The following is a 288358-nucleotide window of genomic DNA, read 5'->3' on the forward strand; positions in this document are numbered from 1 at the left end:
TTATCATTTCTGTGCCAACCTGTGCCCTTTCACAACAATGATTTTGTTTTAGTCTCCCTGGAGCTCAGTTTCTAGCACAGTGCCTAATATAGTAGATGTTTCATAACATAATAATTCATTTACTAATTAATTATTAAATTATTTCAGGATTGTAGTTTATCTAAAACAATATATAACAACATTTTTGAGCCTGTGGAGTTTTTTTTAATGCTTTCGTATTTTGAAATTTCTATAAAGAACATTTTAAAATGTTAGTACTTCTTATAATTATTTATATAATGTCATCATACATATTTGGATCATGAATATAGGGAGAATATAAACAAAACCGTAATCCAGTCATCCAAAGATACCATTTGTAAGTTTTTAAATCTTCATCTTATATTTTATCATGACAAAGCTAGGCTTAGAGCCTCTTATGAGGAACACTGCCTCTTTCAAAGCCCCTGCCAAAGAAATATGTTTAGCTTGCCATGTTTGTTACTATTTTTCTAATCTCTCCTCTCCACTTATCAAAGCTGATTGACTCATTTGATCAGCTTTCAGTTAGCTCCTGATTTTCAAAACTCAAGCCATCACATTTCAGAAGTCCACTCACAGTGATCTAATGTCCAATTTTGAAATGTATTTTTTTCTATCTTGAAAAACTACAACAATGTTTGTCTTATAAAGTTCTCATCATGTCTGCATTAAAAAAAATCAATTCCTTTTCCTTTAAATCCTTAGTGATTACTTTCTTTTTTTATTTTATTTTATTTATTTTATTTTATTATTATTATACTTTAAGTTTTAGGGTACATGTGCACAATGTGCAGGTTAGTTACATATGTATACATGTGCCATGCTGGTGCGCTGCACCCACTAACTCGTCATCTAGCATTAGGTATATCTCCCAATGCTATCCCTCCCCTCTCCCCCCACCCCACAACAGTCCCCAGAGTGTGATGTTCCCCTTCCTGTGTCCATGTGTTCTCATTGTTCAGTTCCCACCTATGAGTGAGAATATGCGGTGTTTGGTTTTTTGTTCTTGCGATAGTTTACTGAGAATGATGATTTCCAATTTCATCCATGTCCCTACAAAGGACATGAACTTATCATTTTTGATGGCTGCATGGTATTCCATGGTGTATATGTGCCACATTTTCTTAATCCAGTCTATCATTGTTGGACATTTGGGTTGGTTCCAAGTCTTTGCTATTGTGAATAGTGCCGCAATAAACATACGTGTGCATGTGTCTTTATAGCTGCATGATTTATAGTCCTTTGGGTATATACCCAGTAATGGGATGGCTGGGTCAAATGGTATTTCTAGTTCTAGATCCCTGAGTGAACAGGCAACCTACAAAATGGGAGAAAATTTTCACAACCTACTCATCTGACAAAGGGCTAATATCCAGAATCTACAATGAACTCAAACAAATTTACAAGAAAAAAACAAACAACCCCATCAAAAAGTGGGCGAAGGACATGAACAGGCACTTCTCAAAAGAAGACATTTATGCAGCCAAACAACACATGAAAAAATGCTCACCATCACTGGCCATCAGAGAAATGCAAATCAAAACCACAATGAGATACCATCTCACACCAGTTAGAATGGCGATCATTAAAAAGTCAGGAAACAACAGGTGCTGGAGAGGATGTGGAGAAATAGGAACACTTTTACACTGTTGGTGGGACTGAAACTAGTTCAATTTTGAAATGTATTTTGGCAAATTTAGAAATATAAAGTAAATATATTTATTTACTAGAACAGAACTATTTATTTACGAAACTTAAAAATTGTCTTAGAAGTAGAAAAAGTTTTGAGTTTTATAAATGAAATGGACAAAATTCCACGTCTACTCTGTCTCCTTTCCTGACATCACATGTATTATGTAGTAAATATACTGATTTTGTTTGGAAAAGTCCAGTTTTTAAATTTCAGAAAGATAGCATGTTATGTAGTCAATATTTCATGTGTAACCAGCTGGAATGCTTTCTAAGTGATATAACTATACATAACCCAATAAATAAGGCATCCCTATAAACTTGAAAATCTAATTTTTAAAAAATTTTTGCCAGACATTTGAAAAGTCACAATTAGCATGTTTAGAAATTTACTCTGTTGGAAAATATTTCCAATTTAATAAAAATAAACTTTGCTGAGTTTCATATGAAGAGAGAAATCTTCAGATGTATGCCCATTTAAAAAAATCATTTTTGGCCAGGTGTGGTGGCTCACGCCTGTAATCCCAGCACTTTGGGAGGCTGAGGCAGGCGGATCACGAGGTCAGGAGATCGAGACCATCCTGGCTAACACGGTGAAACCCCGTCTCTACTAAAAATACAAAAAATTAGCCGGGTGTGGTGGCGGGCGCCTGTAGTCCCAGCTATTCGGGAGGCTCAGGCAGGAGAATGGCATGAACCTGGGAGGCGGAGCTTGCAGTGAGCCGAGATGGTGCCACTGCACTCCAGCCTGGGCAACAGAGCAAGACTCCGTCTCAAAAAAAAAAAAATTTGTTTTCACACAAATGAACTTTGTGTTTCTGATTGTAAAGTAATGCATTCTAAAGTGGTTTTTGTTGTTGCTTTGAGCAGAAGACAAACTGTATTAAGAAAGTTTTAAAATATTTTCTTCAACATCTTGTTTCTTTTCCTAAGATCACATGAGTATCAATTAATTTTAAGTTGTTGTCTATTTTTTCCCTAAATTAATACATATTACTTAGTTTGTAATTAAAATTTGATTTTTAAAAGAGGAAGCAAACTAATGTGTCAGTCATTAAAAGGGTGGAAAATTTGTTGAAAAAGAATAATGAATTTCAAACTAGTTCTGGATCCTTTCGCTGATTATGTAAACTTAGTAGTTATTGCCATGGTAATGCATTAGTGTTTACCATACATTGGTAAAATGGAGATGATAATTTCCAGGGCTGCTGTGGGACCCAAAGGAGATAAAGAGCATGTGAGTGAATGGTGTTGGATGACTTCATGTTTTCACCTGCACATTCAGAATCCAAGTACCTCAGATCCCCTTCAGCTGCTGGGAGTAGTAGCCAAACTATGTCACAGTCCCACTCCATCCCTCAGCTATGATGACCCACCCACTTCTCCCAGTTCTGCACTCTCCACTGGCCTTGATCACTACAGATTTCTCTAGACACCTCAATGTGCTAATGTCCCAGTTTATATCCTACAGAGGTGTGCATAAAGACCTACTTGAATTACAGTTGTACTAGCTTTGTTGGGTACTGTCTTAGTGATGCTTGGACCATGGTATGTTTTATATTTTTAGCAAAAGAGGCCTTTTGCTCAGCTTATATTTGTGGTTATAGGATATTAGGGGCCGAGTCTTGTTTTTTTTTATCCACTCTGACAATCTCTGTCATGTAATTAGAGGGCTAAGACAATTTCCACTTCAAGTGACTATCAATATGGTTGTCACACAACCACAATTAATGCTCTGTTAATTTTTCAGTCTTTTCTCTCTGTGTTTCATTTCAAATGGTTTCTTTTGCTATGTCTTCAGGTATACTATTCGTCTACAATGTGTAATCTGCCATTAACTTCATTTAGTATATTTTTTCATTTCAGACATTGTAGTTTTTATCTCTAGATGTTTAATTTGAGCCTTTTAAATATTTTTTATATTCCATGTCTCTACTTAACTTATTCACTCTTTCCTCTAGCTTCTTGACCATATGCAATGAAGTTCTAATTATCTGCTTTTATGTCCTTATCTAATTCTACCATTGTTGTCACTTCTGGGTCAGTTTTGATTGGTTGCTTTTTCTCTCATGATGGGTTTTATTTTCCTGTTTCTTTGTAGGCTCTTGATTGGATGTCAGACATTGTAAGTTTCACCTATTGAGTGCTGGATATTTTCGTATCCCTGGAATTATATTGATTTTTATTCTGGAAAACAGTTATTTGTAAAGTTTGGTATTTTAGATTCTTGCTTTAAAACTTTGTAAGAAAGGATCAGTGTTGTGTTTAGTTTAGAGTGAATCGTTCTCCACTAATGAGGAAAATTCTTTCTGAGTACTCTATCTGATGTCCTATGAATTATGAGGTTTCCAAGTCTGGCTAGTGGGAACATGCACTGTTCCCAAACATGTGTGAACTTAAGGAATTATTTCCTTTAATCCTTTTCGGTAGATCATTTCCTGATCTAGGGTAGTTTCCCTACAGACATGTGATGATCAGAATGATCAGTACTAGTTAAAATACTTGGCAGGCCATTAGACTGAGGTGACTCTAGCAAACTAGAGTTTCTATGGAAGCAAACTGAAACCCAACTCATAGTGAATGGTCATAGCCTAGGAAAATAAAATTTAAGCATCACCAATTAAAAACTGCCAACTAACCTCTAACTAGAGACTTTACCAATCAAAAGCTGCCTATTAACCACTAACTAGAAACCTTTCACTTTTACAAATCAAATCTTTTCTTTGCTTTGCTTTAGAAAACATTTTATAAAAGATTTCCCTCACATGCCCCCTTGGTGGAACACTGAACCACTTGCAGTTTGGCATTGTTCTGTTCATGAATAAACTCTGCTCAAATAAACTCTTCAAAATTTTAATGTGCCTGTTTATTATTTAAGAGTACTCAGGTAAATATTCAAGAGTGGCTCTCCATGGATCTCTGGAATTCCTTCTCTGTGCAGCTCTTTCCTTTCTGGGACACAGCCCTGTGAACTCCAGCTTCCTTGCCCTCCTTGGACTCCCAACTTCTTATTCTAAGCTCTGGGATACCACAGGGCTTTGCCTGGATTCCTACTTCTTGCACTGTGGCCTGAAAACTTTCTTCAGGAAGTAAGCTGGGGCAATTGTTGTACCCGAGCGAGTCAGAAAAATGCCACACTTTGAGACGAATTATGAGTCCTTTTTTAGCCGGCGACCAAGAGACGGCTAACGTTCAAAATTCTCTCGGCCCCGAGGAAGGGGCTTGATTAATTTTTATACCTTGGTTTAGGAAGGGGGGGTGTCCAGTTAGAACAATTTTACAGAAGTTAAGTAGTCAAAAAGTTAAAAGGATAAATGGTTACAGGAAAGTAAACAGTCCCAGGTGCAGGGGCTTTAAGACTATTACAAGGTGATAGACGCGGGGCTTTGGGTGTTATCAATCGGACGAATTCTTGGGGACTGCAGATATAGCTTGCCACAGTATTTTATCAGTTAATTGCATTCTTGGATGTGCTGGGAGTCAGCTTGCACAAGTTAAGTCCTTGAGGAAGGGGCTGCCAGTGAAAGAGCCAAGATGGAGTCTGTCTGGCTCTCTTAGCTAAGGGAGAGTCAATTCAGTTGGAAACAAGGCTAGGTGATTAAAGGAAAAGGGAAAGTCTAAAAACAGAGTTAGTAAAAACCAGGTTGGGCATTACACAATCATAAGAATAACCTCATTTGTTCCCAGTTTCTCAGGGATCACTAAACATTGTTGCCTGTTGTCTAAGGTCTTGAGAACAGCTTGTTCTTGTATTTCATCCAACTTTTTAGTTGTTTCATGTGGGAGAAAAATTTCATCTATCTAGGAGCAGAAATTCTGGTATGCCTTAGGTAAATTCTGTTTTTGTTTGTTTGTTTTTGAGATGGGGTCTTGCTCTGTCGCCCAGCCTGGAGTGCAGTGGCATGATCATAGCTCACTACATCCTCAGTCTCCCCAGCTCAAGCAATCCTGCACCCTCAGCCTTGCAAGTAGCTGGGAACACAGATGTGCACCACCACACTCAGCTAATTTTTTTTTTTTATTTTTAATAGAGACGAGGTATTGCTATGTTACACAGGCTGTCTTGAACTCCTGAGCTCAAGCAGTCCTATCACTTTGGCCTCCCAAAGTGCTGGGATCACAGGCATAAGCCCCCATGCCAACCTTGAATAAATGTTTAATGTGGTCATTGTAAGTCTGTGGGGATCCTCAAATCCTTAGCCCAGTTCTGCCCTTCACGAAAGAACAGCAGGCAAGTCACTTCATTTCTCTAGAAGCAAAGACTTGCATTTCCTACAGCAAATTTAATTTGACACAGCAAATTAAAAATGAAAAAAAATTAGCATTGTATTATAAAATAAACATTGCATTGGATTCTTGTTTTTAAAAAACAGCAAGGAAGACTTTATTCAAGACTCTTGCAAGAGAGGAGAGAGATTGAACTCAGTTCCAAATACTACTGAGACAGCTGGGATTTTATGGCCACTGGGAAAGGTGAGGGAAAGGGTGGAAAACTAGTAAGAAATTTGGTTAGTTATCAGGGGAAGGGGAGGAACTTGATTAGACATCAAAAGTGGCAGAAGAAGAGCTTGATTGGATGGCAAAGGTGGGAGGATTCTTGATAAACTGACTCAGCAGGATTTTTGCTAAAACTGGGCTCAGTTGGCGAAATAGAGGCCCAGTTGAAAAAAATAAGGCTCGAAGACTGACTAAAGTTTTGGTCTAGGAGGAAGGAGTCCATGTCAGTATGTATTGGTGATTTTTGAAGCATTTCACACAGACTGCCTGCTTCACAATCTCCTGTCTTTGTTGTTAACAACATAGAATTTGTCACCCTTCCCCAATATTACATGATTCAAATATACTTCTAACTGGGTCCCAAAACATACATTATTATCATGCTCCCCTGAGAGATTCTAATGCACACTAATACTGGAGAACCACTGGTGGTACAATGGAAGCACAATTATATTGAGTACAAATATGCCTAGAGAAAGACTGTAAGAAAATGTGTCAAAATGCTAGAGAACCTAGTAATGCATATATCATGGGATCTAAATTATCCTATTCTATGTTAGGATTTATTTTTGAAAAATTTTCAACATTTCTCACCTTGGGATACATCATATACTAGATGTGATAGTTTTCTCTTTCTCAGAAAAGTGTTTCTGTTCACTATCTCCATGAGATTAATTTTGTTAGCTCTCTCATAAAAGTGAGAATATATGACATTTGTCTTTTCATGTGTGCCTTATTTCACTTAACATAACGTCTTCTAGTTCCATCCATGTTGTCACAAATCATTGGATTTCATTCTTTTTATGGTGGAATAATATTCCACTATGTATATGTACCACATTTTCTTTATCAATTTATCCTTGGATAGACACTTGGGTTGATTCCATAACTTGGCTATTGTGAATGGTGGTGCAATAAACATGGGAGTGCAGATATCTCTCCAATATACCGATTTCCTTTCCTTTTGATATTGCTGGATATATGGTAGCATTATTTTTAGTTTTTTGAGAACCCTCCCCACTGTTTTCCATAAAGGCTCTACTAATTTATATCCTACCAATAGTGTACAAGCATTCCCCTTTCTTTGTTTCTTCCCCAGCATTTTTCTTTTTTTTCTTTCTTTCTTTCTTTTTTTTTTTTTGAGACAGAGTTTCGCTGTCTCCAGGCCGGAGGGCAGTGGTGTGATCTCTGCCCACTGCAACCTCCGCCTCCTGGATTTAAGCGATTCCCCTTGCTCAGCCTCCTGAGTAGCTGGGACTACAGGTGTGCCACCACACCGAGCTAATATGTATATATATTTTTTGGATTTTTGTAGAGATGGGGTTTCACCATGTTGGCCAGGATGGTCTTGATCTTCTGACCTTGTGATCCGCCCACGTGGTCCTCCCAAAATGCTGGGATTACAGGCGTGAGCCACCAAGCCAGGCCTTCCCCAGCATTTGTTATTTTCTGTGTTTTGGATAACAGCTATTATAACTAGGGTGAGATGATATCTCACTGTGGTTTTGATTTGCATTTGGTGATTACCAGAGGTTGGGAAGGGTAGTAGGGAGAGGGGATAAAAACAGGTTGGTTAGCAGGTACAAAAATACAATTAGAAGGAATAAGATCTAGTGTTCTATAGCACGGTAGGAATGATTATAGTTACCAATAATTTCTTGTATATTTCAACTTGGAATGTTCCCAACACAAACAAATGATAAATGTTTGAAGTGATGGTTATCCCAATTTCTGATTTGATCATTACACATTATATGCTTGTATCAAAATATCACATGTACCCCATAAATGTGTACAACTATTATGTATCCATAAAAATAAAAAATGCAAAAAAGCTGTAGGTGATAAATAAGAACAATTTAATAGATGTTCAAAACTGGGGGAAAAGTGTTTCTGAATCCATGGTGTATGTTACAGAAACTGTAATATAATAATTAAGAAAGTAAAGTACATAAATATATGTGGGCATGTGCACATTTAAATAGAAAAAGATGTAAAAGAATTCACCACTGATAACATTTGGGAATGGATATGTGATTAAAAGTGATTTTTCTGTTCTATTTTCTTCAATGCCAGATTTTTATTTTTAAATTTTTGTATAGTTACAAACTTATTTCCATTAAAAATTCTGAATATATGTTATGTTAATTTGGAATATGCAGAAAATAATAGTTATAATAACAATACTCATAACATACTTTTAGTGTGAACCACGTTCCAGAGAGTGTTCTAAGTGATTTGCAAGTATTAATCCATTTGTTCCTCAGAAGAGACCTGTGAAGGCTGTGAAAGGAAAAAAATCTTGGGGCCCCCAAGTCACCAAGCTAAAGGGAAAAGTCAAGCTGGCAACTGCTCAGGGCAAACCTGCCTCCCATTCTATTCAAAGTCACCCCTCTGCTCACTGAGATAAATGCATATCTGATTGCCTCCTTTGGAGAGGCTAATCAGAAACTCAAAGGAATGCAACAATTTGTCTCTTATCTACCTATGACCTAGAAGCCCCCTCCCCACTTCGAGTTGTCCCGCCTTTCTGGACAGAACCAATGTTCATCTTACATATGATGATTGCTGTCTCATGTCTCCTAAAAATGTATAAAACTAAATTGTACTCTGACCTCCTTGGGCACATGTCGTCTGAACCTCCTGAGGCTGTGTCATGGGCGCGCATCCTCAACCTTGGCAAAATAAACTTTCTAAATTGACTGAGACCTGCCTCGAATATTCGGGGTTTACAAGGCTATACTATCAATGACCCCACTTTACAAGGGAGGAAACTGAGGCACACACAGGTTAAGCACATTACCTGTGGTTGTTCAGCTAATAAGTTGCAAAACCAGGATATAGGCAAAACTGGCTCCAGAATCAGTGCTCTCAGCCTCTCAATAAAGTAAATAAAAAATACATTAAAACCATGATTGGAACAGCTGGAGACATCCACCTATGTTCTTAAAAGCCTTATGACTTTTCAACATAAACAAAAGCTGAGGGAGTTCCTCATTGCTAGATCTGCCCTTCAGGAAAATGCTAAAAGGAGTCCTTCAAGTCGAAATAAAAGGATGCTAGACTAGCAACATGAAACCATATGAAAACATAAAGCTCTCTGATAAAGGTTAATATGTACACAAATATAGGATCCTATAGTGTTGTAATGTTATTGTATGAATCACTTTTAGTGCTGATACAGAATTTAAGAGACAAAAGCATAAGAAGTAACCCAAAGTCTGTGTTAATCACACACAATATAAACAGATATAATTTGTGACATCGATAAGTTGGGGGGTGGATATTTAAGGAGTAGAGGTTTTGTACGTGATTGAATAGGCATTGGTTTAAAATAGATTGTTATAACTTAAAGGTGTTTTATATAATCCCAATGATAACCATCAAGAAAATATCTTTAGAGGAAAAAAAAAAGAGAGAAGAGAATCAAAGCACGTCACTACAAAAACTCAATGAAATACAAAGGAATAGGGTAGGAGAGAAAAAGAGAGACAAAATACCTATAAGAGAAACAGAATACAACAAAACAGCAATAGTAAATCTTTTCCTATCAGTAGTATCTTTACAGGCAAACAGATTAAACCTACCAATCAAAAGACATAGATTGACTGAATGGGTTTAAAAAAACAAGATCTAACTATATTGTGTCTAAAAGGGATTCACTTGAGATCTAAGGACACATATAGTCTGAAAGTGAAAAGATGGGAAAAGATATTCCATACAAATGGTAAACAGAGGGCAGGGGTTGCCATATTTATATCAGATGAAATAGATTTTAAATAAAAACTGTTACAAGAGACAAAGAAAAACATATAATGATAAAAGAGTCAATTCATCAGGAATATACAACAATTACAAATATATATACACCTAACATCAGAGTTCCCAAATATATGAAGCCAACATAAACAGAATTGAAGGGAAAAATAGTCAGCAATACAATAATAGTAGAGGACTTCAATATTTCACTTTCAATAATGGATAGAACAGCCAGACAGAAGATCAATAAGGAAACAGAGGACTTGAACAACACTGTAGACTAATTGGACCTAACAAACATACACAAAATTCTCCACCCAACAACAGGGGAATACACATTTTTCTCAAGTGCACACAGAACATTATCCAGGATAGAAAATGTTTTCCACCACAAAACAAGTCTTAACAAATTTAAGAAGACTGAGAAATCATTCAAAGTATATTTTCTGACCACACTGGAAAGAAACTAGAAATCAATAGCAGAAGGAAAACTGAAAAATCCACAAATACATGGAAATTAATCAACACTGCTAGTCAATAGACAAAAGAAGGAATCACAAGAGAAATTAGAATATGTTTTGAGACAAATGAAAACTCAACATTCTAAACTTATGGGTATAGTGAAAGTAGTACCAAGAGGAAAGGAAGTCTGTAGCAGTAAATACTTACATTAGAAAAAAACAAAGATCTCAAATCAACAACTTAACTTACACATTTAGGAACTAGAAAAAGAACAAACAAAATCCAAAATTAGCAGAAGGAATGAAATGACAAAAATCAGAGCAGAGATAAATGAAATGGATAATTTTAAAAATAGAAGATCAATGAAACAGTTGACTTTTTGAAAAGATCAATAAAATTGACAAGCTCTTAGCTAGATTTACTACAAACAACAGAAAGGAGACTCAACTAAAACCGGAAATGGAAAAGGAACCGGGTGTGGTGGCTCACGCCTGTAATCCCAACACTTTGGGAGGCTGGGGTGGGTACCTCACTTGAGGTCAGGAGTTCAAGACCAGCCTGGCCAACATGGTGAAACCCTGTCTCTACCAAAAAATACAAAAACTAGCCAGGCATGGTGGCATGTGCCTGTAGTCCCAGCTACTCAGGAGGCTGAGGTGGGAGAATCACTTGAGCCCAGGAGGCCAAGGTTGCAGTGAGCTGAGATCTTGCCACTGCACTCCAGCCTGGGTGACAGAGTGAGACTCTGTCTCCAAAAAAAAAAAGAAAAAAAAGAAATGAAAGAGGAGACATTGCAACTGAAGCCACAGAAATAAAAAGGATTATAAGAGTCTGGTGGTGATGGGGAGGGATGGGCAACAGGGAGATGTTGATCAAAGGATACGACGTTTCAGTTAGACTGCAGGAATAAGTTTTATTTATCTATTGCACTGCATGGTGACCACAGTTAATAATAATGTATTGTATATTTCAAAATTGATACAAGAATAGGTTTTTAATGTTCTCACTGCAAAAAAAAATGATAAGTTGGTGAGGTGATGGATATGTTAATTAGCTTGGTGGGATCTTTCTGCAGTGTATACATAGATTAAAACATTACATTGTACCCCATAAATATGCACAATTGTTATTTATCATTTAAAAACAAAAATAAGTGTGATTATAAAAGAATACTGTGAAAAATTATACTCTAACAAATTGGATACCCTAGAAGAAATGGCAAAATTCCTCAAATCATACAACCTACCAAGACTGAATCATTAAGAAATTTAAAATCTGAATATACTTATAACTGGCAAACATATTGCATAAGTATCAAAAACATTCAAATGAAGAAAAGCCCAGGATCAGATGGCTTCACTGGAGAACGATACAAAATATTTAAAGAATTTACACCAGTCTTCTTCAAAATCTTCCACAAAATTGAAGAGAAGGGAACACTTTCATTTTATGAAGTTAGTATTTCCCTGATATCAAAACCTATACAAACACAGTACAGAAAAGAAAACTACATAGCAATATTCTCCATGAACATAGGCACAAAAATCCTTAGCAAATAGAATTTAGTAATATATAAAAAGACTGCCTCAAAGACCTAAAAACTGAAATACCATTCAACCCAGCAATCTGATTACTGGACATGTACCCAAAGGAATATAAATTATTCTATTAAAAAGACACATGGCTGGGCATGGTGGCTCACGCCTGTAATTCCAGCATTTTGGGAGGCCGAGGGAGGCAGATCACTTGAGGTCAGGAGTTCGAGACCAGCCTGGCCAACATGATGAAACCCCGTTTCTACTAAAACTTCAAAAATTAGCCGGGCATGGTGGTGCATGCCTATAATCCCAGCTACTCGGTAAGCTGAGGCGGGAGAATGGATTAAACCCAGTAGGCAGCGGTTGCAGTGAGCCAAGATTGTGCCACTGCACTCCAGGCTGGATGACAGAGCGAGATGCCCTCTCAAAATAAATAAATAAATAAAGACACATGCATGCGTATGTTCATGACAGCACTATTCACAATAGCAAGGACATGGAATCAACCTAAATGCCCATCAATGATAGACTGGATAAAGAAAATGTGGTACATATACACCATGGAATACGATGCAGCCATAAAAACGAATGAGATCATGTCCTTTCCAGGAACATGGATGGAGCTGGAGGTCATTATACTTAGCAAACTAATGCAGGAACAGAAAACCAAATACTGTATATTCTCACTTATAAGTGGGAGCTAACTGATGAGAACATATGGACACATAGAAAGGAACGACACACACTGGGGCCATTCGGAGGGTGGAGTTGGGGAAGAGGGAGAGGATCAGGAAAAAATAACTAATGGGTACTAGGCTTAATCACCTGGGTGATGAAATAATCTGTACAACAAATCCCCATGACACAAGTGTACCTATGTAACAAACCTGCACATGTACCCCTGAACTTAAAATAAATGTTACATAAAATAAAATAAGAATTATACACCATGACCAAGCAGAGTTTATTCCAGAGATGGAAGGCCATTTCAACATTCAAAAATAAACCAATGTTATCCACCCAGTCGAAAAATAATACTGTATCAATTGATGCAGTAAAAGCATTTGACAAAATGCAACACTTATTCATAATAAAAATGATAAAAACTCTCAGTAAGTTAGGAATAGAAGGAAACTTACTCAACTTGATACAGAACATCTACAAATGGTCTACAGCTAAGACTGTACTTAATGGTGAAAAAACTGAATGATTTCCTCCTAAGATAGGGAGCAAGACAAGAATGTCTGCTCTAAGCACTCTTATTCAACATACTGCTGGAAATTCTAGTTATTGTGATAAGGTAGGAAAATAAAATGAAAGGCACATAGATTGGAAAATAAGAAATAAAAGTATCCCCATTTTCAGATGACATGACTACCTATGTACAAAATCCCAAGGAATGTACGTTTGTCTTTTAAATCATCTCCACATGAACTTATGAGGCAATGTGTTTCCAAGAAGAATCTCTTAAAAATAAACTAAGCGTTATTTGCTGACATGTAAAGAATTCTTCTACTCTATACAAGTGTGTCATTGGGCTATTTATGAAATGTTAAGAGGCTTGGTTGTCTTTACTCTGGCCCCAGACTGCAGCCTCAAAGAAGTTTGATATTAAGCTAAGGGAAAACTGAGGTAACAAGGAGAAATCAATCCATCTTACCAAGTTGTGCATTCAGGACGATAGAAGACAGACATTCTTTGCCCACCAGGGAACATCCTTGGGCTTGAGAGCACGTCTGGGTGTCTTACGGTCTGGGTTTGAGTCCCAGCCTTGCCACTTATAAATAATAAGCTGATGCCACAAACATGCCCCTTCAGCCTCCATTTCCTCTTTGGTAAAATAATCGTGGTACCTAACTCATAGGCTTCTAGTGAGGGTTAAGAAACAAGTAGAGCACCTAACATAATCTCTGCCACATTATAAATGGTATTTACTGTAAGGAGTTTTTACAAAATCTGTATAAAATGGGAACCTTTTAGGTAAGTACAAAAAATATGCAGAGGCAGAGACCAGGAAATTTGCTGTATCTTTATGTTTTCTGCTTGTATCCCAAATGACATGGAGATCCATGGTTCTGTGAATGAAACCAGTCAGTTATTATGTTCCAAAAGACAATGGTAATGAAGTACATGTCCTTTTCCCTTTGAGTGCATTCTTTGTTCTCTTCTTCTGAAAGTTGCAGATATCCACTAAGTTTGAAAATCTTTCATCTCCTGAAGTTAAGTTGTTCAATGTTGTTTCCAAATTTGGAAGACCATGCGTAACACTAATGTGATGAGGAGCAGAAGACAGAAGATTAGCTGCAACATGAAACAGTAATAGGGAATCATGTCTGACCAACCAACCATCATGATGGATAGGTTTTTCCACTCAAAGAAGGCCCTCTCTTCACTCTGCCAAGAGCAGGGGTTTCATCAATTGTAAGCGTTCTAAGAGGAGGCTTCCCACAGCCGCAAATTCTCCTTGTTGTCGTCTCCTCTTTCACTCAAAGTTCACAGTGATGGTTGATTTGAGCCTAAACTTGAAAGGGAGTCAGAACAGAGAAGCTCACTGTCTGTTGACTTGGCAACGGAGTGACTTCATTATTACCCACATCTCATGTTCTCTTTAAAATCTGCATTATTACCCTAGCATTTGGAACTGCCTTTTAGACTCTCGGCTTCCAGTTCAGCCTTGGGTGGAGGGGCTACTGCTAGTTTTCCTAGGATCCTTATTCACTGGCTGATTTATTTGGTATTTCCTATTTCACACTGAAAAATTGCTTGTGATTAGTTTTTGCCAGCACATCAGGAAAGAAGACAAATGCTGCAGCATTCATCAAAAGTTCTAACCACTGCTTTGCTGCATGAAATGATCACCCAGGCTTTGCCACGACCATGAATCATTACACTTGTTTTGGGCAGATTATGCTGGACATGGGGTTCCTCTTCCCTTACAGCCCTCAAGAACAGACCTCATTCAAGGGCCCTCCTTTCGTCCACCTCCCCCAATCACTCCTGTGTAGCTGCAGTGATTTCTCAGAAGCCCCTTTCCTGGGCCTCAATAGAGACAGCTTTTCTCAGTTTGCCAGGGGGGCTACATTAATTTTTTTTTTTTGAGATGGAGTCTCGCTCTGTTGCCCAGGCTGGAGTGCAGTGGCATGATCTCGGCTCACTGCAACCTCCACCACCTGGGTTCAAGTGATTCTCCTGCCTCAGCCTCCCAAGTAGCTGGGATTACAGGCGTGCGCCACCACACCCAGCTAATTTTTGTATTTTTAGTAGAGACGGGGTTTCACCATGTTGGCCAGGCTTGTCTCAAACTCTTGACCAGGTTATCTACCTGCCTCGGCCTCTCGAAGTGCTGGGATTACAGGCGTGAGCCACCGGGCCGGCCCATTAATTCTTTTAAAAGAAACTACTCTGTGAACCACATTATTCTACAACTAAATATCTCCTTGTCTATCACTGCTGGATCTGAAGAAAACCTGTTAGTTCCAGCTCCTGCCCAGACACAGCCCTCTCCCGAAGGAGGATCTGACTACCTTCCTGCTCCCTTGAACGAATCCACTGGACTCAGAAAGTTGGTCAGCAGGAGCCATCCAGTTCTCTGGGAATGCAAGGATCATACAGCCATTGTCTCACAAAGGGGTCTGGAGTCTCAATGGGCCTGAGAAGACACAGGCGGATCAGTACATCTGAAGGGGAAAAAAAGAGAATCACTTTTTTTTTTTTTTTTTTGAGACGGAGTCTCGCCCTGTCGCCCAGGCTGGAGTGCAGTGGCGTGATCTCGGCTCACTGCAACCTCCGCCTCCCGGGTTTACGCCATTCTCCTGCCTCAGCCTCCAGAGTAGCTGGGACTACAGGCGCCCGCCTCGGTGCCCGGCTAATTTTTTGTATTTTTAGTAGAGATGTGGTTTCTCCGTGTTAACCAGGATAGTCTGGATCTCCTGACCTCGTGATCCACCCTCCTCGGCCTTCCAAAGTGCTGGGATTACAGGCGTGAGCCACCGCTCCTGGCCAAGAATCACACTTTTTGAGGATGAACCTGCTGAGAGTCAGGAGTCTGCTGGAGCTTTTCCTGGCTAGTAGTGGAGGAGGCAGGAAAGGGTGAACTACAAATGTGAATACATTTGAGGGGGTGGCATGATCTAAAGGGCATGTGGAGAGAAGAAAAAAAAACACTCCCACGTTTCTAATTGCACCGTGAGTCAGTGCCATTTCTATGCGGTGGAATGAGTGCCCTGCTGGGGCCGGGGGAATGGTAGAAAGTTTTTCCGCCATCTCCATCTAACTGAGTCATGGACCCCATGAGTAGAGATTGGGGTAAGGGAATGAAGTCACCACTCACCCCATTTCTTCCTGTTTCCTGGGTTTTCCTATCCCCTTATCTTGCCCTCCTCTTTGCCTGAGAGAACTGTGTTTCCTTTGCACTTCTGAGGGGCCTGATGAAAGCCTCATACTATGTCTGCTGGACAGAACACTGGAGCAAGAGAGACAGGATGTCTCTCTTCATCCTAGTGTCGGACCCAAACCAGTAACTTGGGATATTCCTGTTTCAGGGATAAGTCACTTCCCTTACTAGCCTCCCTGGGAGCCAGGAAGGCTGCTGAACACCCCCCATTGCCTAGAACAGCCCCCACAGCAAAGAGCTCTCCAGCCCAAAATGTCAACAGTGCTGAGGTTGAGAAAACCTGCTCTAGAACAAGGCAAATGTTACTACCCACACTTACCTGCAAAAGGTCATGATAGAACTCAACTTTGGGCTCTGACCACCCTGGATTAGAATAACCATGCTGCCTCTTACTGGGTCTGTGTCCTCGTAAAATATATTTAACCTCCATGAGCCTTAGGAGAGCCTGCCTCTGGGGAGGAATGAGTTTAAGCAGGGAATACTGATACCTAACTTACAGAGCAGTTGTAAGGACTTAGAGAAACGGTATGTAAAGTGCCTAGTATCTGGCCCGTTGTAGGCCCTTGAAGTATTAGTTTCCTTTCCACAGCCCTTTGCAGCTTCTGCTTCTGAGATGACTTTAACCTAAACTATATAGTGCTAAGAAGCATAATTGTGTCCTAAAGAGCTTCTGAAAACATGGCAACAGAAAGAAAAATAAACCTACACAGACTTACATCATGTATAAGAGTTGGTGCCTCTTCTGTGTTGTGGCATCGCGCAGTGTAGGTAGAATGGGGAAATGTTGTCACCCCATTTCTGTAGAATCAGTGTATGTTTCCTGACCTCTTTGGGACTCTCTTGGAGAGTGAGCATCAGAAGTGGTCATTAACTGGGTATCTGGGTTGTTCTTGTGGCTCTATAAAGACACATGCCCAGGGAAGAGCTAAGCATGAGGAGAGGTCTTCTGGAGAGAGCAATGGAGTGAAAGGCAGAAGATGTTGTTTCCAGAGCCTGACAAACTGCTCTCTATGTGATATGGGTAAAACGTGTACCTTCTGCTGGGTACAGACTCAATGTTAGGGCATGTGAGTTGGGATGATCTTCTAGCAGGCCAATTTTGGGTATAAATCATTTAGCTTGCCTCTTCTGAAGCATTCCTGTCCTCATTTAAATTCTCATATTCTAATGCTGCTGGAGGATTCAATGAACTAAGCTATCTCATAGGAAATCTGCGTCATTGCTGAGGCAGAGGGACAAAGTGTACTGGTGGGACACCTACATGGCTCTTATCACTTCTGCTTGGGAGGGGCACGCTCCATTTCCTCTCATCAATCATTGGCCACATCTAGTCACACATGCAAGCTTGATGTCAGTGGAGTGGGGTCAGCGGGCCTAGGAGGGGCCATGGGCACCAGCCAATCCATGTGACCTAACATAAGCTTCATAGGTCAAAGGGCAGGATTTCATCTCCACCGTCCTCTTCCTTGATGTGAAGGGCTGTTGAGTGAGGCCCATAGGGCACAATACTGGGGGAGTGCAAAGCCATCATCTTCCAAATGGGAAGCTGCTGGTGATATTGTGGGGAAGGCAAGAGATAGAATCACATTCCAGTTCTGCCACTTCTCTGAAGAGGGTTTAGTCCCTGTGAGAACGAGCTTGATCATCTGTGAAATAAGGCTCACCACATATCTTTTTCAGAAAACCTGTCAAGTACCTACGGGACATAGTAGGACTTCAACACATAACACTCACGGCTATTTACCTCCTCCCTCCCAGAGAGGAGATGACATTTATCTAAACCAAAGGGCATTACTGCCATAGAGAGTTTGTGGAAAGGTAGCAGCAAGAACTGAAATATGTCCCCATAACCTATGAGCTTTGGGCCAGTTCTGAGTTGTGGGATGAGTTCCATGTGGGAATGGGGAAACAGAAAAAAATCCCCACATCATTTCCTATGACTGCATTTGCCTTCCTGTCCCCTTTCTTTGCCATCTAGTCTGACACTGGAGGAGAAGTTTCCCATTGATTCTGAAGTAGAAGGGACACTACAGAACAAGATACATAGATGCTGAACAAAAGACTGGAGTCAGGAGACCAGACACGTCCCTGACTACAAAACTTTGGATGAGTCATTTCCCTTGTGCTGGCCTCAGCCTAGTGCAATAATTGCCCTATTGCAGTGGCCTGGGGGTTGGGTCAGAAAAAAAAAACAGTTTAAAGCTGAACACCATTGGTTGAACTTTGCATGATTTTTTTGTATGAATCTCCTTGTGGTAGGCAGAATTTTAAAATGAGCTTCAATGACCCTTTCAATCTTGTATAATCTCCTCTTCTCTGAATGTGGGTGGAACCAGTTAATATAACGTGATATCACTTACATGATTATGTTCTGTTATATGGTAAAAGGGTGATAATTTGGCTGGGGGCTGACCTAATCAAATGAGCTTTTTAAAAGCAGAGTATTTTTTTCTGGCTGTTCAGAGGAGGGGAAATCAGAGAATCAGAACCCAGGGAGCATTCAACACACCATTGCTGGCTGGAAGAAGGAGATCACGTATCAGGGAACTGGAGTAGCCCCTAGGAGCTGAGAAGACTCTAAGACGATAGCCGTCAAGGAAACTGGGAGGTGGGTTGTGCTGCAGTGCAATAGTCTTGAGAAAATGACTTCTCCCAGAAACAAGGATGATCTTGGAAGCAAATTTTTACCCAGAGCCTCCAGACAAAAGATCTCAGTCAAGTCTACATAGATACCTTGATTTCAGCTTTGTGAGACCCTAAATTGAGAGCAAGGTCATACAGTGCCAGACTTCTGACCTACAGACCCATGACCTTAGATGTAGCTTTCAGCCACTAACTTTGTAGTTACACACTTAAAGAAAATTGATACATTCCAGTTAAATCAAATCCATATTCAATGCATATACAGTGTGTGTGTGCACATGTACACACGTGTGTAGATGACAACTGGAGGAAACATACCACCATGATTACAGTTTTCACTAGTCCATGGTGGGGTTAAATGTTATCAATATGTTCATATTGGTATATGAGTGCATTTTCCGTATTTTCTAAGTGCACAATGGGTTACTTGTTAATCAGAGATAAGGCCCATTAAAGACTTATTCATGTCAAATATGTTAGATTTCAGGCATTTAAAAACTTATAATAAATACCATAATAGGCAAACATGTGTACAACCAAGTCAAATATTGCAGAGTAAATGCTTCTATGTATCTTCTCTGATTGTCTTACCCCTGAGGGAACCATTATCCAAATCAAATTTTTTTTACCATTCTAAAGTTTTGTTCCATATTTATTATTCATGAACATAGTTATGCATTGCACAACAGGGATACGTTCTGACAAATGTGTCATTGTGCAAACATCATAAAGTGTACTTACACAAACCTAGATGGTATAACCTACTACATATCTAAGCTAGATGGTATAGCCTATTGCTCCTAGGCTACAAACCTATAGGAAGTTACTGTACTGTATACTGTAGGCAATTGTAACACAATGGTAAATAATCTAAACATAGAAAAGTTACAGTAAAAATACAATATTATAATCTAATGGTACCACCGTCATATATGCGGCTCATCATTGACTGAAACGTCGTTATAGGGCATATGACTATACGCTCCTGAACAGAACACATAATTTCTTCACATATTTTAAGCTCTAACTATAGAAGTAGTATATTTAGGTACCACTTATGGAGATTTTTACACTGAAAATAGCGTTTCTGAAGTTTCTTTAATCAGGCAACTTTGGAACTATATTTTAGCCACGCTGCTGTGACCAGGTTTGCATACATGCAAAACTCTCTGAAGTGCAGACCTGAGAGGGCTGCGGCTGACAGGGCCTTGCTTGCTTCTCTCACAGATGCTGTGCAGTGTCTCCACAAAGAGCTTGTACCAATTTCTCCTCTCCTGGCAGTGTGTGGAGTTCTCCTGACTCCATAATTTCAATTTAAACAGGGCACAGCAAAAACACAAACTTACTGATCTGGTTTTCTTGCCAAACTCTACAATTATTCCAGGACATATCTTGAGGCATAAAGTGGAACCATTATGTTTGCATTTAAAAATGCACATGTGAAATATGCCATTTACGTGGAAATAGACGGAGAAAATGAAACATATTCTAACATTACAGCATAGAATATTTCATCAGCAAATATTAATAAAGTTGGAAAAGCCGTTATTGCACAAATCTAAAAAAATGAGTGCTCTCATCTTGGAGTTGGTTGGGATATTCATTAGTAAGGAGATTTTAACTTTCAACTAGACAGCAAATACTTAATATGTTAAATGGTCATACTCTTTGATAAAGATGATCATTTGTAGTAATGTATCCTTTAGATACATCCTGAGAGAACCCTGCCATCATCAATCATGTTTCCCTACTGCTCAGGGCGAAGCTGACCATTTCCCTTGGTGCCTTCAGGACCCCTGACCCTGCTTCATCCATCCTGCCATCCAAACAAGAAAATCTCTTTCAAGGCTGGATGCACAGCCTCAATGAATCATCCATGGATCCACCTCAAGTGTTGATATGCACCAGTGCTCATGTCCTTACTCCTGGAGGGATTTGTAGACCTCTGACCTCATCCTTGTCTGGAAGAAAACTCCCTTCCTATCCCCTTTCTGTGTCCTCAAAGGCCCTTCCCTCCCTACCAGATGCAGGTAGGCCAACCCTTTCTTTAAGCTTAGATTTTCACAGAGGATGGAAGAAATAATGGCTTCAGACAGCTTCTGCTTCCATCCCTGCCATAAACCTCCCCTCAGGCAAGGGGAAGGGGGACAAAGCCTGGCTCCCTTCTGTAGGGAGGGTAAACATGGGAAAACAGAAATTAACCTCACAGCGGTACATGTCCTGATACATTTGCTGAAGTGCTTTCACCAGCAACTCAAGGTACCCAAGCTGGCAGGTTCTATCCCTGGCTCTGGCAGTGGGTGTGGTGAGAAACCTCTTTGCCATCCAGCTCTATGGTTAGGAGTACTTGCTTTGTAGTCACTTACATTCATGAAGAAAGGATAGCAATACCTCACTAGCAGGGCTGTCGAGATTAAATCCAACTACCAAGGTGAAGAACCTGGAGCTGGGCACCTCTAAACAATCTGCTCCATAAATGGTAGCTGTCTTTCTTCCCTCGAGCAGGAACTCATGTGACAAATTTACCTGCCTTTTCAGCCAAGACCCCTTAACCAGCATACACATCAGAGTCACTTTGATGAGCTTTTTTTAAACCCTCAGCTGAAACTCCCTTGTTGGTGGAAATAGGACTTCTGCACAAAGTCCATTCAAGTTATTAAGATGTAATAATACTGGCCTCAGAAAACGGATACATCGGTGTGGCACTAATCGTGTATATGAGTCCGTTTCTTCTTCATTTCACCAACACTAGTTGTTAACAGCTTTTGTCTTTTCTTGCCAATCTGAACTGCTCGTTTTCTCCACACCTGCCCCATTGGAAGTGTCATTTCAGACTGTTGGTAAACTTACATATCCAGAGATTCCTCTTCTAGGGTTGCAAGATTTAGCAAATAAAAATACAGAATTCCCAGTTGCATTCAGATAAATGAAATAATGTTGCATGCCACACCCAGAGAAACAGAACCAGTAGGGCGTGTGTGTGTGTGTGTGTGTATGAGATAGAGAGAGATTCATTTTAAGGAACTGTTTCACATGATTATTGGAGGCTGAAAGTCCAATCTCTGTAGGGTGGGCTTGCAGACTGGAGAATAAGGCAGATCCAATGTTGCAATTCAATTCTGAAGGCTATCTGTTAGCAGTATTCCCTTTTGCTCAGGGATGTCAGATTTTCGCTCTATTCAGGTCTCCAGATGATTGGATGAGGACCACCCACATTATAGAGGGCAGTCTGCTTTATTCAGCGTCCACTAATTTAAATGTTAATCTCATCCAAAACCGTCCTTACAGAAACACTCAGAATAATGATGATGAGATATATGGGTACCATGGCCCAGTCAAGTTGATGCATAAAATTAACCATCATACTTACACTAAAAAATTATTCATTTTTATCTGGAATTTAGATTTAACTGGATATCCTCTATTTTATCTGGTTGCCCTAAACATGGGGACTCTGTGCTGAACCAAGGTGCTCCAGGAAGCAACCCCAACTGAGCTGCAGGTGGCATCAGCACCAATTGTCTTTCATGTGAGTAAACTCTCTTGGATGTCCCAGTGGAGTGTAGCCCCACAGCCCCGCGAAACATACACCACATGCAGCAGAAAACACATTGCTGAGCTCAGTCAACACTCAGATTTCTGAGAGATAATAAATGGTTTGTTTTGGGGTATTCGTTAGGTAGAAATGGTTATCTAAAACATGGTTTGGGTGAACTTTTCCCCTTTTTCTGTACTTTGTTATCATTGGATATCAAAGGGATTCTCTTATCCTTGAAGGCTTGGTGGGACATTGTTATACTAATAATTTTGAGTATAGTCTCTGTGTTTGTTTGTGTGTGTGTATAAATTTCTGAATATTTAGTCAATTCCTTCTTGAAGGAATTTTCAATGGAAGCTATCACAATATATGATTTTCAACCTACTCTGAATTTAGAACCTAATTCCATGAGATGAGCCTCTATTGAAATCACATGAATTAAGGTACTGACAAAGTGTTGTCACAAATGACTCCACGGGGAAAGCCTCAGAGATTGGCTTTGGCTTGGTGAGTATTCGTTCTGAACAAGGGTTATTTACGTACTTTAAGAAGTGTTTCTGAAAGAAGAGATCTTGAAACTCTTTCTCCTGCTACAGGGGATAGCCTTGCAAGGAAGCTACTTTCCATGGGAACACATAGGACTCCTGCACCAGACAGCAGCTTGATATGCATTGCAGTCCTTGGCCTTTATGATTTTCCTGTCATGGCACTACTTGGTGGATAAATCTTTTTCAATTCTGTGGATCCTTCATAGGAAGCCCACATGCCAGCAAATCTAAGTCATCTTCTCCAGTATCTTCTTTATGAGGAATAAAGTCCATGTATTTTTCTTCTTTCATCTATTTATTACTTGATTTCAAGCTTAGACTTGAAGCATGGAGGTAAATTGCTTAAAAAATCCAAGCAATTTGGAGAAAGACAATAGAAATAGTTGAGCCAGTGAGGCACAGAAAGAGGAGTAGCACTGTGGGCCTATTGTAAGATCTACCTCTGGGCTGGGCTCGGTGGCTCATGCTTGTAATCCCAGCACTTTGGGAGGCCGAGGCAGGCGGATCACCTGAGGTCAGGAGTTCAAGACCAGCCTAACCAACAGGGAGAAACCCTGTCTCTACTAAAAATAAAAATTAGCTGGGTGTGGTGGTGCATGCGTGTAATCCCAGCTACTCAGGAGGCTGAGACAGGAGAATTGCTTGAACCCGGGAGGCGGAGGTTGCAGTGAGCCAAGATTGTGCCATTGCACTCCAGCCTGGGCAACAAGAGTGAAACAGTGAAACCCCATCTCAAAAAAAAAAAAAAAAAAAGATCCACCTCTGAGGGCAGGGAAGAACAAGTGCTCCTGAAGAGCAGCTTACTACCAAGAATTTTGAAGGGAGGCAGCCTGGGCAATGCAACCCCTTTTTCTTCTTCCCAACTCACCAATTAGAGAAGTTCCTCCTGTGACAGAAAAGGATTGAGTGTATAGAGAGTCTAGAAATGTTGTGGTCATGAATGTCCCTCCACATGTAGGAATGAAGGATAAGAATTTTCTCAAGACAAACCATTGCATGGTTGAATTGATTAGGTTTCTAGGCTTGCATTACTGAAATAACTCTGAGATATCTTAAATGACTTATTTTGTTGTTCCTAGATCTTTTAGTCACATGATTATAGACAGTCTTAGTTTTCTGCCACAGATGGATAACTGATTAGTGTGGTGTGTGAACTGTACATGCTCCTCCTCAGTGAGCTAGCTTATCTCCAAGAGCTCCAGGTCTCTGTGCACTGGTGATATTCCTCTACTGTCACTTTTAAACAAAACTACTGACAACCGGGACATTGTTCCATCAAACCTGGCAGAATTCTATCAATTGGCTCCGTCCCAGCCTAGTTCCTCTAATTATTATAGCTACCCAGGAAGCCGCCTGAAGAGTGAAGCCATTTTCTCTTTGTGAAAGCCAAGGAGTCAAAAGGCCACTCTATGGCATTTCCGGTGTGCTGGACCAGCCTGCGTATCACGGTTGCCATAGAAACCTGACGTCATAACGGCGACCGTGAAGACTTTTAAAATAGAGACCAACGTGGCCGGGCAGGAAGAGCAGGGTCCCGCCTTCAGGTGTTTGGGACTCAGCTGAGGGTGTGGGTGCCCCGCGGTGGGGGCTGAACCTTCCTGGGGTGTGGAGAGACGAAAGGAGCCCAGATCCAAGTTCCCTCGTTCCCGCTTTGGCATAAGTTGCCCTGGCGGTCTCATGAGAGAGAGAAAGAGCTGGGACCCTCCTCGCCCCAGTGAGTGTGATGTCTTGCTCCGGGTGTCCTGGGGCAACTTTCTATACAGGCGGGACGTGGGAGGATCAGACAGGTAAGGACTCTCTGAGCCCAGCGTCCCGTTCTGTAAAATGAGGATAAGAATGCACACCCACAGGATTGCTGCAACCTGCAGTGATAACACAGGTGCAAGATGATAGATAGCCCTGTGGTTGTTATGGGACGATGGGTGCTTTATGGATTCAGGCTATTTCTTTTCTTTTATTTTTTGAAAACAACAGAAATTTATTATTTTACAGTTTTGGAGTTCAAAAGTCCAAAGTAGGTCTCACTGGGCTAAAATCAAGGTGTCAGCAGGGCTATGTTCCTTCTGGAAGTTCTAGTGTAGAATGAATTTTCGTTTTTTTCCAGCTTCTAGAAGCTGCTGGCATTCCTTGGCTCATGCCCTCACATTACTCTAACCTCCATATTGTGGTCACATCTACTTCTCCGATTTTATTGCCTCCCTATTTCCCTCATAAAGACCCTTGTAATTATATCAGGCCCACCCATATGATCCAGAATAACCTCACCATTTTAAGATCATTAACTTAATCACATCTGTAAAGTCCATTTTACCATGTAATGTAACATATTCACTTGTTCCAGAGATTAGGACATGGATTTCTTTGGGGCAGAGGAGTGTTATTCAGCCTACAGCACAGTTGTATATTAGATACTGTGCTGGATAGCCTCAATTTGTCTCTTCAAAGCTTCCACCCCTCACCACCCTACTCTGTGCTTCACAGGTCTGATCCTTATAGATTACATCAACTCAGATCCCTTCTCCTTAGGCTTCCAGTTGGGTTTGGCCAATGGGAGATACTAGCAAGTGAGTGAGGGAAAGATGGGGTATGTGTCCCCAGTGCCAGATTCCTTGGTGTTGGGCTACAGGTTGGTAGTGGTTGTGTTCCTCTACCAAGGGCTCAGGCAGTTTCCTCATTCTTTTTTAAAGTTGTTATTAGGTGATAGATGGAAAGGAGAAGAAAAGGCCCTGGTGAGAAACTCATTGTTCCTTCTGTTGTTATGATCACTACCTGATTGTGTCAGTGTCATTGGTCACTAATTCAGTGCCCAGCATGGTTGCAGGCACAGAGTCACTTCAATAAAGCATAGTGATTGCTGGAGTCTGTCTCTCCCCAGGAAGCACTTCACGGGGGCAACTAAACTTATATCAGGTGTCTGAAGGAGGTGGGTTCTGATGATCTAGGTCATGATGACTGCTGAAGCTTCTACTTCAGATTTGCAGGACAGCAGTCCTCAGGAGATCTCTAGCACTTCCATCCTTGGTGGGATATGATGCCTGGCTCAAGTGAGTTCATAGATCTGAGCAGAAGTATGTTGCAGAATAGTAGCTGTGTAGTTCACAAAGTAGTCTAAAAGTAGAGCAGCCACTTTGATCTTATCACTGGAAAAGAGGCTCAACAGGTGGATTTCATTGCGTGCATCAGCAGCTACATGCTTTGTAGTATCCCTTGAGGCCCATTTGGAGCTACCTTTCTTAAAGCAATGAATTGTTCAGTTGGGGAAGAAACTTGATATTTAACATGCATTTGTAATAAATTTACACATAGTTTTCTGACTGTATAAATAATAATTCATTATTCCCATGTATCTCGGATGGAAGTTGAAATATGCAGGTGGTTAGAAGGTCTTCATAGCAATTTGAGATTGTAATATGCATGCTTTCATGGTTAGCGTGTTTTCATCCATTCTGCAATGTAATTTTTTAAGAGGCCAGGAATTTATTAAGTGTTAGTTAAATGTCAGGTACAAGAATTTAGTATTTTTGAAAATAACAATTACTTGATAGTTTGCCCAATTATAATGATACCTAGTCACATCTCCTAAAATAACCAGATAAGCCTAAGTATTATTATTATTATTTCGTAGGAAATAACATTTTCAGTTCTATAGTACCTGGGGTCCCTACCCCTCCTACCGCCCTGTCTCCAGGCAAACACATTTCTGTCACTGTAGATTTGGTTTTATGTCCTAGAAATGTATTTAAGTGGAATCATAGAGAGGTTTTTTTAAGAGGAATCTGGCTTTTTTCATTCACCCTATTTAATTTTAGATTTATCCATTTCGTTGCATATATCAATAGTTTATTCTTTGTTATTGCTTAATAGCATTCCAGTGTATGGCTATACCACTATTTGCTTTATCCATTCACCTGTTGGTGGATATTTGGGTTGTTTCTAATTTGGGACACTTATAAATAAAGCTGATATGAACATATGTGAATAAGTCTTTTCATAGACATACGCGTTCTTTCTTTGGGGTAAATATTTAGGAGTGCAATTGCTGGATATATGGTAGATATAAGATTAACATTGTAAGAAACTGCCAAGCTGTTTCCAAAGTGGTTGTACCACTGCTGTCACCAGCAGTGTGTGAGAGTTTTATCCTCCCCAACCTTGCCAGTGCTTGATATGGTCAGTTTCTTTAATTTTGGCCATTCTTACAAGAATATAGTAGTATCTCATTGCAGTTTTCATTTACATTTCCCTAACGATTAATGTTGTTGAGTATCTTTTCATGTGTTTACTTGACATTTGTATATATATATCTTCTTTAGTGGAATGTCTATTCAAATATTTTGCCCATTTATTTACTTAAGTGTCTGTTTTCCTCTGACTTTTGTGATATTTTCTATATTCTGGATACAAGTCCTTCATCAGATATATTATTTTAAACACTTTCTCCTAGTCAGGGACTTGTATTTTCATTTTCTTATCCATATATTTGGAAAAGCAAAAGTTTTTGACTTTGAGGAAGTCCAATTTATTGATTTGTTCACTTACGGATTGTGGTTTTCATGTCATATATTAATGTAATAGCATGACTACAGAGAGAATACTTGCAATTGTAATAGCAAGCAGGGATAAGCCCACATTTCCACTAGGTGACAGCTTCACTGTCATTCTGTGTGGGGGAGAGGGTTGTGGGATGGAGCTGAGGAAGACGAAAAGCATCATTGCACAGCTTCCAAGTAACTGAATGGGGACAGGACAGGCATCATCACCCCATCCCCTGTTTTTCATGTGCTTTTTCATCCTCTTACCTTCCTACTCATTCCTTGTGCTTTCTTGTCCTCTTACTCTCCCATCTAGTGTAACATCAGACAAGGGTGTTGACTCTGCAGCACAGAACCAGTAGTTTGTGGAGAAGAATGGAGGTGTGGTGTTGAATCTGCTAGACAGGCTACTGAAGCAAAAGTCAAGAGATCCAGATTCCATCATGGGGACACTTTAGGTAAGTCACTACCCTTCCTTTAGATTAGTCTATACAACAGGATAAAAATACCCAATATTCCTGACCACCAGGAATACTCTGGAGTTTAAGTATGATCTCATGTGGGAAAGCAATCTTCCCCCCTCCTTAGAAAAGTAGTGTACATTTGAGTAATTACATTAATAGGGATATTCCAGATGTCCCAGAATCTGCATGGTAGGCATTAAATTAATGGTGCTCAAGTGTGAACTTTTTTTTTTTTTTTTTGAGATGGAGTCTCGCTCTGTCACCCAGGCTGGAGTGCAGAGGCATGATCTTGGCTCACTGCAACCTCTGCCTCCTGGTTCAAGCGATTCTCCTGCCTTAGTATCCTGAGTAGCTGGGCTTACAGGTGCCTACCACCACACCCAGCTAATTTTTGAATTTTTGGTAGAGACAGGGTTTCACCATGTTGGCCAGGCTGGTCTTGAACTCCTGACCTCAAGTGATCTGCCCACCTTGGCCTCCCAAAGTGCTGGGATTACAGACGTGAGCCACTGCACCTGGCCAAATGTGAAATGTTGAGGTCAGAATTTTTCCAAGTGTGGTCTATGGATCACTTCATCAAATTCATCAGGAGGTGCTCGTTAAAATAGCAGATACTTGGACCTACCCTAGATCTGCTGAATCAAAACCAAGGAGGTGGGATGGGAGGTGTCTCCATTTAAAGTAATATCTTCAGTTGGTCTGGTACTCATCTTAGTGCATTCTGAGCTACTATAACAAAATATCATAACTCGGTAGCTGATAAACAACAGAAATTTATTTCTCACAGTTCTGGAGGCTGAGAAATCCAAAATTAAGGCATTGACAGCTTCAGTGTTTTGCTGAGGGCCCACTTCCTTCATAGATGGATGACTTCTCACTATAACCTCCCCTGGTGGAAGGGGCTAGCTAGCTCTCTGGAGTCTCTTTGATAACAGCATTAATCTCAGTTATGAGGATAGAGCCCTAATGACCTAAAAACCTCTCATAGCCTCACCTTCTAATACCATCACCTTGGTATTAGGTTTTAATATGAATTTGAGGCGGGGGGGGTCACAGATATTCAGACTATAACATCATCCATGTTTGAAAAGCGCTGCTATGGATGTACAGGATCTTCTTACAGTTTTAAATCATTTAATATCTAATTTCATTGATAGTTGCTCCTGCTACTCAGCTTAAATATCTGTCTTCTTTGGTCTGTTAAATAGGCAGCAATTCCTTCAATTAAGTAATATTATTTCAGTGATTATATGTGAAGTACTAAAGTAGGCACTGAGGAAACAGCACAGAGAATAAGATAGGCAGGGTCCCTGGAGCTATCATTCTAGTTTGGGAAAAGTGGCAGTAAGCAGGTAAACAAGTCAATAAGCCATGTGATTTCATATGAGGATATGTGTTTTGAAGAAAATAAACAGGTGGAGTAGAAAATGACTGAGACAGGGATTATTATAGATGGGGTTGTCAATGAGGCTCCTTCTCAGGAAGTGACACTTGAGCTGAGTCCTGAACGATAAGAAGAAGCCAGGCATGGAGAGGCCATTTTGTTAGTGTCCCTGTGCCGTGTGTGGGCACCATTGATCCAGGAGCAGAGGACAAGCTGGAGTGGCTGGAGCCTGGCACATAAGTGCAGACAGGTGGGAGATGAGATTGAAAGGGTAGACAGGAGCCACATGGTTTCAGTCCTGTAAGGGGTTTGAGGTTTTTGTTTGTTTGTTTTGAGACGGAGTCTTGCTCTGTCACCCAGGCTAGATAGAGTGCAGTGGCGCAATCTCGGCTCACTGCAAGCTCCGCCTCCCGGGTTCACGCCATTCTCCTGCCTCAGCCTCCCGCCACCAAGCCCAGCTAATTTTTTGTATTTTTAGTAGAGATGGGGTTTCGCCATGTTAGCCAGGATGGTCTCGATCTCCTGACCTCATGATCTGCCCGCCTCGGCCTCCCAAAGTGCTGGGACTACAGGCGTGAGCCACCGCGCCTGACAGGAGTTTGAGTTTTATTCTCAGTGTGGTGGGTTAGAGTATGGGAGTGATGTGATCTGATTCTTTATGTGGAAGCTGACTCTGGCTGCTGTGTGGAGAATGGGCTGGAGAGGGACAAGATAGGGAGTGGGGATAACCATTAGGAAAATATTGCAGAAGTCCAGGAGAGGGATGTGTGTGGATGAGGCCAGGGCTGCAGCTATGTACAAAGGGAGGGATGGACCTGGACAGGGCGTGTTTGCACGTCGGGCAGGTAGGACCTGCAGTGGCTGTGTGCCTGGGGTGTGTGAAGATAAGGGAGAGTTAAGGAGAACCCCTGGGCTTTTTGTTTGGCCATGCAGAGAAATGGTGGTGCTGTTTTCTGAGATCAGACCTTCCAAGTGCTTTGAGATGTTCTCAAGTTATTTAGTTTTACTATAACTAATATTAGTTATAATAACAATAAGTGATTTAAAAAATATGTTGGTTGATGAAGATGATTCAGCTGTAAGACTATTAAGCTTTTTTTCCCCAGCATCTCTGTAGGAGAATTTTTTAAATAATGTGATTACTCACCATTTATCTTTTTAAAAACTCAAAACACAAGTTAATAAATATATTTTTAATGTTTTGTCTTCTACATTATGTACTGTGTAATGCCAGTTTTATGGATGTAACAAATGAGTGACTATAAGGTGAAGTGAAAGTATTTAAAGTCACTCAGTCTTTACATGGCAGAACTAGGGCTTGTCTCTATTCTGTCTCCAGAGCTCACACTCCTGACCAATACACCTAGGAAGAAGAAAAAGCATTTGTGAGGTATGGTGATTACCCAAGGTCACCATCTAGAGTTAATGGTTTAGATCTGTCACTGTGCCCCAAGTATGTGTCCTGTCTTGCTCCCAGCTCGCTGTTCATTAGACTTGGCATTAGCCTTGTTACTACGTATAGTGAATCACTTTTCAAGGGCTTAGGATGGATGTTTTCCTGAGGTTAACCTGCAGGTAACATAAGAGTACACTAAGTACCTTCAAATGAAAAGAAATGGCGTGTTGATTTTCTTATCAGCCCCAAACTATACTGAAAGAACAGGGGAAAATTTCCTAAATCATACAAGATGTGCTTTTTTTCTGTCTGGCTCCTTCAGCATCTTACCATGAATTTTACATTTATTGTTGTCTATAGTTGTAGATCATTCATTCTCATTAATGTGTAGTATTATGTTGTGTGGATATTTTGCAATTAAATGTATCTATTATGGGGATATGGCTATTTTTCAGTGTTTGACTTATTATGAATGATAGTGCTATGAATGTCTTCTACATATCTTTTTTTAACTGTTATTTTAGGTTCAGGGGCACATGTGCAGGTTTGTTATATAAGTAAACTCGTGTCACAGGGGATTGTTGTACAGATTATTTTGTGACCCACGTAATAAGCCTAGTACCCATTAGTTATTTTTTCTGATCATCTCCCTTCTCCCACCCTCCACCCTCAGGTAGGCCTCAATGTCTGTTGTACCCCTCTTTGTGCCCATGTGTTCTCACCATTTAGCTCCTACATATAAGTGAGAATATGTGGTATTTGGTTTTCTGTTCCTGCGTAGTTTGCTAAGGATAATGGCCTCCAGCTCCATCCATGTTGCTTCAAAGGACATTATTTCGTTCTTTTTTCTGGCTGCATAGTATTCTATGGTGTATATGTACCACATTTTCCTTATCCAGTCTACCATTGATGGGCATTTCTGTTGATTCCATGTCTTGGCTATTGTGAATACTGCTGCAAGTAGCATGTGTCTTTATGACAGAACAATTTATATTCCTTTGGGTGTATACCCAGTAATGGAATTGCTGGGTTGAATGGTAGTTCTGTTTTCTACTCTTTGAGGAATCATCACACTGCTTTCCACAATGGTTGAACGAATTTACCCTCCCGCCAACAGTGTATAAGCATTCTCGTTTCTCTGCAACCTTGCCAGCATCTGTTATTTTGTAATTTTTAATAATAGCCATCTGACTGTTGGAGATGGTATCTCATTGTGGTTTTGATTGCATTTCTCTAATGATCAGTAATATTGAGCTTTTATTCATATGCTTGTTGGCCACATATATGTCTTCTTTCGAAAACTGTTCATGTCCTTTGCCCACTTTTTAATGGAGTTGTTTTTTTCTTGTAAATTTGTTTAAGTTCTTTATAGATGCTGGATATTAGACTTATGTCAGATGCATAGTTGGCAGATATTTTCTCCCATTCTGTAGGTTGTCTGTTTACTCTGTTGATAGTCTCTTTTGCTGTGCAGAAGCTCTTTAGTTTAACTAGATTCCATCTGTCAACTTTTGCTTTTATTGCAGTTGTTTTGATGTCTTCGTCATGAAATGTTTGCCCATTCCTATGTCCAGAATAGTATTGCCTAGGTTGTCTTCTAGGATTTCTATAGTGTTGGGTTTTACATTTAAGTCTTTAATCCATCTTGAGTTGATTTTTGTATATAGTGTAAGGAAGGAATCCAGTTTCAATCTTCTGCATAAGGGTATCCCAGCACCACTTATTGCATAGGGAGTCCCTTTGCTTGTTTTTGTCAACTTTCTCAAAAGATCATATGGTTGTAGGTGTGCAACCTTATTTCTGAGCTCTCTATTCTGTTCCATTAGTCTATATGTCTGTTTTTGTACCACTAATATGCTGTTTTGGTTGCTGTAGCCCTGTAGTATAGTTTGAAGTTGGGGAGTGTGATGCCTCCTACTTTATTCTTTTTGCTTAGGATTTCCTTGGCTATTTGGGCTCTTTGGGGTTCCATATGGATTTTAAAGTAGTTTTTTCTAGTTCTGTGAAGAATGTCATTGGTAGTTTGATAGGAATAGCATTGAACTTGTCAATTGCTTTGGGCAGTGTGACCATTTTCATGATATTAATTTTTCCTGTCCATGAGCATGGAATGTTTTTCCATTTGTTTGTCATCTCTGGTTTCTTTGAGCAATGTTTCGTAATTCCCACTGTAGAGATTTTTTTTTTTAACCTCCCTGGTTAGCCATATTCCTAGGTATTTTATTCTTTTTGTGGCAATTGGGAATGGGATTGTGTCCTCATTTGGCTCTAGGCTTGGTTGTTGTTGGTGTATAGGAATGCTAGCGATTTTTTTTTTTTTTTTTGAGACAGAGTCTCGCTCTGTCACCCAGCCTGGAGTGCGGTGGCATGATCTCGGCTCACTGCAACCTCCACCTCCCAGGTTCAAGTGATTCTTCTTCCTCAGCCTTCTGAGTAGCTGGGTTCACAGGCACACGCCACCATGCCTGGCTAATTTTTGTATTTTTAGTAGAGATGGGGTTTTACCATGTTGGCTAGGCTGGTCTTGAACTCCTGACCTCAAGTCATCTGCCCGCCTCTGCCTCCCAAAGTACTGGGATTACAGGCATGAGCCACTGCACCCAGCCTTCAATTTTTATATGTTGATTTTGGATATTGAGACTTTGCCGACATTGTTTATCAGCTTAAGGAGCTTTTGGGCCAAGACTATGGGGTTTTCTAGATATAGGATCATGTCATCTGCAAACACTTTGTAGCATGGTGGCAGTGGAATCCGTCCTTGTTCACACATGCCAGTAGCAGCTGCAGCTGCACTGTGGTAAGATGCACACTGCTTGGCTGCAACAGGGTGCTAATGGATGCCAGGGTGTCAGCCTTCATGCATGCATTTGCAGCAGCAGCTGGCATTGACAGCATGGCTCAGGGGGATGGGGCCCCAGCCAGTGACTGTGCACACCTTCATGCTGGTGGTGGTGTTTGCACTCTCTGTACAAGTTCCCGTGGGTGGCAGTGGCCACTCAGGGCAGGTGTGGGTCTGCTTTTCTCCATGCCTAGTTTTATGCTAACAGCAATTTTGGTGCTGGCAGGGAGGAGGCTGGCGGGCTCCGTGCCTGCCAATGCTCCGACAACAATGGCGATGTGGCAGGAGGAGGGAGGCAGGGGGAGGGGTAGGGTGTACTCAGTCAGCAGCAGTTGCATTGCAGACTGCACATGCACACATGTGCTGGTGAGGGAGGGAAGGCTGCATCTGCTGATGCACACACACAACAGCAAAGCAATGTAGAGGGTGGCCATGGGCGAGTGTGCAGGCAAAGCTGCATTGGGGAGGCTGCAGTCGGGGGAGGATGCAGGTGGGCTGGAGCGAGTCCACTGGGGCTGCTTTTCTCTGCTGGAGCACTCTGCCAGTCAGGAGCAGTCTGCTAGCGCAGGGGCTATGACATGGGCCCACAGGAGATACCTGGGGGCTGCACTGCAAGCAGGCATGACCAGGCTGGGGCCCCAGGAGAGGCCAACAGACTGAGGGGTGTTCAGGTCAGACCAGCCGTGTCTTATGGGCACGATTGCCCTGCAGCGTTCAGGTCCGACAGTTCCCCTAAGGCTAAAGTCTTCTATAGGAGTGAGTCAAGCCTAGGGAGATGGGCAACCATGGCCATGCTCCACTACAGATGCTCCTGTACCAAACTCTCTGGGCTCCACTCCAGCTGGAGTTCTGCCCCTGCCAGTTCTCTGAGTAGCTCTCACTGCCAATTCAAGTGTCCATGGTGGTCAAGGGGTCTTCTCCTGCAGGGATTCCAGAGGCCCGTGGCGAGAGTGGGTTGCTCCTTGCCTGTTCAACCCCTTCCCCAGGAGTCACTGGGGACCAGGAATGACCTGGTGTATGGTAGCCCTGAGCAGCGTTCCCAGCTTCCTCCTGCTTCCACCCAGTATCTGTATCTCCCTTCTGTCTGCTCTCAATGCCTTCCCTCAAGATCTGCTAGGAGTGTGCTAGTCTTCCTGATGCCCTGTCCCTTTGTGGGAGACATTCCCCCTGGCTGTATCTAGTCGGCCATCTTGCGCCCTTTTTTATTTCTCTGCGTATCTTTGATTGGACATTTATTTTCATTTTTCATATGCATGTACCGGTCCTCGGCCTAAGAATAGAATTTCTGAGTCATAGGGTATGTGTATGTTCAGCTCAGCATATACAGCTAAGCAGTTTTCAAAGTGGTTATTCTAATTTATATTTGTATCAGCAGTGTCATAGTTTCACTGCTCTACATCCTCGCTGACACTTGGTATACCTTGGTAGCTTTTGTTGTTCTGATGGATGTGTGATAGTATATAGTATCTCATTTTTCTGTTTTAATTTCTGTTTGATTTAATTTTCTCTCAAGTTTTAAGTTTCTTTTAATATAGACAAGATCCTTTCTCTCTCTTTTTAACTTTCCAATTTATTTGCTTAAGGTGCTGGAGTTTACATTCTCAGTTTTGCTGATTGTATCCCTATTGAGTTGTTCATGTTACTCAGTTTCCTTTAAATTGGTAATTAGAGTTAAAGTAAAAGGTAATTAGAGTTAAAAACTTAATCCTATTCAAATTTTTTTGACAAGGGTGTCTTAGATGTGGCATTATGTACAGTCATGTGTCACTTAACCACAGAGATACATTCTGAGAAATACATCATTAGGAGATTTTGTCATTGTGTGAACATCATAGAGTGCACTTACACAAACCTAGATGGTGTAACCTACTACCTACTTAGGCTATACAGCATGTTACTGTATTGAATAATCTAGGGAACTGTAGCACAAAGGTCAGTATTTATGTATCTAAGCATATCTAAACATAGAAAAAGTACAGTAAAAATATGATATAAAAGATTAAAAATGTATATATCTATACATGTGTATTGGTCACTTGCAGGACTTGAAGGTGCTCTACGTGAGTCTGTGAGTGAGTGGTGAGTGAATATGAAGGCTTAGGACATTACTGTGCACTACTGTAGATTTTACAAACACTGTACAATTAGGCTACATTACATTTATAAAATAGTATTTTTTTCTTCAATAATAAATTAACCTCAGCTTACCGTAACTTTTTAACTTTATAAACTTTTAACGTTTTTAAACTTTTTTATTTTGTAATAACACTTAACTAAAAACATACATTGTACAGATATGCAAAAATATTTTATTTCTTTATATCCTTATTCTGTTACCTTTCTTTTACTTATTTATTTATATTTATATTTACTTATTTATTTATATTTACTTTTTAAACTTTTGGGTTAAAAACTAAGACACAAACACACACATTAGTCTAGGCCTATACAGGGTCAGGATCATCACTATCACTGTCTTCCACCACCAGTCTTGTCCCACTGGGAGGTCTTAAGGGACAATAGCACACATAAAGCTGTCATCTCCTAAGATAACAATACCTTCTTCTGGAATACCTTTTGAAGGACCTGCATGAGGCTGTTTTATAGTTTACTTTTTTTAATAGGTAGAAGGAATACATTCTAAAATAACAATAAAAAGTGTAGTAAATACATAAACCAGTAACAGTCATTTATTATCATTAATAAGTATTATGTACTGTACATAATTGCATGTGCTATACTTTTATACAACTGGCAGTGCAGTAGGTTTGCTTACACCAGCATCAATATATTCTTCACAAACATGTGAAGAATATATTGTGATATGACAGTTAGGACAGCAACGTGAGTAGGTGATAGGAATTTTTTGGCTCCATTATATCTTATGGGACTGCTGTTACATATGTGTTCTGGAGTTGACCAAAACATTGTTATGCAGCACATGACTGTCCTTCTTATAGCCTCACAGGTATCTTAGTCACTTCAGGCTGCTGTAACAAGTTACCATACAGTGGTGGGTTAAATAGTTTATTAGTCCATACTCACATTGCTATAAAAAACTACCTGAGACTAGATAATTTATAAAGAAAAGAGGTTTAATTGACTCACAGTCCTGCAGGCTATACAGGAGGCATGGCTGGGAAACTCAGGAAACTTATAATCCTGGCAGAAGGCGAAGGGGAAGCAGGCACATTTTACATGGTCAAAGAAGGAGGAAGAGAGTGAAGGGGGAAGTGCCACATACTTTTATTCAACCAGATCTTGTGAGAACTCATTCCCTATCATGAGAACAACAAGGGGGAAGTATGCCCCCAAGATCCAATCACCTCCCACCAGGCCCCTCTTCCAACATTGGGGATTACAATTCAACATGAGATTTGGGTGAGGACACAAATCCAAACCGTATCAAACAACAAGTATGTATTTCTCATGGGTCTGGAGGCTGCAAGTCTGAGATCAGGGTGCCAGCATGGTTGGATTCAGGTTAAGGGCCCCCTGCCTAGTCCTCACATGGCCTTTCCTTGGTGTGTGCATGTGGAAAGGAAACAAGCTCTCATGTCTTTTATTACAAGGGCACTAATCTCATCATGAGGGCTGTGTCCTCATGACCCAATTCCTTTCAAAGGCCCCATCCCCAAACACCATCACATTGGAGATTAGGCTTTTAACATATAAACTGGGGGTGGTGGTGGGACACAAACATTTAGGTAATAGCGCAGCAGGAGCCTCATTGTGTCTGTTTATCTCCTCTACTGTGAAGTTCAGGTTGATCACTGGGCTCAGATTTTGTCAGCCCAATCCATCCATTATAACACTTTCCATGTGTTTTTCTCCTCAGGGTTTTTTCCACTTTCTGAAGATTGTTGTCTAGAGCTATATTTCATTAGAAGTTGCAAAATGGTGATGTTGTAATTTTACAATTTATTCTGCATTTATTAGCTGGGTGTTTCCTATAACATAACTTGCCCCATGCCGTCAACTATTAGGATTCACTGAGGTATGGAGCACACAAGAAGTGAAGGATGAATGTTTAATTCTTTTGCAGTATTTTCACTTTTTAGAACGAATAGCTGTTTCCATAGGAGCTTCCAAAGATGAGTAGAGAGTTGGTATTTTTCGTGTTTTGTTTTTCTTTTCTTGTGACTCAGAGATGTTCCTGTATTTAATATGTTTTAAACCATTGCAGTCACTAATCTCTTTGATGTTCAAATTGTTTCATTTTTGTCCAGTGAGAGCCTCCTCAGTTTGGTTTCTGAATCTTTTTGACATGCTTTCTGGTAGGATAATTTGGTCCAGGCTTATCTGATACAATCCTGACCCCAGACCTGGAATCATCTGTCTCTCTGAGAGAGCCTGATTTCTTTTCATGGGGAATATTTTTAGAGGACTCAATCTGGGTACTAATCAACTGCTTGTAGTTTGTTGCTTTTTTAGTGTACATAGCCAGTAATTATGCATTATATTTTGAAGATGATACACATCTTGGCTTCCATCCTGAATTGCTCCTCTATGCCCTTATAGATAAATCATTTTTACCAGTTTTTGTTTTAATCTTCCAGTTTTTAAAAATATAAGCAAATGTGATGTGTGTATTTATTTCCTCCCTGACACAAGTAGAAGGTGGCATATTCTACACCACCACTATCCAATGGAAATTTCTGCATTGATGAAAATTGTCTGTATCTGCACTGTCCAACACAGTAGCCACTAGTTTACCTGAGGCTGTTGAGCACCTGAAACATGGTGAGTATGAGTGAGGTATGAGTTTATAATTTTATTTGAATTTATTTATTAAAATTAAATGGCTACATGTAGCTAGTGACCACCATATTGAACAACAACAGCTCTCTCCATTTTTTTGCACTGCATTTTTCATTTATAATATGTCCTGGAGGTCAATCCATAGCAGTGTAGAGAAGGGATCTTTGTTGCCTTTTATACATGCATGGTACTCTAGGAAGTACCTTAGATTACTCAATCAGCCTTCTATTGGTGGACATCTGTCTTATATCTAATCTTCTGCTGTTATGAATTGTTCTGCCAGGAATGGCCTTGTGTTTATGCCTGTTTGTCTATTTGCATTATATCTTTGGAATAGATTCTTAGGAAAGAGATTGCTGGTTCCAAGAATTAATGCCTATGTCATTCTATTAAATAGCATCAAATTCCTTCCACAGGGGATGTACCATTTGAAATTACTTCTAGCAATGCATGACAATGCCTGTTTCCTCACAGTCTCTCTAAGAGGAACTCTGCAGGGAGTAAACATCATGTGAGAAATCTGTGAAAACCATTTTGCTAAGTCAGGAGAGTTTGATGTTCAGACTGGGGTCCTAATCCTGTGCTTGTCTTTGAGAACTTGGTCTTTACTCCTATCTCCTGTGGCTCTGGGTCCAGTCCCTCAGCGAAGGAGAGGAGTTCTTACATGAAGCAGAAACTCCATGTCACCTCAGATGGACACCTCAAATGACTAAATGGAAAAAATCACTCCCTTAGGGATCAGGCAGACTCAAAACAAGTTCAGAAACATACCACTCTGACACAGTGAAGAGAAACGGAGAAAGTAAAACTTCTACTTTCTACTTGTGAGAAGAACTAAGACTGTAAGCACACAAGTGTTGCCTTGCCCTTTCCTCTCTATGAGTGAGGTAGGTCAGGAGCAGGTAGTAGTAGCCCTTTAGCCCTAGGCAAGCAGACAGAGGCACGGGTTACAAGGTGCCTCAGTTTCCCAAGGTAGCAGTCTCTTTCCACTCAACCATATCATTTTCTATTTAGATGCTGGGTGTATTAGACCATACTTGTGTTGCTATAAAGACATACCTGAGGCTGAGTAATTTATTTTTATTTTTTGTTTTATTTTATTTTATTTATTTATTTATTTTGAGACGGAGTCTCGCTCTGTCGCCCAGGCTGGAGTGCAGTGGCGCGATCTCGGCTCACTGCAAGCTCCGCCTCCCGGGTTCACGCCATTCTCCTGCCTCAGCCTCCGGAGTAGCTGGGACTACAGGCGCCCGCCACCATGCCCGGCTAATTTTTTGTATTTTTAGTAGAGACGGGCTTTCACCGTGTTAGCCAGGATGGTCTCGATCTCCTGATCTCGTGATCCGCCCGCCTCAGCCTCCCAAAGTGCTGGGATTACAGGCGTGAGTCACTGCGCCTGGCCAAGGCTGGGTAATTTATAAAGAAAAGGTGCTCACAGTTCTGCAGGCTGTACAAGCATGGCATCAACATCTGCTTGGCTTCTGGTGAGGGCCTCAGGAAGCTTACAGTCATGGTGAAAGGCAGAGTGGGAGGAGGCATGTCACACGGCAGTAGTTGGAGCAAGAAAGAGATGAGGGAGGTACCACACACTTTTAAACAAACAAATCTCATGAGAACTCACTCACTATTGCAAGGACAGCACCAAGACATTCATGAGGGATTTGCCCTCATGAGTGAGGTAGGTCAGGAGCAGGTAGTAGCCCTTTAGCAGTATGCAAGCAGGCAGAGGCATGGGTTACAAAGTGCCTCAGTTTCCCAAGGTAGCAGTCTCTTTCCACTCAACCATATCACTTTCTGTTTAGATGCTTGGTGTATTAGGCTTTGCAGGTTGTAGCCCCGTGGCTGATCTCATGGGTTGGACTTGACTGCCTGTGACTTCTCCAGGCTCAGGATATGAGCTGTCCATGGCTCTACCGTTCTGGGGTCTGCAGGGCAGTGGCCCCCTTTTCACAGCTCCACTAGGCAGTGCCCCATTGGGGACTCTGTGTTGGGTCTCCAACCCCATATTTCTCCTCCACACTGTCCTAGTAGAGTTTCTATACTGGGGGCTCTGCCCCTGTGGCAGGCTTCTGCCTAGGCACTCAGGCTTTCTAATACATTTTCTGAAATCTAGGGGGAAGCTTCCAAGCCTCCTTAACTCTTGTATTCCATGTGCCCACAGACTTAACACCATGTGGAAGCTGCCAAGGCTTATGGTGGCTTGCACTCTCCAAAATGGCTTGTTACTTCTTATTGGTCATTTCAGGTTTTGGATTTCTTCATGGTTCACTCTTGGTAGGTTGTATGTGTCTAGGTATTTATCTATTTTTCTAGGTTTTCCAATTTATTAGCATATAGTTGCTCATAGTAGCCTCTAGTGATCCTTTGAATTTTTGCCCTATCATTTGTAGTGTCTCATTTTTCGTTTCTTATTTTATTTATTTGGGTCTTCTCTCTTTTTTCTTAATCTGGCTCAAGGTTTGTCCATTTTGTTTTATCTTTTTTAAAAAACAACCTTTTGTTCATTGACATTTTGTAGTTTTCTTCATTTCAATTTCATTTGTTTCTGATGTGATCTTTATTATTGCTTGCTTGCTTGCTTGCTTTTTTTTTTTTTTTTGAGACAGGGTGTCTCTCTGTCACCCAGGCTGGAGTGCAGTGGCACGATCTCAGCTCACTCCAACCTCCGTCTCCCAGGCTCAAGTGATCCTCCTGCCTCAGCCGCCTGACTAGCTGGGACTACAGGCATGTGCCACCATGCCCAGCTAATTTTGTATTTTTTTGTAGGGACAGGGTTTTGCCATGTTGCCCAGGTTGGTCTCAAACTCCTGAGCTCAGGTGATCCGCCCACCTCAGCCTCCCACAGTTCTGAGATTACACGCGTGAGCCACTACACCTGGCCTGTTATTTCTTTTTTCTACTAATTTTAGATTTGGTTTGCTCTTGACTTTCTTGTTCTTTAAGATGCATCATTAGGTTGTTTATTTGATGTTTTTCTTCTTTTTTGATGTAGGCACTTTTTAACTGTAAGCTTTCCTCTTAGTACTGCTTTTGCTGTATTCCATATGTTTTGACATTCTGTGTTTCCATTATCATCTGTTTCAAGAAATTTTTCAATGTCCTTCTTAATTTCTTTCTTGACATACTGTTCATTTGGGAACATATTGTTTAATTTCCATGTATTCGTAGTCTCCAAAATTCCTCTTGCCATTGATTTCTAGTTTTATTCCATTGTGATCAGAGAATATACTTGATATTATTTGGATTTTTTTGAATGTTTAAGACTTGTTTTGTGGCCTAATGTATCGTCTTTGCTTGAGAATGATTCATGCGCTAAGGAGAAAATTGTACATTCTAAAGTCATTGGATGAAGTGTTCTGTAAATATCAATTAGGTTAATTTAGTCTGTAGTGCAGATTAAGTCCAGTGTTTCTTTGTTGATTTTCTGTCTGGGTGATCTGTTCAATGCTGAAAGAGGAGAGTTGAAGTCTCCAGCTATTGTTGTATTGGGGTCTATCACTTCCTTTAGCTCTAGTAATATTTGCTTTATATATCTAGGTACTTCAGTGTTGAGTGCATATATATTTATGGTTGTTATATCCTCTTGCTGAATTGAATTATGTATAATTATATAATGACCATCTTTGTCTCTTTTTGTAATTTTCATCTTGAAATCTATTTTGTTAGATGTAAGTATTGCTATTCTTGCTCTTTTTTGGTTTCTGTTGGCATAGAATATCTTTTTCCATCCCTTTATTTTCAGCCTGTGTGTGTCTTTATAGGTGAAGTGTATTTCTTGCAGACAACGATCCTTGGGTCTTGTTTTTAAATCTATTCAGCCATTCTATGTCTTTGATTGAAGAGTTTAGTCCATTTACATTCAATGTTATTATTGATAAGTAAGGACTTACTTCTGCCTTTTTCTTATTTGTTTTCTGGTTATTTTGTGGTCTTTTCTTCCTTCTTTCCTTCCTTCCTGTCTTCCTTTTAGTGAAGGTTATTTTCCTTGGTGTTATGTTTTAATTTCTTATCTTTTATTTTTTTGTGTATCCATTGTATGACTTTTGGTTTAAGGTTACCATGAGACTTTCAAATAAAATCTTGAAACCTATTATTTTATTCTTATGTTTGCAGTATATGCTTGTTTGTGCCCATCTTTCTTGGGAAGGCTTTCCAGGTATTTGAAGAGCCTTGAATGTTGTGATCTAAGTTTTTGGTCACTGCAGCCATATCTGCATTGGGACTCACCCCAAGCCAAGTAATACTGTGGTTCTTGCAGACTCTTAGAGGTACTGCTTTGGTGTTCTTGAATAAGATCCAGAAGAATTCTCTAGATTACCAGGCAGAGACTCTTGTTTCCTTCCCTTACTTTCTCCTAAACAAATAGAGTCTCTCTCTCTCTCTGTGCTGAGTCCATGGAGCTGGTGGAGAAGTAACACAAGCATTCTGGTGGCCTACACCACTGGGACTGTGCTGAGTCAGATATGAAGCCAGCATAGCACTGGGTCTCACCCAAACCACTACCTGGCTACTGCCTATGTTCACTCAATTTCCTAAGGCACTACAGTCAGCAGACAGTGAAGCCAGCTAGGTGTATGTCCTTCCCTTCATAGCAGGGAGTTCCCCTGATCCCGAGCAGGTCCAGAAATGCCATCCAGGAGCCAGAGCCTGGAGTCAGAAACCTTAGAAATCTATGTGATGCTCCATTCTATTGTGGCTGAACTGGCACGCAAGCAACAAGACAAAATTCATCCCATTCTTCACTCCCCTTTCCACAGGCAGAGGACTCTCTCCCTGTGGCCACCACCACTGCAGACCCACAGGTGATATTGCCAGGCTACCGACATTGTTCAGTTAAGGCCCAAGGGCTCGTCTGTCAGCTTGTGCTGCATGCTGCCAGGCTTGGGACTTACCGTTCAGGTCAGTGAGCTCCCCTTTGGTTCAGGGCAGGACCAGAAATGCCATCAAAGCCAAGGCCAGGAATCTGGGACCTCAAGAGCCTACCTGGTGCTCTGCCCTGCTGTGGCAGAGCTGGTACCTAAGCTGCAAGGCAAAGTCCCCTTTACTTTTCCCTCTGCTTTTCTCAAACAGAAGGAGTCTCTCCTCATGGCCACTACAGCAGGGAAGTGCTGGGTCACACCTGATGTCAGCACATCTCAAGAGTCTCACCCAAAGCCCCCAGTGTGTACTAGGCTACTGTTGCTGATTATTCAGGGCCCAAGGACTCTTTAGTCAGCAGGTGATGAATGCTTCCTGGACTGAGTGCATCCATTCAAGGCAGAAAGTTCCCTTCTGGCCCAGGGTGTGTCTAGAAATGTTCAGGAGCTAGGGCCTGGAATGGGTGCCACAGTACTCTGCCCAGTGTCCTTTCCTGTGGCTGAGCTGGTATCCAAGTTTCAAGACAAAGTCCCCTGTACTCTTTTCTCTCCTTTCCTCAAGCAGAAAGGATTCTCTTTCAGAGCTGAGAGCTACACTGCCTGGGGTTGGAGGAGGGGTGGCACAAGCACACCTGGCTGGTGTCTCACTGGGTCACATGTCCCCCAAGTCCTCCAGGTCTAGATTGCCTTTTAAGTTTCTTTTGGACCCCCAAGCACTTTAGCCCACAGTGGCAAGGCTTGGCCGAAATTCATGCTCTGACTGATGGGATGGGTAATTCCCTTCTAGCTAGGGCTGGTCTAAATGCTCCCTCCGTGAGCATTGGTTGAGTTCTGCCCAATGCTGCTTTCTGCTCTGACAGTGTAGCACTGGGTTCCAATGCAAAGTCCCACAATCACTGTGCTCTCCCTCCCCCAAGCACACAGATTCTCCAGGCTTCACAGCTGCTGCCAGGGAGTGGGGGAGGGGTGGCATCAGCAATTCAAGACCGTCTTTCTTTCCCTCTTCAATACCTCTTTCAGTGATATGATGTTAAAACCAGGTAATATGATCACTCACCTGATTTTTGGTTCTTATGAAGGTGCTTTCTTGTGTAGATAGTTGTCAAATTTGGTGTTCCCGCAGGGAGGACAACTGGTGGAGGCTTCTGTTTAGCCACATTGCTCTGCCTCCTACCCAATATCATATTTTAAACACCTTCATCAGACTATAGCTTACAAATCATAACATCACACATTTTAAGGATATTTAGATTATTTTTACCAAATGTATAGAGTTGTACAACCATCACCATAATTGGGTTTTTATATGTTTTCATCATCCCCAAGAATCCCATTATGCTTGAATGTAGTTAATCCCTGCACACACACCCAGCCCTATGCAATCACAGATATATTTTCTGTCTATGCATTTGCCAGTTCTGGAGATTTTATATAAATTGAATCAATTAATGTTTGGTATTTTGTGTCTGGCATCTTTTACTTATTATAATGTGTTCAAGGTTCCTCCATAATGTACCATGGGTCAGAATTCCATTCCAACTAATAGCTTAAAAATATTCTATTGCATAGATACACCACATTTTGTTTATTTGTTTATTTATTTATTTATTTATTTATTTATTTATTTTGAGATGGAGTATTGCTCCATCGCCCAGGCTGGAGTGCAGTGGTACAATCTCAGCTCACTGCAACCTCTGCCTCCCAGTTACAAGTGATTCTTCTGCCTCATCCTCCCAAGTAACTGGGACCACAGGTGTGTGCTATCATGCACAGCTAATTTTTTTGTGTGTTTTTAGTAGAGATGGGGTTTCACCATGTTGGCCAGGCTGGTCTTGAACTCCTGACCTTGTGATCCACCTGCCTCGGCCTCCCAAAGTGTTGGGATTACAGGCGTGAGCCACCGTGCCTGGTCCATTTTGTTTATTTATTCACCTATTGATGAACACTCTGGTTATTTCCACCTTTTGGCTATTATGAATAATGATTCTACATACATTTGTGTACACATTTTTATGTAGAGATTCATCTTGGGTAGGAAAGGAATTACTGGGCCATATGGTAACTCCCTGTTTTTCCATTTGAAAAACTGCTAAACTGTTTTCATGATTCTGACAGTGATGAGGGGTATAGACTTAGATTTTTTTTTTCTGATTATACTGAGGTAATGCGTTCTGAGAAAAAATACCAGCATTGAAGTGCCCTTCTTGTCACTTCATTTCTGGTAGTACATGATACCCATCTCACCTCACTGGTGATATTAACCTTAATCACTTGGTTAAGGCAGTATTTGCCAAGTTTCTCCAGTGTACAGCAACTGTTTTCCATTTGCCTACTTTTATTCTATATAAGTGAGTTACTAAGTCTGTCCTGTCATCAGGTGATGGGAGGTGGAATTAAGCTTCACTTCATAGAGGGAGGGTATCTATGTGTACTATTTGGAATTATTTGATAAAGACAATTTGTCTCCTCACACCTATTTCTTTATTAATTTACACGTTTACTTCTGTAAGTATACATATATGTATATTTATTATATAGATTGGGTTATTTACTGAATGGATTCATTCCAAAAGAAAATCTGGCATTATGATTTCTGTGATGCAGTATAAGTATTTTGACTTAAGAGTGAGGAACCCACAAAAGAGTACCCTATCACTATCATAATATTTCAACACTATCATATCATCTAATTGTAGTATATTAGACAGGGTTTGTAGGTGATACATTTAACCAGACAAATATGACACATTATAATTTCAGATTATTGATTTGCATACTTGGAAATCCCTTCAGAAAGAAATAAAAACAGATAAGATTGAGGTTATTGAAGTGATCATGAAAAATTATTGTTATCATTCAGTAAACCTACTCACAAAATTCCTTTCACTGAAGCCAAAGTATGGGGTGTAGGGGAAAATGTGTGCTTCATTTGAAAGCACAATGTTCTATAGCACAGCCTTCATGTCATCAGAGTCTCCAGAATGGATCAAGCAAATAAAGTGTGGAAAGGGTGGTGCAGTAAATTCAGATGTCAGATCTAACAAAAGATGGTTCATTCCTATTAATATTTCAGCCTCATAAAGTCTCTTACAATTGATGATTGTAACACATAATTTAATGCCCTGGACCTCTCTCTACATCTCTAGTTACTACCCTCTTTATATATATTCTCTTCCTTGTAACCAAAGTTCTACAAAAATTATCAATTCTCAACTCATATCCCTCTACATCTTCCCCCAACTCAGTTGTCACTCCACTCTAATGGTACTTTGTTCCCCCACCCTTCTACTGAAATGAACCTTGTCAAAGTCAACAACCACATCTTTGATGCTTTATATAGATCAAGGGTACTGAAATGAACGTTCAAATGGAGACAACATTTTTGTTTTCCAAGGCAGAATTCATCTGCTTGTGTACAGACAAGGATTATATTGCAATGCTGTCATTATCTAAAAGTTAAAGTTGTAAGATAGCTTCCATTCTGGAGAAGTCTAAAACTTAACCAAAGAAATGGTGTACAGTTTGTCCTTAATGCCTGTTACCTGTATGAATGTATGTATGTATGTATGTATGTATGGAAGCATGATGTGTGAAATATGTGCTGGTAATTCATGGATTTCCATCTTGGATCAGTAGGAAAGCAAGATTTACTTGGTTATGGTGTGATGTGCAGCTGAGAGTCACACAGTCTGCACAAGGACATATAGGATACCAGTCTCTACTTTTCCACTTAGTAGCAGGATGACCCTCAGCCAGGTTACTTAACCTCCCCATACATTGTTTCTTCAGCTACAAAACAGTGTAGCAATCGTATTCCCTACCCCCCAGAAAATACATGAGATGAAAAAGTACCAGCATTCAGGAAAGGTGAGTCCCATGGCTCTCTGATCTGAGGTCAGGAGTCCTGCCCTTCTATGGGGCTTCTAACTATTCATGTGGCTTTGCAACTTGCCCCTTTTCATCAAAAATAGCTTCTGTATAAGTTTTAATTTGCATTTCATTAGTGAATGTGTTTTCAAATATTTCTTGGGCATGTGTATTGCTTTTTACATGAATTATCTGTGTATATCTGTATTATTTATCTATTCTTACATAACAAATTTCCCCACAATTTCACTGCTTATAACAAATATACATTAATTCACACCATTTATTTGGGTTAGGAATAATGGCATGGATAAGATTCTAGCTCAGGGCCTCTCACAAGGCTGCAGTCAAGGTCTAGGTAGGGGCTGCAGGCATCTCAAGTCTCAACTGAGGGACGATTCAATTCCAAGCTCATTCATATGGCTGTGGGCAGGCCTCAGAGCCCGATTGCTTCTTAGCCAGGGACATAGATTACTTGCCATGTGGGTAGCCCACGACATGGCAGCTGGCTCTCCTTAGTGCAAGAATAAGAATGTACCCAACAAGCAAGACACAGCCTTAGTCATTTAATGTGAAAAATGACATCCATCTCCTCTCACATATTCTGTCTACTAGTAGCAAGTCACTAACTCCAGCCCAAAGATGGGACAGATTGCACAAGGAAGTGACTATCTGGAGGTGACAATCACTGGGGGGAAGTCTTAGAGGCTATCTACCAATGTCATCATTAGAGCCTCTCTCCATATTGGTTACTAAGAATGCTTCATATATTATGAGCATCAGCCCCATATAATTTGCAAGTGTTTGCTATAGCCTGCACAGACAACTTTAATGATTTCTTGTGTCATATACAATGTTTTAAAATTTTCAATATTATAATTTAAAATATAGCTTATTATATAAATAAATTAAGGAGTACCCTGAGCAGCTTTACATGTGAGTGCTCAGGGAGATTAGAGAACTCAGATTCCTGGTGGCTTCAGGGCTCAACAGGAAAAGCTTTAGTGAAATTCCAGAATCTATTACTGAGCAGGCATTAACAAAGCAGTTTCTCTGATTTATTGAACCTCTCCTAATTTCCTATAGCCTGATCTAAAGTATATTTAATAATAGATTACTTGAATAAATGATAAGATTAAAGGAGATACAGCTTATGGTACTTCTTGCTTGTATTAGTTTTGTCAACATTGATTTCCTACCTTCATGTTATCTGTTCCAGAGGAAAAACCTGTTTTCCTGACTGAGTCCCTTTGCTTCCCACCTTAAAAGCCAGTCAATTCATGTGGTCCCCATTCCCAGGATTCTTGACCCCAGGCTGCGTATTTCATTCCAACCGTCATCACTAAGAAGGTTTGTTGAGTGAGTACCCATGGGAGATTGTAAAATGACCAGTCCCTAAGCCCTCATAGCCTATCATCTACACAAGAGGTCACTGGGTATATGCAGTGCTTCTCAACCTTCTTTAATCATCTTCTTGATGGAGGCCCTTTTGGACATGTTTTTTCTTATATACCCTTTCTGCCCAGAACATGAAATTTTAATACCACAGATGAAGTGTAACTATTTATATACTATGGTCTTTGTAATACCACAAACCATTGTAATATCTACCATCCCTCTACCCTCAAGAACCAGTTTTCAACCTTTCACTTGCGTCCGTGTGAAGAGACCACCAAACAGGCTTTGTGTGAGCAATAAAGCTTTTCATTTCACCTGGGTGCAGGCGGGCTGAGTCCGAAAAGAGAGTCAGCAAAGGGAGATAGGGTTGGGGCCGTTTTATGGGATTTAGGTAGGTAAAGGAAAATTACAGTCAAAGGGGATTGTTCTTTGGCGGGTGGGGGCGGGGGTCACAAGGTGCTCAGTGGGGGAGCTTTTGAGCCAGATTGAGCCAGGAGAAGGAATTTCACAAGGTAATGTCATCAGTTAAGGCAGGAACAGGCCATTTTCACTTCTTTTGTGATTCTTCAGTTACTTAAGGCCATCTGGATGTATATGTGCAGGTCACAGGGGATATGATGGCTTAGCTTGGGCTCAGAGGCCTGGCATTCCTGTCTTCTTATATTAATAAGAAAAATAAAACGAAATAGTGGTAAAGTGTTGGGGTGGTGAAAATTTTGGGGGATGGTATGGAGAGATAATGGGCGATGTTTCTAAGGCCTGCTTCGAGCGGGATTAGGGGCAGTGTGGGAACCTAGAGTGGGAGAGATTAAGCTGAAGGAAGATTTTGTGGTAAGGGGTGATATTGTGGGGTTGTTAGAAGAAACATTTGTCGTATAGAATTATTGGTGATGGCCTGGATACGGTTTTGTATGAATTGAAAAACTAAACGGAATAGGAGAAGGAGAAAAACAGGTATTAAAGGACTAAGAATTGGGAAGACCCAGGACATCTAATTAGAGAGTGCCTAAGGAGGTTCAGCATAGCACTGCCAGCAAAGATTATTTATTTACTTTAAGAGTTAAGAGTGGCGGTTTGGGGATAGCACCAGGAGATATTAGCTGCGATGGCTTGGAGAAACAGTGTAAACCTGCAGTGTAAAGAGCAGGGCATTTATGAGTAGTTGAGAACGGTGAATAGGATTATGACTAGACAGAAGATAGTAGGGATGACAAGTTTTTTGGGGCACAGTCCAAGTTGGGCTGGTGTCTGGAATGAGACTGGGGCCTAGTAAAAAGGAGCATCCATACAGGAGCTCAAATGGGCTGTACCCTGTAGCATTCTGAGGACAGGCCCGAATTCTGAGAAGGGAAAGTGGTAAAAGTATTGTCCAGTCCTTTTTAAGTTGGTGGCTGAGCTTGGTGAGGTGTGTTTTTAAAAGACTACTCGTCTGTTTTACCTTTCCTGAAGATTGAGGATGGTAAGGGATATAAAGGTTTTACTGAATACCAGGAGCCTGAGAAACTGCTTGGGTGATTTGACTAATAAAGGCCGGTCCATTATCGGACTGTATAGAGGTGGGAAGGCTAAACTGAGGAATTATGTCTGATAGAAGGGAAGAAATGACTGTGGTGGCCTTCTCAGACCCTGTGGGAAAGGCCTGTACCCATCCAGTGAAAGTGTCTACCTAGACCAAGAGGTATTTTAGTTTCCTGACTTGAGGCATGTGAGTAAAGTCAATTTGCCAGTCCTGGGCAGGGGCAAATCCCCGAGCTTGATGTGTAGGGAAGGGAGGGGGCCTGAGAAATTCCTGAGGAGTAGTAGAATAGCAGATGAAACACTGAGAAGTGATTTCTTTGAGCATAGATTTTCACGATGGAAAGGAAATGAGAGGTTCTAAGAGGCGGGCTAGCAGCTTGTAACCTACAAGGAAGAGGTTATGAAATGACGACAGAATAGAATGGGCCTGTGAGGCTGGAAGGAGATATTTTCCTTGGTCTAAGAACCATTTGCCTTGTGTGGGAAGAGATTGATAGGTGGAAGTTTTAGTGGGGGAGTAGGTAGGAGTGGCCAGATGAGAAGGAGAAAAACTGCCATGAGGGATAGAAGTTGGAACGCTAGTTGCTTTTTTAGCTATCTTATCAGCATAAGTATTGTCCTGAGCAATGGATCTGATGCCTTTTGATGGCTGTTTTTTTAGCTACCTTATCAGCATAAGCGTTGTCCTGAGCGATGGGATCTGATGCCTTTTGATGGCCCTTGCAGTGAATGAGTCTAGCTTCCTTTGGAAGTAAAGCCGCTTTGAGAAAAGCTTTTATTAAAGAGGGCATTAATGATGGAGGACTCTTGCATAGTGAGGAAATTTTTTTTCCCCATATAACAGCATGGTGGTGTAGGATATGGAAGGCATATTTAGAGTCAGTATAAATATTGATGCATAGTCCTTTTGCAAGAGCGAGGGCTCGAGTTAAGGCAATGAGTTTGGCTTGCTGAGAGGTGGTGGGGGGCAGAAAGTATATGCGTCAGGTGTGAGGAAGAAAATAGATTTGGGAAGTTTTGAGAACTGTAGAGAGTGAGTTGAGCATAGTTTGTGATTTTGAGGGCCTCTAAAAGTATTAAGGCAGCGGCAGCCGCCGCACGCAGACATGAGGGCTAGGGTAAAACAGTAAGGTCAAGTTGTTTATATAAAAAGTCTACAGGGCGTGGTCCCGGTCTGTGTGTAAGAATTCCAACTGCACAGCCCTGCACTTTGGCTGTTTGTAATGAAAAGGGTTGGGATGAGTCAGGGAGAGCAAGTGTGGGGGCAGTTTCTAGGGCTGTTTTTAAGGAACTGAAAGGAGTGGTGAAAGGATTTAGGATCTGTGGGGTGCTTTTGTGAGTTTATATAATGGTTTAGTCAGGGTGGTAAAACTAGGTATCCAAAGGCGGAAGTACCTAACCATGCCTAGGAAGGAAAGGAGTTGTTGTTTTGTAGAAGGGATTGGGGTTTGGGAGATTAGCCAGACACGATCAGCAGGGAGAGCATGTGTGTTTTCATGAGAATTATGCCAAGATAGGTAACAGATGAGGAAGAAATTTGGGCTTGACTGAAGTAATGGGGGCCGTCTGTGAAGCCTTGTGGCAGTACACCCAGGTAAGTTGCTGAGGCTGAAGGGTGTCAGGGTCAGTCCAAGTGAAAGCGAAGAGTGGCTGGGATGAAGGGTGCAAAGGAATCGTAAAGAAAGCATGTTTGAGATCCAGAACAGAATAATGGGTTGTGGAGGGAGGTATTGAAGATAGGAGACTATATGGGTTTGGCACCATGGGGTGGATAGGCAAAACAATTTGGTTGATAAGGTGCAGATACTGAACTAACCTGTGAGGCTTGTCTGGTTTTAGGACAGGTAAAATGGGGGAATTGTAAGGAGAGTTTATAGGCTTTAAAAGGCCATGCTGTAACAGGCAAATGATAACAGGCTTTAATCCTTTTAAAGTGTGCTGTGGGATGGGATATTGGCATTGAGCGGGATAAGGGTGATTAGGTTTTAATGGGATGGTAAGGGGTGCATCATCCATCACTAAGGGAGTAGAGGTGTCCTATACTTGTGGATTAAGGTGGGGAGATACAAGGAGAGGATGTGAAGGAGGCTTTGAACTCGGGGAAAAGGTGGTAATGAGGTGTGGCTGTAGCCTAGGAATAGTCAGGGAAGCAGATAATTTAGTTAAAATGTTTTGACCTAATAAGGGAGCTGGGCAGGTGGGGATAAATAAAAAGGAGTGCTTAAAAGAGTATTGTCTAAGTTGACACCAGAGTTGGGGAGTTTTAAGAGGTTTCGAAGCCTGGCCATCAATACCCACAACAGTTATGGAGGCAAAGGAAACAGGCCCTTGAAAAGAAGGTAATATGGAGTGGGTAGCCTCCATATTGATTAAGAAGGGTACGGACTTACCCTCCACTGTGAGAGTTATCTAAAGCATCTGTGATGGTTCCTGTAGGCTTCTGAGGCGATCGGGCAGCATCAGTCTTTAGCCACTAAGTCAAGAAGATCTGGGAAGGAGTCAGTCAGAGAGCCTTGGGCCAGAGTTCCAGGGGCTCTGGGAGTGGCTGCTGGGTGAGTTGGACAGTCTGATTTCCAGTGGGGTCCCATACAGATGGGACACGGCTTAGGAGGAATCCTGGGCTGTGGGCATTCCTTGGCCCAATGGCCAGATTTCTGGCACTTGAAGCAAGTTCCTGGGGGAGGTGGTCCTGGAGGAATGCCTGGCCGCTGTGGTTTAGGCGTTTGGAAGTTCTTGTGTGCTGGAGATGTGGCTGGGGTTTCTCCCACAGTGGAGGCAAGGAATTGCAACTCAGAAATATGTTGCTACTTGGCTGCCTCTATTGTATTATTGTATACCTTGAAGGCAAGGTTAATTAAGTCCTGTTGTGGGGTTTGAGGTCCGGAATTTGATTTTTAGAGTTTTATTTAATGTCGGGAGCAGATTGGGTAATAAAATGTATATTGAGAATAAGATGGCCTTTTGACCTTTTAGGGTCTAGGGCTCTAAAGCGTCTCAGGGTTGCTGCCAAACGAGCCATGAACTGGGCTGGGTTTTTATATTTGATGAAAAAGAGCCTAAATGCTAACTGATTTGGGAGAGGTCGGATAAAGAAAAAGGAGCATTAACCTTGACTGTGCCTTTAACTTGAGCCACCTTTTTAAGAGGAAATTGTTGGGCAGGTGGAGGAGGGCTAGTCGCAGAATGAAACTGTAAGCCCGACCAGGTGTGAGGAGGGGAGGTGATAAAAGGATTATAGGGTCGGGGAGCAGAGGCTGAGGAAGAATTGGGACCTGGCTTGGCCTGGCGAGGAGCAGCCTGGGGAGGAGAGGAGGGGTCAGATGGGTCCGTAGAAAAGGAAGATTGGAAAGACTCAGCAACGCTTGGAGTTGGGACTGAGGGGACAGGCGGGAGGGAAAGAAGCAAGATTTGGGACGAGTTGCATTGGGAACAGAGACTAGGGAGGATCCGATGTGTAAAAGAATGCCTGGACGTCAGGCACCTCAGACCATTTGCCTAGTTTACGACAAGAATTATTTAGATCTTCTAGGATGGAAAAATCGAAAGTGCCGTTTTCTGGCTATTTGGAACCACTGTCGAGTTTGTATTGGGGTCAAGTGGCATTGCAGAAGAAAATAAGGCATTTAGGTTTTAGGTCAGGTGTGAGTTGTAGAGGTTTTAAGTTCTTGAGAACACAGGCTAAGGGAGAAGAAGGAGGAATGGAGGGTGGAAGGTTGCCTATAGTGAAGGAGGCAAGTCCAGAGAAAAGAGAGGGTAGAGACATGGAGAGAAGGAGTGGGGGGTGCTTGCTCCCCAGGAAAGTGGAAAGAAAAGAGAGGGTAGAGACATGGAGAGAAGAGGTGGGGGGTGCTTGCCCCCCAGGAAAGTGGAGAAGGGGTGGGGACATGGAGAGAAGGGGTGGGGGGTGCTTGCCCCCCAGGAAAGTGGAAAAGGGGTGGGTAGAGACACGGAGAGAAGGGGTGGGGGGTGCTTGCCCCCCAGGAAAGTGGAGACAGGGTGGGAGGTGCTTGTCCCCCAGGAAAGTGGAAAAGGGGTGGGAGGTGCTTGCCCCCCCAGGAAAGTGGAAAAGGGGTGGGAGGTGCTTGCCCCCCCAGGAAAGTGGAAAAGGGGTGGGAGGTGCTTGCCCCCCCAGGAAAGTGGAAAAGGGGTGGGAGGTGCTTGTCCCCCAGGAAAGTGGAAAAGAGGTGGGTAGAGACATGGAGAGAAGGGGTGGGTGAGCAGCCAAAGCAGGCATCCCCGCAATTGATTTGCCACCAAGGGAATGTGGGTGAATGACCAAGGCAGGCATCCCCACGGTGATCAGACACCAATGAAATGTAGGTGAATAATCAGGCAGGCATCCCCGTGTGATTAAACACCAAGGGAAGACCGTCTTCCCGAGTCCGTGACCGGTGCCAGAGTTTTGGGTCCACAGATAAAATGTGTCTCCTTTGTCTCTACCAGAAAAGGAAAGGAACTGAAATTAAGAGAAGGGAGAGATTGAAGTGTGGTGCCAAGATTGAAAGGAGAAAGAGGTTGAGGGATAGTGAGAGAGGTTGGAGAAGAGAGTAAAAAGAGGCTGCTTACCTGATTTAAAATTGGTGAGAAGTTCCTTGGGCTGGTTGGTCTGAGGACCAGAGGTCGTAGGTGGATCTTTCTCATGGAGCAAAGAGCAGGAGGACAGGGGATTGATCTCCCAAGGGAGGTCCCCCCGATCCGAGTCACGGCACCAAATTTCATGCGCATCCGTGTGAAGAGACCACCAAACAGGCTTTGTGTGAGCAATAAAGCTTTTTATTTCACCTGGGTGCAGGGGGGCTGAGTCTGAAAAGAGAGTCAGTGAAGGGAGATAGGGGTGGGGCCATTTTATAGGATTTAGGTAGGTAAAGGAAAATTACAGTCAAAGGGGGTTGTTCTCTGGCGGGTGGGGGCGGGGGTCACAAGGTGCTCAGTGGGGGAGCTTTTGAGCCAGGATGAGCCAGGAGAAGGAATTTCACAAGGTAATGTCATCAGTTAAGGCAGGAACAGGCCATTTTCACTTCTTTTGTGATTCTTCAGTTACTTCAGGCCATCTGGATGTATATGTGCAGGTCACAGGGGATATGATGGCTTAGCTTGGGCTCAGAGGCCTGACAACCCATTAGTGGTAATATCACCCCTCTTAGGAATGCATAAAATACCATCATAAAGACAAAAGCTTGAACCCCATTCCTGCCCCTCACTTCATGTATGATAGTGGAATCTTTTTTCAGCCTTTGTCAGCCTGCCCTTGGTCATCTGTAAAAGGGAACTCACAGTGCCTTCCTTAGGAAACTGTTCTGTGGGGTAAGTTAGAAATTTGTATAGAGTAGATGGCACCTAGTAGGACTTCAACAGATGGTCATCCTGGCCCAACTTTCTCCTCCCTTCCAAAGAAGTGATGACAGCTACCTAAACCAAACAATATGACTGACATAGAGACCACCAGAAAATGGAGCAGGAAGTAGAATGTACTCACAATTGCATTATGAATGAAGCTTTGGAGCCATTTCTCTGTTACAGGAAGACTTTGCTGAGGGATATGGGGAGAGGGAAGAATATTGCCAAACCATTTCTTTAATTTTGCATTATTTTCTGTTCCCTTATTTGATCTTCCAGATTGATATTGGAAAAGCCATTTCCTATTGAGCCCAAAATGAAGAGAGTGCAAATAAAGAGAAGGCAGGGATCACAAGCCCTTGACAGACACATTGCCACCTACAGGACCCTGCACCCAGATTTCATCTGCACAATCAGCTTCTTCAAAGAGAGAGAGGCTGTTGAGTTAGTACCCATGAGGGCACAATACTAGAAATGTGTAAAACTATAAGTTTTTAAGTCCTAGAAAGTCATCATCTGTAAATGAGACTTTTGGGTATGCTTTGGGGAGGTTAAGCGGTAGAATCCCATTTCTGCTCCATATTAGATGAATCTGAAAAAATTGATTTTCCATCAGTGAGTTTGATTTTGTCATCTGTAAATTGAGAATAATTATGCCTTCCTCACAGAGTCATTGTGAGAAAATTATGCAAAAATGTAATTGTTTGTACATGTTTATCTATATATGTGTCATAAAAAAATGTGCCCTTTTGCACTTTTTTTCTCTTAAAATAGTGTTTCTGAGATATCTGTAAATAAGACAACTTTGAGGCTATTTTGATATTTTTAGCCATGCTGCTGTGACCATTCTTACACAAGAGCCGGAGACTCTCTGCAGTTCAGAGCTAAGAGCATAGTACCTGATGGGGAACTCACTTGATTTTCTCAAAAATGTTGCCAAGTATCTCCACAAAGAAGTTGCACACATTTCTCCTCTCCTGGAAGAGTAATGGAGTTTTCATGGCCCCACATTGTCCATATAAAGAGGGTTCAGCATAAACACAAAATCACCAATTGAGCTTTATTTTTAAACTTTAGAATTATTCCAGAATATTATATGAGTTATAAAGTGGGATCATTATATTTGTATTTAGAAATGTACATGTGAAATATGCTGCCATGGTTAGAATGTTTGCCCCCTCCAAAATGCATGTTGAAATTTGATTGATTGCCATTGTGACTTTATTAGGAGATGGTGTTACCAGTGGGAGGTTCTTGGTTCTCAGGGTAACAGGAATTAACATGAGGCCAGGCAAACTTTTCCCAGGCAATGTTTATTAAGACTTATGCCCAGAAACACTGGGCATAAGGGAGATGGCACAGGAAAAAGAGTCCTCCAGCTGGCTCCCCAAGGGGAGCTTCTCAGCGTTTTTTATTGGGTAGGGTACAGAGATTGACATCAGGAACCTCTGCCTCCTGGAGTGATTTCTTCCTTCCTGTTATGGTGTCTGTGCATGCTTGGTCCTGGTTGAAGTCTTGGTCCATGCTCAGTGGGTTCAAGATAGTGGTGTTGCTCACTACTGCTGGCCCAGGAAGGTCATATAGTGGCCATTCTGGGGTTTCCTGTGCATGTGGATGTTAGGGTCAACTGCCTTGGGGAAGATTTATGGTTGGAGTGTTGCATATCTTAACTTCTTTAAGGTCCTGTTATCAGCAGGTATGGTGCCTTGAGTAAGATTTATAGTGCAAAGTCTGGATGGTCTAGTAGGGGTCCCTGCTGGCCACAGGGCCCCATATCAGCTTGCATTAGAGGTCCTTGGTGGAACCCAGGGGACCTCAGGCTGTGGACGTGCTGATGTGGGTGCCCTTGGCTAGGCTGAAGTTGGCAGGTGTGGACTGAAGCTGCTGCCTGCTATCGCCAGTGCCCTTGCTGTATCCAGCAGTGCCTGGCCAGCCAACCAGCAGCAGTAACACAAGGTCCTGAGGGCGACTCATGCATAGTGCATTACCAGTGCAGAGCTGTGCACAACACTGTCATCTTCCTGGCTCCAGGCTGCATCCCAATGCTCCAGGGACAGGGTGTGTAGTGAGCTCACGACAACATGTGTGGTGGGAACCCAGCAAGTCTGGAAAACAAAAATGCATTTGTGAGGGTGAGGGCTATAAACCAAAAATAAAATTCAAATGCCCTCCACACAACCATCCGAATGGACTTCCTGTTCTGCCAGGGAGGGCACTCTAAAATTTAACTTGAAGGACTGGTTCAGGTCATCACGGGAAGTGGTGGTTGGACATGCCTCATTATACCCCTCCAGCATTAATATCAACACAAACGTTAAGTCTGATATGAAACATTTATAGTCTATTCTCTCTAAAGCCTGCTACTTGGAGGCTTCATCTGCATGATAAAACCTAGTGGCTCACACCTGTAATCCCAGCACTTTGGGAGGCTGAGGCGGGTGGATCATGAGATCAGGACTTTGAGACTGGCCTGGCCAACATAGTGAAAACGCGTCTCTACTAAAAATACAAAAATCTAGCCGGGCGTGGTGGTGGGCGCCTGTAATCCCAGCTACTTGGGAGGCTGAGGCAGGAGAATCGCTTGAACCCGGGAGGTGGAGGTTGCAGTGAGCCGAGATTGCGCCATTGCACTCCAGCCCGGGACAGTGCGAGACTCGGTCCCAAAAAACAAACAAACAACAACAACAACAAAAACCTAGGTCTCTGCAACTCCTTATCGTAACCCAGACATTCTTCCTCTACCTATGATCTGGAAGCCCACATCCCCAACCCCCACCCCCACCCCCCACTTTGAGTTGCTCCACCCTTCCAGATTGAACCAATGTAAACCTTACATGTATTGATTGATGTATTATGTCTCCCTAAAATGTACAAAAGCGAGCTGTACCCCGACCACTTTGGGCACATGTCATCACGACCTCCTGAGGCTGTGTCATGGGCACATCCTTAACTTTGGCAAAATAAACTTTCTAAATTGATTGAGACTTGTCTCAGATAATTTTTGGTTTAAAGAGGCAAGTCTCATCCCTACTGTGTCTCAGTGGGACTGTCAATGAAAAAAGTCAAACTCGGTACAATATTTGAAGAGATTTATTCTGAGCCAAATATGAGTGACCAGTGGCTTATGATACAGCCGAGGGATATTCTGGGAAAATATGCCCAAGTGGTCAGGCTACAGCTTGTTTTTGTTTTGTTTTGTTTTTTGAGACAGACTCTTGCTCTGTTGCCCAGGTGGGAGTGCAGCAGCATGATCTCAGCTCACTGCAACCTCCACCTCCTGGTTTAAGCAATTCTGTCTCAGCCTCCTGAGTAGCTGGGACTACAGGTGTGTGGCACTACACCCAGCTAATTTTTGTATTTTTAGTAGAGACTGGGTTTTGCCATGTTGCTGGGCTGGTCTCGAATTCCTGACCTCGGATGATCCACTCCCCCGCCACTCGGCCTCCGATACAGCTTGATTTTATACATTTTAGGGTGACATAAGTTATCAATAAATATATATAAGATGTACATTGGTTTGGTCAGGAAAGGCAGGACAACTGGAAGCCAGGGAGGGGGCTTCCAGGTCATAAGCGGTTTTAAAGATTTTCTGATTGGCAATTGGTTGAAAGAGTTATTATCTAAAGACCTGGAATCAATAGGAATGTCTGGGTTAGGGCAAGGGGTTGTGGAGACCAAGGTTTTATCATGCAGATGCAGCCTCCAGGGAGAGGCTTCAGAGCTCTTATCAGACCTAAAAAGGTGCCAGACTCTTCGTTAATTCTCTGCTGGATCAGAGGAAAGACCTGGAAAGGATAGGGAATTCTCTACAGAATGTAGATTTTCACCAGAAGGGACAACTTTGCAGGGCCATTTCAAAATATGTCAAGGAGATATGTTTTGTGGTAAAGTACTTTGATTCCATTCAGGGCCTGCTATCTTGTGATGCTATACTAGAGCCAGTCTGGAATTTGGTGTCTTATTTGGTGTCTTTATTGCTACAAAGTCTTGTTTTGTCAGTCTTAAGATCTCTTTTAATGTTAATGCTGGTTAGTTGTGCCTGAATTCCAAAGACAGAATAGTATAATGAGGCATGTCTGACCACCCATTCCTGCCATGGCATGAACTAGACTTTCAGATTTACTTTGGAATGCCCTTGGCCAAGAGGGGAGGTCTATTAGTCTGTTGGGGGCTTAGAATTTTACTTGTGGTTTACAGAACCTTTGAGAAGTGTTTGGGCTGTGAAGGCTCTACCTTCATGAATGGATTGTCATTATTACAGAAGGTGGTTCATTATTGCAGGAGTGAATCTGTTATAAAAGGGTACATTCAGGTCTCTTTTGCCTCTTGCCCTCTGCCCTGTGATGATACACCAAGAAGGCCCTCACCAGATGCTGGTCCCTCAATCTTTGATTTCTCATCCTCCGTAACTGTGAGCCAATAAAATTCTGTTAATTAGAAATTACCCAGTCCCAGGTATTGTCTTATAGCAGCAAAAACAGACTAAGACAGGAAATTGGTGTCAAGAAGCCTGGCTGTTGCTATAAAAAATACCTGAAAACGTAGATGCAACTTTGGAACTGGATAATGGGTGGAGGCTGGAAAATTTTGGAGGAGCAGGGTAAAAAAGCCTAGATTTCCATAAATGGAACAATTCAGGTGAGGGCTCAAAGAAGAGAACTGTAGGGAAAGTCTGAAGCTTCTTAGAGATTACTTAAGTGGTAATTGCTGGGTGAGGTGTCAGAGCCCCAGCATCAGAAAGTGGTTGACTTGCAGGTTGGTAAGAATTTACTGACAACAGTATAGGTTTGAAAAAGGAAAGTTTTATTAGAAAAAAAGTATGTTGCAGAAGAAATGCAGCATTTACGGACCTTAAAGTGGGAGCTTAAGTGTAATTTGGACCATATTAGCCATGTAGGTCATAATAAGTGATTACATTTGTAGACATTTTGGTTCCTTAATGTCAGCAAGGGTTGTACAATGAGTTTTGACATGCATGGATTCCAGAGATGTACAGAAATTCTAGTTACTTAGAAAATTTTTGAAAGAGGCCTGGAACCTTTAGGCACTAGGGAAGTTTAATTACTTCTAAATTCCTCAGATAAGGAATTTTGCCTCAGAATGGCCTGTTTGATGGTTGCCAGGTGTTTTTGGCTTTCTTCGTTACACTTCTAAATTCCTCAGATAAGGAGTTTGTGTCTCCAGGGCTTACTCGATGGCCACCTGGTGATTTTGCTCTCCTGACTTTCCCCCTGACAAATATTTTGGTAAAATCTTTGACCCTCTAGTAATGATCAGAATGTTCATAGAAATATGGACAGTAAAGGCCATTCTGATGAGGTCTCACATATAAATGAGGAACAAAGTATTATAAACTGGAGGAAAGGCCATCTTCATTATAAAGTGGCAAAGAACTTGGCTGAATTGTTTCCAAGCCCACACAAGGGCTTTGTGGACGGCATAGTTGAAAAGCAGTGAGCTAGGAAATCGGTGAAAGAAACATCTAAACAAAAAAACGTTCCATATGTTGTGTGTCTTCCTTCAACTGCATACAGTAAAATGCTAGAGAAAAAAATGATTTAAAGATGGAATTTATAATTAAAAGGGAGCCAGGCACGGTAGCTCACGCCTGTAATCCCAGCAATTTGGGAGGCCAAGGCAGGTGGATCACTGGAGATTAGGGGTTCGAGACTAGCCTGGCCAACATGGCGAAACCCCATCTCTATTAAAACTACAAAAATTAGCCAGGTGAGGTGGCACATGCCTGTAATCCCCGCTACTCAGGAGGCTGAGGCAGGAGAATCGCTTGAACCCAGGAGGCGGAGGTTGCAGTGAGCCAAGAGCACACCACTGCACACCACCGTGGGCAATAGAGTGACTTCATCTCAAAAAAAAAAAAAAAAAAGTGGCGGTGGGGTGGGGAACAAAACTTAGAGATTTAAAGGATTCTCAGCCTAGTCAGGTGGTAGAGAATCAAAGAGCACTTTCAGGAGAGGAAACCAAGGATGTTTCCAAGTGACCGTTTCATAAGGAGATTGGTGTGGATAGAAGGAAGCCAGGGGCTATTCATCAGAACAATGGGAGAATGAACCCAAAGTCACTTCAGAGATTACCAGTGCCACCCTTCCCATCACAGGCTCTGAGTGCCAAGACCTGGGTGAAGGAAATATGTCAAAAAGAGAGGCTGAGGACGACCTTAGAACCTTTGGACTCACGTCCCAGGGCTGCTTCAATTTTCTGCTCCCCATATTCCAGTGCAGCATTTCTTGACTACCCCAGTCATGGCTCAAATGGGCCAAGGTGCAGCTCGACCTGCCACACTGGAAGGTACAAGTCATAAACTGTGGTGGAATCCACATGATGCTAACTCTGCAGGTGTGCCGTATGCAAGAGCTGTATGGGCACGTCTTCCTCTACCTAGATTTCAAAAGATGTTTCAGAAGCCTTGGTGGACAAGCAGAGACTTGTTGCAGAGGTGGAGCAAAAGCAGAGAGCCCTCACTAGGGCAATGCCCAGTGGAAACTCAGCTTTGATGTGGAAGTTCTGCTGGGCATTTCCTTAGTCAGGGCTCTCTCCAGTCAGAACTGTGGGGTCAGAGCCACTGCAGAGAGTCCCCACTGGGACAATGCCTCGTAGAATTTTGGGAGTGGACTGCCTGAGAGACCCCAGAATTGTAGGGCTACTACTGTGCAACACCAGCCTAAGAGAGCTGCAGGCATGAGACTCCAACCTATGAGAATTGCTGTGTGGGCTAAGCCCAGAAAAGACATAGGGGCAGAGCTGCCTAAGGCCTTGGGGGCCCAATTTCACCTCAGTGTGTCCAGGAGATGGGACATGAGGTCAAGGAAGCTTATTCTAGAGCATTAAAATTTAATGTTGTTCACCCTGTTGAATTTTGGACTTACGTGGGACCCTCTTTTCTTGTCTATTTCTCCTTTTTGGAATGGGAGTGTCTATCCATTGCCTGTTCCACCACTGTATTTTAAAATACATAACTTGTTTTGATTTCACAGGCTCACATCTGGAGAGGAATTTGCCTCAGCATGAATCATGCCTTCCGTTGAGTTAAATAAGACTCTGGACTTAGGCCTTTTTAGTTGATGTTGGAACGAGTTAAGACTTGTGGGGCTATTGGGATGGAATGAACGTATTTTGTATGTGAAAAGGACATAAGTTTTGAGGGGCCATTGATGAGATGCTGTGGTTTAAATGTTTGTCCCCGCCAAAACTCGTGTTGAAATTTGATTGCCATTGTTACAGTATGGTTGAGTATAACTTTTTCAAAATGCTTGGGATTAGAAGTGTTTTAGCTTTCAGATTTTTAAATATTTGCATTATACTTACCAGTTGAGCATCCCAAATCAAAAAATTCAAAATCTGAAATGCTCCAGTGAGTATTTCTGCAGGTTATATTTGCACTCAACTGCTTCTGATATTGGAGGATTTCAGATTTCATATTTTCAGATTTGAGATGCTCAATCTGTATTAAGATGTGAGATAATTAAGAGGTGATTAGTTAGCTAGGCATGGTGCTGTGTGCCTGTGTTCCCATCTGCTTGGGAGGCTGAGAGAGAATCACTTGAAATTTGAGGATACAGTGAACTATGATTGCAGCCTGGGTGAGAGAGTGAGGCCCTGTCTCTTTAAAAAACAAAAAAAAAAAAGAGAAAGAAAAAGAAAAAAAAAAAAAGAAGTGATTGGGCCATGAGGGTTCTGCCTTCATGAATGGATTAATGCCATTATCACAGGAGTGGATTTCTTATCACAGGAGTAGTTTTGTTATACAAGGGCAAGTTTGGCCCCCTTTCACTCTCTCATTTGCCCTCTTGCCTTCCACCTTGTGATGACACAGCAAGAAAGCCCTCACAAGATGCTGACATCTTGATCTTGAACTCCCCGGCCTCCAGAACTGTGACCCAATACATTTCTGTTCATTATAAATTACCTAGTCTCAGGTATTTTGTTACAGCAGTGCAAACGAACTAAGGCATATGCCATTCATAAAGAAATAAGATAGGGAAAAGTGAAAAGTAATAATGTTGTGAAATACATTATTTGCACAGACCTAGTAAAACAGGTACTTTCATCCTGTATTTTGTTGGGAGACATTAGTATAAAAGATTTTAAAATTTAATCAGGCTAGCTTTTAATGTTCATGCTCTTTGACAAAGCAATGTTCCTATGGCAACTTATCATCCAGATACAGCCTGAAGAGGCCATAGCCATCATCACTTACATGTCCCAGCTACTTCAGACTGGCCATTTTTCTAGCTGGCTTGTTGCCTTCAGCCCCCTGCCGCCCACCCTGCTTCATCCATTCTTCCATCCAAGCAAGAAAATCTGTCTCATGGCTGGATCCACCTCAAGCATTGATATAGAGCAGTACTCATGTTCTTCTACCTCTTGGTTCAAACTAGAAAATCTACCATGACAAGATGCTACAAAACACGTACTCCTAACCACAATAGACAGCCATGGAGCTACTTCAAGCATTGATATGGAACAGTGCTCAGGTCTCTACTCCTGGAGGGCCTTGTAGACATCCAATCTCATCCCTGCCTGAAGAAGTCTCCCACCTGTCCCCTTTCTGTGTCCTCAAAGGCACAGGCAGGTGAGGGGCCTTTGCTTCTGCTTCTGGCCCTGCCATAAACCTCCCTTCAGACAAGGGGAGGGGGCACAAAGGCTGGCTTCCTCCTGTAGAAAGGGTAAACACAGGGAGAACAGAGATAAACCTCACAGCAGCACGTATCCTGATAAATTTGCTAAAGATCCCTCACTAGCAATTCAAGGTACCTAGGCTGGTAGGTTCTGTCCCTGGCTCTGGCAGTGGACCTGGTGACCAACCTCTTTACCATCTAGCTCTGTGGTTAGCAGTATCTGTTTTGTAGTCACATACATCCATGAAGAGAGGATATTGATACCTCACTAGCAGGGCTGTCATGAGATTAAATCCAGATGCTAACATGAAGAACCTGGAGCTAGGACCCTCTGAACAACCTGCTCCATAAGTAGAAGCTGTGTTTCTTCCCTGGAACAGGGAACTCATGTGACAACTTGACCTGCCCTCTCAGCCAGGGCCCCTAATCAGGATGCAAATCAGAGTCACATTGATGAGCCTTTTGTAAACCCTCAGCTGAAACTCTCTTGTTGGTGGTAATAGGACTTCTGTACAAAGGCCATTGAAGTCATTAAATCATAATAATATGGCCATAGAACCAGATATGTCCATTTGATGCCAACAGTGTATGTGAGTGCCCATTTCCTCTTTACTTTTCTGACTAGCTTTTATTGTTATTTCCAGGGTTTTTCGTTTGTTTTATTCCCAGATTTTGTGTTAGTTTTTCATCTGATCATCCCATTTTCCCCAGTTCTGCCCCATTGGAAGTATTATCTCAGATGGTTTTTAACTTACAAATTCAGAGGCTTATCCCATAGGATGGTCAGATTTAGCAAATGAAAACACAAGATGCCCATTTAAGTTTGAATTAAAAAAAAAACAAAATTATATTATGTGTCACATATACTAAAAAGTACTAGTTATTTTTCTGGATTTCAAAGTTAATGAGTCTTTTGTATTTCATCTGGCAATCCTATACATGGTGTTGCAATATAGGGTAGGACCAAGGTGCTCTGGTCTGGTCAACAGCCCCATGTGAACTCTCAGCAGGTGCCAGCACCAGTCATCATCCATGCAAGTGATCTCTTTTGGATGTACCAAACGAGTGAAGCCTCCAGATGATTAAGGTGACAGCACAGGGAGAGGCAGCCCTGGGTGGCAGACACCATATAGAACAGAATAACACCCAAATGAGCCTGTCAATACTCAGAATCTTGAGAGATAATAAATGGCTAATGTTTGGGATGCTTTATTAAGCAGAAATGGTTATCCGTGGTTTGGGTGTACTCTTCCTCCTTTTCTGCAGTCTGTTATCATTGGATAATATAGGGATTCTATTATCCATGAAGACTTGGTGGGACTTTGTTATAATTTTCACCATAGTCTGCATGTGGGTTTATGTATGGGTATCAGTTTCTGAAAATTTCCTCAATTCCTTCTCAAATGGATTTTCAAAGGAATTTTCATGATATATTATTTTACCCCACTCTTGGAATGTGGAACCTACTTCTAATTCCCCTCCATGAAATGAGGCTTCACTGCAGTTACACAGGTTAAAAAATTGAGAGGCTGCTGCTACGAATGGCTCCATGAGCCACATGAAAAACCATATTCTTACAAGGTTGCTAGGTGAGTATTTAATCAGAACAAGGGGTATTTATTCACTTTGAGAAGTGTTTCTCAAAAAAGTGTCCTGAAACTATTTTATCTGCTATAGGGATAACCTTGCAAGGAAGCTACTTTCCTTCAGCACACATAGACAGGACTCTACCAGATAGCAATGTACACTGCAGTGTTTGACTTTCTTGACTGTCCCCACACAGCACCACTTAGTGGATAAGTCTGTCCAACTCTGGGGTTCATTAAGAAGAAATGTCTTCTCAGCAGATCTGAGGTACTTTTTCCAATTTCACCTTTATAAAGAATAGAGTCAATGTATTGCTTTCTTTATCATTTTTGCATATTTTTTAGTTGGCTTAGAGCTCAGACTTGTACAAGGGGTATATTTTGGGAACCCCTTTAAGTCCCAAGCATTTTGGAGTAAGAACATAGTAATAGTTGGGGTGCCAGCAAAAAGAGGAAAGGGGAGAAGAGCTGCAGGCCCACTGTTAGACCTATCCCCCAACCCCCAAGGGACATAGCAGAACATATGCTGGCTAACTGCTTATTACTACCAAGAATTTTGAAGGGAGAGAGCCTGGGCTGTGCAACCCCTGGTTCTCCTTTGAAGTACTAATCACATAAGTGATTTTTGCCATAGAGAAGGAGTGAGTGCACAGAGAGTGTATAGAGAAGCTAGAACTGTTTTTGTCATGGATGTGCCTCCATATAGGAGAAAATACCAGGAACAGAGGATAAAAATTTCCCAGGGTATCCCAATATATGACTCAATTGAATGAGTTTCTGCCAGCTAAATAAGTATAATATTCTAGCCCTGCTTCCCTGAAATAACTTTAAGATTCCTTACATGACTTTTTTTTTTTTAATCTTCCTAGGTTATTCAGTCACATGATTATGGACAGTCTCTTAGTTTTCTGCCATGGATAGCTAATTGCTTCATGGTATGTGTTTTACACATCACCCTCAGAGGGCTAGTTCGTCTCAAAGAGCCTTAGGATACCTCCCTCGGTCTCTGTGTAGTGATGGTACTTCCCTACTGTCACTTTTAAAGCAAGCAAAACTCCTGACAATGGGGAGATGCTTTGTTTCACCAAACTGGGAAGAATTCCACAAATCACCCTTGTATGGGGTTAATTCCTCTAATTCTTAATATTTCTCAGGTGGTGGCCTGAAGACTGAAGGTGTTTTGCTTTCAGGAAAAGGCAAGAGCCAGAAGGGAGGGCTGTGTGGAGGCATTTCTGGTATGCAGGACTAGCCTGAGCATGGTGGTTGCCATAGAAACCTGAAATCATTATGGCAACCATGACAACTTTTTATTGTTTTTTTCTTTTTTATTTTTTTTTAAAATTTCAATAGTTTTTGTGGCACAGGTGTTTTTTTGGTTACATGGATGAGTTATTTAGTGGTGGCTTCTGAGATTTTGGTGTACCTGTCATCTCAGCAGTATATACGGTACCCAATATATTGTCTTTTATCCCTCACTACTCTCACAATATCCCCCTCCCCGTGTCCCCACAGTCCATTATATCACTCTATATGTTTTTGCATCTTCATAGCTTAGCTCTCACTTATAAGTGAGAACATATGGTATTTGGTTTTCCATTCCTGAGTTATTTCACTTAGAATAATGGCCTCCAGTTCCATCCAAGTTGCTGCAAAAGACATTATTTCATTCCTTTTTATGGCTGAATAGTATTCCGTGGTGTATATATATGCCACATTTTCTTTATCCACTCTTTGGTTGATGGGCACTTTGGTTGGGTTCTATATCCTTGTAATTGCGAATTGTGCTGCTATGGACATGCATTTGCATGTGTTTTTTTCATATACTTACTTCTTTTCCTTTGGGTAGATAGTAGTGGGATTGCTAGATCTACTTTTAGTTCCTTAAGGAATCTCCATACTGTTTTCAATAGTGGTTGCACTAATTTGCATTCCCAGCAGCAGTGTAAAAGTGCTCCATTTTCACCACATCCATGCCAACATCTATTGTTTTTTGACTTTTTAATTATGGCCATTCTTGCAGGCATAAGGTGGTATCTCATTGTGGTTTTAATTGGCATTTCCCTGATGATTAGTGATATTGAGCATTTTTTCATATATTTGTTGGCTGTTTGTATATCTTCTTTTGAGAAATGTCTATTCATGTCCTTTGCCTACTTTTTGATGGGATTATTTGTTTTTTCTTGCTGATTTGAGTTTCTTGTATATTCTGGATACTAGTCCTTTGTTGGATGCATAGTTTGAGGGTATTTTCTCCCACTCTGTGGGTTGTCTGTTTACTCTGCTGAATTTTTTTTTAGCTGTGCAGAAACTTTTTGATTAGGTCCCATTTATTTATTTTTGTTTTTGTTGCATTTGCTTTTGGGGTCTTAGTTACAAATTCTCTGCCTAAGCCAATGTCCACGAGAGTTTATCTGATGTTATCTTCTAGAATTTGTATGGTTTCAGGTCTTAGATTTAAGTGTTTGATGCATCTTAAATTGACTTCTGTATAACGTGAGAGATGGGGATCCAGTTTCATTCTTCTACAAGTGGCTAGCCAGTTTTCCCAGCACCATTTATTGAATAGGGGTCCTTTCCTCAATTTATGTTTTAGTATGCTTTGTCAAAGATCAGTTCGCTATAAGTATTTGGCTTTATTTTCTGGGTTATCCATTCTTTTCCATTAGTTTGAGTGCCTATTTTTATACCAGTGCCATGCTGTTTTGGTAACTATAGCCTTGTAATATAATTTGATGTCTGGTAATGTGATGCCTCCAGATTTGTTCTTTCTGCTTAGAATTACTTTGACTATGTGGGCTGGGCAGGTTTTTGTTTGTTTGTTTGAGATGGAGTCTCACTCTGTTGCCCAGGCTGGAGTGCAATGGCACAATCTCCACTCACCACAACCTCCACCTCCCAGGTTCAAGTAATTCTCTTGCCTCAGCCTCCCAAGTAGCTGGGATTACAGGTGCCCACCACCAGGCCCAGCTAATTTTTGTATTTTAGTAGAGATGGGTTTCACCGTGTTGGCCAGGCTGGTCTCGAACTCCTGACCTCAGGTGATCCACCCACCTTGGCCTCCCAACGTGCTGGAATTACAGGCATGAGCCACTGTACCCAGCTTATATGGGCTGTTTTACGGTTGCATATGAATTTTAGGATTTTTTCTAGTTCTGTGAAAAATGTTGATATTTTGATGGGAATTGCATTGAATCTGTAGATTGCTTTGGGCAGTATGGTCATTTTCACAATATTAATTCTTCCCATCCGTGAGCATGGGATGTGTTTCCATTTGTTTGTGTCACGTATGATTTCTTTCAGCAGTGTTTTGTAGCTTTCCTCGTAGCGATCTTTCACCTCCTTGGTTAAGTATACTCCTAGGTTTATTTTTTTGTTTTCTTTTTTTTGCAGCTGTTGTAAAAAGGATTGAGTTCTTGATTGATTCCCAGCTTGGTCATTGGTGTATAGCAGTGCTACTGATTTGTTTACATTCATTTTGTAACCTGAGACTTTACTGAATTCGTGTATCAGATCTAGGAGCCTTTTGGGTAAGTCTTTTGGGTTTTTTAGGTATATGATCATATCATTGGTGAATAGCAACAGTTTGACTTCCTCCCCTCTCTTGTCTGATTGCTCTGGCTAGGATTTCCAGTACTACGTTGAATAGAAGTGGTGAAAGTGGGCATCCTTGAGTTATGACTTTTTTTTTTTTTTTTTGAGATGGAGTCTCACTCTGTCGCCTGGGCTGGAGTGCAGTGGTACGATCTCGGCTCACTACAACCTCCACCTCCCAGGTTCAAGAAATTCTAGTGCCTCAGCCTCCCTGAGTAGCTGGGATTACAGGTGCCCACCACAACGCCTGGCTAATTTTTCTATTTTTAGTAGAGATGGGGTTTAACCATGTTGGCCAGGGTGGTCTCAAATTCCTGACCTCAAGTGATCCGCCCGCCTTGGCCTCCCAAAGTGCTGGGGAGTGACAACTTTTTAATATAGACCAACATAGCCTGGCAAGAAAAGCAAGGTCCTGCCTTCAGGTGTTTAGGACTCAGCTGAGGGTGTGGGTGCTCTGTGGTTGGGGACTGAACCTCCCTAGGGTGTGGGGGACAAAGGGATGCCAGATCCAAGTTGCCTCGTTCCCACTTTGGAACAAGTTGCCTTAGCAGTCTCATGAGAAAGCTGGGACCCTCCTGGCCCCAGTGAGTGTGGTGTCCTGCTCGAGGTGTCCTGGGGCTACTTTCCTTGTAAAGGTGGAACACAGGAGGACGAGAGAGGTAAAGACTCGCTGAACCCAGCTTCCCCCTCTGTAGAATGGGGAGAAGAATGCTCACCTACAGGATTGCTGGAACCTGCAGTGATACACATGCAAGATGATAGATAGCCCTGTGGTTATTACTGGATGATGGGTGCTTGTATGGATTCAAGCAATTTCCTATTTCTTTTTAAATTTGTTATGAGACAGACAAAGAAAGATGAAAAGGCCCCAGTGAGAAAGCCATTATACTTCCTGGTTGTTGTGATCACTACCCAATTGTATCAGTGCCACTGGTCACTAACCTAGTACCCAGCATGGCGCCAGGCTTATAGTTGCTCCAGTAAAGCACAGTGATTGCTAGATTCTCTCTTTCTCTTTGCAGTTCTTCATCGGGTAATTGAGCTGATATCAGGTGTCTGAAGGAGGCAAGTTTTGAAGATGTGGGTCATGATGGCTGCTGAAGCTTCCACTCCATATTTGAAGGTCAGCAGTTCTCAGGAAACCTCTAGCACTTCCATCCCTGGTGGGATGTGATGCCTGTCTCAGGTGAGCTCACAGATGTGAACGGAAGCATGTTGTAGAAAAGCACTTGTGAGGTTCACAAAATAATCTAAAAGTAGAGAAGCTATTTTGATATCACCTTTGGAGAAGAGGTTTATCAGGTAGACTCTTACTTGGTAGTGAGGCTTTTATACATTCTATGGTAAAATTTTGTAGTAGCCAATAATTTTTGAAGTGTTAGTTTAAAATGCCCATTTAAAAATTTGTTATTTTAATAAATGACAATTACACTAGAATTTATCCTATTATAATGATACATAACCATGTTGTCTAAAATAGCCAGGTATTCTTAAATACCACTTTATTTTACCAAGTTATTACATTTTAGTTTTGAACTTCAGAAGGAAATGCACATCAACTTTCTCTACATATTTAGATGCACCTCATTTCAAATGATTATTTCTGTTGTGGACATATATAGTGTGAACGACTTGATAAGACATAGTGTCCATCTGCTAATGTGACAAGGTCATGTTAGTGGGAATTGTTCTCCTGATTAATTCAGTATCATCAAATCTCAGAAAAATACAAGTATATTTCAGATGCTTTATTGAGGTATGTTTGATATGAAATATACTAAGTATATTTAAAGCCTTTACTTTAGTAAGCTTTGGCATATGTATGCACCAATGAAACCAACACCATAGTCAAAGTAATGAACATATCCATCACCCCAAAAAGCATTTTCCTGCCCCTTTGTAATCATCCCACCTACCTGTCTCCCTCCAGCTTCCATGTCCCTCCTATCTCTCTCCATTTCCAGGCAACCACTGCTCTTCTGTCATTGTAGATTGATTTACATTTCCTATAATTTTATGTAAATGGCATCATACAATATGTATTTTTTTGGTCTGGCTTCTTACATTCAGCCTATTAACTTTTTGATTTATCTTTATTGTTGCATGATTGAATAATTCCTTTTTAAAATTGCTAAGTAGTATATGGATATACCACAATTTGTTTTATCCATTCACTTTTTCATGGACAGTAGGTAGTTTTCAGTTTGGGGTTCTTCTAAATAAAGCTGCCATAACCATTTGTGTAAATGTCTTTATATGTACACATGCTTTCTTTCTCTAGGGTAAATACTAGGAGTCCAATGGCTGGATCATGTGGTAGATGTGAGATTAACATTGTAAGAAACTGCCAAACTGTTTTCCAAAGTGGTAGTACCATTCCTTATTCATTCCCATCAGCAGTATATGAGAATTCCATTCTCCACAACCTTGCCAAAGCTTGGTATGGTCAGTCTTTTTTACTTTAGCCATTCTCATGGGTGCATAGTAATATCTCATTAGAGTTTTAATTTACTTTTTTTTTTCAAGACATTGTCTTGCTCTGTCACCCAGGCTGGAGTGCAGTGGCATAATCTCAGCTCACTGCAACCTCTGCCTCCTGGGTTCAAGCAATTCTCCTGCCTCAGCCTCCTGAATAGTTGGGATTACAGGCACCCACCACTGCACCTGGCTCATTTTTGTATTTTTAGTAGAGGCAAGGTTTCACCATGTTGGCCAGGCTGGTCTCAAACTCCTGACCTCGTGATCTGCCCACCTCGGCCTCCCAAAGTGCTGGGATTACAGGCATGAGCCACTGCACCTGGCCTACATTTTCTTAATGACTATTATTGTTAAACATCTTTTCATGTGATTACTTGCCATTTGTATATATTCTTTGGTAAAGTTTCTGTTTCTATTATTTTCCCATTTATTTATTGGAGTGTCTGTTTACTTTTTACTTTTAAATGATTTTATATATTCTGGATATAAATTCTTTGTCAGTTATACGATTCTTCAAATACTTTTTCCCAGTCATTGACTTATCTTTTCATTCTCTCAACAGTGGCTTTTAGAAGAGCAGAAATTTTTAACCTTGAGGAAGTGCCATTTATAATTTTTTTATTTAGGGTTAAGATGTTTTTATTGATGTCCTATCTAAAAAATGTTTACCTACTCACAGTCACAAGGATTTACTCCTGTCTTTTCTTGTAGGAGTTTATACATTTGGATTTTATAGTTAGGTCTCATATTCAGTTTGAGTTGATTTTGTATATGTTGTGATATATGGATTACAGTTTATTTTTGTGTATGTATATGGATATCTACTTATTACAGAACCATTCGTTGAAAAGACTATTTACTTTTCCACTGAATAGTCTTTACATCATTGTCAAAAATCAGTTGTCCGTGTGTGCATAGGTTTACTTCTGGATTCCTTATTCTGTCCTTTTGATCTACTTTTCCCCTTCAATGGCAATAGCACACTGTCTTGATTACTGTAGGTTTATAATGAGTTTTGAAATTAGGTAGTGTTTGTCCTATACCTTTGTTCCATTTTACAGTTGTTTTTCACAGTTTAGGTGTTCTGTATTTGTATATGATTTTAATATCCACTTGCCAATTTCTTTGAAAAATGTATAGAACATTTATTGGGATTGCACTGAATCTGTATATTAGTTTGTGGGGAATAAACGTCTTAACAATACTGACTCTTCTGACTCATGAACACAGTATGTCCTTTACTTCTTTGGGTCTTCCTTCTCTCAGCAATGTTTTGTAGTATTCAATGTACAAATGTTCCATATCTACGAACAGATAATTCATAAATATTTCATACTTATTGATGCTGCTGTCAATGGTATTATTTCTTAAATAGAATTCTTAATCATTACATTTTCATGGAACCACCAGCAACCAGATTATTAATAATGACTATTGAAGAATCTTGGTAAAAAGCACAGGCTACTCTAGGATGGAAAAGGTATTTGATGCTTAATGTGCATGTACATGTATTTCTATATCAGCTTTTAGAAATCATTGGCAATACACTGAAACTAGGGATAAAAATGTACCCCTGACAGTTCTACAGGTAATCTCCAGAAAAATCAATGACTAAAATAATATAGGTTAGTAGCTTTCAACTTTATGTTTCTGCTATATTTGAATATGTTAAAATGTGAGGTTGTACTTTTTTGTCCCCAGTAAACCCACCTTAAAAAATTCCTGGGATCTTGGATGGTGAGAGAGCACTGGGGAGAGGCAATGCATCTATATGAGTATTTGTGAATGTATCAATTTGTGTGTTGCTGAAGCTGCCAGGAATGTGTATTATGAGATGTTGAGACAAATTACTATGTATTACGTCAGTGTTATTCATTTCCTAGCACATGTTGGTAACAAGATATAGGGGGTTGTTTGTTTTTTCCCAGTGTTCCTTGGCTAGCCTGGTTACCATGGTGACTCCATGACTCTTATGGGATTTAGTGTAGAGTGAGTGTCCATTTATGATTTTTGCCTGAGTCACTTATTTCGATGATAGTTGTGAAGTGTTGTTTTTAAAATTCTGATATTCCTTTCAAAACTATGAGTTGGCATTTAGAAAAGGGCAGAGTTTTCTCTTCTTATTTATCTGTGTATGTATGTATGTATATCAGTGTGACTCAGAGATTCTCATTTTTCTGAAAGGATTACCCTGTGCTATTATTATTATTATAAATTTCGATGCTCAAATTGTCCCAGAATTGGCCAGTGGAAGGACCTTGAAGTTGGCTTCAGTGTCCAATTAACACCTCCCTAAAATTCCTTGAGCATGTACTTTGCTCTCTGAACCTGACTATATCCCCATCTGTAGAAAGGAAGTAATGATGTCTACCTTAGAGCATGGCTTTGAGCATTTGAAGAGAAAAAGTCTGAAGATAACAACCCATATCGTGTTGCATCTAGTAGGCCTTCAACAAATGTAAGTTCCCCACTCCAACTTTGCCTCCTTCATTCTGTCAGTGCGATGCCTCTGACATTAAAATTCACATCATGAATACCAAAGAGAATACTTGGAAATGTGACAGGAAGCAGGCGTAAGTCTACATTTCTTTTTTTTTTTTTTTTTTTTATACTTTAAGTTTTAGGGTACATGTGCACAATGTGCAGGTTTGTTACATATGTATACATGTGCCATGTTGGTGTGCTGCACCCATTAACTCGTCATTTAGCATTAGGTATATCTCCTAAAGCTATCCCTCCCACCTCCCCCCACCCCACAACAGTCTCCGGTGTGTGATGTTCCCCTTCCTGTGTCCATGTGTTATCATTGTTCAATTCCCACCTATGAGTGAGAACATGTGGTGTTTGGTTTTTTGTCCTTGTGATAGTTTGCTGAGAATGATGGTTTCCAGCTTCATCCATGTCCCTACAAAGGACATGAACTCATCATTTTTTATGGCTGCATAGTATTCCATGGTGTATATGTGCCACATTTTCTTAATCCAGTCTATCATTGTTGGACATTTGGCTTGGTTCCAAGTCTTCGCTATTGTGAATAGTGCCGCAATAAACATACGTGTGCATGTGTCTTTATAGCAGCATGATTTATAATCCTTTGGGTATATACCCAGTAATGGGATGGCTGGGTCAAATGGTATTTCTAGTTCTAGATCCCTGAGGAATCGCCACACCGTCTTCCACAATGGTTGAACTAGTTTACAGTCCCACCAACAGTGTAAAAGTGTTCCTATTTCTCCACATCCTCTCCAGCACCTGTTGTTTCCTGACTTTTTAATGATCGCCATTCTAACTGGTATGAGATGGTATCTCATTGCGGTTTTGATTTGCATTTCTCTGATGGCCAGTGATGATGAGCATTTTTTCATGTGTTTTTTGGCTGCATAAATGTCTTCTTTTGAGAAGTGTCTATTCATATCCTTCGTCTACTTTTTGATGGGGTTGTTTGTTTTTTTCGTGTAAATTCATTTGAGTTCATTGTAGATTCTGGATATTAGCCCTTTGTCAGATGAATAGCTTGCAAAAATTTTCTCCCATTCTGTAGGTTGCCTGTTCACTGTGATGGTGGTTTCTTTTGCTGTGCAGAAGCTCTTTAGTTTAATTAGATCCCATTTGTCAATTTTGGCTTTTGTTGCCATTGCTTTTGGTGTTTTAGACATGAAGTCCTTGCCCATGCCTATGTCCTGAATGGTATTGCTTAGGTTTTCTTCTAGGGTTTTTATGGTTTTAGGTCTAACATGTAAGTCTTTAATCCATCTTGAATTAATTTTTGTATAAGGTGTAAGGAAGGGATCCAGTTTCAGCTTTCTACATATGGCTAGCCAGTTTTCCCAGCACCATTTATTAAACAGGGAATCCTTTCCCCGTTGCTTGTTTTTGTCGGGTTTGTCAAAGATCAGATAGTTGTAGATATGTGACATTATTTCTGAGGGCTCTGTTCTGTTCCATTGGTCTATATCTCTGTTTTGGTACCAGTACCATGCTGTTTTGGTTACTGTAGCCTTGTAGTATAGTTTGAAGTCAGGTAGCGTGATGCCTCCAGCTTTGTTCTTTTGGCTTAGGATTGACTTGGCAATGCAGGCTCTTTTTTGGTTCCATATGAACTTTAAAGTAGTTTTTTCCAATTCTGTGAAGAAAGTCATTGGTAGCTTGATAGGGATGGCACTGAATGTATAAATTACCTTGGGCAGTATGGCCATTTTCATGATATTGATTCTTCCTACTCATGAGCATGGAATGTTCTTCTATTTGTTTATATCCTCTTTTATTTCATTGAGCAGTGGTTTGTCGTACTCCTTGAAGAGGTCCTTCACATCCTTTGTAAGTTGGATTCCTAGGTATTTTATTCTCTTTGAAGCAATTGTGAATGGGAGTTCACTCATGATTTGGCTCTCTGTTTGTCTGTTATTGGTGTATAAGAATGCTTCTGATTTTTGCACATTGATTTTGTATCCTGAGACTTTGCTGAAGTTGCTTATCAGCTTAAGGAGATTTTGGGCTGAGACAATGGGGTTTTCTAGATATACAATCATGTCATCTGCAAACAGGGACAATTTGACTTCCTCTTTTCCTAATCGAATACCCTTTATTTCTTTCTCCTGCCTGATTGCCCTGGCCAGAACTTCCAACACTATGTTGAATAGGAGTGGTGAGAGAAGGCATCCCTGTCTTGTGCCAGTTTTCAAAGGGAATGCTTCCAGTTTTTGGCCATTCAGTATGATATTGGCTGTGGGTTTGTCATAAATAGCTCTTATTATCTTGAGATACATCCCATCAATACCTAATTTATTGAGAGTTTTTAGCATGAAGCATTGTTGAATTTTGTCAAAGGCCTTTTCTGCATCTGTTGAGATAATCATGTGGTTTTTGTCTTTGGTTCTGTTTATATGGTGGATTACATTTTTTGATTTCCGTATGTTGAACCAGCCTTGCATCCCAGGGATGAAGCCCACTTGATCATGGTGGATAAGCATTTTGATGTGCTGCTGGATTCGGTTTGCCAGTATTTTATTGAGGATTTTTGCATCAATGTTCATCAGGGATACTGGTCTAAAATTCTCTTTTTTTGTTGTGTCTCTGCCCGGCTTTGGTATCAGGATGACGCTGGCCTCATAAAATGAGTTAGGGAGGATTCTCTCTTTTTCTATTGATTGGAATAGTTTCGGAAGGAATGGTACCAGCTCCTCCTTTTACCTCTGGTAGAATTCGGCTGTGAATCCATCTGGTCCTGGACATTTTTTAGTTGGTAAGCTATTAATTATTGCCTCAATTTCAGAGCCTGTTATTGGTCTATTCAGAGATTCAACTTCTTCCTGGTTTAGTCTTGGGAGAGTGTATGTGTCGAAGAATTTATCCATTTCTTCCAGATTTTCTAGTTTATTTGCATAGAGGTGTTTATAGTATTCTCTGATGGTAGTTTGTATTTCTGTGGGATCAGTGGTGATATCCCCTTTATCATTTTTTATTGCATCTATTTGATTCTTCTCTCTTTTCTTGTTTATTAGTCTTGCTAGCGGTCTATCAATTTTGTTGATCTTTTCAAAAAACCAGCTCCTGCATTCATTGATTTTTTGAAGGGTTTTTTGTGTCTCTATCCCCTTCAGTTCTGCTCTGATTTTAGTTATTTCTTGCCTTCTGCTAGCTTTTGAATGTATTTGCTCTTGCTTCTCTAGTTCTTTTAATTGTGATGTTAGGGTGTCAATTTTAGATCTTTTCTGCTTTCTCTTGTGGGCATTTAGTGCTATAAATTTCCCTCTACACACTGCTTTGAATGTGTCCCAGAGATTCTGGTATGTTGTGTCTTTGTTCTCGTTGGTTTCAAAGAACATCTTTATTTCTGCCTTCATTTCGTTATGTACCCAGTAGTCATTCAGGAGCAGGTTGTTCAGTTTCCATGTAGTTGAGTGGTTTTGAGTGAGTTTCTTAATCCTGAGTTCTAGTTTGATCACACTGTTGTCTGAGAGACAGTCTGTTATAATTTCTGTTCTTTTCCATTTGCTGAGGAGTGCTTTACTTCCAACTATGTGGTCAATTTTGGAATAGGTGTGGTGTGGTGCTGAGAAGAATGTATATTCTGTTGATTTGGGGTGGAGAGTTCTGTAGATGTCTATTAGGTCCGCCTGGTGCAGAGCTGAGTTCAATTCCTGGATATCCTTGTTAACTTTCTGTCTCGTTGATCTGTCTAATGTTGACAGTGAGGTGTTAAAGTCTCCCATTATTATTGTGTGGGAGTCTAAGTCTCTTTGTAGGTCACTAAGGACTTGCTTTATGAATCTGGGTGCTCCTGTATTGGGTGCATATATATTTAGGATAGTTAGTTCTTCTCGTTGAATTGATCCCTTTACCATTATGTAATGGCCTTCTTTGTCTCTTTTGATCTTTGTTGGTTTAAAGTATGTTTTATCAGAGACTAGGATTGCAACCCCTGCTTTTTTTTGTTTTCGTTTGCTTGGTACATCTTCCTCCATCCGTTTATTTTGAGCCTATGTGTGTCTCTGCACGTGAGATGGGTTTCCTGAGTACAGCACACTGTGGGTCTTGACTCTTTATCCAATTTGCCAGTCTGTGCCTTTTAATTGGAGCATTTAGCCCATTTACATTTAAGGTTAGTATTGTTATGTGTGAATTTGATCCTGTCATTATGATGTTAGGTGGTTATTTTGCTCATTAGTTGATGCAGTTTCTTCCTAGCCTCAGTGGTCTTTACAATTTGGTATGTTTTTGCAGTGGCTGGTACCAGTTGTTCCTTTCCATGTTTAGTGCTTCCTTCAGGAGCTCTTTTAGGGCAGGCCTGGTGGTGACAAAATCTCTCAGCATTTGCTTGTCTGTAAAGTATTTTATTTCTCCTTCACTTATGAAGCTTAGTTTGGCTGGATATGAAATTCTGGCTTGAAAATTCTTTTCTTTGAGAATGTTGAATATTGGGCCCCACTCTCTTCTGGCTTGTAGAGTTTCTCCCGAGAGAGCAGCTGTTAGTCCGATGGGCTTTCCTTTGTGGGTAACCCGACCTTTCTCTCTGGTTGCCCTTAACATTTTTTCCTTCATTTCAACTTTGATGAATCTGACAATTATGTGTCTTGGAATTGCTCTTCTCGAGGAGTATCTTTGTGGTGTTCTCTGTATTTCCTGAATTTGAATGTTGGCCTGCCTTGCTAGATTGGGGAAGTTCTCCTGGATAATATCCTGCAGAGTGTTTTCCAACTTGGTTCCATTCTCCCCGTCACTTTCAGGTACATCAATTAGATGTAGATTTGGTATTTTCACATAGTCCCATATTTCTTGGAGGCTTTGTTCGTTTCTTTTTATTCTTTTTTCTCTAAACTTCTCTTCATGCTTCATTTCATTCATTTCGTCTTCCATCGCTGATACCCTTTCTTCCAGTTGATCGCATCCGTTACTGAGGCTTGTGCATTTGTCACGTAGTTCTCGTGCCTGGTTTTCAGCTCCATCAGGTCCTTTAAGGACTTCTCTGCATTGGTTATTCTAGTTAGCCATTCATCTAATCTTTTTTCAAGGTTTTTAACTTCTTTGCCATGGGTTCAAACTTCCTCCTTTAGCTTGGAGTAGTTTGATCTTCTGAAGACTTCCTCTCTCAACTCGTCAAAGTCATTCTCCATCCAGCTTTGTTCTGTTGCTGGTGAGGAGCTGTGTTCCTTTGGAGGAGGAGAGGCACTCTGATTTTTAGAGTTTCCGGTTTTTCTGCTCTGTATTTTCCCCATTTTTGTGGTTTTATCTACCTTTGGTCTTTGATGATGGTGATGTACAGATGGGTTTTTGGTGTGGATGTCCTTTCTGTTTGTTAGTTTTCCTTCTAACAGTCAGGACCCTCAGCTGCAGGTGTGTTGGAGTTTACTGGAGGTCCACTCCAGACCCTGTTTGCCTGGGTATCAGCAGCGGAGGCTGCAGAACAGTGGATATTGGTGAACAGCAAATGTTGCTGTCTGATCGTTCCTCTGGAAGTTTTGTCTCAGAGGAGTACCCGGCCGTGTGAGGTGTCAGTCTGCCCCTACTGGGGGCTGCCTCCCAGTTAGGCTACTCGGGAGTCAGGGACCCACTTGAGGAGGCAGTCTGTCCATTCTCAGATCTCAAGCTGCGTGCTGGGAGAACCACTACTCTCTTCAAAGCTGTCAGACAGGGACATTTAAGTCTGCAGAGGTTATTGCTGTCTTTTGTTTGTCTGCCCTGCCCCCAGAGGTGGAGCCTACAGAAGCAGGCAGGCCTGCTTGAGCTGTGGTGGGCTCCACCCAGTTCGAGCTTCCTGGCTGCTTTGTTTACCTACTCAAGCCTGAGCAATGGCGGGCGCCCCTCCCCCAGCCTCACTGCCACCTTGCAGTTTGATCTCAGACTGCTGTGCTAGCAATGAGGGAGGCTCCGTGGGCATAGGACCCTTCGAGCTAGGTGCGGGATATAATCTCCTGGTGTGCCGTTTGTTAAGCCCATTGGAAGAGCGCAGTATTAGGGTGGGAGTGACCCAATTTTCCAGGTGCCTTCTGTCACCCCTTTCTTTGACTAGGAAAGGGAATTCCCTGACCCCTTGAGCTTCCTGGGTGAGGCAATGCTTTGCTCTGCTTCAGCTCACGCACGGTGCACTGCACCCACTGTCTGGCACTCCCTAGTGAGATGAACCTGGTACCTCAGTTGGAAATGCAGAAATCACCCATCTGCTGCGTCGCTCACGCTGGGAGCTGTAGACTGGAACTGTTCCTATTCGGCCATCTTGGCTAAGACTTAAGTCTACATTTCTATTATCATTTCTTATTATGTGCAATCTTTTTTTTTTTTTTGAGATGGAGTCTTGCTTTGGTGCCCAGGCTGGAGTGCAATGATGCAATCTCGGCTCACTGCAACCTCTGCCTCCTGGGTTCAAGTGATTCTCCTGCCTCAGCCTTCCAAGTAGCTGGGACTATTATAGGCACATGCCACCATGCCTGGCTAATTTTTTTGTATTTTTAGTAGAGACAGGGTTTCACCATGTTAGCCAGGACGGTCTCAGTCTCCTGACCTTGTGATCTGCCCACCTTGGCCTCCCAAAGGGCTGGGATTACAGGCGTGAGCCACTGTGCCCAGCCTGTCATGTGCAATCTTGAGTATCACTGCTGTGTGGTGGTGGGGACAGTGAGATGAAGCTGAGGGAGAGGAAAAACCTCATTGCTTAGCTTCCAGTTAACTGAATGGGGTATAGGCAAAACATCATCACACGTACAACCTCCTTACCTGTCCTCTTTCTTTCCTCACTATTCCATGTGCTTTCTTATCTCCCTTCTAGTGTAACATCAGAGAAGGGGTGTACTCTGTGCCCTAGAACTAGGAGCTAACAGAGAAAAACCAAATGTGATGTGGAGTCTGCTAGACAGGCTACTGGAGCAAGAGTGAAGCGATGAAAGTCTCATCATTGGGACATATTAGGTGAGTCACTTCCCTTACACCAGCCTCATCTATTCAACAGGATAATAATTCCCAATCTTCCTGACCACTCAAGAATACTCTGGAGATTAACAATGAACTCATATGGGAAAGCAAACTGTGATCTTAGGTGGGAGGGAAGGACCAGTCACTTTTGAGTAATTACCTTAACAGAGACAATCCAGATGTCCTAGAGTTCTCCATGGTGGGCATTAAATTAATGGCACAGTAATGTGAGGTGTTTTCATCAGAATTTTGCCAAGTATGGTTCGTGGACTACTTCATCAAAATCATCATGGATTGCCTGTTAAAATAGTAGATATTTGGGTCTACCATAAGTCAGCTGAATGAAAAACAGGGAGATGTGGTGGCAGGTATCTATATTTTGAGAAATTTTTCCAATTGGTTGTGGTACTCATCCATGTTTGAAAAGCACTGCTGTGGATTTGCAACAAGGTCTATGAAAAATTTGAATCCTTTCATGTCTAATTTCATCATTGGTTGCTCCTACTACTTTGCTTTTAATATCTGTGTCATTTCTGTTTTGTGAAATAGGTACCAGTTCCTTTAATTCAGTAATTTTCATTCAGTGATTTATGTGTGGAGCATTGATCTAAGCACCGGGGAAACAGCACAGAGAACAAGACAAACATGGTCCCCGGACATATCATTTCTAGTTTGAGAAAACTGGTAATAAGTAGGTAAACAGATCAATGAGCAGGGTAATTTCATATGGGGATTTGTGTTTTAACACATATAGAGTATTAAATGACCAAGATAAAGATAATTACAGATGGGGTTGTAAGTGAAGCTCCTTTTCAGGAAGTGACATTTGAGCTGAGTCCTGGATAACAAAAAGAAGCTAGGCACAGACTGACTTTTTGCCAGTGTGTATACAATGTGCATGGGCACCGTGTGTTCCAAGAGCAGGGAAAAGCTCAAGTGCCTAGAGCCTGGCAGACAATGCACAGACTGGTGAGATGAGGTTGAAGGGGCAGATAGGAGCAATATTGTTTAAGCCATTGTAAGGAGTTTGGATTGTATTGTGAGTGTGGAGGGTTAGAGAATGGGAACAATATCATCTGACTCATGTTTTCAGAAAGTGACTCTGGTCACTGTGCAAAGAATGGACTAGAGAGGGAGAAGATAGTGTGTGAGAATAACCATTAGAAAATATTGCGGAAGTCTAGGGAGGAGCAAGCTGATGGTATCAATGCTGCAGCCATGTGTAGAGGGAGAAATGGACCTTGACAGTATGTGTTTGGAGGTAGGGAGGGTAAGACCTGTAGTAGCTGTGTGTGTGAAGTATGTGGGGATAAGGCAGAATAAAGTATGACCCCTCAGCTTTTTGTACAGCCATGTGGAAAAACGATAGTGCTATTTTGTGAGATCAGTCATTCCAAGTGCTTTTGAGATGTTCTTAAGTTAATTAAAATTTAGGTCATCCAAGGTTGGTTGTAGTGAAAATTAGAGATTTTAAGAATGCAGGTTGTGTATTTCAAAATAGTTAAGAGAATAATTTAGATGTTTCTAGCATAAAGAAAACAAATAGTTAAGGTGATGGATATCTCAGTTATACTGATATGATCTTTACAAATATATGAGTGTGTTAAATTTTCACATGTACCCCCCAAAATATGTAACCCTATATTATATATCAATTGAAAAAATAAATAAAGGTAATAGTAATGTTCAAAAAAAGAGATATCCTTGCTGATTCCCACTTTATAGATGAGAAACTGAGTGGCAGAGAGAATAAGGACTTTGCCTGAGACTACACAGTTAGGGAGTGGGACAGCTTGGATTTGTGTCCAGGATGTCATGCTTCAGAGCCTGAAAACTGTCACAGATTTCTTAGGTGAAAGAAACAGTCTGCACAAGCGTGCATGTTTTAGGAATGCATTTAAAGTAATACTTAGTATGTTAATAGATGTATACAAACACTGGCCCTAGTAACAAAAAGGTGAATGGTGACCTTGGTAAGATCACATTCATTACAATCCTGGCAATGGAAGTCATAGTGCAGTGGGATAGGGGGTTAGTGGCGAATAAAGAATGTTAACAAGGAATGCAGAAAACTATTTTTAGAGCTTTAACTTTGAAGGGAAAAGAGGAGAGAGAGAGAGAGAGGAAGAAGAAGAGGAAGAGGAAGAAGGAGGAGGGAGAGGGAGGGGTATCTTAAGTGGAAAAGATAGGTTGTCAAAGAAGATGAGGACTGTGATTGCACTTTTGGAGAGGACTATGATGTGTGTTGGGGGTCGAACATGTTCGTGTGCACGTCACCTACAGGGATGCGTCTGGAGAGCGTGCATTATCCTAAGGGACAACAGACCCCTTGGGGCCAGGGGGTAGGAGTAGGGTCAGTGAGAGATGCAGGATGATTTAAATGTATTGAAGTGCTTTTGCATAGTGTTTGAAATTTTGTATTCGGGGGGAAAAAGTATTTTAATAAAAATTGAAAACAAAATACTTATCATCAGATTGACAAAAGTAATGTGCACATATATTCCATATATATATATATATTTTTTTTGCTTTGGAAAAGCATTCATTGTAGCCAATTTTATGGGGAAACAAAGCAGATTTTAAAAAATGAATGGAGTGTGTGTGTGTGTGTGTGTGTGTGTGTGTGTGTGTGTGTGTGTGTTTCTAGCTAGTCTAGCTCCACCACCTCAAGTACAGCTCACAGTTGCAGTATTATCTTCAGTTCAGACCAGGACTGGCTTCTGATCTCAGATTTAGATATCCCACAAAAAGTGCTTCTGTTAATATTCCAGAAAAAATGATGGATACAGAAGGATAGCTGGATGTAAGTGAAAAGTTCCAGAAAACCATGTCTGATCCCATTAATCAAGCTCCCAACTTTCATCCCTCCCTGCCCGCTGCTGAGTCCCCTGGTCTACACTCAGAGTTGCAATCCTGACTCTGGCCACCAAGAGGCATTACAGCTATCTCCACGTTCCTTGCTCTTTCTTAATGAAAAGGGGTAAATTTCGCAGAGTAAGTAATGTTATGAAACTTTTCTTTACTGTGATACCAATAGTTCGGAATACCCATTTGTATATTAAAGCAGGCCAATTTGCTGTTGATTCCAAATCTACAGCGCATTCAGTAATTTATTTTTTCCTTCATTAGCGTAGGTTGAGGTGTCCACGCTGTAGGGGGGGGTCCCTCCTGGAGAGCAGGGTGTTCACCACCCATCACTCCAACCCTGTACAGGCTTCTCAGACTCTCTCCCACTCCCTCCCACTGACCCCCCTCTCCAAGACATTGTGGACACATCTGCCCAGACCCCACTCCAGCGCCTCATCCTTTCAGTCACTTCCTGCTGCCCTGGGCTCCCCCAATCCTGCCTCCCAGCAACAGCCAAGGCACATCAGACCTACCTGGTGTTTCATCCTATGGATGTCCCACAGTATGTTTTTACACTCTTTTTTACACCTGTCAGGGTTGTTTTTTTTTTCCAGACAGAATCATTCTGCAGTTCCTTTCATAGACTGGGTTTTAGGGGAGGATACCGTATTTTTCTGCTCCTTGCTTACACTTTGTAGAGAAGTTTGATAATAGTGGTACAGTGATGCCCCCTCATGACAGAAGCCTGAACTGCAGCAGCTTGAACATCGCTGAGCAGGAAGGTGGGAGGGAGGTGCTGTGGCCCATGCACACCCTACAGAGTTTTCTGGAAGTGTGAGTAGAAAAATGGGCATTCCCACTGTACAGGGATACTGACGGCCACCAGACAGAAAGTGTAGCCTCTTTATGTGCTATGTGAAAGCACAAAATGATCATTTCTGTGTTTATGCTTTCAAACCTCTGGATAAATAGCTATAGACCTATATAAGCAAAAATGCATCTTGGCCACTAAGTGATCTTTGTGACCCACATTTGCCCTCATTGTGATCATCTTTGCATACACATGCGTTTCCATAATAATGTTTTAAATTTCCTTCCAAAAATAATTGTAGTCTCTTTTTTTTATCAACCAGGTGGTTCATCATGTGGGTGCCCCAAAAATTCATTTAATTAGTATCCCAGTCATAAAAATGTAGTTGCTTTAACATTTTTTCCTGTTACAAACAATAGTATACTTAATATCCTCCTCATATATATGCAAATATATTTGTAAGCATTTCTGTCAAAAAAAAAAAAGTTCCTGGAAGTGGTCTTTCAAAACCCTGGGAACTGTAAAATTTTATATTAACATAGTGAAATCCAAATACTATTTCTAACTTATATTCCTTACATAACAGTATGTAAGGACCTTGTGTCTTCACACATTAGAAATAATGTGAATCATTGCTAATCTTACAGGCAACAAATCACCTCTCATCGTTATCTTCATTAAAACTTGTTTTGCTGAATTCTAGAATTCCATCCTATGGATATGACATCAGTTTTCTCAAACCTGTGTTAGTCAGAGTGTTCTGATATTCCCTGTTATCTACACTGTGTGGAAGACATCTTTTCAGAGTCTGTGCATGGCTGAAGGGCACAGTTCCTGTAGCTGTTTACACTGGTGAGCCAAATGGGTCCTCTTAGAGCCTTACTAACTGTCTTGGAGGTTATTACAGTACTAATAACAGAACCTGGTTGCTGTACATGTGTGTGTATTTGTCACTGCTTGTGTGTGTGCACAGCATTTCCCTCTGCTTCCTTCTGCCCCTTCATAATTTGGTGTACCGGTTGGTCTTTCTTCCTAAATTCAGGCCCAGAAATAAAGGAAGGGAATTTTCAGAATGACAGTACTTATAACCAGATGCTTATCAGCATCCTTCACAATGTCCTGAAGATAAACTTCTAAAAGGTAAATTGTTGGTGCAAAGGGTGTGCACCTATGTAGCCCTTTGATAAGTATTGCAATACTGACACCCAGAGAGGTAATGCCATTTAGATTCCTCAGGTGGAGTCACAGGAGAAAATCCCAAGAGGAGTAAAAAATAATAATGCTGATGTCATGTTAGAGTGGAGGCCCTGGATGCTGTTGTGGACCCACTCTCCAGTTTCTTCCACAGTTAGAAGATGTGGAAGTGATCAGGTGCAACTCGAATTTTTCATACAAGCAAAGCCCGAGTCAGCGTGAGGGGTGGTGGTGGTGGGGCAGGGAGAGACTGCCATTGCTTGGAGTTACTTAGGACACAGTCAGCAGGGCTGGGATACAGCTACGGTTTTATATATATTCATGGGTATAGAAAACATGGGCATCAAGGCCTTCATATGAAAAAGTTTGGTCATTACTGAGGTACAACAGAAGGCTTTCTTGCAATATAATTACAGACAATGAAATTCGCAGTTTTAAGGATACAACTTGATGATTTTCAGTAAACAAAAGTTGTGCAACCATCACCGTAGTTGAGTTTTGGAGGTTTCCATCACTATAAAATGTCCCATCATACTTGAACGCAGTTAATCCCTGCTTTCACCCCCAGCTCCAGGAATCACAGGTATGCTTTGTGTTTCTGTGGATTTACCTATTCTGGACATCTCATAGAAGTGGAATCATGCAATATTCATCTTTTGTGTCTGGCTTCTTTCACTTCACATAATGTTTTTAAGGTTTATCTATTTTGTAGCATGTATCAGTACTTTATTCCTTTTTATTGATATACCACATTTTTTTATCCACTCATCAATTGGTGAACACTTGAGTTGTTTCCAGTTTTCGGCCATTATGAATTATGATGCTACATATATTTTTTGTGCAAGTTTTTATGTAGACATAGGTTTCCGTTTCTCTTGAGTATGTACCTGGGAGTAAAGTTGCTGGGTTATATGGCAGTTCTCTGCTTGACAATATGAGGAACTCTCAGAATATTTTATTGACCTTGACAGTCTTGAGGAGTACAGCCTTAATCTGTTGTCTTTTTCTCATGATTAGACCAGCATTATGGAATTTCAGAAAGAATACCACAGAGTTGAAGTGCCCTTCTTATCACATAATATTTGGGTTTACATGATGACATGACCTCACTGGTGATGTTAACCTTCATCACATAGTTAAAGTCGTGTTTGCCAAGTTTTCCAATGTACAGTAACTTTTTCAATTCACGTACTATGTTCCTGAGAAGTGAGTCACTAAGTGTGACCTTCATTCAGGATTAAGCTTCACCTCTTGGAGGGTTAGTAGCTACAAATACTATTTGCAATCATTCCATAAAGACTGTTTGTCTTCTCACATGCTTTTCTTTATTAATTCACCAAACATTTACTTATATCAGTATGGATTTATGCATACTTATTTTAAAGTTGAAATATTTTACTTAATGGATATATCCCCGAAGAATTCCAGCATCATTATTTCAGTGGTACAGTAAAAGAATTTTGACTTAACTATCAGGAAACTGCAAAAGAGCTCCCTATCACCGCAATTATATTTCATCACCACTATATTTTCTAATTGTGATATATTAGTGCTTTTAGATAATATATTTAATCATGGCAAAGTTTGGAACAGCATTATAATTTCACTTTATTTCATTGCCTACTTGGTACCCCTTGAGACAGAAATAAAAAACAGATAAGGCAAGATTATTGAAGTAGCCATAAAAATTACTGCTAACATAAAGTAAACCTATTTATGAACTCCCTGTCGATGAAGCAAAAGTATAAGCTGTGTCAGGTAAAATGTGTGCTTCATTTGAAAGCATGTCGTCTGCAGCTTAGCCTTCTGGTTATCTGACTCTGAAAGCTGTTTTACAACTCTACCTTTTAGGTAACTGATAGCATTGCATGCTATCTTTGTCTATAGACACAAGGAAATGAATTCTGTCTTGGGGGAGGGAAACCTTTTCCCCCTGGGAAAGTACCTGTTTATCTCCATTTGAACATTTATTTCAACACTCTTGATCTATAAATGTGACAAAGAGGTGGCTGTAGACTTGGGAGAGTTCATTTCAGTGGAAGGGTGGGGGAACCAAGTCCCAGTAGATGAGAAATGAAGACTGAGGTGTAGGGAAGTGCAGAGGGAAGTGAGTTGAGTATTGAGAATTCTTCATAGAATATTGATTGTAAATGGGAGAATATATGTAAAGAGGATATCAACTAAAGATGTAGAAATGGGTCCATGGCACTGAACTATGTTTTACAATCATCAGTGATGAGTCTCTATGATTAATCTGTTAGTGGGAAGGAGCCATCTCTTCTTAGATCTGCCATCTGAATTTACCACACCCTCCTTTCCACACTTCACTTTCTTGTTTCTATTCTGGGGAAGCCTAAAACTTAACCAAAGGGATGGTGTAGAGTTTGGCCTTAATGCCTAGTAACTGTTAACTGAGGAATGACTGAATGGGTGGATGCACAATGTGTCAAACATGCTGATAATTCACAAATTTTTATCTCCCAGCGCAGAGCTTTTATGCAGATGACTGAACCCGTGGAGTTAGGTGGCTGAGAGGATGCAGCTTCCCAGGTCTCTACAACTGATGGCAGCAAGATGGGAGCACCCAGCTACAGTGTTCAGAAGTAGATTTAGGCAGACTACCACACCTTACATGCTAGAGGGATCCACACTGACCTGAGTAGGTGAGGTCTCAGACAGGCTTGTTTTCTATCATGGGGACAGGATTACAGCCTACTCAGAAGTAAGTTGTGGTCCAGCTCTTGTGTCATTCAGAAAGACTCCAGAACGTGTAGATCCAGCTCCTCTCTAAACTTGAACTCAACCAATATCCCAGAGAGACATTCTTAATCTTCTAGGCAAATGCACTGTCATTAGGAGCCACCAGAGACCACACAAACACACACAAATACACACACACACACACACACATATACACCCTGGAGCCTTAATGCCAGCAGTAGCCCTAGGAGAACCTACAGGCTCATGTGCTTGTTGCTTATTGTCTGTTAGGCTGCATATGTAACTGGACCCTTTTGCATTTAAAAAAATAGCAATAATGATGATTAACAGAGTGTTTATTAGGGAATTATTTAAAAATTACCTTAGTATCCAGTTAAATATGATGAAAATGAGAGAATTTCCACCTGTCATGTTATCAAAGTATTTTAAAAAACCATCGAGGATTTCAGTGAGGTGTGCATATGGGTAGGTCTACTCTGTCTCATATTGGGGGAGGGGATATCACTTCGTACAACCTCTTTCCAGGTTGATTTGGCAATATCTTTTAAATAGTCTGTGCATCCCCACTCTGTATGTATTTGGAGCCTGTCCCTTCAAGTATTCATCCTCAGTGTGACAACTGCCCCTCTATTAGAGGATGCATATTCCTCATGATGTAGGTTGTCTGGGAACTCTACTTTCTAAAGCACTGACCCAGACACATTCCCTTGTCTTTGCAGAGCAGGATATTGATGTACAACAAGATTCTCTGATCAGAAAGAGAGGCAGAACTAGCAGCCTGGCTTCAGAGGTGAAGATACAGATGTCAGTAGTGACCCAGGTCAGCAGGAAAGCAAGATTTACTTGGTTATCATGTGATATGCAGCTCAGCATCATACAGTCTGCATGGGGCCTTACGGGGTGCTGGTCTCTACTTTTCTACTTATTGTAGAATGCTCCTCTGTTGAGGACCAGCCTCAACACCACCCGTAGGGTACCCAAAGTCCGGTGGCGATGAAGGAATGAGAAGAGACAGGTTAAGAGTGCATAAAGAGTGGGGGCCAGGGGACCAATTGCAAAATGGAGGCTGCAAAAGGCGCCAAGCTCTGGTCTCCACACTATTTGTTGAGTACAATCACTTAGATCTAAGAAGCAGGCGTTCAGGGCGAAACGGTGAAAGGGAGGCAGGTGTAATCTATAGCAAATGAATCTCCTTTGTGCTCAAACAGCGTATCTTTAACTTATGGGAGAGTAGCTAGTGGGAGCGGGCTTAACTAGGAGCCTGCACATCTGGCCATATTCCAGTGCTTCAAAGGAGTGTCTTTCTCCTTGAACACAGTGTTTATAGATAAGAGAGCAAGTCTCGCTCAGAGCATGGGAACATAATGGCGATAAGAAGACTTTCCTCCTCAGAGGCCTCTTGTGGCTTTCCACAACTTATTGTCCCATATTTTTATGGCCAGTTTATACAGGTACCCCATAAGCCTTTCTCCCAACACTCCCCAGCCAGACTACTTAACCTACAAACATTATTGCTTCTCTAGCTATAAAATCACATAGAGGTTATTACCTCTACCTCCTGATAATGTTGTGGAAATACATGAAATAAAAATGCACCAGCATTCAAGAAAGGTGAGTCCCCGTGACTCTCTTAGGTCAGGCATCCTGGCCTTCTATGGGATTTTTAAGCTCTCATCACCCATATGGCTCTGCAGCTTGCCTTTTTTCAGAAAAACAGCATCTATCCAGGTTTTTATTTGCATTTCATTAGTGAATGTGTTTTTAAATGTTTCTTGGGCATGTATATTGCTGTTTACATGAATTCTCTGTTTATATCTGTATTAGCTATCTTGCATAACCAATTACCTCCAAATTTTGCTACTTAAAGCAACAAACATATTAATACACATCATTTCTGTGGGTTAGGAATCATGGCACAGTTTAGGTTCTGGCTCAGAGTCTCTCACAAGGCTGCAATCAAGGTCTAGGTAGGGACTACAGCCATCTCAAGGCTCAACGGAGGGAGGATCCAATTCCAAGCTCATTTATATGGCTGTTAGCAGGCCTCAGGGCCTCAATAGTTCTTGGGCAGAGACATCGATTGTCACATGGATAGCTCATATCATGGCAACTGGCTCTCCTTAGCGCATCTATAAGAATGCACAACACAGCTTTTTGTCACTTGATCTCAGAAGTGACATCCCATCCCTTCTCACATATTTTAATTTTTAGTAGCAAGTCACTAACTCTAGCCCACACTATGGGACAGATTATACAGGGAGTGAATACACAAGGAAAATGGGGATCATAGGGGACAATTTTAGAGGGTGCCTACCATAACATCATCAGACCTTCTTTCCATATTGGCTACTGGGAATGCTTTATATATCATGAGAATTAGCTCCATATAATTTGTACATATTTACTCTAACCTACTGAGACAAGCTTTAATGATTTATTTTGTCATATACAGTGTTTTAAAATTTTCAATATTATAATTTAATATACAGATCATTATATAAATAAATTAAGCAATGACCAGGGCAGCATTGATTGTTATTGTCCAGGGAGATTAGAGCATTCAGATTCCTGGAGGCTTCAGAACACATGAAAAGCTTTAGTGAAATTCCAGACTCCACTCCTGAGGAGACAATAACCAAAGCAGTTTCTCTGGTTTACACAACCTCTCTTAATTTCCTATAACTTGATCTAAACTATGCATTTAATAATAGGTTACTTGAATAAATGTTAAGATTAAAGGAGATACAACTTAGAGTACATCTTCTTTATAATTAGTTTTGTCAACATTAGTTTCCTACCCTCCAGATCTTTGTCCCAGAGGAAGCACCTATTATTCTGAATAAGCCTGTCTGCCATCTTAAATGCCAGTCAATTCACATGATCCACATACCAAGGTCTCTTGGCCCCAAGCAGAGGATTTCACTTCCACCATCATCAACCTCATCATCATCACCAAAGGGGTTGTTGAGTGAACAGGCATGGGGATTGTACAATGACCAGTCCCTAACCCTTGGTGGGGCATCATATACAGAAGAGGTTGTTGGGTGCTATACTTTGAATGTCCCCTCCAATTGAAATATAACAGCCATTGTAACAGTATTAAGAAGAGGTGACTTTAAGCAGTGATTAGCCCATAAGGGATCCACCCTTATGAGTGGATTAATGCTGTTATTGTGGGAGTGGGCTAGTTATCATGAGAGTGGGCTCCTAAACTACTGAATGAGTTCAGTCCTACTTCCTCTTTCTGTCTCATGTGCTCACTTGCCCTTCTGCCAAGTTATGATGTAGCATGAAGGCCCTTGCCAGATGCTGGAGCCATGCTTTTGGACTTCCCAGTCTCCAGAACTGTGAGAAATAAATTTTATTTATTTATAAATTACCCAGTCAGTACTATTCTGTTATAACAGCAGAAAATGGACTAACAGAAAATTGGTACCGAGACATGGGCTGTGGCTATAACAAATACCTGAAAATGTGGAAGCAGCTTTGGAGCTAGGTAGTGATGGGTAGAGACTGGAAGAATTTGAATGAACAGGCTAGAAAAAGCCTAGACTGCCATAAATGGAGCTATAATGGCAATTCTGGTGAGGACTCAGAAGAGCAGAGCTGTAGGAAAAGTCTGAATCTTCTTAGATAGTATTTAAGCCTTAAAGTACTTCAAGGGATGGTGACCAGAATGTTGGTAGAAATATGGACAGTAAAGGCCATTCTGATAAAGTCTCAGACAGAAATGATGAACAGCCTGGGCACAGTGGCTGATGCCTGTAATCCCAGCACTTTGGGAGGCTGAGGCGGCTGGATCACCTGAGGTCAGGAGTTCGAGACCAGCCTGGCCAACATGGTGAAACCCTGTGTCTACTAAAAATAAAAAACAATTAGCCAGGCATGGTGGCAGGTGCCTGTAATCCCAGCTACTTAGAAGGCTGAGGCAGGAGAATCGCTTGAACCCAGGAGGCAGAGGTTGCAGTGAGCCAGGATCGCGCCATTGCACTCCAGCCTGGGCAACAAACTGCATTAAAAAAAGAAAGAAAGAAAAGAAATGAGGAACAATGTAGGAAACTGGTGTAAAGGCCATCCTGTTATAAAGTAGCAAAGACCTTGGCTGAATTTTGTCCATGTTCTAGGGCTTTATGGAATGCAGAACTTAAGAGTGATGAAGTAGGGTATCTGGTGGAAGAAATCTCTAAGCATCAAAGTATTCAGGCTGCCACACAGCTACTTTTAACCACATACAGTGAGATGTGAGAAGAAATAAGTGACTTAAAGTATGATTTGTAATTAAAAGAGAAGCAGAGCAAAAAAAATTAGAAAAATTTACAGCCTGGCCATGTAGAATGAAAAGGGTGTTCAGGAGAGAATACTAAGGGTGTGGCCAAGCAACTATTTGCTAAAGAGGTTACCATGGATGGAAGGGAGCCAGATGCTATTCATCAAGACAATGAGAAAAAGTCCCCCAAAGTATTTCAGAGATCTTTGAGGCTGCCCCTCTTGTCACAGACCCAGAGCTATAGGGGGACCAGCCCAGGATGCCTTCCATGGGCTTGCTGCAAAGAGACACTTGGGTCTCTTCTTCCCACATTTCAGGACAGTGCTCCTCAGCCACCCCAGTTGCTGTGGCCCAAGTGACCGCAGGTGTGGCTCAATCTGCAGCTTCAGAAGATACAAGCTGTAAACATTAGTGGTATCCATATGCTGCTAATTCTAAAGGCATACAGAGTGCAAGAGCTGTGAGGGCATGACTTCCTCCTCCTAGATTTGAAAGGATGTCTCAGACAGCCTGGAGATCCAGGCAGAGACTTGCAGGGATGGAGCTACCACAAAGAGCCCCTACTAGGGCAATACCTAGTGAGCTGTTGAGTATGGCCATCTCAGAGACCCCGAAACTATAGAGTTACCAGTGTGCAACTCCAGCCTCAGAAAGCTGCAGGCATGAGACTCCAATTTGTGAGAGCTGGTGAGTAGACTGAGTACAGCAAACCCATAGAGGCCGGACTGCCTATGGCTTTGAGGGCCCAGTTCCCATCCCAGTGAGCCCAGTATTCAGGACATGGAGTCAAAAGAGAATGATTCTCTAGCTTTAAGACTTAATGGGCCTTGCACAGTGGCTCACATCTGTAATCCCAGCACTTTGGGAGGCCAAGGCGGGCGGACTGCTTGAGCTCAGGAGTTTGAGACCAGCCTGGGCAATATGGTGAAACCCCGTCTCTACAAAACATACAAAAATTAGCTGGGCATGGTGATGCACATCTGTGGTCTCAGCTACTCGGGAAGCTAAGGAAGGAGGATTGCTTGAGCCCTAGAGGCAAAGGTTGCAGTAAGCCAAGATCATGCTGTGGCACTCCAGCCTGGGTGACAAAATGGGAAACTCTGTCAAAAAAACAACAACAAAAAAAGACTTAATGTTTTTGGCCCTGTTGGGTTTTGGACTATGCTTGAGGCCTGTTACTCCTTTGTTTTTGCCTGTGTCTCCCTTTTAGAATGGGAATGTTTACTCTACACCTGTGTCACTATTGTATTTTGGGAGTAGACAGCTTGTTTTGATTCACAAGCTCACAGCTGGAAGGAATTTGCCTTAGGATGAATTGGGTTTTGAGTCTCAATCATAACTGATTTAGATGAGACTCTGGATCTTGGACTTTTGAGTTGATGCTAGAATGAATTAAGACTTTAGGAGCTACTGAGCTGGAATGAATGTATTTTGTACATCAGGAAGAAATAGCCATCAGTGGCTAGTGCCTACCATATTGGGCAGCAGCAGCTCTACATATTTTTTTCTTTGCTTTTTATTCACTTAACAGTATGTATTTTGGAGATCACTACATAATAGAGTGGGAGTTCTCATTGCTTGTTATATCTGCATTATACTCTAGGAGTAGATGTATCTTAGGTTACTCGATCAGTCCCTTATTGGTGGACATCTGTCACATTTTGAGTCTTCTGCTGTTACAATTTGTTCTGCCAAGAATGAACCTTGTGCTCCTGCCTTTTTGTCTTTTTGAATTGAATCTTGGGGTTACATTCTTGTAGGTTCAAAGAGAAAATACCTGTGCGCTGTGAAATAAATTTTAAACAGAGAGCATCTGGAAATGTAGCAGCAAGAAGTGAATGTTGGTCCTATCTCATCATTTCTTTTATTCCACATACTTTCTGCTCTCTTATTTTCTTTCTAGTGTGACATGCATAAAGGAATTTCTTATTGAGCCCCAGGAAGAAGAAACACTACATAAGAGCAAATAATAAAATCGGTCAGATAGACAGAAGATGGGAGTCATCAAACCTGTATCCCTCTTGCCAGACCTATCAACTGACCATACGTCATTCAGTGAGTCCTTTCCCTTTCTTGGTCTAAGTCCTAACACAGAAAGACACTCAATATAGAAACAGTGGATAGGGAACCCTTAAATCATCTGAAACTTCATGTTTACTGACTTTAAACTAGTTGCCCTCCAGAGCAAAGGACTATTATCTTGTGATGATGTGGTTTTCACATACATGGCACACTCCCACTGGCACACCTAGTGTTGTCCACAATTCTCAGCTGTATAGCTATGAATAACTCCACCCCTTTCTCTCCCACTCAGAAAATTATTTCATAATTCAAGAGAGTGAGAGAGTTTTTATAGGTACAACACTGATTCATCTATAACATAAACAATCCTCAAGCTTCAGTAAAGTATTACAAGTAACAAGTTACTTATAATACACACAATGATTGTGACACATTAGCTTGTCATGGCACCATGAATAAGAGGCTCTCATGTAGAATGGCAGCCATTGCAAGAATGTCTTGACAACAGCTCTCATTGGAAGCCAAAAATACTGTACATCCAACCGTCTTGAGCTATTGCTACTATTAGAAATAAAAATAATATATGGCATTAATTAAGTGATTACTCTGTGCCAGGCCCTGTGTTATGTTACATGTTTTATCTTAATTAATACTTTCTTTGTATGTGTCCACCATTTTAATCTTTTTTGTAGAAAGGAAACTGAGGCTTAGAGGGTGTAAGTAATTGCTTAAGATGTAGTAAGTGACAAAACCAAACACAAATACAAGGCTGTCTAATGTCAAAGGATGTTCTTTTAACCAATGCTTTCCTTTACTAGAGGAAATTTCTCCAAATATTTGAGAATTATTTACCTATAAAGTCTTCTATATGCAAAGTAACCTCCATTTCTCTCCAGACTCCAAACTGCCCTTCTAGTGGCACCACTATTTTGGAGTTATTGTGTATTTGTCCAGAAAAAAACCTTTTCATGTAAAACCTGTATGTGTATGTGTTTATGTACTTATAAAATATTAATAATAATATTTTTTAAAAGAAACGGTGGACTGGGGTGTGGGCTTTGGGATTACAAAAACTTGGATTTGACCCTGGGAACCATTAACTGCTGTTTGTGTAATTTAGAGCAAGTAACTTATCTACCATATGTCCTATAATTGTTGTCATCTTATATTGTCATTTATTATTATTACTATTTGTGCTATCCATCCAAAGGCTGGATGATAGGAGTGGAGATTATACTGTCTGGTATTACAATGTTCCTCAAACCTGTAATTTTATAACTGTTGGGTAGCATGCAAATTAAAGGAAGTCTATAGAAAGCTCTTGAGTACACCCAGGCATATAACATTATTTAATATGCTGCAGGTATGGCATTTCCATTCCAATGCATTGTTCAAGAATTGGGGCTGGGTCAACTGGAAAGAGTAAGATGTTCGATCTTATACCTTGTCATTTAATCAGAACACTTCATCACTGTGTTAGTATTTAAGATAAAAGCAAAAGATATAAAAAAAGACAATAAACTGCACATATGGTTATAGTAGTTACATGAATTGTATATATAATTTGCAGTACATGTGTATATATGCACGAAAAAATAACCACTGGAATGACATAACACAATCTTAATTTCAATCATGATAGAGTTACTGGGTATTGATATTTTTAACCTCTGTACTTGGCTCAATATTAAACATTTGCTGAGTATGGATTATATTTATGATTAAAAACTGTAATCCCTTAAACCTCCGCTACTTATGAAATATTTTAGAGGAAATGTATAGAGAGCTATAAAGATAATCCATGTTAGGAAAAAAGTTTACTCCTCCCTGATTGTGTCCCTTTCTTTCTTCCCTAGAGATAATCATATCCACAGTGAGATAATTATAATTCCCCTATACTACTTTTTTCTTTTACTCCATATGAGAACTCCCTAAACAAAATGTAGTATTGTTTTGCATTTTTTCACTCTCTGCACACACACACACACACACACACACACACACACACACACACCCCTAATCCTTACATTCAAGGAAGCATTATAAGGAGTTTGTTGGGAGACCTTCCTCAAGTCCAAGCATGGTATTTGGTGCATCATCCACAATGCCAGTATTTGCTTTTTTCCCATCCCAACACTTTGATCTTTAACAAGGATGTTATTGCTTAGCTCATTCATTTCTGCTTTTGCCCTTAACTATTTTTTTCCATCTGCATTATTTTATTTACTTTGTGGGTTTTTAAATCAGGATTTTAAAATTGAATATTTAATTTTCTTTTTTATTCATGTAGATATTTAATGCTTTATAATATCTTCTGACAGCTACTCTAGCTAGATTTTGATATGTTGCTTTCATCATTATCCTCATCAAATTCTGCAATTTTAATCTATTCTCATTGGGCCCAAGATTTTGTTAACAGCCTCAGATAGAATCCATTTTCATGAATGTTCCATGCTCATTTGAAAAGCATGTGTATTGCTTAATATCAGGCTTCATAGTTCACTGTGGCTATTTATAAGCTCTACTCTTGGGACTTGGTTGTTTAGGTCTTCTCTATAATTATTAATTTTTTTCTCCACTTGAACATTTTTGAATTCAGGGAAGTATTGTGTGCTTTGGTATATAAGTATTAGTATCTCACATTTTCCTTGTGAATTGTAGCCTTTAGCATTATCAACTGTGCCTTTTTACCTCTTTAAATCCATTTTGGTCTCAATTCTACTCTCTCAAATATCAAGATTATAACTCCTGCTTTCTTGATATGGTCAATTGCTTGGTATATATTTACTTATTTTTAAACTGTTAACCTACCTGAATTCATTTGTTTAAGGTATATCTCATGAAAAAGCATAATTTTGGATTTTGCTTCAATGGGAAATTTACAAATACTTTAATAGGTGAATTAAGTCCATTTACCTTTATTCTTGTTGTTCCTGGAACCAAGCCAGGTCCGGCTGCATTTTCTCGAGGCCCAATAACAAGAAGCAGACAAACTAGGAAAGAAGAGAATTTATTACTGTAACTGGATACAGGGAGGAGGCCAGAGATAATTCCACCAGACCAACTCAAGGTGTTAAATTTTCTTAAGGCTTATATAGGTTGGGGTTATGTCCCTACGTGCAGTACGGCATTCGCCTAAGTCTATTGGTAACTAATTTTGTTTCAACTAGAAGGTCAGAGGCAAAAAAATCCTTGCTAAGTCTGATTAAAAGGGCCCCAGTACCTTCAAGGACTGTCTACTGTCGTACCAGAGTGATTGTTTCTATCTTGTCTCCTTTACAGCTTGGTCCAGAGAGCTGCCTTAGACTCTCTAATGAATCTGTTCAAACAGCTGCCTCTGTTACCTTGACTTCTCTCAGATTTTGTCGACCCGAGATGGGTCCTATTGTAAAACTGTGTCTATTATTTTGGCTTGCTCCAGCAAGGGAGAAGCCCACACAAGGCTCCTACTGACCATATGTGTCATTTCTAGCTTTGATGTCTGGGCAACAATTTCCCTAGGTTTAACTATTTGCTCAATGTTAAGGCAGCGCTGTGGAAATTTGTCTGTGTAACTGGGGTGCTATGCAGGCCTGTCTGTGTGACTGTCATGCAGGCCTGCCTATGTGATTGTCAGGGAGAATTGACTTGCCACAATATGATCAAAGTCTTTGGTCATTTAAGTTCAGTTCTGTAGTATTGTCTATAAATATAAGGAAATTATATAGCCTTTCACTAGGTCATGTGTTTGATTTCCTCTTCCTATTTATTTAGTAGTTAGCATGGTTATTGTTTTGTTTCAGTGGTTACTTTTATATTAAATCCTTAACACTACATCCTTGATATGGAATGAAGTCTTACTAATGAATAGAGAAAATAATATTAACAGATAATTCACATTAAAAAACAATTGTATACCCATTAAATTTTCAAAACTATGCCAGATTACAATAACTAAAGGACTGAAAACTAATATCCTAGGCTACCATGCTGAGTGAGAAAGAAAAATTGCTGAAACATACATATAATCTGATAACTTTGGGAAATAATATATATAAATGAGTATTTTGTGTAATACCCCATTCCTGCCTCTTGATAGCTGAATATGACCCTCTAGCAGTGAGTTACCCTTATTGAACCTGACCTTGCTAACCTATAAAATGGGCATAATGACATTTACTTCAGAGAGCCAAGAGGAGGAATGAGCAAACGTAAATAAAGCACATGGTACCTAATACTTCAACAAATATATGTATAATCTCCCTTATGTTCTCCCTCCCACAAGAGATGACTTAAACATCAACATCTCAAAGAGATCAATGGATTTGAACCATCAGAAAAAGAAATGCATACATATTTATATGACGTATAAGCTTTGGTGCTATTTCTTTCTAAGATGAGATACTGAGGATGGTGGAAATAAGGAAGCAAATTATAGCCTCATTACTTTTTATTTGTTGTGTTCTTCTCTTCTTTTTAAACTTCTATTTGGATGCTGAAATAGCAGCTTCCCACTGTGGGCCAGAAAGGAGACAGCACAGAATAACAGAACATGAAGATGGGTCTGCTGTGCAATGGACTGAAATCAGGAGACCTTGGCCCCCAATACCAGATCTGTCCTCGTGTACAGGACCATGGGGAGTCACTTCCCCTGTGTTGGTCTCTGTCCTTACACAGAAAAAGATTGTATACCTAATGGTTAAGGACGTGGGCATTGGCATCAGTAAAGTGAGGAGAAAATTGGGGCACATTTAATTACTGGTTTTATGATGTTTAGGAAATGTTGAGTCTCCAGATAAATGAAACTCATACATTAAATATGACTGCGTAGAGAATAAAACGGGAGGAACTGCACAAAAAAGGATACATTCTTCAAAATTAATGAGCGGTGGGTCGGTACTTAATTCTTTATCTCTTGACTTAACTATGTTTTCCACAATTTCTAAATTAGTATGGTTCTTTTTAAAAGTCAGAAGTAAGCTTCATTGAAACAGTTGTTATGAAATATTTCAGAAATACAAAAATTATAGAATGTAAGAGACATCCCTGTTCTCATGTTGACATACCTAATATTATATATGCAGTTGAAACTCACTTTGAAGACTTCTCTGATTGCAAGCCTCCTTCTTTCTCAGAGGTAACCACTATGCAGAATTCGGGTTTTAGATTTTAAAGACATTTCCCTATACTTTTATTACATATGCATATATCTGTAAGTGAGAATGGTATTGTTTTGTAGCATGTTTTTTCTATAGATGCCTGGCTACCTCATGGAAAAAAAGGAAAAAAAATGAAGAAACATGAGGAGAACAAACACACAATCACATTTCAACAGTGGGAGCTGCATGGCCTCCTTGTCATGTGTACTCTTGCAGACTTACTAAAACAGACATATCCATTTTCTCAGTTTATACGCTATAGGGAGCACAAACAACCTGTAGATACTGTTTTCAAATGCTTTTTCCCAGCGTGTTCAAAGTCTTAGAGTTTCTCTGGAGCTAACTGGCCTAAAACAATGTCTCAGTGTTTCCTGATATGAAACAACTTCCCATTTGTCTGGGCCAAATTATCTGTCTTTCATGCTCACTGTAACCCTTCAAGGCCTAATCCAGAACCTAATCTGGGCTATGCTGGTAAAAGATATGCCAGTCTACCACCCAAATCCCTTATTGGCTTAGGGGTGAATCTTATTTAGAACTTGATCTGATTTTGTGTTAGAATTGTTGGGTTTGTGTATATTTTCCTTCCTTTTCTTCTAATATTTTTAATTGCACAGGGAAGGTATTTCGCAAGTGTTTTAATTCACATGTGCTGATTGTTCCTGCAGTTCTTTGCTGAGTGAGACTGTGACTCAACTTTTACCCCAAACCCAGCTGTGTTAGGATCCTTCCTCTCTGGAAGCTGTGGTGCTGACCCCTGGGTGGTTTCATGCAGTCCCTCCCTCTTTCCCACCCCTGTGGCAGTCACTGCTTGGCTAACTAGGTGGGTAAACAGAGGAGCCTACTCTCCATTCAAGGGGCTTTCTTTGGGAGAGTGCAGAGAGAAGCATGCTGTGAAACTACTTTCATCTTGTGACCATCACTGAAATCCTGGAGAGTGGATTTCTGTGGATACTGACTGCTAAATGTAAGCTTCATTTGAGAGACATGTTGGCCCTTCTCCTAGGTGTCTGTAATTTCCCTGAAGCTGCCCAATTGGGGTTACCATGTGGATAGATTCATACATTAGTTCTGGGACCACCCTACTACTTAATTCCCTTGGCTTAGAGGTGTTCCCCATTCCAAAGCTGAACCGTCTTATGGGGTAGGGCTGGTGATATTTATTTTTTCCGATTATTATTTTCACCTCCAAAACCAAGACACTTTTGTTGTAGATAAAAATGGAAAAGTGAGGAAAGCAAAAAAAAAAAAAAATTAAAAACTAGTAAAAGTCTACTACTTATGGAGAAGCACTGTTAACAGTTGAATATATATACAGTCACGTGTCACTTAATGATGGGGATACATTTTGAGAAATGTGTTGTTAAATTGTTTCAGTGTGGTAATATCATGGAGTGCAGTTATACAAACCTAGCCTTCTACATACTTAGGCTAGATGGTACAGCCTGTTGCTCCCAGGCTACAAACCTGTACAGCATGTTACTATACTGAATACTGTAGACAATTATAACAAAATGGTCAGTATTTGTGTATCTAAACATATCTAAGCAATAATAAACAGTAAAATTATGGTATAAAATATACAAAATGGGGCCAGGTGCAGTGGCTCACACCTGTAATCCCAGCACTTTGGGAGGCCGAGGCAGGTGGATCACATGAGGCCAGGAGTTCGAGACCAGCCTGGCCAACACGGTGAAATGCTGACTCCACTAAAAATACAAAAACTAGCTGGGCATGGTGGCGGGTGCCTGTAATCCTGGCTACTTAGGAGGCTGAGGCATGAGAATCACTTGAGCCAGGGAGATGGAGGTTACAGTGAGCCCAGATCGTGCTACTGTACTCCAGCCTGGGCGAAAGAGTGAGACCCTGTCTCAAAAAAAAAAAAGAAAAGAAAAAGAAAAGAAAGAAAAGATACAAAATGGCACACCTATATAGGGCACTTACCATGAATGGAGCTTGCAGGACTGGAAGTTGCTCTGGGTGAGTGAGTAGTGAATGAAAGTGAAAGTCTAGGACATTACCGTACACTCCTATAGACTATAAACACTGTACAGTTAGGCTATACTAAATTTAATAATAAATTCAATACTAAGTTTACTGTAACCTTTTTACTTTATAATTTTTTAATTTTTTTAACTTTTTGACTCTTTGGTAATAACACTTTGCTTAAAACACAAACACATTGTAGAGCTATAAAAAATATTTTCTCTCCTTTTTTTTTTTTTGAGACAGTGTCTTGCTCTGTCGCCCAGACCGGAGTGCAGTGGCCTGATCTTGGCTCACAACAGCCTCCACCTGCCAGGCTCAAGTGATCCTCCTGCTTCAGCCTCCTGAGTATCTGGAACTACAGGCATGCACCACCACACTCTGCTAGTTTGTTTATTTATCTATTTATGTAGAGACTAGGTCTCATTATATTGCCCAAGCTGGTCTCAAATTCCTAGGCTCAATGGATCCTCCCACCTCGGCCTCCCAAAATTCTGGGATTACAGGCATGAGCCACCGTGCCTGGCCATTTTCTTTCTTTATATCTTTATTCTATATGCTTTTTGCTATTAATTTTTTTAAAAACATTTTTTGTTAGAAACTAAGACACAAACACACATATGAGCCTAGGCCTACATGGGGTCAGGTACACGGGGTCAGGATCATCAATATCACTATCTTCCACCTCCACATCTTGTCTCACCAGAAGGTCTTTGGGGGCAAAGTAACAGGCATGGGGCTGTCATCTCCTATTGATAGCAATGCCTTCTTGAATACCTCCTGAAGGACCTGCCTGAGACTGTTTTACAGTTAACCTTTTTTAATATGTAGAAGAGTATGTTCTAAAGTAATGATAAAATGTATAGTACAATAAACACATAAACCAGCAACATAGTCATTTATTATCATTATCAAGTATTATGTATTGTACACAATTGTATGTGCTATACTTTTATACAACTGGCAGCATAGTAGGTTTGTTTACATGGGCATCACCAGAAACATGAGGAATGCATTGAGCTACGAATGTTACAACAAGAATTTACATGCAACAAGAAGTTTTCAGCTCCATTATAATCTTGGACTGCTATTGAATATGTGGTCCTTCATCAAGTGAAATGTTGTTATGTAGTGTGTGACTATATATTTTTTTCATAAATTCTATTATGCAAATATAACCATGCATATTTAGGAATGCCGTGAGATGATATCCTACTTAGAGCTGTGCAAATTGCTTTTTTTTTAACAGACATCGTAATATGAATGGCAATCTATGCCAATCAATAAAAATTCACATAATAATAAAAATGGCAATACGTTAACACTGATTTTTTAAAAGGTTAATATTTATTATTGACATCCTCAGTTCCTGACACTGTTGTTAAGAGCTAAACCTATACTTATTTAATCCTCAGCATCATCTGTAAGGAGGAGCTATTGTTGCCTGCGTTTAAACATAAGGGAACTGAGGCACAGTGAAGGCAGGGCTAGCAAGTGTCGAGACTTAGATTTGAACATTGGCTGTGTGGCTCTCAAGCCCCTACATCTAACCAGTATGAGCAGCTGCTTTTCATCCGATAAGATCAGGGCACAGCAGCACAACAAAACAAATTAAGGTTTCCTGTTTTTTCTCGGTTAAGCAGGCAGACCCTTAAATTTTTTTTTTTTTTTTTTTTTTTTTTTTTTTTTTGGTAGATGGAGTTTTACACTTGTTGCCCAGGCTGGATTGCAATGGTGCAATCTTGGCTCACTGCAACCTCTGCCTCCTGGGTCCAAGCAATTCTCCTGCCTCAGCCTCCCAAGTAGCTGGGATTACAAGCATGCATCACCACGCCCAGCTAATTTTGTATTTTTAGTAGAGACGGGGTTTCACCATGTTGGTCAGGCTGGTCTCGAACTCCTGACCTTAGGTGATCCACCCGCCTCTGCCTCCCAAAGTGCTGGGATTACAGGCATGAGCCACCGCGCCCAGCCGACAATTAAATATTGGTAATATTCTGTGTGGTTTTGAATTTGGGAGAAATATGTTCAGTAATACTGTGGAAATGTCTTATCTCCCTTCCTGCCTTAGGGATGTTCCTGTTCTGAAGTAAATAGCTTTCTTGTGGTTGGGAACACAGAATGGTTATGTTTTTCAGACATTTTAATATTTGTGTAATTGAAAGAGGAATAGTGCTTATTATAGGTAAAAATAGAAGATACAGAGCAGAAAAAATAGCCGGGCATGGTGGCTCACGCCTGTAATCCCAGCACTTTAGGGGACCAACGAGGGCAGATCACATAAGGTCAGGAGTTCGAGACCCGCCTGACCACCTTAGTAAAACCCGTCTCTACTAGAAATACAAAAAAATTAGCCAGGTATGGTGGCAGGCACCTGTAATCCCAGCTACTAAGGAGGCTGAGGCAGGAGAATCACTTGAACCTGGGAGGGGGAGGTTGCAGGGAGCCAAGATCGTGCCATTGCACTCCAGCCTGGGTGACAAGAGTGAAACTCCATCCCAAAAAAAATAAAAGAAAAGAAAAAATAATACCCCAAATCCTACCACCCAAAGATAAGCCCTTGTAATGATTTCACCTACATTATATTCTTCTAGAAGTTTTCTTTTGCAGGTACATGTATAGGTACATATGTAAGTATGCGTGCATTTATATATTTACATACAAAAGATACTTCATCTTACATTTAGTTTTGTAACTTGCTTGCCTCACTGTAATGGGTTGAATTGTGTCTCCTCAAAAATATGCACTAATTCTAACACCCACTATACCTTATTTGGAAATAGGATCTTTGCAAATCTAATTAAGCTAAAGATCTAAAGATGTGATCATCCAATTGCCAGTATCATTATAAAAGAAAGAGGGATATTTGACACAGATAGGGAGAAAGGCCATGTGAAGATGGAGGAAGAGATTGGAACTATAAAGTAGGAACCACCAAAAGATATAAGAGGAAAGGAAGGATTCTCCCCTGAGTCTTCAGAAAGAGTTGGCCCTGTCTAGACCTTGGTTTTGTACTTTTGGCCTTGGTTTTGTACTTTTGAACTCTGAAATAATAAATTTATGTAATTTGTTATGGCAGCCCTAGAAAATTTATACACTCACTAACAACATACCACAAACGGTATTCCTTGTGAATAAACTTTAGTCTATATCCTATTTTTATGACTATAGTGATACTAATGCCAATAAAATATATAAAGAGAAATGAGTAAAATTTCTTATGTACCATATGCATTTATGTATTGAGTCATTAAATTTTCACAGCACCCTTACAAGGTAGAAATTGTGGCTAATCTCTGTTTTATAGATGAAAAACTGATGACAGAGAGAATATGGACTCTGCCTGAGACTGTACAGTTAGGGATTGAGACAGCTTATATTTGTGTCCAGTACATCATGCTCCAGAGCCTGGGAAACTGTGAAGGCTCTGTTGATAGGTGGAAGAAGCAGTCTGCACAAGCATGCGTGTTTTAGGAGATTACTTTTAAAAAGTAATACTCATTATGATAATATATTTACACACACACACACACACAGACTGAACCTGGTGACCAAAAGGTGGATTTTAACCTTGGTGAGATCATGTTTGTTGCCATCCTGGAAACAGACATCATAGTGCAATGGGATAAGGACCATGGGAAGTGAAGAATGTTAACAGAGTGCAGAAAATCCTTTTGGTACTTTGAATTTGAAAGGGAAGAGAGAGACCTAGAGATACAGACAGACATATTTATAGAGAGAAGCATTCTGTGGCTGAATAGGAATGAAGGGTTCAATGAGAGACTTTTTAAAATCTTCAATTCCATGAAACTTGAGCAAGTTTTCAAATTAATGTGAAGAAGCTGTCTTATCTCAGGTTTATCCCTCGAAGCTTTCCATATATTGATTTCCCTTCTCACATTCTTATTTCCACTTTGGAGAACATGAGACCCTTCCAATGGACTAATAGGGGTTTTGAGCTCAATATATATTTACTTGTTAGTAAATGAAAGAATGGACATTGTATGAAAGAAATGCTAGTAACTCTTGGATTTTTGTCCTTCAGGGAGGCAGCAGGTGGCTGAAATCCTGGTGTGATGTGGCTGGATCATGCATGATCTGAGGACTCCTGCACAGGTGACTGCAGGATGAGTACAGAATTTTTCTATAAATATACTAAAATACCAAGTAAGCCAGGAGCAGCCACTAGGCAAACACCAAACCTTGCATTCCTGGCCAAACCTATCACAGAGCTCATCAGGTAAGTTCAAAGACACACCTGTCTTCCCAGCATTGGGAACTGGATTGGGGTCTACTCAGAGGCATGATGTTGACCAGATTTTATGAAACACCCAAGAATGTAGAGAACATTCTGTCTTTAAAACCTTGAATTCAAAACATATCAGAGAGAGATTTACTTCCCTTATATGGATGTCTGTGTTCTCATTAGGAGAGAAACAATGAAAAATGACTTTTCACAATGCCTGCCTTAGCCGTGAGGCTCAGCCAACCCCCACTTCTATGTCTCAGCATTTAAAGGGCAATTGAAGTCCCACTCCATGCTATATACTCTCAAGAGGTTTTCTCATTTACCCTTCAGAACAGCTCTGTAAAGATGGTATGGTCAGTCCCATTTCACAGATGACTAAGCTCAGGCTCACAGAGCCTAAGTCACCCCTCCAGGTAAGTGGCAGGGTTGGAATGAGGTTCTATTCCTCACCCTCCCTAGAGAACCCTGAGCAGCTTCCGTTTTAGAAGATGGGTTTCCAGGGCTTGAGAAATGGTCAGATTCCCCCCTGATATTGTGGCCCCACAGGTCCTCACTCCACAACCCCTCTGGGTGATGAGGAAGACAGAAGAGGTGAAATCCTGCGCTTTGTGCCATGAGATCTGGGTGTAGGGCCACAGGAGTTAGCTAATCCTTGAAGTGGTGAGTGGGCTCAGGCAGAAGCTCAAGTGTTGGCCTTGGGACAGGTGAGCTGGAGAGAAGGAAAGTAACATGCACTGAACCACTGTAAGCAAATGCAATTTACAGCTCATCTCCTTTAATCCTAACAACCATTTAAGATACTCATCATTCTGACCATTATTCAGATCAGTGTGCTGTCTTTAGGGGAGTTTATGTAAGTCAGGGAAACAACCTAGTTGTCCTGTGATCATCAGCTAACTCTGGAATACTCCAAAGTTGTATCATTTTCTCTTGATGTCTCCAGGGCTCTGAATGTTCTAATCTCCCTGCAGGCTGATAGCGCCTGCTCCTCATGGTGTTATTCAACATTTTTTCTTTTTAAATTATGACCTGTATATTTTTGTCACATTATTGACATTTAAAACACTTTCTCAGTAAAAATAAGGCTAAACATTTTTTAACTTAAGGGAGAAAACATTTGCAAACTACATCTCAGATACTGGGTTAGTATCCATGATTTGTGAACCACATTCTGTAACAAAATGACTGGCAGCTGTTTTCAACAGACATTCTCATTAAAATGTACATGAACAATAAACATGTTAAAATATGTCAAAACTGGAAGTACTAATAAGATGCAAATATAAATCTTCAAGAGAATATTATGTGGAAGAAAAAAGTTGCAAAAAAAATTAGTACTGTGATTCACTTTTGGAACAGATTGTGTGTTTGCGTGCACCTCACCTACAGGGACACATCTGGAGAGTATGCACCATTCTGTTGACAACAGACCCTTTTGGGTCAGAGGGTAGGCTTCAGGCCAGTGAGATATGCAGATTCATTTCAATTTATAAATATACTTTTATACATTGTTTGAAATTTTGTATTTAGGGAAAAAAGCATTTCAATAAATACTTTTGAATAGATTGGCAACAGTAATTGTAATGTATTTCATTAATTCGAAAGTACATTCATTGTATTCAATTTTGTATTGAGACAAAGTAGATAAAAATGGAATTGATAATGTCTATGTGTGTGAGTGTGTGTGTGTGTGTGTGTGTGTATCTTCTCTTGCTCTATCACCCAAATAAACATACGTGCAGCTTTACCTTTAATTCAGACAGGGGATGGAACCAATATCAGTTTTAGATATCCCAGAAAATAGTGGATACAGAGAGACAGCTACCATGAGCTGAATAATTCCGGAAGACTCCAGCTGATACCTTCTGGGAGCCAAATTCCCAAACTCCATCCCTCTTTCCCTCTTACCGAGGCCCTTGGCTGACAGAGATGCAATCCTGTCTCTGGGCACCAGATGGCATCGATCTCTTTATTTTTTTTTTTTTAATAAAAAGGAGTATATTTTGTAGAGTAACGAAGGACTTAAAATGGTTTGTTTACCATGATCATAATTCTGTGTGCAAAATTCATATATTTTATTTATTTATATAAATATATTTATGAATTTATACAAACTATATGAATTTTATTTATTTATATACTATATATTATATATCATATATACAATATATTATATTGTATATATAATATATCATATATTGTGTATATATCATATATTGTGTATATAGTATATATTATATATAATATATTATATATTGTATATATAATATATTGTGTGTATGTAATGTGTATTATATATTATATTATATATATTATATATGTTATATATTGTATATATTATATATCATATGTAATATATTACATATATATCGTGTATATATTATATATTGCATATATAATATATGTTATATATAATATGTTATATATAATGTATGTATGTGATATATTACATATTGTATGTATGTGATATATATTGTATGTATGTGGTGTATTATATATTGTATGTAATATATTATATTGTATGTATGTGATATATTATATATTGTGTATATATGATATATATTATATATTGTATATATATATATAATATATATTTTAAAGCAGTTGCATTATGGTGCTCCAAGAATCTCATCGCATTCACTGATTTATCTTTTCCTTCCTCAGGGTAGGTTGAGGTGTCCACACTGTAGAGGGGTCCCTCCCTCCCAGAGAGCAGGCAGTTTGCCCTCCGTTACCCCACTCCTGTACAGGCTTCCCAGACCTTCTCCACCCACTTTCAGTCATCCCCTCTCTGGGACACTGTGGACACAGCCACCCAGACTCAGTTCCACCTCCCTCATCATTTCTTAGTCACCTTACGCCTGCCCCTGTGCTGTCCTATGCCAGCCGGTGGCTCCCAATGTGTGCTAGAGCTACCTGGTGTTTCATAGTATGGATGCCCCCAGAGTATATTTATTTAGTGTTCTTTTGCATCTGTCAGTTTTTTCAGACAGAAAATTTTGAAAATAGGTTCACAAGCTGTGTTTTAAGGGAGGTATGGTATTTCTTTTTTTTTTTTTTAATTTTTTTTTTATTAAAGTTTTAGGGTACATGTGCACAATGTGCAGGTTAGTTACATATGTATACATGTGCCATGCTGGTGCGCTGCACCCACTAACTCGTCATCTAGCATTAGGTATATCTCCCAATGCTATCCCTCCCCCCTCCCCCCACCCCACAACAGTCCCCAGAGTGTGATATTCCCCTTCCTGTGTCCATGTGATCTCACTGTTCAATTCCCACCTTTTTGCTCATTGTATATATTGCTTTGCAGTCTGATAATGGTGATATGTTAGTGCCCCCTCGTGACAGAAGCCTAAACTGCAGCTTGAACATCCGGGAGCAGGAAAGTGGGAGGAAGGGGTTGTGGCCCAAGCCCACCCCACAGAGCTTTCTATAAGTCTGGGTGGAACAGAAGTATATCCAGTGTTCAGGGATACTGATGGCCAAACAGAAAGTCCAGCCTCTTACTATGCTAAATAGAAAGCTATATTTGAGAGGAATAAAAAAAATCATTTTTATTTTTATGCTTTCAGACCTATGGATATATAGCAATAGACCTATACAAGCAAAAATAGATACAGAACTACTTCTGACTTTTGTGGGGTTTTTCTCGTCACCCAGGCTGGAGTGCAGTGGTGCAATCACAGCTCACTGCAACCTCTGCCTCCCAGGCTTGAGCGATCCTCCAGCCACAGCCTCCCAAGTAGCTGGGACTACAGGTGTGAGCCACCACCCCTAACGAATTTTTTTTTTTTTTTTTTGAGACGGAGTCTCACTGTCTCCCAGGCTGGAGTGCAGTGGCGCCATCTCGGTTCACTGCAAGCTCGGTCCCCCGGGTTCACGCCATTCTCCTGCCTCAGCCTCCGGAGTAGCTGGGACTACAGGCGCCTACCACCACGCCCGGCTAATTTTTTGTGTGTGTATTTTTAGTAGAGACAGGGTTTCACCGTGTTCGCCAGGATGGTCTCAATCTCCTGACCTCGTGATCTGCCCGCCTCGGCCTCCCAAAGTGCTGGAATTACAGGCGTGAGCCACCGCGCCCGGCCACCCCTGACTAATTTTTATATTTTTTGTAGAGACAGGATTTCACCATGTTACCCAAACTGGTCTCGAAATCCTGAGCTCAAGGGATCCGCTCACCTCCGTCTTCCAAAGTGCTGGGATTACAGATGTCAGCCACTGCACCCGGCCATACTACTTAGGACTTTTGTAACCTGTGTTTGCCTTTACTATGACCATCTTTCAAATTCAATTTCAATTTTTTGTATAGAGTTGGTGTTTCATCATATGATGCCCTAAACTTTATTTTCCCAGTACTCTAGTGGTGAAAATTTAATTCCTTTTAATATAGTTTCTATTACAGACAATAGTATACTTAACACCAGCTTTTATATATGCAGATATCTTTTAAAGCATTTCTTTATAAGCTCCTGAAGAGTCCTTTCAAAACCCTGGAAATTAGAACATTTTATATTAACATAATGGTTCAAAATACTACTACTAATTTACATTCCTAATGTAACCACAGAACCGTTCAATATGCTTTGACTTTGTAACAAAGTGATGAGTTGTTTTTTAGATGCAGTGGATCCCCAGGTTGCAAGTCATATAACCTGAGCATGCCCAGATGAACCAAGTATGCCTGATTGGTGAACCTGGAACTGGCCAGAACAGAAAATGTCAACCACATGTGGAATCTAAGTATTCAGATTGAGAAATGAGGACCAAAATGAGAAGTGAGTGGTTCCCTGTTTTTTTCCCAGTACAAACTTAAAAGCCAAGGACTTGGCACCACTTCTTTGCATGATCCAATCAGATCATGCCTGGTTGCATTTCCCTATGTCCCCCATAGTTACTCTCTGCCTTCAGACCCCAGCTCGAGGAAACAGATTTGAGTGTTGCTGGTCCTGTCTCCTTGCTGGTCGACCTTGCAATAAAGCTTTTTCTTTCCTCAAAAGCTAGTGCCATAGTATTGGCTTCTATGTGCATTGGTGACCAAGCCCATTGCTCAGTAACACTAACATCACAGTATGAAAGTGCCTGTTTCTACACACATTGAAATAATGGGCATGGTAGCTAATCTGATAGGCAAAAAATTCTCTCTCATCATTGTCTTCATTGTAACTCATTTTATTGCTTACCTACAATTTCATGCTGTGGATGTAACATAATTTTCAGAACTCCATGTTATTCAGAGTGTTCTGATACTCCCTAATGTCAACACTGTGTCGATGGCATCTTTTCAAAGTATGTGCTCCGCTGAAGGGCACAGTTCCGGGCACAGTTCCTGTGGCTGTTTGGACTGGTGAGCCAAATGTGTCCTCTTGGAACTCACCAAACTGTCATAGAAGAATACTAGTATTGTGATAAAAAGAGCCTGGTCCATGTATAAATGTGTGTGTGTGTGTGTGTGTGATTGTGTATGTGCTGGCGTGATTGTGTGTGTGATGACAACCACATTTTCCTCTGCTTCCTTCTTTTCCTTCATGGCTTTGCATCTCATTTGGTCTCCCTTCCTAAATTCAGGCTGAGAACAAAAGTTCTCTGAAAAGGAATTTAGAGGAAAGAGACTTTATTCCAGTGAATAGTTTGCAAATCGGGGAGATGTAGCCTTCAGTATAAAATGAAGGTGTGTTCCAGAGGACAAAGGGAAGGTTTGTCTTTTATGAAGAAAATTCTCACCCAGGTTCCCACTCAGGTCAACTTATGCAAATGAAGGATTCCAACTTGCTTAGTTCTGATTGGTTGACATAGGTGAAAGCTTATTGGTTGGTTCAAGCACCATAAAAAGGAACAGGCAGCTATGAAAGTCCCAAAGTTAAGCAGACTTTCAGGTTTTCTGGGAACTCGAAGTCATGTGTGACCTCTACTCAGCAAATGGCCACTTGGCTCTAATTTGAATTTAGGCCCAGTTAAACACCCAGGATTTATCTTGAAGGACTGGTTCTTTCAGGCTTCACAAGGCCCAGAAGTAAAGGAAGGGAATTATCAGAATAGCAGTTCTTTTTACCATATCCTTATCCACATCCTTCCTTACATTCTGAAGATAAACTTGTTCAAGGGAAATTGTTTGTGCAAACAGTGTGTCCATATGTAGGTTTTTGATAAATATTGCCACACTGACACTCATCAAGGTAGTGCTATTTAGACTCCCTAAGTGAAGTCATGCAAGAAAACACACAGGGGAGTGAAGAAAGTAATAGTAATGACATCCTGTTAGACAGTAAATGCCCTATACTTTGTTGTAGACCTACTCTCAAGCCATTGCCACAGTTGGAACATGTGGAAGTGATCAGATGAAAATCAAACTTTACACCCGAGTAAAACCCGAAGTAACATGTGGGATAGTGTTAGGAGGGGAAAATCCTTGGAGGAACATATGACAAAGAGTCAGCAGGGCTGGGATACAGCTACCGTTTTACATGCATTCACATTTATATAAAAGATGTACATCACAGCCTTTGTATGAAAAAGTTTGGTCACTACTGTGGTACAACAGAAGACCAGGGCAATATCATATTTTTAAACGGCTTTCTTGTAGTATAATTTATGGACAATAAAATGCATGCTTTTGAAGATAGAATTTTGTGATTTTTAGTAAATGTATAGAGTTGTGCAATGATCTTCATAATTGAGGGTTTTAAAATCTTTTATTTTTAATTTTTGTGGGTACATAATAGGCATATATATTTTTGGGGATACATGAGATTTTGGTACAGGTAGGGAATGTGTAATAATCACATCATTAAAAATTAGGTATCCATCCCCTCAAGCATTTATCCTTTGTGTTACAAACAATTCAATTATACTCTTTTAGTTATTTTGAAATGCACACTTAAATTATTATTGACTATTGTCCCCCTGTTGTGCTACCAAGTACTAGGTCTTATTCATTCTTTCTAATTTTTTTATACTCATTAACCATATGCACCTCCCCTCCAGCCTGCCACCATCCTTCCCAGCCTCTAGTAACCATCCTTCTAGTCTCTACCTCCATGAGTTCAATTGCGTTCATTTTTATCTCCCACAAATAAGTGAGAACATGCAATGTTTGTCTTTCTGTGCCTGGCTTATTTTACTTAACATAATGACTTCCAGTTCCATCCATGTTTTTGCAAATGACTGAATCACATTCTTCTTGATGGCTGACTAGTACTCCGTTGTGTATGTGTACCACATTTTCTTTATCCATTCATCTCTTGATGGACACTTAAGTTGCTTCCAAATGTTAGCTATAGTGAACAGTGCTGCAACAAACATGGGAGTGCAGATGTCTCTTTAATATACTGATTTCCTTTCTTTTGGGTATATACCCAGCAGTGGGATTGCGGGTCATATGGAAGTTCAATTTTTAGTTTTTTTGAGGAACCTTCAAAATGTTCTACATAGTGGTTTTACTAACTTACATTCCTACCAACAGTGTACAAGGTTTCCCTTTTCTCCACATCCTTGCCAGCATTTGTTATTGCCTGTCTTTTGGATATAAGCCATTTTAACTGGGGTGAGATGATATCTTGTTGTAGTTTGGATTGGCATTTCTCTGATGATCAATGAAGTTGAGCACCTTTTCATATGCCTGTCTGCCATTTGTATGTCTTCTTTAGAGAAATGTCTATTCAAATCTTTTGCCCACCTTTTAATCAGTTTAGTTATTTTTGCTATAGAGTTGTTTGAGCTCATTATATATTCTGGTTATTAATCCCTTGTCAAATGGGTAGTCTGCAAATATTTTCTCCCATTCTGTGGGTTGTCTCTTCACTTTGTTGATTGTTTCCTTTGCTGTGCAAAAGCTTTTTAACTTGATGTGATTCCATTTGTCCGTTTTTGCTTTGGTTGCCTGTGTTGGGGTATTACTCTAGAAATCTTTGCCCAGACCAATGTCCTGGAGAGTTTCCCCAAAGTCTTGTAGTTTCATAGTTTGAAGTCTTAGATTTAAGCCTTTAACTGATATTGATTTAATTTTTGTATATGGCAAGAAATAGAGGGTCTATTTTCATTCTTCTGCGTATGGATTTCCAGATTTCCCAGCACCACTTATTGAAGAGACTGTCTTTTCCTCAGTATAGGTTCTTTGTTGAAAATGGGTTCACTGTAGGTGTGTGGATTTGTTTCTGGGTTCTTTATTCTGTTCCACTGGTCTATGTGTCTGTTTTTATGCCAGTACCATGCTGTTTTGGTGATATAGCTCTGTAGTATAATTTGAAGTGAGGTATTGTGATTCCTCCAGTTTTGTTCTTTTTGCTCAAGATAGCTTTGGGAATTCTGGGTCTTTTGTGATTCTATATGAATTTTAGGATTGTTCTGTTTCTGTGGAGAATGTCATTGGTATTTTGATAGGGATTGTATTAAATCTGTAGATTGCTTTGAGTAGAATGGACATTTTAACAATATTGATTCTTCCAATCAATGAACATGAAATACTTTTCCATTTTTTGGCGTCATCTTCAATTTCTGTCATCAGTGTTTTATAGCTTTCATTATAGAGGCCTTTCACTTCTTTGGTTAATTCCTGTGTATTTAATTTTATTTATGGCTATTGTAAATGGGATTACTTTTAAATTTATTTTTTAGATTGTTCACTCTTGGCTGGCATATAGAAACACTACTGATTTTTGTATGTTGATTTTGTATCTTGCAACTATACTGAATTTGTTTATGAGTTCTAATCGTTTTTTGATGGAGTCTAGGTTTTTCCAAATATAAGATCATGTCATCTGCAAACAAGGATAATTTGACTTCTTCTTTTCCAGTTTGGATGCCCTTTATTTCTTTCTCTTGTCTGATTGCTGTAGCTGGGACTTCATCGTTGAGTTTTAGACATTTTCATCACCCTAAGATTACCCATCCTGCTTGAATGCAGTTAATCCCTGTGCCCACCCCCAGCCCTAGGCAATCACAGATATGCTTTGTTTCTCTGTGGATTTGCTTGTTTTTGACATTTTATATAAGTGAAATCAAACAATATTTGGTCTTTTGCATCTGGCTTCTTTCACTTTACATAATGTTTTCAAAATCTGTGTTGCAGCATATATCAGTTCCTCATCCATATTTATTGCTGAATATACCACATTTTATCCATGTATCAATTGATGAGCATTTGGGTTGTTTCCACTCTTTGGCTATTTTGAATGATGATCCTGTATACATTCAGGTACAAGTTTTTATGTAGGCATATTTCTTTTGGCTATGTACCTAGGGGTGGAATTGCTGTGTCATATGGTAACTCCCTGTTAACCATTTGAGGTATGGCCAGACTATTTTCATAAGCTTGATTTCATGAGAAGTACAGGCATAACTTGTTTTTCTCATTATTAGACTGAGGTTATGGGTTTTCAGAAGGAATACCGCAGAGATGAATTGCCCTTTTTATCACACCATATATGGGTTTACATGCTACCCATATGATATCAATGGTGATGTTAACCTTCATCACTTGGTTAAGGTACTGTTTGCCAAATTTCTCCAGTGTGTGGTAACTATTTTACATTCCTATACTCTTTTCTGTAGAAGTAAGTCACTAAGTCAGCCCTGTTCTTAGGAGGTAGAGGACAGAATTAAACTTCACCTCATGAACTGAGGGTTAGCCACATATATTGTTTAGAATTATTTGATTGAGACAATTTGTCTTCTCTGACCCATTTCTTTGTCAATGGAAACACTTAATTTATATCAGTATGGAATCATGTACACTTATCATATAGTTGTGATAGTTTACCAAATGGAAACATTCCAAAAGGAATTCCAGAATTATGATTTGTGTGGTGCAGTAGAAGAATTCTGACCTAATCAGGAGACTGCAAGAGTTCCCTCTATCTACTATTATATTTCACCACCATTATATTACCAAATTATGGCATATTAAACAATCAGACAATGCTTTTAGGCAATATATTTAACCACGACAAATTTTGAAACAACATTTTAATTTCAGGCGATTACATTGCATACTTAGTAATTCCTTCAGAAAGAAATAAAACAATAAACAGAATTTATTGAAGTGATCATAAAAATATTGCTAACATGCAGTAAATCTATTTGCAAAATTCCTTTTATTGAAGCAATAGTATGGGATATGTTGGGGAAATGTTGTACTTCAACTGATAGCACAGTTCCTGTAGCACAGCCTTCACGTTATCTGACTGACTCTTATGGAAGCTATTTTACAATGCTAGCTTTTAGGTAAATATAGCATTGCAATATAATCTTTGTCTATACAAAAGCAACTGAATTTTGTCATTGCGGGGGAAGCTTTGTCTCCATATAGATGTTCATTTTAACACTCTTGATCTATAAATGGGACAAAGGGGTGGCTGTTGGTTTTGATGGGGTTCATTTCAACAGAGGGGTGCGGGAACAAAGCACCATTAGATGAGGAATGAGGACTGAGGTGGAGGGAGGTGCAAAGGGATGTGAGTTGAGTATTGAGAATTCTTCATAGAACTTTGGTTGCAATGGGAGAATATATGTAAAGAGAACAGTAACTAGGGTTGTAGAGAGAGGTCTAGGGTTTTAAATTATGTTTTAAAATTATCAATGATAAGAGGCTCTCTCAGGGTGGAAATATTAAGGAGAAGGAGCCATCTCTTCTTAGGTCTAGAAACTGAGTTTACCACAACCCCCTTACTTCCTTGTTTCTATTCTGGGGAAGTCTAAAACTTAACCAGAGGGATGGTGTCATTTGACTTTAATGCCTGTTAACTATGGGGATGGATAGATGGATGGATGGATGGATGGATGGATGGACAGATGGATGGATGGATGCACGATGTGTCAAACAGGTGCTGGTATTTTATCTTCCAGCACTGAGCTCCTCACACAGGTGACTGAACCCGTGGTTTTGGTGTCTGAGAAGATGCAGCTTCTCCAGTCTCTGCAACTGACGGCAGGAAGATGGGAGCACTCAGCTTCAGTGTTCAGAAGCAGATTTAGGCCAATTGCCATACCTTACGTTCTGGAGGGATCCACCCTGACCTGAGCAGGTGAGGTCACAGAAAGGCTTGCTGTCCATCACAGGGACAGGATTACAGCCTGCTCAGAAGCATGTTGTGGTCCAGCTCTTGTGTCACTTAAAAAGACTCCAGCTCTTCTCTAATATTGAATTCAACTAATATCACAGAGAGATGTTCTTAATCTTCTAGACAAACACACTGCCATCAGTATTCCCCAGAGGCCACAAACACACCCTGGAACCATAATGCCACCAGTAGCTCTAGGAGAACTTGCAGGCTAATGTGCCTGTTGCTCATTGTTTTTAGGCTACATATGAAAATGGACCAGTTTGCAATAAAAATATAATGCAATGATGATTATCAGAGCATTTTGTATACTAGGGAATTTTTTAAGTTATCTGAACATCAAATTAAATATAATGACAATGAAAGAATTTCCACCTGTCATATCATCAAAGTATAAAAAGAAACCATTCAGGATTCCAGTAAGGTGGGCATGCGGGGAAGCCTACCCTGTTTCATATTGGTGGTGGGGATGTCATTTAGTACAACCTCTTTCAAGGTTGATTTGGTAATTTCTATTAAAGACTCTATGCATCCCCGATCTGCATGTGTTTGGGGCCTGCTCCTTCAAGTATTCACCCTCAGCATGGCCCCTGTCCCTCTGAGAGTGCATATTCTTCCTGATACAGGAACTGTCTGCGGACTCGTTTCTAAAGCAATGGCCCAGACACACTCCCTTGTCTACAGAGTAGGAAATTTAGGTCTGACAAGGTTCTCTGTCTTTCATAAGAGAGACAGAACTGGCAGCCTGGCTTCAGAGCTGAAGATACAGATTTCAGTAGTGACCCAGGTCAGCAGGAAAGCAAGATTTGCTTGGTTATGTTGTGATGTGCAGCTCAGCATCACAGTCTGCCTGGGGGCATATAGGATGCTAGTCTCTGCTTTTCCACTTAGTGGCAGGATGCTCCCCAGCCAGGTTGCTTAACCTGCAAACATCCCTGTTTCTTAAGCTACAGGATGGTGTAGAGATTATATCCTCTACCTCCCAGGAATGTTGTGGGAAATTCATGAGATAGAAAAGTACCAGCGTTCAGGAAGGGTGAGTCCCCACAGCTCCGTGAGGCCAGAGATACTGCCCTTCTGCGGGACTTTGTTACAATCACCCTATGACAATGCACAAATAAATGGTCATTCAATTACAAAAGAGTACAAGGACTTATATTTACTCAGTTCATCCAATATCAATTATTATAATAATCAACAGTGTAAATTGGAAAGTAACTACGTGGAAACCACTTCTCCTTCTTTCCCATCTAAGGTCTCAGAAGTGCTTTCCCAGATGTGATCTCATTAACCTCTATATTGATCTGAGAGGTGTTAACCAAAACTGGCCAGCACAGGGGAAATGACTCACCTAAGGCCTTATAATGGGCCTGCCCCGCCATGTTCTATTGCATTGTTTTTCTGCAAAGCCTCATCTTGCGGGGTTACACTATACATATTTTTCCTCTCTTTTCGTTTTACCAAAGAGAAAAATATATACTTTTTTACTGTTAAGAAACATTTTCTCAAATAAGTACGTATTTCATTCCTTACTGAAATGGTTTTTTCTTATTGATCCATTGAAACCATATTGGCTATGTTCAACATAACTAGAGATATCTTTGGTGTTTTCCTCCCTTAGCTTCATATCTTGTAGAACATCTCGTACAAAAAAAGTAGATTTACAGAAAAACATACATATAAATCACGTATTAATCCCCAAATGTAGTAAATAACATAGCAAAAACTTTATCAAATCCATTTCATGCACAAGCTGGACAGATCTGTTATATACAATCTCTATATGCATCTGCAGTGTTTTATAAATTGGTGCTTTGACATTAAAAAGGAGGTTTACAAAAAGGCCCCTCTTGTACTATCGATGACTGAATTATCTCACTATCATTGCTTCTCAAATTTCCTTGAATTTATACTCATCATTGCCATATCACCATTCTAACAAAGGCGGTTATTTTAAGGAAAAAGTTGCAGCGTGATTATGATATAAGTAACATTCAAAATTTCACGTTATCAAGAGTTGAGCAAAGTACTAATTTCCCCTTTATAAACACACGTTTAAAACAAGAGCTTCATGCACATCCAAATAGAAATTCAAAGTCAAACTGTGTAATGTGTTTTTATTGACAGAAGGCATCACACACATTCCCAAGCAGCATGGTTCCCGTGAGAAACTGAAAACTAATTTCTTGAATCTACAATGCGACTTCCATCTTCCAGGTGTAACCAGAGTTTTTCCTGGAGCGATTCCAGCTTGTTTCCTTTTGGTGCCTTCCTTAAGAAATTTTGCAGCTGTTTCTGGTGCAGTTTTTGGGTGGGCTCTGGGGTGGGCAGACGATCTCCACTTTGCAGAGGCTGCTCTTGTGAGTGGAGCTGGTGGTGAGGGAGTAGGAGAGGCCTCGCATCATCCTGGCATTCAGGCCCTTAGCCATGGAGAAGGACTTGAGGTGGCTTCTTAAGGTACTGGGGAGCGGGAGCTTGTCCACCAGATGCACAGGTGTGCAGGACACGATGGTGCGGCAGCAGAGGTCTTGCAAGCTCAGTACCTTGCTCGGCCTCCCGAGCCAATTCATCCTGTGCCGCAGCAGCACTATCCTGGCCAGCTCCGTGAAAGACTCTATGATGTTGAAATTGCACAGAGGGCTGACCTCAAAGAAGGTCACACCCAGGCGCTCGGCGTAGGCCTGGGCCTGCTCCCTGGGCACCTGCCTCTTGAATGCCAGATGTAGGCGATTCCCCACCAGGATTTTAGGGACACCAGGGGCATGTTCCTCAATCTTCTTAATCCATCGATCCATACCCTCGAAAGACCAGCGGTTTGCAATGTCGTAGACCAGGATCACTCCTTGTGCACCACGAGAGTAGGAGCGGAATATGGTACAAAATCTTCCCTGCCCCGACGTATCCCAGAGCTTCAGCTTCACCCGCTGGCCGTCCAGCAGGATGGTGGTCGTCTTGTAGTCGATCCCCCCGAGATGGCTGTACGGGGACTCAGCTGCACCATCCTGCAGGCTCTCCAGGATCTCACTCTTGCCTACGTCCCTGTCGCCCACCAGCAGGAACTTGAGCAGGAAGTCATAGGCCTGGTCGGGGCTGCCCGGGGCGCTCATGGTGCTGGCCCCGCACTCCCGCCTGAGCCAGGCCCGCGGGGTTGTGCGCAGAGGTGGTGCCGGGCCTGTTCTTCTTGAGAAATTAGCATAGAACATAAAAAATGAGATGGGGAAGTCTGTGAAATAAAGCGAAATGAGGTGGTGGCTTTGATGGATTTCTTTTACAAACCCTAGGAAACTGATTCAGCGATTGTTTTCCTTTTTCTTACCCAGCACAGAGTAGTGACACAGCAGTTAATTCATCATGGAAACCTATACATTTCCCTTAAAACTTTCATGTGATCGTTATGGAACCATGCCTTTTGGATTATGTCAAAGGAATCTCCTTTAAAGGAAGGACGGGTATGGGATAGGAAAGGGACTAAGATGTGTTGAGTACTGTACGTACCCTATGCTGTGTATGACGCTTAAAATATTTTGTTCTTTTGCTTTCAGAACAGTTGTCTTTGGTAGCTATAATTGTTTCCATTTTACAAATGAGAAAAGGCAAACTCAGAAATGTTATGTAATTTTTTAAAACATTGCCATTAATATAGAGATCACAGAAATCACAATCCTGAGCCAGTGCTCTCCTCATATAACGCACTACACACCCTTTCTACTCTGTGGCCATGCCGGGTTTAGGAGTAAGTGTGAACTGTCTGTGCATGTGATCCTTGACAAGCCACGCATGTTTACATGGGCACTAATACTTTTCTTGCTGCAGGGGGACATCTCCCATAAATATAAGAGCCAAGATCTCAGAAGAGATATCTAGGACATGGATTTTGCTAGAGTGTCTCATAAATAATATTCACCCAACAAAGATGTGTTGAAATAATGCATGCATCCATCAGTGAAGGGTTTTAGGTTTAACACATGTACAGCTCCTATAACAAAATAACAAAACTGAAAAAATATGTATATGGTTCACAGGTGAAGAAACGCAAATGGCCAGTAATCACAAGAAAATGCATTCTAGCTCACTAATACATTAAAGAATGCTAATGAAACCATCTAAATATCCTTTTATCACCTATCATCTGACAAAATTTAAATGTAGAAAAAAACCGAAAAAGAATTTTTTTTTAATTTGCAAAAGAAAAAGATGCAAAAGAAAAAGGCTCTGTGTGTGTCTGTGTATGGGGGCAGGATGAGGGACCAAATACATCAAGGAAATGGAAACACACTTATCAGTTATAAATACACTTAAATATTGTAACTACAACAGGTACAAAGATGGTTAAAGAAATGAGAATGCTCATACACATATAAGGGAGTTTAAATTATTGAAATCAAGCCCCAAGGGATAGATGTTTACAAATGTAATGGAGGAAAAAATTTTCACATGTCCAAAATAGCCAGGTAAGTGGTTATTTGAAATAGCATTGCTGAAATCTTTTTAAAAAGGAAAAAATGAGAAACATTCTAAATACTCATCAATACAGAACAAACGTGAATAAAGGATAAGAAAAACATTTCTATTTCTCTGTGGGCTTCAGGGCAAATAGAGAAAAAAAAAACCTTTAGATTAATTCCAGATTTAGCTGACAATAAGGAGATAATAAAGTTCTCTCCCTGATTTACACAAACTCCCTTAAAGACAGCACCCTGATTGGAATAATGATCATAATCATCGGTACCTTGAACAGCCGTTAGGATAAAGGAGATGAAATATAGAGTGCATTTGCCTAAAGTAGTTCAGTGCAGGTTACTTTCCTTCTCTTCAGCTCACCTGTCCCAAGGCCAACACCTAAGCTTCTGCCTGAGCCCACTCACCACTTAAGGGATCAGCCAACTCATACGGTCCCACACCCAGTCTCTTGGCATAAAGTGCAGGATTTCACTTCTGTCTTCCTCATCACCCAGAGGGGTTGTGGAGTGGGGGACCCATGGGGCCACAATAGCAGGGGAGTGGAATCTGACATTTCTCAAGCCCTGGAAGCCCATCTTCTAAAAGGGGGTGCTCAGGGTCCTTTAGGGAGGGTGAGGGATGAAACCTCATTCCAATCCTGCCACTTACCTGGGAAGGTGACTTAGGCTCTGAAAGCCTGAGCTTGATTATCTGTGAGATAGAACTGACTGTATCATCCTTACCGAGCTGTCCCAAGGAGCAAATGAGAAAACCTGTTGAGAGTATACGGCATGAAGTGGGACTTCAATGGCCCTTTAAATGCTGAGACACAGAAGTGGGGGCTGGCTGAGCCTCTGGGCTAAGAAGGCATTGTGAAAAGTCATTTTTCATTGTTTCTACTAATGAGAACACAGACATCCATATAAAGAAAGCAAATCTCTCTCTGATATGCCTTGAGTTCAAAGTTTTAGAGACAGAATGTTCTCTACATTCTTGGATGTCTCATAATCTAATAAAAGCTGTTGAACATCATGCCTCTGAGCAGACCCAAATTCACTTCCCAAGCTAGAAAGAAAAAAATTGATTGATAGATGTAAAACAAGACTGTAAAAACATATGCGCCAGGGCATGAAACACCAGGTAGCACTGACAGGGCTGTAGAAAGGTGACAGAGAGGATAGAGGTCACAGGAGCAGGGTCTGGGCAACTGTGTCCATAGGATCCTAGAGAAGGGAGGACTGAAAGGGAATGGGAGGAGGTCTGGGAAGCTTATGCACGGGCAATGGAGGCTAAATGCCCTGCTGTCTGTGAGGGACCTCTCCACAGCATGCACGGGACAACGTATACTGAGGAGGGAAGAGATAAATCAGTGAATGCCATGTAGATTTGGAGTCCACAGCCAATGGACCAGCTTTAATATACGTATATTTTTCAAACAGAACTGGCATCGTAGTTTGTCACTCTTTGCAAAATGTCCTCCTTTAAAAAAAAAAAAAATGGAGATAGCTGTGATGCCTCCTGATGGCCAGAACCCGGATCACAGCTTTGAGAGTCTCAGACAAGGGGCTCAGGGAAAGGGAGAGGGATGTTGGAGGTGAACTACAAAGATATTAGCCAGAGTTTTCTGGAATTATTCACCTAACGATAGCAATCTCTGTGTATTAGTCATGTTCTGGTATATGTGAAACTGAGATTGGCTCCAGCCCCTGTCTGCATTAAAGGTAAAGCTGCATCTGTGAGTGTGTATTTGGAGTGATACAGCTAGACCTAGACACACACACACATGCAAATACCCTGTCAAATTATTTCCTGTTTTCACCATAAAATAGAATATAATGAATGCTTTCTCAAATTAATAAACATGTGCACAGTACTTTTGACAATCTGTTCAAAAGTATTTTGTCACAGCCATAAAAAAGAACAATATAATGTCCCTTGCAGCAACATAGATGCATCTGGAGGCTATTATCCTAAGTAAATTAACACAGGAACAAAAAACCAAATACCACATGTTTTCACTTATAAGTGGAAACTAAACATTGGGGACTCATGGACGTAAAGATAGCAACAACAAACCCTGGGGCCTACTGGAGGAGTGGGGAGAGGTGGGGCAAGGGTTGAAAAACTATTGGGTACTATGCTCACTACCTGGGTGATGGGATCATTCATATCCCAAACCTTAGCATCACACAATATACCCATGTAACAAACCTGCACATGTACCCCCTGGATCTAAAATAAAAGCTGAAACTTAAAAGAGAAGAACATTCTGCCTCCTATAATGAAGAAACATCTCAGCTAACTTATTTTTTGGAAGACAGCAACATTTTTTCAAAGTTTGGGTACATCATTTTTTAAAATTCACTATGCCTCTTTCTTTCAGGTCCATTTCATTGACTACAGAAAGGCATCAGAATATATATATATTTTTATTTTATTTTATTTTATTTTTTGGACAGTCTTGCTCTGACGCCCAGGCTGGAGTGCAGTGGTACAATCTCAGCTCACTGCAACCTCCGCCTCCCAGGTTCAAGCGATTCTCGTGCCTCAGCGTACTGAGTACCTGGGATTATAGGCATGCGCCACCACACCCGACTAATTATTATATTTTTAGTAGAGATGGGGTTTCACCATGTTGGCCAGGCTGGTCTTGAACTCCTGGCCTCATGAGATCCACCCGCCTCAGCCTCCCAAAGTGCTGGGATTCCAGGCGTGAGCCACCACACCCAGCTAGGCATTAGAATTTAACTTCATTGCCTTGAATATTTTAATTAATGTTTTATATTTAATCTTAAAGAAGGGGAAATTTTTATATCATTGAAGAGACACTTATGTTTACAAGAACTTTTAATAATAAAAGCAGAATTTACTAGTAAAAAAGGGAAAGAAATAGAACATTATCTTCACTTCAGGAGCTTCCTTTATGCCCTTACAAGTCATTATACCTCCAAAAGTAAACTACATTAACTTCTAACACTAGAGATTTGCCTGTTTACGAACTTTTCATATTTTATTTACCTGAAATTATACTTTTTTGTTTCTGCTTTGTTTTGCTTAATATTATCCTTGTGAGATATATCCATGATTTTGCATATGGCAACATTAAAATGAGCATTCTAATTGTGGTAGAGTATTTCATTTTATGAATACTACAAGTTATCTGTTGGATGATATTTGGGTTATGCCCACAGTTTGACTAATGTTATAGTACTACTACATACAGTTTTGTGCCTGTCTTTAGTGGGTATATGTACACGATTCTGTTGAGTATATCAAAGATTGGAATTGCTGGCTCATAGGTATGCATATAGTTAGCTTTAGCAGATATTGCCAAATGATTTCCCAAACTGTTCTCACCAATTTACTTTCAGTAATAGTATATAATGGTTCTATTTGCCCCTTACTCTTTTTTTTAGTCCATGGGGTTACTGTAGTATCTCATGACAATTTTAATTTGCATTGTCCTAAAAACTAAAAACGTTAAGCGCCTTTTTATACGTGCAGCTGTCGTATGGGATTCTTATATTGTAAAATGCCTGTTTACTTCTTTTGCTCATTTTCTACTTTTCTCCTTGTTTCCAAAAAATTGAATCACTGTATATATAAAATCTTTCACTCTGTATTTCAATATTTTCTTTCTTAAGAGTATGTTTTGAAAGACAATCTTTAATTATAATGTAGCTCAATTTATTATTATTTTTTCCTTTGGGATTAACAGTTTTTTGTCTAGTGATTATTTGCCACCCCAACTACATAAAAATATTTTCCTCCATTGTTATAGGTTATTCTTTTACTTTTGCATTTAGACTGACAATCTACCTGAAATCAATTCTTGTACGTATCTAATTTAGGTAGCATACTTAAAATATCATCCTTCTCCCTTCACTGCACTGTCACCTGTGTCATAAGTGAAAATGACCACATATGGATTGGGTCTATTTCTTGACTCTATTAATAAAGTCCATTGGCCTGTTGTTTCTATCCTTACACCAATTCTACATTCTCTTAATTACAATAGCTTGTTTCTTTAGATCTCAATTAAAAAAATTTTTAATAGCTTCAGGAGTACAAGTGGTTTTAGTTATAAGGATCAATTTTATAGTGGTGAAGTCTGGACTTTCAGTGTACCCTTCACCCAAATAGTTTACATTGTACCCAGTAGGTGATTTTTCATCCCTTACTCCCTTCCCTCCCTTACTCCCACCTCCCCCTTCTGAGTTTCCAGTGTCCATTATTAATTATAATAGCTTTATATTTTAATCTTAGTTTGTAATATAATGTTTAAACTTTGTCTTTTTTCACAAAGGTTTTAAAAAACTGACATGCTTTTAAAAAAATATATGATTTAAGTCCTTGGGGAATAAAATTTAAATCCAAACAGATCTATTTAAAACATAATCCAACATATTTTACGACAAATGAATAGATCATTGCCAATTCTTTACTTGCCAGTTAAATTTTTAAAAACCCTAAACTCCTTACTTAAAGTATCTTGTGTGTTCAAATATTCACTAAAATACTTTTATTCTCAAATATGAAACTTCAAAAACTATACAAGAGTATATTCACAAATCAAATTTAAACTGCACCTCTCACTGGCCCAACTCCCATCCCTTGACCCCAAGGGGTCTGTTGTCCCTAGAATAGTGCACACTCTCCAGATGTGCCCCTGTAGGTGAGGTGCACATCAACACATTCACCTTCACACACAGTCTTCTCCAAAAGTACAATCATAGTCCTCATTTTTTGCATCTTGTCATTATAAATTCTCAGGATTTAAAAATATTTGCATCTTGTTAGTTCTTGTGGTTTTTGTAATTTTTTTTAATTTTATTTCTTCTAAAAAAATGGGATACATGTGCAGAACGTGCAGGTTTGTTACATAGGTATACGTGTGCCACGGTGGTTTGCTGCACCTATTGACCCATCCTCTAAGTTCCCTCCCCTCACCCCCCACCCCCCAACAAGCCCCGGTGTGTGATGTTCCTCTCTCTGTCCATGTGTTCTCAGTGTTCAGCTCCCACTTATGAGTGAGAACATGTGGTGTTTGGTTTTCTGTTCCTGTGTTAGTTTGCTGAGGATGATGGCTTCCAGCTTCATCCATGTCCCTGGAAAGGACATAATCTCATTCCTTTTTATGGCTGCAGGTTTTTGTATTTTTTAATGTTTATTGTTCATGTATTTACTTATTTAAATTTTCTGTTCAAATCATTGCCAATTGTTTTGTTACCAAGTATGTTTCACAAATCACAGCTACTAACCCAGTATCTGAGATGTAGTTTACATATGTTTTCTCCCTTGTTTTAATACAGTCTTTAGTGGTTTTTTTTCCTTTGGAAAGTGTTTTAAATTTTATTAATGGGACCTAAACATTATACAGGTCATATTTAAAAGGAAAAAACATTAAAAAACACCTGCGGAGTAGATACTGCCAGCGTTGAAGGAGATTAGAGCACTCAGAGTTATGGAGGCATCAAGACAAAATGAAAATAACAACTGAAAAAAAACCCTTAAGTAATTCCAAAGTTAACTGCTGATCAGGAGATTAAAAAGTTTTCTCTCTAAATTACATAAACTGTCCTTAAACTTAGTTTCCTGATTTGAATAATTATCAGAATGATGGGTTAAATGGTTGTTAGGGTAAAAGCAGATGAAATATAGAGTGCATTTGCTTACAGTAGTTCAGGGCATGTTACTTGCCTTCTCTCCAGTTCACCTGTCCCAAGGCCAACACCTGAGCTTCTGCCTCAGTCCACTCACCACAAATCAAATTTAAACTGCACCTCTCACTGGCCCAGCTCCCACCCCTTGACCCCAAGGAGTCTGTCATCCCTAGAATAGTACACACTCAGGTCTGCAGGTTTTTGTATTTTTTAATGTTTATTGTTCATGTATATACTTATTTGAATTTTCTGTTAAAATCATTGCCAATTGCTTTGTTACCAAGTATGTTTCACAAATCAGGGATACTAACCCAATATCTGAGATGTAGTTTACAAATGTTTTCTTCTTTGTTTTAATACAGCCCTTAGTGGGGTTTTTACACACTAGGTCTACACCCAGGTCTCTTGGCACAAAGCACAGGATTTCACCTCCTCTGTCTTCCTCATCACCCAGAGGGGTTGTAGAGTAAGGACCTGTGGGGCCACAATAGCAGGGGAGTGGAATCTGACCATTTCTCAAGCCCTGGAAGCCCATCTTCTAAAGGGGAGGTGCTCAGGGTCTCCTAGGGAGGGTGAAGGATGGGACCTCATTCCAATCCTGCCACTTACCTGGGGAGGTGACTTAGGCTCTGAAAGCCTGAGGTTGGTCATCTGTGAAATGGGACTGACCATACCATTCTTACTGAGCTGTATGAGGGGTTAATGAGAAAACTTTCCCAGAGAATATGACATGAAGTGGGACTTCAATGGTCCTTTAAATGTTGGAACACAGCAGTAGGGGCTGGCTGAGCCTCAGGGCTTAGGTAGTCATTATGAAAAATCATTTCTCATTGTTTCTCCAGACGAGAACACAGACATCCAGATAAAAGAAGCAAATCTCTCTCATATGCCTTCAGTTCAAAGTTTTAGAAACAGAATGTTCTCTACATTCTTTAGTGTTTCATAATTCATAAATACTGTTCAATATCATGCCTGTAAGCAGACCCAAATCCACTTCCCCATGGTGGTAAGACAGGCATGTTTGTGAACTCACCTGGTGAGCTCCATGCCAGATCGCATCCGGGACACAAGGGGCAGTGATTGTCTAATGAGTGCTCCAGCACTGTTTAGTGTGTGTGTGTAGATATATAGATATAGATATGAATATTCTGGACATATCCTGCAGTCACCTGTGCAGGGTCCTCAGTTCATGCATAATTCAGCTACATCACATCAAAATTTCAGCAACTTGCTGCCTTCCTGAGAGACAAAAATCCAGGAATTACTGGCATTTCTGTAACACACGATTGTCCACTCTGTTATTAGGTAATAACTAAATATGTATTGAGCTCGAAAAACATAGTTCATTGGAGGTATCTCATTAACTCTAAAGTGGAAATAAGAGAGCAAGAAGGGAAATGAATATATGGGCAACTTCACAGGTTAAATCTGAGATGAGACGACTTCTTCACGTCAACTTTTAAACTTGCTCAAATTTCAAGGAATTGAAGTTTTTAAAAATCTCTTTGGATCCCTCATCACCCAATCAGCCACAGGATCTCTCTCTCTCTCTCTCTCTCTCTCTCTCTGTCTCTCTGTCTCTCTGTCTCTTCTTTCCCCTCCCCTCTCCCCTAACCCCTCCATTCTTTCTCCTCTCCCCTTTCCTTCCCTCCCCTCTCCTCCCCTTTCCTTCCCTCCCCTCTCCTCCCCTCTCCCTCTCCCCTAACCCCTCCATTCTTTCTCCTCTCCCCTTTCCTTCCCTCCCCTCTCCTCCCCTCTCCCTCCCTCCCCTCTCCTCCCCTCTCCCTCTCCCTGTCCATCCCCCTCTTCCTCTCCCTCCCTCCTTCCCTTCCTCTCTCTTTTCTCCTTCAAAGTCAAGAACCAAAAAGAGTTTTCTGCATTTTCTGTTAACAATCTTCACTTCCCACTGATCCTTATCCCACTGCACTATGGTTTCTGTCCCCAGAATTGTGATGAAGATGCTCTCCAAGGTCACATTCCACCTGTTTTTCATTATGACCAGTTTTTTCATCATGAGCAGTTTTTTTTGTATAAATGTATTAACATATGAAATATTCCTTTTTTTTTTTTTAAGACGGAGTCTTGCTCTATCACCCAGGCTGGAGTATAGTGGGGCAATCTCGGCTCACTGCAACTTCCACCTCCCGGGTTCAAGCGATTCTCCTGCCTCAGCCTCCTGAGTAGCTGGGATTACAGGCATGTGCCACCACGCCTGGCTAATTTTTGTATTTTTAGTAGAGACAGGGTTTCACCATGTTGGTCAGGTTGGTCTCAAACTCCTGACCTCGTGATCCACCCGCCTCAACCTCCCAAAATGCTGGGATTATAGGCATGAGCCACCGTGCCCAACCGAAATATTCCTTTTAATGAACTCCTAAAATATCCTTGCTTGTCCAGTTGCATCTTTCACCTAACAACAGAGATTTCACAATTTCTCAGACTCGGGAGCATGATGTACTGGACATAAATCCAATTGTCCCACTCCCTAACTGTGTGGTCTCAGGCAAAGTCCTTATTCTCTCTGTCCCTCAGTTTTTCATCTATGAAATGGAGATTAGCCACAGGATCTACTTTGTGAGGGAACTACGAGCACCAAATGACTCAATACCTAAAAATCACTCAGATCATAACATATTTTAGACATTTTTATTTCTTTTTCTCTATCTTTATGGGCCATTAGTATCTCTACTATCCCTATGGTGCAGCCTGATATTTACTCACAACCTTTCATGTATGTTGTTTGTTAGCTTGTTACAAAAGTAAATAGGATGAAAGTGAGTAGAATGAAACTTTGTCTTTCACAAATACATATATAAATGCATGCAGTTCTGCTTAAATATATAAATACCTGAATAAGGAAACTTCTAAAAGAATTTATACAGATAAACTCATTACCAGGACTTGTCTTTGAGTGTTCTGTTTGGGAGTGATGTTATTTATTTCCTCTCCTAAGCTATCTATTTTTAACTATAATAAATAGCTACTGCTTTTGCAATTATACAAAATAATAAAATGGTGGTGAAACTTAAACATTTTCAGCCCTAAGCACAGAAAAGACACTGATACTTAGAATGAGGAATGTTCCTGAGACTCAGAAAGGGAGAGAAGATTTTGTGGGAACCTCATCTACATTATAACACGGCATATTTTCCCCAAATTCCCACTCACACTGATAATTATCAATTTTAATTTTTGCCTAGTTAACTGGGAAAAATCAAGGTATTATCATTTGGTTGCATTTTGTTCCCCCAAAAGATACATTGATGTACTAACCCCAGATACCTTTGAATGTGACCTTATTTTAAAAATAGAGTCTTTGACATGCACACGTATGTTTATTGTGGCACTATTCACAATAGCAAAGACTTGGAACCAACCCGAATGCCCATCAATGATAGTCTGGATAAAGAAAACGTGACATATACACCATGGAATACTATGCAGCCATAAAAAAGGATGAGTTTGGCCGGGCACGGTGGCTCATGCCTGTAATCCCAGCACTTTGGGAGGCCGAGGCGGGCAGATCATGAGGTCAGGAGATTGAGACCATCTTGGCTAACACAGTGAAACACCATCTCTACTAAAAAAAAATACAAAAAAATTAGGCAGGTGTGGTGGTGGGCGCCTGTAGTCCCAGCTACTTGGGAGGCTGAGGCAGGAGAATGGCGTGAACCCAGGAGGCGGAGCTTGCAGTGAGCCGAGATCATGCCACTGCACTCCAGCCTGGGTGACAGAGCGAGACTCCGTCTCAAAAAAAAAGAAAAAAAAAAAAGGATGAGTTCATGTCCTTTGCAGGGACATGGATGAAGCTGGAAACCATCATTCTCAGCAAACTAACACAAAAACAGAAAACCAAACACTGCATGTTCTCACTCATAAGTGGGAGTTGAACAATGAGAACACATGGACACAGGGACGGGAACATCACACACCGGGGCCTGTTAGGGGGTGGGGGCTAGGGGAGGGATAGCATTAGGAGAAATACCTAATGTAGATGATGGGTTGATGGGTGCAGCAAACCACCATGGTACATGTATATGTAACAAATCTGCACGTTCTGTACACGTACCCTAGAACTTAAAGTATAATAAAAAGAAAATAGAGTCTTTGCAGATGTAATCAAGTTAAGATGAGACTATTAGGGTGAGCTCTAATCCAATATGACTTGTGGTCGTATAAGATAATGAAAATGCCACTAAAGACAGAGACACACAGGGAGAGCAATATGTGGTGACAGAGGAAGAGACTGGAGTGATGTCCCTGCAAGCAAGCAACATCATGGATCTATGGCCATCACCAGATACTAGGAACAGGAAAGGAAAGATTCTTCCCATAGACTCAAAAGGAGCAAGGCCCAATTGACACCTGGATTTCAGACTGATATTCCTTGAGTTCGATGTTTTGTAGACAGAAGGTTATTGACATTCTTGGGTGTTTCAAAAGTGTTGCATCCAGAACTGTGAGAGACTAAATTTCTGTTATTTTAAGCCACAAGTTTGTGGTACTATGTACAGCAGCCATAGGAAACTAATACAAAGCCTTAGTTTTGGTTAGCTGTTTTTTTTTTTTCTGTGCCCTGATCAACAGTAAGGCTGGAGATCTAATGAGCAGGAGTAGCACATGCTGGTTAGATAAATTTACTGGGGAGCCACACAGCCTGTGTTCAAATCTCAGCCTCACAACTTGCTAGCCCTGCCCTTGTTGTACCCCAGTTCTCTTGTGTTTAAAGTTGGAAACAACCGCTCCTCTTTATAGATGGTGGTGAGGATTAAATGAAGTATAGATTTAGAATTACAGCAGTTGCAGGAACTGAGAAAAATCACAATAAATATTAACCATTTCTATCATTATTTCATACCCGGATTGACTAGTACTGTTTCTACTGCCATTTTTTATTATAATGTGGATTTTAATTTGTTAGCATGAGTTGACCTTCACAATATATATTTGTCATAAAAAAGCAGTTTACAAAGCTAAAAGTAGGATACTATTTTATTTCTATTCTTAAATATATAATTACATTTGCATAATATAACTTCTGAAAAAAAATTCAAATCTTGACAGTGCTTATCCATGCATAATAAAATTTTAAGGTTTTTTAAAGATTTTATTCCCTTCAGGCATTTTCCATTTTTATCTAGAAGAAAAGTGTCTTGGTTTTGGAAGTGAAAAAAACAATAAAAACAAAATACCCCTGCCCTTTTCAAGGAAAGTTGCTCACCGTTAGGAATGATAACATGTGTAAGCCAAGACAATTAGGTACTAGGGTGGTCCTAGAATTAAAGTATGAATCTATATACATGACATCCCCAGGTGGGCAGGTTTAGGGAAATTACAGACACCCGGGGGAAGGGCAAGCACGTCTCTCAGATGAACCTCACATTCAACAGCCAGATGACATTTCTACTTTTCAAGATTTTAGTGAAGGTCATGAGATGAAAGTGGTTTCACAACATGCTTCTTTCTGCACTAGCACAAATAAAGTCCTTTGAATTGACAGCAGGCTCCTCTGTTTACCCACCTAGTTGGCCAAGCAGTGACTGCCACAGGGGAGGGAAAGGGGAGGGACTGCATGAAACCACTAGGGCTCAGCACCACAGCTTCCAGAGGACAGAATCCTAACACAGCGGGATTCAGGGTAAAAGTAGAGTCACAGTCTCACTCGGCCCAGGGCCCCAGGAGTAATCAACACACGTATGAAGTACCTCACTTATACAATTAAAAATATTAAACCGAAAGAAAATATACACATGCCAATCACATGTAATAACAAATCATATCAAGTTCTAAATGGGATGCATACCTAAACTAACCGAGGGATTTGGATAGTAGATTGGACACATAAAAACCAACTCCTGGCAATCACTGACTTTTTTTCACCAAGACTGCCCAGATTAGTTCCAGATTTACAGACATAGATGTGTAATAGCATGAATAAAAGTTGGGAAATTATGCCTGGACAATGGGAAGATATTTCACATTCGAGATACACTGCAAATCCCAGCTACTTGGGAGGCTGAAGTGAGAGAAACACTTGAGCCCAGGAGTTCTAGGCTGTAGCGTGCTGTGATTGTGCCTGTTAATAGCCACTGCACTCCAGCCTGAGCAACATAAGGAGGCTAAAGAGCTCCTGTCTCAAGAAAACACACACACACACACACACACAGACACATTGCAACATTGTTTTGGGCTGGCTGTCACCTGGGAAACTCTTAAGACTTTGAACACATCACATTTTTTTTAAATGACTGAAAAATGATATGTACCAATTCTGTTAGTGCTCTCTATAGCATGTAAACTGGAAAAGTGGTGTGTCTGGTTTAGTAGCTCTGAAAGACAGTACACATGTAAAGAGGCATATATGGCAGGTCACAGTGTTGAGATATGAATGGGTATTTGTTCTTCTCATGTTTCTTCCTTTCTCCTTTCCGTCAGATAGCCAGACAACTACAGATAAAACACGCAACAAAATAACACCATATTTCATGCAGAAATATATACATATGTAACAAAGGATAAATAGTGAAAAGTCTAAATGCTTGTTAATGATTACTCCTTTGTAAGAAGGAGGCTAATGCAAGCTGAAGAAACTTTGAATTTCTTTTTTTTGTTGTTAAGACAGGGTCTTACTCTGTCACCGAGGCTGGAGTGCAGTGGTACAATTATGGCTCAGCACAGCCTTGACCTCCCTGGCTCAGGTGATCCTCCCACCTCAGCCTCCCAAGTAACTGGGGCTACAGTCCTGTACCACTATGCTCAACTAATTTTTGTATTTTTTTGTACAGATGGGGTTTCACCATGTTGCCCAGGCTGGTCTCAAACTCCTGGTCTCAAGTGATCCACCCGTCTCAACCTCCCAGAGTACAAGGATTACAGGTGTGAGCCACTGCACCCAGCCCAGACTTTAAGTGAATTTCAGTTGTACATATAATGGTTTATTTCTTAATATGAGTATATACAGTATATTCTTTTTGTAAGTTTCTTTATGTCTAAAATATTTCAGAACAATAAATGTTTCTATGACTAGTTCTGATTATAAAAATGATTTGTATCAATTTAGAAGTTGTGAAAAATATAGTTATGTCCAGAAATAAATATATAATTAATCAAGTAATCCTATTACTCATTAACTTAAAAAAAGAGTATTATGTTTGTATATTACCCCCATTATACTCTGTATGTATGCATCATAATGTACATTCATTGCATGTGAGTCTAATATATTGAGACATTCAAGATTTGCCAGACAGCATGAAATGAGTTATTAAATGATTCCAAGTTCAAACTAAACTCTGACTCTCAAGTCACCATCCCTAACCATTGGGATATACAATCTTTTTCTGAATAAGGGCTGTGTCCAGCTCAGGGAAAGTGTCTTCTAGACAAGGACAGGTCTGGCATTCAGTCCCCAGGTCTCCTGTTCAGTCTGTTGTACAGAATACTCATCTTTATGCTCTTTTATTCTGTACTGCCTCCTTTCTGGGGTTGAAACAAAGGTTTCTATTCCAGTGTCAAAATGGAAGGTAAAAAGGAATAGAAGAACACATCAAATAAAAAGTAACGAAGTGATTATTTGATCCCAAACTTCCACCATTCTCAGGTATCTCATCCACAAAGAAATGTCACCAAAGGTTCTATAACATATGAGTATGTTTGTTTCCTTTCCCAATGTTTCAAATTTAAATAATCTCTGTGGGATGTTCATGTTTAAGTCTTTTGAGGAAGGGAAAACAGAGGGGAGACCAAATATATATTTATTGAAGTATTATGTATCAGATGGTTTCTTTAGTTTTGCTCATTTCTCATAACACTCCTGTGAGGTAAATAGCAATATGCTAATTTTATTGATGAGCAAGGTAAGGTTCACTAAGTGTAACTCACTACCATACCATCATACAATAGAAAAGAGTGAGTACTCATCCCTCATCCCAACTTCATCACATTGCATAGCACAGAGATGGCACCTAACCTCCTACATAATATAGATGAGTGTGTGTGGTTCCCTTACATTCCCAAATACTCACTAAAATATAGTGATGCTATCCAGATTATGAAACAACATCCCTGTTAAAGATCAGAAGAGGTGAGATGGGAAGGAAGCAAACACTGGCACTGTGAATGACACACCAAATACCGTGCCAGCATCTTGACAAAGATCTCCCCTTGAACATGTCATAATGCTCTCTTGAGTGTAAGGATCAGGTGTATGTGTGTTTGTGGTGAAACATGCAAAACAATACTATGTTTTATTTAGGGAAGCTCTCATATGGAATAAAAGGATAAAGCAACATATGGGAATTATAATCATTGCTTTCTGGGTGCTGATTATCTATAGCAGAGACGGAAGGAGATACAATTAGGGAGGAGTAAAGGTTTTCCTAAGCTGGACTAATTTCATAGTTCTCTCTGTTTTTTATCTGAAACATTTCACAAGTAGCAGAGGTTTTAGGGGATATAGTTTTTATCATAAATACAGACATTCCCTGACTGTTGATGTTTTGACTTATAATTTTTCAATTTTATGATAGTGTGAAAGTGGTACACATTCAGTAGAAACTGTACTTCAAGTTTTAAATTTTGATATTTTCCTGGGCTAGCAAAACGCAGTATTATACTCTTGTGATGCTGGTTAGGGAGCAGCAGTGAGCCACAGCTCCCAGTCAGCCATGCAATCACGAGGATAAACTACTGAGACCCTATAGTGTACAGTGTTGCCAGGATTTTTTTGATATTGTATTTTCACATCTCATCTTGTCTACAAATGCCCATTTTTGACCTACAATTATTTTCAACTTACAATGAGTTTATCAGGATGTAACTCCCATAGTAAGTCAAGCATGGGGTATGGAGTATGTACAATCCATACTCTCACCTTAGCAAATGTTTAATATTGAGCCAAATGCAGAGGTTAAAAATATCAATAGCCAGCAATCCCATCATAATTAAAATTAACATGGTACTAGATCTTTCTAAGGATTTTTTATACATGGATATATGCACATGTACTGTACATGCATTACAAATACAATTCATAAAGCTGTTATAATTATATGTACAGTATAGCATCCTGGGTTTTTTGTTGTTATTTTCAGTTTTGCTTTTGTCTTAAGTACTAACATGTGGATGAAACATTCTAAGTACATGACAAGGTATAAGATATAATCTAACTTTGCTTTTTAATGAACCCTTTACAGCTGGCCCAGACCCAATTCCTTAACAATGCATTTGAGTAGAAATGCCATACTTGCAGCATCTTAAATGACGTTATATGCCAGGGTCTACTCAAGAGCTTTCTTTAGACTTCTTTAACCTGCATGTCAACCACTCTGTCCAAAACTTATGAAATTATACGCTCAAAGAACACTTTAATACCTGGCAAAGTAATCCCCACTTTTATCATTCAGTCTTTGTATGCATGATAGGAATAATAATAAAAGACATAAATAGTTACAGGGCACACGGTAGATAAATTGGTTGATACAGATCATGCAACCAGCAAGTAATGGTTATCAGGGTCAAATCCAAGTCCTTCTCACCCAAAAGCCCCCTCCCCTAACCACTATTTCTATACTGAGTATCCTTCTGTGTTAGACCAGAGGCCAACAGAGGGAAGAGACTCACCCCAAAAACCACAGTCAGTTGATGGGTCGAGTAACTAGGGTACAAATCTGATGACTCCTGTCTTCTGTCTAGCTGACTCATTATTATTCTTTGCTCTTCTGTACTATTTCTTCCTCCCATGGCTCAATAAGAACTCCTTCACCCACGTCACACTAGAAAGAAAATAAGAGAGCAGAGAGTACATGGAATCAAAGGAATGATAAGATAAAACCAACATTCATTTATTGCTACTATATTTCTAAATGCTCTCTGTTTCAAATCTTCTATTTCATAGGGCACAATTATTTTATCTTGGAACCAACAATCTTCGGAGAATGTATCCCAAAGATACAATTCAAAAAGATAAAAAGGCAGAAGCACAAGGTCATTCTTGGCAGAACAAATTGTAACAGCAGAAGACTGGAAATAAGACAGATGTCCACCAATAAAGGACTGACTGAATAATCTAAGGTGCATCTACATCCTAGATTTCAATGCCGGTATAACAAGCAAGGAAGATTCCCTCTCTCTGCTGCTATGTAGTGATTTCCAGGATATACCATTAAGTGAATAAAGCAAAGTGCAGAAAAATGTGTAGAGCTGCTGTTGTCCCATACCATACCCACTGGCCACTCATGGCTATTTAAGTTAACTAAATTTAAATGGAATTTTAAATTCACTTCCTCAGTCACACTCACCACATTTTAGGTGTTTAATAGTCACAGGTAGCTAGTGGCTACTATGTTGGACAGTTGAGACATAGAATATTTTCACCTTTGTAGAAATTCTATTGGACTCCACCAGTGTAGAATATGTCACCTTATATATATGGAATAGGAGAAAACTAATAGAAACATTCTATTTGCTTATATTTTTAAAATTGGAAAGTTTTAATGAAAATTGATTTAAAAAATCATTACCTATAAAGAGAAGGAAAAACAGCCCAGGACAGAAGCCAATAATGTCTTTTCCCTTAAAAATATAATATATATACACTGGCTCCATGCACTAGAAAGGTGAAGAAACATGATAGACCCAGTAGCAATGAGCAACTCTAGTGCCCATATTGAATCCACTTAAAACACATCACACTGAAAGGAACTAGGTTATCTTAGAGAAATGACTGAGTTTAGGTCTGTGTAGCCATTCTACTAGATGAATCTGGACCAAACTATCATGCCAGAGAGTGCGTCAAAAAGACTCAGAAGCCAAGCTTAAGGGGCTCTCGCTGGACAAAGATGAAGCAATTTGAACATTAAATAAAATAATGACTACTATGGATTAAAACACATTATAATATAAAAACTTCTACAGCTCATGATGACACTCTAAAAGAAAAATAAAATAAAACAAACAATATCAACTCATTGCTTGCCTTTGGAGAACCCTAGGGAAACAACTCATTGTTTTGAAAAGTGGAAATATTGCAAAAGAATTAGGCACTCATCCAACCCTTTCTATACATACTATCCCTCAGTGTAACCTAATGGTTTATGAAAGTTTATTTAATAGAATAATTCCAGCTAATAAAGCAGAGAAAATTATAGAATTAGAATATCATCCTTTTATGACCTTTAATGAATATAGAACTAAGCAACAATCCTTAGACGCTGCAGAAAAATCGAGGTGAAAAAGGGATGGGAAATTTTATAATGGATGGATCAGCTTAACAATACTTGAACATAGTAATTAATCTTAACATCACAAGAGGAGAGACAATTAGACACAATGAGCCCCCTGTGTAACACTATAGGAATAAACAATACCACATATGAAGTACTTCTGACCAAAACAAATCTAAATTGAATCAAGCCTCTGAATCTAACACCATTTTGTTAAATTTTTTTATTATACTTTTAAGTTCTGGGATACATGTGGAGAATGTACAGGTTTGTTACATAGGTATACACGTGCCATGGTGGTTTGCTGCACCCATCAACCCGTCATCTACATTAGTTATTTCTCCTAATGGTAATATAAAAAGAGAAAGAAATACTTGGAATTTGATTTGGAAAACCTTTCTCCTGTAGCCAGTCCACCTCCATGTGCTTGATACAGTTGACACTTCTTACCCTACAGGAGATTATTCAGCCTATCAGCCAATCTAGAAAATAAAATCATGAGGATCCATGTTTGGTGGTATAGGAACTATTAAGTTTATATTGGAACATTTTGCAAAACATGTTAAAATTAAGTTAAAATGAATGTGGCTCGAAATTAGGATTGTAAGATTTCGGATTTCAACTCAGTTTCCACAGAGAAGTTTGGTTGACCTAAATTTTAAATATGTTAGGAATAAGCCCCTGCTGCACATCATTATATTCAAAGTTCTCTGTAGCTTCATTTGTGAAAACAAATGGATGAATGGGTATATATTTGTAAAACATGTCTTTGGGATAAAAAGGCATTTTGAGTTCTTGGTTTTCAGGATGTTCCTTCTGGTATTCTTCAAATAAATGCTTCTATAGTATTATAAAGATAATTTCATTAACCTGCTAAAATGGGAATGTATTTGTCTATAGCTACAAGGTAAAAAGTGTTATGAATAATAATTTTAAGATGACAGATATTAAATAGTTCAAATATTATTGATAATAAGATTTTTTTAAAAAAGAAAATATATGTTCATCCAAAAGAATGAACATGAACATTCATAACACCATTATTCATGAGATGTCAAAAACTGGAAAATACACAAATCTCCATCACAGATAAATATAGTGTGAAATATCCAAATAATATAATACTTTACACCAATGAGAATAAGCAATCTACAATATAGACCACAATAAATATTAATTTCACATACATTATGTTGACTGAAAGAAGCAAGACACAAAAGAGCACATGCTGTATGATTCCAAGAATTTCTCTTCTAACCTCCCAATAGAGATTGGGGCAGGAGAGGAATATCAACAACTCATTTCCTTTTATTTCAAGGTACTTAGTGTCTTTTTATGTTATCTGTAGCTTAACCTCAGATAAGTGAAGCAACTTTCTTCTGAGCCCTTGAAAAGTGATTAATTACACATAAGATGAAAAGCTAATACTATATCTGATGGACAGGCAATGTGGTGTGAGAGATTCGGGCAAGAATCCTAAATGGATGCTCAGTCTGCACCAAATCACACCGCAGTCACTGAGTCACCATGGTAACCATTCTGGCCAAGGAAAGCTGAGAAAAAACAAACACCACTATCCCGAGCTTGTTCCTAATATGTACTAGGAACTAAATAGGATTGACATGATGCACAGTAATTAACCTCAAGTAGTCCTTACAATAAAAATTCCTGACAGCTTCAGTGACATACAAATGTATACATACTCACATACATATATGCTTGCTCACCCTCTCACCACTCCAAATTCCAAGAATTTATTGAGGTTGATTTACTGGTGGGTAAAGAAGTAAATCTCGCCAGGCATGGTGGCTCGTGGCTATAATCCCAGCTACTCAGATGGCTGAGGTAGGAGGATTGCTTGAGGTTAGGAGTGTGAGAGAAGTCTAAACAACATAGCAAAACTCTGTCTCTGAAAAATGTTTTTAAGTTTAGCTGAGCATGGGGGCACACACCTGTAGTCAGTTATTCAGGAGGCTGAGGTGAGAGGATTGCTTGAGCCTGGGAGTTCAAGGCTGCAGTGAGCTATGATTGCACCATTGCACTCCAGCCTGAGCCACACATTGCAACAAAATCATTTCTGACCACACATATAAAGTTGAAAGCTACTAAACTATGTTCTTTTGGTGTGATTTCTGAAGATGACCTGTAGAATTGTCTCTGGAACATTTTCCTCCATAGTTTCAATATATCGCCAATGACTTGTAAAAGCAGATACGGAAATACAGGTAAACACAGGTTAAGGATCAAATACCTTTTCCATCCTAGAGTAAGCTGTGCTTTCAACCAAAAAAATGCCTCACTGATGTTAAACACTTGGTTGCTGATAGTACTGTGAAAATATAGTAATTAGCAATTGTGTTTAACAAACAAAGCCATGTATAGCATCATCAAGAGTATGAAATATTTATGAACAATCTGTCCACAGATGTGCAGTGCCTGTACACTGAACACCACACATCATTGCTGAGAGAATTAAAGACCTAAATAAGTGGAGGACTTACCATGCTCATGGGTCACAAACAATACTGAGAAGATTCAGTATTGTTAAGATGTCAATTCTTCCAAAACTGATCTATAGATTCAGAGCAATTCAAATGGAAATCCTATTAAAAAATTTTTAAAGAAACCGACAGGCTGATTCTAACATTCATATGGACATGTAAAAGACCTAGACTCTATTAGTCTGTTCCCATATTGCTAAAAACAAACACATGAAACTGGGTGATTTATTTTAAAAAAGGGGTTTTCATGGCTTACGGTTCTGCAGGCTATATAGGAACCATAGAGGCATCTGCTTCTGGAGAGGCCTCAGGGAGCTTTAACTCATGGCGAAAGGTAAAGCGGAAGCAGGCGTTTTACATGGCAGGGAAGGTGCTACACACTTGTAAACAACCAGATCTTATGAGAATTCTATTATGAGAACAGAACCAAAGGGAGAAATCCACTCTCACGATCCAATCACCTCCCACCAGTCCTCATATCCAACATTGGGGATTACAATTTGACATGAGATTTGGGTAGGGACACAGTTCCAAACCATATCAACTATGAAGTACAACTTTGATAAAGAACAAAATTAGAAGACAAACACTACCTGATTTCAAGACTCCTTACAAACATACAGTAATCCAGACAGTGTGCTATTGGCATCAAGATGGATTAGTAGATCAAAGGAACAGAATAAAGAGTCCAGCTATAGACCCACAAGTATATGGACAACTGAGTTTGACAAAGATGCAATGGTGATTCAGTGGAGAAAGGATTATTGTTTCAACAAATGGTGCTGGGACAAGTGAATATTGACATGCACAAATATAAACTGTGACTCAGATATCACACTATATACAAAAGTCTATTCAAAATGGACCTGAGATCTAAATATAAAATTTGATGCTATAAAACTTCTAGCAGAAAAAAAAAAAACAGGAGAAAATCTTTTTGACAATGGGTCAGGTGAAGATTTCATAGATGAGACAACAAAACCACAATCTATAAGCAAAGAAATTGAAAAATTGGACTTCCTCAAAGTTAAAAACTTTAGCTTTCCAACTACATGGTTGAAAAAATAGACAAGTAAGCTGCTGACCGGGGTAAAATGTTTGAAAATTATATATTTAATAAAGGACTTGTATCCAGAATATGTTTAAAATCTTAGTAAGAAGAAAACACACACCAGTAAAGAAACAGGCAAAATATTTGAATAGACATTCCACTAAAGAAGACATACAAATATCATGTAAGCACAGGAAATGATGCTCAGCATCACTCGTTATAAGGGAAATGTAAATGAAAATTTCAATGAGATCCTACTAAACTCCTGTGAGAATTAAAAAAATTAAAAAGACAGATTATACCAAGCTCTGTCGAGGTTGTGGAGGATGAAACAGTGATACATTACTGGTGGTAATGAAAAATGGTACAAACACTTGGAAACAGGCAGTTTCTTACAATGTTAATCTTACATCTACCACATGATCCAGCCATTGCACTCCTAAGTATTTATTAGAGAAAGAAAGCCTATTTCCATGGAAAGACTTATTCACAAATATTCATAGAAGCTTTGTTTACAAGAGATCCTAATTGGAAATAATTAAAATATCCAACAACAGGTGAATGGATAAAAAATTTATGATATAGCCATATACTGGAATACTATTCAGCAATAAAAAAGAATGAACTATTGATATGTGCAACAAAATGGATACATCTAAAAATAAATTGGGTGAATGAAAGAAGCCAAACCAAAAATCAAAAACAAACGCAGAAAAACATTTCTACAATTCCATTTAAATAAATGTCTAGGACATAAAACTTAATCTATAGTGACAAAGTATTGTGTTTGTCTGGGGACAGGGCAATAGGAGGGATAGAGAGTCCTAGTAGTACAGAACTGAAAATCTTATGTTCTGGGAAACAATGATAATAATATTTAGGCCTAGCTGGTTATTTTAGGGGACATGACTGGGTATCATTATAATAGAGCAAATTATATGGAAATTATTATTTTTCAAAATATTGAACTTTTGTATCTGACATTTTGACAGTTTTAACTAATACTTTGTACATTTTTGCCTTCTTAAAAAATGTATTACAGAATGGATAATAACATGGTTACCATTGAAAAATGCATATTACAATCTCCAGTTGCTTGGAAGACCTTCTGACCAACTGTGTATTTCAATGCCCATCTGAGAGATACATGGGAATCACTGATCATTATTTATACAGGCAGAAAACATATGTAAATTTATTTCAAATACATGTTAAACATCAAGTTGATTCCCCAAATGAATTATTCATTGCTTTGTAACAACGAAAGGCATTTTAAACATGGGCCTCAAGGGCGGCTTCAAAGCACATAGCTGCTGATGAAAGGAAATTCCACATGCTAAACCTCTTCTCCAAAGATGGGATCAAAGGAGTTTCTCTGCTTTTAGACTATATTATAAACCTCACAGAGGTATTCCACAACATGCTTCTGTCCAGATCTATGAGCTCACTTGAGCCAGGCATCATATCCCACCAGGGATGGAAGTGTTGGGGGTCTCCTTAGGACTGCTGCCCTTCAAATCTGAAGTAGAAGCTTCAGCAGCCATCACGACCCAGATCCTCAAAGCCCATCTCCTTCATACACCTGTTATGAGTTCAATAACCTGATGAAGATCTGCACAGGGACAGAGAGAATCCAGCAATCACTGTGCTTTCTTAGAGTAACAGTGTGCCAGGAACCATCTTAGGCACTGGGTCAGTGACCAGTGACACTGATACAATTGGGTAGTGATCATTACAACCAGAAGATACAATGGGTTTCTCACCAGGGCCTTTTTCTCCTCCTTTCCTCCTCTATCTCCTAACAACAAATCTGTAAAGGACTAAGAAGAGGCCTGAATTCACACAGGCATTCCTGATCGTGCAGTAACCACAGGGCTATGGGCTTGCACCTGTGTTATCACTGCAGCTTGCAGCAATCCTGCGGGTTGGCATAATTATCCCCATTTTACAGAGGGGGACACTGGGCTCAGAGAGTCCTTACTTGTCTCATCCTCCCACGTCCCACCTTTACATAGAAAGTAGCTCCAGGACACCAGGAGCAGGACACCCCACTCACTGGGGCCAGGAGGGTCCTAGCTCTCTCCCTCATGAAACAGTGAGAGCAACTTGTTTCAAACTGGGAGTGAGGGGACTTAGATCTGGGATCCCTTCGTCTCCCCACATCCCAAGGCACTTCAGCCCCCACTGTGGGGCACTCACACCCTCAGTTGAGTCCCAAACACCTGAAGGCGGGACCCTGCTATTCTCACCAGCCCACAGGGGTCTCTATTAAAAGTCATCAAGGTCACAGTAATGACTTCTGGTTTCTATGGCAACCGTGGTGCTCAGGCTTGTCCTCCACATCAGAAATGCTTCTGCACAGCCCTCTGTCCCCTTGCCTTTCTCAAATAAATAAATAAATAAATAAATAAATAAATAAATAAATAAATAAATAAATAAAAACTTCACTCTTCCACTCTTCAGGCTACCTCCTGAGAAAGCTTACTAATTAGTGGAACTAGCCTCAGACAAGGGTGATTTGTGGAATTCTGCCCAGCTTGGTGAAACAAAGCATCTCCCCATTGGCAGGAATATTGTCTGCTTTAAAAGTGACAGTAGTTGAGTATCATCACTACACAGAGCTGCAGGGAGGTATCCTAGGGGCTCCTGGTGATGAGCTAACCTTCTGAGGATGATGTGTAAAACTTACACAACACACTAAGCAGTTAGCTATCTGTGGCAGAAGACTAAGAGACTGTCTATAATCATGTGTGTAAATGATGTAGGAACACCAAGAAATGTCATTTAAGATATCTCAGTTATTTCAGGGAGGCAGGCCTATAATAATGTAATCATTTAGTAGGCAGAAATCTAGTCAATTGAAACATACATTGGCTCATTTTGGGGAATTCTTATCCACCATTCTTAATATTTTCTTCCATGTGGAGAGACATCGATACCCAAAACACTTCTAGCCTCTTGATACGCTCACTCCTCTATCGCAGGAATGTCTCATCTAGTTGGTGGGTTTGGAAGGAGAAACAGGTTGCACAGCCCAGGTCCTCTCCCTTCAAAACTCTTGGTTGTAATCTTCACTTAACCAAGCATATGTTCTGCTCTGCCCTCAGGGGTGGGGCTTACAATAGGTCCACAGCTCTACTCTCCTGTGTCTCGCTGGCTCCCCAACTATTCCTATAGTCTTGCTTCACAATGCTTGGATCTTTAAGGGGCCCCCAAAAATGCCCTCCAGTTCCAAGTCTGAGTTGTATACCAACTGAGAAATACCACAAAAGAATAAGAAGAACAATAAATTGACTTTATTCCTTATAAAGGTGATACTGGAGAATGTGACATAGATTTGGTGGCACATGGGTTTCCTATGAACAAACCCCAGAATTGGACAGACTTATCCAGTGATACATTGGGACCATCACAAAAAAACAAGGCCTGCATTGCATATCTATCTGCTGTCTGCTGAAGGAGCCCTGTCTATGTGTGCCCAAGGAAAGTGACTTCCTTGTTAAGGGCTATCCCTGTAGCAGGAGAAAATATTTCAGGATACCTTCTTAGAGAAACACTTCTCAAAGTGAATAAATATACCTTGTACTCCTTGCATACTCACCAAGCAACCTGCAGAAGATACAGCTTTCCATATGGCTCAGGGAGCAGTTTATATCAACATTCTCTCAATTTCTTAACACAAGTGATTGCATCAGAGGCTTATCCTATAGAGAGAGATTGGAATTATGTTCTAAATTGCAAGAATAGATAGAAAAGCATATTTTATGAAAACTTCCCTTGAAAATCCCATCAAGAAGGAATTAATGGGATGTTCAGAAATATATACCCACACATAAACTAACACGTAGACTATAGTGAAAATTATAACAAAGCCCCCTGCCAAGCCTTCACAATCTGTGATCTGAGAACAGATCACAGAAAATGAAGAAAAGGTCACCAAAACCATAATGTTTTAGATAACCACTTGTGCTTAACAAAATGTCCCCAAACAATAGCTATTTATTATCTCTCGGGATTCTATGAATTGACTGGGCTTTGCTGGGTGTTTTCTATTCTGTGTGGTGTCTGTCACCTGGGGCTGCAGTCATCAGCACGCTACACTTGCCTGGGACATCCAAGAGAGCTCACTCACATGGATAGCGAATGGTGCTGGCATCTGCTGGGAGCTCAGCTGGGACTGTTGCATGAAGCACCTTGGTTCAACACAGAGCCCTCTGTGAGTAGGGCTGTCAGAAAAAACAGAATACACTCAGTCAAATTTGAATTCCAGATAAACAATGAATAATTTTTTAGTGTAAATGTGATGGTGACTTTATGTGTCAACTTGGCTGGGCCACATTGTTCAAGTATCTCAACATTATTCTGCACATTCCTGCAAGGGTGTTTTTGGATAAGATCAACATTTAAATTGGTGGACTTTGGGAAAAGCAGATTGCCCTCTATAATGTGGGTGGGCCTCATCCAATCAGATGGAGGCCTGAATAGAGCAAAAATCTTAGCTCTTCTAAGCAAAAAAAAAATTCTACTAGCGGATAGCCTTCAGACTTGAACTGTAACACTGGATATTCTCTAGTCTCCAGTCTGCCAGCCCACTCTGCAGATTTTGGACTTTCAGCCTCCATAGTCATGTGAGCCAGTTCTTGAAAATTAATCTCTCTCTCACCATATACGTGTGTGTGTGTGTGTGTGTGTGTGTGTGTATACACATTAGATTGGTTCTGTTTCTCTGGATGTGACATGCAATTTTTTATTTGAATACAACTGGGCATTTTGTATTTTTATTTGCTAAATCTGGAAACCTTAGGAGAAGAGCCTCTAAATATGTAAGTTTAGTGACCATCTGAGATGACCTTCCCAATAAGTCAGGGCAGGTCATGGGACAATGAGCAGATCAGATTAAAAAAAAAAAAAGACAAAAGCTGGTAATACCTAGTGTTGGTGAAATAAAGGAGAAACAGACTTTCATATACACTATTGGTGCCACATCGAGGTATCCATTTTCTGAGGCCCATATTATTACAGCCGAATGACTTGAATGGCCTTTGTACAGAAGTCCTATTTCTACCAACAAGGGGGTTTCAGCTGAGGGTTTAGAAAAGGCTCATCAAGGCGACTCTGATGTGCATGCTGGTTAAGGGGCCCTGGTCGCAGGGGCAGGTCAAATTGACATATGAATTTCCTGCTCCAAAGAGGAAAGATAGCTTCTACTCATGGAGCAGAGTGTTTAGAGGGGCCCAGCTCCAGGTTCTTTATGTTAGTGTCTGGATTAGATCTCATGACAGCCCTGCTAGTGAGGTACCAGTATCCTCTCTTCTTCACGGATGTCTGTGACTACAAAGCACATGCTCCTAACCACAGAGCTGGATGGCAAAGAGGTTGCTCAGCAGGTCCACTACCAGAACTTGCCAGCCTAGGCACCTTGAGTTGCTGGTGGCAGATCTTTAGCATCAGGACATATATTGTTAAGGAGCTTAATATCTGTTCTCCTTGTGTTTACCCTCTGTATTAGTCCGTTTTCACACTGCTATGAAGAACTTCCCTGAGACTAGGTAATTTAAAGGAAAGAGGTTTAATTAACTCACAGTTACACATGGCTGGGTGGGCGTGTGTGGGGGAGCTCAGGAAACTTACAATCATGGAGATATGTGAAGGAGAAGCAAGTACCTTCTTCACAAGGCGGCAAGAAAAGATAGAGTGTGAAGAGGAAAGTGCCAAACACTTATAAAACCATCAGCTCTTGTGAGAACTCACTCACTATCATGAGAACAGCATGGGGGAACCACTCCCATGATCCAATCACCTCCCACCACATTCCTCCCTCAACACCTGGGGATTACAATTCAAGATGAGACTTGGGTGGGGACCCAAAGCCAAACCATATCACCCTCCCTGCATTTCCAGAACAACAACAAAAAAAAGACTTGGGCCTCTTTCCCCCTGTCTCAGGGAAGGTTTATAGCAGGGCTAGAAGCAGAAGCTGTCTGAAGCCAGTGTTTGCTTCATCCTGTGTGAAAACTTAAACTTAAGGAAAGGATTGGACTGCTTGTACTTGGCAGGGAGGGGAAGGGTCCTGAGGACACAGAGAAGGGAGAAGAAGAGAGATTTCTCCAATGCAGGGATGAGGTCAGAGGTCTACAGGTCCCTCCAGGAGTAGGGACCTGAGCATTGCTCCATGTCAATGCGGAGAAGCTCCGTATATGGTTCATCAAGGCTGGGCATTCAGCCATGAGACAGATTCTCCTGTTTGGTTGGAAGGATAGATAGCTCAGGGTCAGGAATGGGGCTGGGGCTGAAGGTAACAAACCAGCTAGGGAAATGGTCAGCTCAGCCCTCAGCAGTAGGGACACATGAGTGATAATGACAGGGGCCTCCCAGGCTGTATCTGGAGGATATGTTTCCACAAATGATTATTTTTGGTCAAAGAGCATGACTATTTTTAGTATATACTGTCTAGTTGAAAGTTAAAATCTCTTTACTAATGAATATCCCAACCAACTACAAGATGAGAGCACCTGTTTCTCTAGATTTGTGCAATAATGGGTTTCCCAACTTTATTAATATTTGCTACTTTTATATCCTATCACTATAATGTTAAAATACTTTTCATTTTTCTCCATTGATATCCACATAAATGGCATATTTCACATGTGCATTTCTAAACACAAACATAACAGTCCTACTTTATGCCTCAGAATATGTCCTGGAATAATTCTAGAGTTTGATGAGAAAACCTGAAAAGTGAGTTTGTATCTATGCTGTGTCCTGTTTACATTGAAATTGTGGAGTCATAAAAATCCTATACACTGCTGCAGGAGGACAAAACGGTACAGAGTATATTTGCAGATATACTCGGCAACATATATGAGAGAAGCAAGCATAGCCCCATCAACTGCTGCCCTCTCAGGTCTGCACTGCAGAGAGTCTCTGGCACGGGTGCAAGAATGGTCATGGCAGCATGGCCAAAATATCAAAACAGCCCCAAAGTCACCTTATTAGAGACATCTCAGAAACAATATTTTTAGAAGAAAAAATTTCAATAAGTGTTTGCTACGGTTTGGATGTTTGTCTCCTCCAAACCTCATGTTGAAATTTGGTCCCCAGTGTTGGAGGTGGAGCCTAACAGGAAGTGTTTGGGTCATGGGGGTAGATCCTTCATGAAAGTCTTGGTGCCAACCTTGCTGTGATGAGTGAGTGCTTGCTCTATTAGTTCCCACAAGAGCTTGTTGTTGAAAAGAGCCCAGCACCTCCCATCTCTTTCCCCTCTCCTGCCATATGATCTCTGCACAAGCCAGCTCCCCTTGGCCTTCCGTCGTGAGTGGTAGCTTCCTGAGAACCTCATCAGAAGCAGATGCCTAATCTTGAACTTTCCAACCATCAAAATTGTTAGCCACATAACAATTTTATTATGTTTTGTTTTGTTTTTTTTCTTTATAAGTTATGCAGCCTCAGATATTCCTTTTTAACAATACTAAACGGACTAAGATAGTAGTATAAAAATATATAGTTTATTCCATTTACCCATCAGGAGAGCAGTGTGAAGAAAATATGGTGAGTCCCATCTCACAGATTATCAAGCTCTGGCTCACAGAGACTAAGATCCTCTACAGATAAGTGGCAGAATGGCAATGAGGTTCCATCTCTTGCCCCCCACCCCCAGCAGCTTCCCATTTGGAAGATGATAATTTTACACTTCCCCAGTATTGTGCCCTAAGGGTACTCACTCAACAGCCCTTCACGTTGAAGAAAAGGACGGTGGAGATGAAATCCTGCCCTTTGGGCCATGAGGCATAGCTGTGGGATCATATGGATTACCAGGTTTCTGAGGTTAACTGTGGGGTGAAATAAAGAAACATGTGGAACAAGAAAGAACAGCGAAGAGAACAGAAAACAGCAGGCCCTCCAGGGATCACCTCTACCTCTCTCTGTCTTTGCTCCTTTCCCCACCCCATTTGTCCCCTGCTCTTTGTGACAGTATGGGATGTAACAGGAATCCAAGGTACTCTGAGAGACGACCGAAAGATGGGAAGACCCAGACCATGAGAAGGGTGAATCAGGCAGCACAAGTCTTGGAGCCTGTGCCCTGGGTGTTGGCTCACCCACCAGGCACTCCATCTCTACCTGCTTCTGTGTGCCTCACCATTACTCTACCACACAGCAATGAAGCTCCCACATAACAGAAATATGCACTTTCTAAGGGAGGCTAGCAGGAGAAGTGACTTACCCCTCAGTCAAGAATGTCCCAGAGTTACTGGTTTGGGTTTGGTGCCAGGATGCAGAGAGATCTCCAGTATCTCTTGCTCCAGTGTCCTGTCCAGCAGACATAGTATAAGGTTTTCATCAAGCCCCTCAGGAGCGCAAAGGAAACATATTTCTGTCATATACAACAGGGTGGGGGGAAAATAGGAGGTAGGAAAAACTATGAAACAGTAAGAAATGGGGTGAGTGATGACTTCATCCCTGTACCCCAAACTCCACTCATGGGGTCCATGACTCAGTTGGATGGAGATGGTAGAACCGCTTTCTTCCCTTCCCCCAGGCCCAGCAGGGTGCTCATTCCACCACATAGAAATGACAGTGACTCACAGTGAAATTAGAAACATGTGTTTTCCTTCTTCTCTCCATATGCTCTCTCGATACAGGAAAAATAGTTACTGTACACTGGAGAAACATGACAAACACCATCCTTAACCAAATGATGAAGGTTAACATCACCAGTGACATCATGCAGGCATCGTATACTCCCAGATATGATGCGACAAGAAGGGCACCGGAACTAGTGGTATTCCTTCTCAAAATCTGTAACCACAGTCAAATCACAAGAGAAGCAACAGACTGAGCCTGTACTCCTCAAGACTGTCAGGGTTATGAAAGTCGTCTGGCAGTTCCTCAGATGAATAAACAGAGATTTACCATATGACCCAGAAATCCCAATCCTAGGTACATAGCCAAGAAAAATGAAAACCTATGTCTACATAAAAACTCGTACATAAACGTATATAACATCATCACTCATAACAGGCAAAAAGCAGAAATCATCTAAATGACCATCAATAGACAGATGGATAAACAAAATGTGGTATATCCTTAGAATAGAATATTATTCAGCCTTTAAAAAATGAATGAATTCTGCTACATGCTACAATACACATGAACCCTAAAAACATCATGCTAAGTGAAAGATGCAAAAGACCAAATACGGCATGATTCCATTTATATGAATGTCCAGGATGAACAAATCCACAGACACACAAAGCATAACTGTGGTTCCAAGAGCTGAGGATAGGTGCAGGTTTAACTGCATTGAAGCACAATGGGAGTTTTGGGGACAATTGAAATTTCTGAAACTCAATTATGGTGATGGTTGTACAACTCTATACATTTAATAAAAATCACCAACCTTAAAATGAATGGGTTCCATTGTCTATAAATAATATTGCAAGAAATTTGTTTAAAAAATATTGGCCAAGGCTTCTATTGTACCACAGGAATGACCAAAATTTTTCATAAAAAGGCCTTGATGCACATGTCTTATATAAACACGAATGTACATAAAGCTGTAGCTGTATCCCAGCCCTGACTCTACGTCCTGTGTTCCTCCAATGACCTTTCCCCCACCCCACATGCTACCTGAAGTCTAATTCAGGTCTGATCATTTTCATGTCTTCCAAATGTTGGGATGGCTTGAGAGTGGGACCACAACAGGGTCCCGGGCCTTCCCTCTGTGACAGGATGCCAGCATTATTACTTTCCTCACCCCTCTCCAAACTTTTTCACATTGTTCCACTTTGGGGAGCCTAAATGGCACAACATTCTGGGTGTCAGCATGACAATACTTATCAAAAGGTTACATAGGTGCATACACTAAGCACCAACAATTTCCTTTTTAAAAGTTTAACTTCAGGATGTAGTGAAGGATGTTGATAAGGGTCTGGTTATAAGGACTGCCATCCTAACAATACCCTCTCTTCACTGCTAGACCTGAATTTAGAAAGGGAGACCAAACAGGATGCAAAACCATGAAGAGGCAGAAGGAAGCAGAGGCAAGTGTGGTTGTCAGCACACACACACTTGCACACATTCACACACACTCCCCCACATTCATGCGCTAATTGGGTTCTATTATCACAATACTAGAATTTTTCTAAGACAGTTTGCTGTGTTCCAAGAGGACACATTCAGCTCAGTGCAAACAGCCACAGGAACTGTGCCCTTCAGCAGAGCACAGACCTTGAAAAGATGCCAGTGTAGATTAAAGGAAATATCAGGACACTCTGAATAACATAGGGTTGTGAAAATTGATTATGTCACATCCATAGGATGGAATTCTAGGAGGCAGTAAAAATAAGTTATAATGAAAACAATGATGAGAGATGATTTCTTGCCTAACCAGTTATCAATAATCAACATTATTTCCAGTGTGTGAGCAGACACTTTCATACCATATTAGTAGGAATATATATGAGTAATAATGTTATCATGTATTGTGTTAATATAAAACTTTATAGATTTCATAATAAAAGAGCATTTTGACAATCTCATAAAGAAATTCTTACAAATACATTTGCATATATGTGAGCAAGGATGTTATGTTTGCTACTGTTTATAATAAAACATGGTAAAGGAACTACATTTTTATCTCAAAGTGAAATAAATGTGGTACCATCCATAAGATGAAACATCCAGTTGATGGCAAAAATAAAAACTAAAATTATGTTGTAAAGTAATTTAAAATGTTATGGTAGACATGTATTTTCATGGAAAAATTGTCATAATAAAGTCAAAGGCAGGTTACAAAGATCATAAGTAGCCAGGATCCATTTTTGCTCATATCCATCTACAGCTATTTTTGCAGAGGACTCAAAGCATACAAATAAAAATAATATTTTTCTTGCTCCCACATAAAGCCTTCTCCTCAGCATAGTGAGAGGCTGCACTTTGTTTGGAGGCCATAAATATTCTTTTAGCCTGGAATTGCTCCATTTTCCATCCAGACTTCCAGAAAACTCCATAGAGTGGGCTTGGGCCAAACTGCTCCTTCCCACCTTCCTGCTCAGACGTAAAAGCTGCAGTTCAGGCTTCTGTCACGAGGGGGCACCAACGTACCTTCATAATCAAACCTCTACAAAGACGTTTACGCAATGAGCGAAAAAATAAAATACCCTCCACTAAAACCCAGTCTATGAACCTATGGACAGAATGATTCTAATTCTTCCAGAAAAAAATTGATAGGTGTAAAAGAACACTGCAAAAACATGTACTCCATGGCGTCTATACAATGAAACACCACGTACGAGGAGCGAGCCTTGGCAGTCCTTAGCAGGCTGGTGTAGCGCAAACCAGGGCAGCGGGAGGTGAGTGGAAGAGAATGGGGGCACTGGAATGGGGTCTGGACGGCTGTGTCCATAGCGTCCCGGAGAGGGCATGCCTGAGAGGAGGTCTGGGAAGCCTGTTCAGGTGTGGGGTAATGGAGAGTGAACAACCTACACCCTGGGAGGGACCACTCTACAGTATGGACACCTCAAACTGCACTAACAAAGGAAGAAATAAATCAATGAATGAGATGTGGATTTAGGGTCAACAGCAAATGGACCTGCTTTAATATACATGTGAATTTTCCAAAGAAAACTTACAGTAAACAAACAATTCCAAGACATTTGCCACTCTTTGAAAAATGTACTCTTTTTCATTAGAAAAAGGAAAATAATAATGGAGTTAGATATCACGTCGGGCCAGAGTCAGGATTGCAGCTCTGAGAGTTTCAGACTAGGGGGTTCATCAACTGGGAGGGACAGATGGAGGTTAGGAGCTTGGCTGAAAACTTCAGTATCAGCCAAAGTTTTCTGGAATTATTCACCTAATGGTAGCAATCTCCCTGTATCTTTCATTTTCCTGTATATCTAAAAGCAAGATTAGTTCTAGACCACCAACCTCTAAATTGAAGGTAAAACTGTACCTGTCAGTGTGTATTTGGAGTAATTTAGCTGGAGGAGACACAGATACAAACACACACACATGTAGAAACACAGTCAATTCGATTTTTATCTATTTTGTTTCACTATAAAATCGAATACATTGAATGTTTTCACAAATTAGTGAATACATGTATACAATTCTTTTGTCAGTCTCTTCATAAGGATTTTTTGTGTTCAAGTTTTTATCAAAATACTCTTCTCCTTAATATAAAGTTTCAAAAAATATGCAAAATTATACTCAAAAATAGGAATTTTATCCTGCATCTCTCACAGACCTGACTCCTGCCCCCTGACCCCAAAAGGTCTGCTGTCCCTAGGATGGCACATACTCTCCAGACGTGTCCCTGTGAGATGCACATAAACGCGTTCACCACCCCCCCCCACACACACACATTGTCTTCTCCAAAAGTGCAATCACAGTTCTCATCTTGTCATTTCCACTTATTATAATTTATCAGGATTTTAAAATATTTGCATCTTATTAGTTCTTGTGGTTTTTGCATATTTAATATGTTTATTGTCCATGTATATACTTATTTGAATTTTCTGTTGAAATCATTGCCAATTGTTTTGTTAATGAGTATGTTTCACAAATCACAGACACCAACCCAACATCTGAGACGTAGTTTGAAAATGTTTTCTCCCCTGTTTTAATACAATGGTTACTGGGTTTTTATCTTTCACTTGGAAAATGTTTTAAATTTCCATAATGGGACTTAATAATTATACATGTCATAATTGAAAAACAAAAAACATTCCAAAACACCTGGGGAGCACGTACTGTCAGCCTGGAGGGAGATTAGAGCATTCAGAAACCTGGAGGCATCAAGAGAAAATGATAAATCTTTAGAGTATTCCAGAGTTAGCTGCTGGTCAGGAGATAACAAAGTTTCTCCTGGATTGCAAAAACTCCCCTAAAGGCAGCACCCTGATCTGAATAATGGTCATAATAATGGGTACCTTGGATAGCAGTTAAGATTAAAGGAGGCTAGTTAAGGTGGTTCATGCCTGTAATCCCAGTGCTTTGGGATACCATGGAGGGAGGATCTCTTGAGGCCAGGAATTCAAGACAAGCCTGGGCAACATAGCAAGACCTTGTCTCTACCAAAAAAAGAAAAAAAAAAAGATTAAAGCAGATAAAATATAAAGTGCATTGGCTTACAGTAGTTCAGTGCATGTTACTTTCCTTCCCTCCAGCTCTCCTCTCCCAAGGCCAACACCTGAGCTTCTGCCTGAGCCCACTCGCCACCTCAGGGATCAGCCAACTCATGTGGCCCTACACCCAGGTCTCTTGGTACAAAGGACAAGATTTCATCTCCTCTGTCATCTTCATCACCCAGAGGGGTTGTGGAGTGGAGGACCCGTGGGGCCACAATAGCAGGGGAGTGGAATTTGGCCATTTTTCAAGCCCTGGAAGCCCATCTTCTAGAAGGGAAGCTGCCCAGGGTCCTCTAGGGAGGGCGAAGGATGGAACCTCATTCCAATCCTGCCACTTACCTGGGGAGATGACTTAGACTCTGTGAGCCTGAGTTAGTCATCTGTGAAATGGGACTGACCATACCATCCTTACAGAGCTGTCCTGAGGGGTTAATGAGAAAACCTGTGGAGAATATATAGCATGGAGTGGGACTTCAATGGCCCTTTAAATGCTGAGACACAGAAGTGGGGGCTGGCTGAGCCTCAGGGCTAAGGCAGGCATTGTAAAAAGTTATTTTTCATTGTTTCTCTCCTAATGAGAACACAGACATCCATATAAGGAAAGCAAATCTCTCTCTGATATGCCTTGAGTTCAAAGTTTTAGAGACAGAATGTTCTCTACATTCTTGGGTGTTTTCTAATCTCATAAAAGCTGTTCAGCATCATGCCTCTGAGCAGACCCAAATCCACTTCCCCATACTCAGAAGGAAAAAAAAATGATAGGGGTAAAAAACAAGACTGTAAAAACATATGCTCCAGGAAATCCATGCCATGAAACACCAGGTAGCTCTAGTGCATCTTGGCAGTCACCAGTCGTCATTGGTCAGTGCAGGGCAGGCAGGAGGTGGCTGAGAGTGGATGGGTCACTGATATAGGACCTGGGCAGCTTGTTCATAGTGTCCAGGAGAGAAGATGACTGAGAGGGGTTGGGAGAAGGCCTGGGAAGCCTGTACAGGGGTGCAGTAATGAAGAATGCAACACCCTGCTCTCTGGGAGGAACCTATCCACTTTATGGACACCTCAACCTACACCGTGGAGGGAAGAGATAAATTAATGAATATGATGTAGATTTGGGGTCAACAGCAAATGGACCTGCTTTAATATGTGAATTTTCCAAATAGAACTGGTGTCAGAGTAAACAAATCACTTCATAACATTTGTTACTCTTAGCAAAATGTACTCCCTTTTCATTAATAAAAGAACAAAAGACATGGAGATAGCTGTGATGCCTCCTGGTAGCCAAAGACAGGATTGCAGCATTGAGAGTCAGACCAGAGGCTCAGCAGGGAAGGGAGAGGGATTGAGGTTGGAAGTTAGCTTCACTATATCAGCCAGAGGTTTTTTTGAATTATTGATCTAATGATAGCAGTCTCCTTGTATTCATCATGTTCTAGGATATATAAAACTCAGATTGGTTGCAGCTCCCATCTGAATTAAAGATAATGCTACATCTGTGAGTGTGTATATGGGGTGACAGAGCTAGAGGACACACACACACACACAGATTCAATTAAATTTTTTATTTCTTTCATAATATAACACAATGAATTCTTTTTCAAATTAATGAAAATATGTGCATATTATCTTTGACAATCAGTTCAAAACTATCTTGTGTTCAAATTTTTATCAAAATATTTGTATTCCCAAATACTGAATTTTAAACAATATATGAGTACATTCATAAATTGAAATTAATCTGCACTCTCACTGGTCCAACTCCCACCCTTTGATTCCAAGGGGTCTACTGTCCCTAGGATGGTGCATACTCTCCAGATGTGCTCCTGTGAGGTGCACATGAACACATTCACACACACACGCGCACACACAAACACACACATATTGTCTGTTCCAAATGTGCAATCACGTCCTCATCTTTTGTATCTTGTTGTTTCCAATTATTATAAATTCTCAGGATTTTAAAATATTTGCATCTCATTAGTTCTTGTGGTTTCTGTGTTTTCTAATATTTATTGTTCACATATATACTTATTTGAATTATCTGTTGAAATTGTTGCCAATCATTTTGTTACTATGTTTCACAAATCACAGACACCAACCCAATATCTGAGATGTAGTTTGAAAATGTTTTCTCCCTTAATACAATTGTTACTGGTTTTTTATTTTTCATTTGGAAAGCATTTTAAATTTCCATAATGAGACTTAAAAAATTATACATGTCATAATTTAAAAAGAAAAAACTTTGGAAAATACCTGGGGAGCCCGTACTGTCAGCCAGGAGGGAGATTAGAGCATTCAGAGACCTGGAGGCATCAAGAGAAAATGATAAAACTTTAGAGTATTCCAGAGTTAGCAGCTGGTCAGGAGATAAAGTTTTCTCCTCGATTCACAAAAACTCCCCTAAAGGCAGCACCCTCATCTGAATAATGGGTACCTTGGATAGCAATTAAGATTCAAGGAGGCCAGGTGAGGTGGTACATGCCTGTAATCCCAGCACTTTGGAAGGCTGATGTGGGAGGATCACTTGAGGTCAGGAATTCAAGACAAGCCTGGGCAACATAGTGAGACACTGTTTCTACCAAAACAGACAAAAACAAAAAGATTAAAGGAGATGAAATATAGAGTGCATTTGCTTTCAGTAGTTCAGTGCATGTTACTTTCCTTCTCTCCTGCTCACCCGTCCCAAGGCCAACACCTGAGCTTCTGACTGAGCCCACTCACCACTTCAGGGATCAGCCAATTCATGCGGCCTAACAACCAGGTCTCTCAGCACAAGGGGCAGGATATCATCTCTCTGTCTTCTTCCTCACCCAGAGGGGCTGTGGAGTGAGGATGCATGAGGCCATAATAGCAGGGCAATGGAATCTGACCGTTTCTCAATCCCTGGATGCCCATCTTTTAAAAGGGAGGCTGCTCAGGGTCCTCTAGGGAGGGTGAGAGATGGAACCTCATTCCAGTCCTGCCACTTTAGGTGGTTTAGACTCTGTGAGTCTGAGCCTGATTATCTGTGAAATTGGACTGACCATACCATCCTTACAGAGCTGTCCTGAGGGGTTAATGAGAAAACCTCTTGAGAGTATATAGCAAGGAGTGGGACTTCAATGGCCCTTTAAATGCTGAGACACAGAAATGGGGGCTGGCTAAGCCTCAAGGCTAAGGCAGGCATTGTGAAAAGTTATTTTTCATTGTTTCTCTCCTAATGAGAACACAGACATCCATATAAGGAAGGCAAATCTCTCTCTGATATGCCTTGAGTTCAAAGTTTTAGAAACAGAATGTTCTCTACATTCTTGGGTGCTTCATAATCTCATAAAAGCTGGCCAACATCAGGCCTTTCAGCAGACCCAGTTCCCAATGCTGGGAACATGGGCATGTTTTTGAACTCACCTGGTGAGCTCAGATATCAATCACAGCAGAGAAGCAAGGTGTGGTATTTGCCTAAGGGCTGCTCCTGACTGCTCAGTATATGAATATATTTGCAGAAAAAAATGTGGCCCCATCCACAGTCATCAGTATAGGGGTCCTCAGATCATGCATTATCCAGCCACAGCACGCCAGAATTTCAGCTGCCTGCTGCCTCCCTGAGAGGTAAAAGTCCAAGAGTTATGAGCATTTCTTTCACACAGTTTTCCCACTTTTAATTACTAATAACTAAATCTGCATTGCACTCAAAGCCCATAGTATTCCAATGGAGGTGTCTCATTAACTCCATAATGAGATGGTAGTAGGGAAATAAATACGTGGGCAACTTCAAGGTTACATCTGAGATTAGAGAGCTCCTTTACATTAGTTTTTGAATGTACTTAAGTTTAAAGGAATTGAAGATTTTAAAATATCCCTCCTTAACCCCTTATTACCCATTCAGCAATAGGATATTTAATTCATTCTCTCTCTGTCTCTCCCTACCCCTCCTTCAAATTCAAGGTACCAAAAACAGTTCTCTACAGTCTCTGTTAACATCGTTCACTTTATTGACTCCTTATCCCCCTACCATGGCTTCTGTTCCTTGATTGCAACGAACAGGCTCTCCAAGATCACAAACCACCTTTTGTCACTAAGTCCAGTGTTTGCATAAATGTGTAACTATATTAAAATACTTAGTATTACTTTTAATGACCTCCTAAAATATGCTCACTGTGCAGACTGCTTTCACTTAACAAATTTGTGACAGCTTCCAGGCTCTGGAGCAACATGTACTGGACACAAATCCAAGCTGACCTACTCCTTAACTGTGTAGTCTTGGGCAAAGTCATTCTCTCTGTCCCTCAGTTTTTCGTCTATAAAACAGAGATTAGCCACAATATCTATCTCGTAAGGGAGCTATGAGCAGTGAATGACTCAATACATATAAAAATCACTTGGTACAAGAAATTTTAGTCAATTTAAAAATTTCTTTAATGTGTCACTGATATTACTATCTTTATAGCCATAACAATATAAGACATAGACTGGTGTTTATTTACAATTAATGACATTTTAGATATTATTGACATTTAGATATTGTTTAGATGTTGTTAGTGAGTATATTAGTTTCCTAGGGTTGCCACAACAAATTACCACAAAATTTGTGGCTTTAAACAGCAGAAATTTATTTTCTTACAGTTATGGAGACCAGAAGCCTGATGTCAAGGTTTTGACAGGGTCACACTCCCTATGAAGACTTGGGAGGATAATTTTTTTCTTGCCTCTTCCAGCTTCTGATGACTCATAGCTTTCCCTGGCTTATGGCAGCATAACTCCAATCTCTGCCTCCTTCTTCACATGAGCTTCTTTCCTGTGTATGTTAAACCTCCCCATCCTCTCTGTTACAAGGACACTAGTCATTAGATTTAGGGCCCACACTAAATCCAGAATCATCTCATCTTGAGATCCTAAATTATATGTGCAATGACTCTATTTCCAAATAATATCACATTCACAGGTACTAAGGGCTAAGGCTTGGACATATATTGTTGGAGGATATTATCCAACCCACTATATTGACACAGGCAGGTTAAAAAACTAAAATGAGATCTTATCTTTTTCATATAAATATATAAATGCATCCATACATGCATAAGCATATACATTCCTACATGAGAAAACTTCTAAGAAAATAATGCAGATGAAAACATTAGCAGGTCTTATCTTTAGGTGTTATGTTTGAGGAATGGTTATTTTATTTTATGTCCTATGTTTTCACTTTTTTAACTGTAATAAACACCTATTGGTCTTATAAATATACAAAAGGATAAAATCACTGGGAAACATAACCATTCTCTGCTCCACCTACAGCAAAGCCCCTCCACTCAGAATAGGAACGTCTTTTGAGAAACAGGAAGGGAGACAAGATGCTGGTCAGCCCCTTCCACAGTATTCCAGGACACATTTCCCCAAATTCCAAATCACATTCATTTTTTCAATATTTTAAATCTCTGCTTAGTCAAATGGGGGAAGACATAGTATCTTAATTTCATGTATTTTGCTTTATTCTGATAAATAATAAGGTTGGTGTTCTCATATGAGAGGCAGTGGCATATACTGATTACATGTAGGAGCTCAGGAGCCACACTGCCTGTGTTCAAATTGAAGTCTCAGCACTTGCTAGCCCTGCCCTCACTATGCCTCAGTTCCCTTATGTTTAAAGTCAGACAACAACAGTGCCTCATCATATAATGTGGTGAGGATTAAATGATTAAGTATATGTTTAGCACCTGCGACAGTATCAGGCATTGAGGAAATCACAATAAACATTAGCTATTATTATTATTATTATTATTATTATTATTATTATTATTATACCTGAATAGACCATTACTGTTTCTATGGCCATTTTTGTTATTATGTGGATTTATATTGATTGATATAGATTGACCTTCAAAATATGTTTTTCATAAAAAGGCAGTTTATAAAGCTGTAAGTAGGATATTATCTGATTTTTGTTTTAAGTATAGTTACATTTGCATAGTAAAACTTCTGGAAAAATGTTTATTTCTCTTAGTCCATTTTCTGATGCTATAACAGAATACCAGAGACTGGATAATTTATAAAGGAAAGAAATGTATTTCTCACTGTTCTGAAGGCTGGCAAGTCCAACAGCACAGTGCTGGCATCTGGCAAGGGTCATCCCATGATGGAAGTGTGGAAAGTAGAAGTGAGTGCAGAAGACAGAGGAAACCAGGCTGAAGTCATTCTTTTATTAGAAGCTTATTATCACAATAATGGCATTAATTCATTCATGAGGCTAGAGCTATCATAACCTAATCACCTCTCAAAGGCCCCACCTCTCCACACTGTTATAATGTCAATAAAATTTTAATATGAGTTTTGGAAGGGACATTCAAACCATAGCAATATTCAAAAGTTAACAGTTCTTATCCATGAGTAATAGAATTTTTAGGGTTTCTAATGATATTTTTCCTTTTGTGCATTTTCCAACAAAAGCATGTTAGGTTTGGAAGTGAGAAAAATAATCTAAAAAAAAAAAAAAAATCTCCAGTCCTTCCCATAGGAAAATGGCTTAGCATCAGAATGAGGAACATCCCTAAGCCAAAGGAACTAGGTAATATGGTTGTCACAAAACTAATGTATCAATCTATCCACATGATAGCTTCAGGAAAAGCTGAGCAGCATCAGGGAAATTACAGCCCCAACTGAGTAGCTTCAGCGACATTACAGATGCCCAGGGAAAGGAGAAGCATGTTTCTCAAATGAACCTTACATTTTGCTGTCAGACAATGTCTCTTCTTCCTAGGATTTTAGTGAAGGTCATGAAATGAAAATGAAATGAAAGTAGTTTCATAACATGCTTGATACAGTTTGGATATTTGTCTCCTCCAAATCTCAAGTTGAAATGTGATCTCCAATGCTCAAGGTGGGGCCTGGTGGGAGGTGTTTAGGTCATGGGGGCAGATCCCTCATGAATGGCTTGGTGCTATCCTTGTGGTAATGAGTGAGTTTTGGCTCCATTAGTTACCATAAGATCTGATTGTTAAAAAGAGCCAGGCACCTCCTCTTTTCTCTATTGTTTCCTCTCTTGCCGTGTGACATGCCACCTCCCCTTGCCTTCTACCATGAGTAAAAGCTTCCAGAAACAGATGCTGGCACCATGTTTCTTGTACAGTCTGCAGAACTGTGAGCCAAATAAACTTCTTTTCTTTATGAATTACCTCGCCTTAGGTATTATTCCTTTATAGCAACTCAAAATGCACGAACACAATGTCTCTCTCTGTATTCTCCCAAATACATCCCCTTAAATTGAAAGTAGGCTCCTCTGTTTAGCCACCTAGTTAGCCAAGCAGTGACTTCCACAAGGGATGGAAACGGGGAGAGACTGCATGAAACCACCCAGGGCTCAGCATCACAGCCTCTGGAAGGGGAGAATCCTGACACAGTGGGTTCGGGGTACAAGTTGAGTCAGAGTCTCACTCAGCCCAGGGCCCAGGAACAATCAATATATGCACATTAAAACACTCTTAAAGTACTTTCCTTGTGCAATTAAAAATAATAAAAGGAATGGAAAAGATACACATGCCCAGCACTTATAACACAAAATCAGGTCAGGTTCTAAATGGGATGCATCCCTAAACCAACCAAGGGATTTGTGTAGTAGTGTGGACACATGAAAACTAAATTCCAGAAATCACTGCCTTTTTGCACCAAGATTTTCCAGATTAGGTTCCAGATGTACAAGTATAACAATGTAATGAGTAATAGTGTAAATGAAAGATGGAAAACTAAGCATGGACAAATGGAAAGATGTTTCATGTTCATTACTTGGGGCTAGATGGCACCTGGGAAACTCTAAGACTTTGGACACTTTAGATTTAAAAAGTGACAGCAAATATTATCTGCAGATTCTGTTAGTGCTCCCTGCAGCATATAAACTGAGAAAATGGGTATGTGGAGGCTAAAGTTACTCTATCTTGGATGCTAATCTGCCATATTTACTTCTGATTAACCTCAGTTCCAGGAAAGCCTCTAAAATTTTCCAGTTTATCTATTGTTCCTTGTGTAAGAGTACATATTTACCATAATTCTTGCCCTTAGGTCAAAACAATCTTGATGTTATTGTACTTCAATTTTCCTACACATTTCTTCTTAATCATGTATACCCTTTCCTTATGATATGTAAGCCCTGGATTTGGAGGGTAATTAGGTGGGAATCCACCATCTTGTCTCACCACTGTCTGAGGCACAGACATAGCTTCTGTTTGTTAGTCCCTATTACATGTTTCTTTCTAAGAAACTGGATTTATCAGCCTCTTTCTTTGGCCTCTCAGCTTCCTTGGACTTTGGGGGGTAGGTTTTCCTAGACCTGTCCACCACAGAACACGGTGTGCCTGTTTGAGCAAGTCTGAAAGAAGATACACATAACAAGGAGGCATATATGGCAGGTCCCACTGATGAGATGTGAACATGTGTTTGTTCTCATAATTATTTTTTCCTTCTTTTCCATGAAGTAGGCATCTATAGATAAAATCATGCAACAAAAGAATATCATATTTTACTTTAGGAGGAACTATAAAGAAAAGTCTCAAAAATTAAAAAAAAAAAACTGACCAAGATGGTGGAGTAGGAGATATCAGCCTTCATCCCCCAACAAAAACAAATACAAACATCTATTCACAAACCAAAATAGACCAGAAAGGGCTCAAGGGTCCAGTAAAAAGTCTGCAGCAGCACAATGGAGAAAAAAAAGGAGATTACCCACAGAGAAAGTATTTCTGGTGAGAACAGCATACTTGAGACACCAGGAGACAGCTATGAGCAAAGAAGAAAGGTGCCATGTCATCCATGCACAGGGAACTGTCGTGGTACCCAGAGGAGTGCTCCACAGAGGACACCAGTATCCCTTGCCACTGAGGTAACCAGCAGCCATTCCTACCAGGGAAATCCAGAGAGGGAGACACAGCTGCATACCTCTCCCTCTCCACAAGAAGTGGCCACCCCATTGAGCTGCTTCAGGAAAGGAACCACCACCTCTTCCAACCCTGAGCATTCCTTAACATAGAGCCATAACCTCTTTGCGAGTGATCACACTCCAGACCCAGGCTCTGTGGCTACACTGGGCCCACTGATGACTCAGACACCAGAGCCATTGCCATAATGAGCTAGTCCACACTCCAGGCTCAAGAACCAAGTCCTCGCTATGCATGACCCAACCCAAGGTGCTAGCTCAGATGCCACAGAGAACGAGACCTTCCCCTAATGACAGAGTCTGTCTTTGTGTGCATCTGTGCTCCCATTCTTGGCTCTCTAGCTACTTCATGAGAATTTTCACCTTACATATTGCCATAACACAACAGCAGGAGTGCCAGCACCCCAGACATCAGGTACATTACTGCACCGAATACCAGAGCCATAGTCCTTTCATGCATACCTGTGCTTTGTACCTCAGCAGAATATACATTCTTCTCAAGCACATATGGAATATTCTGGAGGATAGATCATATGTTAGGCAACAAAAGAAGTCCTAACAAATTCAACATTAAAATAATACCAAGTGTATTTTTTACCACAATAGTATAAAACTAGAAATCAATAGCAGAAGGAATTTCAGAAATTTTATAAAAATATGGAAATTAAACAACATTGTCCTAAACAAGCAATTAAAATTGCTTGTTTTAGTAAAGAAATTAAAAGGGAAATTTTAAAATACCTTGAGACAAATAGAAATGGAAACACACCAAAATGGAAACATACCAAAACTTATGAGTTGTGGCAGTATCAGTTCTAAGGGAGAAGTTTATAGCAATTAATGTCTACATCAAAAGAGAAGAAGATTCCAAATAAACCACCTAATGTTATACATCAAGGAACTAGAAAAATAAAAAAAAAACTAAGCCCAAAGTTAGTAGAGGGAATGAAATCATAAAGACCAGATCAGAAATAACTGAAATAGAGATGAGAAAAACGATAGAAAAGATCAACAGCAAGAGTGGATTTTATGAAAAGATTAAACAAAATTCAACAAAACTTTAGCAAGACTAACAAAGTAAAAAAGACAGATGGCTCAGATAAATAAAATTAGAAATGGGCCCGGTGTGGTGGCTCATGCCTGTAATCCCAGCACATAGGGAGGCTGAGGCGGGCATATAGCTTGAAGCCAGGAGTTCAAGATCAGCCTGCTCAACATGGCAAAATTCCGTCTCCATAAAAAATACAAAAATTAGCTGGCGTGATGGTGCACGCCTGTAATCCCTTGAGAGACTACTTGAGAGGCTGAGGCATGAGAATCACTTGAACCCGGGAGGTGGAGATTGCAGTGAGCCGAGATCGCGCCATTGCACTCCAGCCTGGGTGACAGAGCAAGACTCTGTCTCGGGGAAAAAAAAAAAAAAAAAAAATATATATATATATATATATATATATATATATCAGAAATGAAAGAGGAGATATTACAACTGACATCACAGAAATACAAAGGCTCATAAAAGACTACCTCAAAAGAGAAGAAGAACAGTGTGAAGAGAAGTGAACAGCTATATGGCAAAAAATTGGGTAACCTGGAAGAAGTGGATAAATTCCTAGATGCATACATCCTACCAAGACTAAACAATGAAAAAGTAGAAAATATGAAAATATGAACTGACCAACAAGGGGATTGAATCAGTAATAAAAAGTATCCCATCAAAGAACAGCCCAGGACCTGATGGTTCACTGCTAATTTTTACCAAACTTTTAAAGAACTAATACCAATTCTTCTCAAACTCTTCCCAAAAATTAAAGAGGAGGGAATACTTCCAAATTCATTTTACAAGGCCAGTATCACCCTGGTAACAAAGCCAGACAAGGACACTACAAGAAAAGAAAATTGCAGGCCAATATTCTTGATGAACATAGATGCAAACATCCTCAATAAAATACTGGCAAACCAAATTAAATAGCACATTAAAAAGATCATTCAACATGATCACGTGGGATTCATACCTGGGATGCAAGGGTGACTCAATATATCCAAATCTATAAATGGCATTAATGGAATTAACAACAAAAACCATATGTTCATCTCAATAGATGAATAAAAGGCATTCAGCAAAATTCAACATCCTTTCAGGATAAAAACTCTCAGCAAATTAGGTATATAAGAAATGAGCCTCAACATACAGACACAAAACCCATATCTGACAAGACCACAGCTAACATTATATTCAATGGTGAAAAGCTGAAAGCTTCCTTTAAGATCAGTACCAAAGTAAGGATGTCCACTCTCACCACGTCTATTCAACTTAACACTGGACATCCTAGCCAGAGAAATTAGGCAAGAAAATGAAATGAAAAGCATCTAAATCAGAAAAGAATAAGTTAAATTATCTGTTTGCACATGACATGATTTTCTACGTATAAAACCCTAAAGACTCCACCAAAAACTGTTGGAATTGATGAATGAATTCAGTAAAACTGTGGATACAAAATGAACATAGAAAAATCAGCTGTGTTTCTATACTCCAACAACAAACTATGTGAAAAAGAAGTCAATCCCATTTACGATAGAATCAGAAAGAATAAAATACTTAGGATTAAATCTAACCAAGTAGGTGAAAGATCTATTTCACATTGGATAATTTGACCAAGGAGGTGATGCAATCCCTATCAAAACTCCCATGACTTTTTTCATAGAAAAAGAAAACACAATCCTAAAATTTATAAGAAACCACAAAAGACCCTGAATAGCAAAAGCAACCTTGAGAAAGAAGAACAAAGCAGGAAGCATCACATTCCCTGATTGCAAACTATAGGACAAAGATATAGTAATCAAAACAGCATGGTACTGGCATAATAAAAACAGTCACATAGACTAATAGAACAGAGTATAGCCGAGAAATAAGTTCACACATACAGGGTCAACTAATCTTTGACAAGGGCACCAAGAATACACAATGATGAAAGGAATGTGTCTTCAATAAATAGTGTTGGGAAAACTGAATATCCACATGCAAAAAAAAATGAAATTGGACCATTGTTTCATACCATATTCAAAAATTAATTCAAATGCATTAAAGACTTAAACATAAAATCTGAATCCGTAAACCTCCCAGAAGATGACATAGGGAAAAAGCTCCTTGACATGGGTCTTGGCAATTTTTTTTTGATATGACTCCAAAAGCAAAGGCAACTAAAGCAAAAATAAACAAGTAGAATTACATCAAACTAAAAAATTTCTGCATGGCAAAGGAAACAACAAAATGAAAAGGCAACCTATGGGATGAGAGAGAATATCTGCAAACCACATAGCTGATAAAGAGTTAACATCCAAAACATGTAAGGAACTCACACCATGCAATAGGAAAAAAAAAAAAAACCCAAACAACTCAATAAAAAATAGCAAAGAACCTGAATTGGTACTTTCCAAAGAAGATATAAAAATGGCCAACAGTATAGTGTAGGAAAAGGTGCTCAATATCACTAATCATAAGGAAATGCAAATCAAAATCACAGTGAGATATCACCACACAGCTGTAAGGATGGCTATTATCAAAAAGACAAGAGGTAACAGGTGTTACCAAGTATGTAAAGAAAAGGGAACTTTTGTACACTGTTGCTGGGAAAGTAACTTGGTACAGCCATTATGGAAAACAGTATGGAGATTCTTCAAAAAATTAAAAATTGAACTACCATACAATACAGCAATCCCATTTCAAGGTATATATTCAAAGGAAATGAAATCAGTATCTTGAAGGAATATCTGCATTCCCATGTTCATTACAGCATTACTCAAAATAGCCAAAATATGGAATAAACGTAACTGTTTATCAGTGAATGAATGGATATAAAAAATGTGGTGTGTGTGTGTGTATATATAATATGTCACATAATATATACATATATATATTATTCGGCCATAAACAAGAAGGAAATACCGCCATTTGCAACAACATGGATGAACCTAGAAGACATTAGCAGTGAAATAAGTCAGACACAGAAAGAAAAATATTGCATGATCTCACTTACATGTAAAATCTTAAAAGGTCAAACTCATAGAAGCTGAATAGAGCAGTGGTTGCCAGAGGCTAGAAAGTCAGGGAAATAGGAAGGTGTTGATCAAAGGGCATAAATTTTCAGTTTTAAGATGAACAAGTTCTGGGAATCTAGAATAAAGCATGAGTGGTGATGGATGTGTTATAATTTGATTGTGATAATCATTACATAATGTATAGGTATGTCAAATCTTCACATTGTACAACTTAAATATGTAGAATCTTTGTTAATGAAATATTTTTTAAAAAATAAAGTTTAATAATATTATCACTACTTGGTGTTACATTTCCAGATATTCTCTCTGGTAATCATGCTATTATGCTTTTGTTTTTGTTTTTGTTTTTGTTTTTGTTTTTGAGACAGAGTCTCATTCTGTCAACTAGGCTGGAGTGCAGTGGCATGATATTGGCTCACTGCAACCTCTGCCTCCCAGGTTCAAGCAATCTTCCCACCTCAACCTTCCAAGTAGCTTGGATTACAGGAGTGCACCACCATGTCTGGCTAATTGGGTTTTGTTGTTGTTGTTGTTGTATTTTTAGTAGAGTTGGGGCTTCACCATGTTGGCCAGGCTGGTCTCGAACTCCTGACCTCAGGTGATCTACCCACCTCAGCCTCCCAAAGTGCTGGGATTACAGGCATGAGCCACTGTGCTACTATGTTAATGTCAGTAGCATTACAATGACAGAATGAAGGCAAGTGGGAATGGACAACTAAAATTTGTTTAAGGCCTACTAGATGCTACACATGTGGTAGGTTGTAATTTTCAGACTTTCACTCTTCAAATCATCAGAGCAATGCTCTGAGGTTGGCATCCTTTTTACCTATGGGGAGATAGGCTCAGAGAGCAAAATACATGCTCCAGGAATTCTAGGAAGGCATCAAATGGACTGAGGTCAACTTGAGGGGCTTCCACTGGCCAATTCTGGAATAATTTGAGCATCAAATAAATATTTATAATAACAAATGTTATATCTTTGAGCAAAACAGGAATCTATGAATCACAGTAATATAAATAAATAGCTGGGTGTGGTGGCTCACACCTGTAATCCCAGCACTTTGGGAGGCCGAGACAGGTGGATCACCTGCAGTCAGTAGTTCGAGACCAGCCTGGCCAACATGGGGAAACCCCGTCTCTACTAAACATACAAAAATTCACTGGGCATGGTGGCGGGTGCTTGTAATCCCAGCTACTCAGGAGGCTGAGGCAGGAGAATAATTTGAACCTAGGAGGCGGAGGTTGCAGTGAGCCAAGATCGCGCCATTGCACTCCAGCCTGGGCGACAAGAGCGAAACTCTGTCTCAAAAAAAAAAAAAAAAAAAAAAACCATATATATCTAACAGTCAAATGTCAATTAATAAATCTAAACAAAGTGACAGAATTATAAAAGCAACCCTGACAACTATCACAGTAGTAAATGATTCAAGCAAGAATCGTAAATAGATTTTCATTCTGCACCAAATCCCATAGCAATCACTGAGTCACCATGGTAACCATGCTGGCCAGGGAAAGCTGGGAGGAAAAAACAAAACAAAACAAAAAACCAACCACCTCCTCGATCTTATTCCTAACATGTGCTAAGAACTGAATAGGACTGACATGATGCACAGTAATTAACCTCAATTTTTTCTCACAATAAACATTCCCGGCAGCTTCAGCAATATACACCTTCATACATACCTAGATACCCACATACATACATGCTCTCTCCCTCTTTTTCTCATCACCCAAGTATCCAAGAATTCATCAAGGTAGATTTGTTTGGGAGTATAAAAAGAAAACTCCACAATTAAAATCTACCCACACACAAAGTCAAGAGCTACAAAACTATTTTATTTTAGTAATTCATTTTTCTGGAGATGATCTTTAGAAAAATGTCTCAGTGACATTTTCTCCCTGGTTTCAGTATATTACCAATGACTTATAAAAGCTGATAGTGGAAACACTGGCAAATGTATGCTGTGATGACTAATTTTATGTGTCAACTTGGCTGGGTCATAATGCCCAGATATTTGGTCAAACGTTATTTTGGATGTTTCTGTGAGGGTGTTTTTGGATGAAATTTACATTTAAATTGGCAGACTAAGTAAAGCAGATTGCCCTCCCCAGTGTGGGTGGGCCTCATCCAGTCAGCTGGAGTCCTAAATAGAATAAAAAGCTGATATCCTCCAAAGAAGAGGGAATTCTGCCAGCTCACTCTTCAGATTTCATCTGTAATATTGGCTCTTCCTGGTTTATCAGTACACCGCCTTTGGACTTTAACTTCAACTCTTTCCTGAGTCTGAAGCCTGCTGGACTCCCCCATCAAATTTTGGACTCACCAAGCGTCCAAAATCACATACACCAGTTCCTTAAAATAAATATCTTTATATGTATATATATAAAGATACATATATAAAGATATATGGATATATAGATATCTTATTGGTTCTATTTCTCTGGAGAACCTTGACTAATACAGACATTAAGTATTAAGCATCTTTTCTATCCTAGAGTAGCCTGTGCTTTCAACCAAAAAGGTTCCCCAGCAGCTAGTATTAAACACTCAGCTTCTGACAATTCAGTAAAAATATAATACATTGAAATTGCAATTGAAAATACTACCATTAGGCCAGGCATGGTGGCTCATGCCTATAATACCGGCACTTTGGGAGGCCAAGGTGGGAGGATTGCTTGGGACCAGGAGTTTGGGACCCACCTGGACAACAAAGCAAGACCCTACCTCTATTAAAAAAATTTTTTTTAATTTTTTAATTAGCCAGGCATGGTGGCATGCACTTGTGGTCCCACCTGCTCGGTAGGCTGAGATGGGTGGATCACTTGAGCCCAGAAGCCCAAAGCTATAGTGAGCTGTGATCATACCACTGCACTCTAGCCTAAAAAAAGAAATACTGCCATTTATAATAGCATCAAAAAGTGTAAAATACCTGAGGATAATCTGTCCACATGTGTGCAAGGCCTGTACATTGAACACCACAAAACATTGAGGAGAGAAGTTAAAGAAGACCTAAATAAATGGAGAGAAATGCCATCATCATGAGTCAGAACACTCAGTATTGTTAAGATATCTACTCTCCTCAAACTGATGTATAGATTCTATGCAACTCCAATAGAAATGTTAGCATATATTTTTAAGAAGAAATCAATAAACTTATTCCAGAAATCATGTGGAAATGCAAATGACCCTAAACTATGAAAAACAACATTGTAAAAGAACAAAGTTGGAGGAAAAACACTACCTAATTTAAGCTTCATTATAAACTTACATTAACCAAAACAGTGCACTATTGCCTTCAAGGAAGAAATGTATATCAAAGGAACAAAGTATAGAGTCCAGAAATAGACCCACAAATATAAGGACAACTGATTTTTGACAACAATGCAAAGACAATTCAGTGCAGAAAGATCATCCTTTCAACAACTTGTGCTGGAACAGGTAGATAACAAAAATAAGCTTTTATCTATACACCACATCATAAAAAACTCAAAGTGGATCATAAAAGAAGATTTAAATTTAAAAGCTAGAACTATAAATTTTCAAGAAGAAAACACAAGAGAAAATTGTTGCAGTCTTGGCTTCAGAGAAGATTTCTTAGATATGACACAAACAGCAACATCCAAAGCATAACAAATTTGGAACTATTCATATATACAACAATATGGATAAATCTAAAAATAATTAGGTCAAATATGTAAAATAACATGAAATTTCAGGATTCCCAAATTCATCATGCCAAGGGAAAAGTTAAGCCTGGGAAATGAATTGTGCAACATTACCAACCTTTGTCCCCAGATAACTGTAATTTCACAACCCTGTGTCATAGCGTAATACATAATCCAGATTCCCACAACAGTAAAAGGCATTATACCTTCCCAGATGACCTTCCTCAAATATTGCTCACAAGGAAATTCCTTGCTAGCCCCTAAATCTTTCAGGATACATATCCCCCTATAAAACCAGCACATGCCAATTGTAACCTTAAGTCTGCAACCTAAGTTTAACTCCTAAAACTGAGTTTTGTTAAATCTTACACTGACAGTGTCAGTTACAAGCTTATCTTTCCAGAACAAAGACAAGATCAATCACTCTTCCACCTACCCTGAAACGAATACATAATTGACTCTTTCCTCTCTCTTTTCAAATCTTATCTTATGTAAAACTCAGATTTACTGACCGCTAATTAGAGCCTCACAAGAATGTAACCATTTGCCTCACTGCCTACCCTCTCTCCCTTTTTCCCTCTTGCTTGCTCTCTGCCCTTAAATACTGAGTTCCCAAACCCCTCTTTGTAAAGCACAAGTCAGAGATGCTCCTGTGACTTGCAGTTTTCCCAGGCATGTCCTCAAACTTTGGCTCAATAAACCTCTAGTGATTGAGACACTTGCCTCAGTCACTTTTTTTGGGGTTAACAAATGAATTAGGTCAGACAAAGGAGAATAAGCATCCTATGATTCCATTTACTTAAAAGGGCAAGAAACAAAAACTAATCTATGGTAAGAGGAGACCAGTGATTGTCCGGGAATGGGACAGGTTGGCATGGAGAGGGAAGCTAGAGACAGATGGAGAGGATTACAAAGGTGCATAAGGAAGCTTTTTGAGGTGATGAATATGTTCATTATCTTGACTATAATATTGGATTCACCAGAGAGAGCATACATATGTTAAAACTTATTAAACTATATATTTTAAACATGTACGGTATATCGTATGTCAACATGGCTCAAAGAAAGTATTTGAAATACATTTGTATAAGTTTTTGATGCAATTAAATCATCCAAAAGATTCCAACTACTACACTCTTGTTATATTACCAGATCATTACTATGTCTGATCAAATTGTTCTGCACTACATACAACCATAATAATCACTTGCAGTGTTTAAATATTTTTGGAAAAGTGGATGTTCATTTCTTTTTGAAGTACAAAAATAAAAATATTACATTCTAAGAAAATAATGATGATGATACTTAAGAGTAACTGTTTACTTTAGGGAACATGGCTTAGTATCATTATAATAGAGCGAATTCTAGGGTAATTCTTATTTCTGAAACTATTAAGGTATAGTAACTGACATTTTAACTAACACTTGCAAAATTTCTGGCTTAAAAAATCATTATAGGATGGAAAAATACCATGGTCACCAGGAGATAATTTATATAATTTATATTACAATCTCAAAATGCTAGAAAGACCTAACGACTGCATATTTCCATATCCATTTGAGAGATACATAGGAATCACTGATGATTATTTATATAGGCAGAAAAATATATGTAAATCTATAGCAAATGCATGTTAAACATCCAGTTGCTTCCCCAAATGAACTATTCATTGCTTTGTGACAATGAAAGGCATCTTTAACATGGGCCTCAGAAGCTACCACAAAGCACATAGCTGCTGATGGAAGGAAATTCCACCTGCTAAACCTCTTCTCCAATGATGAGATCAAAGGAATTTCTCTGCTTGTAGGCTATTTTATAAACCTCACAGAGCTATTCCACAACATGCTTCTGTCCAGATCTATGAGCTCACTTGAGCCAGGTGTCATATCCCACCAGGGATGGAAGTGTTGGGGGTCTCCTTAGTACTGCTGCCCTTCAAATCTGGAGTAGAAGCTTCAGCAGCCATCACGACCCTGATCCTCAAAACCTACCTTCTTCAGACACCTGATATGAGCTCAATCACCTGATGAAGAGCTGCACAGGGACAGAGAGAAGCCAGCAATCACTGTGCTTTCTTGGAGTAACTATGTGCCAGGCATTAAGCTAGGCACTGAGTCAGTGACCAGTGACAATAATACAACTGGGTAGTGATCATAACAACCAGAGATACAATGGGATTCTCACCAGGGCCTTTTTCTTCTCCTTTTCCCATCTGTCTCCCAATAACAAATTTGAAAAGGAATAAGAGGCCTGAATTCATACAGACATTCACCATCCTGCAATAACCACAGGGCTACCTACCGGCTTGCACCTGTATCACTGAAGCTTCCAGCAATCCTGTGGGTGAGCATTTTTATCCCCATTTCACAGAGGAAGACGCTAGGCTCAGAGAGAGTGTTTACCTGTCTCATTTTTTGGCACCTTGCCTTTACTTGGAAAGTAGCTCCGGGACACCCCTGGAGCAGGACACCACATTCACTGGGGCCAAGGGAGTCCTACTTCTCCCTGCCTCATCAGACAGCGAGGGCAACTTGTCCCAAAGCGGGAACAAGGCAACTTGGATATGGGATCTCTTCCTCTCTCTACATCGCAGAGCACCCGCAGCCACAGTTGAGTCTAAACACCTGAAGACGAAACCCTGCTCTCCTCACCAGGCCAAGTCGGTCTCCATTAAAAAGTCGTCATGGTTGTCACAGTCGCCAAAATGACGTCAGGTTACTATGGTAACCGCGATGCGCAGGCTTGTCCTCCACACCGAAAATGCTTCTGCACGACCCTCCCCTTCAAGCCTTCGCCTTTCCCTGGAAGCGAAACACCTTCATTCTTCAAGCCACCACCTGAGAAAATTTAATAGTAATAATTAGAGGAACTAGGCTGGGACCCAAGCAATTGGAGGAATTTTACAGGTTGTGGAAACAAAGCACGTCTCTGTTGTCAGGAATTTTACTTGCTTACAAGTGACAGTAGAGGAGTATCATCAGTACACAGAGACCCAGGGAGCCATTCTAAGGCTCTCGGTGATGAGATGGCCCTCTGAGGGGGAACAGGTACAACTCACAGATCATGCTAAGCAGACATCTGTGGCAGAAAACTAAGAGACTGCCTATAATCATGTGACTGAATGACCTAGAGACACCAAAATATGTCATTTAAGAAATCTCAGAGTTATTTCAAGGAATCAGGACAAGAATATTATACTTACTTAGTAGGCAGAAACTTATTCAATTGAATCATATACAGATGCTCTTCAACTTAGGATGGGGCTATATCCTGACAATCCTATCTTTAGGTTGAAAATATCATAATTCAAAAATGCATTTAATACATCACTAAACCTATTATAAAGTGGAAAAACCGTAAGTTGAACCACCATAAGTCAGGGACCGTTGGTATTGAGTTACCCTGGGAGATTCTTACCCTCCATTTCTGATATTTTCATCCATGTGGTGGGGCATCCATGACAAAAGCAATTCCATCCTCTCTGCACACTCACTCCTTCTCTATCACAGGAATCAGCTACTTGATTAGCAAGTTGAGAAGGAGAACCACGGGTTGCACAGCCAAGGCCCTTTCCCTTTAAAACTCTTGGTACGAAAGAAATAAGTTCTAATGTTTTATAGCAGAGAAGGGTGACTATAGTTAACAACAATGTATTACATATTTCAAAATAGCTAGAAGAAAGGACTTGAAATGTTCCCAACATATAGATATGATAAATACTCGAGGTGATGGATACCCTAAATACCCTGACTTGATCATTACATATTCTATGCATGTAACAAAATATCACATGTACCCCATAAACATGTACAATATTATGTATTAACTTTTTGAAAATGTGTTCTGCTCTGCCCTCAGGAGTGGGTCTTCCAATAGGCTCAAATCTCTCCTTCCATTTTCTGGGTCTCACTGGCTTCCCAACTGTTTCTATGATCTTGCTCCAAAATGCTCGGGTCTTTAAGCGGCCTCCAAAATAACTGCCACTCCAAGTTTGAGCTCTAAACCAACTAAGAGTTATGGCAAAAGCATAAGGAGAATAGTACATCAACTTTATTCCCTGTAAAGGTGAGATTGGAGAATGTGTCTTAGATGTGCTGGCATGTGGGCTTCCTATTAATGAGCTACAGAATTGGACAGACTTATCTACCCAGCAGGGCTATGCTGAGACAGCCACAAACGTCAAGAACTAAAATGCATATTCCATCTGCTATCTGCTGAAGGAGTCCTGCCTTTGTGTGCCCAAGGAAAGTGACTTCCTTGCTAAAGGCTATCTCTATAGGAGGAGAAAATATTCCAGGACACCTTCTTTGAGGAACATTTCTCAAAGTGAATAAACACCTCTCTGTTCTGATTGTATACTCACCAAGCAAACTTCTGAGGATATGGTTTTCCATATGGCCTGCAGAGCCATTTATGACAACACTTTCTTACTCCCTTAACAAGCATGATTACAGTGGAGGCTCACCTTATGGAAAAGGATTGGAATTGATTTCTAAATTCCAAGAGTAGAATGAAAATCATACATCAGAAAAATTTATCTTGGAAATCTCTTCAAGAAGGAATTGATGGAATGTTCAGAAGTTTATACTCACACATTAACCCACAGACAGACTATATCTAAAATTATAACAAAGTCCTACCAAGGCTTCTAGAATAAGGGAATACCTGTATTACCCAATGATAGAAAAAGTACACTCAAATGGCATGTTTTGAATATCCATTTCTGCTTAACCAAACACCCCAAAACAATAGCTACTTATCTCTCAGGATTCTGTGTGTTCACTGAGCTCTGCTGGTTGTTTTTTGCTCCATGTGGTGTCTGTCACCTGGGCTGTGGTCATGGAGGCTACACTTGGCTGGGATATCTGAGAGTGCTGACTCACATGAATGACAACTGGCGCAGGTGTGTGCTGGGAGCTCAGTGGTGGCTGTTGACTGTAGCCCTTTGGTTCTACTTCACAGAGTCCTCCATGTGTATGGTTGCCAGATTCAATTTATTCTAAGCCAGTTAAATTTGAATTTCAGATGAACAACAAATAATTTTTAGTCTGATGCAATATTGTTTTGTTTATCTGAAATTCAAATACAATTGGGTGTCCTGGATGTATGCTTATTTGTTAAATCTGGCAGCCCTAGGGGAGGAGAATGTTAATCTATAAGCTTAACGACCCTCTGGGATGACTCATGCAGTGGGGCAGATCTGGAAAAAATGAGCAGATTACATTGGCAATAAAGAAAATACCTGGTGCTGATGGTATGAAGGGGAAACAATCACATACAGTGTTGGTATCAAATGGGCATATCACTTTTCTGAGGCCCATATTATTATGGATTAATAACTTGAATGCCTTTTGATACAGAAGTCCTGTTTCCACCAACAAGTGACATTCAACTGAGGGTTTAGAAAAGGATACCACTCGGATTCTGACCTGCAATCTAGTTAAGGAGTCCTGGCTGAGGGGGCAGTTCAGGAGCCACATGAGTTCCCTGTTCCAGGGAGGAAAGACAGATACTTATGGAGCAGAGTGTTTAGAGGATCCAGCTTTAGGTTCTTCATGTTAGTGTCTGGATTTAATCTCATGACAGCCCTGCTAGTGAGGTGTCAGTATCCTCTCTTCATGGATGTCTGTGACTCCAAAGCATATGCTCCTAACCACAGAGCTAGATGGCAAAGAGGTTTCTCATCAGGCCTCTGCCAGAGCCAGAGATAGAACCTGGCAGCCTGAACCCCTTTATTGGCTAATTGCATAGCTTTAGCAAATATATCAGGACACGTATTGTTGAGGTGGTTAATCTCTATTCTCCCTGTGTTTATCCTCCTTGCATCAGGGAGTGCCCCTTCCCCTTGCCTAAAGAGAAGTTTATGGCAGAGATGGAAGCAGAAGCTATCTGAAATCAGTGTTTCTTCCATCCTTTATGAAAACTTAAATTTATAGAAATGATTGGGTTGTTTTTACCTGGTAGGGAAGAGAGGACCTCTGAAGACACAGTGAGGGTAAGGAAGGGAAATTTCTTCCAGACAGGGATGAGGTTAGAGGTCTACAGTCTCCTCCAGGAGTAGGGACCTGAGCACTGCTCCATATCAACACTTGAGGTAGCTCTGTGGATGGTTTATTGAGGCTGAGCATCTGGTCATGATATATTTTCTAGTATGGACCAAGAGATGGATGGAGGAGGAATAGGGTTCCAAATTTTGTCCTAATCACAATATACCATGCGTTCTCAATATATGTGGCATTATGCCCAAGGGGCCAAAAATTAGATTTTTGGGGTAGGGTTTTCATAGATATTACAATAATCTTTGACCCTCCAAAGGACCACAGTACATAAACATATATACACTACATCTGTGGTATTAAAAATCTCACCTTCTGCAGTTGAGAGGGGTTGATTAGGAAAAAAATGTTTGAAAAGCCTCCTGGAGTTAGGGGGAAGTAAGAATGAAAGAACATTGACAAACACTTCACATACATAACAACCTCTTATGTAGATGATGGGCTACAGGAACTTAGGGACTGATTATTTTATACTTCCTCATGGATACGCACTCAGCAACCTCTTTTGGGGGTTGATGGTGGTGGTGGTGATGATAATGATGATGACAATATAAATGAAATCCTGCCCCTGGAGCTAAGAGGCCTGGATATGGTGATTATTTGAATTGACTGGTTGTTAAGGTGGTAGACAGAAAGTGCTCAGTCAGAAAAACTGATATTTCCTCTGAGAAAAATGATCTTGATAGTGGAAAATTAATGTTTACAAAAGTAATATAAATAAGTGGTACTCTAAATTTTATAAATTATAAAATTTATATATATTCTTTAATCTTAACACTTATTCAAGTTACCTATTTAATTCTATAATTCAGATCAGGGTATAGAAAGTTAGGGCAGATTAAGTACTTCAGGGAAACTGCTTTAAATGCCTGCTCAGTAGTGGAACCTTGAATTATTCTAAAGCTTTTCCCATTGTGTCCTGAAATTGCCAGGGCTCTGAATACTCTAATCTTTCTGGGCACTGGCCTTTGATGCTGCCCAGGATACCGTTTAAATTTCTATTAATGACTTATATTGCTTTTAAATTATAATATTATTGACTATTTTTAAACAGTGAATGGCAAATTTCTCATTCTTGCTCATTTCTGCCCCAATTTGGGACTCTAAGGAATTCTAACGAGGAAGTAAATATGAAGATATAGCTGAATAGGTTTCCAAAAGCATGAGAAATGTTGGAAAACCACAGCAAAATATAATATTGACTGATGGGGTTCTAAATAATTTATATATAATAGATATTTATGTATGTTTCAACATAGATATAATTTATAAGGAAACTATAGCATAAAGCAGGGAGGGTAAGGGGACTTTTTAAGGTGAGGTTTCCACATATTAATTGAAGTGGTAAAACAATAATTCCAAATAGGCTGTAAAAAGTTAAGTAGGTAGATTGTAATTTATAGAGTAACCACAAAAATGTTATATTATACAAAGAGATATATTCAAAATCACAATAGAAAAATTAAAATGGGGTACTAAAAAGTGTTCAAATCCAAGGAATGCAAGAAAGAGGAAACAAAGTAATGAAAATCAGACGGGGTATAAAGTAGTAGACCTAAATGGAAACATATCAATAATTACATTAAATGTTAATGGTAAAACACATATTAGATGAGGTTATCAGAATGGATTTTTTAAAAACAACAAAAATAAAAACAGCCCAACTACACACTGTCTACAAGAAACTCACTTCAAATATAAATGATATAGATAGTTCAAAAGTAATAGAATGATTGAAGAAATACCATGCAAACATTGATCAAAAAGAAGCTGGTGCATCTATATTATCAAACAAAGTAGACTTGAAAATAAACAAAATTACTAGGAATAAAAAAGGCCAATTAAGCAAGAAGATATAACAATTCTAAGTGCATATATTTATATAGATATGCATATCTATATAGATATAGATATATATCATCAGAGCCTCAAAATACATGAAGCAAAAGCTGACAGAACTGAAAGAGAAATAGATAAATTATAATGGGAGGTCTTCAACACTCTTCTCTCAGTAATAGATAGAATTAGTAAACCAAAAATCAGTAAAGTTATAGATGAACTGAACAACACCATCAACCAACTGCATCTAATTAACATTTACTGGACACTCCACCCCAAAACAGCAGAACACACACTCTTTCCAAGTGCACACGAAACACTCAGCAAGACAGACTACATCCTAGATCATAAAACCAACTTTAACAAATTGAAACTGAATAGAATGTGTTATCTCACAATAGTGAATAAAACTAGAAATCAACAACAAAAGACAACAGAAAAGTCTCCAAGAACTTGGAAATTAAACACATATCTAGTTAATTTATGAGTCAATGAGGAAGCCTCAAGGGAAATAAAAAATACATAGAACAGAATTAAAATGAAAATGCAAAATGAAAACCTACAGCTATCAAAATTGGAGGGTCAGAAAACAAATAGTTCATTGCCAGGGTTGGGGTGTGGAGAACAGGCTGATTGCAAAGGGGCACAGGATGCCCCTTTTTGGAGTGATGCAACTGTTGTATGGCTTGATTTTGGTAATACTTACACAACTGTATGCACTTTTCAAGACTTGAAGAACTGTACATTAAAGAGAGTGAATTTTACTTTACCTAAATAATAGCTTAATGAAAATGATTTTTTAAAGTGTGCACCTTGTTATGTGAAGAACACAACTAGCACATCAGTGTTATTCTGTGATTGCAGTTTGGTATCTTAAAAATAAATAAATCAGTGTAGCAGTGGTTACCTTTAGAGAGTAAGATGGGGGAATGTTGGTCAGGAAACAGAATTTCACTTTGTCTAGCTATGGGGACATTTTCAGCCACATGTAAATTATTTATAATCTATTACAAACCAGTATCTATGGAAGATATTCTGATAAGCAGTAAGGGTACAGAGGAGAATAAAAGTGATTTTCATATACACTTAAAACACCCTTGTCTCTTTGTTCCATTAAAATTAATTTAGGAATGATAAGTAGTTCCATATGATTTATGATGTAAAAACACAAAAATTATGTTCAGTAGGATACAGCTAAAAGTTTAAATAAATGTGATCTATGCTCCTTCTGAATTATAATTCATTAAGGGAAATGGTTATGCTCTGGTGAATAATAATATCTTTTAAACAATATCAGAATGATCAAGAATTGTGGCTGGATATGATTATAATAGGGAAAATATAATGGAAGAATATGGGCCTTTTGTCACAAACAGAAGAATTTCTAGGTGTTTCAGCTTTTTAAAATCCTATACGAGGGGCCAGGTGTGGTGGCTTCAAGCCTGTAATCCCAGCACTTGGGGAGGCCAGGGTGGGAGAATGACTTTAGCCCAGGAGTTCAAGACCAGCCAGGGCAACATAGTAAGACCTTGTCTCTACAAAAAATAAAAAGGAAATTAGCTGGGCATGGTGGCATGCACTTGTGGTCCCAGCTACACAGGAGGCTGAGGTGGGAGGATTGCTCAAGTCTAGGAGCTGGAGCTTTGATCGTCGCTGCATTCCAGCCTGGGGGACAGAGTGAGACCCTGTCTCAAAATATATATATAATATATGTTTATATATGTATAATATATATATTTTATATATTATATAAAATAATTATATATTTTATATATTATATAAAATAATTATATATTTTATATATTATATAAAATAATTATATATTTATATATAATTTATATATAAAATATTTATATATTATATTATATATTTATAGATAATATATTTTATATGTATATATATATATAAACATTTTAAAAGACCTATATGAAGGAAGTGGGACCATGTATCTCAGTGACCTTTGTCCTCTCTTAATATGGTTAGAGCCAGACCTAAATTCTGTGAGGGATCAACTGCCCTCCAAGCCTCTTCACCTCGGGCAACACACTCACTGGAGTAGAGGAATGAGGAGAGTCCCACCGGCCAGCCCCACGTCCTGTCACATGTCCTCATTACCACTGTCACCAGCCCAATGTTAGGTTTCCACAGTAAACAGGACAGACTTCTGTCACTTCAGCAGCAGAGGCTCCATCCACAGGGTTACTCCTCATGGCTGCTCTGCTTCATTCAACTCTGAGAGCAGTATTTTTACCCTCAGCGTCCAACACCTTCCAGGCTGCCAAAAGCAAATGGGATCACATGTGTTTACAACTCTCCATGCCTTGCCAGAACTCAGCAGGTAAAATGCAGACTCTGTATTATATAGCCTGCAGAGACCTGTTCACTCTGCCCAGTGTTCCTTACTACCCTCATCTAAGGCCACTCCTCTCTCACTCACTCTGCTACACAGGCCTCCCCCCAGCCCAGATGGGCCAAGCTACTTCCCACCTCAGGGCCTTTGCACATGCTGCTCCCACTGCCTGGGAATCTCTCCCACCCTAGCTTTCTCCTATTCACACTTCAGGCTGCCATTTAAAGGTAATTTCTCACAAGGGATTTCTGTGCCCCCTCGCATCTAAATTAGATTCCCAATGTTGTTCTCTGGGATGCTGGACTTTGCTTCATGAAGGCCACTTGAGTAAAAGTACTTGACTAAAAGAGAGAAACGCAAATAATGCAAATGGTACAGTGCTTGGAACATAGCAAATCCTCAGTCTAGGTACCAGACTCCCATTGACTTGGCTCCCTGGTGTTATCCTCTTTGGTAGCTGAGGAGAGGAGAGAGGAAATGACTCACCTGATGTCCTGTCAACAGTGAAGGCTCGGGCACTGAAATTCAGGCAGAGCTCCTGATTCTTGTTCCAGTGTCCCTCCCTGCAGATCCACAGTCACCAAATGCCTAGTGTTTCTGGAACTCCAAGAAGATCCCAGACTCTTAAATCATGGGAACACCTGAATTGAAACTATTGGACCCACAAAGCCACAAAGACCACAGGGAAGGTACAACCATTCAATAGGAAAGTGTGCACTTTTTTCCTACCTGTTTTTATCAGACAACTCATTCTATAACATTCTGTCTCACAGAAATGGCCTTGAATCTGTTACATAAGTACATGAGCGTGTTTATTTTTTCTTCTCCTTTTAACATTCCCAAAATGCTAAGACATAGCGATGATCTTGAGGTTAAAAATAAAATCTCTCTTTAAAAAAGATAGAATGGGAAGGAAACAGACAAATGCTGTCTTTCTATATGTTCTAGATATTCTATTTGGTATCAGGATTTCCTTTTACAGATTATAAGACTGAGTTTCAGAGAGGTTAAGTACAGGTTCCAGGGTAACACAGCTTCTAAGAGAAAGAGCTGCTATCTCAATCCCCATGTGCTTGACTAAAAGGCCTGTGTTTGGAATCAGGCACTCAACCTCCTCTTTAGATGAACAAGGTAGACCAATGAGACCTTCCATACACAATTGGTTAGATTGTGACCTGGCATACATATAGACTTTGCAGAACATTTTGGTCATATCTAGCAGACTGTACCTATTTGATAACACCTCAAATGGACTCACAGATATATATATATATATGGTAGATGTATACAAGGAGATTTGTACAAAATGACCTCTGTACCACTCTTTTTTAAAAACCTTTTTATTAGGGAAAATTTCAAATATATACAAAAGTAGAGAAAATAGTCTATTAAACACCCATTTCTCATCACCTAATTCCAAGAATTATCAATTCACAGCCATATACTCCACATTTTCCCACCTCCACCATTTTGAAGCAAATAATATATTTTCATCCATAAGTATTTCAGTATGAATCTCTAAAAGATGAGAGCTCTTTTAAACATAAGCACAATACCATTGTCACACCTAGAAAAAATTTGATAGTAACTCATTAATATCAAATATCAATATCAATTGTTGCACAAATGCTTTTTGTACAGTTGGTTTGTTCCAATTATGGTCCAAACAAGGGCCCCATATTGCACTTGGTTGATATGTTTCTTAAGTGTCACAGACATGTTGAGCAAAAGAAAGTTGAACTCATGGAAATAGAGAGTAGAAGGATGGTTACCAGAGGCTGGAGAAGGTAGTGGAAGGATGAAGGGGAAGGAGGGATGGTTAACGGGCACAAAAAGTAGTCAGAATGAATAAGACCTAGTATTTGGTAGCACAACAGGGAGATTATAGTCAATAGTAATTTTAGTATACATTTTAAAATAACTAAAAGAGTATAATTGGATTGTTTGTAACACAGGGGATAAATGCTTGAGGGAATGGATACTTCATGTTCTGTGATGTGATTATTTCACATTGTATAACTGTACCAAAACATCTCATGTATCCCATAAATATATACATCTACTAGGCACCCGCAGAAATTAAAAATTTTAAATTTAAAAAAACACAAAAGAAGCCAAGCAAAAACAGGGAATACTGTATAATCCCACTGGTATGTTTAAAAAACAGGTAAAATTAATATTTGTGCACCACTGTTTTTAACAGCACAAATCCGAAAACAATTGAAATGTCCATCAACAGATTATTCTGGATAAATCATACTACAATCATACAATGGAATACAATATACCAGTAAAAATGAATGTACTAAAGCTACAGCAATTAGAATGTAGATAAATTTCAGAAACAATATTTGGTGAAAATTGCAAGTTACACAGTGATACCTAGTTAAACCTGTGTACATACATCTGTAAAATATTTCCTATGAGGCTTTACTAAATTATAGATGTTTAGGATCTACTCTGGACTTACTGAATCTCAACTTGATATTCTATTGGTATATATTACTACTGAATTCTTAATATACTCATGGTATATTATGTACATTGTGTGTTCTTGAATTATTAAATCCAAATATTTTTCCTTTATAAAAATTATGTTCATCTTTTTTGTAAATCAGATGTAATATTCACTGTCTTCACTGAAAATCTGTATAATGACTATCTTTAAATACATTGTGTTTAAAACTTTGTGGATTAACTTTATTACCTTTGTGTCACAGAAATAACCAAATTTTCTGTCGATTGCATTATTCCTGTTATAGACACATCAGTTCTTTCACTTCCGAAAATTACCATCAAAAAATTAACCACAGTCCCATTTTAAGCCTTTGTCATCCACAAATAGTTTTTGTTTTACTCTGAAGCTTGCCAGAAGACTCTGCAATCAGTCACAGGCTGGAGTTTGTCTCCTCAAGAAAGGAGGACTGTCTCAGAGCCCTGCGGAAATGGATGTCAACACTGAGCAGGGTGGTAGATTTGGTCAGTAAAGAAACAATTAGCCCTTATCCGATTCAGAGAGTTTATTACTTACATACATATTTTTTAATGAGTAGCAAATTGTCCCCTGCATTGGGCAAAATAAAAGGGGCCAAATGACTGCAACATGCGTGAGAGGACATCCTGTTCCTAAGAAGTCAGTGCTGTACTACAGCCACAGTTTTTTAAAATTAATTTTTATTTATAATTGGCACATGATAATTGTATATATTTATGGGCTACAATGTGATGTTTTGGTGCACGTATAAATAGTATAATGATCAAATTGGGGTAGTCAGTTACAGTTAGGCAGGAAGAATAAGCTGGGTGTTCTATTAGACAGTAGGGTGACTTATAGCAAATACCAATGTATTGTATAGTTCAAGATTACTAACAGAGTAGGTTGTGAATGTTGCCACCACAAAAAAAAAATGATAAATGCAGCTAAAAAGTTTTACAGCCTGCAGCTGTAATCCAAAGGAGTAGGGCAGAATGACTCACACCTCATCAGAATCCAAGAGGCAATAAGAAACTCTCATGATAGTCTCCTGCTAGATAGGGAGGCAAGTGAGAAATGGTGTGGTTAACAGCTGCTCAGAGACTTGCCATGCTTTCATGCTCAAGCAAGACCAAAAAGGTATTATTCCAAGATTTAGATGAGCAGGGGTTCAAACTTTGCCTACATGGCCTATGTCAATACATGTAAAGATGTTAGGGTGCTGGAAAGGAGCTGTATCCCTCCCCCCAAAACTATGCTATGTATTTTAGTCTTTTGACACATGAAAGGTACTGGCTGCTGCTTCTCTTTTTTTTTTTTTTTTTTTTTTTTTTTGAGATGGGGGTCTCGCTCTGTCACCAAGGCTGGAGTGCATTGTTGTGATCATAGCTCACTGCAGCCTCTAATTCCTGGGCTCAAGCAATCCTCCTGCCTCAGGCTCACAAGTAGCTGGAATGGCAGGTGTGCACCACAATGCCGGGCTGAGGTGTTTTTGTTGTTGTTGTTGTCGTTGTTGGTTGGTTGGTTGGTTGTTTTTTGCAGAGATGGAGGTCTATTTTGGCCAGGCTGGTCTCTAATTCCTGGCCTCAAGCAATCCTCTCACCTGAGCCTCCCTAACTGCTGGGATTACAGGCATGAGCCACTGCGCCTGGCTAACTTCTGAAGTCACTGCTTCAGCAACTTAAAAACCATACCAATAGACTGAGGATTTCCAGAATTTTTTTAAATTGAGAAGCAGATGGATTCATGAGACTGCTAACCCCAAATCCATCAGAACAAGAGTTAATCATATATGACTGAATTATCTGATGAGGGATTATTGTAGTTTTTTTTAAATATTGCTGATGTTGTTCTATGTTCTGGATATATAATGCAGACTTGTCTTTCTTACATATCTTTAACCCATAACAATTTAGTAGACTTGGCATTTGTAAACTGAAACAAAATATTTGCAAATTATCTTTTTCTCTCTGATACCCCCACCATCTGTAGAATTCACAAATTCAAATTAGGTATTCTACTTTTCATGGTAATATAGTGATCTATACAGGTTCAATAAGAACTTGTCCTCCTTTTAACCAGGATATATTAATAATTGGCAAATTTGGTTATGCAAATAAGGCCTTGTCTGAAATATCATATTTGAGAATGATGCTCACTTAATCAAGTATAACCAGCTACAGTTAGAGAATTAAAATTTAAACTAGAAAGCCCACTGAGGAAAACTGACTTAGTACCTGGCTTTCAGGGTCCCAGCCTTATAGGTGAGAAACGAAGGCCAGGACCTCTGAGATAGTTTGATAACCTCAAGAAGAAAGAATTGGCCCAAATTATATATAGTGCAGGTGAAATCCAGTGAGAAAAGTTTCTTGAGTTTCCTTCATAGCCTCAGGATGAGCAAATAATAAGAGGCTTTTAAAAATCCAATGTGAAAAACCCACAGCTAACATCAAATTCAATGGTGAAAGCCTGAAAGCCTTTCCTTTAAGATCAGGAACAAGACACCTGCATTCAAAATAATTTTGGAAGTTCTAGACAAAGCAATTACATGAAGAAAAAGAAGCATTCAAATTATAAAGAAAGTAAAATTATTTCTGTTCACAGGTGACATTACCTAGTTTGTAGAAAAATTTAAGGATTCCACAAAAGAACTGTTCGAACTAATAAATTCCGCAATGTTGTAGGATACAAAACCAACACATAAAAATCAGTTGCATTTTTATACATTGACAGTGAACAACCCAAAAAGAAAATTAAGAAAACAATTCCATTTTCAATAGCATCAAAAAGAATATAATAATTAGGAATAAACTTAACTAAGGAGGCAAAAGACATCTGCACTGAGAACTACAAAATGTTGATGAAAGAAAATTTAAAAGACAGAAATAAATGGAAATGCATTCTGTGTTCATGGATTGAAAGACTTAATATTGTTAAGATGTCAGTACTAACAAAAGTGATCTATAGATTCAATCCCTATCAAAATCTCAATGATGCAATGATGTTTTTTGCAGGAATAGAAAAATGCATCCTAAAATTCATATGGAATCTCAAGGGATACTGAATAACTAAAACAATCTTGAGAAAGAAGAACAAAGTTGGAGGTCTCACACTACCAGATTTTAAAACTTACCAAAAATCTACAGTAATCAAAATAGTATGGTACTGGCATTAAAGACAGACAAATAAACTAATGAGATAGAATAGAGAGCCTAGAAATAAACTCTCACTTATATGATAATTGATTTTTGACAAGGGTGCCAAGACCATTCCATGAGGGAAAGGACAGTCTCTTTAATGAATATGTGAGGAAAACTGAATATCCACATGCCAAAGAATGAATTTAGATACTTCCCTTACACCATATACAAAAATAAACTCAAAATAGATCAAAGCCCTAAATGTAAATCTAAAACTATCAAACTCTTAGAAGAAAACATGGGGGGGAACCTTCATGACATTAGTTTTGGCAATGATTTCTTGGATAACAAAAGCACAGGCAACAAAAAATAGATAAATTGGATTTATCAAAATAAACTTATGTGCATCAAAGGACACTAACAACATGGTGAAAATGCAATCCATGCAATGGGAGAAAATATTTGCAAATCATATATCTCATAAGGGACTAATATTTAGAATATATAAATAACTCCTACAACTCAACAATAAAAAAAATAATCGAATTAAAAACTCGGCAAAGGACCTGAATGACTATTACTCCAAAGGAGATATACAGATTGCCAATAAGTACACGAAAAGATGCTCAACATCACTAATTAGTAAGGAAATGCAAATCAAACCACACAATGAGATACCACTTCACATTCATTAGGATGGCTATTATACGAGAAAAAAAAAATAACAAGTATTGGCAAGGATGCAGAGAAACTGGAACCCTTGTGCATTGTTGATGGAAATGTAAAATGGTACAGCCACTGTGGAAAACAGCATGGCAATTCCTCAAAAAATTAAACATACAATTAATATATGATCCATCAATTCCACTTTGAGTACATATCCAAAAGAATTGAAAGCAGGAGCTTGAATAGATATTGTATGCCAATGGTCAATAACAGCATTATTCACAATAGCCAAAAGATGGAAACAACCCAAGTGTCCACCAAGGGATGAATAAATAAATAAAATGTGATATAGACATACAATGGAATATTATTCAACCTTAGAAAGGAATAAAATTCTGATACATGCTATAACATGGATGAACCTTGAAGACATTATGCTAAGTGATATAAGCCAGACACAAAAGACAAATATTGTATGATTCCATTTATATGGGGTACCTAGAGTAGTCAAATTCATAGAGACAGAAAGTAGAATGGTGGTTACCAGGGACTGGGTTTTGGGGGGAATGGGAGGTTGTTGTTTAATGGGTACAGCTTCAGTTTGGGAAGATGAAAAAGTCTGGAGACAGATGGTGATAATGGTTGCACAACAATGTGAATATATTTCATGTCACTAAACTGTACACCAAAAATGATCTATATGGTAAATTTTGTTTTTTATATATATATATATATAAATACAGTAAAAAAGTCCAATGTCATCATTATGAAAACTCTTAGCAATGCATACTAAAGAAGGACTATATAGTAAATTAGGATTTCTGCTGTACCTGTGTAAATAAACAAGCCAAATCTAATGAGTTCAGCCTCATTTTGTGGTCAAGAATAACCATACTTTGAAATTAATGTTTATCAAAAATAGAAAAACTATAGGAAAAATGTTCTTCAAAGGAAAATTGTGTGTTATTTATAGTACACCCTTCTGGGTTGTTTGATTCTGATTCTATGGGAGCAATATTATAGCTCTGTACACTTTTAGTTACTTAAAGAAATGGAAATAATTCCAGTCTATAAATATGCAAATGAATTTTGTACAGTGAGGGTGTGGAAAAGAATGGCCTTCCTCTCTTGCGGCAAAGCCTGAGAAAGAGGTTATTTTCAGTTTAAAAATAATGAAGCTTTAAAATTTCATGCAGTCATATCTGTTAATATTTATTATATTAAATAGTAAAACAGAAATTTTTAATATATTTATATTAATTCATGTTAAACTTACAATAAAATATCCATTACATTCTGTAAACCTACATTGTAAATTTATATGAAAAATATGTTTTCTAAAACAAGTCATAAGGAGATGGACTTTTTATTTGAAAATCTCTTTAATATTTATTCTAACAGAAGTCTGTTGAATTCTTATATATGTTCCTGCAATTAATCTGTTGAATATAATATATAAGGTATCTCTGGAAAATTTCAGCATATATTTGTGAGGGAATGAGAATGAAAAATATAGATAACATCTTACAGGTCCCGTGAATGGCTTACCTACAAAAATAACTAAAAGAACTGATTCGTTAGTAAAGTGGTATAATGCAACATTATTAAGTATAACCCACTATTTTATTTTTTAAACAAATTGGACCATAGATACATTAAACTAAAATTGATAATATCTAGTTTGTTGTAAAAAAAATGTTTTAAAATTAGCAGGACATCACACTTCAAGAACTAAAGTAGATTCAATGTTACTGGAACATGGTTCTTACCTTTGGTTTTCAATACAGCGTGTTTGTGGATATCCCCAGACAGCATCAGGCTCGGGTGGTCTGGATCTCTCTGGAGGTGATAGTGGAGCACTCAGTGTAGCAACCTGGCAGCCAGCCTTGGTGGTGATGTGCTCAAAGATGTCGATAAGAAAATCATTCATGATGCCCAAGAAATTTAATGTAGTGCTGATATCAGGATGAAATTGCTTCAGAACCCTGTAAACATAGATGTAAATATAGACAGTTACTCAACTGTCTCCATAGCATCTCTTTTCACATCTTCCCCTTCTGTGTTTTGGAAATGACTTTCTTAAAGCCCTTTTTATTAAAGTCAGATTTAGAAGAATGCTCAGCCATGACGGACATTGTTTTCAATACCTTGAAATGAAAAAGATAGTGGTTGGTGACAGGGTGGTGCCCATGTATAGGCCCTGTATTCAAATGAAGTACTGGGTACACACACAATTTCTAATTAGATGAAATGTAATTCGAGGAAACCCTGCCAATAAACCACACAATGGCAAATGTGATTGGATAGTTCTATGTGGCACAGTCCAATGAGAAGGCATGAAACGGTCAGGCTGACTGAAAGCTTCCTGTAGGCTCCACCAAGAGCACTTTGAAGATACCATCTACAGCAGCTAAATTGGAGCAATTTCAGCTTCAACTTGTTGAGTGATTCTGATCTCCATAACCCGGTCCGTAATGCCAGAGGAATGATGCTGGCCACGTTCGGGCCATTTGTCCAGTAACCCAGAATCTAATGTCACCCTGGGCTAAGCCACTGTGGCTTGAGCAGGAATCCTCCCACATGGGAGAGGAGCTCGTGGAAAACAAGAGACCTGGCTAACAAACCACTGCCTCCCATTCTTATCAAAAACCTCAATGACTCAAGGAAAGATGACAAAACTATGGTCTCCAAACAACACACACAAAAAACAGGAATATTTATTAAAATGTAAAATATTCATGAGCAATAAACAATTTAAAAATAGTTTTCTTGACAATACTTAGGTCCTAGAAACATACTTTAAACTGTATAATTTGTGGATAAATATCAGGGCTCTTGGCTGAAAAAAGTTACTAAACTAAACATCTAACTAAACTCCTTAGGGAGAAAAGGGAAATAATGTAGGAAATATTATTCAATGGAAAGGATATCTCTTTTAAATATCTATGATAATACAACTGAAAATATTGAATGAATGTATAAATTTGTGGAAAATATAAATGACAGAAACTAAACCCACTCTCCTCCCCACAAAAGAGATTTAAGGACTAAGAAGAATAGAAGAAATCGAGGTCACCAGTGAGCTACCATCCCAAAAGGCCAGGCTTCCAAAAGTATTTCATGTCAAACCACTAAGGAACAGGTGTTCTTTTCTCTTAATGGAACGGTGTCAGATTACGAAGGGAAAAAATATCATTTTGATGTAAGGAAAATATGCCAAAAAGAGTTCTGACCAGTGACATTTATAAGCGAGAATATAAAATCCTACATAAAATATTAGCAATTACATCTGGCATCATAGTTAATGATGAACAAAAAGGGACAAAGCAGGATTCATCCAAAAATACAAAGATGTTCCAGTAAAATACAAGTATGATTCACCTTATGATGTTAAAGGAAAAAAGGGTAATCTTCAGTTAATCTCAGTACATGATTTAACTTCCTTTGCTAATATAATGAGTTATACAATGTTTGTTTCATGGTAAAATACTAGCATTACCATCATTAGAGTCAGGATTCAGAAAAATTGAGCCCTCTCATCAAGACTATTATTTATCAAGATCTGGTGTATTTTTAAAAATCTTATAAAAGGACTTGAAAAAGGATTTTACTGCAGAGGAGACCTGGAAAACTACAACAAAATAATCTGCAAGTAAACTGCCCAAAGAGGTACCACATGATTGACTTACACATTTGGGACAACATTTTGGGAAACCAAGGCTTTTTTCAGAGCCATGTGTGGCTTGAAAAAAAGGCTTTCTCTTTCAGAGAAAGAGCTGTGGACATATTTGTAAAAAAACATTTCATTAAGTCACTTAATTTATATCATGCTGCTTCAAAATGCCAATGTCTGTCAGTGTGCCATACAAATGTTTTACCAAAATTATTCTAGCATATTGGTCTCATACACATTGTATTATGGAAAAAGGCATTTTTAATATATCAAATCCATGAGGACAGTTATAGCGCTTTTGCCATTTTCCTCTTGTAAATTCAGAAAGTAAATAGAAACATTAGTGAAAGAACATTAAAAATGCGTTATAATTTGGCTGAGAGTGCAGGGGTGATTGAGATAGATGAATCTGGTAAGTAAAGAAAAAAAACAAGGCTTGATGCTGAAAGGCTAGATGGGGCAATGAGTACATCTGATTATTAACCTGGTGGGTGCATGACGAACAAGGAGACTGGGCAAGAGTGCTCTAATTCTGTGTTAAAAAAAAAAAGACTAAGGGAAACAGCTTTAACTGCTGTAAATAACGTACTATAAGCAGGACTCCTGGGGAAACAGTGTTACTGGAATAAAAATATCACAAGCTTTTTTTGAATTCATGTTAATACATGATGAAAACAAAAAGCACAGAAATATATATCATAAATTTCAAGAAACAGTCCAATCCCCTTACCAAGCTCTCTGGACTCTGAAATTTGTATTCTATTTCATTGAGGCTTATTCAGTTCTGTTCTTTCCCAGTCAAAAGTCTTTTTAAAAATCATAAATCTTAATGAGCTGCAATTATGCCTGACTCAGATGATGTGAGCATTCAATGAGTGCAGCTCATACCCCACTCTCTGCTGGGTCAGCCAATGTAGGACCCGCAGCCCCTGAGCTATTGGCCCAGAGTGTGGGGAGGTGACCCTGCTGAACCAATAAGAGCCTTCCTGGGATGTTCAGCCTTGGATGTTGAAGAGGAAACTGGTGTGGCTCTTTGCTTAGGTTTGGTAGCTTTATTGTCTAATCTTTTGCTCCCAATCATGGAGATTTAAGGATATAAATTCAGGGCTAGTAGTTGTGGACATAATTCCTGCCTCATACATCATGTTAGTCCATTTGTGCTGCTAAATACCTGAGACTGGGTAATTTATAAGGAACAGAAAGTTATTTCTCACAATTCAGGAGGCACCAGCAAGTTTGATATCTGGTTGAAGGATCAGGTTCTGCTTCCAAGAAAGCATCTTGTTGCTGCATCCTCATTTGGAGGAAAGTGTAGGGACAAAAGGGGCCTACGCAGTTCCCTCCAGCCCTTTTATAAAGTCGTTTATCCTGTTCATGAGGGCAGAGCCCTCATAGCCTAATCACCTGCTAGGGCCCCCACCTCTGAATACCATTACATTGGATATTAAGTTTCAACATGAATTTTGGAGTAGACACAAACATTCAAACCATAGCACATGGCAACTGATTAAGAAAAATAATGTGACACACACACACACACACACACACACACACACACACAAGCTAAATGAATGTTATCTTATTTTTTTCACTTCCAAGCACATATGCCTGAAAATAAAACCCACCACCTCAACTTGGAAGGATGAAATCCCAGCTCCCAGTGCAGTCACCAGTACAATGGGTTTGGTCCTTATTCCTGGCCCCTTACTGCCCATCTCCTCTTTGATCCTGGCCTGTTACTACTGGATAAGAGGAGAATAAGGATGGTGTGAGGAGGAGAAAGTTTGAAAAAGTAGCCACTCTTTCCCCTTATCTTGAGGGACTTTAAAAACAAATCTAGGGTCATCGGCAGGTTTTGCCCAGTCCCTGAGGAGGACATTAGGGGAACATGAGAGCACCCAGACTTCTCTTTAGTGGGTCATCAGTCCAGTCCTTGCATGCTGACCCGTGGTCCATCTGAGAGATGTGATAGGCCAGCCCTGCCCCTCATGGCTTCTACTATTACTAAGTAATACCAAAACCCATCCATAATTTAACTACCTCTGCTTCCAAGATCTTTCCACACAGAGGTAAGTGTGAACAACATCAGCCTTTGGAGGTTGAAACTAGGCAGGGACCATATGGCTTTGGGTGGACCTGATGCTTGATCAGATATTTTGTCATGCACTATAAGGAATCTTGTTTTAAGAATAAATAATATGCATAGTCATTACACTTGTTAAAATAATTGTGAATAGTGAATTCTGTCCCTTCTAGTAACTGAGAGTCCTTTCCCAGATGGAATCTTCTCACAGAACTGAAGGACCTTACCCATGGCCGGGTAGGTTTTGGGTTAGGTCTGACACCAGAACCCAGGACGATCTCTTGAATTTCACTCCAGCGTCTGCTCTATCAGACATGGCATTAGACTGAGTGTTTGAGCCTATCAGAGACTCATAGAAACTGTGCCTCTCTGCATTAACCTGCTTGCCAAGAAATACGTTAAAATAAAATCTAAATGCTATGTTGATTTGCTTGATCTCCCTCAATATTCACTTGGTTAATTAATTCAAATTAAAATGTGTAAGCACATTTTTCTCTTAACAAACTCCAACAACTGGGGATATCAGCAATCATGCTGAATTCCAGGGGCTGCTTCTCCTTTTCACTGTCTTTGAATTTCTTCTTGTGGCCTCAAACCTGAACCCATTTTCAACTCCATAGGTATGTGGTTTTGTAGACAGGAGGGTGACAGAGGGATTACAATGGAAGTAGCAGTGCTATATTTGTGTTTTTATCCCATGTTGTTTGAAGCTGTAATTTGTTCATTTTCATTTCTGTGTTGTAATGCATTATAGGACTATAACACTATTCTTCTGTTGATGAACATTTGCATTGCTTTATGTTTTGTACTTAATGATCAATCTTGTTCACATCTTTTGGTGGACATAAAAACTCATTTCTGTTGCATATATACCAGGAGTGCAACTACTGAGTCAGAGCATACATGAATGTTTAACCTTAGTAAATACTGACAGCTTTCCAAAGTGCTTTTTCAATTTGTAGTTCCAGCCAGAATGTATATGTGGGTTCTAGTTACTCTGTATCCTTACCAACTCTCCACATTATTTGTATTTCAACTATTATATGCCCATTTCACAGATGGGCTAACCCCTGGGCCTAGAAGAGGTTACTTTTCTAAAGTAAATACCAAGTCTGAATTCTAGATTCTTTCCACTATGCCAGGTTTTCAACTTTTAGATTATGAGTTTCCAGTACTCAAGTATTGGTTGTTCCAATTACACAGGATAACACTTTTGTAACTTTAAAATTATATGTATTTTGGCCGGGTGCAGTGGCTCATACCTGTAATCCCAGCACTTTGGGAGGTCGAGTCAGGTGGATCACTTGAAGTCAAGTGTTCAAGACCAGCCTGTCCAACATAGGAAACCCCATCTGTACTAAAATACAAAAATTAGCCAGGTATGGTGGCACATGCCTGTGATCCCAGCTACTCAGGAGGCTGAGGCACAAGAATTGCTTGAACCCAGGACGCAGAGTTGCATGAGCCGAGATGGTGCCACCGCACTCCAGCCTGGGTGACAGAGTGAGACTCTGTCTCAAAAATAAAAAATAAAAAAAAATTACATGCATTTTGAGTTACCCCCACAAATGAATAGAATGATACCTGTACCCTGATATGCATCTATATTAGTAGTCACTCAACATCACATCTCAATGATGACGATTGTTGTGGTGGTTGAGGTTAAATTGTTTCCTTTGGTCTAAGACATGGGCTGACAAACTTTTTCCATAAAGGGCCAGAAAGTAAATATTTCAGGCTTTGTGGGATATCTATTTATGATTTATTTTACTCCTAGTATTATTTCATCTTTTATACAGGTTATTAAGGTTAGTATTGCTGCATAACAAATTACTCCAAAATTTAATCATTTATATTCAAGAAGAGTTCAGCTGCTAGGTTCTTATTTTGGGACTCTCATGATGCTGAGGTCAAGATGCCAGCTGGAGGCCAGGCGCCGCAGCTCACGCCTGTAATCCCAGCGTTTTGGGAGGCCAGGGTGAGTAGATCACCTGAGGTCAGGAGTTTGAGGCCAGCCTGGCCAACATGGTGAAACCCCGTCTCTGCTAAAAATATAAAAATTAGCCTGGTGTGGTGGCATGCCCCTATAATCCCAGCTACTCAGGAGGCTGAAGCAGGAGAATCGTTTGAACCCAGGAGGTGGAGGTTGCAGTGAGCTGATATTGCACCACTGCACTCCAGCCTGGGTGACAGAGCGAGACTGTCTCAATCAATCAATCAGTCAATAAAATATGTCATCTAGGACAGCAATCATCTTTAAGTTGGACTAGGATGGAAATCCAAGAGGGCTCACTAAGAGGGATGGCAGTTATTGCTGGCTTTTGGATTACAACACAGCTGGAGCTGTCAATCAAAGAGCAAATATATGGCCTTTTCAGCATGGTGGTTTCAGGGTAGGAAGAATTGTTACATGGCAGCTGCTTCTCCAAGAGTGAATATTCCAAAAATGCCAGGCAGATCTTTGTGGGGTGTTTTGACCTAACCTCAAAAGTCACACAAAGTGATTTACACTGTATTATACTGATCAAAATAGTCGCAGGGCCTCCCAAATTCAAAAGGAAGAGACAAAGTCCACATCTGTCAATGCGAAGAATGGAAAGGTCACATATCATATGTGGAGCGGGACATAACAACTTCGGAAATTAAATCTCTTCCCCAGGTAAATAAATGGATGCAATATGCATATAGATATTCAATAGATCAATGTTGTTAATAGTAAAAGTATGGAACATTTCTAATGCTAATCAATGGAGAATTGATTAAATAAACTTTGGTAACTCTAAAGAGTAGAATATTATGCAACCATTAAAATGTATAAGGTAGTCCTATGTAGACTGACATGGGAATGTTCTGAAGATATAGTTTTAAGTGAAAGAATCAAGTAGCAGAACAGTATATACAGTACAATTTCATTAAATATACAAATTGTATATGAAATAAGCATAGAAAAATTTAGTAAAATATAGCATACAACCCCACCCTCTACATTATATGTATGTTTGATTTTCTGTAGTTTTTATAATTAACAACATAGTAAACATTTAGCTACATATATCAATAAATCTTAAAATTCTCATAACTTTTGATCCATTAATTCAAGTTCTTAGAATAAATCCAAATAAAATAATCAAGGAAATGTACTAACATATAAATATTAAAACATGCATAATAGAGAAAAATTATGTGACTTTAATTCAATCCATTATAGTGAAAATCTGCATATATAATACTTTGAAATAATCAATATTATGACAGATTTTTATCACAGCTTTATTGAGATATAATTCTCATGCCATATAATTCGCCTATTTAGGGTGCATAATCCAATGGTTTTTTAATATACTCACAGAGTTGTGCAACCATCATCACAATCAACCTTAGAACATTTTCATCACCTCAAAAAGAAATCTCATGCCCATTAGCAGTCACTAACATTTTCCCTTCAATTTCCCACCCCTAGCCCTATGCTACTACTAATTTACCTTCTGTCTCTATGGATATACCAATTCTAAATGTTGCATATTAATGGACTAATACAATATGTAATAATTTGTGACTGGATTATTTCACTTGGCACAAGGTTTTCAAGGTTCATTCATGTTTTAGCATGTATCAGCACTTTGTTCCATTTTTTTGCCAAATAATATTCCATTGTACAGACATACCATATTTTATATATCTATTCATTGAGTGATAGGTATTTAAGATATTTCTACTTTCTAACTATAATGAATAATGCTGCCAGGAACATACACATTCAAGTTTTGTGTAGGCATATTGTTTCATTTGCCTTGGGGATATACTTAGGAGTGGATTGTTGCGTCATAAGGTAATGCCATGTTTAACATTTTGAGGAACTGCCCAACTGTTTTCCACAGTAGTGTGCCATTTGATGTTCCCACCTATAGTATGTGATGTTTCCAATTTCTCTACATTTTTGCAAACACCTGTCATTATATTTCTTGTTTATTATATCCATCCTAGTGGGTATAAAGTGGTATCTCATTATGGCTTTGATTTGCATTTTCCTGATGGCTAATGATGTTGGGCACATTTTCATGTATTTATTGGCCATTTGTATATTTTCTTTGGAGAAATACCTATTCAGATCCTTTGCCCATTTTAAAATTGGGTTTTTAAAATTATTTAGTTGTAAGTATTCTCTATGTATTATAGATACAAGTCCCTTATCAGATACATTACTCGCAAAAATTTTTCCTATTCTGTTAGTTGTCTTCTCACTTTCCTGATGATGTCCTTTGAATCATAAAAATTGTGCATTTTGATGGAGCCTCATTTATCTATATTTCTTTTGTTTCTTGAGCTTTTGTTGTCATATCTAAAAAACCATTGCCTAATCCAAGGTCATAAAGAATTACACCTAAGTTTTCTTCTAAGAATTTGATAGTTTTAGCTCTTACAATTAGGACTTTAATCTATTTTGAATTGTTTTGTAGATGGTGTGAAAAAGAGGCCCAAATTCATTTTTTCTGCAGGTAGATATCCATTTGTCTCAGCACCATTTGTTAAAAAGACTATTCTTTCATAGTTGAATTTTCTTGGCACAACTGTAGGTATGAGGGCTTATTTCTGGACTCTCAATTATATTCCATTGATCTATATGTCCTTATGCCAGTACCACACTGCCTTGATAGAAATCTGGAAGTGTGAGACCTCCAATGTTTTCCTTTTTTTTAAATATTGTTTTGTATATTCTGGGTTTCCTGCATTTTCATGTGGATTTTGGGATCAGCTTACCAATTTCTGCAAAGAAGCCAGATAAGATTTTGATAGAGATTACACTGATTCTATGGATCAATTTTGGAAATACTAAGTCTTCAGATCTATGAATATAGAATGGTTTTCCATTTATTTAGGTATTCTTTTATTTCTTTCAACAATTTTTTTTAGTTTTTGGTGTACAAGTCTTGGACCTTTTATTGAATTTATTTCTAAGTGTTTTATTATCTTTATGCTATTTTAAGTGGAATTGTTTTCTTACTTTCCTCTTTGAATAGTTCATTGCTAGCACATAAAATACAATTAATTTTTGTATATCAATCATATATTCAGCCACATTGCTGAACTCATTTGTTAGTTCCTACAGTTCTTTAGTGAATTATTTGGGATGTTCTATATGCAAGATCACATCACCTGCAAATAGATAGTTTTACTTCTTTCCTTTCAACCCGGATGCCTTTTATTTCATGTCTCTTGCCCACCCTGAAGATATCTGAATGTATGTCAGAAAATAAAGCTCTTCATTTTCCCTCAAATATTTAACTAATTATACAAATATAGTTTCTATAATAGCCTATTTTTTACTACTGATCAGAAATGTTTCCCTATCACACACTAAAAACTTGTATATTTGGGTGTGTTAGTGGGCTTTCTTGTTTTATTTCTCTTATTGTGCTTATTTCAGTACTATATTGGTTAAAATTGTAGCCTTATAAGTCATTCTGCTTCCTTGAAGTGTGAATTGTCCCACCAGGGATAAATGAAATAGCACGCCAGATAAGACAATGTAGCTAGCACAGTGCTGCTAACGTAAGTGGCATCTCTAGAGGGCAATATCACTTACTTGTGGCTGTCCTTTGTGTCCCGCCACACATAATAGTGTCACTATCAATTGGGTTGATGAACAGTTAATAAAGAATTATTTTTACTGTGTATTAAGTGCCCAATATATAAGGATTAATTATTTTTATAAACCAAACACCCAAAGATAACCAGATTAAACGGGTATACTAAGAAGATTATGTAACTAAACCTGTAATGATGGACATTTGTGCTGTTCCATTTTTTTTAAATTATAAACTAAGCCAATGGAATCACTATTGTAGTTATAATACAAACAAAGAATAAGTGTTCAATAAATAATTGCTATGGGAATCTTTTTAACATAAATTTTTTGAGACAGGGTCTGGCTCTTTCACCGAGGCTGGAGTGCAATGGCACAGTCACAGCTCACTGCAGCCTCTACCTCCCGAGAGCAATCAATCAATTCTCCCACCTCAGCCTCCCAAGTAGCTGGGACTACCGGTGTGCGCCACCACACTGGGCTAAATTTTGTAATTTTTGCGGAAACAGGGTTTTGCCATGTTGCCCAGGCTGGTCTCAAACTCCTGGGCTCAAGCAATCCACCCACCTTGGCTTCTCAAAGTGAAAATTTGAAATATAAGACTACTTTAGCACTGTATTAATTATCTCTGTGGGTACATCAAAAAGCTAGAAAGATATCAAGTTAACAACCTAACATCACAACTAAAAGAGCTAGAGAACCAAGAGCAAACAAACCCTAAAGCTAGCAGAAGACAAGAAATAGTCAAAATGATAGCTGAACTGAAGGAGATAGAGCTATGAAAAACCCTTCAAAAAATCAATGAATCCAGGAGCTGGTTTTTGGAAAAAATAAAATAGATAGACTGCTAGCCAGACTAATGAATAAAAGAAAAAAATCAAATAAACACAATCAGAAATGATAGGGGGATATCACCACTGACCCCACAGAAATATAAAAACCATCAGATAATACTACAAACACCTTTATGCACATAAACTGGAAAACCTAAAAGAAATGGATAAATTCCTGGACACATACAGCCTCCCAAGATTGAACCAGGAAGAAATTGAATCCCTGAATAGGCCAATAACAAGTTCTGAAATTGAGGTAGTAATAAATAGCCTACTAACAGCAACAACAACAAAAAAGCCCAGGACCAGACATATTCACAGCTGAATTTTACCAGAGGTACAAAGAACAGCTGGGATAGTTTCTATTGAAACTATTCCGAAAAAATTGAAAAGGAAAGACTCCTCCTTAATTCATATTAAGAGGTCAGCATCATCCTAATACCAAAACCTAGCAGAGATACAACAAAAAAGAGAAAACTTCAGGCAAATATCTTTGAAGAACATTGATGCAAAAATCCTCTATAAAATACTGGCAAACCAAATCCAGCAACACATCAAAAAGCTTATCCATCACGATCAAGTTGGCTTCATCCCCGAGATGCAAGGTTGGTTAAACATATGCAAATCAATAAATGTGATTAATCATATAAACAGCACTAAAGACAAAAACCACATGATTATCGCAATAGATGTAGAAAAGCCCTTTGATAAAATTCAGTATCCCTTTATGTTAAAAACTCTCAATAAACTACATATTGAAAGAACATACCTCAAAATAATAACATCCGTATATGACAAACCCACAGTCAATATCAGACTGAATGGGCAAAAGCTGGAGGCATTCCCCTTGAAAACCAGCACAAGACAAGGATGCTCTCTCTCTCACCACTCCTATTCAACATAGTATTGGAAGTTCTGGCCAGGACAATCAGGCAAAAGAAAGAAATAAAGGGTATTCTAATAGGAAGAGAGGTAGTCAAATTATCTTTGTTTGCAGATGAAATTCTCCTATATCTAGAAAACGCCATTGTCTAAGCCCAAAAGCTTCTTAAGCTGATAAGCAACTTCAACAAAGTCTCAGGATATAAAATCAATGTGCAAATATTGCTAGCATTCCTATATACCAACAATAGGCAAGCTGAGAGCTGAATAATAAATGAACTTCCATTCACAATTGCTACAAAAAGAATAAAATTCCTAGGAATATAGCTAACAAGGGAAGTGAAGGACCTCTTCAAGGAGAACTACAAACCACTAATAAAGGAAATCAGAGAGGATTTCAGTGAGGACCCAAACAAATGGAAAACATTCCATTCTCATGGATAGAAAGAATCAATATCATGAAAATGGCCATACTGCCCAAAGAAATTTATAGATTCAATGCTATTTCCATTAAACTACCATTGACATTCTTCACAGAATTGAAAAAAACTATTTTAAAACTCATATGGAACCAAAAAAGAGCCCAAATAGCCAAGACAATCCTAAGCAAATAGAACAAAGTTGGAGGCATCACACTACCTGACTTCTAACTATACTACAAGGCTACAGTAAACAAAACAGCATGGTACTGGTACAACAACAGACATATAGACTAACAGAACATAATAGAGAACTCATAAATAAGACCACACACCTAGAACTATCTGATCTTCAATAAATCTGACAAAAACTAGCAATGGGGAAAGGATTCCCTATTTAATAAATAGTGCTGGGAGAAATGGCTAGCAATATGCAGAGAATTGAAACTGGACCCCTTCCTTATACCATATATAAATATTAACTCAAGATGGATTAAAGACTTAAATGTAAAACCCAAAACTACAAAAACCCTATTAGAAAATCCTAGGCAATACCATTCAGGACATAGGCACAGGCAATTGCAACAAAAGCAACAATTGACAAATGAGATCTAATTAAACTAACGAGCTTCTACACAGCAAACAAAACTCATCAGAGTGAACAGACAACCTACAGAACGGGATAAAATTTTTGCAATTTATCCATCTGACAAAGGTCTAATATCCAGTCTCCAAGAAGCTTAAACAAATTTACAAGAAAAAAACAGCCCATTAAAAAGTAGGCAAAGACATGAACACACACTTCTCAAAAGAAGACATACATGAGGCCAAAAAACATGTGAAAAAAACCTCAACATCACTGATAGAGAAATGCAAATCATAACCACAATGATATACCATCTTAAGCTAGTCAGAATGGCTATTATTAAAAAGTCAAAAAACAACAGATGCTGGTGAGGCTGCAGAGAAAAAGAAACACTTTTACACTGTTGGTGGGAGTATAAATCAGCAACCATTGTGGAAGACTGTGGCGATTCCTCAAAGACCTGGAACCAGAAATATCATTTGACTGAGCAATCTCATTACTGGGTATATACCCAAAGGAATATAAATCATTCTGTTATAAGGATACATGCACCCGTATGTTCATTGCAGCACTAATCACAATAGCAAAGATATGGAATCAACTGAAATGCCCATCAATGATAGACTAGATAAAGAAAATGTGGTACATATACACCATGGAATACTATGCAGCCATAAAAAGGAATGAGATCATGTCTTTTGCAGGCACATGGATGGAGCTAGAAGCCATTATTCTCAGCAAACTAATGCAGGAACAGAAAACCAAACACCATGTGTTCTCACTGGGAGCTGAATGATGAGAACACATGGACACATGTCAGGGAACAACACACACAGGGGCCTGCTGGGGGCAGGGAGGGAGAGCATAAGGAAGAATAGCTGGTGGCTGCCAGGCTTAATACCTGGGTGATGAGATGATCTATACAGCAAACCACCATGGCACATGTTTATCTACATAACAAACCTTCACATCCTGCACATGTGCCCCTGAGCTTAAAATAAAAGTTGAAGAAAGAAAATTATCATTGTGGGTAACTATTAGAAGTGAAATTACTGGCACAAAAGATCAAATATTAATTTTTTTTTTTGAGACGAAGTCTCACTCTGTCGCCCAGACTGGAGTGCAATGGCGTGATCTCGGCTCACTGCAACCTCTGCCTCTCGGGTTCAAGCAATTCTCCTGCCTCAGCCTACCGAGTAGCTGGGATTACAGGCGCCCACCACCACGCCCAGCTAGTTTTGGTATTTTTAGTAGAGATGGGGTTTCACCATCCTGGTCAGGCTGGTCTTGAACTCCTGACCTCAGGTGATCCACCCGCCTCAGCTTCCCAAAGCGCTGGGATTACAGGTGTGAGCCACCGTGCCTGGCCGATATTTTTATTTTTAAATAATTTACAAAGTTGATCTTCAGAAAAATTTCACCAACATATTCAATAAGAGCAGGGGAGAGTGCATGTGTCCCCAGTCCTTCAACAAATCTGTTAAAAATTTTCATGTAATCTAATCTATCAGCATTTGTCTCTTTGTTGTACAGTCACACTGCGTATCGATTGGTCAACGACAACGGACAGCATAGAATACGATAGGCTATAGTATGTAGCCTAGGAGTGTAGTAGGCTATACCATATAGATTTGTATAACTACACTCTACGATGTTCGCACCACCACGAAATTGCCTGATGCATTTCTCAGAACATATCCCCGTTATTAAGTGGCACGTGACTATAAAGGCCTTCCACACCAAAAGCTTATGTGGAGATAAACGGAGTCTACCCATAAGAGAACAAACAAGTGCTACTTATTCACAGCTTTTTTATAGCAAGGAAGTCAAGCCACCATCATTTGAGTCTGGCAGAGATTCAAAGACAGGCAGGGGAGTGGGAAAGCTTTATAGTGGAAAACAAAAACACAAAGACTTCAGCTACGCTCTGATTGGATGTTGTTGACGTGAGGAAGCTAGAGGCAGGCCAACTAGAGGCAAGCATCCTATGTGATTGAATATGGGTTCATATTTGGGTTTTTCTTGTTTGTCATCAGGTCAAAAAAATTAAAAAGGCCAGAAAGGCTAGCAAATTGATTAAAGTCCTGAACATTTCTGCAGATGCTATACTTTGGCTTTTTGAGCTGCTTGCAGCAAAGGTTGTGGGTCACAGTTCTATTTTCGTATGTGGTCTGGTCATTGTATATTCAGTTTCTCACTTAAGATAAATTAATCGTTGTTTTATTTTGCTTCAAATATAACTTTATTTTTTATTCATTTGAAAATTTATGTTTGTACATGTCAGGAAAAAGGGACAATTTCATTTATTTTGGAAAATTTTTCTTAAGTTTTTTCTAAAGGGCAATATTCTATTCTTTATACAGTACTTAAGTTCACATTCATACGATTTTATCGGGTGGGTCTACGTTATTTCAGTGGAATTTAAGAGCAACATTATCAAGACTCCTCTTCTGGACCGCCCAACTCATTAAAAAAAAAACTGTGATTTTCATTAAGATTCTTTCTTTGATTAATTTCTTAACAAGAAAAAAAGGACAAAAGGGCCCAGGGAGGTAAGAGGGTACCTGCTGGAGAGGTGGTGGGTGGCTGGAAGCGGCTGGCTAGGAGGCGGGGCGTGGGGCGGTGGAACTCCTGGGCTGCGGCATTCACGTGATCTGCACGGGCGCAGATGTAGGCACCGGTCCGAGTGCCTGCCCTCTGTCCCCGCGGCTGGGTCTCGTCTGCTCCGGTTCCTGGGCTCCTAATTCTTGGTCCAGCTTCTTCCAGGTCAGTGTGCGGGCCTTCCACGCTGCCAGCGGAACACTGGAATGGCGGAAGGGGAACGGGTACGGCAGGGGGAAAGGCTGGGGGTGGGGTCGGGTCGAGTCGAGGGAAGCTGGCCCGAGTGTGGACAGAGATGGCGGTGGGAAAACGGCTAGGGGTGGCTGAGGGGGAGCACGTAGGCAGTGGGCAGAGGGTGAGGAAGGCGAGCACCCCCAAGTATCCATGCTCGCTTTCCAGGCACATCCTCTTCTCTGCCCTCCGTCCATTTTGGAGCCGGAGATGGTGGGCTGGGGCCGCCCCAGTAGTGAGACAGTGGAAGTAAACCCCATCTGCCGTTCCCGTGCGTAGAGAAAAACGTTGACCGCGAGGCTGGGGAGGAGAGTTGCCTCTGAGGAAGAAGGGCACAGAGACCCAAAATTAGTTTGGAAAGCATCCTGATTTGGTGCCCGAGGCCTGGAAAGAAATGGCGGCTGGGGTGCGGCGGAGGTAGGGGAGGAAAACGTTGGATGAGAAGGGCCTGGACTCAGGAAAGGGAACCGCGTCCGTGTGAGCCCGCTGAGCGCGCAGACCCTGCCCCTGTCTCCTGTCTGTCTGCAGGTCTGCGCGTCTGTTGTTCCCAGCGCTCTGCGAAGCCTGAAAAGGAGGAGCAACCTGTCCAGAATCCCCGCAGGTCCGTGAAAGTACGGGGCTGCATGGACAGGGGCCCACAAGGGTTGAGAGTGTGGAGGGCCCGGCCAGGGCCGAATTGGGGCCTTTCCCATTCCCCCACCCACATGAACACACACCTTACCAGGCTGAACCAGTGCAGAGAAAGTGGCAGAGCCTGTCAGGCAATGGCTGGCTCACGTGTGTGGGAGGAGTGGCGGGCTACGTGGTGGGCAGAAGGCCCTCTTGGAGGCCTGGCCAGCTTAGGGGAACCCTCATCAGGGGTGAGATGCAAGTACTATCCAGACCTGCATTCCACCCCATGCACTCAGTCTCCCATGTCTCCTCTTTGTCTCCTCTTTCCTCCACCCCCATCCCCCAGGACAGGAAAAGGAGGGGAAATCTCGACATGGAAAAACTCTACAGTGAAAATGAAGGAATGGCTTCAAACCAAGGAAAGATGGAAAATGAAGAACAGCCACAAGACGAGAGAAAGCCAGAAGTAACTTGTACTCTGGAAGACAAGAAGTTAGAAAACGAGGGAAAGACAGAAAACAAGGGCAAAACAGGAGATGAGGAAATGTTAAAGGATAAAGGAAAGCCAGAGAGTGAGGGAGAGGCAAAAGAAGGAAAGTCAGAGAGGGAGGGAGAGTCAGAGATGGAGGGAGGATCAGAGAGAGAGGGAAAACCAGAGATAGAGGGAAAGCCAGAGAGTGAAGGAGAGCCAGGGAGTGAAACAAGGGCTGCAGGAAAGCGCCCAGCTGAGGATGATGTACCCAGGAAAGCCAAAAGAAAAACTAATAAGGGGCTGGCTCATTACCTCAAGGAGTATAAAGAGGCCATACATGATATGAATTTCAGCAATGAGGACATGATAAGAGAATTTGACAATATGGCTAAGGTGCAGGATGAGAAGAGAAAAAGCAAACAGAAATTGGGGGCGTTTTTGTGGATGCAAAGAAATTTACAGGACCCCTTCTACCCTAGAGGTCCAAGGGAATTCAGGGGTGGCTGCAGGGCCCCACGAAGGGACATTGAAGACATTCCTTATGTGTAGTGTCCCTGGCAGGCATTTACCAGGCCATGTGCTTTAACGTTACGGTAATACTTTACTTTAGGCATCCCTCCTGTTGCTAGCAGCCTTTTGACCTATCTGCAATGCAGTGTTCTCAGTAGGAAATGTTCATCTGTTACATGGAAAAAATGTTGATGGTGCATTGTAAAATTAAAAAACACAACTTGCAGAACCAAATATATGGCATCAGTACATTTTTGTAAAACTACAAAGATACTTACCTAGTAATATAGTATAGAAAACAATTCTGAAAGCTGTGTCCACTAAAAGATTAACAGTGGTTATCTCTGGGTGATTTTTTCTGTTCTTTTTTGTTCATCTGTCCATTTTTCTCCTAAAAACAGATTTCTTTAGTCATAAAAATAATAAAATATAAAGTATTGGAAAACAGTGAATATTTGAATTTCATTCATTTGAATAAGCATTCAAATGAACTGCCCAGTGAACTTATAAAGACAGTGGATATACTTAAAATTCTTGTGAGGACATAAAATGATAGGTAAAAGTTGCATTACCTCTGGGACTGGAAGCTGGAGGAGTCAACTCGATGGTTATTACAGAGCCATTGCTGTAAGGGACAGCCTTGACATCTGTGAAATGGGGATAAAATTAGCCTAGACATGTGGAGAAGATCAAATGAGGTATTGAGTGTGTGAGCTGTGTTAGGCTGGCTCCTACTCTCTCCCCTTGCACTAGCAGAACCAGTGCCCAGTCAGATACTTGGGAAGGGCTGAAGGAGGGTCTCACCTGTGCCCAGAAATAAGTCCAGACAGCTGAGAGATGGGTGCCACTCTTCCTGGGTAATGCCATACTTGAAAGGTAGTGTGCCCCTTCTCATGGATCCTGCACCCTCCTAAGGCCCCAGCTGCTGCTGGTGGGCTGAAGACCATGATGGACTAAGCAACACTGTCCCAACAGAAAAGTGGAGAATTCCCTCTCTACCTACAATAGAATTATCCTAACTCAGGTTGTTAGTACCCAATTGTCACTTGGGCCTTGATGTTTTATGAAGTTTTTACAAAACACTGCTTTCCATGTTTTTTGTTGATTTGTGTATATTTTTGCATATAGCCGTTTCCACCGGATTTAGATAGTGGAGATTGAGCCAGGAGGAAAAGCTGAGTGACGAGATGGTGTGCTATTCTCATTTGTTAATCTCTAGTCTGCTAACACTTTTTTCTTAGGAATTGTCTCCCAGGAAATTTCTGTTAAGCCCTGCTTTACTATTTCAACAGACCCATCTACCTATGTGATTTTTTCCCCCTGGCTCTTGAGTAGCTTTTTATTTCCTTACAGTATTTTTTTTTAATAAACTTTTAGGATGGTTTTAGATCTACACAATTATTGCAAAGATAGTACAGAGTATCCCATATGCACTGTCCCCTATTATTAACATCTTACATTAGTATGGTACATTTGTCACTGTTAACCAATATTGATACATTATTATTAACTAAAGTACGTACTTTATTTGGATTTCCCTTAATGTCCTTTTTCTGTTCCAGGATCCCATTCAGGTTACATTTAGTCGTCATGTCTCCATAGGCTCCACTTAGCTGTGAGAGTTTTTCAGACTTTGCCTGTTTTTGATGACCTTGACACTTCTACGAAGTATTGGTCAGGTATTTTGTATAATGTCCCAAAACTTGGGTTTGCTTGTCTTGTGATTACACAGGCATTATGTGTTTTGGGAAGAAGACCAGAGGTAAAATGCCATTCTCATCATATAAAGGGGACATACCATCAATATATTTACCACTGTTCTTATCCTTGGTAACCTGACTGAAGTAGTGTTTGTCAGGTTTCTCCAAGGTTAAGTTTTATTTTTCCCTTTCCATACTGTATTCTTTGGAATAAAGTCACTATTGGCAGCCCACACTTAAGGAGTAGGGCATTATTACCTCCTTGAAGGCAGAGTATTGACAAAAATTATTTGGAATCCTTCTGCAGAGGATATTTGACTCTTATTCCCCACTTATTTATATATTCAGTTTATTTGTATCAATGTAGACTCATGACTATTTTATACTTTGGATTAACGCAATACTACTTTACATGTTTTTGCTCAAATTGTTCCAGCTTTGGTCATTGGGAGCTTTCAGTTGGCTCCTGTATTCATTTGACACGCTTCCATTGTTATGTTGTAGAGGGTTTTTTTTTTTTTTTAGTATTTACTTACATTCTGGCACTACAAGATGCTATAGCTTTATCTTTCATATTGCCCAAGTCCTAGAATTAGCCATTTCTCCAAGTAGCCCTGGTATCTTATGTTGGAGAATGGTGTTAGAAAAACAAGATCTGGGTGCTAGACATACTGATTGCTGCTGAAATATAATTGCTTCTAGGCCCTCTCAGTTGACATAGCAAAAAGATATATGTGTATATAATACCCATACATATATAAAGTATTTATGGAAATATAAATATTTCTGTATATAACCATCTGTATTTATATAAGGCTAAACATAAATTTATACTAGTGTCTCCAACTACAGTCTATTACTGCATGGATCATTCTAGCCTCCCCTTGCTTATTTGTAACCTTCTACTCCAACTGTGAGAAACCTGTCTCCTACTATCTGCCATCCATTTTACTAATTGTTTATTAATTATATAAATATATAGTGGCTTCAAAATTGTAAACCTGTGCCCCTGTGGAAAACAACTTTATCAACTGGAGTAGAGTGCTATGTACAGTTCCTTTTGCCTTTGGTCTTACAGACTCCACTCATTTCCAAATTTACCTATGTCAGTACCTTATTCCCCCATCCCTTTCAGTGAGATTGTTTCATACATTTGTGATACATTAAAATTCTTTTCTCACATTCTGCATTTGGGGACTGCTATTGTAAATGGTACTTTTACATTTCAAGTTCTAATTGTTCATTACTAGTATATAGGAAAGCAACTGACTTTTGTATATTAATCTTGTATGCTGGGACTTTGCACCAGGCATTTGTCAGTTCTTTGGCAGCCATGTCAACTGCAGATAAAGACAGTTTATTTCTTCCTTTCCCATCTGTATATGTTTTATTTCCCTTAAAAAAATTTATTTTGTAGAATTGGTACATTTCATCTATATTAACAAATTTGTAGGCATAGAGTTGTTCATATTAACTTCTTAATGTCCATGGGATCAATAATGATAACTCCACCTTCATTTCTTTTTTTAAATTTTTTGTAGAGCTATGTTGCCCAGGCTGGTCTCAAACACCTGAGCCAAAGCGATCCTCCAGCCTCAGCCTCCCAAAGTGCTGAGATTAGAGGTATGAGCCACAACGCTTGGCCTCATTTCTGATATTGTTAATTTGTCGTCTGTCTTTGTTCTTGGTTAGCTTGGCAAGTAATCTGTCAATTTTATTTACGCTTTTTGAAGAACCAGCTTGTGGTTTCATTGATTTCCTCTGTTGTTTTCCTGTTTTCAGGTTCATTTATTTCTTCTCTAATTTTTACTATATCTTTTGTTTGCTCTAGGCTTAAATTACTTCTCTTTCTCTAGTTTCCTAATTTGAAAGCTTAGATTATTGATTGTAGATTTTTCCTTTCTCATATATGCGTTTAAGCTAGAAATTTTCCCCTAAGCACTGCTTTAGGGAATCCCACAAATTTGGTATGTTGTATTTTCATTTACTTCAAAATACTTTTACATTTCTCTTGAGGATTCTTCTTTGAATTGTGTTATTTAGAAGTATGTTTAACTTCCAGGCCGGGTGCGGTGGCTCACGCCTGTAATCCCAGCACTTTGGGAGGCCGAGGCGGGTGGATCACGAGGTCGGGAGATGGAGACCATCCTGGCTAACACGGTGAAACCTCGTCTCCACTAAAAATATAAAAAATTAGCCAGGTGCGGTGGCAGGCGCCTGTAGTCCCAGCTACTCAGGAGGCTGAGGCAGGAGAATGGTGTGAACCTGGGAGGCAGAGCTTGCAGTGAGCCGAGATCGTGCCATTGCACTCCAGCCTGGGCAACAGAGCGAGACTCTGTCTCAAAAAAAAAAAAAAAAGTATGTTTAATTTCCAGATATTTGAGTTTTCCATCTACCTTTCTGTTATTGATTTCTAGTTTAATTTTATTGAGAGCATACTTGTGATTTCTATCATTTGCTATATCATATTTTTCCACAAATTTGATGTTATATTTTCATTTAGTTCAAAATATTTTGCAAAGTAATTAAATGTTTATTAATAACAACTAGGTACAGATGAACCTATACTGAATCATAGCTTCCCTGTGGATTTTTTTTTATGATTCTACAAAAAGAACATTTATATACTACAGCAAATTCTCCATTTCTCTCCTTTACACCTTTCTTGCACATTGTGAGTGCTTTTTCACTTCTCTAATTCTAAATTCTTGAAAAATTCCTTCTCTAATCTCCTGCTCTCATGGTTTTAACTCGTTCTATGTTTTCCTCCTCAGTATTAATAAACAGATTGGCAAATTATTTTGCTAAGTCACCCCCTTTCTCTATTACCAATCTGCTCCTGTTTTCCACCCATAACCATCAATTTTTCATTAGCCCAAAAGAACAAATCTGTCCAGAAAGGACCATCTTCAAAGAATGGGTAAGGGGAAGAAAATAAAGTAGCAAAGTAACAAGTTTCTTTAATGTTGGAGGGTAAGGTAAAAATTGGCAAAAATCCATACATTAACCATACCAGTCTGTTCGGGTTGCTATAATAAAATACCATAGTCTGGGTGGCTTATAAACAACAGCAATATTTTTTTCCTCACAGTTCTGGAAGTCTGGAAGTCCAAGATCAGGTACCAGCATGGTTGGGTTCTTGTGAGGGTCCTCTTTCAAGTTGCAGACTGTGAACTTCTTGCTGTGTCTTTTTTTTTTTTTACTACTTTAAGTTCTGGGGTACATAAGCAGAACGTGCAGGTTTGTTACATAGGTATACATGTTCCATGGTGGTTTGCCACACCCATCAACCCGTTACCTATATTAGGTATTTCTCCTAATGCTATCCCTCCCTTACCCCCCACCTCCTGACAGGCCCTGGTGTGTGATGCTGCCCTCCCTGTGTCCATGTGTTCTCATTGATCAACTCCCACTTATAAGTGAGAACATGCAGTATTTGGTTTTCTGTTCTTGTGTTAGTTTGCTGAGAATGATGGTTTCAGGCATCATCCATGTCCCTGCAAAGGACATGAACTCATCCTTTTTTATGGGTGCATAGTATTCTATGGTGTATATGTGTCACATTTTCTTAATCCAGTCTATCATTGATGGGCATTTGGGTTGGTTCATTTCTTTTGAGAGCTCTTTTTGAGCTGTGTTATTTAGACGTATCTTTAATTTCCAGATATTTGTTTTCCATCTATCTTTCTGTTACTGATTTTTAGTTTAATTTTATTGAGAGCATACTTGTGATTTCTCTTATTTTTAGTTTGTCATGGTATCTTTTATGGACCAGAATATGTTCTCTCTTGGTGAATTTTCTATGTGAGCTTGAAAAAAATGGTGTTCTGCTGTTGGGGTGTTCTGTAAATTAGATGAAGTGTCATTTAGCTAAAGTTGATTAGTATGCCTTTCAGATCAACTATATCCATATTGATTTTCTGCCTGCTTAATCTATCAATTACTGAGTGGCAGGAGGGGTTATTGAAGTCTGCAACTCTAATAATGGATTTTTGTCTATTTCTCCTTTCATTTCTATTAGTGTTTGCCTCACATATGTTGACACTCTATTGTTAGGTACATAACTAATTATAATTATTATGTGTTGGAGAATTGTTCCCTTTATCATTATGTAATGCCCCTTTTTATCTCTGATAATTGTCTTTGTTCTGAAGTCAGTTCTGTCTAAAATTATATAGCTACTCCAGCTTTCTTTTCATTAGTGTAGTAGGATATATCTTTCTCTATTGCTTTATGTTTAACCTCTCAGTCTTATGTTTAAAGTGGGCTTCTTGTAGACAACAGGTAGTTGGGTTTTTTCTTTTTTTTGAGATAGGGTCTCATTCTGTCACCTAGGCTGGAGTGCAGTAGCATGATCATGGCTCACTGCAGCTTTGGCCTCCTGGGCTCAATCGAGCCTCCTACCCCAGCCTCCTGAGTAGCTGTGACCATAGACACATGCCACCACACCTGGCAAATTTTTGTATTTTTTGTAGAGATGGGGTTTCACCATGTTTCCTAGGCTGGTCTCAAACTCCTGGGCTCAAGTGATCTGCTCACCTCGGCCTCCCAAAGTGCTAGGATTACTGGCGTGAGCCACTGTGCTTGGCCTAGTTGGTTTTTTTTAAAATTCACTCTGACAAATTTTGTCTTCAATTGGTGTATTTTGACTACTCACATTTAGAGTGTTTCTTGATATATTTGGATTAATATCAACCATGTTCGTAACAGTTTTCTATTTGTTGTCCAAGGTTTCTTTTTCTGCCTTCTCTGGTTTTAATTATTTTACATGGTTTCATTTTGTCTCCTCTCTTAGAGTATCAGTTATACTTTTTTAAACAACTTTTACTGATTTCTCTTGAGTTTACTACATATTTTAACCAATCTAAGTCCACTTTCTTTTTTTTTCTTTTGAGACGGAGTCTCACTCTGTTGCCCAGGCTGGAGGGCAATGGTGCGACCTTGGCTCACTGCAACCTCCACCTCCTGGGTTCATGTGATTCTCCTGCTTCAGCCTCCCGAGTAGCTGGGACTACAGGCATGTGCCACCACGCCGGCTAATTTTTTTTTTTTTTTTGAGACAGAGTCTCGCTCTGTCGCCCAGGCTGGAGTGCAGTGGCGCAATCTCGGCTCACTGCAAGCTCTGCCTCCTGGGTTCACACCATTCTCCTGCTTCAGCCTCCTGAGTAGCTGGGACTATAGGTGCCCACCACCTTGCCCGGCTAATTTTTTTTTTTGTATATTTAGTAGAGACAAGGTTTCACTGTGTTAGCCAGGATGGTCTTGATCTCCTGACCTCGTGATCCACCTGCCTCGGCCTCCCAAAGTGCTGGGATTATAGGCGTGAGCCACCGTGCCCAGCCAAGTCCACTTTCAGATAACACTCTTATGCTTAACTTGTATGTAGTGCACATACCTTAATGCAGAGCATTTGTCATTCATTTCAATTACTCATACACTATAATCACTCAGTATATTGTTGCTATTATTTCTTCAGACAGTTATCTTTTAGATCAATTAAGAATAAGAAAAATAAATATTTTTCTTTACTTTCATTTATTTCATTTCTAATCCTCTTTCATTCTTTATGTAGATCTCAGTTGCCTGAAGAAAATCTTTTAACATTTCTTAAAGTGCAGGTTTGCTGGTGCTGAATTCCATCAGTTTTTATTTGTCTGAGAAAGTACTTATTTCATTTCTCCTTCACTTTTGAAGGATAATTTTGCTGGATATAGAATTTTAGGCTGGACACAGTGGTGCACAACTGTAATCCCAGCACTGTGGGAGGCCAAGGCAGGTGGATCACTTAGCTCAGCAGTTTGAGACCAGCCTAGGCAAAATGTAGAAACTCTGTCTTTACAAAAAGATACAAAAATTAGCCTGGCATGGTGACATGTGCCTGTAGTCCCAGCTACTCAGGAGGCCGAGGTGGGAGGATAGCTTGAGCCCAGGAGGTCTAGGCTGCAGGGGGCCATGATTGCACCACCGCTCTCTAGCCCGAGCCAGGGTGAGACCCTGTCTCAAAAAAAAAAAAAAAAAAAAAAGAATTTTAGGTTGGTTGTTTTTTCTTTGAACAGTTTAAATATTTCACTTCACTGTCTTCTTGCTTGCATGGTTTCTGGTGACAATTCCACTGCAGTTCTTATCCTTGTTCTTCCACAGGTAAGGTGTTTTTTTCCCCTCTGGTTTCTTTCATTATTTCCTGCTGGGGATAGGCCCCCAAATCTGGCCATAAACTGGCCATAAACAAAATCTCTGCAAGACTGTGACATGTTCATGATGGCCATGATGCCCACGCTGAAGGTTGTGGGTTTACCGGAATGAGGGCAAGGAACACCTAGCCCACCCAGGGCGGAAAACCGCTTAAAGGCGTTCCTAAGCCACAAACAATAGCATGAGCAATCTGTGCCTTAAGGATATGTTCCTGCTGCAGAGAACTAGCCAGAGCCCATCCCTTTGTTTCTGCCCATCCCTTTGTTTCCCGTAAGGAATACTTTTAGTAAATCTATAATCTATAGAACAATGCTTATCACTGGCTTGCTGTCAGTAAATATGTGGGTAAATCTCTGTTTGGAGCTCTCAGCTCTGAAGGCTGTGAGAACCCTGATTTCCCACTCCACATGCCATATTTCTGTGTGTGTGTCTTTAATTCCTCTAGCGCCACTGGGCTAGGGTCTCCATGACTGAGCTGGTCTCGGCAATTTCCTCTTTGTTTTTGGTTTTATGCAGTTTGAATATTATATGCCTAGGTGTAGTGGTGTTTTCTTTTGGTATTTATTCTGCCCATTGTCCACTGAACTTCTTGGATGTATTGTTTGGTGTCTATTAATTTTGGAAAGTTATCTGCCATTATTACTTCAAATATTTCTTCTGCTTCATTCTCTATTCCTTCTTCTGGTATTCCAATTTAGCACATGTTACTTGTGTTGAAATTGTCCCATAGTTCTTGGATATTCTCTTCTGTTTTATTTTTTAGTCTTTTTTTTCTATTTGCATTTCAGTTTGAGAGGTTTCTACTGACATATCTTTAGCTCATTGATCTTTTTCCTCAGCTGTGTCCAGTCCATTGATGAACCTATCAAAGGCATTCCTTGTTTCTGTTAGTTTTCTTTTTAATTTCTAGTATTTTCTTTTGAGTCTTTATTGGCATTTCCTTCTCTCTAGCTTCATTATCCATCTATTCTGGCATGTTGTCTACTTTTTCCATTAGTGCCCTTAATGTATTGATCATAGTTATTTTATTATTATTTTTATTTTTTTAGAGACAAGATATTGCTCTGCTGCCCAGACTGGCATGTGGTGGCATGATCACAGCTCACTGTAGCCTCAAACTCCTGGGCTCAAGCAATCCTTCTGCCTCAGCGTCCCAAGTAGCTAGGACTACAGGCAGGCACCACCATGCCCAGCTAATTTTTTTTTTTTTTTAAGAGACGAAGTCTTGCTCTGTTGCCCAGACTGGTCTTGAACTCCTGGCCTCAACAATCCTCCTACCTTGGCCTTCCAAAGTGCTAGAATTACAGGCATGAGCCACCACACCCATTCTGATCATAGTTATTTTAAATTCCTTGTCTTACAATTTCAAAAACTGTATCATATCTGAGTCTGGTTCTGAAGCTTGCTTTGTTTCTTCAGAACTTTTTTTCCCCTTGCTTTTGCTGTCTTGTAATTTTTTGTTAAAAACTAGACATGCTATATCAGGTATATAGGAACTGAGGTAAATAAGGTAAATAAGCCTCTAGTGTAAGGAGCTATGTTAATCTGGCTAGGAGTTGTGATTTGATTAATGTTTGCTATTGCTATAGGTGCTAGAGGCATCAAATTTCTCAGTGTTCCTGTTTTTGTCTCCCCTCTTGACTTTGGGCTTCCCAAACAGAAACACTCTGGTTTTTGCAGCTCTTTCCATTGTAATTTACTATTATACTAGAGCCCTGATGGTGTAGTGATAAGACATTGGGGATAGGGAGTATTCTATAATCTTCCAATTAAATCTCCATCTTTTAGTGGACCTATGTCTCTGGCCTGTGACCTTCGCAAGTGTTTCTTTTTGTATAGCGTCGATCCTCCCCTTAGATGACACAAGAAGTGTAGAGGGTGATGGAGCTAGGTAATCACTGTTACCCCACAGCTCTGAGACAGAGCTCTGGTAAAATCTTTCCCCCTAGAGAGTAGACATTTGTTATGAAAAAAGCTCTGAGATGTAGAGAGCAGGGCCTTCTTAAATTACACAGGCCAGTCATTGAGTTTACTGAGAATAGAGTCCACAGACTTAGGGTCCAGGACCAGCTGTCTTTTTATCTTCAAAATGGAGCACAAAGTAGCTGACTCCTGCCCATCACCACACATACAACTCACAGGATATGAGAGATGCAGTCTAGCAGAGTATCTTAAGATCATGGACTATTGGGGTCATGAGTTCCAGTTACTACTGGAACTTACTATCAGCTCTTTGATCTTGGAAACATTTTTTGACCACTCCAAATATCAATTATCCCATATTTACAGTAGATTTGATGACTCTCCTTTCACTTGTGACCCCCACTAGTTATATTGGGCCAAAAAGTATGCCCCTCATAGAGCCTGAATTCTCTAACACCAAATCAAATTCTCTTAGTACAAAATGCCAGGAGGAATGATGTGAGAAAAGGGCAAAAATATTCCCAAATATGGAAGTTTTCTAGTTTTCTTTTTGTTATTAATTATTGATTTCTGTATAGGTGTATTGAGGGTCAGAGAACATGTGTATAACTGCAATCCTTTTGTATTTATTGTGACATCTTTATGACCTAATAATTAATTTTTGTAAAAATGTTTCATGCCTACATTTACTGGGTTCAGAGTTCTGTATACGTCCTTTAGAAAAGTTTGTCAAATTGTTCCAAGCTTCTTTATCATTTCTGAATTTTTATCTGCTTGCTCTATCAGTTACTGATAACAATTTAAACTTAACATATTAAGTTTCTCATTATGGTTGTGAATTTGTTTCTCCTGTGGTTCTGCCATTTTAACATTTGATCATGAAAGATAGCACACATATAGAGTCACACACATTCACAAGATGTAGAGCTAAATTATTTATTACAAAATGAAAAACTGGGTAATCACCACTCATGTCAAGAAGTAGAATACTGTTAGCAGTCCAGAAATGCCATTGATGTCCCCTTCAGTCATCCCCCTTCCTTACCACTAGAGCTAATAATAATCCTGAAATTTATGGTAACCCTTTCCTTGTTTTTCTTTATATTTTATATCCTAAGCAGTACAGTTTAGGATATTGCCTGTTTTGTGAACTGTATATAAATGGAACTATACAGCATGTATTTTTTATGGCTGGCATATTTTATTCAATACTATATACAATGAAACTGAATGTTTATGTCCCTCCCCCAAAAAATTATATGTTGAAATCCAAACTTCCAAGGTGATAGTATTAGGAGTTGGGGCCACTGGGAGGGATTAGTGCCCTTATGAAAGAGACCCCAGAGAGCTCCCTCACTCTTCTACCATGTGAGGTTACAGTGAAAAACAGCCATCTGTGAGGAAGAGGGCCCTCACCAGACACTGAATCTATCACCTTGATCCTGTACTTCCCAGCCTCCAGAACTATGAGAAATAAATTTGCTTTTTATAAGCCATAGTATTTTGTTATAGCAGCCTGAGCTAAAATGTTATGTTTATGGTATGAATCCATGTTTCTATGTTTAGATTTAATTAATTTATTTGCATTGATGTGTAGTATACAATTATTGAACATATCACAGTTTATGCTATTGTTTTGTTCTTTATATAAATTTAGGTTATTTCCAGCTTTTCAATATTATATATAATGCGGCTATGAAAATTCTTATATATACCTCTCAGTATACACGTACACAAATTTCTGTTGGGTAGCTATCTATGAGGAGAATTGCATGTTCAACTGTAATATATGATGCCAAACTTCCAAATTGGTTGTATCAGTTTACACTTCCATCAGTAGTGATAACAGTTCTTGGTGCTGTACATCACCACCATTGCTTGTTATTATCTGCCTTTTTCATTTCACTGATAACTAATGAAGCTGAGCACACTTTCATTTTTTTGGACAATTTAGATATCCTCTTTTACGAAGTGGTTGTATTATTCCCATTCTACTATTGGCTTATGTGTCTTTTTCACATTAATTTGTAGGATTTTAAAAATATATTCTGCATCTGAGCTCTTTGTCAGTGAAATGTATTGCAAATAGCTCACCAACTTTGTGGCATGTCTTTTTACTCTCTTTGTGGTGTCATTTGACTAATGGAATGTCTTAATTTCAATGGAATGATAGTTATGATAAGTACTCTGTGTCCAGTTTAAAAAGTCTGTGCCTACATCATAGTTATAAAGATATTCTATATTATTTTCTAGAAGACAGATGTATAATTGACCACAAATTAGTTTTTGTGTATTGCATTAGGGTTTTTCAGAGAAACAGAACCAATCCATAGCAAATATATATAGCACATATATATATATATATATACACACACACATATATATATATATACATATACGCACACACATATATATACACAGAGAGAGAGAGAGAGAGAGAGAGAGAGAGATTACAAGGAATTGGCTCATGTGATTATGGAGGCTAAGAAGTCCCAAGATCTATAGTCAGCAAGTTCGAGACAGGCTCAAGACCCAAGGACAGTTGATTTTTCTGTTCAAGTTTGAAGTCAAGAAAAGACCAATGTCCCAGTTCAAACAATCAGACAGAAGTTCCCTCTTACTCAGCCTTTGTATTCTATTGAGGTCTTCAATTGGTTGGATGAGGCCCACCTATGTTAGGAAGGGCAATTTGTTTTATTCTGTCTACCAATTTAAATGTTAATCTCATCCAGAAATACCCCAGGATAACATTTGAACAAATGTCTGGGCATTCTGTGGCCCAGTTAAGTTAACACAAAAAATTAACCCATCACATGTTTAATGTGAGGTAGGGGTCAAGATTTACATTTTCCATATTATATATTGCAGTTCATTCAGTGTCATTTGATAAAAGTTATCCTTTCCTCCAGTGCTTAACAATGCACGTTTATTGTAAATCAGCAATCCATAATGCATGGGTCTGTTTCTGGGATCTCTCTTTGATTCCATTGGTCTCTTTGGCTATCCTTGGATTAGTATCACACTAAACTACTATGACTTTATAACGTGTCAATATTTAGATTTTATAATAAGTTTTGGTATTTAGTAGACAGAGCAAAGTCCTCCAGATTGGGATTTTTTCAATAATGTGTAAGTTATTCTTGACTTTTTGTGTTTGTATATAATCTTTAGAATCAGCTTGTCAAGTGCCATGAAAGGAAGGAAGAAGGGAAGGAGAGAATGAAGGAGGAGTTTTGTTTAGGATTGCATTGTAATTATAGGTCAGTTAGAAGAGAATTGACATCTTCCTAACACTGAGTCTTCCAACCCATGACCATGGTATATATTCCATTTATTTATTTAAAGATCTCAGTAACATTCATCATGTATTGGATTTAAAACTTCCATTTTGTAACTGTTTTTTTGCTGATTAAGAAATGCAACTGAATTTTGTATATTGTCATATCCAGAACACTTGATGAACTCATTTATTCATTCCAAAATTTTTATATATGGACTCTTTTAGATTTCCTAAATTACAGTCATGTTGTCTGTGCATGACAGTTTCATTTCTTCCTTTCCAATTCTCTACCTTTTCTTTCTTCTTCCCTTCCTTCCTTCCTTTTGCCTTCCTGCCTTCATCTTTTTATTTTCACTGGCCTGGGACCTACAGTCAAATTTTAAAAAGATCTGGGGCTTCCTAATCTCAGCTTCAGCTTCAAAGAGAAAGCTTTCTATACTCATCATTATATTTTATGTTTGCTATATGTTTTTTATAAACATATTCTAACAAATCAAGGAAGTCCCTTTCTGTCTCTTCCCATTTAATAAGGGCTTCTATTATAAATACTTTTTTCTTCATCTATTAAAATAATCATATGATTGTTAGACTTTATTCTCTTAATGTGGTAAATTACATTAATTGATTTTCAAATATTATACCAATCTTTCATTTCTGGAATACCTTAACTTGTATGTAGTATATTATTATTCTCATATATGGTCAGGTTCTTTCTTCTTTAAATTTTTTTTCAGTTATGTCAATGAGTTACATTGACCTATATTTTTCTTTTCCCATAATGACCTTGTCGGGTTTTGATATTAAGGTTATACCAAATCTTAAAATGACTTGCAGAGTATTCTCTCTTTTTTAATTATCTGGAAGACTGTGTTGGATGGATATTATTTTCTTCACTAGTGAAGTTATCTGGGCCTAAAATTTTCCTGGTCGGAAACATTTTGGAAGATTTTAAATATGAATTTTATTTATTTATTTCTTATTTATTTATATTGAAATCTTCAAGATGAGGTTTTATCTGAATACAGTAAGTATTGTGGTTTAATAATCTGTACCTGATAAATCAAATAATTCAAATCATATTGATCTATTTGTGTTGCCTGTTGTTTCTATTTGTTACTCATAACGTATTTTTTTCGTGCACCTGGTTATCTTTGTGTGTGGATATTGTATTTCAGCAATTGTTGTAATAATCTAAGGCCTAAGATGATAAAAATCTTACTCTAGAGAAGATTTTATTTGCATTGGTCAGGCCCATAAGAGTGCCTCCTGGCCAGGTGCGGTGGCTCACGCCTGTAATCCCAGCACTTTGGGAGGCCAAGGTGGGTGGATCACAAGGTCAGGAGTTTGAGACCAGCCTGAACAACATGGCGAAACCCTGTCTCTACTAAAAATACAAAAATATTAGCCAGGCGTGGTGGTGCATGCCTGTAATCCCAGCTACTCAGGAGGCTGAAGCATAAGAATTGCTTGAACCTGGGAGATGGAAGTTGCAGTGAGCTGAGATTGCGCCATTGCACTCCAGCCTGGGCAACAGAGTGAGACTCTGTCTAAAAAAAAAAAAAAAAAAAAAAAAAAAAAAAAATGCTTCCTGTTTGTTACCACCATAATATTTGTTCAGAACTTACAGTTCACTAGTCCACCCAGATGATGCAAAGCCAAGCTACAAGACTTTGTAAGGGCTAGTATATTTTTTGATTACAATTACCCTGAAGGTATAAACATTTGCGGTTCCCAGCATACTATGGGTGATGGTTTGTCAGGAAACACTCCACCCCTTTTGATGGGCCTTGGGCTCTGACTTCTGTTACTATAGTGCCTTGAATGTGCCATAAGTTCCACGCAGTTTAGCACAGGCTTATTACTCAACCACAGATACCTTCAATAAAAATATAGTTTTAAGTCCTAGGCTTACCTCTCTGGATGCTTCTGTTCTCTTGTAGTATAACCTAGCAATTCCTCACAATTGTATTAATTTTGTAGCCTTTTAGAGATCTGACGTTTTGTAGTTCTTTTCAATGGGTGGGTTGCTCTAAATCATCTAGTCCGCCATTACCAGAAGCAGATACACACACACACACACATATATACATATACACACACACACACACACACACACACACACACACACACACACACACATATATATACCTGTTTTCATCAATGGGATATTTGAATAATCATGCAAGAGGATGCAAAGATGAATATGGCACAGTCTCCATCTTTAGGGGGCTTATAGGGGGATACAGAAATGGAAAGAGCCAATTACAAAACCTAATGAGTGTTAACAATGGGGAAATAAAGGTGCTAAAAGAACAGATAAGGGATCTAGACTTGAGAGTTCAGGGATGGCTCTTCTTTCAGAATGTGATTAATTTCTTTTTATATCAAAAGCCCATTAAACAGAAGAGGAGTTAAACCTCTACTCCAACCTTTGTGAACACAGAAAGCAGGTTCAGCTATGAGCCAATTGGAAAACAGCTTCTTCGGAGACTGAGATTTTCTGAGCAAATCACCATGTATCAGCATAGGGACCATAGAAGACAAGATCATATCTGATGTCCCACATCTGACCACCTCCCTGATGAGCTACCACTATTTCTCCCAGTGCACACGTGCACACACACACACACACACACACACAAACGTGGAAAGGTACAAGGATATATGGTACAAAAACCTTTGTTAAGGGCAACATGAAAGGTAGAGACCCTGTGCAACAGGGGAAGGAAAGATCACTTCCAGCTAGGGTGGCTTCAGAGGCTGAGTGATGAGGGTTGGCCTCTAAGAATGGGCAGGACTAGGACCTCTAGGGGGAATAAGAAGGCAGTTGGCAGGAAGTAAATGACACATAAGGACAATGAGAGGGAAGAATAAGGCATACTTGGGGCACATTGAGTGAGGGCAGAGAAGTGCATGACTAGGTTGAGAATGTGTGTCCTGGGGCTCAATTCTGATGGATGCTGAATGTCAGGATGAAGAGTGCAGAATTTACTCTGTGGGTGGTAGGTTTACCGTCAGCGCCTTCAAGCAGGAGAATGGCAGTTAAAAGCAGGGAAGAGTAAAGTTTAATTTGATGGTAATGTACAAGATTTATCTTAAGGAAGGGGCAGGGCTGGAAGCAGGAAAACTAGAGAAGAGATTATTCTAAGAGTTCAAATGAGAAATGGTGAAGCTCTAAGGTAGTGACAGATTCAGGAGATACAGCGAAGCAGGAAGGAGAGCTTTGTCTGTGGGAGAGGGACAAATCAGATGAGACCTTGATTTCAAGTTGGGGCAACCTGACCATTTAATAAAGATAGGCCAGTATAATTAATGTAAGACCAGGAACTATAGTCAAACAGCTGAGTTTTCCCTCCCTACCTCCTTGTAGGTCCCGCCTATCATCTGAGGCCCAAGTCAAGGTCCTTTTCCTCCTTGAAGCTTTCTCTGTCTATTTCCAGCAAACCTGGCCATTGCCTTCTCTGAGCTCCTATTGGCCCATTGACAGTGGCCCAAAGTCACTGGCCTAGTGACTTTTCCTTTAGCTCTTTCTTCAAGTGGCCTCATGTGAAGAGGCTCTCTGCCTACCCAGAGAGCATATCATTCACCAAGGTGAAAGATCTTCCTCCTCTGATACCTAGCCCTTTTCTCTTAAAGAACACAGTAAAGTGTTAGACATCGGTAGGTCCCTGAGAAATAATTATTGACTCATCAGTGATCACAGGGAAGGAAGTTGAGTAGAGAAAATGGGAGATAACATAGGGACACATTGAGATAGTAGTCCTCATTCTAAGACCTAGGTTGGTTCTCAGGCTTGGCAGTAACCAGCTTGTGTAACCTTGAACAGTTTACTTAAATCTCTCTGAGCCTTGGGTTTCTCATTCATCTAATGGGGCAAAGACTCTTTACTCACAGGCTGTTGAGAGGGTACTTGGGATATCCCACTGTCCCACATAAAGCAGCTATCCCCGTGTAGGGCACATCCAGGCACTCAGTTAATAGTGAGGTTCCCAAAGGTCTCTAGAGGAAAGTATTGTTTCCTTGTGGTTGGCCTTTGTCTCCCTCATCCTGACATACCCCAGTAGATATACAAGAAATAATTATGATTGCCTTTTGTTGAGTGCCCAAGATGTGAAGATCTTGGTGTGTTACAGAGGTGATGTCAGCACATTAGGAGTGACTTACCCAAGGACACACAGTAGTGATGATTCTGTCTCTGGGGACTCAGAGAGGTCTCCTGACTCCAGTTTTCTGTCCAGACAGAAGAGGCATCCACAGTGCCTTGTGTTTCTGTGCCTCATATACCTGTGCTTCCCAGATGTTTATCTAGAAGTTAAAATAATGGGGCAGAAGAGCAGCTGATAGTGCAGTGTTTTTTTCCATCTCATAATCTATTGATCTGATATCACTGAAGCTCATATAGTATATATAGTTCCTCTTATTATATTTCCAAATGATGCCTCTGATAGCTATGCAATTTTTTTTTTTTTTTGAGACAGAGTCTCGCTCTGTCACCAAGGCTGGAGTGCAGTGGCGCGATCTCGGTTCACTGCAAGCTCCACCTCCTGAGTTCATGCCATTCTCCTGCCTCAGCCTCCAGAGTAGCTGGGACTACAGGCGCCCACCACCATGCCCGGCTAATTTTTTGTATTTTTAGTAGAGACAGGGTTTCACCATGTTAGCCAGGATGGTCTCGATCTCCTGACCTCATAATCTACCCGCCTCGGCCTCCCAAAGTGCTGGGATTACAGGCGTGAGCCACCGTGCCCAGCCAGCTATGCAAATTTTTATTGCAAAATCATGTCTTTTATGGGAGGTTGAAGGAACTATTTATTGAAGGTCTACTATGTGTTAAACACTTTATATAGCAATTGTTATTTATAATTCACAATAATCCTGATACAGAAAATCTTACTCCCATTTTCTAGAAGAGAAAACTAAAGTTCACAGAATTTTAGTAACTTTTCTAGGTTGACACAACTAAGAAGTGACAAAGCTGGTATTTTAGCTCTTGATCTCCACAGTAAGTAATTAGACTGGTTGCTATAGTATATGTTATATGGTGACCATGTGATGTCATGCACATAAAGGAATTCAACAACACCTGTTGATGAGGATGATAATAAACATGAAATAATCTCTCTTGGGTTTAGACACCTGGGTTGTGGTGTTCATATGAATTTAGTTAGAGCAAAAATTCAATGTATTGTACTCACTAAAGCCTAGCCCAGCTTTTGCACTAGGTTGAAATGCCATCTAATCTGTATATTAAAAGCTCATTAAAACCTAGGTGTGTAGAAGAGCATTCTTGTCTTTTCTTTGCTAAATTTCTATTTTTGGACCTGTGCCATACTGCTTGGATTATTACGAGCTCTCATATGTTAAACAACTAGAACCCCTTTATTGTGACTTTTATTAATTTCTTGCCTATCCTTTTCCATTTGATTTTTTTCAAGAGACCTTTGAAGGAAAATCTACCAAACTTCCAAATGCCGGCAGGGTTGGGGGCAGGAGTGATAAAATTCACAGCTTTACAAGACTGAATCATCCCATCCAGGAATCTGGCATCCTAACTGTCTAATTATCCAACAGGCACATTTCTTTTCAATTATTTCAAAATTCAGAATTTACTTTAGATCTTCAATAACTGCTAAAAGTTGATCTGAAAATAATCAGGCTAAAGACCAAGGCCCTTTTTAACCTGGCCTGTGGAGTGGTTTCTATATAAGAGGTAATTAGTGACCTACCTACTTCAAGTACTGTAATGAAGATGAAACAGAAAAAGGCAGTGGGACAATATGATATATATTAAGGAGAGCAAGACTTGAGGTAGCAAAACCAGAAAGGGATCTTCCACCATAGACCAGGAGTGGGGAGTTGTTTGCCTAAAAAAATGTAGCAAGAGTGGAGATGGAAGAAAAGTGGGAAAATCCAGATATTTAGAAGAGAAGGTCAAGATTACTTGGTGGGAGGGAGGAAGAGGGAATGAGGGATGATTCCCAGATTTCTTGCTTGGGCAACAGTGTGGGTTCTGGAGCCATCTATTAAGATAAGAGAAATGAAGAGGAGGGAGTTTTGTGTGTGGAAAAGATCAAGGAAGGATGGTAAAATCACTTGGGACATATTGCATTTGAGGTCCTTCAGGGACATTCAGGTGGATATATCTAATCGTTAATTAAAACGGATCTGAATCAAATTTATGCTGAAGTTCATGTAGAAAAACAAACATACAAGAATGTGTTGGAAAAAAGAGAATCTACTGAGGGGACCTAGCTCTACCAGATATATGAAATTATATATCCTCTATAATTCAACTGGTATATGGATAGCAAACAGACCAATGAAATAGAATAAAAAGCCCAGAAGGTTTTCCAAGTACATATGGATATTTGATATGTAATAAAGGTGGTATCTCAAATCCCTAAAGCAAAGATGGACTTTCTGATGCCAGAACAACTGAGAAACCGATTGGAAAAAGAAAACAAAAGATCCATCAATACTTTATGCCATACACAAATATAAACTCTAAATGTAAAGAAAACCATATGAATACTAGAAGAAAACATGGGTGAATGCTTCTTGGACCTTATGTAGGAAAAGATTTCTTAACTATGAATCGAAATCTAGAGGCAATAAAAGTTAAATAAATTTGACTACTTTTTTTAATGCATGGCAGAAAAACACCATAAACAAAGCCAAAAAGCAACTGACAAACTGGAGAGAAAATTGCAACATATATAACAGTTAATGTATTAAGAAAACTTGAAAATTGAGGTGAGAAGGACCAACAACCCACTAGAAAAATGTGGAAAAGACATGAACCGACAATTCACAAAGAAAGATATTTAAATTGTCCTTAAACACAGATAAGGCAAAATAAAATGCCATTGAGATATTACTTCTCAACTATCATATCAGTGAACATTTAAAAGTATGTCATAGGTTATGTTGGGAAGGGCATTGGGAAACAAAACACTCCCCTATATTTCTGATGGGAATGCAAAAATAGGTCTGAGATTCTGGGGAGGGAATAGCCTGGAGATGTAAATCTGGAAGTCATTGGTCTTTACTGGAAATGAATGAGATCAAACAGGGAGACAGAACTTGAGGACTGAGGAGAGAGGAGGCCCAGGACAGAACCCTAGGAACACTGCCACTCAAGGTGGCAGCTCAGCTTCCTGGCAGGCAGCACCACCCTGGGCTCTGGAGTCAGGCAGAGACAGTCTTGAAAGCGGGCTCTGGAGTTCTGGGGCTGAGCGCTCTTGGCAAAGTCGGGTACCCTCTTTGATCAGCTGTCACACCTGGCGATAATGGCATCAGAGAGAGATACCCTGCGAGGATGCCGTGAGATGCGCCAGGTAAAGCACCTGGGGTCAGAAAGCCACCCCCTCCTCCTCTTCTCCGTGACCCCCCTTTGCTACACAAACACACCCCGACCCCGACCGTCCCCAGCCTCCCGGTCCTTCGGGGTTGGATGGTGAGGTGGGTCAGGCAAGGGGGGCCGAGCTCGGGTGACGCGGCGCTCACGTGACCCGCCGGGCGCCTACGTGGGCACCAGCCCCCGCGCCCGCCCGCCCGCCCTGCGGTCCGGTCCTGGCGCCCGCGCAGAACCAGCTGTCTGAGCTGCCCGGGCAGCGGGGGAGCAGCGAGCGGGCTTCCGCGAGCCGGAGAAGGCACAGGCCTGTCCCGGGTCCCGGCAGGTCAGTGTGAAGGTGGGCGCTGCCGGCGGAACCACGGAAGGGGTGGAGGTGGCTGGCAGTAGGAGTAGGGAGGGGCGGAGAAAGGATCCGGGAGACTGGTGAGGAGGGGGAAGCGGAGCGGTCGGAGGCAAGGGCGGGGGAGCCTGGCCCGCCTTCTCGACGACCCCCTGCACTGAGCCGTCCATCCATTTTAGTACTGGAAATGGAGTACGGGGGGGCAACCCCGCAGTGCAACAGTGAAACGTAGACATATTCTGGAAATAACCGCCTCTCACAATCTGCTCCCATGGAAACATCTGACCTCCGCAAAAACGGGGTGGCGCTGGGACAGGTTGCCTCCAGGGGAAGGGGACACAGAGACAAACGCAGTTTGGAAAGCATCCTGGTTTGGTGCCCGAGGCCTGGAAAGAAATGGCGGCTGGGGTGCGGGGGATGTAGGGGAGGAAAACGTTGGGTAAGCAGGGCCTGGACTCAGGAAAGGGAACCGAGTCCCTGTGAGACCGCTGACTGCGCAGCCCCTACCCCTGTCTCCTGTCTGTCCGCAGGTCTGCGCGTCTGTTCCCAGCGCTCTGCGAGGCCTAAAAAGGAGGAGCAACCTGTCCAGAATCCCTGCAGGTCTGTGAAGGTGGTTGTGGGGGAGCTCAATGGACAGGGCCCTATAAGGGTTGAGAGTGTGGAGGGCCCGGCCAGGGCCGAACTGGGGCCCCTGCCCATCCCCCACTCACATGAACACACACCTTACCAGGCTGAACCAGTGCAGAGAAGGTGGCAGGGACTGCCAGGGAATGGCTGGCTCACGTGTGTGGGAGGAGTGGCAGGCTACGTGGTGGGCAGAAGGCCCTCTTGGGGGCCCTGCCAGCTTAGGGGAACCCTCACCAGGGGTGAGATGCAAGTACTATCCAGACCTGCATTCCACCCCATGCCCTCAGTCTCCCATGTCTCTTATTTGTCTCCTCTTCCCTCCATTCCCATCCCCCAGGACAGGAAAAGGAGGGGAAATCTCGACATGGAAAAACCCTACAATAAAAATGAAGGAAACCTGGAAAACGAGGGAAAGCCAGAAGATGAAGTAGAGCCTGATGATGAAGGAAAGTCAGACGAGGAAGAAAAGCCAGACGTGGAGGGGAAGACAGAATGCGAGGGAAAGAGAGAGGATGAGGGAGAGCCAGGTGATGAGGGACAACTGGAAGATGAGGGAAGCCAGGAAAAGCAGGGCAGGTCCGAAGGTGAGGGCAAGCCACAAGGCGAGGGCAAGCCAGCCTCCCAGGCAAAGCCAGAGAGCCAGCCGCGGGCCGCCGAAAAGCGCCCGGCTGAAGATTATGTGCCCCGGAAAGCAAAAAGAAAAACGGACAGGGGGACGGACGATTCCCCCAAGGACTCTCAGGAGGACTTACAGGAAAGGCATCTGAGCAGTGAGGAGATGATGAGAGAATGTGGAGATGTGTCAAGGGCTCAAGAGGAGCTAAGGAAAAAACAGAAAATGGGTGGTTTTCATTGGATGCAAAGAGATGTACAGGATCCATTCGCCCCAAGGGGACAACGGGGTGTCAGGGGAGTGAGGGGTGGAGGTAGGGGCCAGAGGGGCTTACACGATATCCCATACCTTTAATGCCTTTGGCCTTCCATTCTGATTTCTCTGATGAGAATATTGCTGGCCCTGCTTTCCCTGGTAGGTATTTGCCAGGCCCAATGCTTTAACCTTAAGCTGATACTTTGCTTTAGATGTCAGTCTCGTTACCAGCAGCCTTTTGACCCAACTACGGCGCTCTATATTTTAGTAGAGGATTTTCACCCATGTGCATGGAAAAGATGTTCATGGTACATTGTAAAAAAATAAAATTAAAATTAAAAAAAGTTTGCAGAACCGCATATACAGTATCAGCCCGTTTTTATAAAAATGTAAATGTTTGCATAATGCATTTGTGCACAAAGAAAACTCTGAAAGCATGTACACTAAAAAGCAGCCAATGGTTATTCCTGAATGGTATCCAAAAATGAGTTCAATCACTTGCTGGGTAGGTACCTCCATGCCATTCTGCTGTTGTTGTGCCCATCCTCATGTCTTCCCTAGGTGTAACTACGTGAGTGGGCACTGCTACCCCTTCTCCTGGGTCCTTTACCATCCTATGGCTCCCCCATAGGATGCGATTCTTTTTCTTTTCTTTGCTCTCACTCATCTCTACCTTTTCTTAAAGGATATGTCCTTTTGTCATAACAATAATTTTAAAAACTAAACGAGAAAACAATACATAAACAATTGAACTGTTCAATGAGCTTATGAGGGTAATAAAGACACTTAAAATTTCTGTTGCCAGAACATAAAATGATAAGTAAAATTCATATTACCTCTGAGACTAACAGCTAGAGGTATCAACCTGGCAGTTATAACAAATCCATTGCTGTAAGGGTCAGTCTTGCCATCTGTGAAATGGGGATAATACTTATCTCACAGGACTGCCCAGTGGATCAGATGAGGTATTGAACATGTGAGCTGTCCTTACAGGAGCAGGACCCAGCACCCTGTCAGACACTTAAAAGAAGAGCTGAAGGTAGGTTTCACCTGTCCCCAGGAACAACTCCAAGCAGCTGAGTAGAGGGTGCCATCCTTCTCTGGATACTATCATATCTGCTGGGCACTTCTGTTCTGCTATGCCCTGTATATGTACTGTCTGCTGACAGCCACTGATATAATGGAGTACTCATGGTGACAAAGCCCTTCTGATTCCCTACAGTCCCCAAAGGGCCACAGTCCCAATTGCAGGTGGTTCTACTCTAGGGCTTCTTGGAGCCCACTGTATTACACAGTTCTTAGCAAAGTAGCCATTAACATTTTTAGTTCATTTTATATTTGCTTACAGCTTCATTTCTCTTCTTAGGATTTGAGACATTTTGGGTCTACTTGGGACTGTGTCCTGAGTCTAACCTATTGGCTAGATAATGAACTGTGTTTGCACCAAACACCCTACCCCAGTACCACAGGTGAACCCTATCTAAATTTTTATACCTTTCTAAGTGTGAGTTTTCTCTAAAAAGCCTCATTGACTGGCCTACTATACAAAATCAAGGGACTTATCCATATATAATCACAGAGATAACCCTGTGTGAAACATCCCTTCCCATTCTAAACCACTTGCAACTGAAAGAGGTACAGTGCTCTTAAAAATATTAAAAACTCTTAGGCATTTTTATTTAGCCCACCAGTATATTCCCTTATCAAAACAGACTTTTAAAAAATTCATCCTGATATCCGTTGCACTGTACTTGACACATATATTTAACAATTACTTGATTATGACTGAGTCAGGAGCCTTGAGTTTTTGACCCAGTGTATCCTTGGGCAAGTAATTTCACTTGTCAAAAATACAACTTGAAATTCAAAAATAAATAATACAGGAGAAGTGATAATTCTAAATCCAGCTCATAAACCATTTTAACAATGTATAAAAATGATTTTTTTCAAAATACGTTCAAAATATGTTAAACGACTCCCTGGGAACCTCCCTGGTCCCTGGCACAAACCCAGAATTTCTAGGAATATGGCTCTAGAACCTGCAATTTCCACAAACTCCCCAGGTGATTCTGATGTACAGTGAAGTTTTACACATTGCATGATCTCAATTACATTAAATATAAACCATAAAAAAGTAGGAGGAAGTATAAGGAAATGTTTATCTGAATTCAGTAGGCACAAAGCACATATGTACCAACATGTTTTAAAAAATCAAACTATGTGCTAGATTTGTACATTGACAACTACAAAACATTGATGAGAGAAATTAAGATTTAAATAAATGGAAAGATACATTGTTCATGGATTAGAATGGCTGCAAAGAAACAGTGGCACAGGACTCCCTCAAGGTGGATGCCCTAACCAAGGTTCTGCCTGTTTTTACCTTTTGGGAGGGTCTTGAAATCTAAAGACTACCAGGCCACATTCCCTTCTAAATAGTCCATATCTGTTTATTCAGGTAGTGAGTGTACCCACTGGGGGCATCCACTGCAGAGGCAACTATCAATAATTGGGAGGAAAAAATGACCATCTCTGTAGATATCATTCAGCCTCCCCATTCCCCTGCCACTGCTATCCCAATGTTTGCTCAATGGGCCCTTGTACAAAGTGGCCACAGAAACAGAAATAGAACTATGTGAGAGCTCAACAATATTGACTTCCCATACCAACCTGATCTGACTACTCTCATAGCTGAGTATGAAACCTGCCAACAGCAGAGGCCATTGCTGAGACCCTAATATGGTATCATTTCCAGAAGGAATGTCGATTACATTACTTTGTGCCCTATAAATATATACAATTATAAATTGTCAATTAACAATAATTATTTAAACTATGAGAAATAATACACAAGTACAATGTAGCAAGATGTAATATCAATATACAAAATCAATTGTATTTCTTTATAGTAGAAATTAACAATCTGAAATGAACTTAAGAAAATGATTCCATTTACAATGGTATCAAAAAGAAAAACAATCTTGGGAATAAATTTAACAAAACAAATGCCAGACTTGTATATGGAAAAGTACAAAATGTTGTCAAAAGAAACTAAAGACAACCTAAATAAATGGAAATAAATTCAATGTTCATTGATTGAAAGACTTAACATTGTTCAGATGGCAATATTCCCTAATTGATTTACAGACTTAAGGCAATCACTATCAAAATCTCCCCTGGCTTCTTTGCAGATAATAACAAAGTGATCCTAAATTATAATGACCCAAAACAGACAAAACAATCTTGAAAAACAATAACAAATGGAGTTCTTACACTTTCTAACTTCAAAACTTACCACAAAGCAATAGTAATCAAGACAGGGTGGTCCTACCATAAGGATAGATATATAAATCAATGGAATAGAATTGGGAATCCAGAAGTAAACTCTCACTTTTATGCTCAATGGATTTTCAACAAGTCTGCCAAGACAATTCAAAGGGAAGATAATAGTTTTTAAACAAATTGTGATGAAACCATTAGATATCCACATGCCAAAGAATGAATTTAGAACATTATGTCACACCCTACATCAAAGTGAACTCAACACAGATCATAAATATAAATGAAAGAGCTAAAACTATACAGCTCTTAGAAGAAAACATATGCATAAATATTCATGACCTTGAGTTAGGCAATTTTACTTAGATACAATAACAAAATCATATATGACAAAAGATACATTCTACTTCATGAAAATGGAAACGTTTTGTGCTTCAAATGATAACATCGAGAAAATGAAAAGATGATCCACCAGATGGGAGAAAATAACTGCAAATAATACATTTGATAAGGAGCTAATTTCCAGAATATATAAAAAACTCTTACAACTCAACCATTAAAAAAAAAGAGAACCCAATTTTAAAATGGGCAAATGATTTGAATAGATATTTCTCCCAAGAAGATATACAAATGTCCAATAGGCATATGAAAAGAAGCTCAACTGTATTAGTCACTAGGGAATGTAAACCAGAACCACAAAGTGATACCACTTCACACACAGTAGGATGGCTAAAACGAAAGAGATAGAAAATAAGTTTTGGTGAGGATGGGGAGAAACAAGTCCTCATACATTGCTGATGGGAATGCATTTGCTTGGGATAACAAATTGGCAATTCTTTAAAATGTTAAACATAATGTGTCATATGACCCAGCAATTCCATTCCTAGGTATATACACAAGAGAAATGAAAACATACAGTCATGCAAAATGTATACACAAATGTTCATAGCAGTATTGTTCATAATAGCCAAAATATAGAAAAAAAATCCATGAACTGGTGAATAAACAAATATGGTATATTATACAATGTATTTGGCAATAAAAAGGAAGAAGTACTGATACATGGCATAGCATGGATGAACCTTGAAAACATTATGCTAAGTGAAAGTAGGCAGTCACAAAAGACCACATAGTTTATTATCCAATTTATAATAAATGGACATATCAACAAATCTATAGAGAAAGTAGATTCGTGGTTGCATGGGGCTTGCAGAAGGGCAGGAATGAAAAATGGTAATAGGAAGGTTTTCTTTAGGGGTGATGAAAATGTAAAATTGGATAGTGGTGATGGTTGCCCACCTCCATAAATATTCTAAAAACCATTGAATTGTGCACTTTACATGGGTGAATTATAAGGCATATGAATTATATCTCAATAAAGCTGTTAAAGAGAAATAATTATCTACAATAAAAATAAGAACAATGTGTTACATGGCTTGTAACATATGTAGAAGTAAAATGTACAATGTGGTGGTTAATACTGAGTGTCAACTTGATTGGATTGAAGGATGCAAAATATTGTTCCTGGGTGTGCCTGTGAGGGTACTGCCTAAGGAGATTAACATTTGAGTCACCGAACTGGGAGACGAAGACCCACCCTCAATCTGGGTAGGCACTATCTAATCAGCTGCTAGCCTGACTAGGATAAAAGTAGGCAGAGGAACGTGGAAAGACTAGAATGGCTTAGTCTTCTGGCCTACATCTTTCTCCCGTGCTGGATGCTTCCTGCCCTCAAACATCAGACTCCAAGTTCTTCAGTTTTTGGACTCTTGGACCTTCGATCACAGACTAAAGGCTACACTGTCAGCTTCCCTACTTTTGAGGTTTTGGGACTCAGACTGGCTTCCTTGCTCTTCAACTTGCAGACGGCCTATTGTGGGACTTCACCTGGTGACTGTCTGAGTCAATACTCCTTAATAAATTCCCCTTTATATATACATCCATCCTATTAGTTCTGTCCCTCTAGAGAACCCTGACTAATACGTACAACAATAGAAAAAAAGATGGGAGGGGGAATGCACAGTTGTAGGGTTCTTCGATTATCCATGAAATCATTTACAGTTGACCCTTGAACAACACAGGTTTGACCTGTGTTTTTTGATGTGGATTTTTCCAACCAAACTGAGATGGAAAATACTGTACTTGTGGGATGTGAAGTCTGCCTATAGCGAGGGCTGACTTTTCACAAAGATGGGTTCTGCAGAGCCAACTCCAGGACCCACCTAGGTATACATAGATTTGTATATCCTGGGGAGTGGTGGGTCCTGGAACCAATCCCCTAAGTATACTGAGAGATAGCTATCATATTATTTGAAGGTAGACTGTGATAATCTATGATACATATTACAAATACCAGAGCCATGGCTCAGAGATTTTGCCTGAGGGAAGGGAGGGAAGCAGGATGTAAAATGGAGAGTTCTAAATTTTTTCCCAAAGGAAAGGAATTCATTTGCAACAGAATATGGAGAAGTCCAAGTTCAAGGGAGCTCTCAAAAACAGTGGAGGCTCTGGTGCATGATATATTAAAATATATATTACAGTATATATTTGGTCAATGTCCCCAGTTCCTGGCACAGAGCTCCTAAAACCTTTGGGATTTTCTGAATGATAGGAGTGTCTTTTGTTATTCATAATGAGCCCCTTTTGACTACTCCTGAATTTATGCTAATGAGGTGACTTAGGGTAAGACCCCTAGATAGCTTCAGGATGGGGACTGGACACCAGAAAGACCAAATACATGATTACAGGATGGGAACTTTCTGCCTTGCTCCTGACCTCCAGGGATTGGAGAGGGGATAAAAATTGAGTTCAATTACCAGTGGCCAATGATTACATAAATCATTCCTATACGATAAAACCTCCATTAAAATCCCTAAATGATGGGGCTCGGGAGCTTCTGGGTTGGGAATACATTGATGTACTGATCAGATGGAGCACCCAGAAAAGGCATGGAAGCTCTGTGCCAAATATACCCCATATCTTACCTTATGCATGTCTTCCATTAGGCTCTTCCTGAGTTGTATCCTTTACAATAAACTGGTAATAGTAAGCAAAGCACTTTTCTAAGTTCTGTGAGTCATTCCAGTAAATTACTGAACTCAAGAAGGGAGTCATGAGAACTGTGAATAAAAAATAGACTCTCAGGACCCCAAACTCACTATGGCAAAAGGGAAATTAAGCTTGGGAACTGAGTCATCCAAAAACTGCCTTCCATTTGTTCCCAAATAGCTGTAATTTCACATGCTTACTTTATCTTATGTAAAATGTAGATGTACTGAGCATGAGATGAATGCATAATTGACTTTTCCTCTACTCCTTTCTTTTTACATGTAAAATGTAGATTCACTGAGTGCTAATCAGAGCCTCACAAGAATGTAACCACTTGCCTCATTGCCTACCCATCCTCCTTTTTTTTCTTCCCCTCTTGCTTGCTCTTTCTCCTTTAAATACTGAAGTTCCCAAAGCCCTCTGTGGGAAAACCACAGGTCACCAATCCTACTGTGACTTGTGTTTCATTTTCCTAGGTGTGTCCTCAACCTTGGCAAAATAAACCTCTAATCAATTGAGATCTGCCTCAGTCACTTTTTGGTTTACAGAACCCTCAAATTTGTACTAGCCCAGGCTGAAGTGTGGGTAGGTTGGGCACCCCATTTGCAGCTGCCATCTGAAGTGGAGGGCAGTCTTATACTTAAAAGCCCTTAAACTGTAGGGTCTGCACTAACTCTGAGGAATTAATATCAGAATTAAATTGAATTGTAGGACACCCAGTTGGTGCCAGAGAATCAGAGAATTGGTAGGTGTTAGAAAACACCACACATTTGATGTCAGAAATAGTGCCAGAAAACACCACACGTGGTGAAAGGCAATTGAGAGGACATTGGTAGATTCATTGGAGATGCAGACTAAGCTGTAGGCCCACTAGTTTGCTGGAGACAACCTGGGACAGAGAAAGCTGGGAGGAGACCCACTGGGATTAGAACAAATCTGTCTGTGGAATCATTTATGCCCCAGGGCATTGTTGAAAACAATAGGGCAATCAGCAGGTAATTAGTGGAGCTAAACAGCTGGGTATGGTCAGGGAAAAAAACAGTCAAGGAAAGCCCTGCCAAAGGTGACTGTGGGCACAACCAAGGCTGAGCCTTCTGGTGAGCAACATAACAGGCTTCACATTGTGCAAGCACAGAGTTTACTAAAATAATCTAGCTAATCACTAAATAAATAAATATGCAAATATCAGTAAAAAGCTCCAGATGGGGAAGAGGAAAATAGTACCCAGAGGTGCTACAATATATTATCCAAAATGCTCAGTTTTCAACAAAAAATTATGAGATTTGCAGGGAAACAGGAAAGTATAACCCATATACCAGAAAAAGGCAGACACTAGGAGCTCCTTGTGAGAGTGGCCAGATGTCAGTTTGAACAAAGACTTCAAAGTAGCTATTATTAATATGTTCACAGAACTACAAGAAACCATGATTAAAGAAGTAAAGAAAGATATGATGATGTTGCATCAAATATAAAATATCAAAGACATAGAAATTATTTTTAAAACAAATTGAAATTCTGGGATTCAAAAGTACAATAACTAAAATGAAAAATTCAGTATTACACTTGAACTGCCAAAAGAATCAGTAAACTTGAAGGTAAATTGATAGAAATTATGCAATCTGAATAACCAAGAGAAGAAAAGACTAAATACAAATGTACAGTGCCTCAGAGAAATGTGGAACACCATTAAGTATTACATTAGCAAAGGAATTACTCCCAACAAGAAATCCATAGGAACCAACTGAAGAGATCTAAAAATGATATCTAAGAAGGTCAAAACCTATTAACATATACTCGTTCTCCTCTCTTCTCTCAGCTTCTTTAAAATACATAAGTTCATATAAAGCAATAATTATAATAATGTATTGTTGAGTTTGTCAGATGTATAGTTGTAACATACATAACAATAATATGACAAAAATGGAGAAGGAAATAGAATGATATAGAAATAACATTTCTATATCTCACTGGAATTAAGTTAGTATAAATCTGAAGCTGATTCTGATAAGCTAATATGTATATGGTAAGTCTAGAGCAACCACTAAGGAAATAACTAAAAAATATGGTTTAAAAATCATTTTAAAAATTAAAACGCTATATTAGAGAATATTCAGTTAATGCAAAAGAAAGTGGTAAAGGAAGATTCGAGGAAGACAGGAGACCTACAGAAAACAAAAAGTAAAATGGCAGGTATAAATCCAACTAAATCAATAATAACATTAAGTCTGAATGGGTTAAACTATCCAATAAAAGACAGTTGTTAAAATGGAAATTAAAAAACCAAGATCAAACCATTTGCTGTCTATAGCAGACAAACTTCAGATTCAAAGATACAATAGACTGAAAGTAAAAGGATGAAAAAAGATACATCATTTTGTCTGATTTTACTATAGCCAGCTTTCTGGAGTGGCCACAGTAATATTAGACAAAACAGAGTTTAAGAAAAAAAAAAGTGTTAGTAGAGATAAAGAAGGACATTGTATAATGATAAAAGGGTTAATCCATCAGGCAGATATAACAATTATAAACATATATGCACCTAACAAAAGAGCACCAGAGGGCTGGGCACAGTGGCTCACACCTGTAATTCCAGCACTTTGGGAGGCCGAGGTGGGTGGATCACCTGAGGTCAGGAGTTTGAGACCAGCCTGACCAACATGGTGAAACCCCATCTCTACTAAAAATACAAAAATTAGCCGAGTGTGGTGGCACACACCTGTAATCCCAGCTACTTGGGAGGCTGAGGGAGGAGAATCACTTGAACCTGGGAGGTGGAGGTTGCAGTGAGCCAAGATTGTGCTGTTACACTCCAGCCTGTGCAATAAAAGCAAAACTCTGTCTAAAGAAAAAACAAAACAAAACAAAAACAAAGGAAAAAAACCACACCAGAATACCTGAAGCAATTTACAGAAATGAAGAGATAAATAGACCACTCAACAATAATAGTTGGGATAGTTGGGGACTTTCAACTTTTAATAATGGATAGAAGAACTAGGCAGAAGATCAACAAGGAAATAGAAGACTTGAACAACACTATAAACCAACTAGACCAAACAGACATATATGGAACATTCCACCCAACAAAAGAATATACATTCTTCTCAAATGCACATGGGACATACTCCAGAATAGACCATATGCTAGGCAATAAAACAAACCACAATAAATTTGAAAGATTAGAGATAATTCTAAGTATTTCCCCTAGCATAGAATGAAAGTAAAAAACAATAACAGAAATAAATTTGGGAAACTCACAAATATGTGGAAATTAAACAACACACTCCTAAATCACTAACGGATCAAAGATAAAATAAAGAGGAAAATTAGAAAATATGTTAAGACTAATGAAAATGAAGATACAAAATACCAAACCTTACAGCATGCGTCTAAACCAATGCTTAGAAAGACATTTATAGCTGTAAATGCCTACAGTAAAAAAGAAGGCTGGGCACAGTGACATGTGTCAGTAGTCCCAGCTACTTGGGAGGCTGAGGTGAGAGGATAACCTGAGCCCAGGAGTTTGAGACCAGCCTGGGTAACGTAACAAGGCTCTATCTTCAAGAAAAAAAAGGAAGAAAGATCTCATATCAATAACCTAACCTTCCACCTTAAGACACTGAAAAAGAAGAGCAAACTAAACCTAAAGCAAGCAGAAGGAAGGGAATAATAAAAACTAGAGTGGAAATTAATAAAATAAAGAATAGAAAAATAATAGGAAAAGTCAATAAAAACAAAAGCTGGTTCTCTGTAAGGATCAACAAAATGAACAAACATTTAAATTGATTAGCCTGGAAAAAAAAAGAGAAGACTCAAACAACTAGAGTCAAAAACGAAAGAGGGTACATTACTATTGACTTTACAGAAATAAGAGGATTATGGAGGAACACTATGAATAACTGTATGCCAATAAATTACATAACTTAGATTAAATAAATGGATTCCTAGAAAGACACTACCAAAACTGACTCCTGGATAAATACAGAATCTGAATAGACCTATAACAAATAAAGAGAATGAACTACCAATGAAGGAACATCCAGGCCAAGATGGCTTCATTGGTGAATTCTACCAAACATGTAAATAAAAATTAATATTCGCTTTTCACAAACTTTTACAAAAAAAGAAGAGGAGAGAACATTTCTCCACTCATTATATGAGGCCAGTGTTACTCTGTTACCAAAACTATACAAAGACACCACATGAAAACTACAAGGCAATATCTCTTATGCTGTAGATTTTTTTGAGGATGCAAAAATCCTCAAAAAATATTTCAAACAAATCCAGCATCATATAGAAAGAATTATACAATATGACCAAGTGAGGTTTATCCCAGGAATGCAAAGTTGATTTAACATTCAAAAATCGATCAATGTAATACACCATATGAATAGAATAAAGCACAAAAACTACATGATGATCTCAAAAGATGAAGAAAAAAATGTTCAACAAAATTCAACATCATTTCATGATAAAAACACACAACAAATGAGGAATACAAGCAAAATTCCTTAACCTGACAAAGGGTATATATGAAAAAGACACAGTTAACAACATACTTAATGATGAAAGACTGGATGCTTTCCCCTTAAGATCAGGAACAAGACAAGAATGTCTGTTCTCTCCACTTCCATTCAACTTTGCACTAGAGGTTCTAGCCGCGGAGGTTAGACCAAAAAAAAGAAAGAAAAGACATCCAGATTGGAAAGGAAGAAGTAAAACAACCTCTGTCTTAGTCCATTCAGGCTGCTATAACAAAATACCATACACTGGGTAGCTTATAAACAACAGAATTTTATTTCTCACAGCTCTGGAGGCTGGAAGTTCAAGAACATGGTGCCAGCAGATTTGGTGCCTGATTAGGGCTGAATCTCTGGTTCACAGATAGCACCTTCTAGCTGTGTACTCACATGGTAGAAGGGGCAAATAAGTTCCCTCAGGCCTCCTTATAAGAGCACTAATCCCTTATAATGCTCTACCCTCACAGAGCACTTCATCAGACTTGTAATTTACCAGAAATAAACAATCCAAATAATAACAAGTATTGGTGAGGATGAGGAGAAATGGAAACCCTCATACGCTGCTGGTGGAAATGTAAAATGACAGTTCCTCAAAATGTTAAACACGGAGTAATCATATGACCCAGCAATTCCAGACCTAGTTACATACCCAAGAGAAAAAAAACCCACAAATACATGTCCACACAAAAACTTACATGAATGTTTATAGCAGCATTATTCATAATAGCCAAAAGGTGAAAAGAATCTAAATGTCTATCAACTGATGAATGCATAAACAAAATGTGGTATATTTAGATGATGGAAAACTATTTGGTCATTAAAAATAAAGTTTTGATACATGCTACAATATGGATGGGCCTTGAAAACATTATGCTAAGTGAAAGAAGCCAATCACAAAAGACCATATATTGCATGATTCCATTTATATGAAATACAGAGAATAGGCAATTCCATAGAGACAAGGAGTAGATTAATGGTTGGCTAGGGTTGGGGAGGATGGAGGGTAGAGAGTCTTAACCAAAGGGTATAAACTTTCTTTATGAGGTGATGAAAATGTTCTAAAATTGATTGTAGTGATGGTTACACATATCTCTTAATATACTAAAAGCCACTGAACTGTACACTTTCAATGGGTGAACTCTATGTCATGTGAACAACAACTTAATAAAACTGTTTTTTTTAAAAAAAAAAAGAATGAAAAGGGGTCATTATTACAGATCCTCTAAGAACGTAAGGGACAGTATGGTAGTATTATGAATAACTTTATGCCAATAAATGCAATAATGTAGATAAAATGGTCAAATTTCTTGAAAGATACAAATTACCAAGCTCACTCAAAAAATAAATAGAAAACCTGAACAGAAGAGTGGTGTTTAACCACCAGGTCTCTGAAAGAAATTAAAAACCCTGATTCATAGAGTATCTGACTTCTAAAGTGTAAACCATGGCCAATTTTAATCAATCAATGTATCATCACTGAATGTAGATTTGATAAGAGATAGTGACAATCAGCTCTCAATAGCTGGCACAGGCCAGTTCCAGTATACAACTGTCTATATCTTTTTTTTTTTTTTTTTGAGACGGAGTCTCACACTCTCGCCCAGGCTGGAGTGCAGTGGCACGATCTCGGCTCACTGCAAGCTCCGCCCCCCGGGTTCACGTCATTCTCCTGCCTCAGCCTCCTGAGTAGCTGGGATTACAGGCGCCCGCCACCACGCCCCGCTAATTTTTTTGTATTTTTAGTAGAGACGGGGTTTCACCATGTTAGGCAGGATGGTCTGGATCTCCTGACCTCGTGATCCGCCCGCCTCCGCCTCCCAGAGTGCTGGGATTACAGGCGTGAGCCACGGCGCCCGGCCCTACCACTGTCTATATCTGTAGAATAAAATTAATTTGTTATTAAAAACTTTCCAAGAAAACTCCAGACCCAGATGTCTTCACTAGTGAATTCTATCAAACATTTAAAGCTGAAATAACACAAATGTTAAACAAACTCTCAGAAAGTAAAGGAAAAGGCCTCCTCTCTACATAATGAGGCCTGAATTACCCTGATGCCAATACAAAAACATTACAAGAAAACTATAGACATTATGTTTATAGATGCAAAAATTCTTAACAAAATTTTGGGAATTTGAATCCAGCAATAAATAAAAAGTATATATATATTTATCATGACCAAGTGAGGTTTATCACAAAAATGCAAAGTTGGTCAAGTACTTGGAAGTCAATTTAATTAAACATATTAACAAAATAAGGAGAAAAATATGACCACCTCAATAGATACAGAAACAGCATTTGATAAAAGTCAATAAAATCTCTCAGGAAACAATTAGAAAGGAACTTCCTTAACCTGAAATAGGGTATCTATTAAAAAAAAAATCACAGCTGACATAACACTTAATAGTGAAAGAATGATTTCCTCTTATGATAGGGGATCATGCAAGGATGTCAGTTCTCACCACTGTTATTCAACTATGTACTGGAAATCCTAGTTAGTGCAATAAGGCAAGGAGAAAAGGTATGTAGAGGCCAGGCACGGTGGCTCACGCCTGTAATACCAGCACTTTGGGAGGACAATGCCGAAGGATCACCTGAGGTCAGGAGTTTGAGACCAGCCTGGTCAACATGGTAAAACCCCATCTCTACTAAAAATACAAAAAATAGTTGTGCGTGGTCATGCGTGCCTGTAATCCCAGCTACTCGGGAGGCTGAGGCAGGAGAATCACTTGAGCCCGGGAGGCAGAGGTTGCAGTGAGCTGAGATCGTGCCATTGCACTCCAGCCTGGGCAACAAGAGCGAAACTCCATCTCAAAAAAAAAAAAAAAAAAAAAGAAAGAAAAAAAAAGAAATGCAGATAGGAAAGGAAGAAGTAAAAATGTATTCATAGAAGAATCATGATCATGTACATAGAATGCCTTAAGAATCTACAAAAAGTTATTGGAATTACTAAGTGAATTTAGCATGATCTAAAGATAAAAGGTCAATATACAAAAATCAAGTATATATTTTATATACTAGAAATAAACAATTAGAAGACAAAAAATTTAAAGTACCACTTGCAAAGGCATCAAAAAGCATGAAATAATTAGAAATAAAGTTTATTAAATATGTGGAGATTTTATATTGAAAATTATAATACATTACTGAGAGTAATTATGGAAGACCTAAATAAATGAAGTATAATACCATGTTCACGTATCAGAAGACTCAGTATTGTGAAAGTGGCAATTCTCCTCAGATTGATCCATTTATTCAGTGTAATTCCAGTTAAGATCACAGCCAAGAAAAGCCTAAGACAGCTTACCAACTAAAAGTGATATAGTATTCTAGATGGCATCCTGGAACAGAAAAAAAGGATATCAGGTAAAAATGAAGAAAATGGGAATAAAGTATGGGCTTTAGTTAAAGACAATGTCTCAATATTGGTTTGTTAATTATAACAAATGCACCATAGTAATGTAAGATGTTAAAAATAGAGGAAACAGGGTTTGGGATATATAGACACTGTATTATTTTCTAGATTTTTTGGTAAATCTAAAACTATTCTAAAAAAAAGAATTATATTTTTAAAATAAAAAAACACGACGTTAAAAAAAAGGCAACAGGAGAAAAAAACGCTTTATATTTTATTACCTAAAATGGTACTTTTTTTTCTTGCTTTTTGAATAGAGGCCTTGCATTGTCTTTTACACTGGGCCCTGCAAATTATGGAGCCAGCCCTGCCTCTGTCCCAGCCTCCTTCCCAGGCCTCAGGCTGAGGTTGTTCTGGGTGCTTGTAAAAGTCCCTGAAAGGCCAAGGCTAAGCTGTGGCTCTGTTGCAGCCCAGCAGGGAAGGCCAAAATAGAATGAGTTATGTGCTCTGAGCTTGTCTGGATTCTGGGAAATGCAGCAGCAGCCACAGTCCGCAGGTGGTCCCCACTCAGGCCAAATCGTGTTCGTAAGCAAAGGCCCTCCCACCTCAGTATGGTGGGCAGTATGGAATCATTGCTTCCTAGAGCTAGAAGGGACCTCATTCATGGTTCTACCACAGCCCTCGCCCCCACCATTTAGGGAGAAAAATGATACAAATAGAGGCAAGGAGAGGGGTAGGAGGCTGCCACACCTCCAGAGCCTCCAGGGAGTGAATGACAGCATAAGTCTTGCCCAGACCCAAGCCTAGTACTGTCTCTCTTCAGCCCAGGTCTGGACCCACCTTCCCTGTCCCTGTGCATTTCCAACAGCCTGAGTTGCTACTTAGCCTTTCCTCAGAGCCCCTTCCTTGTTTCTCTGAGCATATACAGGGTGTGTGTGTGTGTGTGTGTGTGTGTGTGTGTGTGTGCGTGTGTGCGTGTGTGTGTTTGAGCCCCAGTTAGGATGAGGCCACAAGCAGAAACAGAAAAGAGGAGGCTCCTGTCATTGCTTTTCCTACTTGGGAATTTCCCCTGGGGCAGGGGTAGGGGAGGAGCCCATGAGAGTCACAGGCTGGACAGGGCCTGCTGCAGTCAACAGGTCCAGGTCTGAGAGCAGGTACTGCCATTAGTGCCATTAGGAAAGAATGCAGAGGCAGCAGCCACAGAGGGAACGTCTGGGCTGGAGAGGGCAGAACTCCTCAAGTCCAGGCAGACAGAGCCTGCAAAGTGAAACCAAGGGGACTCGCAAAGAAGGAGGGTTCTGTTCCTGCCACAGAAGTGCAGCCTCCCCAGCAACAGGAATCCCTGGAGGAGAAACCCACCCTGGGCTTTCTCAGATCCCCCAGAGAAAGGCCACACCACTTGGAGACTGTTGTCATGGCAGCAGCTGCCCAGTGCTGTGTGTAAATGTGGGTGGAGCCCACTGCCCAGGAGCAGTTTTACATAGTGGTTAAAGGTACAATCTCTCATGCCACACTGCCTATGTTTTGTTTTTTTTGTTTTCTTTTGTTTTCAGATGGAATCTCTTATTGGCCAGGCTGGAGTACAGTGGCACAATCACGGCTCACTGAAGCCTTGAGTTCCCAGGCCTCTAACCTCGGCCTCCCAAGGAACTGGACCACCTGGGACCGCAGGTGTGCACCACCATGCCTGGCTAATTTTTATCGTTTCTAGAGACAGGATCTCACTATGTTACCCAGGCTGGTCTTGAATTCCTGGGCTCAAGCTATTCTCCCATCATGGCCTCCCAAAGTGTTGGGATTACAGGCGTGAGCCACTGCACCTAGCCTTAGGTTTTAAATCCCATCTCAGCTACTTACTATCATCTGTGTTTCCATGGGAACAATTTGTCACCTCCCAGAGCTCAGTTGTCACACTTTTGAAATGGGTTTCAAAACAAACACTCATTAGTAATAATGGACCAAGCAATATACCCTCATAGGACCCTAAATCAAGGGTATCAAATCAAATCCATCAGAAGGACAGCCCCACCCCAACCCCAACCCTACACAAACAAGTAGCAGATCACACTTCTTTGTAACAAATGATTGTCATTTGGTAGCAGAATCACCTTTACCTTATTCCCTCTTGAGAGTCCTTTCTCTTAAGGGAACCCGAGATCAGCTACTGCTGGGCAGACTTAGAGCCCACATGGAGACTCGGTCTTCATTCCTCCTCTCCTGCTTCTATTTCCTCACACCTCCTTATCTGCCCTCCATATTTACTAAGTTCTCATCAAAGTTTAATTTATACCGGTGCAGGAGCTTTCAGGGACTATAGTGTCTTCTATTAGCAGCACTAGAAAGCAAGCAATCTGAGAAGCCACATGAGAGATGAGAGGAAGGGAACTAGCTCGGCAGGGCATACTCCTGGTTTCACATGCAATAAGGAAAAGAAATTTTTTTCACTTGGAGTCAGAACTCTCTGCTGAGATACCTATAGATCTTTCCCGAGTTTGCTGACTTTATCACCCTATTTAGTACTAGTGGCATGCTTTAAATTAATGATTTGCAGCTAATATACAGAATGATAGAATCTGGATTCAAAGATTGAGGGAGTGAATCTAATGAGACAAAATTTAACCCAGAAAAAATTAGAAGCTTCTATACTTGAGTTAAAACTAAAAAGATTTACAGAAGTGGATTAACAGCTTGAAGTATGAAATAAGGGAGGGGTCTAGTTGACTGCAACTTAAACTGGATTCAATTGTGTGATATGGCATTCACAAAATCTACTATAATTTTAGGATGCATCCATAGATGTATAGCACCTATTCTAAAATGAAGGAGGTGGTAAGATCACTCCATTCTGCACTAGGCAGTATATTCAGTGTTTTCAGAGACATTTACACATTCAGGAATGTGTAGAATAATGAATGACTTTGAAAAAATATGTCACATCAGAAATGGCTGAAATAACTGGGGAGGTTAAACCCCCCAAAAAAGTCTTGGTGAGAACATAATTCTTTAAGGATTATGTGAGATGGCATATTGAAAATACTTAGTGCAATGCCTGGCATAAAGTACACAATTAATCTTAATATTAAAAGGATGTTAATTAGTAGTATTGTTAGCACTGTGTCATACTATTATTATTACTATTATTATAGTTAATGCTTATAGAGTGCTTTCTATGTGCTAGGCTCTATTCCAGATCCTTTACATAGGTTGACTCATTGACTCAGTTATTCCTCTTACAATTCTATGAGGTAGGTACTATTATTGTCTCCAATGTTGTAGATGAGGAAGCTGAGTCACAGAAGATTGAGTAGATTGCCTAGTGTGTCTCACAGAATGGAAGGGGAAAGAACCAGAATAGAAGCTGTGGCAATTTTAAGCTGTCAAGGATGAAAGGTACTTTTATTATTTTATACCTGTTCTGTACCACTCCACAGGGCAGAGCCAGGACCAATGTGTGTAAACTACTGGGAGGCAGATTTTAACTCAACAGAAGCAAAAATCAATTAATTAATTAATTTTAAAACTCTGAATGATTAGAACTTTCTGAGATTTCAGTGAGATATCTTATAAGGCAGTGAGTTCTCCATCACAGGATTTAAGAAGAATAAGGATAGAAATGAATGAAATGGGACTTCTCTAGGAAAGAAACTATACAAATGAGAAACCAACCCTTGATGAAAAAATAAGAAGGCATAGTGAAACTTGGTTTTAAAGACACATCTCACAGAGAAATTGGAAAGTAAAACAGTTATAAAAAAGATATGAAGGTAAACTAATATTTGTCTAAATGCTATCTCAACACAAAGTTAATCAGATATCAGAGAAAAGCAACAAACAGTTCTTAAAAGGGGAAATTTCACATGAATTTCTGTTCAGAAACTTACTAAACAGCCTGGCTTTAAAACAAAATCCCAGGATCCTCACAGATCAGATGGTCATCTACCCTGAAAGTGTAAAACACAGAGGGAAGGGAAGTAGTATGCTCTGTAGGGGAAAGAGCATCTGCATAAGAAAGTAGCATCCAGGCTGATGTGAGTAGATGAGAGGCAGGCATAAGGTTAAAGATCATAAAATACTGTTAGATAAAAAAAAATACATATTGCAATGACAATTGAAAATGCTAGCATAATTGTAGTCCTGCTATTCAGTATGTGGTCAACAGAATTATTGCATAGTTTAATATGGAATGCCCTCCCTGCTGCATCTATCTTTTGGGGTCCAGCAGTCCCAGAACTCAAATATTTGTTGATTTAGTGAATTAATATAAACTTCCTCAACCAGAAGCACCAAGAGGTGGCTGGTTAAGGATTGAGAGTCCCAGTAAAATCTATTTATTCTATTATGAATAACTACTGAATAATTTATATATATGTACACATGTATATAAATATATTTTATAATCTATTCAGTGTGTATACATGCATATATATGCGTGTATATATATACACGCATATATATGTGTGTATATATATACACACATAGAGAGAATAATGCCAAGCTCTCCACCAAGGACTATCCCATTTCAGATAATAAGTGTTCTGGACTGTTTGTACTTAGATGGACAAATACGTATTTGATTTATGAAAATCAAAGTATTCATTCTTTTTAGATCTACAAACTTTACAAACTCAACTCTTTCTACAGGTCTCGAACTGAATGATTACCAATTTAGATCTGGGGGCTCAAAAAAACAAAATGTGATGTCAAGAAAAAGTGAAAGATTGTCTCCCATGAAAGTGACAAGAGATGAAACATGCTGAATGAGCCTAAATGGACATGATGGAGATACGGATGTGGATTAAAACTGAGAGTGTTGGGATATAAGGATATAATACTGATTTATGAAGGTGAACAGTCAAACGTCAGTGCAGGATCTGAACTGCAGGGGAAATAAGGGGCCTTGGTGGCTAAGGAAGGGAGGAGGGGAGAAAGAGGTGGTACTAGGGGAAGTAGCACAGAGGAAGAGGCAATACTACCCGAGACTAGATGCGGACCGTCTCTGGCAACCAGGAAAAGGCAAATACAAAGAGAGGTGAGTGACAATGCCTGGTGTGTCTCGGGTCAGAGAACACTAGCAGGCACTAGCAGGTGGCTGCGGCAGGGCCGCAGATCAAAGTGGTAACTGGGGATCTGAGTTCGGCAGTGACGCGCGTCCCTCACGTGACCAGGAGCCTCTATGTGCCCAAGTCCCTCTCGTCCCGGTCTTTTTTTTGCCTGTCCACCATCTCCCTATTACCCTTTGGTCGAGAGGGAAAGCAGAAGAAGTAAGTTCCCTCTACCCTCTTAAATCGGTGTGAGTGTCGGCGCTGCCTAGTAACCCGGGGAATGGGGTTGACAGAATCGGGATGGCGGAGTCCAGGCCTTTCCCTAAGCTCCAGCCCCGCCCCCCGCGCCCACATTTCTGTGCAAAATATGGTGGTCTTTGGGGCGGGGTGGGGAGGCGAGTACCTCCCCCGTCCCCCGGGAGGGGGGTACAGACATTTGGAAATAGTTTCTAAAAATGCTTCGCTTCCACTTCTCATCTGAAAAGAAATGGCAAGCTTTGCGGGGTGGGGAGGTGGGAGCACGGAGGACGAAGCTTGACGCAGGGGCTGAGACGAAAAGAGAACCCGAGAGCTAGGGGAGCGTGCAGGCAGTGGCTGGTGCCCAGAAAGTGGGGGGTGGGGGGTGTCAGTCAGTCCGTCCCTCCTCCCCACTCCCCGCCCCCTACCCTGTCTTGCGTCTGTGTGCAGGTCTGCTGGTCACAGCGGGGCACCTCGAGGAGAGGACGACTAGGAGCACACGGCCCGGAAAGGTCCAGGTCAGGGAAGGGGTACGCAGTGGGCCGGGACTGGGGCGCGAGGGTGGACGCCGAAAGGCATGGAGTCTGCAGGCCGCACTGTCCCGCCCCTGTCACTGCGGGCGAGGCCTGTAGCAAAGCCTGCTGGGAAAATGGTGGGCTTTCGGGAAGGAGGGGGCGACCGGGAAGCGGCGGAGTCGGGAGAGCCGGAGAGCCTCTGGGAAAGCGCAAGGTTGAGGACCTGGCCCCCGAATCAGGAAAAGGCAGGTATTGGAACCCACGGCCTGGGTGTTAGTCCAGCCGCTTAGTATTCTGACTCTATTCTGCCTTTCTTGTCTCCTAAGAATAACTGTGCTTGAAGAAGAAAATTCCCAACATGGACAAACCACGCAAAGAAAATGAAGAAGAGCCGCAGAGCGCGCCCAAGACCGATGAGGAGAGGCCTCCGGTGGAGCACTCTCCCGAAAAGCAGTCCCCCGAGGAGCAGTCTTCGGAGGAGCAGTCCTCGGAGGAGGAGTTCTTTCCTGAGGAGCTCTTGCCTGAGCTCCTGCCTGAGATGCTCCTCTCGGAGGAGCGCCCTCCGCAGGAGGGTCTTTCCAGGAAGGACCTGTTTGAGGGGCGCCCTCCCATGGAGCAGCCTCCTTGTGGAGTAGGAAAACATAAGCTTGAAGAAGGAAGCTTTAAAGAAAGGTTGGCTCGTTCTCGCCCGCAATTTAGAGGGGACATACATGGCAGAAATTTAAGCAATGAGGAGATGATACAGGCAGCAGATGAGCTAGAAGAGATGAAAAGAGTAAGAAACAAACTGATGATAATGCACTGGAAGGCAAAACGGAGCCGTCCTTATCCTATTTAATGTGTTCGGCCTTTAATTCTGTTTTGCCTGCTAATAGTATTGCCATTGCCACCTGGACTTTCTGTTTGCATTTTCTTAATGCCTTTTCCCATATTCTGAATTTTAACTTTTTGTGAGGCTTTATTTTAGATGTTTAGCATGTAACTCGCTTAAAGTTGAGGTTTCCCCCTAAAATCTACAAGTTTCCCTCTTTCAGTCATGAGCCCTACACATTTGCATGAAAGATGTACATTATATATTGTGAAACGAAAAAAGCAATTTTCAAATGGTATATATTGTATCCCATTTTTGTAAAAAAAATGTATATTTATATATTAATATGCAAAGAAAAAGCTAAAAGTATAGACTTCAAAGGCATAACAGTGGTTGTGTGGTAAGATAATAGGTGATTTTTTAAATTTTTGTTTTATCTGAATTTCTCATTTTTTCAGGACAAACGTTTTACTTGTGTTGCAAAAATATATAATGAAAAAATCACACAATTTTGAAGAAAACTGTCAATCAGCTTATAACGACAATGTGGCACTTAATAAATACTTGTCAGAACTTTAAAAAAAGTGAATCCTATGTTTTTTTCTGAATCTCTTAGGCACAAATATTAGCCAGATATGGATTATATTTAATAGTCATTTTGTTCTCATTTAAATAGGAATAATACTTGCTTTACAGTGCTACTGTGGGACCAGATGAGAAAAAGGTTGTGTGAGCTATGTTCGGGGTCTTTATTCCACCTGCACAGGCAGGACCCCAACCCCTATAGATTCCCTGCAGACATAGGGAAGGTACCCAAAGGAGATCTCACTTGTGCTCACAAACAATTCCGGTGAGATTCCAAGTGAGTGCCACATTCTATTCATGTCCTGCTGTACTCTCAGATACCTACCGTATCTGCTAGGCACAGCTGCTCCTTCTCCTGGGTCCTGATCCTTCCACTGGCTCTCATCCCTGCTGACGTGCTGGACTGCTTAAGGTACAAAGCCTCACTGATTGCTCTGGAGTCCCTGGTGGGCCCAAGCTGAATTGTGTCTCCTGCAGATATATGAATGCCCTTCTTCCAGCTTTAATATTGCACTTAGCTAGGAGGCTACCATCTCAATGCTGCTTAGACCTCAATGTCTTTAAAAAATGCTTAGTAAGGCCAGGCGCGGTGGCTCACGCCTGTAATCTAGCATTTTGGGAGGCCGAGGCAGGCAGATCACGAGGTCAGGAGATCGAGACCATCCTGGGGAACACGGTGAGACCCCATCCCTACTAAAAATACAAAAAAAAAATTAACCGGGTGTGGTGGCGGGCGCCTGTAGTCCCAGCCACTCGGGAGGCTGAGGCAGGAGAATGGCTTGAACCCGGGGGACAGAGCTTGCAGTGAGCCAAGATCGCGCCACTGCATTCCAGCCTGGGAGACAGCAAGACTCCGTCTCAAAAAAAAAAAAAATGCTTAGTAAAATAGTTCTTCCATTTTTTTTTTTTTTCCATTTAGGACCTTCCTTTTCTCCACTGGACTCAAACATGATTCCACCTTTTCTCCACCTGACTCAAACATGATTCCACTAGGTCCTGGGCTAGGAGACAAAATTATTGAGCCAGACACCATGCTGTGTACTCAGAATTGGAACTTCCCTCCCAAATATCCAAGGATAACTATCATTTTAATTGTCTAACTTGCCTTAAGATGAGTTCTCTCTCAGGGGCTTCTGGCAAGCTTGCCTTGCCAATTCAGCTGACTTGCTCAACTTGTATAAATTAAAGAGGAAGATAATGCTTAGGCTCAAACTAAGACATTCCCCCTTCTACACTGCTCCATATCAGCAAGACACATGCAAAACTACTTTCTACAACATTAAAGTACTATATATGTATATGTACATAAACATATATATTAGATATGATTTCTCTACTAAGCTACCTTTATAAATCCTAAGATTTTGTTTTATTGATTCTGTTAGTGCTAGAGATACAGAGTGGTTAATAATGATTAAAAATCATGACCCAGTCATGAATTCTGAGATTCTCTTTGATTGACTATATAAGCTTTACTGTGTTGACTTCTCTAGAGCTATGATTTGCAATTCCAAAAGGAACGTGGTGAAGGAGGGATTGTTAACTGAAATTCAACATTAAAATTATTTAAATATTTTATATATCAGTGTTTCCCTTATAAAAAATGCAGAAACCCGTTTTCTACGCCAGACCCAGTAAATCTGCTTTTTCATAAATTAGCACACTAAAAGTTGGACAGCCACTGGCATATATGGTATACTTCTGATTTTATTGAGAATAAACTATGATGTAAATGGAAGAAAATACAGATAATTGTGTCAGAATTAAAAGGGTGAAAGCCTCATCCAAGCATATTTTTAAGTAAGCAACTAAAGATAGTCATACAAATTTTATAACATAAAATTTAGATTTCTTACAGCAAAGCAAGACCTTACACAAAATTAAAACCTAAGAGACAACTTAATAGAAATGTATTTTCCATGACTGATGTTATATAATACCTTACATTCCATACTTTCAATATGAGTAAAATGCATCAGAAGTAAATTCAAAGTTCTCCTTTAGTAATGATCTCAAAAAAACGGTTGAGCCAGCCCTGTACCCTTGGCTTTCTTTTGTTTTTATATTTTTACCATACAATGCCATTTGGAGGAGGTCTTCATGTCTCCAGAACACTCTTCAAGGCCAATGACAGCCTGATGGGTGCTGGTAAAACTGGAATTCTGGCTGGAGTGAGATCAGGTTCCAGGCTCACTGGAATTAGTTTTATAAGAGAGGATAAATCCATCCCCCTAACGCTAAGAGTGGTGGTGCTTAGGCAGGAGGTGGAAGGGCTCACTCAGGCCACATTCCCCTCTGGGGTGGGTCTGACTTTTGTTTCTCTGCTCCAGCCTACAGCAGGCACAGGGCCCTCTTAGGCTAATGGCCAAGCTGCCCTGCACAGACACACCTGGAGGAGGAGAACTGACTGCCCTATTGCAGGTCAGAGCACTTTGCCTTTCCCTCCTTTTCCCTCTCTCTTTTAGGGAACATTTTGTAGGGGAGGAGATAAAGCCCCAAAGTGTCCTGACAGGAAACATTCATTGGGATAGTCTTTGAGCAAGCAGATGTCTGTACAGATCTGACCAGGTAACTTGGGGTTGAAGCAGAAGGGGCTGACCCGTCTCTCAGAGTCCAGTGAAGTAGCCCCCAAGAAGACTGGGGCAAACATAGAATTAAGACAGCACACAAAACCTCACCCATCCCTCTCCCACCCACCTTGCTCAGAGTCCCAGAAGGGCCTTGATGTGCCCTGGCCTGTTTGGTTGGTTCTGCAAAGACTTTAGCTCTGTGTCTGCCTGGTGCACTATATTTGATGTCTGAGTCAGCACAGACCCTGAACTAGAGGAGACCCCAGATAAAGGGAACTTGCAAAGACATGTGGTCCTACAACTCAGGAGAAAAGTGGTGTTGCCTCCTATCTGAAAACCCTCATGCACTGCAGGCCCAGCTCACGACTTGGGAGCCAGGACAGTCAAGCTGTGAATTGGTGTGAAGATGCTTTTTAAGGCATTGGTGGTGGAGGGTCAGCAGCATCCAGAGCCCCTGGGCCTCTGCTATGATTGAACGTGTTTCCCACAATTCATATGCTGGAAACTTAATCCTCAATGCAACAGGGGATGTGGGATATGGGGCTTAATGGGAGGTTTTTAGGTCATGAGGGCTGTACTCTCATGAATGGATTAATGCCATCATAAAAAGGGCTTGCAGGAGTGGGTTCTCTCCCATTCTTCTGCCTCATGAAAACACAGAGTTCCTCTTTCTTGCCTTCTGCCTTCCTGCGTGTAAGAATGCAATAGGAAGGCCCATCCCAGATGCCAGTGCCTTGATCTTGGACTTCCCAGCCTCCAAAACTGTAAGATAATAAGTTTCTATTCTTTATCAATTATCCTAGAGCTGGGCACGGTGGCTCATGCCTGTAATCCCAACACTTTAGGAGGCCAAGGCAGAAGGATCGCTTGAGCCCAGGAGTTCAATACCAGCCTAGGCAACATAGTGAGATGCCATCTCTACAAAAAATAGGAAAAAAAAAAGCTGGGCATGGTGGAGTGTGCCTGTAGTCCCACTCACTTGGGAGGCTGAAGTGGGAAGATTGCTTGAGCCCAGGAAGTCGAGGCTGCAGTGAGCCATGACGGTGCCACTGTACTCCAGCCTGAGCAACAGAGACCCTGTCTCAAAAAAAAAAAAAAAAAAAAAAAGTTATCCAGTCTCAGGTATTCTGTTATAACAGCAGAAAATGGACTAAGACAGCCTCTCCCCACCTTCCTGTCCACACAGAAGGCTGGTATCTCTATCACATGTCCAAACAGCAACTTGCCTGGCCAACTCCGGAGCAGAAAGCATTGAGGGTCCAGGACCATGGAGAGAGAGCCCTCTGCTAACCAGGGTCCCCCTGCTCTTAGGAAACAATGCATACGACTGCAAACTCCCAGGAGTGGTGAAGCAGCATAGATGGGATCAGGCTCAGGGTCCCTAGAAAAGGACCAGAGACAACTCCTTCCCCCATTACGAAACACTAATCTAAACAAATAATTATTTTTACAAATGAAGGATAATATTTTGCAGATAAATAGGAGGCAAATCCTGTGTTCTAACTCAGATTTGTTTGCATCAAATTCTGTGTTCTTCCCACTCTACCACACGGCCACCAATTTAGATAGTAGCTTTTCAGGGCTTAGGGCATCATTGATTTAGACTTGCTGAGTATGGTATTCTTGTTGGTTTGTGGATTTGAGTGAGTTTTCTCATTTTTATCTCAATCCAGGTAGAAATGTCTAGTAGGCAGTTAGATATGTGTTTGAAGTTTGGAAAAGAGATTAGAATGGAAATATCAATTTTGGCTTATGATACCAGGAACATAGCAAGTGGCCCAGGAGTATTTGTTGAATTAAATGAATGAATGAAGAATGCAATTGTATACTCTTCTATCCTTTTCTATGAATATGTATTTTTCAAACAGAAGTGGGATTCTACTGAACACACTGGTTCATATCCTGTGTGTAAAAAAAATAAACTTTTTCTTTAAACTTTCTTTTTACCAAGATAATACCTGTTTCAGGAGAATGTTTACATATTGAGGTAAGTGCCACCCGGTGATCAGAGTCAGGATTGTGGGTCAAACATGGCTAACAAAGGAGAGCAGGGAGGAGAGAAACTATGAGAGGAGAGCTGGTGGAGAGGCTTGATATTTGGGAAGGGAATGTCTCAACCCTGACTCACACTGGAACCACACAAGTATCAGGCTCTTCTTGGGGATTGAGGTGGCCCAAGAAGCAACATATAGTTAGGTGGTTTTTCCTTGTCTCAAGTCAAGATAAGCGTGTGCATCTATGTGTGCATATGTATGTGTGTTTAAGCTGAATTGTCTTATACTATTTTCACTTTTTCTCTGATTGTAGAAGTTATATATTTCTACTAGAAAATATATGGAAATGCAGAAAAGTGTAAGAAGAAGATGCCTACAGTTCCCAATATTGAGGAGCATGTACTTACATTGTGTGTGTATATCTCCTTTTATGTATTCTATCCATTTACTTTGTTATAAAGTAAACATATATATTATATTACATATATAATACATTTAAATGCCTTTATGTATTCATTTTTATATATGTAATTATATCTTACAGAGCATATGTTTTCTTTTCTTTTTTTTTTTTTTTTTTTTTTTTTTGCTCTGTCACCCAGGCTGGAGTACAGTGGCACGATCTCGGCTCACTGCGACCTCCACCTCCTGGGTGCAAGCGATTCTCCTGCCTCAGCCTCCCAAGTAGCTGGGACTACAGAGGCATGCCACCATGCCTGGCTAATTTTCTTTTTCTTTTGTATTTTTAGTAGAGATGGGGTTTCACTGTGTTAGCCAGGATGGTCTTGATCTCCTGACCTCGTTTTCCACCCACCTTGGCCTCCCAAAGTGTTGGGATTACAGGCGTGAGCCACTGCGCCCAGCCTATTTTCTTTATTCTCTTACTTTTATTTACATATGTGCCATGACATTCATCTGTATGAGTATTCCATCAACCACACTTCTTGATGGTGATGTCAATGATGAAAATAAAATTGTGCTCTTTGGTCTCAGGGACCTATGTCTGAGGGCCACATGTATGGATGGGCTCCCCAAAAAGCATAAGGCAAGGGAAAGATCACTGGCTTTGTTTGGAGTTGAGGAAAGAAATTTAAAATGGTCAAGCACCTGCTTTGGGACAGATACTTCATACTTGGAGTTTCCTTTAATCCTTTTAACACTTTTAGGAAGGTATTGCTTATTATAGATGAGAAAACTGAAGCCCCGAAAAGTTTAGGTGGCTTACACAGGGTCACACAGCCAGTCAATGGAGGAACTTTATTTGAACTCAAATTTGTCTGACTCTTAAGTCTGACCTTTTAACCATTATGCTTTGCTTGCTCCTAAAATTTCACACTTTCTCTCTCATTGCCAAATCTAGTGGCATTCATCTTTTAGATGTCAGAAAATTTGTGAACACTCTGCTATTCTCATGCCCCACTGTTATAGGGTTTGAATTTTTATGCTACAAGCATGCTTCTGCAATCAGAAAAATTAATAAAGAATTATCTTTCAAAATATTTAAAGTAAAAAATGTATCTCAAAGAATATTAAATGGCACATGAGAAACTGTAATGAAATATTTAAACATATATTATAGATTTAGACATAATATCTTTTAAAAGTAAAAAACTCTGCTCACCCAATAGAAAATGGGCAAAGTACATGGAGCAGTAACTCACATAAGAAACTATATACATACATATATATACACACATATATATGTGTATATATATGTATATATGTATATATACACACATATATGTGTATATATGTATATATGTACATATATACTTATATACTATATGTTATAATAAAAACATATTAATAGATGCCATGTATACATATATAATATACTTACACATACATAAATATAAATACATATATAGTCATAGGCTCTAAATGACATTACGTAAATGGCATCCTATCCTATGTTTCATTCAGCAAAATGTTCTTTTTTTCATTCAATAGTATGTCCTGGAAATCTATCCATATTATTACCTATAGATCTAGTTCATATGTAGCTGCTGCACCTATTGCAGACTCTGAACATACTGCAATGTATTCCCTAATTATAGAGATTTAGGTTTCCAGTGCTTTACTGTTATAAACACGCTGAAATGGCCTTTCTTGTTCATGCCTCCTTGTATATCTGTGTATTTCTTAGGATTGGTGACTAGAAGTGGAATTGTTGGGTCATGAGGTGCATTTAGGGGCACTGCCAAACTGGCTTCTCTAATGGACATTTGTCATCTGAATTCTTGTGAGACTTTGACTGGTCTGGTCTAGTCAAGCCTTTGAGGCTAAGCCTGCATGCCTTTGCTGATGCTGCTACTTCTGTCTAGACTGCCCTTCCCTTCTCTGCTCAGCAAAATTCTATTAAATCATTAAAACTCAACTAAAGTACCACTTACTCTCAGATGAGTTAAGTGTTCTTTCCTGGTTCTCCTGAAGTATCCGGTGACTTAGACTTCATTATCATGTACTAAAACTATGTTTAAGCATGTATATCCTTTATAAGTTAATGAACTGCTCAAAGACATTTGTGGCTTATTCATCAGCATATACAGGACAAAGGACAGAACACTCATTCAATATATGTTTGTTGAACCAAATATCAAGGACTGACTCATCTCCTCTGTTCCAACCTCTGTCACCCATACCTCAGACTGAGGTTGTTATTGGCCCTTTAAAGAGTACCTGAAGTGAAGACTAAGCTGTGACTGTGTTGGAGCACAGCAGGGAAGGCCAAAATAGAATGAGTTATGTGCTCTGAGCTTGTCTGGATTCTGGGAAATGCAGCAGCAGCCACAGTCTGCAGGTGGTCCCCATTCAGGCCAAATGGTGTTCATCCCTCCTCAGCATGGTGGGCACGATGGAATCATAGCTTCCTAGAGCTAGAAGGGACCTCATTCATGGTTCTACCACAGCCCTCGCCCCCACCATTTAGGGAGAAAAATGATGCAAATAGAGGCAAGGAGAGGGGTAGGAGGCTGCCACACCTCCAGAGCCTCCAGGGAGTGAATGACAGCATAAGTCTTGCCCAGACCCAAGCCTGGTACTGTCTCCCTTCAGCCCAGGTCTGGACCCACCTTCCCTGTCCTTGTACGTTTCCAACAGCTTGAGTTGCTACCTGGCCTTTCCTCAGAGCCCCTTCCTTGTTACTCTGAGCATATACAGTGTGTGTGTGTGTGTGTGTGTGTGTGTGTGTTTGGGCCCCAGTTAGGATGAGGCCACAGGCAGAAACAGAAAAGAGGAGGCTCCTGTCATTGCTTTTCCTACTTGGGAATTTCCCCTGGGGCAGGGGTAGGGGAGGAGCCCATGAGAGTCACAGGCTGGACAGGGCCTGCTGCAGTCAACAGGTCCAGGTCTGAGAGCAGGTACTGCCATTAGTGCCATTAGGAAAGAATGCAGAGGCAGCAGCCACAGAGGGAACGTCTGGGCTGGAGAGGGCAGAACTCCTCAAGTCCAGGCAGACAGGGCCTGCAAAGTGAAACCAAGGGGACTCGCAAAGAAGGAGGGTTCTGTTCCTGCCACAGAAGTGCAGCCTCCCCAGCAACAGGAATCCCTGGAGAAGAAACCCACCCTGGGCTTTCTCAGATCCCCCAGAGAAAGGCCACACCCCCTGGATACTGTTGTCATGGCAGCAGCTGCCCAGTGCTAACTCCCTTCTCCCTTTCCTGCATGGCTGTCCTGCCTGCGTTCTGATACTTTCAGCTCCTGCTTCCTGAAAAGATCTGTGCTGCCCACCCTGGCAGTATGCAAACGTGGCTGGAGCCCACTTTCCTGGGAGCAGCTTTCAACAGGGGCCGAACCTTGAAACACATTCTGAATAACTTTAGAAGGTGCAACATTGAGAGCAAGGCCCTCCTGAATTATACAGGCTCATTATGGAGTAAAATAAGAACAGCTGGGAATCCATAGATGTGGGTTCCAAGGCCAACCTTTTTCCTGCTAGATGAATTTAGCAGTTTATTTCATCTCTTTTTGTTTCTGTTTTCTCATCTGTAAATGAGTTCAACAGTAGATTTATAGAATTGTATCCTTATAGCACTTATGTATATATTTGTAAATTTTCAAAATCTATTCTGAATTCAGGGATGTGCAAAAATGACAATTGACTTCATTCAAACTGGTGTTAGGTTGGTTATTACTAAGGTGGCATATATGTGGCTGGGTGTGGTGGCTCACGCCTGTAATCCCAGCACTTTGGGAGGCCGAGGCAGGTGGATCGCTTGAGCTCATGAATTTGAGACCAGCCTGGGCAACATGGTGAAACCCTATTGCTACTAAAAATACAAAAATTAGCCTTGCGTGGTAGTGTGTGCCTGTAGTCCCAGCTACTCAGGAGGCTGAGGTGGGAGGATGGCTTGAGCACGGGAGGCAGAGGTTGCAATGAGTCAAAATCACACCACTGCACTCCACCCTGGACAGTAGAGACAGACCTTGTCTCAAAAAAAATAAAAATAAAAAAGTGGCAAATATGCAATGCAAAGAATATATAAGAGATGACAGTGCAAGTGATTGAATGCAGCAATTCATTGTGTATCTTGTATGTCATTATGGTCTTAACATTCTTTCTGTGACAGCACTGGGAATGTCTCTGCTCTGTGTTTATTCTACAGGGGAGACATTTTTTAATGCATGTCAGCTTAGGAGACTTTTGTGGACAAGGCTGGCTATAATCTTCTTCGGTAGGAAGGGAATTTTTCTACCTATGTTCAGTTTGGCAGAAGAAAAGTCCTTGTGTATTTATCCAAAGAACAAATGAAAAGAAATCGAGGAACTTATAGCATAAGAGGACGTGTAAGAAAGGATAGGAGAAGAGGTCAAAGATATTCAAAGTGAAGGAGATCTGTATGTACTATATCAAGTGATGAAACCAGACACAAACTACAAACAAATGGGTGTGTCATGTTCTGCAAGCATCCCTTTTTCACTAGCCTGAGCTATACTAGCTGGTTTTCTCCAGAAACATGATGATGTAAAGCCTGTGCTGTCATAGGGCTGGCTACTAACGGTTCTCAGAACCTGTGGTCTATTTTCATGCTCCTGAAATATCCCAAGGAGCAAAGCCTTTATGTGATATAGACCTTTATACTACCAGGCCTAGCAGAATTACTCATTCTAGGAGAATGGCACAGCAAGGGCACAGAAGGAAGTGTAAAGTATGTTTGAGTCACACTGATGGTGGGGGTCTCTTTTAGCTGGAGCAGAGGAAAAATGAATGACAAAGCTTAGAATCTGTGATTCAGGCTGGATTCTGAAGAGCCCTAAATGCCAGGGCCTTTGAGAACAGGAGAATGACAAGGCAAAATCAGGAAATAAAGCAGACTAATTTGGTCATTTACTTGTTCTTTGATTTTTTTGTTGTTGTTGAGACAGGGTGTTATTCTGTCACCCAGACTGGAGTGCAGTGGTATGATCATGGTTCACTGCAGCCTCGACCTCCCAGGCTCAATCATCCTCTTGAGTAGCTGGGACTACAAGCACATGCTTCCATGCCCAGCTAATTTTTGTATTTTTTGTAGAGATGGAATTTCGCCATGTAGCCCAGGCTGGTCTCAAATTCCTGGACTCAAATGATCTGCTGGCCTTGGCTTCCCAAAGTGCTGGGATTACAGACTACAGACGTGAGCCACCACACCCAGTCTGTTCTTTGAATTTTTCTCTAATAACTCCAGTCCACACTAGACATTATCTTCTCCAAATTACTATTTACCTGGTAACAATCCCTACCTCACACACTGGTGAGGGGACATAAGGGTTAGCCAGTCAGCCCACATAAAGCGGCTGTCCCCATGTGCGGCACATGGCAGATACTCAGTAATGGTGAGATTCCCAGAGGTTTCTAGAGAACAAGTACTCTTACCTTGCGGTTGGCCTATGTGTCTCTCCTAACCTGCCATACTTCAGTAGATATATGAGAAATCATTATGATTGCCTTTTATCGAGGGCCCAAGATGTGAATATCTATCATCTCCAATTTAGGTAAATGCTAAAAATCTTAGTAGCAAAAATAATGTCAGGAAATTAATCATGTAACTTCTGTTAGAATTGTAAGCAGTAACTAATCCATGATTATATATGAGTGAGGTTAGGAGCTCATTAGCAGAATACGTTTGCATGAGAGAAGTGAAAAAGTGAATGGGTGGAGGCAATACAGAGGCGAATTCACCTTGAAGCTAATGACACTTAAGTTTCAAGTCCCCTTGATTTATATGGGCGTCATCTAAGGCCTCTAAGGAAGATTGTGGTAGTCAAAATTTTAAGATGATCCCCTGTGATCTTCACAGTTGTATAATTACCTCTTCTTGTTTAAAGATGAAACCTATGAGTATGATGAGATGTCACTCCTATGATTATATTACATTTTTTGGCAAAAGGGATTTTGCAGATGCAATCGAAGTCTCAAATCATTGAGTTAATCTAAAGGGCAATTACTAGATGGGTCTGCTCTGATCATGTTAGTCCTTAAATTGATTAGTTTTTCCTTAAGTCAGAGAGATTTGAAGCATAAAAGATTTTCATTGTGAGGGAGATTTTCCATTCTGGCTTTGAAGATAAAGATAAAGAGGCCATGTGTCAAGGAATGTGAGTGATATCTGGGGAATGAGAGTGGCACCTGGCAGATAGCCAGGAGGAACGTAGGAACTCAGTTCTACAACTCCAAAAAAAAAAAAAAAAACCCTAAATTCTGCCACAACCATGTAAGCTTGGAAAAGGACCCCAAGCTCCAGATAAGACTGCAGCCTGATTGACACCTTTTCAATTTTAGCCTTACAAGACCCTCAGCAGAGAACCCAGTCACACCATGCCTGGACTTCTAACTTACCCATCTGTGAGCCAAAATCTGTGAGTGGGTTATTTTAAGCCACTGAGTTTGTGGTATTTTGTTACATGGAAATAGAAAACTAATGTAGAAGATATATGTCTCATATTTTTATTAGGTTAGTAACAGCAAGAATATTGATCAAAATTTGTCAACCTCAAATAATGAGGTTTGTAAAATATGATTAAGTATAGAGTTTATTTGAGCCCAAAGCTTTAGGATGGCCACGTTGGAGCATAGATTTAAGGTGTCCTGAATATACACTTCAATTAACAGGAATGACAAGAAGATTTTTAAGGAAAAAAGAAGAGGCAGTTTGCAGAGAGCAAAGCAGTACAGGGCTCAGCTGGCATCTGCACGCAGAGGTAGCATTTGAACCAGTGCTAGCCAGAGGGGAATCACCTATCCCAGCAGTCAGAACTGAAGTTTTGGCAAGCCTCACCACCTTGGGCTAAAGTGCTCTAGGGTCCTAGGTAAATTTGAAAGGCAGTCTAGGACACAAGGATTACAATTTCTAGACAAGTCCTAGTGCTGTGCTGGGCTTAGAGCCAGTGGACCAGGGCAACATAAGCCCTAAGGAGACAACAGCCAGAGCAGCTAGGGGAGTGTTTGCACCACCCCTCCCCTACCTCAGGTAGCTCAGCTTGCAGCAACGAAAGTGACTCCTTCTTTTCTGTTTGAATAAAAGAGAGTGAAAAGTAAAGAAGACTTTGTCTTCTGTATTGGATACCAGCTCAGTCACAATAGGACAGGGCACTGGACAGAGTCATGAGGCACCTATTCCATGCCCTAGCTCCAAAATGACATTTCTAGACGTATCCTTGGCCATAAAAGAACCTGCTCCCTTGAAGGGAAGGGCCCAATCCTGGCAGAATCCATCACCTGCTGACTAAAGAGCCCTTGGGCCCTTAATAGCCAACAGTGATACTCAGGTTGTATGCTGTGGGTCTTGGGTGAGACTCTGAGATGTGCTGGCCTCAAATTAAATTCAGCACATTCCATGCTGTGGTGACTACCATGAAAGACTCCTTCTGCTTCAGAAAAGCCGACGGAAATGTAAACAGGACTTTGCTTTGCACCTTACATACAAGCTCGGCCACAGTGGGATAGAGCACAAAGCAGACTTTTGGGGTCCCCAAGTCCAGACCTAGGCTCCTGGGACAGCATTTATGGACCTGCCCTGGGCCAGAGTGGAGCACACTGTCCTAAAGGGTGAGTCACAGACCTGGCAGCATTCACCAGAAGCTAAATGAAGAGCCCTTGAACTTTAAGTGAACATTGGTGGTGGTCTAGCAGAATTCCCCAGGGGCTGGTGGTGCTGGTGGCCACTGGGAGAGGGTCCTTTAGCTGCAGAAAGGGGAGAGAAAAGTGGTATGGACTTTGTCTTGTGGTTTGAAGGCAGGCTTACCCACAGTACAGTAGAGCACCAGGTAAATCTCTAAGGTTTTTTATTCCAATCCCTGGCTCCCAGACATCATCTCTGGACCTGCCTGGGGCCTGGAGGGAACTCATCACCCTGAAGGGAAGGACACAAACTTGGCTGGATTCTCCACCTGCTGATTGTAGATCCCTAAGGCCTTGAGTAAACATAGGCACTAGTCAGGTAGTGATCACAATGGGCCTTCAGTGAGACCCAGTGCTTCAGGTCTGACCCAGTACAGTCCCAGTGGTGGTGGCTACAGGGGAGCATGTATCATCCCACCCCCAGCTCTAGGTGGATTAGCACAAAGAGAAAGACTGTTTGTTTGGGACAAAGTAAGGGAAAAGAACAAGATCCTCAGCATGGTAATCCAGAGAATTCTTCCAGATCTTATCCAAGATCACCAAGGTAGTATCTGTAAAAGTCTGCAAAAACCACAGCATTATTGGGCTCAGGGCCTAAGTCCCTTCAAATACCTGGAAAGCCTTCCCAAGAAAGACAGGTGCAAACAAACCCAGACTGTGAAGACTACAACAAAAACCTATCTCTATGATTCCCAGACATCACCAAACAACCACAAGCACCAAGATCATCCAGGAAAACATGACCTCACTCAACTAAATACGGCACCAAGGACCTATACTGGAGAAACAGAGATATGTGACCTCTCAGAAAGAGAATTCAAAATAGCTGTATTCAGGAAACTCAAAAAAATTCAAGATAGCACAGAGAAGGAATTCAGAATTCTATCACATACATTTAACAAAGACAGTAAAATAATTTAAAAGAATAAAGCAGACATTCTAGAGTTGAAAAATGCAATTGACATATTGAAGAACGCATCAGAGTATTTTAATAGCAGAATTGATCAAGCAGAAGAATTAGTGAGCTTCAGTACAGGCTATTTGAAAATACACAGAGGAGACAAAAGAAAAAAGAATAAAAAAAGAATGAAGAATGCCTTCAAGATCTAAAAAATAGAAATTTGCCCTCAAAATGGCAAATCTAAGAGTTAGTGGCCTTAAAGAGGAGGTAGAGAAAGAGATAGGGGTAGAAAGCTTATTCAAAGGGATAATAACAGAGAAAATCCCAAACCTAGAGAAAGATATTAACATTCAAGTACAAGAAGGCTGTAGAACACCAATCAGATTTAACCTAAAGATGACTACTTCAAGGCATTTGATAATCAAACTCCCATAGGTCAAGGATAAAGAAAGGATTTTAAAAGTAGCAAGAGAAAAGAAACAAATAACATCCAATGGAGCTTCTATACATCTGGCACCAGACTTTTCAGTGGAAACCTTACAGGCCAGGAGAGATGCATAACATACTTAAAGTGCTGAAGGAAAAACCTTTTTACTCTAGAATAGTATATTCAGCAAAAATATCCTTCAAGTATGAAGGAGAAACAAAGACTTTCCCAGACAATCCAAAGCTGAGGGATGTCACAAACACCAGACCTGTTCTACAAGAAATGCTAAAGGGAGTTCTTCAATCCGAAAGAAAGGGATGTTAACAAGCAATAAGAAATAATCTGGGTTGGGTGCATTGGCTCACACCTGTAATCCCAGCACTTTGGAAGGCCAAGGCAGGAGAATTGTTTGAGCCCAGGAACTTGAGGCAAGCTTGTGCAACATAGCAAGACCCCATCTCTACGAAAAATTTAAAAATTAAGCAGGTGTATTGGCACATGCCTATAGTTTTAGTTAGTTGGGAGGCTGAAGCAGGAGGATCACTTGAGCCCAGGAGGGCATGGCTGCAGTGAGCCATGATCAAACCACACTCCAGCCTGGGCGACAGAGCAAGACCTTGTCTTGAAAAAACATAACAAAGGAAAAGAAAATCAATAATCTGAAGGTACAAAACTCACTGGTAATAGCAAGCACATAGAAAAACACGGAATATTATAACACTGTAATTGTGATGTATAACCTACTCTTCTCTTAAATACAAAGACTAAATGATGAACCAGTCAAAAATAATAATTAAAACAACTTTAAAAGGCATAGACAGTACAATAAGACATAAAGATAAATAATTAAAAGATAAAAAGAAGGGAAATGAAGGAAGTTAAAGTGTAGAGTTTTTATTATTTTCCTTTTTTTCTTTGTTTGTTTCTTTGTTTATGCAATTGGTGTTAAGTTGTCATCAGTTTAAAATAATGGGTTATAAGATAGTATTGGCAAGTTTCATGGTAACCTCAAGTCAAAAATGGATACACAAAAAATAAAAAGCAAGAAATTAAACCATACCACCAGAGAAAATTACCTTCATTAAAACAAAGACAGGAAGGAAGGAAACAAGGAATAGAAGATGACAAAACAAGAAGAAAACAAATAACAAAATGGCAGGAGTAAGTCCTTACTTATCAATAATAGCATTGAATGTAAATGGCTGAATGAATTAAAAATCAAGACCCAATGACCTGTTGCCTAGAAGAAACACACTTCACCTATAAAGATACACATAGACTGAAAATAAAGAGACATAAAAAGATATTTCATGCCAATGGAAACCAATAAAGAGGAGGAGTAGTTATATCAGACAAAATAGAATAAGACAAAAACAATAAGAGACAAAGAATGCCATTATATAATGATAAATCAAACTCCCAAAGGCCCCCTATAATGATAAAGGAGTCGATTCAGCAAAAGGATATAACAAGTATAAATATATATGCACCCAACACAGGAATACCCAGATATATAAAGCAAATATTATTAGAACTAAAGACAGATATAGACCTCAATACAATAATAGTTGGAGACTACAAACTCCACTTTCAGCATTGGACAGATCATCCAGACAGAAAACCAACAAAGAAACATTGGACTTAATCTGCAGTATAGAACAAATGAAACTAATAGATATTTACAGAAAATTTCATGCAACAACTGTAGACTACACTTTCTTTTTCTCAGTGCATAGATCATTCTCCAGGATAGGCCATATGTTAGGTCACAAAATAAGCCATAAAATATTCAAAAAAATTCAAATAACATCAAGCATCTTCTCTGAACAAAATAGAATAAAACTAGAAATAAATAACAATAGGAATTTTAGAAACAATGCAAACATGGAAATTAAACAATAGGCTCCTGATGACCAGAAGAAATTAATAAGGAAATTGAAAAATGTCTTTAAATAAATGATTCTGGAAACACAACATACCATAACCTATGGGATACAGTAAAAGCAGTACTAAGAAGGAAATTTATATCTCTAAGTGCCTACATCAAAAAAGAAGAAAAACTTCAAATAAACAACCTAATGATGCATCTTAAAGAATTAGAAAAGCAAGAGCAAACCAAACCCAAAATTAGTATAAGAAATAATAAACATCAGAGCAGAAATAAATGAAATTGAAATGAAGAATCTACAAAAGATCAATAAAAAAGTTATGTTTTTTGAAAAGATAAATAAAATTGACATACCTTTAGCCCAACCAAGAAAAAAAGAAAGAGATCCAAATGAATAAAATCAGAGATGAAAAAGGAAACATTATAACTGATACCACAGAAATTCAAGGGATCATTAGTGGCTACTATGAGCACTTATATGACAATAAATTGGAAAATCCAGAGGAAATGGATAAATTCCTAGGAACATAAAACTTACCAAGAATGTACAAGGAAGGAATCCAAAACCTGAACAGACCAATAACAAACAATGAGATTGAAGCCATAATAAAAATTTTCCCAGTAAACAAAAGCCCAGGACCTCGTAGCTTCACTGCTGAATTCCTACCAAACATTTAAAGAAGAACTAACATCAATTCTACTTAAACTATTTCAAAAAACAGAGGAGGGGGCAGTACTCACAAATTCATTTCACAAGGCCAGCATTACCCTGATACCAAAACCAGACAAACATAGATCCAAAAATAAAAATAAAAATAAAAAAGCTAGAGGCCAATATCTGTGATGAATATTGATGCAAAGATCCTCAACAAAACACCAGTAAAATGAATTCAACAACAGATTAAAAAATGATTAATCATGACCAAGTGAGATTTATCTCACAGATGCAAGCATGGTTCAACATATGTGAATTAATCAATGTGATGCATCATATCAACAGGATGAAGGATAAAAACCATATGATCATTTCAGTTGGTGCTGAAAAAGCATTTGATATAATCAACATCTCTTCATGATAAAAACCTTCAAAAAACTGAGTATAGAAGAAACATACCTCGATACAATTAAAGCCATATGTGACAGACCCACAGCTAGTATCATACTGAATGGGAAAAACTGGAAAGCCTTCCCTCTAAGATCTGGAACAAGAAAAGGATGCCCACTTTCACCATTGTTATTCAGCATAGTACTGTAAGTTTGAGCTAGAGCAATCAGAAAAGATAAAGAAATTAGCGGCATCCAAATTGGGAAGGAAAAAGTCAAATTATCCTTGTTTGTAGATATGATCTTATATTTGGAAAAACCTAAAGACACAACCAAAAAACTATAAAAACTGATAAATTAAATAAACTTGTAGGATATAAAATAAACACACAAAAATCAGAAGCATTTCTGTATGCCAACAGTGAACAATCTGAAAAAGAAATAAAAGAGTAATCCTGTTTACAGTACCCACAAATAAAATTAAATACATAGGAATAAACTTAACCAAAGAAATGAAAGATCTCTAAAATGAAAACTATAAAACACTGGTGAAAGACATTAAAGAGGACACCAAAAAATGGACAGACATTCCATGTACATGGATTGGAAGAATCATGTCTACACCACTCAAATCCACATACAGATTCCATGCAACCCCTATCAAAATACCAATGACATTCTTCACAGAAATGGAAAGAACAATCCTAAAATTTAGATGGAACCACAAAAGACCTGGAATAGTCAAAGCTATCCTAAACAAAAATAAATAAATAAATAAAATTGGAGGAATCACATTACCTGACTTCAAATTATACTACAGAGCTATAGTAACCAAAACAGCATGGTACTGGCATAAAAGCAAACACATAGACCAATGGAACAGAATAGAGATCCCAGAAACAAATACATACATCTATAGTGAACTCATTTTTGACAAAGGTGAAGAGAATATACATTGTGAAAAAAACAGTCTCTTCAATAAATGGTGCTGGGAAAATCGGATATCCATATGTAGAAGAATAAAACTAGACCCCTATCTCTTGCCATATATAAAAATCAAATCAAAATGAATTAAAGACTTAATTCTAAGACCTCAAGCTATGAAACTACTACAAGAACACATTGGGAAAATTCTCCAGGACATTGGCCTGGGCAAAAATTTCCTGAATAATACCCCATAATCACAAGCAACCAAAGCAAAAATGGACAAATGGGATCACATCAAGATGAAAAATCTTCTGCACAGCAAAGGAAACAATCAACTACTACTTCATTCCCCCCTCAGACAGTAGATATTCATCCTTAATCTTAATGGGGCTGCAGAAGGGCAGAAGTCCATCTTCTGTAACTGCTTCCTGCTGAGTTTATGGGAGTAGGCAGTGCCTAGCACCAGATGACTAAAAAATCTCTGGACACCTGATCTAAGTGGCCCAAGTCAGTATGACTTGGAGAATGAAAGCATCCTGCCTCTAGGCCCCTTATATCAGAGGGATGGGTTGGAAGCCTTGTGCCAGCATTGTCTTTACTTAGAACTGTTTTAACCTAGAAGACACAAACTTTACTAAGAGGTTAAAAAAGCAAGGGCCAAAAAAATATGATAACAACAGGACAGACGGGGTTTCTACTAAAAATGAAGACAGTGAAGAGACAACCCACAGAATAGGAGAAAATATTTTGCAAACTACCCATCTGATAAGGAATCAATAACCAGAATATATAAGGAGCTCAAACAACTCTATAGGAAAAAATCGAATAATCTGATTAAAAATAAGCAAAAGCTATTAATAGACATTTCTCAAAAAAAGACATAGAAATGGCAAACAGGCATATGAAAAGGTGCTAAACATCAGTGAACATCAGAGAAATGTAAATTAAAACTACATTATCATCTCATCCCGGTTAAAATGGCTTCTATTCAAAATATACGCAATAACAAATGTTGACGAGGATGTGGAGAAAAGGGCACACTCATACACCATTGGTGGGAATGTAAATTAATACAACCACTATGAGGAACAGTTCGGAGTTTCCTCAAAAAACTAAAAATTGAGCTACCATACAATCTAGCAATCCCACTGTTGGGTATATACCCAAAAGAAAGGAAATCCATGTATCAAAGAGATATCTGCACTCCCATGTTTGTTATGGCATTGTTCACAATAGCCAAGATTTGAAAGCAACTTAAGTGTCCATCAATAGATGAATGGATAAAGAAAATGTAGTGCATATACACAATGGAGTACTATTCAGCCACAAAACAGAATGAGATCCTGTCATTTGCTACAACATGGATGACACTGGATGTCATTTTGTTAAGTGAAATTAGCCAAGCACAGAAAGACAATCTTCACATGTTCTCACTTATTTGTGGGATATAAAAATCAAAACAATTGAATTCATGGAAATAGAGAGTAGAAGGAAATAGAGAGTAGAAGGATGCTTACTACAGGCTGTGGATGGTAGTAGGGGAGGTGGGGAGTGGGGATGGTTAAAGAGTAAAAAAAGTAGTTAGAAAGAATGTTATTCTTTTGTATATAAAGTATTTATTTTTATGCACATATTTACCTACAAAATTTACAAAAAATAAAACAAAGCAGAATATATAGAATACCCTCTTCAGACTTCTTACAGCAAAGCTGTATCACTTATTTGTTTTATTGCTACAGTTCAAAGAATTAAATTTTATCCATGTGAAAGCTAAGATCAACACATTTACGTGAAAGCCTTAAGCCTTGTTACAAAGTTTTTTATCCTGTTATTGAATTTTCAGTTTTACGTTAAATGAAATTTAAAAGATTGCTCATGAAATAATTTAAACCTTTTCAAAACCTTCTAATAAACAGGTAAAAGCACTTCCAGTACTTTAAAGTATTTATAGCCATCCCAATAGCTTAATTTTAAGGGTTAATATAGTACATGTAGTTATTATGCATACATGGCATGTCATTAACACTCTCTAAACAGTGAGAATTGTAGACTCTAGTTTGTGGCACCACTCCCATGTTATTCTGGTGATGGCGTAGGATGATCAATTACACCTGTGCAACACTAACGTCACAGTCTGTCTACCACAGCGTAAAATCCAGTTATCTAAAACAATGTCTATCAAAGTCCCAGACAATACATAATTTATAAGTAGACTTGTATATTCACAAGCCTTTGGGGTATTTAAAAAATTATTTTAAAATATTAAGGATATTTAGCACTCAATGAAAACAATGAACTGAAAAATATAACCACAATAGTTGCTGGAGTTCAATATCTGGTTTAACAAAAAGTGTTTATCAAAACACCTATAATTTCTTACAACATTATGGAGAGGAGTTTTCCTCAGTCTAAGCTGAATCCAATGTTTTTCCTACAGTATGATTAAAAGTGTAAGAATGAAAGGCACACATAATAGCCAGTTTTAAAGAGCTGTGGGGATGGCAAGCAGATGTTCCTGAAGTACTGGTGCAGGAGAACAAAGACCACACAACATTTTCCTCTTTGTTTACCATTGGCATTGATTTGCTATTTACAGTAGTTTGCAAAAGTACATTATAAAAACTGAATGAGGTTCTATTTTTAAGTTGAGCTTCATAACATATATACACACTTTATCTGCAAAAATCTTTGAAGGATCTGAAGTAATAAAGTGACACTAATACTGAAACACAGGTAATAAAAAGTACCAAAGCACTGATAATGTGAATCATCATCACCAAGATAATCTGGGTAAATATTGCACACATCTTGTCAGTTGTTGCTATGACCTTTACATATCCAACTGCAAAAGGAATCCTTTATGGCTTTTTGCTGTATCACTTATTCGAAGAAGGGCTGTTTTACGTCCAATAGCAATTAGTGAAGATTGGCATTGAACATGAGGCCTAGGTTTCAAAATTAGTTTTCCTGTATCATCACAAGACATATTGTATTCTGCTAATATCGTTTGACGTTGAGCAGCTATAATTGATGGTGCAACTACTCTCTTGTGTATTCCAGCAAAGAACAAGCCTATTAGAGTGATATAGCTAATGGTAAAAAATGGATGATTCCATAATGATGTGAAGAAGGACACCTTTTGTGTCTCTGGATCTATCAACCAGTTCCAGGCACCAGTAGCGTACAGACAGATACCACTAGAAGAAGCATTCTCCAACATCCAGTAGCAGGTTGCAAACAATGAATATATTCAGTAAGTCTCCTCTCAAAAGCCTTGAGCTCTTCTGCCTGCTCCAGCAAATTCATGTCAGGTGGCAGCTCAGGTCACCGCCATGGCCCTGTCCACCAGAAAGAATGTTATTCTTATTGACCTAGTATTTGGTAGCACAATAGCATGACTCTAGTCAATAATAATTTGATTATACATTTTAAAATAACTAAAAGAGTATAATTGGATAGTTTCTAACACAACAGATTTAAGGCATGCATACTGCATTTGCCGTGATGTGATTATTATGTATTGTGTGACTGTATCGAAGTATCTATACACTCCATATATATATATATATATATATATATATATATATATATATATATATATATATATACATACCTACTATGTACCCAAATATTTTTTTTTTGAGATGGAGTCTTGCTCTGTTGCCCAGGCTGGAGTGCAGTGGCATGATCTCAGCTCACTGCAAGATCCACCTCCCCAGTTCACGCCATTCTCCTGCCTCAGCCTCCCAAGTAGCTGGGACTACAGGTGCTCGCCACCACGCCTGGCTAATTTTTTGTATTTTTAGTAGAGACGGGGTTTCACCTTAGCCAGGATGGTCTCGATCCCCTGACCTTGTGATCTGCCCTCCTCAGCCTCTCAAAGTCCTGGGATTACAGGCGTGAGCTACTGTGCCTGGCCCCAAACATCTTTTAAGTGGACAAAAGACATAAACAGATACTTCTGAAAAAAAGGCATACACATAGCCAACAAGTGATGCAGGGCAGGCAAGACCCAAAATTGGGGCTTAGCCTGGGAGGGCTTTTGGCTTAGCCCAGGAAATAATTAAAGGGTAAGCCAGTGGTAAAAGTAAAAGTAGACAGCAACTTTTATTGAAGCAGCAGTGTACACCAGCAGCAGAGGTACTGCTCCTTGTGGAGCAGGGCTACCCCATAAGCAATGTACCCAGAGTAGCAGCTCAGAGGCAACTCTGTGGTCATATTTATATTGACTTTTACTTATATGCAAATTAAGTGGTGGATTATGCAGAAATTTCTAGAAAGACCGTAGTAACTTCTGGGTCACTGGGTCATTGCCATGGAAAGGGGCGGTAACTTTCAGGTGTTGCCATGGCAATGATAAACTGACATGGCAGACTGGTGGGCATGTCTTATGGAAAGCTACTTCTGCCCCATCCCTGTTTTAGCCAATCCTCAATTTGGTCGGGTGTCTGAGCCCCACCTCTGGAGTCAAGTCCTGCCTACTACTTCATTCCCCCCTCAAACAGTAGATATTCATCCTTAATCTTAATGGGGCTGCAGAAGGGCAGAAGTCCATCTTCTGTAACTGCTTCCTGCTGAGTTTATGGGAGTAGGCAGTGCCTAGCACCAGATGACTAAAAAATCTCTGGACACCTGATCTAAGTGGCCCAAGTCAGTATGACTTGGAGAATGAAAGCATCCTGCCTCTAGGCCCCTTATATCAGAGGGATGGGTTGGAAGCCTTGTGCCAGCATTGTCTTCACTTAGAACTGTTTTAACCTAGAAGACACAAACTTTACTAAGAGGTTAAACAAGCAAGGGCCAAAAAAATATAGTAACAACAGGACATCTATCCAAGGTCCTAGGAGAGGTAAAAACCAGGTGAAACTTGGGAAGGCACTTTTGATAGTCTACCTGATATAGTGGAGTCAGTGCCCTGGTTATATCTATGTAACCAGGTAGCTTGTTCATAGATTTTTTTGAATGTAACCTCAACTTGTCCAGAGTTGTTAATATATGTACAGCAGGTTTTATTAATAACTGCACATATTCCACCTTGTTCAGATAGTAAATAATTCAATGCTAGTCTATTATCAACAGCTACATTTGCAAAAGAGTCCAGAGACTCTTGAATTATCTTTAATGACTGACCTGTGTTGGCAACTAAGAATTCGAGTTCTTTAGGGTTGACTTATGGTAAGCAAAGCTGCCGCAGGGTGACGCTAGTCCTATTGCTGCCTCGATTTCCACCAGAATTAATCCTATTGCTCACTTATTTCTAGTGTTTGGGGGTCCTATGCAGTTATAGACTGTGACCCCTGGAGGGGCAAGGGTGGCCAACATACTTTCACCTCTGTCCCAAGTTATTGCTATACAAGGGAAAGCTACTTCTAAAAGGACAGATGGCTGCCTGGGGAGTCAGGAATGGTTATGGGACGTACCTTTTCTCCATTTGTGGCCACAAAAAAATGAGCCAAGTTGGGGCACAAATAGAGACACTATGGGGTGTGATGTGTATCCATTGCTGCCAAATTGGGCCTATAGAGATGTTCTTTCCCTGTTGCAATGGGGGTGGCCAAACAATCTTCTTTTCCAGAAGGGAATGGTACTCTCCGCTCCCAAGATTAGATAACTGTTTTCCCCTGTATGTTCTGATCTAGGAAAAGGCATCATATTTGCTCTCCTCACTTACAAATGGAATCCCATTTACCTCACTGCAGCCTCGAGAATTTGACAACTAAAGTTGCATCAGAGCATTGCAGGGAAACTTCTACTTTTGTGTCATTAACACAACAGTGAGTGCAAACGGTAGAAACATTAGTGCACTGGAGATAAAAATACCCAACTTCCCAGGTCTACATAATAGTGGTGGTGGGGAGTTCAGGTGGAATCTATTAACTGGGGGAGAGTTCCAGTTAACAAATAGGGGTTTGGGTACTTTGGGATCACCATGATTAGTCAGAAGGTCTGGAGAGATGGCCATGAGATTTTCTGGATAGGCCAGAAAACAGAACTGTCTACCCTGGAGATGTTAATGACAAATCCAGCAACCATAAAGATGATTCCCTGATGCTATAATTTTGAAATATTTACTATATAGTTTTGTTCCCATCCATACTGGATCAGGGTAATTGGGAGAGAAAAGAGGATTAACAGTGGCAGCATAGTGTACAGTTGGGCCTTAGATTGGCTGAACACCCAACAAGGACAAAAGAGATATTTCCCAGGAGGAGGCAGCTGGCTAAAGTGATAGAAAAGAAGTATTACAGTAAAAAAAAAAAAAAAAAAAAGAGGTAAAAATTAATGCTCCTATTCCCACCCACAGCATTAAGTTATCACTTCTGGCTGAGTGTTGATTCTTTTAAATGGGTAGGAGAGGTTTATAGATGTAGTGCATTAGTCCATTTTCATGCTGCTGATAAAGACATACCTGAGACTGGATAATTTATAAAGAAAAAGAGGTTTAATGGACTCACAGTTCTATGTGGCTGGGGAGGCCTCACAATCATGGCAGAAGGTGAAAGGCATGTATTACATGGCGGCAAGCAAGACAGAATGAGAACCAATTGAAAGGGGTTTCCCCTTATAAAACCATCAGATACCATGAGAATTACTCACTACCATGAGAACAGTATGGGGGAACCACCCCCATGATTCAATTATCTCCCACCGGGTTCCTCCCACAACATGTGGGAATTACGGGAGCTACAATTCAAGATAAGATTTGGGAGGAGACACAGCCAAACCATATCATGTAGGTTGTGCTGTCCTCCCTTTGTGCCTGTGACTCATAAGGAACATATTTAATCCCAAATAGGTGTATCCAAGTAGTTATTCCCTGAAGTTTAATGGTGGTGAGGGTATTTAACAATATCTGATAGGGGCCTCATATGGTTTGGATCTGTGCCCCCATCCAAATTTCATGTTGAATTGTAATCCCCAGTGTTGGAGGTGGGGCCTTGTGGGAGATGATTGGAGCATGGGGTCATATTTCTTGTGAATGGTTTTGTATCATCCCCTTGGTATTGTACTCATAACAGTGAGTGAGCTCTCATGACAGCTGGTCATTTAAAAGTGTGTGGAACTGGCCAGGCGCAGTGGCTCATGCCTGTAATCCCAACACTTTGGGAGGCTGAGATGGGCGGATCACGAGGTCAGGAGTTCGAGACCAGCCTGACCAACATGGTGAAACCCTGTCTCTACTAAAAATACAAAAATTAGCCAGGCGTGGCGGCACGCACTTGTAATCCCAGCTACTCAGGAGGCTGAGGCAGGAGAATCGCTTGAACCTGGGAGGCAGAGGTTGCAGTGAGCCAAGATCTTGCCATTGCACCCCAGCCTGGTGACAGAGTGAGATTCCAACTCAAAAAAAAGAAAAAGTGTGTGGAACCTCTGTATCTTGCTCCTGCTCTGGCTATGTGAAGTGCCTGCTCTCTCCCTTTGCCTTCCACCATGATTGTAAATTTCCTGAGGCCTCCCCGGAAGCCAAACAGATGCCAGCATCGCTTCCTGTGTAGCCCACAGAACCATAAGCCAATTAAACCTCCTTTCTTTATAAATTACCCAGTCTCAGGTATTTCTCTATAGCTACGTGAGAACAGCCTGATATAGGACCTTTTCATTTGGGTTGTAATTGATCTTCAGGGGATCCTTCTTTTTAGTAAGACTAAGTCTCCTGGTTAGAGGTGATACTTTATTTCTATATTCTTGAAGGGCCTTGTGAACAAAGCCTAAATTTCAAAGAGGGCATAGGGAGGTGTGTCCAACCTCCTGTTTCCCATCATGGCCTGAATTCTTTGTTTGTTTGTTTTAGACTTCTTTGGAATTTCCTTTGGCCAAGAGACTTAGAGTCAAAAAACTGCCATTGTGGGAAGCTGTCCATTGGGCCAAGGGTCCAACATTCCCAATAAACTTACTTGAGGAGGCAGCTCACTGGGGCTAGTAAAAGAAGGTTAGCTCTAATAGTGATGGGGAGCTTTTTTATGTGTCACCAGGGGCAGTTAGCACATTCTCATGCCAATGACCCTTTTGTTTATACTGGGCACGCTGATTCTGGCCTAGTGAATCAGTGGGCCAGTGAGTCAGGGCTCTTATCTGGGCATATCAGATGCCAATCTCGTGATGCTTTCTTGGGATGGGTAATTCTGACGTGGCAGGGGACTTAAAGCAACTGTTAATGATTGCACTTTTTGGCTATTTTTTGTTTTTGTTTTTGTTTTCTCACCTATTTTGCCCTGTCCCTATTGTTGTAAACTTTAAAGTCCTCATCTAAGATCTGGGTCTTAGGGGCTGGGTGCAGTAGCTCATGCCTATAATCCCAGCATTTTGGGAGGCTGAGGTGGGTGGATCACTTGAGGCCAGGAATTTGAGACTAGCCTGGTCAACATGCTGAAACCCTGTCTCCACTAAAAATGCAAAACTTAGCCAGGCATGGTGGCGGGTGCCTGTAATCCCAGCTATTCAGGAGGCTGAGGCATGAGAGTAGCTTGAACCCAGGAGGCGGAGATTGCAGTGAGTCAAGATGGCATCACTGCACTCCAGCCAGGACAACAGAGCAAGATTCTGTCTCAAAAAAATAAATAAATAAAGAGAGTTAGCTCATTGGGATTTGAGGTCTCATTGCTGCTTTTTGTATCTTCCTCCTAATGTCAGGTGCAGGATGAGTAATAAAATGTACACCCAGGAAAGCTTGCCCTTCTGGGGGGTCTGGGTCTGCACTGGTATATTTCCTGAGTCCCTCTATCAAACGACCCAGAAACAGAACAGGATTTTCGTCTTTTACCTGAGTTATATTTCTAGCTCTGTCATAATTGACTGGCTTAACCACAGATACTTCCCTCCACTTTTTTCCCACAGCACAGCGAACAGATAACAATATTTCTAAGTCATGACAAGTTAAATCAAAGAACATGGTCAACATAACACATGCCTGTATAAACTTTTCTGGATTTTCTGAAAACTGGCCAAATTTTTCCTCATATAAATCCAAATTAGATATAGAAAATGGCACATGTAACCCCATTTCCATTAGCTACCTCCTGCAATGGACACAGATTTTACTTTAGGGGCTAATATGAGGCTCCACTCCTGGTAGTATTGATTGGGCTTATTTTGGGGGAAATGGGGGTATAAGCTGGGGCTAGTTGGATGAGGGGGAGGAGTGTCTGATGACCTTGAGCTAGAATCCTTTGTTAGAGCACTGGCAGGACCCCCCTCAGAATTGGGGGACTGGGGAGACTCTGGGAAAGGCATAGGCCTTCTAGGAGAACCAGCAAGGAGGGGATCCTCAGATGGAGCTGTCTGGTGCCTGGAAGTAACATGAGCCAGTAAAGGGTCATAAAAGCCTGTACATAAGGGACCTCTTCCCATTTTCCTTCTTTTTTACAGAATAAGTCCAGTTGTAAATTATCATTACAATATATAGAACCATGTTTACGCCAAATTTGGTTTTCTAATTTGTACGGAACCCAAACCATGTTGCAATAGAAAATGAGTTTCTTTTTCATTAAACCAAATTTGAATTTGCTCCAATAGCCTAAAAGACATCCTAGTCGTGAGTCCTCTGAGACGCTCGTCATTGTCCCCATGGATACAGAAGTTTTAGAGGACGCAGAAGTCTTCCTAAGTCTAGCAAAAGGGAAAGCAACTGAGTCATTATTTTTCACTTTTAGATTCTCTCACTTCCTGCAGAGAAGGTGTAAGTATACATAGCAAGGCATTACAAAAGTGGATTACAAGCTACAAATGGACAGTAGAATGTTGAGCCTAAAATCCACAGTGAGGGTTAAGCAGAGAGGAGGGCTAAACAAATGGTGAATGGGAAGGGAGGAGGGGAAGAGGGAAACAGTATTACCCAAGGGGACACCTCAGAGGTATTGACTTGCTGGAGAACCTATCCAGCAGCGGAGACACCAAAATAAATGTTCAGGCAACCACTTTTCTACCGTTGTAGGTGGTTGTCTGTCAGGCCAGGAGCCTAGGAACTCCCTGTTCCTTCAGCTTAGAGAGGTTTGAGCAAGACAGTTGCTCAAGTCAGCACACAAGAAGGAGTCTGTGACTGCCTATTAGGGAAATAATAACTTCTAACTTCAGGGCAGAAAAAGGCAAGATCACTATTCCCCTAGGGCGAGGGATTATAACCCACAATCCTAGAGGGAATGTCAATGCTGAAAACCCCAGAGCATCTGGAAGGCAGCTGAAAATGCAAATGCTGAAAACCCAGAGTACCAGAGTTTCAGCCAGTGAGGGTCCCATCACCAAATGCCAGGGGCATCCATCCAGGGGGTGGCCAACAGTGAACCCAAACCCAAGTTGGGGTCACAGAACAATGTGACTCTGGTTTCCCAGAGTCAACACAATAGGGAGCCTCTCACAACCAAGTGTCCTGCCTTAAACAAATGCCCATATACAGTTATCAGAAAATCAAAGCAAACATAAGAGTGCAAACAAAACACACATTGCAGAAATGAAAATAAAACAACTGGTGGAGCAACAAAATGAAGTCATAAGAGAAAAGACTAGGGGAAGGGGTGACAAGGACGTGTTTCAGGGCAATCAAACAATGGGCGACTTTTAACTGAACACATAGCCAAAGGCTTTTATTCCCCAGCTTACCTAATATTGTGGGAGAGGGTGGAGGGAACACTCATTCATGCACAGTAGCCAAAATCATGATGACCAATGTTCTATGTGGGACCCGGGTGAAGGTCTCTCCAGGTTTCCTCAGCTTGGATGGTGATATGATTTGGCTCTGTGTCACCACCCAAATCTCATGCTGAATTATAATCCTCAATGTTGGGGGAGGGTCCTGGTGGGAGGTGATTGGATGATGTCATGATAGTGAGTGAGTTCTCATGAGATCTGGTTGTTTGAAAGTGTGTACCTCGCTCTTTCTTTCTTCCTTTCTTTCTTTCTCTTTCTTTCTTTCTTTCTTTCCTTCTTTCTTTCTTTCTTTCTTTCTTTCTTTCCTTCTTTCTTTCTCTCTCTCTTTCTCTCTCTTTCTCTCTCTCTCTCTCTCTCCTCCTGGCCATGTGAAGATGTGCTTTTTTTCCCCTTTGCCTTCTGCCATGATTGTAAGTTTCCGGAGGCCTCCCCAGCCATGGTTCCTGTACAACCTGTGGAACTGTGAGTCAATTAATCCTCTTTTCTTTATAAATTACTGAGTCTCAGGTAGTTCTTTATAGCAATGTGAGAACAGACTAATACAGGTGGGCTTGGCTGCCACATGGGGGCTGGAATGGACCAGTAACCCACCAGCCTGCTGGTCAGAATGGTGGGTCTCACATGAGACAGCAGCACTATGACCACTGGCTCATCTGCTCAGGTCCACCATCTGCCAGGGAAAATGATATCTCTGAAAAGAGCCTTTGGTTAGTGTTATAGCTCTGTAGTGTTAGCAGCTCTTTATTGTTACAGCTTTAGTGTTATAGCTCTTGCAGCTTCTCCATCTCTCGCCATTTCTCCACTTGTCTCACTGACTGCCATCTCTTGTCATTGTCTCTCACCAATTACCACCTCTCAGCTGATTACTGATTGCCACCAACTCTGTTGTCTTGCCATCTCACCTCTCCATCCATTGCTGCCATTTTCACTGCCTTTATCCCTTCATTGGTTGCCAAATGATGCAGGGCAGTTGAGCCCCAAAACTGGGGCTTAGCCAGGGAAAGTTCTTGGTAAGCCAGTGGTGTTAGACAGCAACTTTCATTGAAGTGGCAGCATACAGGAGCAGCATAGGTACTACTCCTTGTAGAGCAGGAATACTCCATAGGCAGTGTGCCCACAGTAGCAGCTCAGTAATTTTTACAGTAATGTTTATACTCACTTTTAATTATATGCAAATTGAGGGGCAGATTATGCAGATATTTCCAGAAAAAGGGTGGTAACCTCCAGGTGTTCCCATGGCATTGGTAAACTGACATGGCACATTGGTGGGCATCTCTTATGGAAAGCTACTTCCACCCTGTCCCTGTTTTAGCTAGTCCTCAATTTGGTCCAGTGTCTGAGCCCCACCTCCAGAGTCAAGTCCTACCTCCTAGTTCAGGATGCTTAGGATAATGGCCTCTAGGTCTATCCATGTTGCTGCAAAGGACATGAGCTTCTCAACATCACTAATCATGAGGGAAATGCAAATGAAAAAGACAACGAGATACCATCTTATACCAGTCAGAATAGTTATAATTAAAAAATCAAAAAATAACATGCTGGCAAGGTTGCTGAGAAAAGGGAACACTCATACACTGCTGGTGGGAATGTAAATTAGTTCAGCCATTGTGGAAAGCAGTTTGGAGACTTCTCAAAGAACTTAAACAACACTACCATTCGACCCAGCAATCCCATTACTGGGTATATACCCAAAGGAATATAAATCATTCTACCATAAAGACACATGTATGCATATGTTTATCATAGCACTGTTCACAATAGCAAAGATATGGAATCAACCTAGGTGCTCATTAGAGGTGACTGAATAAAAAAAAATGTGAGACATATACACTACGGAATACTATGCAGTCATAAAAAAGAAGTTCATGTCCTTTGCAGCAACATGGATAGAGCTAGAGGCCATTATCCTAAGCAAATTAGAAAACCAGATAATGCATGTTCTCACTTATAAGTGGGAGCTAAACAATGAGTATACATGGACGCAAAGAAAGAAACAATAGACACCAGGGCCTACCTGAGGGTGGGGTGTGGAAGGAGGGAGAGGATTTAAAAACTACCTATCAGGTACTAAACTCATTACCTGAGTGATGATATAATCTGTACACCAAACCCTCATGACATGGAATTTACCCATATAACAAATGTGTACATGTACCCCTTGAACCTAAAATAAAAGTTGGAAAGAAAAATAATTACTCCTCAGAGGATGGCAAGAATAGAATTTATAAAGTCTGTTATACAGTTCATTACAAGGTATGCTTAGCAGAATCATCTGTGCATGTTTTTGAAAATATAGTACTTGAGTCCCTAGCAACAAAGATTCTGACATAGTACAGCATAGGTACTACTCCTTGCAGAGCAGGAATACTCCATAGGCAGTGTGCCCACAGTAGCAGCTCAGTAATTTTTACAGTAATGTTTATACTCACTTTTAATTATATGAAAATTAATGGGCAGATTATGCAGATATTTCTAGAAAAAGGGTGGTAACTTCCAGGTGTTGCCATGGCAATGGTAAACTGACCTGGCACATTGGTGGGCATGACAGGTCTAGGATGACATTTGTGTTTTAAAAACCGTCTAAGGCAAGACGCTCAAAGTAAATAAAATTCTTGGAGCTCCTACAAGAAGGTTTTACTAATCTGAGTGAAATAAAAAAGAAAAAAGACTACTGTTTCTTTCTACTCCAATTACCCCTCCTCTTCTTGGTGATGAGATGGATGCCAGCATGTTAGAGAGCAAGCTAAGAGGAAAGTTGATTGGAATTACATTTAGTTTGATTTTAGTTGGATAATTTACTCATTTGTTTCTTAATCTCATGTATAATTAAGCAATTACCAGTGAGATTTCTCAAGGTAGCAGGTGGAAGCTCTAAGAGTCAAACGAGGGTTGTCAGACTCTAATGATAATGAGCCTAACACTATACTCTATTGTCTTTCATATGCTTAGTAAACCATTGAAAAATCTTAGACCTCACTTTAAAAGCATAGTGGTCTGTCATCGGCCTCCTGGCAGCATTTGATACTATTTCCTATTTCCTACCTGATTTTTTTAGTCTTAGTTCCCACTGCTGCCCAATAAGTAAGTATCATATGATTAATCAAAAATTGACTATTGGCCTTTTTTTTTTACACTAACCATGCCTGTGGCTTTGTCCAATCACATCTACATTAGTTCATATTAATTTCGTGAATGAATTGGCATGAAATACTGACACTGACTAAAATACCATAAAACACAAAATATACCACTACAATGAGGACATTAACATTACACTGATTTGTGTATGCTATTGAGTATAAAGATTAGTATCTGCACAAGAAAACTTGAAGTGTTCTGAATTCTTAAACTTGACAGAGGTTGACAGCAGTTTCCACAAATTTGACAAAACTAAAAATTCATCCATCGCCAATGATAAGTTGTAAAGCTGAAACTTTTATCAATAATAATTTTAAAATTGACTATGCCAAAGGAAAGATTGGAGTATCTTTTTTTTCTAGAAAATATGTTATTACAAAAAAAAAGAAAATATGTTATTACAAAAATGTCATAAGAAGAAAAGATCAAAGAATTCGTAGCCAAAAATTGTAGGGAAAAAAAAAATCACTGTAGAGGTATGCCAGGCAGTTAATTAAGACAATGTTATTTTTCTGGAAATTTTTAAAAAATATGTCAGCTGTTCAATTTTGTAATTTGTTGTGATTTCTCATAATAAGTAAATGTTGACTTTTGTACATAGTTGCTTGAAATGCTCATACTTTTTAATATTCTTTTTCTTAGAGTCCTCCGAATTATAAATTTCATTACCCACAACCCGAATCTGTCCCTGAGGTCATAAAAAGTAGGAGCTTCTGAGTTGGAATTGCAAAGGGTTAATAGGGATGTGGATGTGGTTGAGAACTGGGAAATATAGCAATTGTGGAAGTTGAATTAATATCATTTGTAAAGACCACAACATTATGACCAGCTACTGAAATCTGAAAATCCAAGGTGTCCTCAGTACTACGGGATTATGGGACCTCGGTGTCTGACTTCATGGAAAAGCCTCACACAACATAGTGGCCCCTCATAAGGGGAGCCTCCAGCTGCTCTGTACATTTCAAACATCCAAAATAGTGGCGCCTAGAGTATCTATATTTGTATTACCATTGAGCAGCAAAAACAGTTGGCTGGGTTATTTACCCACATGCATACTTGAATCTACCTCCTGCTTCCCATCTGAAAATAAATAGCTCTTTTCTATTTTCTAGTGACAAACAGGATGTAGGCTGTTAGTAATAATAGTAAAGATAATAACTATAAGGAACAGAACATACAAATAAATATTGAAAAGAATTGGTGAAAACCTCTCTCACTCTCACTCCCAGTCTTGTTTCCTGAGCCCCATTTCAGCGTCTGGACAGAACTGCCAGGGAACTGCTAGACTTTAGGGTCTTGGCGGACGGGAGTTGGAGAATTTAGAGACAGGAGAGGAAAAAAGAAGACAGGATCGATTAACTCTAAAAGGCTGATCCTCCCTGATAATCTGAGAAAGGCGAATAAATACTCCAGGAAGATGATACCCTTTCGGATTGTTAGGTTGGGCTGGGGATGGGCAACCCGGCTTCTGCTGAAGTGCTGTTGGGAGGATTAATTAGGGATCCGAGCTCACTGTTAACACACGGGCCTCACTGGACAAAGGGCTGAAGTGAATTGAAGTCAGTATGTAGTCTGAGTTCTCTTTCCATCCTGAGCACCATCTCCCTATTGCCTTAGAGGCAGGCGGGAGCGCTTCTTGCTGCTAAACAGAAAAGGAGAAGACTACTGTTGGCTGCGGATCTGAAAAGGTTCGAATGATTAAAGGCTATCTGAAGGCGAAGGAGAAGATCATAGCGCATGCAAGACTACATTGCCTATACCCCTTTCCGGCCCCTACTCCGATTTATTTTAGGGGAAAAAAAATGGTGGGCTTGGGGGAGGGATCTGGGATGGGGATGGCGGTCAGGTTTGGGTACCGTGCCCCTATTGTATTGAAAGCAAGCTGGCTTCTCGCTTAGGGAAAGGAGAGGAGAAAAATGTCCTGGCCCCCCGCCAAGTCGGTGTGAGGGTAGGAATCACCTGCAAACCTCTGGAATGGAAAACGGACACCGCAGCGGGTCTTGTACTGCAGTTCCCACAGCCACGCCCCCTGCCCATTTTGATTCAGAAAATGGTGGGCAGTGGGGAATGCTGGGGAGATGAGCAGAAACCCTGCATGGGTATTAGCTTCCTATTGCAGAGGATGTGGGAGTTTTGAGCGAAACATAGAAAAAGAGGTATGCACCCCGGATGCCTGAAGGTGGGCATGAGAGTGGTGGGTGGGGGCGGGTGCCCTTCTGAAACTGCATTCTCTACACTCCTGCCCTGCCTCCTCATTCCCTTTTGGGGAAAAAAATATCTCAGCAGCTTAACACAGCAAACGTTTATTTCTAGCTCACAATAAATGCCGAACATGTGTTGGTGAAGGTGTGGGGTGAAAGGGCCCTGGTCCCCAGTCTCTCAGGACCTCAGGCTGACAGAAGCTCTACAGCCTGGAACATCACTGATCACTATGGCAGGGGGAGAGAGTAATGGGAATCTCTCATCCCACTATAGGTTAGTCTAGAACTAACATGTTACTGCGGTTCACAGCTGATTAGCTAAAACTATCATATGGTCTCACCTCATAGCAAGGGGATAGAGGGGACAGGGGATTAGAAAGTATAGTTTTCTGTGTAGGGTGGGTGTAAAGTGAGAAAAAGAAACTATAATAAAATATTCATAAGAATTCAAGGGGAGAATGCCTTTCTAAAGTACTAAAGCGAAACAAAAAATTAAAAGTTCTGAAGAAAAAGTAGTAAATGTAATATAAGAAAATTAAGCTTCTATGGAGCAAAGCAAGAACGAATGTGACCTTGCTTTTGGTTTTCTCTGTGATGCCATTTTGGGAGCTCTTCATGTCTCCAGACCATTCTTCAAGGCCAGTGGCAGTGTGATGGGTGTTAGTCAAACTGGAATTCTGTCTGGAGTGAGATCAGGTTCCAGGCTCACTGGAATTAGTTTTATAAGAGAGGATAAATCCATCCCCCTAACGCTAAGAGTGGTGGTGCTTAGGCAGGAGGTGGAAGGGCTCACTCAGGCCACATTCCCCTCTGGGGTGGGTCTGACTTTTGTTTCTCTGCCTGCAGCAGGCACAGGGCCCTTTTAGGCTAATGGCCAAGCTGCCCTGCACAGACACACCTGGAGGAGGAGAACCGACTGCCCTATTGCAGGTCAGAACACTTTGCCTTTCCCTCCTTTCCCCTCTCTCTTTTGGGGAACATTTTGTAGGGGAGGAGATAAAGCCCCAAAGTGTCCTGGCAGGAAACATTCATTGGGATAGTCTTTGAGCAAGCAGATGTCTGAACAGATCTGACCAGGTAACTTGAGGTTGAAGCAGAAGGGGCTGACCCTTCTCTCAGAGTCCAGTTAGCCCCCAAGAAGACTGGGGCACACAAAACCTCACCCATCCGTCTCCCACCCACCTTGCTCAGACTCCCAGAAGGGCTTTGATGTGCCCTGGCCTGTTTGGTTGGTTCTGCAAGGACTTTAGCTCTGTGTCTGCCTGGTGCAGTGCATCTGATGCCTCAGTCATCCCAAACCCAGAAATACAGAAGACCCCAGATAAAGGGAACTTGCAAAGACATGTGGTCCTACAACTCAGGAGAAAGGGGGTGTCACTTTCTATCTGAAAATCCCCATGCACTGCAGGCCCAGCTCATGACTTGGGAGCCAGGACAGTCAAGCTGTGAATTGGTATGAAGATGCTTTTTAAGGCATTGGTGGTGGAGGGTCAGCAGCATCCAGAGCCTGCTTCTGTGGGCCCCTCACCACCTGCCTACCCACACAGAAGGCTGGTATGTCAATCGCATATCCAAGCAGTGACTTATCTGGCCAATTCCAGAGCAGAAAGCACGGAACAGCCAGAACCTTGGAGAGAGAGCTCTGTGCTAACCAGGATCCCCCTGCTCTTAGGAGACAGTGCAAAAGAGTGTGAGCCCCTCTGGTGGGGCAGCATAGAAGGGATCAGGCTCAGGGTCTTTGCAAAATTTTCAGGGTTGAGTCAGCAGAAGGTAAGTGGACAGCAAGGAAGCAGTCACTGAGTCAGTCTACCCTTACATTCATGATTCGTGCTAAGGACACACTTTTCCCAGACTGCTCCCACACCATGACTTAGCACAGCTGAGCCACTAGAGCCATGCCATTTCTGCTCAATGGGAGACTTTTAATCTTTGCTTGTACTCCCCATTGGCCTGGTCCATAGCTTCTCAAATGAACTGAAGTCTGGGACTCTTTCTACCTAATTCTTCTTCCTTCCCTCTGCTTTCACAGATGTGACATGTGGATCACAGTCTAAAGGCTCTCCCCATCTTCTCTTGCTCTTTCTCCCTTTATCTATTGTGTTTCCCCAGTAAATCTATTTATGTCTAATCTTGTTTTGACATCAGCTTTTAGGTAGGCCTGTTATACAATCATGGTGCTTTCACAAATGAGATCTCATGTTTCACATTTCTCAAAACCTGCTCCTTTTCAGAGAGCCAGGATAGTACAGTAGCTAACAGCTGTCAAGAGTAGTCACTAACTGGGTTCAAATCCCAGATCTGCCACTCTTAGCTGTGTGTCCTTGGCCTCTGTGCCTCTTGTAAAATGGGGATAATTCCATTACTTCCTCTTAGGGTTGTTGTGAGGTTTACATAAATTATTACATAGTCCATTTAATGTCAACACATAGTAAGTAATAAATATCAGCTGTTTTTTGTTGTTGTTGTTGTTGTTGTTGTTGTGGGTTTTTTTTCCATCTCTGATAGGTGAAGTCAGAGAAGGGGGAAAGATCTCACCAGGCCCAGTAGCTATTAAAGGGTTTGGCACTGGAACTCTCATTCTAAAGTTCTGGAGCTCTAAGTACATATGCTTTATTGATTTTTAACCTATAAGCTAAAATTAAGTTTCAGGAAAACACATGAAACAGTTAAATAGCTTGATTATTGTTGCCCCCTACTTTCAACTTCACTGGATGTGTAACTCCCAAAATGAAAATGGTATGATGATATTGTTCCTTTTCCTGTAGGATCCATCAGACAGCTCATTCTGGAATACAGAAATGGCACTGAAGATCATACCTGCGTTTTCCCCTTCTTGTTATTACCTTTGCAAATGTTCTTTATAAAGTAAAGAATGTCAAAGGCATAACTTTCAAGGAAGGGAGGAAGCAGAATAGGAAGGGAACTAATATTTGTTTGAGTGTCCACTATGGGCCAGATGAAGTGTTTCATGTTTTAAGTTGGTTCTCTCTTTAATTCTCATAATTCTGTAGGCAGGCAGAATTGTTTTCTACCAAGGTAGGCAGCCGTATCTTCCCTAAACAAAGAAGTAAATGGAACTCAGAGGTTGAGTATATATTCCAAGGCCCTAAATCTAGTAAGTTTGAGAGCTTGGATTCAAACCCAGGTCTGTCACACTCCAAAACCCACACTCTCCCCCACTCTACCTTAAAAAAAAATTCTAATGTTATACTGTGATCTTCCAGGACTCAGGGACTAGTTGGTTTAAATTTCCATGACAGAATGTTAAATTAAAAGTTTCCTCTTAGGCATTAACATATAACAGATATGAAATCAAAGCCAGGTTTCCAAAGGAAATAACCAAGCGGCTCTAAAACCCACAAGGAGGATTAAAAGGGTCAAGAGAGGAGATATGAAAAAGGAAGTTTTGCGAGGAAGATTTCTTTGGGATGAGCTTCCAAGTTGGAAGAGTTGAGGTGCTTTCCTTTTCACTCCATGGATTCAACTGGACCCCCTAAAGCTTGATATGTGTCTCCTGGAGTTGGAAGGCACAGTGGAATGTGATCTACCTCCAGACTGAAAAATCTTCCTGGCTAGAGAATGTGGCTGTGGTGATGGTGGGAGTGGTAACTGTATTGTGATCTGTCCGCATTTCCAGTTTGTTGGGGGCAAAAGACAGATAGGTGTTTCCCATGTACAAGAAGTGGGCCACGAAGGAGAGCAAGCTGCTCTCAAAGAGAGCTGTTTGGGGGTGCTACAGATTCCAGCTGAAAAAACCCTATGGAATGGACAGCTGAAAAACTCAGAGCTGAAGGAGAAA

General features: G+C 40.0%; 4 protein-coding genes, 2 long non-coding RNA genes and 1 pseudogene across 25 annotated transcripts, besides 19 other annotated features; 4 read left to right on the forward strand and 3 right to left on the reverse strand.

The window, feature by feature from the left end:
• Positions 24550–24719: an enhancer, noted in NCBI's record as "active region_29817". NCBI's record gives its function as "activates an Ori minimal core promoter by ATAC-STARR-seq in GM12878 lymphoblastoid cells {active_cell/tissue: GM12878}" and the evidence as "EXISTENCE:reporter gene assay evidence [ECO:0000049][PMID:35858748]".
• Positions 24559–137722, forward strand: LL0XNC01-250H12.3 (uncharacterized). 7 transcript variants are annotated; one of them, NR_188433.1, is made up of 9 exons: positions 24559–24875; positions 27937–28078; positions 70276–70439; positions 80994–81133; positions 94880–95031; positions 106168–106362; positions 110993–111149; positions 117214–117392; positions 119556–120681. It is a non-coding gene; the product is annotated as an uncharacterized LL0XNC01-250H12.3 (long non-coding RNA). The 7 variants fall into 7 exon arrangements; NR_188435.1 differs by having other exon boundaries at positions 24559–24802; NR_188437.1 differs by having other exon boundaries at positions 24559–24802; positions 106168–106238.
• Positions 36096–36296: a silencer, noted in NCBI's record as "peak7415 fragment used in MPRA reporter construct". NCBI's record gives its function as "represses an SCP1 promoter by STARR-seq MPRAs in K562 erythroleukemia cells {active_cell/tissue: K562}" and the evidence as "EXISTENCE:reporter gene assay evidence [ECO:0000049][PMID:32103011]".
• Positions 43998–44499: an enhancer, noted in NCBI's record as "NANOG hESC enhancer chrX:102679147-102679648 (GRCh37/hg19 assembly coordinates)". NCBI's record gives its function as "activates a minimal SCP1, AML or CMV promoter by ChIP-STARR-seq in naive H9 embryonic stem cells {active_cell/tissue: H9 hESC(naive)}" and the evidence as "EXISTENCE:reporter gene assay evidence [ECO:0000049][PMID:30033119]".
• Positions 54832–55333: an enhancer, noted in NCBI's record as "NANOG-H3K27ac hESC enhancer chrX:102689981-102690482 (GRCh37/hg19 assembly coordinates)". NCBI's record gives its function as "activates a minimal SCP1, AML or CMV promoter by ChIP-STARR-seq in naive H9 embryonic stem cells {active_cell/tissue: H9 hESC(naive)}" and the evidence as "EXISTENCE:reporter gene assay evidence [ECO:0000049][PMID:30033119]".
• Positions 55334–55833: an enhancer, noted in NCBI's record as "NANOG-H3K27ac hESC enhancer chrX:102690483-102690982 (GRCh37/hg19 assembly coordinates)". NCBI's record gives its function as "activates a minimal SCP1, AML or CMV promoter by ChIP-STARR-seq in naive H9 embryonic stem cells {active_cell/tissue: H9 hESC(naive)}" and the evidence as "EXISTENCE:reporter gene assay evidence [ECO:0000049][PMID:30033119]".
• Positions 60216–60901: an enhancer, noted in NCBI's record as "OCT4-NANOG-H3K27ac hESC enhancer chrX:102695365-102696050 (GRCh37/hg19 assembly coordinates)". NCBI's record gives its function as "activates a minimal SCP1, AML or CMV promoter by ChIP-STARR-seq in naive H9 embryonic stem cells {active_cell/tissue: H9 hESC(naive)}" and the evidence as "EXISTENCE:reporter gene assay evidence [ECO:0000049][PMID:30033119]".
• Positions 60902–61588: an enhancer, noted in NCBI's record as "H3K27ac hESC enhancer chrX:102696051-102696737 (GRCh37/hg19 assembly coordinates)". NCBI's record gives its function as "activates a minimal SCP1, AML or CMV promoter by ChIP-STARR-seq in primed H9 embryonic stem cells {active_cell/tissue: H9 hESC(primed)}" and the evidence as "EXISTENCE:reporter gene assay evidence [ECO:0000049][PMID:30033119]".
• Positions 79956–80455: an enhancer, noted in NCBI's record as "H3K4me1 hESC enhancer chrX:102715105-102715604 (GRCh37/hg19 assembly coordinates)". NCBI's record gives its function as "activates a minimal SCP1, AML or CMV promoter by ChIP-STARR-seq in primed H9 embryonic stem cells {active_cell/tissue: H9 hESC(primed)}" and the evidence as "EXISTENCE:reporter gene assay evidence [ECO:0000049][PMID:30033119]".
• Positions 84413–84562: an enhancer, noted in NCBI's record as "active region_29818". NCBI's record gives its function as "activates an Ori minimal core promoter by ATAC-STARR-seq in GM12878 lymphoblastoid cells {active_cell/tissue: GM12878}" and the evidence as "EXISTENCE:reporter gene assay evidence [ECO:0000049][PMID:35858748]".
• Positions 84763–84832: an enhancer, noted in NCBI's record as "active region_29819". NCBI's record gives its function as "activates an Ori minimal core promoter by ATAC-STARR-seq in GM12878 lymphoblastoid cells {active_cell/tissue: GM12878}" and the evidence as "EXISTENCE:reporter gene assay evidence [ECO:0000049][PMID:35858748]".
• On the reverse strand, positions 113045–139268 carry RAB40A (RAB40A, member RAS oncogene family). 3 transcript variants are annotated; one of them, NM_080879.3, is made up of 3 exons: positions 139149–139268; positions 137153–137304; positions 118909–120605 (listed from the first exon to the last, which is right to left on the reverse strand). In NM_080879.3, the coding sequence occupies exon 3, from the start codon at positions 120533–120535 to the stop codon at positions 119702–119704; it is 834 nt and encodes a 277-aa protein (NP_543155.2). In that variant the 5' UTR covers positions 120536–120605; positions 137153–137304; positions 139149–139268; the 3' UTR covers positions 118909–119701. The 3 variants fall into 3 exon arrangements, with proteins under 3 accessions (XP_047297799.1, NP_543155.2, XP_047297800.1); XM_047441843.1 differs by lacking the exons at positions 137153–137304; positions 139149–139268 and adding an exon at positions 122538–122661 and having other exon boundaries at positions 113045–120608; XM_047441844.1 differs by lacking the exons at positions 137153–137304; positions 139149–139268 and adding an exon at positions 122538–122661.
• LINC02589 (long intergenic non-protein coding RNA 2589) lies at positions 150546–174732 on the reverse strand. Of its 2 annotated transcripts, NR_131237.1 has the most exons (6): positions 174705–174732; positions 158820–159013; positions 157915–158007; positions 157686–157735; positions 150889–150963; positions 150546–150676 (listed from the first exon to the last, which is right to left on the reverse strand). It is a non-coding gene; the product is annotated as a long intergenic non-protein coding RNA 2589 (long non-coding RNA). The 2 variants fall into 2 exon arrangements; NR_131236.1 differs by lacking the exons at positions 150889–150963; positions 158820–159013 and having other exon boundaries at positions 174355–174732.
• Positions 153446–153515: an enhancer, noted in NCBI's record as "active region_29820". NCBI's record gives its function as "activates an Ori minimal core promoter by ATAC-STARR-seq in GM12878 lymphoblastoid cells {active_cell/tissue: GM12878}" and the evidence as "EXISTENCE:reporter gene assay evidence [ECO:0000049][PMID:35858748]".
• Positions 174527–175726: an enhancer, noted in NCBI's record as "BRD4-independent group 4 enhancer chrX:102809676-102810875 (GRCh37/hg19 assembly coordinates)". NCBI's record gives its function as "activates an origin of replication core promoter dependent on BRD2, P300/CBP, MED14 and CDK7 cofactors, and independent of BRD4, by STARR-seq in HCT116 cells {active_cell/tissue: HCT116}" and the evidence as "EXISTENCE:reporter gene assay evidence [ECO:0000049][PMID:35650434]".
• On the forward strand, positions 196010–207508 carry TCEAL4 (transcription elongation factor A like 4). Of its 8 annotated transcripts, NM_001300901.2 has the most exons (5): positions 196010–196311; positions 196873–196992; positions 205404–205539; positions 205998–206080; positions 206428–207508. In NM_001300901.2, exons 1-5 carry the CDS (start codon positions 196249–196251, stop codon positions 207100–207102), a joined length of 1077 nt encoding a protein of 358 aa, NP_001287830.1. In that variant the 5' UTR covers positions 196010–196248; the 3' UTR covers positions 207103–207508. The 8 variants fall into 8 exon arrangements, with proteins under 8 accessions (NP_001287830.1, NP_001292769.1, NP_079139.4 ...); NM_001305840.2 differs by lacking the exons at positions 196010–196311; positions 196873–196992; positions 205404–205539 and adding exons at positions 205294–205403; positions 205638–205886 and having other exon boundaries at positions 205998–206070; NM_024863.6 differs by lacking the exons at positions 196010–196311; positions 196873–196992 and having other exon boundaries at positions 205294–205462; positions 205998–206070.
• Positions 205214–205927: an enhancer, noted in NCBI's record as "H3K27ac-H3K4me1 hESC enhancer chrX:102840363-102841076 (GRCh37/hg19 assembly coordinates)". NCBI's record gives its function as "activates a minimal SCP1, AML or CMV promoter by ChIP-STARR-seq in primed H9 embryonic stem cells {active_cell/tissue: H9 hESC(primed)}" and the evidence as "EXISTENCE:reporter gene assay evidence [ECO:0000049][PMID:30033119]".
• Positions 227637–227866: a silencer, noted in NCBI's record as "silent region_20921". NCBI's record gives its function as "represses an Ori minimal core promoter by ATAC-STARR-seq in GM12878 lymphoblastoid cells {active_cell/tissue: GM12878}" and the evidence as "EXISTENCE:reporter gene assay evidence [ECO:0000049][PMID:35858748]".
• TCEAL3 (transcription elongation factor A like 3) lies at positions 227742–229706 on the forward strand. Of its 2 annotated transcripts, none has more exons than NM_001006933.2 (3): positions 227742–227849; positions 228383–228452; positions 228817–229706. In NM_001006933.2, exon 3 carries the CDS (start codon positions 228844–228846, stop codon positions 229444–229446), a length of 603 nt encoding a protein of 200 aa, NP_001006934.1. In that variant the 5' UTR covers positions 227742–227849; positions 228383–228452; positions 228817–228843; the 3' UTR covers positions 229447–229706. The 2 variants fall into 2 exon arrangements, with proteins under 2 accessions (NP_001006934.1, NP_116315.1); NM_032926.3 differs by having other exon boundaries at positions 227742–227837.
• Positions 227897–228066: a silencer, noted in NCBI's record as "silent region_20922". NCBI's record gives its function as "represses an Ori minimal core promoter by ATAC-STARR-seq in GM12878 lymphoblastoid cells {active_cell/tissue: GM12878}" and the evidence as "EXISTENCE:reporter gene assay evidence [ECO:0000049][PMID:35858748]".
• Positions 248379–248448: an enhancer, noted in NCBI's record as "active region_29821". NCBI's record gives its function as "activates an Ori minimal core promoter by ATAC-STARR-seq in GM12878 lymphoblastoid cells {active_cell/tissue: GM12878}" and the evidence as "EXISTENCE:reporter gene assay evidence [ECO:0000049][PMID:35858748]".
• Positions 248495–250732, forward strand: TCEAL1 (transcription elongation factor A like 1). 3 transcript variants are annotated; one of them, NM_001006640.2, is made up of 3 exons: positions 248495–248572; positions 249273–249340; positions 249664–250732. In NM_001006640.2, the coding sequence occupies exon 3, from the start codon at positions 249696–249698 to the stop codon at positions 250173–250175; it is 480 nt and encodes a 159-aa protein (NP_001006641.1). In that variant the 5' UTR covers positions 248495–248572; positions 249273–249340; positions 249664–249695; the 3' UTR covers positions 250176–250732. The 3 variants fall into 3 exon arrangements, with proteins under 3 accessions (NP_001006641.1, NP_004771.2, NP_001006640.1); NM_004780.3 differs by lacking the exon at positions 248495–248572 and adding an exon at positions 248754–248804 and having other exon boundaries at positions 249273–249352; NM_001006639.2 differs by lacking the exon at positions 248495–248572 and adding an exon at positions 248754–248804.
• Positions 249320–249614: an enhancer, noted in NCBI's record as "tiled region #5968; HepG2 Activating non-DNase unmatched - State 1:Tss, and K562 Activating non-DNase unmatched - State 1:Tss". NCBI's record gives its function as "activates a minimal TATA promoter and a strong SV40 promoter by Sharpr-MPRA in HepG2 and K562 cells {active_cell/tissue: HepG2 | K562}" and the evidence as "EXISTENCE:reporter gene assay evidence [ECO:0000049][PMID:27701403]".
• Positions 249519–249568: an enhancer, noted in NCBI's record as "active region_29822". NCBI's record gives its function as "activates an Ori minimal core promoter by ATAC-STARR-seq in GM12878 lymphoblastoid cells {active_cell/tissue: GM12878}" and the evidence as "EXISTENCE:reporter gene assay evidence [ECO:0000049][PMID:35858748]".
• Positions 249639–249708: an enhancer, noted in NCBI's record as "active region_29823". NCBI's record gives its function as "activates an Ori minimal core promoter by ATAC-STARR-seq in GM12878 lymphoblastoid cells {active_cell/tissue: GM12878}" and the evidence as "EXISTENCE:reporter gene assay evidence [ECO:0000049][PMID:35858748]".
• CNEP1R1P1 (CNEP1R1 pseudogene 1) lies at positions 271512–271885 on the reverse strand (annotated as a pseudogene).

Source organism: Homo sapiens, chromosome X (assembly GCF_000001405.40).
Source record: "Homo sapiens chromosome X, GRCh38.p14 Primary Assembly".
NCBI lineage: Eukaryota > Metazoa > Chordata > Mammalia > Primates > Hominidae > Homo > Homo sapiens.

What these genes read in the sequence shown, in the direction of transcription:
- RAB40A (XM_047441843.1), bottom strand. Translation starts at nt 120,535, where the DNA reads ATGAGCGCCCCGGGCAGCCCCGACCAGGCCTATGACTTCCTGCTCAAG.
- TCEAL4 (NM_001300901.2), top strand. Translation starts at nt 196,249, where the DNA reads ATGCCAGCTGGAGGCCAGGCGCCGCAGCTCACGCCTGTAATCCCAGCG. An exon ending in GAGTGTGGACAGAGATGGCG is followed by an intron (nt 205,540 to 205,997) that starts GTGGGAAAACGG and finishes GTCTGTCTGCAG; the next exon opens with GTCTGCGCGTCTGTTGTTCC. An exon ending in ATCCCCGCAGGTCCGTGAAA is followed by an intron (nt 206,081 to 206,427) that starts GTACGGGGCTGC and finishes CCCATCCCCCAG; the next exon opens with GACAGGAAAAGGAGGGGAAA.
- TCEAL3 (NM_001006933.2), top strand. Translation starts at nt 228,844, where the DNA reads ATGGAAAAACCCTACAATAAAAATGAAGGAAACCTGGAAAACGAGGGA.
- TCEAL1 (NM_001006640.2), top strand. Translation starts at nt 249,696, where the DNA reads ATGGACAAACCACGCAAAGAAAATGAAGAAGAGCCGCAGAGCGCGCCC.